Below are 288,358 nucleotides of genomic sequence, written 5' to 3' on the forward strand. Positions count from 1 at the left end.
AGCCACCGAGCTGGTGAATATAGGAGCATAAAATTAAAGACCACCTAAATCAAACTCTGCTGGGTTTGTAGGTGCACACAGCAAAAGCAACATCATCATCATCATCATCATCATCATCATCATCATCATAAAGGCCCAGGTAGGAATTTATGTGACTTAAGGACTCTGATCAGCTCAGACTGCTTTTGAGATTTTATTTCCTGATTTTAGTGGTTGGCACTGATGTTCATTTTAAGTACTTCTTTTAAGACATACCTTTATGCCAGGTGGTGGTGGCACACGCCTTTAATTCCAGCATGTGGGAGGCTGAGGCAGGCAGATCTCTGAGTTTGAAGTCAGCCTGGTCTACAGAGTGAGTTCCAGGACCACCAGGGATACACAGAGAAACCCTGCCTCAAAAAAAAAAAAAAAAAAAAAGAAAGAAAGACAGATAGAAAGAAAAAAAATCCCATACATTTAAGGGTGTGTGTAGGATGCCTACTGTCAAAAATTTTCCAAAGACAAAGAATGGAAATTACATTCAAATTAAAGACACAAGTAGGTCTGAATATCTGCCTTCCAAGAGGTAAGAATGCTTAAGACCGGTTGCTTCACTAATAATAGGAAAACAGGGAACTGGAAAATAACCTTACCACTAGGTTTTACCACGTTTCAATTGGATTCTTTTTTTTTTTTTTTTTTTTTCGAGACAGGGTTTCTCTGTGGTTTTGGAGCCTGTCCTGGAACTAGCTTTTGTAGACCAGGCTGGTCTTGAACTCACAGAGATCCGCCTGCCTCTGCCTCCCGAGTGCTGGGATTAAAGGTGTGCGCCACCACCGCCCGGCCAATTGGATTCTTTTTATAGCCAGCTATATTTTCATTTTCTTTTGACAGCAGGGACTTTTCCTATATGTACACAGTAAGACCCCAGTGTCCGCTGACAAAATAAAAATGAGTTATTTGAAACATTTGTGTTATTCTGTCCAGTCCATTGTACGAATTATCATGATGGCAACTTCAAACACGCAGATGAAGCCCAATCAAAAGTATTCTTCTTTGTAGCAGTTTCCAGGGTGTGTTGTTCTGAGGAATCAAGAGAGGCTCACGCACACCTGCCTGGCTTCTCGGGCACTCGTCTGTGTGGACCGCTGCTATGGTTCTTCAGGTCCCTCAACTGCTTTCTGCATCATCTGGAGAACATTGCTGGCTTTCTCCAGTTCAGGGTACGTGTGTGTGTGTGTGTGTGTGTGTGTGTGTGTGTGATTCAAAAGTGTTGTGATCCAATAGCTCCTGCTAGAGATACGACACCTTCTCAGCACAGACACCCCTCACACCCGAATCTGGCCCACCTCTCTCCTCCTCTGCAGCAGCTCTCCTGCTTAAAGGAATAGCAATCACAAACGGCAGGGCATGTTGGCCTCAGAAATGATGTTAGTGGCTTTAATGGAGATAATTTGATTTGAAGATATATTATGGAGAGTTGGAAAGGTGTAGTGACCATGGAAAGCAGCTCTGGCCTTTATGGAGAAGGAAGCTCAGGGATGAACCTGAAATCATTATTCTTAAGAAACCTGCACACCACCAGGGGAGCCAACAAGAAGCCTGCTGGGGAGCTGGGCGGTGATACTGCATGCCTTTAATCCCAGCACTCAGGAGGCAGAAGCAGGCGGATCTCTGTTAGTTCGAGGTTAGGCTAGTCTACAAAAGCTAGTTCAAGGAGAGTCACCAAAGTTACACAGAGAAACCCTGTCTCAGGGGAAAAAATAAAGGAAGCAGCTTGCTGAGAAAGGAGAAATATGAAGTGGGTGTGTGTGTGCCTGTGACTGCAGGTACCTGCGGAGGAAAGAGGCAACACATCCCCCTGGAACGGGAGTTACAGGTGGTTGTGAGTTCTTGGATATAGGTTCTGGGAACTGAACTTCAGTCCTCTGTGAGAGCAACGTGTGTTCCTAACTGCTGAGACATCTCTCCAGCTCTGAGCTTTCCTGTCTTAATAAAAAAAAAAAATGACCTATTGTTTAATGGAGCCAAAACACCCTGGAAAAATTATTTTCTCTTTTTAAATACTAATAGTTGTTTTTCCAAATTTAGGGTTTCTAGAAATTAAGTAGAATGGCTTTAAAAAGCAAAAACACAACCACAGACTGTATGACACATTTGGGGAGACTGCAAGACATTTTTGCTTGTATCTGAAAACAAGGAGCAGAGGAGACAAGATGTGGGAAATTAACATATTTCAGCAGTGATGACAGACCTGCTCGTGGGTGCATTACAGGAAGGAAGAGGGTTGCTTCTCCCTCAGAAGGTTCAGGATGGCAAAAAAAAATAAATAAATAAAATACAACCGCGTTTCATCTAGATCAAACCCCCTTTATGAATATAGCAAATTACCATGACTTCAGCCGGAGGAAGTGGTGAGAGATTATGTTGTTGGGGTAAATTAGTGGGCTCATTAACGGTCAGCAGTTCAAACCACCTTCTTCATCTACAGGGAGCCTCGTGACTTCAGGGTGCTCCGACTGTGGGGTGGTTGTCATTTTCTCTGATATTTTCACCTAATGACAGATAGTATGGGTGATGCTTGGAGCCAGAATACATATGTCGTAATGGGGAGCATGACGAGCATTCTTTTGACTGACTTCCTAGAAGGCAGCCTTGAGCAGCCTCTGTCCATTCCTTTCTGCCTCCATTTTGCCCTGAGTGAGAGGACTAGAGCATGAAACCATTTCTTGTGTAGCGAAACAGGCAGCCCCTTGCCGTGGGTGCTGTAGGCCGTTTTACTCACGAGTTGCATCTTTGGTAGCTGCTTGACTGTGTCTAGATCACTGTACTTCCATCAGTAAACAACGCTGGATCCATGTTTTTCAGAATAATGACTGTACCCGAAATAGCCTGCTTTAGGATTTCAAGCTGCTCCGTTTGGGAGCTGAAGGTAACTGTAGATGCAGCTTGTCTGCCCTGAATAACTGCCAGCTCTCTAGGTAAAAGTAGTTGTGACCCAATCACTGGAGACCAGTAAGGACACTGGATTTCCTTCTCTTCCCTGCCATGTCCTTGGCACAGTAGCCAGCCCCATGAAGGAGTAATGATGACTCCAGACATCGTTCGTAGTTACGTGTTCAGAGAAGGATGTTTTGATTCCGAAGGTCTCCTTTTATCACTAAGAAAAGTCTTTTCTGTGCCAGGCATGCAACAGGAGATTTGTACATTTGAGGATATCTTGAGTCACAAAGCAATATCCTATCTCAAAATATGTAAATAAACAAACATTTTTTTTCTAGAAACTTAATAAGAACTCACTCATGTCTCAATGGCCAGTGTTGTTCTTACATTATTGCATTTCATGTAGTATCTATTCTACATCAATGGACGCAATAAATATTAGGGATCCAAACAGGTTGTCCTGCACTGGGTTTGTACAACTCTTGTTATCATTCCCCAAACAATAGACTGTAATTGCTATCTAAGTGTCATTTACATTGTACTGAGTATCATTCATAATCTGGAAGTGATATACATTTTCGAAGGATATATGTAGTGTATAAATGAATACCACACTTTTATATAAGGGACCTGAAAATACTCAGATTTTGGTGTTTAGGGAGATGGTGGCAAGGAGGTCCTGAAACTGTTCCCCATAGACAACAGGGGTCACTGTTTGTGAGTAAGGTACATCTGAACAAAACTGGGTTAAATCAAGCTACACAGAATCCTTATGACAACATTTAGATCCTGCATATTGAATCTATAGTGCTTGATAGTTCTCAATATTATATGACCCCACAGATTTCTTTTTAAAAAATAATTACATTTATTTGTTTGTTCTTTTTTAGTGTGTATGCGTATGGATGAGTGTGCCATGGCACACGTGTGGAGGTCAGAAGACAACTTTCAAGGATCCTTTCTCTACTTGTACCATGTGGGTCCCAGATATTAAAATCAAATCCTCAGGATTTTGAAGCAAGAGCCTTACCAGCTGAACTATCTTACTACCCCAGGGACCTTTTCTTTCCCCCACAAAGCTTCTACTAATATTCCTAGGATGTTAGTTTACCTCAACATACATTTTAATGCCTGACATAAACTCTTTCATAATTTGAATATTCTATCTGTAAAACTAGACCAGGAATTACTGGGATTTGAGGAATCTATACATATAACTATGGTATCAGTAAGTTTCTCTGCAACATCTGGGTGATACACTCAAATTGGATTGTTTAAAGGATTTGATAACTAAATTCAAAGCTTTGGGGGAAATGAAGGTCGCACAGGATCCTCCGGTGCCCACTTGGTATGATAAAAAATCAGCTGGATTCCAGAACCAGAGAAACCAAATACCTGGCCAGAGAGGCAACTTGTAGCTGAAGAAGGCAGGCAGTTCTACCAGCTCGGGACATCTGGTGCTCTCTGCTTACCTGTTCTTACTTCACACTCTCTTTAGAGAAGCGGAAATGGGTACCACTGATGTAGCCCAAATCATCAGTCTCCTAGGGCAAATGAAAGATCCTGAACACAGCTCCCAACCTCTCATTCCACTTTAAATGCCCCTGGAAGTCATCTTACTATAGCGATAACTGAGGGGGCATGGTCTTGGGGCCAGGTCAGCTTGGACTGGTATCTCGTTTCTACCCTGAGTTGCTTATATAATCTTGGCATGAATGCTTTAAAGTCATAGCCAGGAGGCTGTGGTCACCTCAACCACGGCGTTGACAGTTCATCTCTGCTTTGAAAATGTATGGTTTGTGCTCCGCCATGGTTCCCCTACCAGGTTGCAGTGGAGTCTTTACAAAATACTGGTTCCATAACCCTACCCCAAGTCTGACACTGGTCACTGGGAATGAATTGGGGATACCCATCTTAGGAAATCCTCTCAGGGGATTCTGACAATTGGCTAAGTGTTTTCTTCCACTCCACTGTTGGCACATTCACTTGGTTCCTGATAATGGACCTGGAGAAATGGGGCAGTCACAGGGGTTCCATTGCGGGAGGATTCGCTGCAAACATAGACTCAAAGTTGACCGACATAGGTTTAATGGACCATGACAAGAGCTGCCTCTGAGGTAAGAGTGTTTCCTTCTGGGTTGTTTTCAAACTGCTGGTGACTTGATTCATGGCTGATGCAGAGATGCTACAACACTGAAGGCTATGTGAGACCGAGATGTCTTTGAACAGGATTCCTGACTCACTCTCACTCACTTAGCCTCCTTTCCCCACGCTCTTCCCAAACAGTTCCCTCCTGAAGACAAAGCAGGAGTCCATGGGAGTGTGAGTAGGAACATGTGGAGGTCTAGAGAGGGGGTGGGAGGCCCAGCCTAGGAAGGAGGCAGTGCCCCATAGAGAGCTACCCTTGCCCACAATGTCAAATTCAAGGGTGAGAAAGATGCCACAGTGTGTGTGTTCTTGTGTGCACACCACACATTTCCACACAGAGGGGCCACACAGTGAGAGGCATCAGAGCCTAAGGCTAGTGAGCAGACACTCCTCTCAGAGGAAGGGATGATGCAAACACTGATATTAGAGTTGGAGTGTTTGCAGGAGAAGGACATCCTAAGGACAACGGGAAGTGGCAGAACTGGGAGACGGCCACCACACAGGAAAATGATCAAACTGGAAAATATGTTAGGGATACAAAAAATTCATCTCTCAGAGGAGGGAATTATGAATACAGAAAGGAAGACTTTAGAATAAACTCATGGTTTCAATAGACAGATTAAATATACACCAACAAGTGTGGTGTGTGTTTGTGTGCATGCACACACATACAGTTTATATAAATAGTCCAAAGTTCTGTATATTGAGAGGACCTAACAGGGATGATACCTCAAAAACAATGATGACAACTATCACAAATCTTGGCTTCTAAATGCCAGCATCCATTGTTAGAATGCAGACTCTTTTTGAAACCTCTCTCTACCTCCCTCAGGTCAGGCCATGCCCCTCTGGGACAGAATTAGAAGGTTGTTCTATGCTGTGGTCTTGCAGCCTGTCCCCTCAAAGCTGCAAGGTAAATGTATGGTGCTATCCAGTACGTAGCTCCTTGTCATGTAGGCAGTGCCACACGAAATCATGAATATACATATATATATATGTGTGTGTATATATACATATATATATATACACACACACATATATACTTGCCACCAGTCACTCCAAAGCACAAAAGTTAGGTATCCTGTGGTTTGCTCAAGAGGCTTCTACAAAGGCACACTCCCTCCTTCCTTCAGCCTCCCCCATTATGTTGGCCACAGTGGCCATCTTCTCTTTAAGCTACCCTTTGGAATGTTCCCCCTCCCCAAGGCCTGGCCCCAATGTTGCAAGGCTCTCTCTCCTAAGAAGCTCATTTCTGAGGGGCAGCTGGTCTCAGTGTCCTTTCTTGCCGTTGCCTGTGTTTCTGGAACTTAATAAAGGACTAGGAATCCCTAGAGAACTGTTGATTTCAGGGCTGGCGCAGGGGAATTTAAAGTCAAGTATGAGAAACTAAACTGTGCTCCTGAAGATGGATGCACATCAGCCAGGAGGCTGCACAAGCTGGTGCTCACAGTTTGACAGTGAAATTCGCAGTTTTGGTAGTCACAGATAAGAACTCGTTGAACAACAGAGGAGACCAGAGTCTAAGAAAGCACAGATCTAAAAAAAAAAAAAAAAAAGTGAAAAGCTTTAAAGTTTAATGAGGAAGACAACTTTAGCATAGTTTTGAAGCAATTCCTCACAAGCCGTTTAAGAAGAGAGTAAGTTTGCAGTGTAGAGCTCCGACATGAATCATCAAAATGAGCAACGGAAATAAGTGGGATAAATAATACTCGAGAAATAAAACTCAATGAGGTTCCTTGAGAATCCAATAAAAGTGTGACTTGAACTTGATCTCAAAGAAGCCTTGGACAAAACCCCACTGAGGGCTGCTCTATAAAACAATTACCCTGTGTTGCAAACACCCAGGCCATGAAAAGAAAAAAAAGGCAGATAAATAATTTCAAAGAGACAGAGGTGAAGATGAAGTAAACATCTAATCAGGGCCTTCAGGACAGTTAGGGCAACTGGGAAAGCGTGAATGGCGTAGTCACCGTTCCATTGCTGTGAAGAGACATCATGGCCAAGGCAACTCTTATAAGAGAAAGCTTATAGTTTAGTCCATCCTCATCATGACAGGAAGCAGACAGGCATGGTCCTAGAGTAGTAGTTGAGAGTTTTACATCTTGATCTGTAAGCAGTGTGCAGAAAGAGTGAGACTGGGCCTCGTGTGGGGTTTTGAAACAGTGAAACACCTCCAGCAAGGCCACAACCCCCTAATCCTTCCCAGACATTTCTGTTAACTGGGGACCAAGCATTCAAACATATGTGTCTAGGGTGGCCCTTCTCATTCAAACCACCACAGCATCCAAGGACCATAAGTGGGAAGACAGCAATGCTGCTTTCTTGACTTAGACGGTGGTTTTGTGGTGGTATGTGTCTTTGTTGGGGTACTCAGAGAGTTTAAGGGGCGATGAGCAATAAATTCATTCATTTTTAGAGAGGTGAGGAAGGTCCTCTGTGCTGCATATACACTTTTCTGTAATCTTGTAAATGTTAAATATATATAAAAAATAATCCCAGGATGGATAGAATCAGGAGGATATGATCCCTGCAATAAAACATTCACAGTATAGGTATGTATATCTGCTTGTGCTCATGGGTATGTGCAAGTGTGTCCAAGTGTGTGCATATGATAGTTTCAAAATGTTTTTCTCAGATCCAAATAATGAGACATGCCTCACAGAGCACCAGAGTTTTCTATGTCCTCTGAACTATTGTTTTTTTTTTTTAATAGAAGAAAGAATTATCAATCATTTAAAACACAGAATCAAGAAGCACAACAACCTCTAGAAAGACACAGTCTGGTCTTTATGAAAGAAAAAGCCACTCATGAGTTTAACAATCTGTTAATTAAACTCATGGTTTTCTTCTGAACATGCTTTTGTCATGGTGTATTCAGGTTAAAAAGTTGTCTGCCAGGTTACCTCACATGGTTAGCAAGGAAGCCTAAGGAACTGGCAGCTGAATTCAGTCCTTGGATTGCAAACTGTAGATCTCTAGGTCTTCATATCCATCACATGCTGTGACATCCTGTTTCCCCCTAGTGTCCATGGGGCAGCTTCTGACAGCCTATCTTGAAAGCGGGCTTCTGGTATCTCAGGTCTTCTTTGGGTTCTTCTCATCCTTAAGTTCTTCTTGACCAGAAGGAAAGCTTTTAAACCAATTTAAATAGTTCTATTACAGCCCCATGTCTAAAAGCTGCTGTCCACTGCTTCTTCAAGGTCAGATGTTCGCTGGTCACACTGACCCTGATCCAAAAGACTTAGTAGAGATCTCCGGCTCTGAGTAGTGTTAGTAATAATAGGTTCTGTCTATGTTTTTCTTTCAATGTTCATGACTTGGTTCTCATGTTGCTGCCCTGGCTCAGTGGCCACTGTCCTGAATTGTACTCAATGGACATTTTTTTTCCCCATGCCACAGTACTTATGTTCCTTTCCGGCCTTCTGCAGCTGCCGTGCAATCCCATCTTCTATTGCATGGCACACTTACACAATACTCTCTGGGACACGACTGTGCTTGCCTTCTAGTTTCCAGTGCTGCGCCTTCTCCTTCCTCTTTGTTTTGGCTCCCGAGTACAACCGCGTGATGTAGTTCATACAATGCTTAGACTGGGAAACTGAATGAAAAACACATTACAAATGAGTTTTGAACAGCATTGCACCCACTTATTTGAAGCTTTTTGGAGGCCATGTTTTAGTTATTAAACCTAACCTGCAATAATTTGGCATATGTAAATGTTCTAGATATCAAGTTTTAATTAAAAAGAAACAACTTAAGCTACATAAACAATATACTAATCAACCTGAAACAAAACAGATAGACATTTTTGCCACTTATCAACTACAGAAAATGATACGTTGTCTTCAGTAAAACCACATAGTAGAATATAACAAGGCTTGTGCAGAAAAATTAGATTGGGGCAGAACTCTCAAAGCCTAGAGTTGGAGCTGGCCCCAGACCAATCTTTTGAAAACATAAAACAATATAGCTGCAACATTGGGTTTGAGGCATGGAGGCAGGAGAATGGTGCTATGTATCTTCAAAGTCCACTCGATTGGATTGACAAGCTTCTAGAAGATCAAGCATGGTTTTGGGAGCATCTGTTGTTTTCTGGGAGGGTGGAGTAGGGGGAAAGCACCAACAGACAGGCCAGGGCAAGAGGACTAGTGAACAAATGGGTTCTCTCTGGCCACTTCCGGTCTGCCACGCTGTGATCCGCCCCACTCCACTGCAATCTCCCCACCACAGCTAAAATAAATCCTTCTTCCCTTAGTCCGTCAGGTGCTTGCCACAGCAGTGAAAAACCAAACCAAACCTGACTAACACAGAAAGAAAACCTTTCTGCTTACCAAGATGGCAAGTTCCCAATGTCCCCATCTGCACAGAGAGTCCTGAGTGCAGGGGTCCATTCCATTTCCTTAAAACTGAACCATGAGGACATTTGCCTGTCTGGCATCTGGGGTGGGGGCTTTCCTTTCTCTGCTAAAGCTCATGATTCCCCTCTGGCTGTTTTGCCTCCCCCCCCCCATAGAGAAGCCTATTCTTTCTTTCTTTCTTTCTTTTTTTTTTTTTTTTTTTTTTTTTTTTTTTTTTTTTTTTGGTTTTTCGAGACAGGGTTTCTCTGTGGTTTTGGAGCCTGTCCTGGAACTAGCTCTGTAGACCAGGCTGGTCTCGAACTCACAGAGATCCGCCTGCCTCTGCCTCCCAAGTGCTGGGATTAAAGGCGTGTGCCACCATCGCCCGGCTGCCTATTCTTTCTATATCACCTTGGAAGGCCAAAGTAAAATGGAAAGGCTTAGATGTCTTAAAAGACTAAGTCCTATAGAATCCCTCCATCAAACAAACAGAACCAAACAGCAAAGCTCAGCACATTTCTTGAAATGCTTAGCAGGTAGAATAATTTTCACAGAAAAGATATGGCAGGTAGAAGGTAGAAAATTCTTGTCACGCTATTGACCTGCCTGGCTTCTGCCTAACACACACACACACACACACACACACACACACACACACGTTATATATTATATATTCCTGATTAATAAAAATTATTTATTATTTAACTTTTACTAATCAGGAATACACTTGTATGTATGTGCAAACCCACACTCCCACCCACCCACACCTATATATCCTCCTTCCCCTTTAGGGTCTTTACCACCATTATTTTGCTTAAAGTATTGCAATAAAGTTATCCAAGACATCCTAAATATTTCTCTTTGGATTAATTAAGCCTTGAATTCAGTTATTCAATGAAAATCTATTAGACTTTCCATTTGTGCCAGGCTCCACGACAAACTTCAAGGATGCAGAATGAATTCGGTTGTTTTCTGACTAACAGAATAAAGCATAGGGTGGTATGGAAAGCGCTTCATTGCCGGAGGTTCTGTGTACGATGCTGCACAGCTCCGACCATACAGTGAGCCTGAGCGTGATGGCAGAGTCAGAACCAGGCTCCCTAGAGTGGGGGATCTTCTACTACATGAACTAACCACCACTTAATTTTTAAACATAAATTTCCTTAAATACCATAAATCAAATGAAAATTTATCAGATCAAATCAAACTTTGATTCTATCCCCTTCCCCTTCCCCTACGGTGACTCATGAATGAACCTCATTGTTCAAGGGTCAGGCCACACACGAGACTTACTCTGGCTGCTATTCTCTTGGGAAGAAGATGTCTCTTCATTGTTGGATCTTGACCTGTAACTTTCTAGAGTTTGCTCTGAAATTTCACTTTCTGTAAGAAAAGAAAATCCCATTACTAATTTCTGACATTGTAGACATCGTCAGAAATGGACGCTTGAAGAAGATGACAGCCTGGCCACTGTTGGCCTGTCATGACCTCCTGTGCCTCATGTATTCATTAGCGCAATCTTACAGCACTTTCAGGGCTCCCAGGGGCACTGGAAGAGGTGAAGTCAATTGACAGCAGAACAGAAGCAAGCACTGCCCTTCAGAAAGGAACAACTGCAGCACCCTAAGAGAATGATGGTGGCCAATCATTAATAGACCTTGAAATAATGGCATTCCGTTTGCCTACTGCTTAAATGAAGCATTAGACCCTGCCTCTCATATATATATATATATATGTCAAATTATCTTTTACTTGATTTAGTTAGCAGACAAAATGTTGGGTTTTCATTCCGACCTTTTCATGCATATTGTGGTGATTTGAATATGAATGACCTGCATAGGCTCATATACTTGAATGCTTAGTCATCTGGGAGTGGAACTATTTGGGAAGGATTAGGACATGTGACCCTGTTGGAGGAGGTATGTCACTAGGAGTAGGCTTTGAAATGTCAAAACCCTACACCAAGCCCAGTGTCTCTATCTCTACCTGCCAATCAAGATGTAAATTCTCAGCTACTTCTCCAGCATGCTGCCACACTCCCCACTATGATGATAATGGACTTGCCCTTTGAAACTATAAGCCAGTCCCCAGTTAAATGCTTTCTTCTGTAAGTTGCATTGGTCATGGGATCTCTTCACAGCAATAGAAAAGCAATCAAGACACATATGCATCATTGAAGTTTTCTCTTGTTTTCCTCCCACATCACTTTATTGCCACCCTCCCCAGACCTCTTCTCCCCTCTCACTGTTTCTCCCCCGTCTTCCTTCTACTTTCATGTCATGTATGTTTACTGCATGTGAGGGAAAGCATGTGATATTCATCTTCCCCTCATTTCCCTCTCTTAGTCACCCCTTTAGGCCCACCCCTAATGAGTTATGACTTCATCTTTCTAGATAAGCTCATACTAAGCTATCAGGAGTGATGTTTTTAAGTCTGAGATATTCAAAGATGCAGGATCTTGAGTTGGTATAAAGAATTTTCTGTTACCAGAGTCCTTGGGCCGTATGTGACTAGGTCAGCTTTGTCCAGCAGCACTATAAACCATCATTTAAAGTACTCCAGCCACCACAGTCCAAAAGGGGGGATGTTAATTTCATAATATATTTTAGTTAACTGGCAAACATATTATGTTTGAGTTTGAGTATATGTATTGATTTTTCAAAATTGGGTAGTTTATCTTTATAGCACATCTTGATAGACACTTAAGACACGTTAGGGACTAGACGGTCATCTTGTGGCCACTGCAACAGACACCATATAGGGCTAGACAATTAGTCGAAATTGAGGAGAGAATTTCTTTTAGGTTAGTTTTTAAGTTTTCGATTTGTACATAATGTATTGTGATCATATTACCCCAATTACCTTTTCTCATGCTTCTTGCCCTTCTACTGACCCTCATATTTTTCCCAACTCATCCCCACATCACCATGTCTTTCTGTGCATTTGCCACTCCTATGCAGGTGGTCACAGCTGCTATGTGTTCATGATGCCAACAGTCCTGTCACATCCAGAAGACAGCCTTTCATGGCACCCGTCCCCATTCTCCAGCTTTAACAGTCTTCACACCCTCATGAAGAGGGGCTTTAATCCTACATGTGTTTATGGAATGAATTTATGGACTTATTCTGAATAACTTCTAAGGTCCTGTCAAGCTCTGTTACGTGTTGAGTATATGCATTTTAATAGGTATCTTCTATACTAGATATTTTTATTTTGATTTATTTATTACTATGGTATTATTATAATTGCTATTGTGTTGGTTTAATGGCACTGGAATGCTTGGGGGAAATGGCTGGTGTCTTATGGATGAGTGAAAATGAGTGCTCTCTTGAAAAATATGAACGTCATCAGATGTTTATCCATAACTAGAACATAAGGAGACCAAGGATCACCCGTCCTGTAGACTCACACAGCCCCAGCACTGGGAACGGTCCCTGGCATGTAGTGGGCACTCAGTGAAGGCTCACTGAGTGAGCAGATAAATTGGCTCAGCATTTTGCCAACAAGAGCATCTACAGCTCAGCACTAACTCCCATAGCTACTTTAGCTTCTCTGTCTGACACTTTTTGAACACATTCCCCGAAGATCCATAGTTCATGTTTGGGAGAAAACAAATGATTGCTTATTTGAGTAGTGCCCCTTCCTGGGCAGCTTGCACAGCAGCTAAGAGAGGAGATCTGATTGATTATTGACAGACTCCCCCTAGCTAGCCATTGGGCTCTACGGACCTCGCTGGGTTCTCTGCCCACTCACCCTTCTTCCATATCACGTGTGCTTTACGGAGCTTCATGATGAAGAGTTGAACAATGATGAAGAGGATGAAGATGAGGAAGGACACCAGCGTGAGCAGCAGGATGCCACTCTTCCTCCTCTCCAGGCCTGTGTACCGAGCACTGGCTTCTGTGAGGAGAATGACAGGGTGTCAGGCACTTTAGGTTCTGATTACTGTGGAATGTGGTCGTTAGTCTTCCTTGACTTCCCTACCACGACTATATTCTGGGACTATAAGCTGAATAAATAGGTTCTCCCTCAAGCGGCTTTTGTGGGAACGTTTTATCACAACAATGGGGAATGTAGCCAGGACAAAGAAAATATACAGCACTTCCTCAGCTCAGCTCAGGAGATGGGTCAAATTTACCCCAGAAGTCATGTACTGCATACTTTTCAGTTCTCTGAAACAAGCAAATGGGCAATAGAGACAAATCAATCCCATGGATCACTTGGAAAGTTGTGTGTTATTTTCTAAATGGCATAGATTTTAGTTCTTTTTTGATTTCCAGAGAAAGCGCACATAAATATTGACTTAAATTATAGTCTGGTAATATTTTTTTAATATTTATTTATTTATTTATTTATTTATTTATTATGTATACAATATTCTGTCTGTGTGTATGCCTGAAGGCCAGATGAGGGCAATCAGACCCCATTACAGATGGTTGTGAGCCACCATGTGGTTGCTGGAAATTGAACTCAGGACCTTTGGAAGAGCAGGCAATGCTCTTAACCTCTGAGCCATCTCTCCAGCCCACAGTCTGGTAATTTTAAGTAGCTATGAAGAATGCTTGTTCAACACAATGTAGTTCAGTAGCACAGGTGAATTAAGGTGTTTGGAAAAAATTATCCAAGTAAAACAAAAGGTCATGTCCCTTGACTAGGCTAAATGTGGCCCTTGTAAAGGCATTAGAAGATACATTTGATGAGCTCTTAAAAATCCTTCTAAACTAGCCTGTAATTTTGCCAAATGTCCTTCATCTCAGCCAGCAAATCCAGATTAAGGAATGGTGGCTATGTGTAGAACACAGACTTGAACCTGCCTAGGACATAATCCTTATGCCTTAGGGGATCATTTTTCCTTTATAAAAATAAATATATTGAAAAGGCAAACAAAAGTAAGATACACTAACTCTCAGAAGCATGGGTGTGTATTTATAGAATGGTGTGTTTAAGAATTCAGAGACAAGTGGGGAGCCCCAAGGCTGCATGCACTGGAGAAGCTTCCCGTAGACATCAGTCTTGGGAGAGAAGTAAGACCCTTAAGGTGAAGCCTCTGCTGCTGTGAAGTATTAAGGACCAAAAGGATAGGGATGCTGAACAGGATGAAGCCTTCAGAGCATCCTGTGTCTTGCAGGGGCTTTCTAAAAGCAGGGCTACAGGGGTAAGCAGCAGAGTGCACCTTGTCCAGCTGAAGAACTTGCTTTGTGTGTTATAGACTATGGGAAGCCAGAAAGGTTCTCAGTACACAAGTGGGAAGGGCACAAGGGTATGTTTCCATGATGCTAAGCTTGGACAAGAAGAGGAAGGGCTGAAGTCACAAGATGATAAGGGCCTATATTAAGGGCATAACTATGATCACAGACAAAACACCTGGAAGAGAACTCATGAGTCATCAGTGGCTACATGTGTGTGCATGTATACTTGCATCTAGCTCTGTATCTGCACAGAGAAATGAAGGGTTGGGGTATGCAATGCTTTGAACAAGCTGTTTTGGGAAAAAGATGCCACTTGGATTTTTAACATTGTTGAGCTTAGGAGAGAAGACATTTGACTAAAGACATGGAAAAAATGGAATGGAAGGGCAGGTGAGAGGGCTCAGCAGGTAAGGATGCTTGCTGCCCAGCCCAATGACCCGAGTCTGATCCTGGAATCTACAGTGGGAGGGAAAAATCAACCATGCATGTTGTCTTCTGACCTCCGCATGTTTGGCATTGCCCCCCCCATAAATAACAGACTAAGTAAACAAATAAGTGAACAAACAAGTAACTGTGTAATAAACTTTAAAGAAAGAGGACCATGGGATGGAACTGAGACTGGTGCTCAGAGGGACATTCTGTAAGAAGTATGGGGTTCTTCCATGTCTAGGCAGCAGGAAACAGCTCAGGAGCGAGTGAACTTTCTATGAACTAGGGAAAGCTGGGCAGGGACTATAACTCAGTGGTAAATGCTTGCCTAGCATGTGTGAAATCTTGGGTTTAACCCCTGAATATAGAAATTTAAACAGAGACAAGGTGAAGCAGTGAAATCAAGAACACCCACATTTAGGAATTCAAGAAAAGGGGCTGAAGAAATGCTCAGCAGTTAACTGCTCCTCTTAAGAACTGGCTGCTCTTCTGGAGGACCTGGGTTTGACTCCCTGTGCCCACATGATGACCCACAACTATTGGTAAATTCAGTTTCAGGGGCTCCAGCGGCCTCCTCTGGCCTCTGCGGGCACCAGGCACACATGTGGTACACATACAAATATGCAGGCCAAGACTCGTACCCATTAAGAAAGAAATCCTTTTAAAACAAAAGAGCCCAGAAGAAGTAGAGTTAGTTAGGTGGTGTGGAGATGCAGTGGTGAGCAAAAATAACAGGACTAGGCACTAGGACAAGGAAGTCAAGGGACAACTAAGGATGGGGCAGGGGAGCGATTGACTCGTTATAAGGGAAGAAAGGTCATGGAAAATAAGGACTGAAGAAGACCACTAGGCACATAGCTAGGAGGTCAGAATATCAAACATCTGTTCTAAGCCCAGTGGGTAACACTCACCAGTGGTCAAGTCAGGGTCTTGAGTGGCATGCTTTTTCTCTTTCTCGTCAGTCTCTTGTATACTGGAATTTTCCATCATTGAGACTAAGGGGAAAGCAAGACATGACATATACATGGATCACATATATGTGACTTACCCTATAATGGCTCTGGCTTGACTGTCCCTCTAATCCTCATGCTGGCATTTATTTGCCATGTGATGATGTGAGTGTGTGGGCCTTTAAGAGGAGTTTAGGCTCAGAAGGTTCCATCCACATAAAAGGAATAAAGCTACGATAGAGAGCAAGATCCCTTTAAAATATATCTAGTTTCTATGAATGGGTATTTTGTCTGTATGCAGTCTGTTGTCCTACAGTGAGTTCCAAGTATGCAAGGAGGCCAAGAGGGGGCGTCAGATACCCTGGAGTGGTTCTGAGTGGTTCTGGTTCTGTGCATTCTGGGAATCGAACCTGCTTCTTCTAGAAGAGCATCCAGCGTTTTTAACCATGGAGCCATTTCTCCAGTCCACACAAAGTTCATTTTAAGGAAGCGGCTTTGTCCCTCTTGCTCTCTCTTGAAAATACCAGACAGGTCCTTGCTGGCTGTGGCTCCTTAATAAACAGACCTCAATTCTGGGTCACTTTCTTCATCATTTTCCAACTCCCCGCCCCCTTTACAGAGCCCTGACTGGCCTTGAATTTACAGAGATCTTCCTGCCTCTGCCTGGCTGGATTTAAAGGTGTGTGCCTGGCCTCTATCTTATCTTTTGAGACGGGTTCTCTCTCACTGAGGAAATGCCCATCTCTGCTTCCCAACGCTGAGATTAATGTGGGCTGCAGGGCTGTATACGGCTAAGGATCTGAACTCGGGTCCTCATACTTGTGCAGAATATGCTTTACCCACTGGGCCAATGCGCTAGCCTCCGTGATAGGTTGTTCCCCACTACAGTTAGCCTACCATGCTGCAGAACATGACAACTTGTTCCCCATCTCCAACCACCCGTCTCACCCATCTCAGCCAACCTCCCCTTTTCGCCCATCCCTCTCCCCTGAGTTTCAATCACTAATAATCTCAGTTTTATTTGCTTTTACTTTTGGGCCAACATTTTTAGCTTTCACGTATGAGAAAGAACACACAGCCTTTCTCTTTCTGTGTCTATCTTATTTTGCTTCAAAGCACCGGTTTCTCGCAAGAATAGTCACAAATGGCCAGAGCCTCCTTTGTCTTACTCGTAAAGGCACCCCTTTCTTAACACTTCATGTGCACCGGGCAATGCAGGCGGTGTGTGGTTTCTCCCCTCTGCTCCGAGAGAACAGGTTTTGAGCAGTTAGCAAAGGGCCTAGTCCTGAAGCAGTGGAGTAGCGGAGACAACCAGGGAATTACCAGTTTGTTTTCTAACTGGGGAACCTAAACCAAAGTCATTATTCCAGGTTTCCTTCCTGAGAGGGAACTATTAGGGAGGAGGTCCACAGGATGCTTCAAGAGAACCACTGAACGATTGGGGGAGGGGGGCTCTGGGCTTTCTGGAGAAATTTGGGTAGGAATGCAGAGGACAAAGCTTCTAGGGCAGCGCTAGAGTCTCAGCACCAGTCTAAAGTCCAGGCGCCCCTCTTTTAGAAACAGGTTAAGCTGTGAGGCTTTGGAAGATGAACTGGAACAATAAGAGGGCTTTTCTGGAGTTTGGTTGCCTATGCTTCTAATTCTTCCTTGGCTGCAGTATTTTATCAGCCCATTGCATAGCGCCACTATGTGGCCCCGAGGGGAATAAAGCCTCCGGCTCTTAAAAATAGATGTTATTAACAGTAATAAAATTGCAGAAATTGAAAGCCGAAAAGAATTTCAGAGACCATGTCTCTTAAACCCTAGGTTGTATACGAAAATGCAGAGCAGAAAATTGAGTTGTTCAGTAGTGGTGCCAGGCAATTTAAAAACAACCGGATTCTAAACACGTTTACAAATATTGAATTATTAAAGGAAGGATGTGGTTGCCTTGCTTCATAACGTTTTCAATTTCCACCACTCTTCAAAAAAAAAAAAAAACTCTGTGCGGTACATATTGTATTTTTCAGTGTTTAAAACCCCAAACATTTACTTTTCAATATTATTCAGGACATGGCATTTTAAAAAATATAATCTGATACTGAACACTAGGAACACGATAATGACCCAAAGACAGTACCTTCCCAGATGGAATTATTACAGAGAACATGCAGGAATACATACTCACCCGAGGGAGGCTAACCATCCTGCTCAAGACACCAGTAGACTCACTCACTAGTTACTCATTCATTCATTCACATGTCCATTTACTGGGCCTTTTCTGAATAATACCCACTATTGACAGATACAATGCTGTGTATAAAGCTAAATGAATTATATGATAATTTCTCCAAAGTTAACTAGTTGATTCATCATCTAAAATACAAGACTTTCTAAATTCTTCCTATAGCTCCATCCTGTCGAAAGTGGCCCGTGTTCTTACAGCCAAGTAACTGACAGATGTGCTTACACAGATGAGGGAGGTTGTTGCTATTGACTATACTCCTTTCCCCATCTCCTGCTTCTTCTCTCTCCGTGGGTGCGAAATCTTTGTGTTTGTGATGCTGTACATAGAGCTGTACATAGAGCAAGTCTCCTACATGACTTCAGCTCTGTCTTTATCAAAACGGGAATTCACATGTCACGGTCATGTGTGTGCGCGTGTGTGTGTGTGCCTGTGTGTGAATACGTAAATGTCTTAAGCTAAATATCTTTGAACTCAAAAGGCCCTGTGACACAAGCTCATAACATAAGAATTCTCGACTTGATTTTATCCCAGGCCACCACAAAACTGCGACCAGTTGGAGGGGGTCTATGTGGTTTTACCAAAAATAAAAATAAAGGGCTAGGGAGATGGTCTAGTGGGCAAAGCGTGGACCACGCAATCATGGGAGCTCAAGTTCTGTTTCCACAACTCACAGAAATCTCATGCACAGAGTCCCTGCCTATAGCTCCAGCACTGGGAGGTAGAGACAGGAGGATTCTGACAGGTTTGCGGACCAGCCATCTAAGTGAGATGCTGAGCTATAGGTTCAGTGAGAACCCTTGTTTCAAAAACCAACCAATCAGTCACTCAGAAACAGACAGAAGGAGTGATAAATTGTTACATCAACCTCTGTTTTCCACACATGTATGTATAAGTGAGCACACCACATGTGTACACACATACACGCCACACATATATACAAATCTTAAAAATATTCTTTCAATGTAGACTAAACATGTACATCTCCAAACAGGCATTTAAGGCTTCAGTGATTTTGAGACTTACCCATACTTGTGGGCTCCTGGGGGGCTTGAGAGGAGAGAGAGCTCTGCTCAGGGGCATCGGAAGCTGTTTCTTGATCTGCAACCAAAAAGGGGGAAAAACAAAATTCTGCAACCACTGAGATCAGCCTTAGCCACATCTCGCTCAAGATCATAGTGCACAGAGCCCGGCTGCTCCCCACTTCTGGGGGCTGTGCCGAAACACAGAGCCCCAGCTCTGTGATTTGAATCTGTACCCCGCTGCTTGCCCATCTGCTAGATGACCTGGCTGAGAGTACAGCATACCGGGACCCCTGTGTGCAAGGACATTTGGCATTCGCCAGCAAAGGGCATTTGCTGTGTCCTTCTGCACACACCTGTCCATCGGTTGCTCTGTTTGTCCATCTGCATATAGATATTTTCCTATTTCCATGGGGAATATACTTCCATCTCAATGATCCATTTTTCTGGTTGCAGAGCGAGCTGAATCTCAGTGCTGTTATCAGCATATTCCTCAGTGACTTGAGCAAGATGTTTAATTTATCCAGCACTGAAGATTTTTCCTTTTGTGTGAAAGACAGTTGCTGGCTTTTTCCTCTTTGTGTGTGTGTGTGTGTGTGTGTGTGTGTGCAGTAATGACTCCATTCACATAAAGTAATTAGTACAATGCCTGTTACTAAGCAAGACACTCACTAAATGTTGCTGTGTAACATGAAGAACTGTTTGTGGATCAGTCCAGAGAGACAGCTTGGCTCATTCACGTTCTCATCAGGCAATGAGAAGACTGACATCCAGGAAGACTGTAATGTGTAATAAGCATGTAGCTGTGCCTATCAACGACACTACGTGACAGATGGGCATTGTCTCCTGAAGTTTATGGATGCTTCTCAGTATTCACGTAATCAAAGAATTTTCTGTTGTTTAAAATTGCTATTTTAGTAATTAAGCATATATAATTTTTAGACAGGTGTTTAAAAAAAACTTTGAATTGTAGGTGAAATCTTTGAGGAAAGCAGGAAGAGTTACAGCAAAAACATTAGAGAAATAATATTTCAGAAGTTCCGTTTACCCATGGTGATACAGTTTTGCTTGTTTGCTTTTTGAGACAGTATTGCTATATAATAGCTTTAGTTGGCCTGGAACTTGCCATGTAGACCAGGCTGGCCTCAAATATCTGGTGATTCTCTTGCTGAATTATTGTATTTTATTTCAAACAAGATGACTGGGTAGAAATAACAAAATGCAGAAACTGCTGAGAAACACATTATTTTCTCTTAAACTGGGCATCGAGAATATTTAAAAATAAAAAAGCAGTCATTTTCTCACATAAGTTTGTAATGTGTTTTTCATAAAACTATGCAATGTTTATCAACATATTGGAAACTTACTATTTTAAAGTAACTACGTATTTTAAATTTCTCAGTTTTAACTACTAATAGGTAAATATTAACAGAGCTTATAAAAGTTCTTTGTGTTCTCACTTATTCTTAGGGGTGTGAAAGGTGGGCTGGGGCAATGACTCGGTGGGGGAGGGGGTAAAGTGCCTGCTGCATAAGCGTGGGGCCCTGAGTTAGCATCCCTGGCACCCAGGTACAAGCCAGAACAGCACAAGCCTGTGCTCCCTGCACTGCAGGGCAGAGACTAGGGGACCCACATAGCTCACTGGCCAGCCAGTTTCCAACCAGTGACCCCAGGTTCTGTCATGTTTCAGAAAGTAAGATTAGATAGTGACTGATTAGATAGTCTCTGGTCACATACACTCACCTCCACCTGCACCGGCATACTGCTCGTATGCTCACACACACACACACACACACACACACACACGCGTGCGTGCATGCATGCACATGCACACATGCATACACACACACCTGAGTGTGGAGGGCGATTGCATTAAAGATGTTTGAGAACTGTGGCTCCATGCATAAAGCCCCAATCCCACATTAGTGATGGGAACTAAATGCTTCTCATTCACAATCCCAACCCGAGGAAGCCAATCAGTCCCCAGAGAATTTAGCCCATCTTCTTGCCCTGCTCTCCAGAAACACTGCGCATTCTTAGATATGACACATTCCTAGACAACTCTTATGTTCCCTGCATCCCACCCAGAGGACAGCGAAGATGAAAGGGCTCAGAATGCTCACTTGTAAGTGTGCTTTAAAGCATTCCCAGATAGTAAGCCTTTTTTTTTTTAAAAAAAAAAAAAAAAACTAATTGTGTGAACAAAATATTTGTACTGTCTCTGTGGCTCATCAAAGGAAAAAGATAATAAGCAAATAGAAGCCACTGATTGCTTATACAAAAGACCCACTTTGAATATTTGCTGGAGATCTGGAATGGTTCTAGACAGCCGATAGGTAGCCATGATGGCTATTATTGGTTGTCAACTTGGTACCCTTGCGAAGAGGGGGCATCATTTGAAGAATTCCTTCCATCGGATTGGCCTGCAGGCATGTCTATGGGGCACTGTTTTGATTGATGGTCGATGTGGGAAGGTTTAAGCAAGGGATGAGCAGTGTTGCCTCTTGGCGATTGGTCCTGGTCTATAAGAAAGCAGACTGATCAAGTCATGAGGAGTAAATCAGTAAGCAACACTCCTCCATGGCCTCGCTTCAGTCCTTGCCTCCTGGTACCCACCTTGAGTTACCTTGGTGATAGAGTGTGAGCTGAACTGTAAGATGAATTCAGCCCTTTCTTCCGTTGTTTTTGGTCAATGTTTTAGCATAGCAATATGGAAGCAAGCTAGGACAATAAAGAAATATTAAGCTAAATTAAAGAGCTAAGAAAACCGTCCTTCTTACCCAAATCTTCAAACAGGAAGGGGGCCACTAGCTGCCTTCCTTCCAGGCCCTTGTGCCGGATGATGCAGTGCACCGTGGAGTTTCTGCCGTATGTGTGGATCATGAGCGTGCTGGTGGTGTTGCAGGTTTTCCCATCAGCTTCAAATTCATGGTGGAGTCTGCCTACACAACAATTTAAAGAGACAGGAAAGGTTTTGAGTCTAATACCCAGGCAGCTGCCTTGTGTGGGTTGGGCATGGGCAGAAAGACAAGCAGCATGCAGGGAGTAAGGGAGAGCGGGTAAGTTCCTACAGAGCCTTTGTCCTGGGGCAAAGTTACACAAGAAGGGTAACTTACTCTCACAGAGCATGGAGCCCTGAGAACACATGAAGTTAATTAATGAAGGAGTTCTATGATGAAGTAGATTCTGCTGGACTGGAAGACAGATCTGAGACTTAAGACTTTTCTATCTAGCGCCCCATTTAGCCCTCACTTCCTTGACAGTGCACAGTCCCTTGAAGACAGATGGCTGTACAGTTAGCAAAAGTAGCAGCTACTGAAAGGCCAGCCAACACTATGTGTTTTCCCCAAGACTACAGTTATCTTGCTTAAAACAAAGGTAGGTTCTTTATGCTTACAGTATCCAAGCCATTTTTAATGTAGGGTTCACTAAGTAGTTCAAACTGGCCCGGGGCTCACTATGTAGCTCAGACTGGCTTCAAACACACAATCCTCTTACCCTAGCCTTCCGGGTGCTGGGATTACATGTATGAGCCATGACACCTGCCTATCATAACCTTTTCATCTGCTTCTGTATGTGCAACATTGTATCCACATATAAGGAAGGCTTTGTGTGTTTAGTTAGAGAAACTCCCTGACTGAGGGTGCCTCATTTTGGGATTTCTCAACCTTAGAATGTATAAACTCACATACACACACACTCAGAGGTACAGGCAATTGCTCTTTGTTTTATCTGCCTTCATCACAGAATTGAATAAAATACATGCATATCTCAGACTTTTAAAAAATGAAATATGCTTTGTAATCGATGATTTTGATGAATAGTAGGGTAATTTAAGTGCTCAAAGTATGTCTGAGGTCGAGGAGGTTGTTTGGCGTTTGGTGAATTGAAGCATTAAGATTTTCATGAAGAGATTTCAGCCTATGGTGGGGTTTCTTGGGACACAGCGCTTGATAAACTGACTAGCGTGTGTACACACACTATGACAGGTTTCCAATTTTATGACCGTGTAAAAGGTCATGCTCCGTGTCCACTTAATTTAGGGATTTTTTTTTCAGTTTGTAAAGATGTCTTATAAGTAACTCACTTTATATTTCTATAATCTTTTTTTAAAAATTCGTGGTTTGAGATTAGCCTTTCAACATTAGACAAAGGATTGATAGTTATGAGGCCAAGTTCTCTGGAGCTGATGTATTGAACGGTGTCTTTGAGCACCTATTGCCACCAGAGGGCGCCATAACATTGAAAAATCTCTTGGAAATTGAAGCAAGGAGGAAAACAAAGAAACCTTTCTCTCCCCCTCCTTACCATAGACCTCCAGACCACTCCCCAGCAGCCAGGTGACTTGCGGAGGGGGCTTGTTCCTCTCTGTGGAGCATTTCAGTACGACATGTTTGTCTCCATTCTGCCCTCTGACAACCAAAGCTTCCACGGTCGGCCTGAAAGGCGTCACTAGAAGAAAAAGGGTTTTTCTGTGCTGAACTAGTGGCAGGTGCCTCCGCGGGCACAGGTGTGTGTGCGGACACAGGTGCTTCCGCGGGCACAAGTGCGTCCACGGGCACAGAAGCATCTGCGGACACAGGTGTGTCTGCGGGCACAGGTGCGTCTGCTGGCACAAGTGCGTCCATGGGCACAGAAGCGTCTGCGGGCACAGGTGCGTCCGCGGGCACAGGTGCGTGTGTGGGCACAGGTGTGTAGAGGCCAGCCGTAGACTTCAGCCTCACTCTTTGATCACCGTCTGTCACTGGATCTGGAGTTCATGGATGCAGCTAGGCTGGCGGGCTAATGAGCTGCAGGGAGGGACTTGTCCCTTCATCAGTACTGGGGTTAGAGATGCCTGTGCCCAGCTTTTATGTGGGTTGTGTGCGTCCCAGCCCAGTTTGTCAGGCTTGCACTCTCCGAGTGACAGGGTCTCCATCCACCTGGCCTGCATAGGGTTGGCCAAGCACATCACCTGTGAATCTTCACCTGGGATTGCTGTAGGAATAATTATGTAATTCCTGCCTGGCTACATTTCTTGTTTAACTTTCCCCAGAATCTTATCATTTTATGCTTTCAAAGAACCAGGCTGGCTGAAGCAGAATGCTTATTTCTGAGCATGTGGCCAGTTCCTGAGAATTCCCAAAGAGACATCGTCAGGAAGGCAGACAGAATGTGATGTAATGCCACAGGCTTGGTTGTCAGCACACTAGGGAGAGACCCGACTTTAGTCCCGTCTCTGTCACCAGCTAGCTGTAGAAACAGACAAGCCCTCCAACGTCTTGGTATGTCAGCTGTGACACAGAGACGTTGGCGTTTTAGCTCTAAACATTTGCAGGTTTGTGCAAACGGGGGGCGAAGCACAGTTCTTTTGCCTCCTCCTCACATCAAAAGAGCATTTCCATTATCAAGGACCCGCAGGTCTTTTTGTGCTGCTGTCCTGGAAGTCATCAGCTGGACTGACGTCTTCCTTCTTCCAATTCTACTTTTGCATTTTTCTTTCATGGAGAACCACACTTGTATGCATTTATTGAATTTACCCAGACATTGGGATGGAATGGAACAACTCTAGGCAGGTTCCAGATGTGTTCCTTGTTGATACTACAAAGATGGGAATGAGAGGCCCTTCAAAGAACTAATGGTCTGCTGTGGACTCAGTGGTTCTCAACCTGTGGGTCATGACCCCTTTGGGGGTTGATTGACCCTTTACAGGGTCACCTACGACCATCAGAAAATACTAAGGACAGCAGCAAAAAACTAATTCCTTCGAATTGTCTGCTGTGTTCCATGACACATGCCCTTCCTCAGGTAGCTTTTTTTTTTTTTGCTTTCTTTCTTTCTTTCTTTCTTTCTTTCTTTCTTTCTTTCTTTCTTCCTTCCTTCCTTCCTTCCTTTCTTTCTTTCTTTCTTTCTTTCTTTCTTTCTTTCTTTCTTTCTTTCTTTCTTTCTTTCTTTCTTTCTTCTCTCATGACAGGGTTTCTTGGTGTAGCCCTAGCTGTCCTGGAACTTAATCTGTAGACCAGGCTGTCCTTGAACTCACAGAGATCCTCCTGCCTCTGCCTCCAGAGTGCTAGGATGAAAGGGTCTGCACCTGGCCTCAGATAATTTTTTTTAATCAAAAAAATAAATAAATAAAAATGGTGCACTTTGTTCATCCCTGTATCATGCCCACTGGGAGTTACCCTGCTGGGAACATACCTAACACAATCACCTTCACGTGCTTCGTCCTCACGTGGCTTCCGTACTGTAAGCACTTGTACACGCCTTCATCCTGCAGAGTTATGCTGGACATACGGATGGAGAGCTGTGTGGCCGAGTGGTGAAGAAGCTGGTATTTGGAGCCTTTTAAAGCTGTACGGGAGGGAAAAGAAGCTGGTATAAGGAAAAGCTCACTCACGGAGTGCCTGCCTCTCCTCCCCAGTGCCGGGATTAAAGGGACATGGAGTCAAGAAGGCGTCCGTGACTTCCATGAACAATGCTTGCCACAGTTTGCTGCTTAAACTTGATGTAGGTGTGGTTTGCCTGGTCACAACGAATGTCAGCAATGGAACATAAACACAGCAGCTAAACACCTTCAATTTTTAATCTGAAAAATGTTCATAACGATTTGAAGATTCCTGTGGATGTTAACTTAGTCCTTCCAGGGATTTAGTCAACAGTGTAAAAAAGCAAGGCCAAAAAGTTCTAACTAACATGGAGAGTTCCTCTTGTTTTGATTTTACATCCTGACCTGGAACTTTCGTGGAAGGTCAAAGGTCGCTGGGCAAAGCAGGGGCTCCGAAAAGAGCGATTTTGTTGATTTGCTCTTTAATTGGTTAAAGGGGCTTAATGTGCACACATGTCTAAGCAGAATAAAACCTTGGAAAACAACCCAAGGAAACATCTCTCATCCGAAAGGAAGGTTGTGCCTCCTGGGACCTGATGTCTCCTGAGCTAGCACTGGATTTTCAGTCTCATCTCTGCTGACATTGGAGTCAAGAGTTCTTTGTTGCGGGGCCTGCGCTGTGAAGTGTGGGTTGTTGAGGGCATGCCTGGCCTCTACCTTCCAGACTCCTGAGCCCAGGACCCCCACTCCCTGGGGGTAACATCCCCAACAATTCTCAGTCGTTGCCAAATGCCAACCCAGAGTGCGAGATGACGCCATCTGGAGAATCTTTGATGTGGATTAATGGGTTTTACTGCAAAACCCCCAGAATGCCTAACTTTCCATTCTCCAAAGAGGAACAAACAACTTTGTTTACCAGAACTATTCCTACTCAAAGTTCACATCTTCACCACCTTTCTCAACCTGCACCTACTTAGTCTACTGGACTCTACTATTAACAGTGGTGAAGCTTACAACAATCTGTTTGGCTATCTTATATTTAACGTATCAATTAAACAGTATTGACAAAGCATATCTACTTTTTTTTTTTTTAAATATTTGTTTATTTATTATGTATACAATATTCTGTCTGCGTGTATGCCTGAAGGCCAGAAGAGGGCACCAGACCTCATTACAGATGGTTGTGAGCCATCATGTGGTTGCTGGGAATTGAACTCAGGACCTTTGGAAGAGCAGGCAATGCTCTTAACCTCTGAGCCATCTCTCCAGCCCAGCATATCTACTTTTTAGTGGATCTGTTTGTGAATATAAATGGAACTTGGCTGAATCCAATTTTCTCAAGTCCTTGACATCTAGGGGTATTAGAGATATCGCGTGGTCTCGTTAGGAAAATGACTTTGGGAAATTCCTGTCTGAGGTCTAAGCAACGCCTGAAGTTTGTCCCGCTCTTTCTCTCTCAAGTATGCCGCACAAGAAAGGCAGGACTGTCCTCCTGACGAAAGTGCACACCATCCATTTCCATTGCCTGGAAATCTTGGTGTTAAGCCCAGCGGAGGAAGACAAGGTGTTAGGGAACGTGACTTTGCTGCCGGCTCTAGCCCCGGGGTGATAGTCAGCTCTACAGGAGAGTCCACCAAGGCAGCCCGCTGTCTGCCCACGGCTGTGGTGTGGGTGTTTCCTGGTCAGTGAGAGTCAAAAAGTGACGTGGGGGTGAGGTACAGGCGTGGAAAAGTGCTTTGTAATTTGAGCCCCCCTTTAACAGTCTTTCTGATGGGGTTTCCACTTCAGACTTCCTGTGCCCCCCAAAAGCCGCCCTGTGTCAAATAACTTCGGAGGTGTGAGTCACGTGAGCCAGTGGGTGAACTGAGCCCACCCTTTGGGTGACTCATGTGGGTCTTTGTGCCACTAATCTGCCCCGGGTGGAAATCCCTTAGATCCCTTAGATGGAGGTCTATCATTTTCGTTCCCCCCTCACCCCACTTACCAGGATGCTGGTTAAAAAAAATGGTAAACCCGGAAGGGGCCAGCCATTGGAGAGAGGCATTCTTCGCAGGAGAAGTGGCACAGTTTAGGGTGAGTGTCGCGCCCTCCTCCACTGTGATGGTTTCCATGTTCAGAAGGGCTGCTGTGGATGCAGAGATGGGAAGGGTCAGAAAACACGCATGTGTACATGAGGTGTGGTTGCCAGAGAACAACCCCAGGCACTCAATTCGTTCCGCTGCCAAGTGAGTCCCATGATTTGAGGTTGTCAAGTCTGGCAGCAAGAGCCACTGCCCAGACCCAGAGAAAAAAAATCTGTTGCTCACTCTACAGTAGAATGAACGCAGCAGGCTCAAGGTCACAGGTAACTGGAATCTGTACTCAGGTGTGGACTCATCCACACCTCTGTAACTACATAGGCCTATCAGAGTGAGGAACTGCCAGCACTCTGGGGAGCCACTCAGTTTATAAAATGGGTGATTTGCAAATTTGTGTGTTACATCAGCTGTGTATGAGCCTGTGGGGGAGAAATTGCAGGTCCTGGCATTGCTCGGTGACAAGGTGCTTCCTAGCAACGGAGAAGCCCTGGGTTGAATCCCCATCATACATGCATGCATGTCTATGGGTACGCACACATGCGAGCGCACACACACACACACACACACACACACACATAGAGTGATGCTTTAGTGACTTGTTGGGGCAACTGGTCACTGGGAGTTATGCAGATCCACCCCAGTTAGCGTCTCCCACAGAGGGACTTTCTCCAGCAAATGTATGAGTTTAATTTGCCCAAATCACAACCCTCGAGAATGATGAAGAATTGACTCTAAACAGTGACAATTTTATTGTCCCAGAAAGAACATAAAGGAAGAAAAAAACTTTTTAGACTAAACTGCTTTTCCTTGGTATTAACATAATTCTTACCCAGGAGGGTGTAAAAACTATCCAACTAGAAGGCCGCTACACCTGTAAATTATGAACAGCAAATGCTTTAAAGCCCTATCTTCAACCTAAAGTTGAAAAAAGAAAGAAAGGAAGGAAGTTATTTCCTCCTGATAACACACACTGTGGAAAAAAACCTTTTTTGAAACAATGTCTCATGTAGCTCAGACCCTCATTGAACTCATTACATAGCCCAAGCTGGCACTGAACTCCTGGTCCTCCTGTCCCAGCCTCCTAAGTGCTAAAATTACAGACATGTACACTATACCCGGCATCCTTGAGATCATTTTAAATATCAGGAACAATGCTTTGGGGGAGCTCTGGGGACGCACTAGTACAGCTTTTATTTTATTTGTTTATTTAATTTTTGTGCATTCCATCTCTAGTTCTTAATTTCCATGTAGTCTATAGCGAGAATAACCCCGAGTCTGTGTGTTGTATTCAGACTGCTTCTCATGGGAAAACGGTTTTAGTTCTAGCTGACAAACACCTGTGCCATCAGCCAATGCCGAAAAAGAACAACGCACCATTGTGAGGCTGGAGAGATGGGTTGGGCTGTAAAGAGCTTGCCATGCAACCCTGGGGATCTGAGCTTGGACCCCAGCACCCAGGAAAAAATATATAATAGGCACAGAGTATTCATCTGCAATCCCAGTTCCTTGGAGCTGGGGACAGGAGAACCCCTGGGGCTTGCTGCCAGCCAACCTAGCATAATAGATGAGCTCCAGGTTCAAAGAAACAGCCTGTCTCCAAAAATCAAAAACAACAGCAACAAAAAAGTATAGAGCTATGTTGAATATACTCAACATTTATCTCTGGCTTTCACACACTTATACACACACACACACACACACACACACACACGTATGCTCCAGTGGTAGAGTAGGTGAGTCTGTGTCTAGCGTGCCACAGGCCTTAGTTTCAATTACTAAGTAACTAAGCAATCAAGACATCCGTGTTTTCAAAAATAAGCAATGAGGCTGGCAGCCAGAATTCTGCTTGGGTCCCCTCATGGGAAATAATCTCATGCTCATGAATTAAATAGTCAGCAGACGCCGACAACATCCTTAGATTGTGATAAACTGCACTGAACTGTGGCTTTTTAGCAAGGCGGAGGTATTATTCACCCTAAGATGTTGCTTTGGCTGCTGAGAACTTAATATGTGTGGCTGCTGGTCAGACTGGCCACGTCTCTTGACACCAGGGACGGCCATGGGAAGATCTGCTACTGAGGGGCGGAGCTCGGCTGTGCCACCACTCCTTGCTTTGGGCTTTACTGATCTTATTTTGGCCCCAAGTTCAATCCTGCAGCAAGAAACTGGTGTAGAAAAGAAGACCAGCAATATCATGAAGCCACAGGCCCACCCAGCTTTGCTTAAAACAATAACTTTAAATATTACTTGGAATGCCTAGGTCTGTCAAAGGGTGCAAGAGGAAGATGCTGTGCCGAGTCCTGAGGGAGAAGCCTTCCGAGGAGGAGATAGGCATGCTCCTCGTTGGGCTGGTGGATGCTAAACAGTGAGTTTAGCTGTCTTCTCACTTTTCTTTAACCTAAGTTTGGAGTCCAACTTTCACCTGTCGTCAGAGCAACGAGGTGTGGGTTTTTGCTTTTGCTCACCACTTCCTCCCCGTCGATGCTAGCGATACACTGACGGTATTCTCATTCACCCTTAGCTTTGCTCACGCCCTAGATGGCATGTGCCAACTTCCTGCTTTACCCTGTCTGACCTGCAGCACTCTCCCCTGTAGATCAGCTCTATGTGGGGCTCAGCAATGAGCGGCTGTAAGGTCTCACCGCCTCCTGCTTAGGTCGTGTTATCTGAGTGGATGACTGTCTTCTGAGCTCGGTTACCTCAGTGACTGGATGCATGTAGCCACGAATGACCATGTGTTACAAGGCCACCCTTTGAGTCTTTTCTTATGGACTGTGTGGTCAGGAGATTTCATCATGGTGCAAATGCATGAAGTATAGTTATTTTTACAGTGCTGAGACTGATCCAATGGACTTTTTTCTTCTTTTCTTGTCCTTTAAAAAGACGATTACATATATTTAATAGCTCACCTATCTGTCTGTCTATCTATCTATCTATCTATCTATCTATCTATCTATCTATCTATCTATCTATCATCTATCATCTATCTATCTATCTATCTATCTATCTATCATCTATCTATCTATCAATCATCTATCATCTGTTGTGGAATATTCAACTATGGAAAGAGGTGTTATATTTGTTTATGCTGTGGAATATTATTACTTTAGCTGTGTAAAGGTATGCTACATTTGTCTCTGCTGCATTTGTTTAATGAGGTAAGGATGTGTTACTTTTGTTTCTGCGGTATTTGTTTAATTATGTAAAGATGTGTTGCATTTGTTTCTCTTTGTCTGCCTAAGGCACCGAATTGGTCTAATGAAGACCTGAACGGCTAATAGCTAGGCAGAGAAAGGATAGGTGGGGCAGGAGGACAGAAAATAAATAGGAGGAGAAATCTAGGCTCAAAAGAAAAGGGGAGAATGAGGAGAGGAGAAAAGGAGGAGGAGAGAACAAGGAGTTTCCCGGGGCCAGACGCCAGGCAGCTGCCAGGCAGTCAGACACAAGAAGCAGTGAAAGTGAGATAAACAGAAGGAAAGAAAGGTAAAAGGTAAAGGTAAAGAGAAACAGGTTAATTTAAGTTAAAAGAGCTAGTCAGAAAAGAGGTAAGACTGAGCATTCATAACTAATAATAAGTCTCCGTAACATGATTTGGGAGCTAGTTGGTGGCCCCAAAAGGAAAAACCTGGTCTCTCTCTCTCTCTCTCTCTCTCTCTCTCTCTCTCTCTCTCTTTCTCTCTCTCCTCCCTCTCTCCCTCTCTCTCCCTCTCTCTCTCTGTCTTTGTCTCTCTCTCATGATATTTAATTTGTATTTTAATAAATAAAGCTTGCCTGAAGATTAGAGAGTAAAACATCCATACGGATCAGCCATATAGACCAGGCAGTGGTGGCACACTCCTTTAATCCTAGTAGCCACACTAGTTTTCCATAGAGGCCGGGCAGTGGTGGTGCACACCTTTAATCCCAGCACTAGAGAGGAATATGAAATGGAAAGAGACAGCTCTCACACTCAGTCTCATTCTGAGGATTTATGGAGACAGGATTGCCATTTCAGTCTGAGGGAGAAGTAAGAGCCAGTGGCTGGCTGCTGTGCTTTTCTGACCTTCAGGGTGAACCCCAGTATCTGTCTCTGGGTTTTTATTATTCATGTTATACATCTCCACCTCTGTGTACATTTGTGTAAGGCTGTGGGTGAGTGCATTCTTAGTGCACAGGTGGAGGTCAGAAAACAACTTGTTGGAATCACTTCTCACCGTGTGGATCTCCTGGTTCCAAATCAGCTCAGAAGTCTTGGCCACAGGAACCCTAACCCACTGAGCTGCCTCACAGTCCTCCGTGGCCCTGTTCATCACGTGTACTCAGGATTCACATACACTGGAGAACGTGGCTTGCTATGCACACAAACTGTATTGCAGTCTTGTGGGGCCACGGTGTATGCAGTCTGCTCTGGAGACAGGATAGAGGCTTGCCAACACGCCATCACGCAGGATGTTACAGAAATGGAGCTTGGACTCCTCATCATCTCTTTCCCCTCATAGGTAAACTAGCCGTCCTGGACTTGGACGATGGCTCAGTGGGTAAGAACACACACTCAGGAAGCATGAGGACCTAAGTTCAAATCCCCAGCACTCACATAAAAGAAAAACTAGGCATGTCTGTGTGGTTTGCGTGTGCTTGTAATCTAGGTGTCAGAGGTTCAGAGATGGGCAGATCCCTGGTAGCAGCTAAGGCCAGGCTGGCTAAAACAAGTGGGATTCAGACTTAATGGAGATCCTGCCTCAAGGCAGCGAGGGAAAGAACATTAGAGGAGGGTATCCAGTATTCTCTACTGACCTTTGTATTACATGCACAACACACACTGTGCACACATGCACACATACTCACACATACACACACATACACACACTCACATACACACACACACACACACACACACTCTTTCTCACACATACACGACCCACAAAATGGCAGATGGTGTCTCATCAAGCACGTGTGACTAATTTTCAAGCAAAGGGCACATGGTAGTCACGCCCACCTCCTGAAGCCCACACAGTTGAAGCCAGTGACTTCCTAAGAACCCTTGGCCCTTCCCAGCATTAGGGGAAAGTTTCTGTGAAGGGTCTTTACTCTACATAGGTTATCAGAGAAACTGCAAAGACAAGAAAATATTCATTTTAAAAAATTGACTTATGCCCCATTGTTGTATGTAATAAATTCAAAATCAATCAGTGCAAGTCTATTGCAGGGTCCCAAACTTAGCATGTGCAGTTGGAATCTGTCTTGTTCTGTCCCCTGTGCCTCTCTGTGTCCAGTTGGAAACCAGGATCTTTCCTGTCCCCTGTGTCTCTCCGGCTCTCCTAACTAACACGGATAAGCCACAGGCTCCATCCCAGCGTTTCCTTACATTAGTTAATGTGGTCACCAGCCATGGCACCCAGACATCCGACAAGCACACTAGCCTCTCATCTCTCGCAAGCACTGATTTAATCAATCCACTCTTCCTTTCCCCACTACTGCAGTGGCCTTGACTGAGTGTCCCAATTGCTTCTTGCTGAACCATTCCAGCAACTGTCTTTTAACTGTCCCTCCCTCTAATTCATTATCCATTAGCTTTTAGACCGACATTTTAAAGACATTATGCTTCCCTTCATTTAAAGTATTTCCTGGGGCCGGAGAGACGGCTCAGCAGTTAAGAGCATTTGCTGCTCTTCCAGAGGACAGTTTGAGTCACAGCACCCAGAGTTGCGGCTCACAACTGTCTGTCAACTCTAGTTCCAAGGGATCCAATGCACTCTTTGGTTTCGGAGATCTCCAGGCATGCATATGGGTGCACAGACATATGTGCATATAAAACACTCATGTTCTTAAAATAAAAGTAAAAAGTTAAAAAAGAGCACGTACAACTCTTGCAGAGAACCTGAGTTCAGTTCCCGGTCCCCACGGTTAACAGCTGCCTCTAACTCCAGGCGGATCTGACGCTTCTGTCCTTCACTGACACCTGCACCCCCCCCCCTCACACACACACACACACACACACACACACACACACAATTTTTAAAGAAAATAAGGAATCTTTAAAAGTGTTCCCTATAGCTCCCTTTGTGTGTAGCATCAGACTAAGGATCCTGAAGATTTCATCACACATTTTCATGTCTCACTTGATGATGCTCCTTCCAGGCAGCCCAAGCGAAGGGATACTTGTTGGGTCCTGGAAGATTCAGGCTGAAAAGTCACTCTTGCCCAGCCATTCTCATGGCCAGCACAGAGCCTTTCTTATCTCCTCTAAGGCTCTTTCTGGAGACTCAACTCATAGATTGCAACTTTTGTCAAAACTTCCAAGTAGAAGACTCCAGGTATTGCTCTGTGCTTAACGCACATGCTGCCGAGCAAGCAAGAAGAGGGGTGTTTGGATGCCTAGAACCCACATCAGTGCTTGGTGGGAGTAGTGGTTCCTTCGTCATTCCCACCCTCAGGAGGCAGAGATGGGATCTCTGGACCAAGATGGCTAGTGAGAGTAGCTACATTGGCAAGCTCTAGGCTTGACGGAGCGACCCTGCCTCAGAATGAATAAATGGAGAGTGATCAAGGAAGAGTTTTCACTACCCAACATGGGCTTGCACACACTGGTACACACAAGTTTACACATACACATACATGCATGCATACCACACGCACACACACATATAAAAAGAAAAACACACTTGAAAACAGGCCTTCACCTCCTTCCTTCCAACGGACTGAATCTCTCTTCTAGATACGGAAAGGCTTTGATGGTTTCAGCACTAAGCGCACATTCCTTTACACTTGTGTGGTTATAGGGACAGTCCCGTTAATGGATCACAAATGGCTAGAAGTGGAGGCAGTGTGCCTTCCGTTCACTATGGACTCCCAGGGACTAGAATAAAGGTAGTTTTTAAAGATATTAGTTGAAAGGGCAGTGTAAATCTTCAGAGACAAATATTTTAAGAAAACTCTTAATTTTCCTCTGCAATTGTGACATCAAACAATAGAGACTTGAACTGAATTAAAGCTAAAAACATGTGCGTGATTTCTCAGATCCTGTTTCTACGGCTCTCGTGGAGGAGTAGGCAGAGACGCACGTCAGGGAAGATCATTACAAAAAGAGATTTGTATGATTTTTAGATAGACCAGGCAGAGAACTTGCAGATGTGAAAAGCAATTAGACTTGTCAAAATCAAATCATTTTCCAGGTCATCATAAAGAGGCTGACTTGATGCAAGAGAACAAAGGAATTCTTCAGTTTGCAGAAGCCCTTCCTTCCTGCAGCTAGAAAAGATGCTTGGAAACAGCCTGGGTTTGACCTTTTCATCAGCCACAAGGTAAGGGAGAGGAACGAATTTGGAAAAACAACAACCAAACAAACAAAAAACGCCCAGACTCATTCTCATTATGTTTTATCCACCCTTGAGATTGTTCATTCCGGGAGCCTGGAAACAGGGGCAGGGCCCGAGATCTTGAAATTCCTTTGTCTGCAAATCTCTGGCAGCCTCAGAAGCCACCGCAGTGATATTTCTACTGCCTAATTTGCTAAAGTCAGCTGAGGATTTGCAGGTGTGTGGAAGCTGATGTTGACAAGAAGCAGCACCGCCAGCTCCTGCCCACTGGACCCTGAGGAGCCTGAGCAGGTTTAGGTCAGAGTGAGCAGCAGTGGTTCGAATCTCACCGAGGGTCTATGTCACCTAGGTGGGGGAATTTTCAGTTTGGGTTCTTTCAATATGGAACCTTTCAGAATGTCTAAGTCAGCATAAGCCTCAGGTTCTTTTTTTTTTTTTTTTTAAGATTTATTTATTTATTATGTATACAATATTCTGCCTCCAAAAAGGGTGGCAGATCTCATTACAGATGGTTGTGAGCCACCATGTGGTTGCTGGGAATTGAACTCAGGACTTCTTATCATATCAGCCAGTGCTCTTATCCTCTCAGCCTTCTCTTCAGCCCAAGCCTCAGGTTCTTCATCCTTGTTAAGACAGAGTTTCAGGGCTGGAGAGATGGCTGGGCAGTTAAGAGAACTCCGCTCTTGCAGGAGGACCTTAGCTCGATTCCTAGCACACACACGGGTGACTCCAGTTCTTGGGGGGTCTGATGCCTCTGGCCTCAGCAGGCGCCAGCAGACATGTGCACACACAGGTTGCATGTCCTGGCAGACTTGTCTTAGGTTTATCTTTTTGTTTTCTTATGTTTTGAGACAGGGTCTTGCCATGTTGTCTTGCAATTACTGATATCCACGACATAGCCTAGACTGATCTTGAACTCATCGTGATTCTCCTGCCCCAAATGCTGATCTTACAGATGTGCACTGCTGTGCTCAGAATAGGTTTATCTCAAGATATGATTCTTTGTTTTTGCTGTTTTGCTATTTCTATGGGATTTTTTTTTTAAATGTGGGAAATGTTTGAAGCATGGAAAGTTAAGGTCAGCCGAAGACTTTAAACCTTGCAATAATTGAAATCATACTAATTTTGGCTGTCAAATGTAGCCTTTCAGAATGCATTAGCTGTTCTATAAGCCACTTACTCAAGAAGCTAATGTCATTCGTTCCCAAAAGAATCCTCGTTAAGTGCCTTGCAGTACAGGGAAAGGAAAGGAAGGCATAATTGAAATATAAAGATCAGGGAATTGAAAAACTATGTAAACCTAAAATAAAAAATTCTTTCTGCCCCCCCCCCCCCCCAAATAGCATCCTTCGGTTGCCATTTGAAATGAAAGCAACTGAGCGGGATAGGCACGTGACCCGGCACAGGGCAGGAGAGTCACTGCTTGGAAGCAAACACGCCTACAAGGCTTGGCAGTGGCTCTCTGTATGTGGTCCCTTCCCATCCATCTGACACAAGGACCGTCTGTGACACCAAGAAATGATCCCTCACCCTTTCCCCCACTTTTGGGTAGGACTAAGGTGACTTAAGCCCAAAAGGTCATTGCCCCTGTCTCTAATGTTCATAACTCTACGGTAGAATTAGGCTTCAAAAACCAAACTATAGAAAAATGTGAAATAGAACTGATTTATTTCTATGACGAATGTGGCCTTCAGGGCTGGAGAGGCGGCTCAGCTGTTAAGAGCACTGGCTGCTCTTGCAGAGGTCTCGGGTTCATTGCCAGCTCACGTGACAGCACAAGGCCATCTGTAACTCTAGTTCCCAAAGATCCGACTTCCGCTCTGGCCCCCTCGGATACTGCGTGCACAGGGTACATGGACTCAGGCAGGCAAAACTCTCATACGCATAGAATTAAAAACAAATGTATACTTAAAAGTAGCTAGTTTTCACCAGGCTCTTACTCTCTCTGGAGTAAACTAGAATTGAGTAGTGGCTCGCCACTTTCCAAGAGCTTTTGCATTTGAGATTTTCTTATAATGAGGAGTGTGACAGGCCAAACTTTTAGTAATATCTTCATCTAAAGACGAAAAAGCTGAATTTAGAGATATTAAAATATTTGACAAAGACTTGTACACAACGACGTTTTGATGAGGAAGCCAGTTACGTTTCACAGTACCAGATCCACAGCTGCGTGCCATACTGTCCCTAGTCCCTGAAGAGCAGTTGACGGGAGACAGGATAGGCACGATACCCGGGTGTGTGGGCTGAGTTCAGCTAGAGAAGTATCAGCAAAATTACCTGAGCTGTCTTCCGTAGTAGGTCCTCCACGAACACAGTGGACTGACAGGTAAGTTTAGTAAAAAATGTTAAGTCTGCTGAGCAAAATACAAACCAAAACAAAAACCCCATTCGCTCTAAGTCCTTACCTTGCAACGGGACCCAGGACAGCAAGCTGAGAACTCCCCACCACATGCTGGCTGCGCCAAACACACCCTTTGACAGCTTCCTGTAGGTGCTGAGGTACAGGCAGGCTTTTGAAGGGAGGAGGCTGTAGCTCTGTGACCTGATGTGTGCCGATTCCTCCACCCACTCGGAGCTCCCTCTTAGCCGCCCTCAAACACCTCCTGGTGGAACATCTCGGAAGCCACAGGCGTCATTGCCATTGAGAGGTGTGAGTGAGGTACTGGTGACATATTGCCCTATCACACGGGTGGGTAGTGATGGTAAGTCAACTGACTGAGTCTCTGGGGAAGACAGGGCAAAGGAAAGGTGGAAATGCCTCTGTCTAGTGAAGTCATCTTTGTTTTTGCTTTTATTTATTTATTTATTTATTTATTTATTTATTTATTTATGCTTATTGGGCAAATTATAGCTAGGTAATTTTTGCCTGACCTTCTTATATATTTTGTATTTATAACTTGGACAATGCTTTCTAGTGGTTGTTAGGGAATACATCAATTCATTCACTCGTGTTTGAAATCTGTACACCCATCTGCTTCTCTATCCTTTCATCTACTAACTGACCCACTCACGCATTCACCCTTCCTTCTATCTCAGTCAGCCCACTTTTTAAACCTTATTTATTTATTTAGCTTACATCTGACCTCAGTTTCCCCTGCCTCCTCTCCTCCCAGCCCCTCCCCTCTCCCCCTCCCCAGCCACTCCTCTGTCTCTATTCAGAAAAGGGCAGGCCTCCATGGATATTGACAAAACATGGCATATCAAGTTATGGTAAGACTAAGCACATCACCCTGTATTAGGGCTGGGCAAAGCAACCCAGTATGAGGAGTCAGTTCCCCAAAGCCAGTGAAAGCATCAGAGACAGGGCCTGCTCCCACTGTTCGGAGTCCCACCAGAAGACCGTGCCACACACTGTCACGTATACGTAGAGAGACTAGGTCAGTCCCATGCAGGCTCCCTGGTTGTTGCTTCAGTCTCTGTGAGCATCTATGAGCCAGGTTAGTTGATTCTGTGGGGTTTCTTGTGATGTTCTTGACCCCCTTGGCTCCGACAACCCTTCTTCCCTCTGCTGCAGAATCCTCCATGCTCAGTGTAATGTCTGGCTGTGGGTCTCTGCATCTATATCCACTGTTGCTGGGTGAATCCTCTCTGCTGACTATTGGGCTAGGCACCATTCTATGAGTGCAGCAGAATACCATTAGGCATCATTACATTGACATTCCCCCCTCCAGTTGTGTTTGGTTCTATCCTAGGCCTCTGGGCCTTGGCACTCCAGGCAGTCTGAGGGTGGGCTCACTCCCATGGCAGGGGCCTCAGGATGAACTAGTCAGTGGTTGGTCGCTCCCACAATCTCTGTGCCACCCTTACCCCAGCACATCCCATAGGCAAGACAGACTGTATGTTGAAGGTTATGTGGCTGGGTTGGTGTCCCAATCCCTCCACTGGGCAAGGCAACCCAGTCTTGCCTGGTCAGTGCAGGCTACATATCCCTTATTGCTAGGAGTTGGAGTTTTCCTTGTACCAGGTTTCTACCTGATCCTGAAATGCCCCTTTTCCAGTTGTTTCTTTCAGTACTCTTACCCCAACCCCATCCCTACCTGGTCCCTCATGTTCCCATTCCCACCCACCCCAGTCTCTTCTGTTTCTCCTTCCCAGAGAAATCCAAGTGTCCCCCTTGGGTACTCCTTGTTACCCAGCCTCTCTGGAGTTGTGGATTATAGTATGGTTATCCTTTACTTTACAGCTAATATCTACTTATGACTGAGTACATACTGTATTTGTCTTTCTGGGTCTGGGTTACCTCATTCAGGATGATGTTTTTCTAGTTTTATACACTTTCCTTCAAATTTCCTGATGTTGTTGTTTTTAACAGCTGAGTAATATTCCATTGTGGAAATGGATCACATTTTCTTTATCCATTCTCTGGTTGAGGGACATCTAGGTTGTTGGATGTCTATGTCTATCATAAATAAAGCTGCCATGAACATAGTTGAGCAAGTGTCCTTGTGGTATGACTGAGCATCCTTTGGGTATATAGACAACTGTGGTATCTTGAGTCTTGAGGTAGATCAATTCCTAATTTTCTGAGAAACCACCACATTGATTTCCAAAGTGGCTGGACAAGTTTGCACTCCCACCAGCATCGGAGGAGCTTTCCCCTTGTTCCACATCCTCACCAGCATGAGCTGTCATGAGTGTTTTTGATCTTAGCCATTCTGACAGGCATAAGGAGAAATCTCAGAGTCATTTTGATTTGTATTTCCCTATGGCTAAGGGTGTTGAACAATTCTTTAAGTGTACATTGGCCATTTGAGATCCCTCTGTTGAGAATTCTCTCTTTAGAATATACCCCATTTTAAATTAGATTATTTGATTTATTGATGTCTAGGTTTCTTGAGTTCTTTATTTTGGAGATCAGCTCTCTGTCAGATGTGGGGTTGGGGAAGATCTTTTCCCATTCTGTAGGCTGCCATTTTGTCCTATTGATGATGTCCTTTGCCTTACCGAAGCTTTTCTGTTTTATGAGGCTCCACTATTAATGGTTGATCTAAGTGTCTACCCTATCAGAGTTCTGCTCAGGAAGTGTTTTCTGTGCCACTTTGTTCATGGCTATTTCCCACTTTCTCTTCTATCAGGTTCAGTGCATCTGGTTTTATGTTGAGGTCTTTTATCCACTTGGACTTGAGTTTTGTGCAGGGTGATAGATATGAGTCTATCTGCATTTTTCTACATGTCGATGTCCAGTTATAGTTATGCCAGCACCATTTTCAATCAACTCTTCTATGCCTCTCTAAGATGATTGGACATGGGACAACAATTCCTTGTTATTTTTTTTTAAAGAAAAATATGCTCTGGTGAGAGATTAAAACATGCAAATCAACAATTTCTGTTCACTTCTCTCATTATGTGAGACAGACTATTTCTTTTGTAATAGGTTGCTATGAGTAAATGAATTTTAGGTTGAATGGATTCTCTGAGATGTAAACATTATTCTTTAAAAATGTATTTTATGTATATGAATGTTGTATGCATGTCTGTATACCTTGTGTGATCTTGGTGCCCATAGAGGCCAGAAGAAGGCATCAGATCCCTGGAGCAGGAGTTACAGACAGTTGTTATCTGCCATGTGGGTGCTAGGATTAGAATCTAGGTCCTCTGGAAAAGCAGCCTGTGCTCTTAGCCACTGGGCCACCTCTCTAGCCATTTATTTTGAAGTCTAAAAGGATGTTTGACATAATTTTCTCAAACATTAAAGAAGATCTTATTATATTTTAAATGTGCAATGCCCCTGAGTGACTGTTGTGTTTAAACGTCACTCTCTGACTGGTCTGTGTTGGCTGTGCAGCCATTGGTTCATGGTGCTCAGTTGGTCTACATTGTCTGTGTTGGCTGTGCAACCATTGGGTCATGGTGCTCAGCTGGTCTACAGGGTCTGTGTTGGCTGTGCAGCCATTGGGTCATGTGCTTAGTTGGTCCACATGGTCTTTGTTAACTGTGAGGTCTTTGGGTCATGTACTTAGTTGGTCTATATGGTCTGTGTTGATTGTACAACCTTTGGGTCATGTGCTTAGCTAGTCTACATAGGCTATTGGGAATGGGACATTGGAAGTCACAGACATCTCCAGTTCTGGTCTAACTTTCTGTTTTCCTGCCCACCATGATATGAATAAACAACCCCCAAATACTGCTGCCACTCACAGGTGGCACCCTCTAGTTACAATGCCACTCTAGTCTAGCCATGATGGACAGTGTGTCTGAAGCCATGAGCCTGCGACTCTACCTCTAGGGGGATCTGATGTCTTCCTCTAGATTCCAAGGGCACATGCACACATACACACACCCACACATGTGTACACACACACCGACACACATCTATATACAAGAAAGAGAGAACATGTATGCACATAATTTAAAATTTACACGAATCTTTAAAAACACAAAACCAGAACTTTTTAATGTCACAAGAGTCCACTGGTCTCAGAGGTTAAGAACCGTCCCTGAAGGAAATGCTGCAAAGCAGGCTGGGGTATGACGTGTCCTTGTGGTCTACAAGTCCTTCCTACTCACCCATTAAGCTCCACTTCAGCCCGCAGCCCACAAGTGCCCAGTGGGGAAGAATTACAGACTGCGACTGTTCAGTGGGCGGAGAGAAATGAGGAGGGAGGGCCACAGTGGTCATGGTGCCTTTCAACTGTTTTCTAATGGAAGCCTATGTGGTGGCCACCTTGTAGGTGGGAGGCCTCGTTAGTGAGAAATAGTTTCCCCACGACCTTTCTAAGTTCTTAGCCGGACCCTAACAACAAAAGACAGAGTAAGAAGAGAAAAGAGCTCGTTTTCCTGTGTCCTTCACATGCGCATGCCCATGGGAGACACCAGCAAGGGAGCAGGTCTCACTGGGGTGGCTTAGAACTCTAAAGTAGCATCTTCAGCAGTGAACAATGTAGTTAAAGAGAAGCTGCAACATAGTATAAAAGGATGGGGGGGGTCTCAACAGCTGTGGGGTGGGGGGCAAATGTGTGGACGAGCTGGTAAGAAAAGGCTGGTTAACAATGTTCTTTATGAAGTTCCTCTGGTGCCCTCTGGAGGCTGGGAAGGGTCTAAACTTGTCACCTGCAAATGACTGGTGTCTTCAGAGCACAGGGGAGGAAGACACCTTAATACTTGATACTGCGCTTTTTGGCAAAGACGGTGAGGACAGAGACTGCTTAATTTCTTGTTGATTGCTTTTATCTTCTTAGGAGCCTCAGCTCCAGATCACCCTTCTATCAGAGAGGCATGTTTGGAAGGGACATTTTTTGGGGAAGGTCACAGTTCTCCACGAGAACCATGGAAGATCAAGAAAAGAGTGTCCACCAATCTGAAACTGTGGTTTCCATTTCAGGAGATCTTTGCGTTTGGTTTCATTACTCCCGGGGACTAACACGGGATGGTAAGACAAAGAGGGTCAGATTTTAGAGAAGCAGGCATCCTTTCCAATGCCGGCACATCATTATCCTGGTATAACTGTGGGCGGAGGTCAAAGCTAAGAAGGAAGGAACTATTAAATAGGTCACAGATGGACATCGTAAGGGTCAGAACACACGGGATTTCCCCAGGAGCAGAAGCTATGGGGGTTTTTGTAACAGCTACAGGATTCATCTTCACATTCATCTTGACCTTTCATGCGTGCTCTCGTGGAGAACCCTGGCCTTTCCTGGCCCAACACCGTGGTGGGCTCACCTGTTTCCCAGCAGCAGCAGCTGCTGTTTCACATTGGGGGCAGGCTTTTTCAAAGACTGTTGTCAAACTTGCCATGGGGGTTTCTAAGCTAGACCGTATGGATCCAGAAAATGTTTTTCACGATCAGCAGAGGTTGTGAGATGACAGTAGGCATGAGAGAGATGAAGCCTGCATCCTGACACTCTGTCAATAGAGGTCACATCACCTTAGCATATTTATTGTCTCTTCGAATCAACTTCTCCATCTGTAGGATGGAAAGAATAGTCCTGGTCCAGGGACTGGGAGACCCAAATTAAACACGGTACCCTGAGCACCTTGTGGTAGAGAGATCTTCAGACCTAGGGGCTGGGGTTGCATCTCAGCAACCATGGCAGGCTGGGTCAGCTTGGAAAAGGGGCACTGCCCTCGTTATGGGTAACTGACAAATTGACACAGCCGTCACCCGAAGAGGGAGTCTCAGTGGACAGATTGCCCAAATCAGACTGGTCTGTTGCCCAATCATGAGGAATTCTTGTTTACTAATTAACGGCGGAGGGCCCCGCCCACTGCAGGCAGCACCATTCCCTATGCATGTGGTCCTGGAATGTGTGAGGAAGCTAGCTAGCTAACCATGAGCCTGGGCAAGCCTGGATGCAGAAAACCTCTGTGTTTTCGGTTTCGAGTTTCTACCCTCACTTTGCGCAGCGTAGGCTATGACCTGGAATTGGAAGCCAAATAAATTCCTTCTTTTTCTAAGCTGCTTTGGTTGTGGTGTTTGTCATGGCATTGGAGATAAAACTGACAACTAGACTTCTGCCTTTAAGACTTCTGTCTGGAAATTCTGCCCTAAGCTTTCAGGGAGGTGGGGGTTTAATTGAATCAAATAGACCATTCTGGAAACAGTCCAAATACGAGTTGATTTCAGAACAAAATTGTCCTGCCTTGCATGCCCAAGGACCTGAGAATCTCTAGTACCTTAGCAAAGAAAAGGAAAAGACGGTGAGGAAGAAGAGGAGGAAGAGAAGGGGACTGGCTGTAGTTAAATGAATGACTGTAGAACTGCCAAGGCCACTTTCAGGTCCCAGCTCACAGACAGGTGACCGCCCCCATGTCTTCACCGTACATGAGGCGGTTAGAGGTAAGTCATGAATCTCTGTGTTCTGAAAGACCCAAGCATCCCACTGGTACCTTGGCTTCTGCAATATTCTCATGAAGTTTCTTGAACAATTTTAGATGGCCATAGTGGGTGCATGTCTAATGCCTGCCCTCAAGAGAGAAAGGCAGGAAAACCAGAAGTTTGAAGCCAGCCTGGGCTACACATGGAGTTCTGTACCATTCCGGGATACATGAAAGATGCGATTTCAAAACCAAAACAATCAAGAAACAAACAGAATGAAACAAAAAGATTTAGACTTTTAGTCCGGGCCCCAAGAATCACACTGACATGATTATTGATTCTCAGCTTTAGGGCTTCTTCATCACGTGACTGTGTCATGTGACCATGGGCAAGCTCAGTTTCCTCTTTCTTACATCAGAATAGTAGTGTTGTCAAGGAGATTGAAGGTGCATAGGTGTTGAGGAGATGGCTCAGTTGGTAAAGTGATTGATGCCACAAGCTCGAGGAGCTGCATTTGATTCCAGGAGGCACTTAACAGCTAGACATAGACCCTGCACCGAGGAGGCGGAGAAAAGAAAATCCCTGGGGCTTGCTAACCAGCCAGGTTTGTCAAGTCAGAGAGCTCCAGGTTCACTGAGAGATCCTGTCTCAAATAAATGCAGAGGGGCCAGACATGGTAGTGTATTCCTTTAACTCCAGCACTTGAGAGACACGCTTGTCTCTATGCATTAGAAGCCACCCTGGGCTACACAGAGTTCCGAGCCAGGGAGGATTATGTAGTGGGACTCTGTGCCAAAAACAAAATGTGGAGTGGCTGGAGGATGATTCAGAATGTTTAAGGGTATTGGCTGCTTCTGAAGAGGACAGGAGTTCAATTCCTGACGTCCACATTAGGCAGCTCAGTCATTTTCCAATTCTAGGGAAGCCAATGCTGTCTTGTAACCTCTGTGGGCACTAATACACACTGACAGATGCATATCCACACTGAAATAAAAATAAGATGGGGCTGGAAAGATGGCTCAGCGGTTAAGAGCATGGGCTGCTCTTCCAGAGGACCTGGGTTCAATTCCCAGCCCCCACATGGCAGCTTGCAACTGTTTGTAATTCCAATTCTAGGGTATCTGACACCTGCACAACAATGCACACAAAATAAAGTTAAATAAGTTATAAAAAAAAAGGTGAAGAGGGATTGAGGAAAAATCTAACCTTGCTCTCTGGCTTCTACATGAACGTGCACATACCTGAACACACATGGACATATATACACACACATGCACACACACATACACACTAAGTAAATTAGTGAGCAAACAAATGAATGATGCATGTGTCAGGGCATGGTAGATACAAATGTTCAATAAATCTGTCTGTCACTTAGCTAATCCTAGGCAGCGCCGTCTCTGAATCTATTATCAGAGAAACTTGTTTTTGTGCCAGACTCTGTGAGCTTCACATAACACTCCCACACTTCACTGTGCTATGCCTTAGCATTTGTTAAACTTTTCTGCAAAGGTCAAAGAGTAAAACCCAAGCCATTCCTACTATTAAAGCTTGTGCTGGGAACTTCCACCAAATACTCCCTGTACAGTCCTTTGCTGTAACCAGCTAGTTTGCTCAATGGTCATCATCTCAGGGTCTCTGTTTCTGAGCATCCCACCCAAGAGAGCATCTCCTGGCCTACATCTCTTCCAAAGTCACCCTCCATGATAGTGGCCAACGGGTCCACTCAGAGTTTCTACCCAAACTGTGTATTCACTGTCTGTGTCTACTTCATAATGGCCAACACTTGGCATTCTCCTCTGCTGCTGCAGCTCCAGGGTCCCTACCTTATGAGGAACATGTCACTCAGTGAATCCTACAGGACAAATGAGTCCATTATATCTTACTGTGTTTTAAACAAAAATGAACATTTATTTTACTGCTTATTATAGTTACAATTGTCAGCATCATTATTACGGGTGAGGGAGGGCTGCATGGCCACAGTTCCTCAGGAGGGCAGAATCGAACTGTGAGTTCTCAAGATAAAACTCAGGCTGGCTTTCATGTCCAGCATTTTCCCTACTGGGCCATCTCAACGGTCCTCTTACTTTCTTTCACACAATGACTTGCAAAATCATTACCAAGAACAAATGAAAACAATTTAATTACGCTGCATCGCATAAAAGGATGGGGTGGATCAGGCAAGCAAAATTTAACCATGTGTGGTGGTCAGCCCACCTGCGACATCGGTACTCAGAAAGCTGAGGCAGGGGGATAGCATGTTTGAGGCCAGACTAGGCTACATGGTGAGAACCTGCCTCCGACAAACTCCCCAACCTCAACAACAGGGATGACAACAAGATCCCCATAGAAGCCAACCAACACACCAGCTTTCACGGTTCTTTCTACAGTAGCTCACTCACAGGGAAAAAAAAGAGATAGTATCCATAGGAATGAGGCTTTCATTCCTCACCCCTCACATTCCCGGGCAAGTGGAACATTCCATGAGTTTTATCTTGGCCTTAGAAAAGCAGTTATCTATGTATTAGTACATTGCATTTTGTTATCATTGGCATAGGGTATCAAGTATTTCATATTCCTTTCCCATTTGATTCTTCAAAGCATGCTGGCAAAAGAAAGAAGGGAGGAAGTGAAAAAGGAGCGATATAAGAAAGGAAGAAGGAAGGGAGGAGAAAGGGGGGACATAAGGAAGAGTCATTACTGTGCTGATAGGTGAGGCATGCAGCAACCGGCCCGAGCCAGTGCCGTGCCCAGCTTTGGCCCTGGCCTGGGAGCACTGCCCTCAGTAGCTTGGACTTCTTCCCCAGGGATAGGTAGACCTTGTGGGCTGCCCCAAGAACACAGGGACAACCAAAAGCTGAATAATCCAGGCTATCTTTTCCTGGCAAGAAGCAAGCAATCTGGGGTTCATGTGTGGATTTCTGGAAGATGCAGTATTCTGTTTGAGATGAAGATGTTTTCGGTGGGGAAAAAAGTTCCTGACCTAAAGACAAAACAAACCCTGCACACAGCAACCCGAACCTACACCAATGAGAAACGCCACATTTTGCTAATGTCAGCCTAAGCAGATGCAAAGCACGCTGACTGATTTTTCTTCTGGATGTGCAGCCAGCTTTTGTGCACATCACAAAAGGGCAAAATGAGTCTGGGACTCTTTCAAGCAGAGAAGAGCTAAGAACAAGCCGGAGGGCTAAACATAACCCGGTCTTTTGTGCAGGCTCCAACATTAGCTGTTATGTACCCTCAGGAAATGGACCCCACCAGGGTTATGGATGGCTGTGCTAATGAAAATTTGTATTCATGTACTGGGCACAAATTTGCTTTCAAGGCTTATTTTAAAATCTTATTAGCTTAACATAAAATTTAGAAATGGAGTCTATGAATATAGAACGTATTCTTAGCTAGATTTGTGCCCCCCTCCCCGTGTTGTTCCTATTTTTGCTCGGTGGCTGATGCTTGGTACACCACACCTTCTTGAAGTGGTCACTGATGGGGAATGATGCCAATGGGGTTCAGAGCTGCCCCCCTCAAATATGTCACTTTGGTATCACTGAGGATTGTAAGATGGAGTTTGAAAACGACAGCAAGAAAGTCACTCCATTCTCTCCCAAAGCAGATCAAAAAACCTACAAAGGATGTTCCAAGTCCCTCCCCCAGGCAGGACCCAGAACGCTCCTGTGATAGGGCTATTACTCCAACAACTGGGAGAAGGGGGCTTTCTTGTCTCATGATACAGGAAAACTAAGGAGAAACCAAGAAAGCGGCATGGCTGCTGGCAACTTGTTGCAATTAGACCATATCGTTTGCTCTATCATGTTTCTCCACAACCCCCATTTGCCCTCAAGCTCAGCATTAAAACATTTAAGCTTTATCCCTGTATGGTGGTGTGTGTCTGTAACCCCGGCCTTGGTGAGTGGAGATAGGGGACCAGGAATTTAAAGCCACAAAATCAGTTCAAGGCTAGCTTGAACTATGTGAGTCTCTGTGTCAAAAGCATAATTAAAACCAATTATATACATGTTTGTGGTTAGGTTTCAGTGGGTCTTCATTTCCTTAGGAAGTGTCCCATGCTATACGAAAGTCAAACCTGTCTACTTTTCTCTTGTTAATTTGTATTTGCCACAGGAGCCTTGGCCATGATCAGTCACTGGAAAGGTATCATGTGTTCCCTATAGTTTGCTGAGGATAAAATGGAGGCTTCACGCAGCATGCTCTTTCAGTGACTACTGGGTTCTCACCTCTCCATCTGGATGCCTTGCCAGAAAGGATCCAAGGTCCGCAGAGTTACAAAAAGATCCCCCTTTCATTCAGCAGCGAGCATCCCTCCGACTCTCTGTTGGAAGAACCACACTTTTTTTTTTTTTTTTTCCAAGACAGGGTTTCCCTGTAGCTTTGGGGCCTGTCCTGGAACTCACTCTGTAGACCAGGCTGGCCTGGAACTCACAGAGATCCACCTGCCTCTGCCTCCCGAGTGCTGAAACTAAAGGCGTGTGCCACCACCGCCCTGCAAAAGAGTCAGACTCTTAATGGATGCCGGCACAGTCACAGTGACCACAGTTCCATCCCAAGACATGACAGAAAGAGACGACACCACACTCAGGATTTGATTTGCAGCTGCTCTGGATCAACTGAGGACACAGCTTCTTTTTATTACATCATCTATGGACCACCCCAGTGGATAAGGTCCTGGAATGCGGTGAACTGATCACGATCTGTCACAGCTCTATCAGGAAGATCAGCTTCTCAGCCAGCAAGCACAAATGCCGCGGGTAGGGTACAAGGAATTTGGCGGTACAGCAAGGCATGGTTTTCTATTTTCGTAATTACAACCCCCCCCCCAATAAATACACTGGGATCACATAGAAAAGAAGTGATACAAAAGTCTTATAAGTGAGAAAGAAACGGACACGCCTTCCCAATGTAGCAGGTTCAGATGGCGTAGGAATAACTCAAAGGCTTTGGGATGCTCTTCTCATCTCCGTGGCAACCAAAGAACCGTATACATTGTTTTCATTACACACGTTTCTCCTATGGAGTCTACCAATAGCTGAACAGCTGCAAAGTTTCTGTGCAAGTAGTGGCGGTTAAGGAGTACCAGGCAAAAAACTGAGAGAACCGAATGTCTATTGTTTGACTATTAATGACTCTAATGTTCAACCTACACAAGCAAACCTAATACTTTACGTATGTAACAGTCCAGCTATTTCGTTTTGCGTCGAGGGGCAATGCCTGTGGCCACGTTCCCAGAAATCAATGGCGAAGTGTTACAAAAGCAAATCCATTTTAGTTGTGTGTTTAAAGATGAAAAGAACCTGCCTAGCAACCCCGCCTCCATCACATGGATGTTCACCTAAACAGATGCTTAGGTCAGGCTGTCCCCTGCCCTCCTTGCCCATCTAGACCCTTCTTCCCCCACCCCCTCTTGGCATGTGCCTGATCACAGTTTAAATGCAAATCTCCAGGAGTCCCATTATCCAACCTTGGGCAAATTTGGTACAGTTGACTGTGCCGACCCTGTGCTGCTTAGGGGAAGGCTCATCTGTATTCTGACACACGAGTATACTGAGCATAGATTCGAAAGAGCAATTCATCATTGCTGTGAAGTCCAAGCCAGTGCCTAGGGGACAGAGGAATGCCGTTCTCGGAGCACAGAGACAAACTTTTCTACAAAGGCAGCGAGATAGGAACTCCTCTCCCTGGTGTTCACTGACTTCCCCATGACATTAGATAACTGGAATAAGAGACTCCATTTTTGCAGGAATACAGCTTGTAGAGTGGAAAAGACACACCCAGGGCAGTGTTGTACACGGCAGGAAGACCATCTACAAGTATTCCAAACAAAACTGGCAAGAGAATGATCAACAACAATTTACCAAACCCACATGGCTCCAGAAGGCACACTTTTAATTAATTAATTTATTTATTGCAAAATCATCCTTCAAATATAAGGTTACTTTAAAAATAATTCTTTGGTTAAAATATAATTAAAATAAGAAGTAGAAAGTCTCCCAGGCCTTTCACGACAGGGTGAAAAACAACCACCTCTCTCAGCCATCAGATGGCTGCTTAATCAGCCATTCAGATCGCATGAATCTGAATGCAAAGGGAAAAGACACATTTATCTGAATGCTGTTGTCACCCTGGGGTGACGCAAAGGGCTCCTCGCAGCCAAGCAGCGCTGGTGAGGAGAGCCTGGGAAAAGGAGGGCCCCAGTGTGTCCATTAACATGCAACAAGGATCCCCGTCAGTCCACAGAGGAAATCACAGGGACAGAGCCCTACCTAGGAACAAGACTGGAGCATGCGCACACTTGTGAAAGCAGCACGCTGTTCAGACAAGTAATACCATAGCAAACCCTTTCCTTCCTTTCATCTCCCTTGCTGTATTTCAGATATCAGATAGCTTTCCAACATTTATCAAAAAGGGGAGGGGCTGAAAATTTCCTTTTTTCTGCCCTGTCTGTCCCCAACTCATTCCTTCTCCCAAATATCATCTGAGCTAATAAACATGCGCCACAGATCAAAAAGAACTCTCCTCAACTCAGGGTCTGCTGCCCATCTAGAACCTTTGTACCCATATGAAACCCGATACAACACATGTCTCTACACGCAGATTCGACGGATTGCTCAGCTGGAGTTGATATTTAATATTTTAAGTAGGTAAGAGTACAATAAGATGTTAATTGAATATAGGCCACCCAGCCATTCTGATAAACAATTTGGGCAATTAAACTTTTCTGTACTCAGGAGTTTTCCACTTAAGTTCTTCAGAAACTTTCTTCAGGTTCTGTCCTCTTTGATTCTGTCGAAATTGCCCAGGACTGTCTATAGTGGATTAAGGACAATGGGATGTGACCTGATCAAGAGAATTCATTTACCTAGATGCTTAAGACCAAGATAACTGAGAGAGATGGGGGAGAAGCTGGGAGGAACTGTTTTTCAGAAACACAGACACTGTCCATGACATTCTTTATAGAGTCAAGGAGATCTGATGATTTAGTGGGAGCGCCCAATCTGGGGAGGTGAACCATCGGGATCCGAGTGAACAGTGGGTTCACGACACTGCAAACACCAGAAGAATGAGTGACGGGGACATTACAGTGGCTGCACTGTGACTTCTCCTTTGAGACTTTTAAACAGAGTCTTTCCTCCAAGGTATTTTAAGGTTACAACATAATTAATGCGTCACCATAGAGTTACATCCGTGCCAGAAGCCGGGCCCGTGTTCTTTCCATACTGGCAAGAATCACAGTTTAAGCCGGGCGGTGGCAGCACACGCCTTTAATCCCAGCACTCGGGAGGCAGAGGCAGGCGGATCTCTGTGAGTTCGAGGCCAGCCTGGTCTACAAGAGCTAGTTCCAGGACAGGAGCCAAAAGCTACGGAGAAACCCTGTCTTGAAAAGTCCAAAAAAAAAAAAGAATCACAGTTTAGCCGGGCGGTGGTGGCACACGCCTTTAATCCCAGCACTCGGGAGGCAGAGGCAGGCGGATCTCTGTGAGTTCGAGGACAGCCTGGTCTATAAGAGCTAGTTCCAGGACAGGAACCAAAAGCTACAGAGAAACCCTGTCTCAAAAATCCAAAAAAAAAAAAAAAAAAAAAGAATCACAGTTTATCTATCCAAAATGTGAAGCTGACGACATATTTCTCTAAGCGTCTTACTCGGGACACCGTGAATAAAATCACAACTGGCTACTGTCTGTGGCCCTAGGGGCTATTCACACAATTAAATAGACATTGATAAGTGATGTTTAGGCTTGATTGTCATTTATTCTTCTTTTAAATACACACTCTCTCTCTAAATACATGAAGTAGGCGTGATGAGAGTCACAGGCAGGCTGCGACTCTCTACTCCCTTCAAGCAGTCCTTCCTCCCGTCTGTTTTAAATTGTCACAGAGAAGCAAATAAAGAGGACAGCACAAGGGACAGTGCAGCTGTGACTGTCATCATCCAAGTCAGTCCCCTGGCTTCCTTAAATAACCTAGAACTGGTTTCGCCTACGGATATTCTGCCACAGTTGACACAGACTGTATGTGTACAACTTGACCATCGGTACACCTTCTAAAAATATCCATATAGCACAGGAGTTTCTCGCTGATCCAAATAATGAATCAGACATACATCTGTCCAGATGTCCATCTTTTTAACTGCTTGACACAGTCCAGAGCCTGGTGGAAAGACAGATCTTGATTCAGACTGGCTTAGAGCTTTCACAGTTCATGGGTTACCACAGGGGTAGTTTCAACTTGATTAATATTCTGCAGTTCACTGTACCTCCCATTCAATACATCACACATTTTCTTTATGTCCCCCTGAGTATCTCAAAGTGCTTTGGAGAGCAAAAGTGCTTCTCTCCCCATTTCACAGATAGAAGCATGAAAGACCAGGCTGAATGGTGGAGTCTTTAAGCACGTGCCTTGCACACTAGCGAATGAAGCCTGCTGGGGGTGGAATACGACCGGAGGACTAGTCTTACGGTTTCTAGTAACCACCAAAGCACTCTGCAACACGGCTTTGCCTAACTTGCAAATAGAATACAAAAGACTATCCCATCCCTGGTTGGATTCGAGACACAGTCCTTCCTCTTGCTCGTCTCTTGAGGGTAGGGGCAGTTCTCTGCGAGAAGAGTGAGGCTCTTTAGCCATGCATAGCCCGAAGAAGGGTGGTAGTCTCTGCTGCAGCAGGTGCCCAGCTTAGGAAGACAATTCTTCAAAGCCATGCTAGCTAGGCAAGTCCAGAGAAGATGGATTTTGTTCTCCTCCTGAATCATGCCTTTCGCTCATTGACACACAAGTCTCACTGTAAGACCCCTAAGCATGAAAAGAAATATGCGAAATGATTCTGAGCTGTCCACGTCAAATGCAGTATGGGCTTTCCCTCTGCTCCTGGACATCCTGAGGACTCATCTGCAACAGGCCGGTTCTTCCCGTTGCTCAGGCAGCTTATTCCTGCAGCAAGGTCTCTCTCCAGTTGAAGCCCCCAGTAGGTCCATGGGTAAGGGGAAGGATGGGCGGGTCTGTCAGCTGCCATATTCCAGTTTCTCCCAATTCTTCACAGGAACAAAAGCCTAGGTATGGGATCTGCAGTCAGAGCAGCAAGGAAAGGGGAGAGCAAAAGAACAAGAGTTAATGCCTTCACCCTCGTGTTGACACAGACTCTCAAGTGTTTCCAGGGCACAGTGGCAGAAATGGAAGTTAAACTTTCAAGTCAACAAACAGTCCTAAATGGATGGGACTGGCAAATCTAAGGCAACAGTGTGAGTTACTGATCAGCAGGATCTGGTCAACAGTGAGCACCCCTACTTCATGATTACAGATTGCTGGCTAATAGTGTGGGAGGAGAGAGTAGGAGCTTGCATGATGCTACCTGAGGGATGCATTCCAGATTCTGAGTGGATGTCTGAAACTTGGACAGTATCAAACCCTATGTATGTTTTTTCTCCTATATTTACACACCTCTGATATGGTTTAATTTATAAACTAGACAGAATAAGACCAACATCAATAATAAATAAAACAGAACCGTTTTAACAATATACTATAATATCGGTTATGCGAATGTGCTCACCTCCACCCTGCTGACGTCTTACTGTATAATTTGTATTTCCAGACCTCAGCTGACATCAGGGTTGGGGAGAGATTAGAGTAATGCAGCTGTACCAAGGATTAAACTCCAAATTGTACCAAATTTAAAAGGTGTACCAAGAATTTCTCATTTTCTATTTGGCCATAATGGGAAATAATGTTCAAGGTTTTTGAGTTAGGGTCTCATGTAGTCCAGACTGGCTTTGAACTCATTATGCATTTAAGAATGATCTTGAAGTCCTGATCATCTGGGATCTACTTCCCAAGGGCTGGGATTACAGACACGTGCCACCACACCTAGCTGATCATTCAATTTAAAAAACGTGTCGCCTTTAATCCCAGCACTCGGGAGGCAGAGGTAGGTTGATCTCTGTGGGATGGAGGTCAGCCTACTTTATAGAGCTAGTTCCAGGACAGACAGGGTTACACAAAGAAACCTTGTCTTGAAAAAAAAAATCATCAAAAAGAAAAAAGAGAAAAAGTGTCAACTTAGTTTGATCTTTGGGGAATCCCGCACAAGCACTTGTGACATTCAGAGAAGAAACCACAGGCTGTCGAGGCAACTCAGAGCTTATTTTTGTGTTTAGTATCCAGCCATAAGCAAGAGAGTCAACCTGCCCCAGTAGATTACATACTGATGGGATGGATGCATACCTATTTTTTTTTTTTAAATAAGAAAATTGTGATTGAGTTTGAACTCTGTTTGAAGTGCAAGGAGATAGTGTCTTCGCATGAAGCGGCATGGGCGGGAGGATGTGGCTGATGGAAAATACAGGCAAAAAAAAGAATCCAGACCAGAGGGTAACTCCCTTGGTCCGGAGCTGATCTTTAGCCTGGTTGTTCTCACATGCTGTTTCCCTGCTCTTCAGGCTAAGTTCTCGGTTGCACTGGTACTTGCCTCTGCTTACAGTTCTTAGCATCCTCCACTAAACCTTTTCCCCTTACATGGTCCTAATCAAATACCCTTAAGAGTTTCACTTGCACACATCTTGGCTGAGTGAATCGGTAAATGAGTCTTCCCTGCTCAATGGAAAATTCTGCTTCAGGGAGATTAGCTATCAGCTGATCACCGAGCAGTTACAGAAATGCGAAGTACCACCGGCCCCACAGACACGGGAGTGGATTACCTTCCGGACCATTTGGACAAAGTCCTTGGAGTTCTGTGGGGACAGGCCTTGGAGTTGGCAGGTACAGGCTTCGAGGGAAGATGCGTGGGCCACAATCAGAATGTTATTTCCTAGGAAATGAGACAGGCTCGTTACCCTGACCGGCTCACTCACTATATATCACATATACATGTACTGAAATCACAGTGCATGCTATAAATAAATGATTATTATAAGCAAATTAAAAAATTTAAAGAAATCTAGGGATAGATTTCAATGGTAGACATTTCTGGAGTGCACAATGCCCTGGACACTGCAAAGAAATAGGCAAATTTGGGGGTGGAGACTCTACCAAAAGACACTTCTTTTGAAAATGTTCACAATAATATCTAACACCTTGTACACCATAATAGTTTCTAATATCCTGTGTGATAATTTAAAAAGAACTGGAAATTATTTTCCAAAGGAAAAAGTAGAAAGAATCACAGATTTATAAGAAGTCATACCCCCACACATCACGGGAGTAAGGAGGTTCGTGTCTCTTCACCCAGCTTCCCCCACGATTCCATGCTTCACGATGTAACATTACCATCAAAACCATGGAAAGAGATGTGGGTATAATTCACGATTCTTATCTCACCAGGCTCATCAGCACTGTTTTGGGTGTGAGCATACAGTGTTTGGTGACGCTCTCACATGGATATATAACCATCACCACAACTGACACACAAGTTTTCTGTTCTCCGTCTGCAGGCTCCCTGTGTCGTGTGATGTTTTATCCTTTTTGAGGGGCCCACCATACATCTACCAAATAAATCACACACAGAGGCTTATTCTGAAAGACTCTAAATGCATTTCTGAGGCCTCTCAGCTCTAAAGACATTGTCTGAAGCCTCTTAGCATTTGGAAACAGGACAGTCACCCCCCCACACACACACATGCTGGACTGCTCATCCTGCTGTGTCCTTGTGAATAATCTTCAAACATAACTCCATTCTGGGAATTGAGGCAAAGACAACCCACAGATGTTGACTCAGTTCCTGATGTATTGATTTAGTCACTGGAACAAGGTCAGGATGGACCACAGATGCTCCCCCTTATCTCACCCAATCACGCAGCTATTCTCCTGCCCTGGAACAGACTAATCACTGCTAGTAACCCTTTGAATAAGCCAATCCAATAAGTTGGAAAACAACCTACAGGTTCCCCCCTTGGGTCTGTGGCTTTTCGCTTTAAAAGATGGGCTGTAACAGCTATCGCTGTCCTTCATATCCCGAACCTGAAGGGCCCTGTCATGACAGAATAAAAATCCTCTTGCTTCTGCATCAATTGTGGTTGTGTGAGTGGTGTCTGGAGCAACTTCTCCCTGATGTTTGGACTTCTAGTCCAACAATTCTTAATTAGGAATGCCCAGCCTTTATGTGGCTTGTTTCTAGACAGCTTTTCTTAAATTATCCCATCTACCTTCTGCCTCTGGGTGTTTTCCTTTTCTTACTTCTGTACATCTTACTTTCTCTCTCACTCTGTGGCTGGCTGGGAGGCTCAGCAGCTGGCCCCTAATGTCCCCCTCCCCTGTTCTCTCGTTGCTCTCCTCTCTGCCTCTATCCTCTTTCTATTTATACTCTCTGCCTGCCAGCCCCGCCTATCCTTGCTCCTGCCTTTCTATTGGCCATTTACCTCTTTATTAGGCCATCAGGTGTTTTAGACAGGCAAAGAATCACAGCTTCAAAGAGCTAAACAAAGGCAGCATAAACAAAAGAAGCACACCTTAAAATAATATCCCCCAGCATCTCTGAGCCAGCCCCTCTAATACAGTTTTAAATGTTGCCACTGCAGAATTGTGAACACTGGAGACCTCACAGCTGAGACCACACCTCAGGTCACTCCATGGTAGTGAGTTATTAGTAATAACAGCACTGCGGGAACCATCCGTACTCAGTTGCCCATGACTACCTGCTGTTAACAACTGCATGTACATAGCTGTAATGTTTGCCCCCTGAGTACATTAACCTAAAGCTTATGGTGGGCAGCTGGTCCTAGGCAGTATCAACTATCTGAGACCAGTCTCCAAGAGGCAAGCAGTGCATGCGTTTCTGTGAATGAGTTTGTGTCTACACAGCCATCCCCATCCTGGATCACTGCAGGGAGATGGTATTATTCTATAGAACCTCTGAAAATTCTAACTGGGTACCCTCCCCATAGGATACATTGCAGAGCCCAGCTTACTTAATGTAGTAATGCCATCTACCGGGTCCCTGTGCAGCACTGATGTTACATGCTCACAGGCTATCGCAAACTGAACGTGAAAGGCTTGACAAGAGAGCCTGGGAACATTTGTCTTTCCTACTAAATTGGAAAAAACAAATCCAAACACCCCGAACAGCCCATAAATGGCAAAGGAGAGATGCCCACCTGTGCAATGGGGTCCTAAGCAACGCCACCTACCTTTGCTTTTACATTCGCTTATTATCTCCTTCGTCACTTGGAAACTTCTGCTGATGTAGGTATCATAGGATTCGGAAATCACTAATTTGCTGACTGGGATGTGAGGTCTACAACGGAAAAGTAAACAAAGGAGAGGAAACATTCTGACATTTTGATCCCGAGATAAAGGAACATGATATCACTCTCTATACTTCCAGATCTCTTGGAAGATCCCGTGTTTCTGTTTCTTCGTTTCTCAGGAAAGAAAGGGGTGCAGGGCAGAGACTTTCTGTCAGGCAGATGCTGAGGCTTAAAAGTTACGGTGTCATGCACAGTGACTCAGTGGAAAAGGGAGGCATTCCGTGACTGTCTTACCCACAGGGACACACTTAAGCAGACTGCATACTTTTTGTGGCGTCACTGGTCACCGAGGGTCCTAATCATCTGGCTTAGGGGGAGTAAGGTGGAGACTGGTCCCTCTGTACAGATCACCGGGAGGGCTCGAGCTTTCCTTGGCGGCTTTATTCACAATGAGTTGCAAGGAACGCTCAGAAAAACAGGTGCGCCATTCATCCATTTGTGAGCCAATGAAATTCCCATCAGCCACTTCCCTCCTCTTTGCATCTTATTTTAAACCATGCACCCAGCACCAGGAAAAGCCCGAGAGACATAAAGGTGAATTCATTTCTCCACTTGAGAAGCTCTCTGTGTGGACCTGGTGGGGATGCTATAGAGGGAAACCATAACTGTGAGACACAATCTACAAGGGCATTTGATAGGACAATCAAAGTATTCACCATGGTGACCAGTCACCCATGCCCATGGGGAGGGGTCTATTTACCCCTCCGTCATTTTATGGAGTTTCTGGTCCATGAAGTATTTGTCTTATCTATGTCCTATGCCTTTTCCATTTTCTTGTGTCTTTAATTGTTGAATTGTGGTGTTGTGCTGGTACAGGTGGTGTTGAGCTAACTTCACAAGGCATCTTGATTATAACTTTGAAATAACTACTATTAAAATTAGTCCAGAAAATATTTACTCAGAGGCTTTCATATGTCAGGGCTCTCTGAAACTGTACCACCTGCATGCTTCCAGTGGCATCTTCCCAGCAACACTTGCGTAAATTCTAAGTCTCTATGTGACAAAACTGGCTCTGAGGTGACAGCTGACTCGCTGTGTCTTTAACTACTCATAGAGCTGGGATTTGAAGCTGAGCCTTGGATGTGTCCTGCAAACTGAACCTCTGACACAGGACAACTTCCGATAGTGTTCTCTTCGAGATCCCCCATCATATCTGGGCATGATTTCTGCACTCACGGGGCTGAGGCGGGAGAACTGCTAATGGAAACTAAAGGCCAGCCTGGGTTACACAGCAAACAGACCAAACAAACAACCAACCAGTCAACCAAACACATAAATAATTGGTCAATCAACCAATTAAGCAACAACAACAACAAAAACCCCCAAAGCCTGTCCATCTGGTGCTCTATTTTACTATCAGGAAAGCCAACGCTGCTGTGTTCAGAGGGAACTTGCTTTTCCTCATCTTCACTCAACAGGTCCTCTTCTCCTAGAAGGAAGCTTCCTGATGCCCACCACTGACTCTTTTCCAGAGGACATGGAGAGGCAAGAGTCACCACCACTTAGATCTTTGTTCTGGAGGATATTTTTCTTCCTGGCCTTCTCTGTCCATGCCCACCTCTGACGCAGTTCCATCATCAGTAATGTTATCCTGTCTCCTATGCTGTAACAAAAGGCCACCTTGTCTGGTCAGGGAGTCACTCTGTGGGTGAGACCACACTGTCATATCTGAGATTTGTGTAAATGAAAAATGGTATCTTAGGATCTAGCTCTTCATCTGTTCTTGCCTTTGGCTTCTCCCAGCATCTTGAAAGATGTCCTGATGGCTGTGAGGCAGAGTTCAAGTTTCTCCTATAAGCAGGACTTATCACACTGCTGACTATACCTACAAGGCCCTGTATCACCTTTAGAGTTAAGTCAGCTTTCACCCACGTACTGTACCTGAACTTGAAGGGTTCCCTGGTGGTTCTCCCAGCATTCTCCCATGGATACCCTCTTCTCCAACCTGTACTGGTTCAATCTGTAGTGCAGACTTTGAGCTGCACTCAAAGCTCAGCCCGCTGGCACCCTGTATCCATGACCTCCTTCAGTCCCCTGTCCTCCCTGGTCCTCCCACTACAACTGAGCGTCAGGGCCCTCTACCTTGCTCGGAAGTATTTCCCAGTGGGCAGAATATTTTGTATTCGTTTTTCTCTCTTGTATTCTTGGCCCAGCTCCATCACCTGCTTTCTACACACAGCTCACAGGCTGCTGTTGCTACCTGTGGATGCTGCCTAGCTATGAGTTATTAGCCTGGTATGGTTTCCTCAATTCGCTTCCAGTCCTTCCCTTCCGAGTGTATAGAAGTGTACCATGTATGTACGGGAGCATGATGTGGTTAGAAGAGGCATCAGATTGTCTGGAAATGGAATTACAGACAGTGGTGAACAGTCACGTGGGTGCTGGGAACCAAGCACAGTTTTTCTGCGAGGACCCATAACCACTGAGCCCTGGAGGCCGGGCTCTGCAAGCGGAGCACACTTGGCTCTGATTATATTGACTCCTGGGAGTGTTTCTGGGTCACCATTTGAGCTTCATTTACTTGCTCCAACGGTCTATTATAGGCTTCTGCCCCTCCCTAACGCTGTGACCATTTAACACAGATCCTCGTGTTGTGGTGACCTCCAACCATAAAATTATTTTTGTTGCTACTTCATAAGTGCAATTTTGCCACTGTTATGAATCATAATGTAAATATCTGTTTTCTAATGGTCTTTAGCAGACCCTGTGAAAGATTGTTTGACTCCCAAAGGGTTCTCAACCACAAGTTGAGAACTACTGGCCTATTCACTTGGTGCCATTCATGACAGTGGTCAACTCTACCATACTGCCTCTCAAATGCTTTACTTTTGGCTTTGTCAACTTATTCATGGAATCAGAGGCTTCCTATTCCTACTTAAAACTGGCAAAAATGTGATACTCAGTTTTAAAATCGAAAAGGAAACCTAGAATAAGGACCATGTCTTGATCCAGCAAGTCCCAGGATTCATCCTGCCTGCACAGCTGGTGGGTGTGTGGCCTGGGGTACACATCTGGAGTGCAGTGAAAAGCTCAGCAGGAACACATCTGTAGAACTCTGTAGGTCATCCTGGGAAAGAGCATGGAACACACGCTCAGAGGCTACTAAAACCCAGCCACCCACGAGGACTCGCATGGGGCTGGGTGGAGACAGGAGAGAGCTATTTCACTAGTGTGAGCCGCAACCTGACCACGTTCCCAGGCAGAAAGGTGAAGGCGTTGGCACAGGGACAATAGTCTACTGCTATTTCCCCCAAGGAAGAGAGAAACAATAGCCAGAGAATGGACAGAACAACATGTGAGGTGGATGAGTGATGAGTGCAATTGAATGGGATGTCTGAGGAAAGCTAATTCCCTTCAGACAGAGCTGAACAACTGCTTTATCTTAGTTCCTACCCACAATATGGAGAAGGAGATTCTCTCCCACCTTGTCCAGGAACCCAGTCGATTATCCACAGTAAGAGGCCAACAGAGAGCACAGGGAAGACAATTCTATGCAGAATGGTCAGTCACTCTGCCAAATTCTGCCCTAAGAAAGAGGAATTTCATTTCCTACTGAAACAGTTGTGATTTCTGGTCTTTCCTCAAAGTATTTGGGAGGGCTTTTGATTGGTACTGCCACTGTATTACTATTGGTTAATTCTTTACCAGGCATGCAGATTGTTCAACTGGGAGCATTAAAAAAAATCCTAGCACAGAGAATGGTTTAATGGAAAGAGCAATAAACAGGACTAGATGGCTACTAGGCAGAACACACAGAACCAGAGACACAGAGAAATATTAATAGATGTCAATTTTTTTTTTACCACAGTGATGTCATTGTTATTACTTTCACGCATGATCACAAGACATTTTACCATAGGCAAGCCACTTGGACTGTCATATACATAAAAATGGCTTTCTGGGCAGGGAACGTGGTTCAGCAGAGTGCTTACATGTCTGTGTGCATGCGGACACACACACATCTCAGTCGCTTTTGCTTTCCAAGATGATAAGAATAACAAATGACCATAGGAGAATTAAAAATCCAGTGGAAGGCAGATATGGTGGCCTGTGCTTGTAGTCACAGCCCTTGGGAGACACATTCAGGAAAATCAGGCCTTCCAGGTCAGCCTGGGCAATATAATGAGACCCTGACTCAAAAGGATAAATAAGCAAGTGATGTGGGAGTCTTCTGTTTGTGTTGATTTCATTGGTTAATAAAAAAAACTGCCTTGGTCCATTTGATAGGCCAGCCCTTGGGTGGGTGGAGTAGACAGAATAGAATGCTGGGAAGAAGGGAAGTGAGCAAGACGCCATGCCTCTCCTCTCTGGACAGACGCGATGAAGCTCTGACCCAAGATGGACGTAGGCTAGAATCTTCCTGGTAAGTCACCACCTTGTGGTGCTACACACATTAATAGAAATGCGTTAATCAAGATGTGAGAATTAGCCTGTAAGAGGCTAGAGCTAATGGGTCAAGCAGTGTTTAAAAGAATACAATTTGTGTGTTGTTATTTTGGGACATAAGCTAGCCAGGCATCTGGGAACCGGGCGGTGGGAAGCGGCCCGCAACTCATACTATAAGCAAGTGATTTGAAAAGTCTAAGGTGGAAATGGATGTCGTGTTCCACATCCACTGAGCTGTTTTATCCTCACTTTGTGTGTTTCCCTAAAATACGCAATGTCTTTACTGTTACACTGACATAGATATAATAAAGTTAGAAAATCTGAACATAAGAGCGGGTAGGACGAGAAGCTTAATTTGTGCTAACATTAAATACAAGGAAACACTGGACTTCCCCAAGTTCTGAGTTCTAAAACTGTAGCTTGATTTCAACCACTGTGAACAATTTTGCAGGGGTCTTGTGAGGTCCATCATCTGCTTGATGAACGTGTCATGGTAACAGTGCAGGACACAGGGTACCAGAGAGGCAGCAAGTCAGAAAGTTACCTGTAGGTTGTATCAACACTGAGGTTGGCCGCAGCTAACTCCGATGGAGGTATCCACGCTGGTAATGTGCTTCCAGCAACCCACTTTGTCCATTCAAATAAGCCCGGCTCGACCCGAATCTTTAAGTGATTGTCTTGTTGTAAACCTTAGAGATGAAGTGAAACGAAGATGAAGGAGGTCTTATTAGATCATCAGTGGAAAAGAATAAACCACACGACAAGCTGTCACAAAAATTACAAGGCAGAGCAGGATGTGCAGCGCAAGCTTCCAAAGGAGGGAAGCAACCAAAAGTCCTACTGAGCTCTTAATGTCTGTAACCACAATGATGCTAAGCATGGCAAGAAACCCTAACGGTGTATCAGTGCCATGATAACCAACAGCACTCTAATTGGTCTTAAGACCTCCTCAATGTGAGCAAAATCATGCCTGGTACCAGAAACCTAGCCAACTACCTGGGGTTAGTGAAGTCACAGATTTTGGGGGAGATCCTGCAACTTTACTAAACCAGCACAATCCCCAACTACATGCTAAATATTCATCCTTAAACCCCATACAAGTAATAGTCATCATCCTCTATCAAGGAAACTTCTCTTTGCAACAGTTGAAACACATTACAGAAGACCACAACTAATCAGAGGCAGAATTGTGGAGCTCAGTCCCAAAAGATCCATCTACAGAACCCTAACCTACATCCTATACCTAACGTTCAGGTGAATCTTGAGAAAGAGGGAGCAGAAAGATGGGAAGAAACAGAAGACCAGGAGTTTACTACAAGAGTGTGTCTCCTAGGAATATCAGAAGATAAAGCCGCACAAACATGATGGGCTAAACAATGAGCTGAAGGAAGATGACACCAGCAGACATGATGGTGGAGGGAAATGGGGAAGCCCATGAGGCCTCAACCCTACATCAGGAACTGTGGGCAACTGGGGAGTGTTGAGAATGGGAGAGGTGGTTTTCTCCAGGGAAGAGCATCTCCAATGGCTGTCCAATACTAAAGGGTCAGCCTGAAACCACACATACAGGCAGCACTGTACAAACAGGACACGTGGTACTTACGGATTCAGACAGACAAATGCACACTGTAATAGCTGATGAGAAAAGAGTTCATGAGAGAGAATGGGGGTGTGGCAAAGGGTTAGGGAGGAGAAAAGGGAGGGGGAGATGGTGTAATGATACTCAAAAAATAAAAAATATTTTAATAACAATGCAGTGATTGCTTTCCTACTAGACTCAATATATCACTTAAGTTGGAAGCACACAGGTTTGGACAAATTTATAAATTTGTGTTTTCCAGTGTAAACCATAAACGAATTTAATAGGTAAACTTTACAGTTACGCATAAAGCATGTGCTAAAAAAATACAATAAATTTTGTTTACCAACAAGTGCATTTTTTCCTCTGGCTGCACCTCCACCATGCATGCTGGCCATTAGCAGATTGAAGAGAAGGTCTCCCCTCCACAAGTCATTACCCAATCTGTCCAAGACTGTGACTTTCTTTGTACTGTCAGAAACAAAAGTCTCACTATATGCGCTAGGCTGACTTCACATTCTCAATCCTCCTGCTTTGGCTTCCTCTGGACTGCTGGGATTACAGGTGTGCACCGCCATGTCCCTCTCATTTCCACATTATAATTCTTTCTCAAGTAAATTCCATGACATCTTACCAAACAAAAAAGCCTTTGGCTAGTCTCATGGTACCCACGATGGTACAGTGGCTTACACTGTACCTGAGCATCACACAAATACTCGCTTTGTCCATCAGGGAACCCAGGTGGACATTTACATGTGGCAGTGTACACGTTCTGTTTTATTGTAGTGTGATTCCCTGGGAGCACAAATCTTCCCTTCAGACTCACTCAGCTCTCCTTGCACCGTCTCTAGTCCAGTTTCTCTGTGTATAGGGAGCACACAGACACTTCTGTACTGAGAGGAAGGTTTACTTAAGGTTAAAGAACAGAGGACTCAAGTGTTGTGTCAAATCCTTGGCTGGCTTCTTTATTTCTGGCTCATTTGTTTGTCTGGCTCAAGTTCAGTCCAACTCTCCGCCTCCCCTGCCTCACAGCCCCATCTCCTTTCCAACGAGGGGAGAATAGAGATGGCTCTAATACAAACTTCCATGGGTTTTAGGGTGAGAGCTGAGTACTTTTATAGTGAGGGGGCTTTTAAAGCCTTTCCAGTTTGTGGGGTACAGTGGTGTGCACCTAATCCCAGCACTCAGGAGGTAGAGGGAGGTGGATCTCTGTGAGTCTGAGGCCAATCTGGTCAACAAAGTGAGTCCCAGGCCAGTCAAGGCTACACAGTGAGACCGTGTCTCAAAAATAAGTGAATAAGTACGTCTTTCCAATTAACCGAAGAAAGTAAGATGGCGATACTGTGGAACTCCCAACAGCTCAGCCGCTGTCATGAACAAAAGGTAAACAACAGATTCAACTACTTAAATGCAGAGAGAGAATCACATCTATAAAAGGTGTAAAGATTTCCGTATAGCTATAACCCATCCAAGACAGCTTGAAATTCTTAGAGAAAAATGATTAGCGTCTCCCCTCTATCTGGATGACAGCGTCAGGAGTATGACTTTTGTTCAAGGTTGGTTACCTTGTGGAAGAATCCTCAATAAAAGTTCCAGATTTATGTGAGCCAAGATGGCTCAAGCCTGTCATCCTAGCACTCAGGAGACTGAGGCAGGGGGATTGAAACCGTTTCAAATAAAACAACAACAACAAAAACAAACTTTCAGTTTTTGAAGCTCCGTAACTCTGCAGTATGTACCAGGAAACACTCGGATGAACTACATAACCACTGTCAAGCTACAAGTCTTACCTTTCAATATATTATGTGCAGTCTGAACGCAGCGTAGGGATGGAGAGCAATAAACGTGATCAATAACGGTGTTACTTTCTAACAAGGCTTCACCTGCCAAACAAATCAGCCAAGAATCAGCATGACGGGGTCACTTGGGTTTTATCTTGATCTTCGATGGGACCAAGTCAAGCAGATCCACACACCTCCCTTCCCCAGCGGCAGCTCACAGAGAGACAGTAGTGTCAGCCAGATCCCCCATCAGTGCATCCATGGAAGAGGCAAAGCAACACGCCTCTTCATGACTTCTTTCTTTCTCGTGCCAGCATGCAACAAAATGCCCTCTTGGGGAGGCCTACCAGGAGGGTAATGCTCTGACCTCTACTGGGAAGATGCTGAAACCCGTTCTGTGATAACTGGGAGGGGGTTAGTCAGACTTTGTTATAATTCCAGTGTGGGAATGCAATCTCAGCTGCCAGACTCTTGAACATCAGAGACCAAACTAATTCTTTAATGCTTCCCCATGTGGTCCACTGCTTTTCTCTAGTAGGCAAACCCTAAACATCTTCATGTGGGGTCGGTGTCTTTCATGGACTTGGTTACCTTGCCAGTCCTTTCTCCTGACCTGACTCAACCTGTGCTCTAGAAGTAAGGACAGCTCGCAGCATCCCATGTACTCTTTACTATCATTATATTTATTCTTTTAGGTTGTTTCAAGACAGGCCTCTGTGTATCCCTAACTGTCCTGGAACTAGCTCTGTAAACCAAACTGGCCTCAAACTCACAGAGATCCACCTTCTTCTGCCTCCCAGGTACTGGGATTAAGTGTGCACCACCGCCCAGCTTCCCCTGTAATGCTATTCATTTTTTAAAATGTATTTATTATTGTTGTTGTTGTTGTGTATGTGTGTGTATGTGAGGGGAGAGAGAGAGAGGAGAGCATATGTATATATAGAAACCAGAGGTCAACTTTAAGTTCCCTCCTCCCACTTTTGTGTGGGTTCTGGGGACTGAACTCGCTCGCTAAGCTTTTGTTCTGTCTTTACTCAGTGAACCGTTAGCTGTAGGGATCTCTCGATGCTATGCTATGTTTATAATGTCTTTGATGCCAAGAAGACCCCTCTCTCCCTTCTCTTCCTTCTTTAAGACGACTCCTACGTGACCCCGGCTCACCTTGCCTCTTACTCATCCTTTCTTCTCCCTTCTCCATCCTCGATGTCTCCTTCCATCCCTTCTCTTTTCTATTCTCCTCATACTCTGTGCGGCTTGTTGTTTGGTCAGCCATACAGTCTGAGAGCCACCCACAACACATACATGTGCGTCCATTCACACCTGGGTCCCAGTTACCTCGTCCAGGAACTTGCCCCGAAGTAAATGGTCTATAAATATGTATTGGATGATTGAGTAGTATGTGGCATAGTTTCTGCACAGCCAATACAGAAAATGCCTTCAAAGAACTGAACAGCTTCAAAGCATCACTGGGCCTGTGCAAATTCAGCAATGCCCCTGTACCTCTTCCTCACCCTCAGCTCTCCTTACACCTGCTGGCAGATGCTACTGTCTTGAGCTGTCAGGGGACACATGACTAGACCAGTGGCATCTGCAAACCAAGCCTGACTTTCCATCTCTCCTTCCTTGACGGGACCACATCTGTAACCTGCAGGGTCCTACCTGGAATCCCAACCCGAAGAAGGTTGAGGCAGGAAAATCTGATGTTCTAGGCCACCCTGTCTCAAAAAACCAACAAAACAAATACATACAGACATATATACACACAAGGAAGTCCCAACAAGGAAGTGTGTTTACACACTCATAGTGTGGGTCGGTCGAATGAGCCAGGAGATGCTATGCAATCACAGGAGCCCTTACCCACTAGCCTTGCTTGCATACACCCAAACACAGTGATTGGTGCGTCTTTCTCGTAGTCTCGGAAACCACCGCTCCGCTGAGGTAAGCTATGAGGCATGTTCAGGTTGGTGCGTATGTAGCGGCCTGGTGGGGGAAGAAGAGCAAATAAAGACTGTATAGACTTTTTCTTTACTCGAGAGGTTCCTCAGTGATCCTGACCCCTCTTCCTTCTTGGTCAAAGACACTGAACAAAACTGTCTGAAGCCAATGGAAAACATCGAATCTGATACTTTTTCTTCAGTAAACTGACTTAGAATCCACCCTCCCTTCTGCTGATGACAGTGATTATGGAATTTCTCAGTGAATGTAACAACCAGACTCAGGCAAGGCTTCCCTTCTCAAAATGCCACTCGAGTGAGAACGGAACCAGATGGGTCACAGTGGTGCCATGGCGGGAACTCCAGTCACAGAATCAGTACGCGCCTCTGAACTAGTTTTGTTGTCTGAACGTGGGCAAGACACAGTGACTCTTTGCTCCCTGGTACCTCAGCTTATAGAATGGGGACAAACCGCTTATCTTTTCCCTATAAGTTGGAACAATCAAGAAGGACTCAGAAATTCCAAGAATTTTGTAACTGCATGTACGTGATGACATGTATATAAAAGCAGCTTGACTGCGCCCCCTAGAGGCCGTTATGGGTACGCATTGCTGTGCAGGCCATCAACCATTGAGACCTGTGATGGCTTCCATCACTAGATGCCTAAAACCATAGACAGGGATGAATCCTGAACAGACTACGCTTTTCACTCCCACAAAACACACCTATAATAACATTTAAATTATAAGTCAGCCGCAGCAAAGAGGAATAATCAAATGATAGAAAGCAATGCAAGTTACAGAGATGTCTCGCACAAAACACCGAATTGCGGTGTTCTTGGAAATCTTATGAAAGTGCGCTGTGACTACTGGACCAGGTGAAGAGAAACAAACGATACTGTGACAACAGATTTTATAACTAAGATATCAGGCAAGAAGTGGATGGGTACAAAATGCACTGTGGATACATTGGACAAAAGGGATGATGACCCAGATGGGACAGACTTGAACAGCCTGAGATTTTATCACGTTACTTAGAGTGGAGGGATCATAATATAAAACAAACAGATTGCTTGTGTGCTGGCTAATTTTGCATCAACTTGAGTCATCTGAGAGGAGGGAACCCAAATTGAGAAAATGTCTTCATACAACTGGGCTGCAGGCAAGCCTGTAGAACATTTTCTTAATTAGTGATTGATGGGGGAGGGACCAGCCCATGGTTGGTGGAGCTGCCCCTGAGCTGGTGGTCCTGGGTTCTATAGGAAAGCAGACTGAGCAAGCCATGGGAAACAAGCCAGTAAGCAGCATCCCTCCATGGCCTCTGCATCAGATCCTGCCTCCAGGTTGCTGTTCTATTTGAGTTCCTGTCCTGTCCTTCCTTCAATGATGATTGACAATGTGGAAGTGTCAGTCAAATAAGCCCTTTCCTCTCCAGCTTGCTTTTCGGTCATGGTGATTCATCACAGCAGTAGAAACCCAAACTAAGCTAGACAGCTTGTTTGAGACCTTTTCACTTACTAGTCTTAGACCATGGTTAACTGTGGCTAGCTGAACCCATAGAGTCAAACTGATGAATGGAGAGTAGTCACTCACCTTTGGCATCAAAGCACTGGGATAGCCAGTACTTCCCGAACACAACATCCATCCTCTCCCCATGCCGACACACGAAGAGACATCGCTTCTGGGGCCCAGGCTGGCTGTTGACTCTCAGGGGCTGCAGGGGAAGGAAACAAGGAGTAAGCAGACACACTGCACCCACATATGGCGTACCCTGATGCCGAGTGAGCGGAGATCTGGGACAAATTCTGCCAGTATATGACTCCGACAGTCTCCCTGACCACCCTGAGTTCAGTTTGGCCTGCCTTATAAAGCAAGGATAGTAAATTCCTCCTATTGACCTCACAAATTACTCTCAAGGTGCTGTAGAGATGCCCACAGGTGCTTTGAAACAGGAAGAATTGTGCAAGTGCCATGCTCTTTGTTGCCCCCTCCTGTAACAGGAGGGCTACTCAAGGTACAGTTCATGGGTCAAACCTGCCCTTAATGTAGAGATGATCATCTAGAAGGGCAGCTATCTCCTCCAAAGAGATACGACATCAGTTCCTTCTAGGAGGGAGAAATTCCATTGTCACAGGTATCTGCCTCATGCCTAGTTTATACCCAGTGCCCTGCTGTGCACATTCTTTTTTCTACAATTTTATTACTTATGTTTATGGGTGTTTCGCCTGCATGCATGTATGGGTACCAAGTATGTGCAGTGTCCACAGAGGCCAGAAGAATACACTAGGACTGGAATTACAGACAGCTATAAACTGCCACGTGGGTGCTGGAGTTGAACCTGGGTCTTTTGGAAGGGCAGCCAGTGCCCTTACTTGCTGAGTCCTCTCTCCTTCCAGCCACATTCTGCACATTCCAATCGTCATGTGCACTCTGTTATCTGACTGCATAGATTGATTTTCTAGAATGGGCTCAGGGGGTTAAGCTGCAGCTTCCCAATGGCGACTTAGACAAGTTAAGTACTGGCTTCCACAGCTGCCAGCGGCACTGTACAGATGTTTCTCCATCCTTCCTGCTGATGCATTTGTTGTTCCCAGTTGCCCCGAGCTGCCAGGCACTTGCTGGCCACCACTCTCCCACTGGCTTCTTTTCGCTGTGCCAGGGCTAATGGGTAGACTGGTGCTGTGGACTTTGCCACCTGCTTTCTTGATGTTCTTTAATTCAAACCCTGAGCTCCAGACAAGTGTATCTCCTCCGTTTTCACCCTTAACACGCTGAACTTTCAACCTGTCTCTGTTTTGCCTGACAGCTCCTACTCCTTCCTCCAGCCTGTCTCCCAAGTGTTATCAAGATACTGAATTCTCAAGTCCAGTGACCACGCTAAGAACCTCACTCTATTGATACAAATATGGCTGTCATCCCTATTCTGAGAGAAAGCCTCCTCTTCCTTCCTTGGGATGCTCCCAAGCTCAGGCCCACACGGCAATGCCCACAGGTGGCACCACTCACCTTTCTCTTCCTAGTTCGGGACTACTGTGTGTCTTTTATGACCTTGTGCACTTGTCTCCCCGTAAGGTTAGGGACCCTTTGAAAGAAGCAAGGTCATCGCTGAGGTTGGTCCTCAGAGCATCCCGACTAGATTCGAGGACATGACATGACCCCCATGGTCAGCCTCACCTGCATGGGCTGGCAGATGATAGTGAGAGGCGTTGTCTCCCCGAGTCCTTGGTCCTCATACTGTCGCCTCTCCAATACCCCATCACCAAATGTGAGGGAGCTGGGTGACACGGTATTTAAGATGGAGTATGAACTGCAGAGGAAGGAGAGGAGAGGGTTAACTGCTTTGGCCAGGAGTATGGGAATTAGCACAAAGCACTGTCTGGTCACATGGTGTTTGGGAACCTGAGCAGGAACACCCATCCCCAGGCAAGAACATCTTGTTTTTGACTGAAGTCTCATAGTTAATAAACAAGGGGCAGACAGTTCTCAGAGCTGAGAACAGATGCACGCATCTCTTTGGGCAGGGATGGGGTCCAGTGATTCTAGGCTTATTAGGATGCCACAGGCAGGGCTGGCAGCAAAGACACGTTAAAGAATAATGAGGTATCAATTATGTACCACTGTTCCAGCTCTTTTTGTCGCTGCACTGAAACAAACAGTTCCCGCTGCCTTTAATCTTTTCCATGGCAATTTCCATCTGAGGAATGCGAGGGGAGATGTCTCCCCAGCGCCACTTGCCCATGGCTATGAGGCTGAGGAGCAGAGCCTTACTCCTTGTCCCTCAACCTGCCTTCTTCAGCCTCCAGCATTGTGCTCGCCTCCATAGCAACTTCAAGGAGATGATTAAAAACTGGGTTATTTCAGAGGAGCTGACTCCTGCCAGATGTTTGGAGCTGTGAGCCAAGAACTCTTATTTCTGACTATGCCACTGTAACTTTGCAGGCCCAGAGGCAACCTGGCTGAGAGCAGGACTGTCCAAACATGCCACACTGAAAATTTCTGCACACAGTACGGCTCTCCAAAGCTTTCTATAATGAGGGCTGCTATTTAAATACGGCCATTGGGCAGATCCAACAAACATCTCCTGGGTCACCGGGCAGTCTCAAAAGGAAGTATTTGAATTTTTAATTTCTCGCTCTTGGAAAAGCTTGCTGTGCTCAATCAAGTCTGGGTTTGTGTCTATAGACCTTGTGATCTGTGCAAGCACCCACTCTGCAGTATTTGTCTTTAACACAGTATGCATATTAGAATTTTATGTTTGAATGTTTCCCATATTTTCTAAAATCAATAAGAAAGCTGGTTTTCAGGTTTTTAAAAATTGCCTACCTCTGATTGCTCAACTTCCTTAGCAATCAGGGAAATGCAAATCAAGACAACATTAAGATACCATCTTACACCGGTCAGAATGGCTAAAATCAAAAACACCAATGATAGCCTCTGCTGGAGAGGTTGTGGAGAAAGGGGCACTCTCATCCATTGCTGGTGGGAATGCAAACTTGTGCAACCATTTTGGAAAGCAGTGTGGCGGTTTCTCAGGAAAGTCGGGTTCAACCTACCTCTCGACCCAGCAATACCACTATTGGGAATATACCCAAGAGATGCCCAAACATACAACAAAAGTATATGCTCAACTATGTTCATAGCAGCATTGTTTGTAATAGCCAGAACCTGGAAACAACCTAGATGTCCTTCAATGGAAGAATGGATGAAGAAAGTATGGAATATATACATATTAGAGTACTACTCAGCAGTAAAAAACAATGACTTCTTGAATTTTGCATACAAATGGACGGAAATTGAAAACACTATCCTGAGTGAGGTAAGCCAGACCCAAAAAGAGGAACATGGGATGTACTCACTCATATTTGGTTTCTAACCATAAATAAAGGACATTGAGACTATAATTCGTGATTCTAGAGAAGCTAAATAAGAAGGTGAACCCAAAGAAAAACATATAAGCATCCCCCTGAATATTAACCTTCATCAGGCGATGAAAGAAGAGAGAGACAGAGACCAACATTGGAGCACTGGACTGAAGTCTCACGATCCAAAGGAGGAGCAGAAGGAGAGTGAGCACGAGCAAGGAACTCAGGACTGCGAGGGGTGCACCCACACACTGAGGCAATGGGGATGTTCTATCGGGAACTCACCAAGGCCAGCTGGCCGGGGACTGAAAAAGCATGGGACAAAACCGGTCTCGCTGAACATAATGGACAATGAGGACTACTGAGAACTGAAGAACAATGGCAATGGGTTCTTGATCCTATTGCACGTAATGGCTTTGTGGGAGCCCAGGTAGTTTGGATGCTCACCTTAATAGACCTGGATGGAGGTGGGTGGTCCTTGGACTTCCCACAGGGCAGAGAAACCTGCTTGCTCTTTGGGCTGAGGAGGGAGGAAGACTTGATTGGGGGAGGGGGAGGGAATGGGAGGTGGTGGTGGGGAAGAGGCAGAAATCTTTAATAATTAAATAAATTAATTAATAAGAAAAAAATTGCCTACCTCTAGTTTTTTTTTTTACATATATTCATTGTGCACAGTACTTAGTTTCATAAGGACATTGTCATACAAGTACATGATGTACTTAGATGCTGGGTGTGGTGGCACACCCCTTCGATCACAGCACTCTGGAGGCGAAGTAGGCAGAACTCTGAGTCTTAAGTCAGCCTGGTCTACACAGCAAGTTCCAGGACAGCTACACAGAGATTCTGTCTGGTGGTTGTGGTCTGGGAACACAAATATCTTATTTCAAAAAAATGTTGATAGGCAGGCAGATCTCTGTGAGTTCAAAGCCAGCCTGGTCTACAAGAGCTAGTTCCAGGACAGGTTCCAAAGCAACACAGAGAAACCCTGTCTCAAAAAACAAAAACAACAACAACAACAAAATAATGTACTTTGATCACCCTTTCTCCCTCTATCCCATCTCCCCCACTAGTTCTCTAAACTCCTTTAAACAGTCTGATTTCTATGTTCATGTCATACCTATATACGTATGTACGTGCATGTGATTTTATGTACCTGTATAAAATTTATGATGGATAAGTAAGAGAAAACACACAATATTTGCTTTTCTGAGTCTGACTCAATTCATTTATGATAATAATCTCCTATTGTATCTACTTCCCTTCAAGTGTTTTGTTTTTCGCTACATCAAATCCCACTCAAATATTTACCACATTCTCTTTATCCGCTCTTCTGCTGAAGACACCTAGGCTGGTTCCATCATTTGGCTACTGTGACCAGTACTTCAATAAATGCTACTGTATGCTGCCTTAAAGTCGATGGTAAATACCCATGAGTAATACAGTCAGATTAGAGGTTAGAAGTTGATTGGATTTTTGTTTTTGTTTTCAGGAAATCCTACGATTTTAGGACTGTGGCACACCTTTTGTCCTTCCTAGTCCCCCATACCTCTGCTTTCCCCCTACAAATGACAGACCAATTTTTGTTTTCCTTTGAGACAGGGTTTCATATAATTAGTTCAGGCTGGCTTCCAACTCTATACACAGCCCAGGCTGGCTTTAAATTCCTGATCCCCCTGCTTCTATCTCCCAAGGGATGGGATTATAGGCATGTACCACCATGCTCAGTCTCTATGATGCTGAAGATCAAACCCCAGGCTTCAGGCATGCAGAGCAAACACTCTGTCAACTGAGCTACGACCTCAGCCTGACGATATGTTCAGGTGAAGGTGTCAGATCCTGAGAGATTTGCAGCCCTGTGCATACAGATGCACGAAGGTGCTCCTGGCTGCATCCTGCTCCCCACAAGCCAATGTCCAGAGCCAGAGAACCAGGGGCCTGTATCTCAACAAGGAGTGTCTATTCAGTATGATGCACAGTCAAATTAAACCTGTGATGAGCGAATTTAAGTAACTATAGCTCAAGGAATCTGAGCCATTCACACACTCTAATAGGCCAGCTGTTCTACTTTATTTTAAGCAGAGAGACCCGCCCCCCAACGGCATACAACTGAAGAAGCTTCAGTCTTTCTGTCTGGCTCATCAAAGCTTCAGGCCTTCAACATCTAGCTGTCTGGAATCATGCCAACATCTCCCTGGGCTGTGTCTGTAACATCTTTACTTTATCACAGCTGGGAAGAAAATGATAGGGCCTTTTCTCTCCCTCCAGTTCCCTTGGTGAAAAAAATGGCAGATTTCTTGCTGTCTTCAGTGTCACTACAATCAAAGGACCTGGTTCCCCCTGAGACAGGGCGGGGGCAGTGCCAGACCAGGGTGGAGAGGATGCAGGTCTGATACCCAGAACCCCTTCTCAGGGAGCAGAAAGATGCCAGTTCCTGCCTAGAACATGCTAGGCCTGTTTGAAGGCCAGAAGCTCACCCCACTGTAGAGGACAGTGGGCTACCATCACCCAGAAAATAGTTAGGGACACTTAGGGACAAATGGCCACCAGAAAGAGCAGCGAGAGAGCATTTTCTTAGCCATTCAGAAGGCTGAGGAGCACTGGGTGGGGAGAGGTACAAAAACCACTGACACCCCAAGTCTCTGGACACTGCCTTAACCCTTTCTACAGCTTTTCATGAAGCCAGCCAGGGTCCAGCCAGGCAGCTCATGTGTCTCCCCAGGACTGTCCATCTTTGGTTAGGCCCCCGTGAGAAGATCTGTCTTACAGAGCTGAGCTATGTCTCTGCGAGTTATTTTTAGCCCTGGCGGTAAGCATTCAAGTACAGCTCACCTGTAGGGATATTTTTACGGAAGAGACCTTTAGTTTAATGAGGTCTGGTAAACAGAGACAGAATAAAAAACATCAAAACCCTAGTGGGCGTTCTGTAGGCAGTACTGCTGTAGTCACCACAAACCTCGGAAAACTGACCTTCCCTGAAGCCACCACTACACCGTCTACTCTCTGTGCAATGATTATTTCCTTCCTGGTGGCCCAGAGAAGTAACTCAGCTTGGGCAGAGTCTGCACCGCTGGTACACGAGAGAGCTAGGATTTGGATATAATACGACTAAAACTCAAGTTCTTAATCACAGAGTCTGTTAGGCGTTGGCCTAACCCTTGCATCCTGACACTCTTCACAGAGCCAGCGGTGAACCTGGTAGTTTAACTGAAAGCAGAGTTCCCAGGAGATAACATCAACAACTATCTTCACAATAAGAGATAACGCACAGACCTTCTATGCTGCCCTGAGTGAGGTCAGTTTCCCCCATGGTGGAGCCTAAGTTCTAGTTCAGGGAGGAGGGCTACACGGAAAGTCTTACAAGGGTGAGTAGGACTTCATGTGTGTGCTCTCATATCTAGCCCCACTGCTTAACAAAGAGACCCACAAGCTGTGCTTCATCAAGCAAATTCTTCAGTTCTCACTATATGTGCATGGGCCACTTATTGGGGAGATGTTCTGGGAAGTGCATCACTGGGTGATTTGTCAGCTAGTATGCTGCGTGACACCATTCAAGGGCCCTTACTGTGTACAAGGTCCACCCCCAACCCAAATGCTATTACAAATGCAATACGTGGCTGTATTTTGTTTTACTTGTGTGTGTGTATGTGTGTGTGTTGGGGGGAGGGCACAAGCAACCCTCAATTCCTTAGGCACTGTCCATCTCTTAAAATGTATTATTTTTATTTTTACTTGTGTGTGTGTGTGTACACCAGTGTCTGTGTGAGGATATGTGTGTGGGCCCTCAGTAGCCAGAAGAAGGTATCAGAGAGATCCCTTGGAGCTGGAGTTACAGGTGCTTGTGAGGTGCCCTATAGGAGCTAGGACCTGAACACTGGTCCTTACGATTGAGCAGCAAGTGCTCTTAACTGCTGGGTCATCTCTCCAGCCCCCCCCCCCCCCCGCTAACACACTTCTAAAATATTTATTTATTTATCTATTTGTTTATTTATTTATTTGTGTGTGTGTAGGTCATACAACAACCCTCTGAAGTGGGTTTTTCCTTTCACCATGTGTGCCCTGTGGCAAGGGTTTTTTTGTTTGTTTGTTTGTTTGTTTGTTTGTTTTTGGAAGAGTCTTTCTCTCACTGATCCGAGACTCACTAGTAGTAGGTTAGGCTGGTTGAACTCACTCACCTCCCAACCCATCTCTACTTTCTTAGCACTGGGGCTACAAGTTTTACTAGTATGGTCTCTCCCAGCCCTTTCTCATTTTTAAGGGATAAAATGGTGACTAGAGTCTCAACCTCTATATTTTCAGCTCCAGAAACATTAAAACAAAACTGGATGTTTGCGGGCATGAGGCATCTGGATGCCTGTGGGCTGGGGACAGATTGGGGTGGGGTGGCACACGAGGCAGAGGAAGGAAGAGTCTTCTTTCCCATCTTGAGTGTGTGGTTTGTCTGGGGCTCACAGCGCAGGGGACCTTCTTTGTTCTTTTGCCTCCTGGCAAAATAGGAGGCAGAAGTCACCCTGCTCTGGTCTGTTCTAACAGGAACAACAATGGGAGGTAAGGACACAAGGCTTTCAGGGCTTCTGCCTCTCAGCAACATTGTCACAGGGAAGACACAAAACAGATGGAAAATCAAACCGGCATGAGAAGCCTGGTGGCTGGATTTGAGCTCCCTGGATTGGGATGGAGAAAGAAGCTTTGTATCCCTGTTTATAACCGGGACAAAGCTGGTCATACAACATCATCCATTTTGGACACTGGACCCCAGTGTGGGCTGAGGATGGCAGAGTAGTGAGGGGGTGGTGGCTGTCACCTCAATTAAGGAATGTGAGGAACTATGCTCCTGTTAAGTTCCAACAGGTGCCTGTCACCTTGGACACAGTCTCTGTTGCCTGGGCACATTTGTGCCAGGTCTGAGGAGTTGCTCAGGGTCACCTAGCAAATGAGGGCTACATTTAGGGCTCCAGATTTTACAGTCTGTTTCTATCATTGATCTGGCTGACATAGATGGAATCTGTCTAGCTGCTCTGAGAAGCGCCCCACCCTCAGAGTAATGGCCCAGGTTGAAGTAGGCAGAAGCCCAGAAACAGTTCATGCTTGGCACGAGACGTTGCTATCTTCCAGCCAGAGACGGAGAGCAGCCACTAGGAAGCCAACCAGGTGGTGTCACCAACCGGGGCAGGAGAGTAGGTCTACCTACCCATGGAAGATCCAGGTGCTGCACTCATCCGCCTTGGTAATGTAATTCTCCGGGAGCAGCCCCGAGCAGCCAGTGGTCAGCGAGGTGCCGTAAATCCAGCCCTCGCTGGTGCTGGTCTGTTCCATGGGAGACATGAAGATGAAGTCCCCAGGGACCAACTCCAGCTCGTCATCGTTCTGAGGGGAATAGGGGTAGATCACCTGTAACGTCTGCAAAAAGGAGAGGACATGTGAGACCCATCCACCATCCTCTGGAGCACCTCAGGCACTGGACCAGAGTCTACACACACAAGAACCAAGTGTGCTGAGCACAGGAGTCCCTGGGCTCACAGGCTCTTGGCAGATCAGGCTCCTGGTCAGAAAGCCCTTCTCTCACCAGGGTCTTATGGGTAGGTGTCTGGTGCTCCACAGCCTTCCAGACCTCCCACCCATGCTTTTTCTTCATGTCAGGACTCAGAAGTGGGTTTCTGGAACTCATCAGAAACCTGAAAGGCTTTTCTGGGCAATTGCTGGACATAAAGACATTCATTTCTCCTGTTCTAGCTGCAGCACCAAGCACTGGGCAGAAAGAATTGTGTGAAGAAACTTGTCTTCTACACATGCTCACAGACAGGCCAGATGGAGAGTCAATTGTATGGCTCTAATTTATTATTTGTGTGTGTGTGTGTCTGTCTGTCTGTGTGTATATATTCCATGCTCTTGAATGCAGGATCCCTTGCAGGCCAGAAGAGAGCATCAGATCTCTTGGAAGTGGATACTGTATTGTGAGCTGCCCGTGTGGGTACTGGGACCCAGACTCCAGACTTCTGCAGGAGTAGTAAGTACTTCTAGCTGCTCTGGAAGGATGGCCCTTTCTATGTGATTCATCTGATAGAGCAAAACAAACCCGTAACTTCAAGGCTCCTTAAGCCCCACAATTGTAACAAAGACCTTGAAAAGAAAGCTCTTTCTCCCAGACACCAGTATCAGAGGGTAACCAGCTTCCACCAGAGAACAGATGGAAGCCACATGTCCTTTCTCTGAGCTCAGACAAGACCCCCAGGGCACCCATGAGGCCAGGCCATGTGGCTGAGTTAGCCTACTTGGAGGGGGTGCTTCCTTTCTTGGTGTATAGAAAAGCATCCCAGCCCTAAGACATTTTTTTTTCACTTTAGACATTTGTTTTGTATTTTTTTTATTACCAGCAAGAGCCTTCAATAGGAAGGAAAACTGCACCCTATTTTATTTGTTTCCGGACAGCCAGAAAGGAGGGGGAGGCTTTCACAGCCTTCCCTAAGGCCCCAGAGGTGATAGTGACAGGCGTCTGGTTCTCATCTGCTGAGTCTTCAGCTTTGATCTCCACCAATACCTAGACTATGACAGTTAAATGAGGCGCCCTAAGAAAATGCTGGAGGACAGAGGCATGGGTACTTCTAGTGGTCCAGGGTTCCTGGCTCTTGACTGATGGTACTCTTTGCAGCCAGTCATGACCCTGGGGCCTGAGGCCAGCAATGGGTGGCCCTGTGAACTAGCCAGCTGCTGACATCAAGGCGAGCCACCAAAACATGTTACAATGAAAGGGCTCTGCTGGTGAGGGGCTGAGATGTACGATCACCCTGAGTTTGGGGTTAGCTTGGTCTATATATCGTGAGTCTAGTCAAGTCTGGGCCTCAGAGTGAATTCTTATCTCAAAGGAAAACAAAATAAAGCATCAAACAGAACCAAATAAACCATTTTCTTCTGCAAAACTCTAAAGAAAAGAGCCAGGGAAATGGTTTCTCTCAGAGAATAAAGTTGATAATGCATAAATTGTCTCCCTGGTGCTTCTAATGAGGGTGCGTGCTTCCATCTCTAATTCTCCAGTTATCTTTAGTTGCTTGCCGGGCTGTCTGTCCTCTGCCCACCTCCTTTCCTCCCTCTCCTGTCCCTCTCTGATGATCATGCAAGCCAAGGGCTCTGCTGAATTGTTTAAAAAAATTGTCTTAAGCGACAAAGAATTATTGACTAGAAATCTCTTTCACATTCAATTCTGGGAGATCATGTGACGATGCAGGAACTGGAAGCACTGCTGTTCTCAGAACAGGACACGGTCAACCCCCTCAGCTACCCGGGCACAGCTTAGGTAGGGCTCAAAATCCCCCTAAGCCTGGTAGACCAGCCTTCCCCCTGAAGAGTTCAGAGAAGTAGGCCTTCACGCTGAGCATCCTGCCTCAGCTACCCCTGGGAATATCAAGGCGTAAGGAGGATCAGAGACAACAGATCCTAGGCATATGCTAGAGGGTCAGTAAATAACTTTGGCTGATTGAATTTATAACCTAAAAGTCAAGGGAGTTCATCAAATCTAACAGTATAGCTGGAGGCCGGACATGTAACTCAGTAGTGGAGTGTGCGCTTGCGTACTCTGGGTTGGGGTACAGTTCCCAGCACCAATATACAAACGAATAATAGCCCAGACTCAAGTACTCTCTGATGCTTTCCACCCCAAAAGTAGATACAAAAACTCAGCCCACGTCTGAGGGACATGAGACCTGGGCCTAACTTGCCCTGCATTGTGCTATTTCTTTGTTTTATGTTTCATGTCTGTTTCTAGGAATTCTTGAGAGCTGGCTCAGCAGCTAACAACGTGGGCTGCTCTTCCAGAGGTCCTGGGCTCAGGTCCCAGGACTCACATGGTGGTTCACCACCAGCTTTAACTCCAATTCCAGGGGATCGGAACCCTCTTCTGGCCTCTATGGGCACAGCACACACATGGTACAAAGATATACATGCAAGCAAAACACCTATACACATAAAATAAAAACAACAAATATTAAAAAAATGATTCTTGTGCCATGCTTAGCTTCTTCCTCCCTCATTATACCATAGAGACCAACACAAAGGCAGCTGGCAGGAGAGAAGCTGGAAATGTGGGATTTCTTTGTGGCACCTGCCTTGTGCTAGCTGTTAGGGTAGCTTCCCACAGGTCCCCCACATCCTTACAGCAGTCTAGGAAAGATCTCCACCTTAGAGAGGGGAAAACTAAGAACTGGAAAAAATATACGCTTTCTGTGTGCCGATGTTGGTGTGTGCAGGTCAGAGGTTGATGTAGAGTGTTTTTCAATTACCTTCTACTTCATGTTAATTGTGTGAGTGTTTGTGTGTGTCTGTGCACGTGTGTACCACATGTGTAGGTGTCCTCGGAGACCAGAAGAGGACCAGTAGAGGCAGCTGTGAGCCCCCTGACATGGGCTGGGAACTGAATTTGGGTCCTCTGGAACACAAGTACTTGTAACTGCTGAGCTCTCTCCATTCCGACTCTACCTTATTTTTTGAGATAGGATCTCTCACTGAGCCTGGAGCTTCCTGATTTGACTAGATCGGCTACGTACTAAACTCCAGGAATCCTCCTGTCTCTGACTCCCAACACTAAGATTATAGGTGCTTCCCCAGTATGAGTTTTTTTTTTCCTTCTGCGAGTGCTGGGGTGCTGAATTCTGGCGTTCAGAGTCAGCTCCCTAGCCTACTGTTTGTTGGTTCCGCTTTTCAGGTGGTTGGTTGGTTGGATTTTTTGTTGTTGTTGTTGTTGTTTGTTTTGTTTTGGTCAAGACTCAAGTGCCCAGGCTGACCCCGAACTCAACTGTGTAGCTGAAGATGACGTTTAATTTCCAATCCTCCTGCCTCAGGGAGTACAGGTGTGTACCACCACACCCAGCTTCACACAACTGTGGGAACTGAATCCAGGGATTGTGTGTGTGTTCAAGGCAAGCACTCTACAGACTGGGCTACATTCCTAGCCCGTGAATGACGAAATCTTAGCTGTGAATCTAACTATGGCTAAAATGAGCAAGCCAGGTTCGAAGCAGAAAATGGAGGCTCCGAAATGTCTACTTTCTGTTTCTCTTCCCTACACGTCTGTGGCTGGTTGCTCTAAGCGCTTCAGCTCAATGTCATCACAAACATGGAAGAGCCCGAGTGAGCTACAACCAGGCACCTGTGAGTCTGTACTTGAGAATCTGAAATAGCAGAAAGATAACACCTCACAGTTTTCCTAAGCAACACAGGCTTTGCTCTGTGTCCTGGCTTAAGTCAGTCTCCTTCTCTGGTCGTCATTCCCTGGGGCTAGAACACTCTACCAAGCCTGCCTCCTGGGGACATGGAGGACGAGGGTGGGAGCGTCACACACCCAAGGGACGCCAGAAGATCAGAAGACCCCAGAAGGGACCTAGAGGGGAAGTGGATGCCTTATCAGAAGAAACCGTCATAATTGAGCTTTCACAAATAAGAGATAAAGGGGGCTAAGCTATTTTTAGAAAATAATTCATGTGGGTATTTGCTGCCTCTGGCCTGCTGCACAGACTGAGTAGAATGTGGGTCATGAAGAAAAGCAGTTACCCTTGGAGTTAACTGGAGGGCAGTGTTCATTAGAAGACAAGCCCTGTAAAATTCCACAGCCACCGCCTCCTCTTACAAAGGTGACTTTTCCCGAGGCCTGGCACAAGCACACCCCCTCCCCTTGACCTTTTATTCTGCTTTTGTCCTTGGAAAAAAAAAGTCTGATGAGCCACACCTCTCTCTAGGATCCTTTAGGGCTCATCTGAGGTGATTCCAGGAGGCGCTAAAATTCTGACGATCAGATTGAGCCAGCTTAGTCTGTCTCAGGAGAAACCAACATCCAAGGGTGTTCTCATCAGGAAGGTCAGGCCAAGCCTGCCCTCAACACTCCCGAAGAGCCTACCTTGCACCCCGAAGCTTTGGTTCACAGAATGGATCTCTCTCTCTCTCTCTCTCTCTCTCTCTCTCTCTCTCTACACAAGGTTTCTCTGTAGATTTGGAGCCTGTCCTGGAACTAGATCTTGTAGACCAGGCTGTTCTCGAACTCACAGAGATCCGCCTGCCTCTGTCTCCCAAATGCTGGGATTAAAGGCGTGCGCCACCACTGCCCAGCCATAGAATGGATCTTAACACTTCCCAAACAATCAGGTTGCCTGGGTGCAGCAAGAGGTTCTGTTTGTTTCTGTTCTCTATTTTTCCATGTTAAGAATGCATAAAAAAAAAAAAAACTGCCAAAAGGTGATGTATGCTAACCACAAGAACTTTGTTGTTGCAAAGTTGGGAAAAATTGCAACTACAGCTTAAGAAATGTAATTAAATTGGAAGAAAGATTTTTATCTATCTAACTACAGTAGGTTCTCCACTAACCATGGGGTTCATTCCAAAACCCAAAGGATAGGCCTGAAACTGCAGAGTGCCAAACATACCCTCTCTGTGTTGTGTAAGCGTATAGTAGAAATTTGTTTCTATTGATAGCTATGGTCAAACTTAACTTATAGATTAAGAACAATAACCAGTAACAAAATAGAGAGGCTCTAATAATACAGTGTAATAAAAGTTATCTAAAGGCTATGAATTTGTGTGTGTTTATATTGTATATGTTGTATATGTACAAGTGTGTGTGCAAGTGTACGCCCCTGTGTGCTTATACCTGTGTGTGTGGAGTCCAGAGAAATAGGCTGGATGCCTTCTTCTTCTGCTCTCCTCCTATTCCCGTGATCCCGAAGCTCACCACTGCACGTACACTAGCTCCTAGGACTCATCTGCCTGCCTCTCAACGCTGAGCATGCAGGCACATGGGTCAGCATGACTATTGGGAATCTGAACTCAGGGCTTCGTGTTGGCACAGCAAGTGCTCCGGCCCACTGGGTCATCCCTTGAAACATGAAACAATAGCTTCTGATAACTGAAGCCATGACAGAAAGGGAAGCAGCAGGCCCACGGGTCTGCCATGTGTGATCTTTCTTTAGACGGATCACCTACTGCTGTTGGTCAGAAGACCTCCGTTCTGCTTCCTCTCTGGCTCTCAACTGGACTGCTGTTCCAGAGCTGACACCTAACCCGAGTCTCCACTGAGACAAAAAGAAGATAACCGCTTCCCTTCTGAGCGGCATAGGACTGACTGGAAAGCCATGTTGATTATGTCTGAAGAAGGATGCTAGCCTTATACCCATTGGTCTAGACTGGATTCTGTCACCCTCACTCACACCTTCCACTGTGGCATCTCCAGCCTTTCACAAGACACCAGGTGAGTTTTCTTTTTATATTTGCTGAACGCAAAGCTCTTTTCTTATAAATGTAGCCTCTGTGTGTGTGTGTGTGTGTGTGCATTCACTGGAGGTCAGAGAACAATCTGATCGACTCTGGTCTCTCCTCCCATATGGCTTCCAGGACGCAAACTCAGGTTGTCAGGCTTGGTAGCAAGCACCCTCACCAGCTGGGTCATCTCACTGGTCCTTAACACCCAACCATACATCACATGCTCTAGACATCGGCCTATCATCAAATACCTATGGATTTTGCCTTTGTAGGTTTTAGATTTTGGTTTATTTTTGTCTCTATGTGTTCGACTCACCTCAGGTCAGGATAATGCCTTTTTTCAACATCAAAAGCTTACATAAATATAATATGACATTTTCACTGATATATTTTCTGTCTATCCTCCATTTTATTCCCATGTCTCTCCAAGAAGGATGACAGGGCAGACAGAACATGGGGATGTTATCTAGGTGAACCATGTCACACATGCTAAGCCTCTCAGGGAGTCCTCAGAACCTCAATAAAACCTGCCCAGTGACTCGTGGCCAAGCGCTCACCTGCTCCTCTTTGGTCCCCATCTTTCTGTGCTGCTGGGTAACTCCCCTTTGGTCCCCATCGCCCTGTGTCCCACTGTCATGACTTCCCCTTGGACTCCATCTCCCTGTGTTGCCAGCAGCAAGCACTCCTTGTTCTGCTGGTACCCCTCCCTGTGCCTGGGGATATGCAGGGCTACAGGGAAACATTACCTCGTGGTTAGCAAACCGGATATCCCGAGAGAATATGGTGGCCACCCAGTCACACCCAAGCTTGACGTCGATGTTCTGGGCAAGTTTCTCCAGAGTGGGCAGGTGGCTGGCTTGGAAGTGGTACGCCAGGGTCACATGCAGCTGTTTCTTATGAGGCTCCACGTGCACTTCTGAAAAACGGAAGGCAGGGCTCGGGGGTTAGAATGAAGAAACTGCAGCAACGCAGGAGACAGAAGAAAGGGCACCGAAAGGTGCCCCGAGATGTCCTGTTCCCCATCTAACCAAGAAGAGACGGGCAGCAGTGAATTAAAGGGGTGGATCCCAGGCCCCGAATCAACCCGCTGTTCCAGAGATAAAAAGTCACACGACAGATGGCTTTTCTTCAGGAGCTGTGGATGGATTCTGGTTAATCTTTTAGGCTGACTTCTACCGACAGGTCTAGGGTTCATCACCAGCCCCACCATTCAGACGAAGAAAAACGGGGACTTAAAGGGCCAACATGATTGATGTGGAAATACAAAGCAGGTTTTGTAACGGTGTGACTGTCTTCGTCTGGGATCAAGTGTTCCGGATTCTGGGAATGTGGTGGAAAAATGAGGAGGGCAGAGACACTCGCAGTATAAAGTAGGCTCCCTAACAACACTTATGTGAACAGTTCTTTGTAGGGAGCTGTTATAGAGTGTGGCAGCCTCCCCCGCTTCTACCCACTGCATGCCTGGGGCATCCCCATTGTCACAGCAACCCAAAGCAGTCCTCACATTGGCAAATGTCCCCTCGGGGTGACACTGCTCTGGGTTGGGACCATTTGAAGTATGTATACCATTATTCTAAGATGCTAAAAATAAAGCAGAACAAATTTACTAACAGGAGCCATGTGTTTGATCTCCTCTTTGTATGTTACACGAGCAAGAACTGTCTACTTCCCAGGTAGAACAATGAAGAAAATGCAACAAAGAAATTAAGGAATTGGAAGAAATGAAGGGGTATAACAGAGGAAGCCGATCTTCTGGGTTTGGGCCTTTTCCATTATACTCCAGGGTGTTTCTGTGGCGTGAGTCCATGGGACAGGTGTTCGTGTTTTCGCTACCCACACTCTGGGTCTTCAGTACTTGCTGATGAAATGAGCTCAGTACACGGCTGAGCCTTCCCGAGCCACCCAGAATGAAGAGCGACACTAAATATACTCGTTGGAGGAATCTGGGTGAACCAGTAATTCTCAACTACACAGGCATTAGTTCTAGGGCAAAGACATAATGACCTACTTTCCACAAAGCTAGACCAGCTGGGTCAGGGCCGTGCAGTTCTGCAGATCACCACCAGGGGGCACCACAGGGACAGAGCCGTGACACCAAGTTCTTAGTGACAGTAGATTCTCAGGAAGAGGAGAGGGACTAGCAGTCTCTTTCCTACACGGGAGAACAAGCTCTTTGACTGTCTCTTATTCCATATGCGCCGTAAGACTCGGCCACAGTCCTGCTCTTCTCATGTAAAAGGAATATGGGGCTTGTGTTAGTTCTTGCAGTGATATAGTGGGCTGATAAGAGCTAGTGGGGATTTCAAATAAAAATAAGTCCTTAAGGACAATGGGGGAGATTATCTCTTGGTTAGTCTATCTCTTTGAAATGTTCCATCTCTCCCTTGACTCTAGTAAACCCAAGGCCAGTCCGTGGGAGAAAGGGGCTCTCAGAAGGGGGTCCCAAACCACAGCCAGTGTCTTAAGGATCCACAGTCCTTTGAAGAGTACATGTACTGTGACCCTGGCTTCTGATTACACTCTTCCTCGGGCCCAAGCTCAATGTGGGGGCTTCTCCGAAGAAACGCCACACAAGCAATATAAATACTGCTGAAAGCTAGGAGACAAAGGAGTAAGTAAGTTCTGGGGCTTGGAGTGGGTCTTCCTGTCTCCAGTCATTCCTAAATGTGTGGTTGGGGGGCTGGGGGTGTCCCCCAGCTTTTTATGCAGCACTTGGACTCAGGGGCTGGGGATGTAGCTTAGCTCAATTCAGAGCCTATGCACGAAACCCTGGATTCTATCCCCAGGACCGGGGAAATCCAGATGTGGTGGTACACAGCCGGAATCCCAGCACCCAGGAGCCAGGCACAGGATTGGAGATGCACGGCCCAGCCTTAGCTATGCATCAAGTTTGAGGCCAGCCCGGGCTACATGAGACCCTATCTCAAAATAAACTGTACAGTAAACTAATCCTCTGAGCTAACACTCTTCAACTTGAGGACTTTTTCCACGATCTACTAGAAAGCGTCTCTGCTCCACTGTGCCCTGTGCTGCGGAATGAGTGGTCAGACCCAGATAAAAGCATGCAAGGGTAGGAAGCACAGAGGATGAGAACAGGCTCTCTTAGATCTGGCTGTAGGAGACGGAGATGCTACAAAGGGCTACACTTATAGTTCAGTGGGAACAGTTAAGTCCCTGGGAGCCAGGACACAAGCCACGGGCAGGCTCCTCAGTAGGTCAGCAGGACAGAAAGAAGTGTGACATGTCACAAGGGATGCCTGGCGTGCTTTGCCACATGGGTCCATTTCCACCTGATCCCTCCAGCCCCCGACTCCAGCCCTTCTCCTCTGCAGAAGTTACCATCTGATCATAAAAGTCCCCATATGTCATATGTGGGAGGCTTGGTCACCAACCTGTGGTACTATGGGATGAGGTGTAATCTCTAAGAGGTGGAGCCTGCAGGGAGAACTTAGGTTATTGGGGATGTGCCTTCGAAGAGGACATTGGGACTCCAGCCCCTTGTGCTTACTGCACACTGCTTTCTGGTCTCCTTCTACGTATCCCTACCGTGACACCAACCCAGGCGCCAACCACCACCGGTTGAGAACTGTGGGACCGTGAGCCACAATAAATCCTTTCCTCTTTGTAGGGTGACTGCCACACAACCATTCCCATGCCTGCCTTTTTGACCTCTGACCTTGGGATCCAGGATGATGCAGATAAACATGGGCGTTTACCTGTTTTGGATGCGGCCTCTGCAGCAAAGTCGGCAGCGAACTTCTTGAGGACCTCTGCGCTGTCTTCCTTGACGAAGAGCCCGATGAAGTTGGAGGAGGTGTAGAGCTCCAGGGGCAGCGGGGCAGAGAATTTACACTTCCAACGGCTGACAGTAGTCTGCAGGGCTTCTCCCAGCGCATCCACCTTGCTGTCCTCGCACTAGGGATGAAAACAAACATGCTTCGTTACAGCCCAGGACAGAGAGAAGCCTGCCGCTGCCCCTTGGCACTGAGCACTCTGTCTGCCCCCAGAGAGCTGAGGCCGATCATATGATAACTTAACTGGCACCACTGTCCACCAGGGAGGGAAGAGCTGCAGACTCTCAGTGATCTAGACACTGATTATTATCCTTGGGGAAATGAAGCTAAGGGATGTATCATGACATCTCTGCCCTCTCCCCTTGCTCTACAGTGGCTCCTGGGAACCTTGCCAGAATGGCATCTGATTGGTTAATCAGAAAAGGAAAGCTAGGGTTGGCGTTGAGATGTCTGTTAAAGGAAACACAATTTCAGAGGGTAAATAGAAGCATGGTAACAAAAGTTAGAAACAGTGTGATATGTATTAGAAAATTGCTAAAAGGTAGATTTTTAGGGTTGGAAATAGACTGCAGTGTTGAGAGTTCTTTCCTAGTATGCGAGAGGTCCTGAACTCAATCCACAGAACCCAAAGGAAAACACGAAGAAGAAGGCAGGAGCTAGTCAAGTTCTTACAACAAATAAACAACAATGACGGGTAATGTATATAGGACTAGCTCAACCAACATTCTATAATGAAGACATATATTCAAAATTCATGTTATATGCTCTAATCTATTAAGTAAATAAAAAGTTCTTGGGCCTGGAGAGATGGCTCAGAGGTTAAGAGTACTTGTTGCTCTTGAAGAGGACCTACATTCGGGTCCCAGCACCCACATGGTGGTTCACAACGGTCTATAATGCCAGGTCCAGGGAATCCAACACCCTACTCTGGCCTCTGTGTGCACCAGGCATGAAAGCAGTGCAGAGACATACACGTAGGCAAAACACCTATAAACATAAAATGTATAAAAACCCCTAGAGGTTAGAGCAGAACACATAGCTTAGTTGGTAGAGTGCTTGCCTGGTATTGGAAACACTGAGGAGTCCACCTCCAATAGCTTAAAATTGGGTGGGGGCGGGGAATAAACTGGATATTGAGGTCACATCTGAAAACCCAGCACCGAGGAAGGGAAGAATAGTGTAAGGTCATCCTCAGCTATATTGAGTTCTAGGTTAGCCTGGCATACCTGAGACCCTGACCCCTGACCTTAAAAAAAAAAAAACGAGACAGAGCTAGGGAAACAACCCAGTGTGAAAGAGCACTTACTCTGCAAACATGAGGACCTGAGTTCAAATCCCCAGGACCCACATTAAAAGTCAGGCATGCTGGAGATGCTCATAAGCCCAACACAGGGAGGCTGAGCTACCCAGAGCCTGATAGCTGGCTACCCAACCAGCCTACTTTCCCTGTCCCCAAGTGAGTTCCAGATCAGCAAGAGACCCTTTTGCAAGGGAGTAAGGCAGAGGTAGACAGAGGGAGATGCCTGAGAGTCAAAGGCGGAGGAGAAGTGTGTGTGACAGTGGGGAGGGGGGGCAACAAGCAAAGACACAGGAACACAGCCTCCAGCGCTCTTTCCGCTGCTCCTTAGACAATTGCTGTCTCCACCTCCACTTCCACGATCGTGGGGAAAAGGGAAGATTAAGTCTGGGGAGCGGTGATGTCATCCACCTACCCTCTTTGGAGGGCTGGGAGAAAGAATGAGTCTCTAAAACTCTGAATGCTTTTCTGCAAGATCCTTCCATGACTAAGAGGAAGTGACAGTTGATTTAATTCTCAGAGTGAGCTGCTAGAGACAAGGGGTTAGGAACATGTCTTCTACCTGAGACACACAGGAACGGAGACTACGTTCGGAAAAAAAAAACAAAGCAAAATGTATTCTGAAAAGGCTACCATCCTGTTTCATGTGGAACACACATGGGTAGGTCAACCCCATTTCCATGAGAGTGGAAGCAAATGACATGTACTTCAGACTTCATGGGACGGAGGATTGATTTAGCCCCTAAATAAGCTTCTCCACAGACAGAGTGTGGATGAGGAACTGTGGCCGGCGAGGGTTATCTTTCAGTCTCTAGAAACCTCTAGTATGACCCTGTGGTGCTGTCCGCATAGGTGGAGAGACTTTTCTTGTCTGTAACCCACTTATCTTGTGCCCCCCCCCCCATTTCTTCCCCTCCCTGCTCTGAGAGTTGACCAGCCACAGTGTCACATGCCTGTAATCACAGCACTTGGGAGACTGAGGCAGGAGGATCAGGAATCCAAAGATCAAGTGTTTCAGGTCATCCTCCGCAGTAAGGCTGCAAGTTTGAAGCTGCGCTACATGAGACTCTGTCTCAAAACAAGAGAAAGGAAAAAGAGCTCATGAGGAGTACCTGCCGAGGAGGTGGACTTCCACTGTCAGAACCACATAAAAAAGCCGGGTGGGGCAGCATGGGCTGTAATCCCAGCATCAGGGAGGCGGAGACAGGAGAAGCTCTGGGATTTACTGGCCGGCCAGCCAGGCTAGACCCCTTAATGAGTTCCAGATTAGATTACAAGGTGGATGGATGGCTTCTGAGAAACAACACACACACACACACACACACACACACAGAGAGAGAGAGAGAGAGAGAGAGAGAGAGAGAGAGAGAGAGAGAGAGAGAGAGAGAGAGACTGTGACTCCTATCCTCAGAGTGGACCGAGTAGACAGAAAGCATGTATGAAATTACGTCAATGGCTGTTCAGGTGCCAGGCCAGAGTGTCACCCACAATGGCTCAGGCTTGTCCTTCAGGTTGTGGAAGCGCGTGGCTGTCCTGACGCACTAAACCCAGACACTCCAGGCCTCAGAAGATGTCAGGAGTGAGCAACTGGAGTGAGGCCCTCACTACGGACTACACTGACCCCTGGGGGGTCCATCCAGTGCTGAGAGCTCTTGAACATTTCCTTAGTCTTCTTGAACAGCCCCTAGCTTCAGTCCAGGTCCCCGGGGCTGTCTGGGACACTGGGGGCGGGGGTGCGAGGAGGGAGAGATGCAATGAAGCTCACCATGAAGAACTGGCAGAGGGTGATATGGGGGAAGATGTTGTGAGCCTTGTTCTTCCCACAGATCTGCTTGGACTGCTGCCAGAAGTCAGAAAGCTTCTGGGCTAATGGACCAGTTGGGCGGAGGTAGAGGACATACTCTCGCGGCAGGGGGTCATCCAGGAAGGGGTCACCAACATGGGAGAACAACCTGTGAGAGAGAGCCAAGAAAGCCTCACTGGAGAGCAGTGCCTTGATCAGAAAAGGCAGGCCCATCCCTCTCCACGCTTCCCGCCCCCAGGTCTACACGGACAAGGATTTCCATTTGTGCTGGAAAGATCCACCCTTCGAAGCTTACACTCCCAAACAACTCTCAGATGAAGAGAGACTTCTGTTCTCCAGCAAGTGGTACTGCTTCCTCATCCCACAACTCCCTTAAAAAAAAAAAAAAAAACCCAAAGCTGCTCTCCAGGAAGCATCCTTGGGTTAACTCCAAATCCCGGCCCCACAGAGTGTTTTTCCTTCAGCTCCTGGGCCTCCAAAGCAAAAGGCAGCTCCAGGAAGGTAGCCTGTGGGCTTCTCGTGGGAGTGACATCCTGGCAAACGAGTAAGTAGGACAGCTTTCTAATTGACCAGCCTGGCCTCCACACACGGATAGTGAATCTTGAAGAGACTGGCAGGGCTTAGATAATGTGAGCCTCTATCTGGGAGGATTCTGAAAGCCTTTAAACAGATCCAAGGAGATACACACACCCTGGGGCCAGGGCAGAGGAGGCAGGCGGCTTGACAAACGGGCCTGTCACATTGGGCTCATCCCCCTCCTGGAAGGGTCCATTAGAAAAAGATCGCACAGCCGCACTCCTCACAGACACTCAGAGTTAATTACACGCTATTTTCTCAATTTATTTATCTCATACCAACCAGTCACATGCTGCTTGAACGCTTCTTCCTCCTGTGGATGCCAGAGCTTTTTGTCTGCAGAGAGAAATCAAATAACTATTGTTGGTATTTTTAGCCTTCCTCTCAGCTTCTCTCACTGGGGTGGAGTGGGCAGGGGGCGACATCAGAGCTGTGTTCCCAGCACTGCTAGGTGGCATAGGAAAGATGCCTGCGGCAGGGGCTCCCCAAGGGTCACAGGAAGGCAGATGGAAGTTAGGGCTCGTCATTAATTTCCACGCAGTTAGCATCGGATTTGCATGCTGCCTGATATCCCATACCGTCTATTTTCGGTTTCCACATTAGGGTTTTATTTTCGCTTCCCTAAAAGTTGTCATGTCTGCACTTCTCCTCCTCGATTTTCACCCACTCGTTTCCAATGACCTAGATCCCCCTCTACAGAGAGGAGTCTTACTCACAGTCCTTGAGGGATAGGTGAGGAGGCGGAGCCTATGGACCCGGAGAGGTGGAGCTAAACGCTAAAAAGGACACTTGAATAAACTCACTTCCTCCTTTTCCTTCCCCCAACCACCCAGGTGGATCCATCACCTCCAATTTTACAGACATCTTTGGGGACCAATGATATTGGGTGAAATAGAGACGGCGGAATACCATTGGTTACTTCTGGAGAGACTGCTCACGGCCCTCCTGATGGTGGGCTAGCATCTACAGGAGACTCACAGGAGTGAAGCTCTGCACACAAGCTTTTCAGGAGCACCACAAGGCCAGGTCTGTCAGAGCCACAGGTTTCTGGGTTCAGAGCCGGCTTTGGTGCTGACCCACGCTCCCATGGATTCATGCACACAGGCTTATAAGTTGCTACTCACTCCTAACTGTTTCATCAGCACCCTTCTGGGTGCTGGGAACGAGATTTACATGGTCCCTGTCCCCATGGAATTCAGCCAAGCAGGCAGGAAGACAGGAGCTTTAAACTAACTATCTGATCACACTGGGGACAAGAGGAATGGAGGGGGCTGGGTACAGTGGTGCACATCTTCGATTCAGCACTGGGGAAAGCAGAAGTCAGCTTGGTCTTCATAGTGAATTCCAGGCTATCCAGGGCTACATGGTGAGATCTCTCAATAGCAATGGAGGGAAAACCTGAGAACCACAACAACACACAGAGTCAAATGACCGCTCCAAAGAGGGGCGTTGTGAACTGGAGGATGTTGACTCCTGGGGGAAGAGAGTGGTGGCTGCCATGGCGGAAGACACCCAGTGCCTCTACTCTCATGGAATGTGAGCTGACTGATGTACATGGAGCCTTGGGCAATGCTGACACATCACAGGTGGCCAGTCACTTTCAAAAGGAGCCATCAATAAGCCATCATTTTTATTCCCCACTGACTTGGGGTCCTCGAAAGAAGGGAAGGAATCCAATGGAACTCTCACTCTTTCTGGGTATCCTCCTGTTCGCCTGCAGCACCCGGGTCTTCCTTTTTCTCGTGACCCCTCCGTGGACCACTTAGGACCACGAGTACTGGGAGAGTCTCTGGGTCAGGCTGGGAGGGGCCTGAGACATCCTTTGAGAGCCCAGTTTCTTCAGTCTACCAAGGGAAGCTCCAGTGGAGAGAAGTGGAGAAATCTCTTTCCAAAGCATCCTCCCTGCAGAGCACAGGGCCTAGAATTCTGTTACCAGCTGAGAGCTAAGTCAGGCCTGGCTTTTCTCCCATCCTGGCTCACCTGTGGTCAGCTACCTGGATGAGCACTGTGAAAGACAGGCCTACTCACTAAGAGGAAGTCCCCGAGAAAGGAAGCTGGTCAAAAGGCTGGCAGCCTCTCACCCTCTCCACCTTTGAAAGGTACTCCCCAGGCCGAGACCCCTGCCTCCCTATTTTAGGTAGAGAAGCCACCTATACACAAAACCCCACCAGTTGTGGGGAGCCGAAGGCTAGAAACTCGAAAGGATTTAATGTCCCCCAAAGGACTCATTGTCCCCAAAACAATCAGAATAAGGAAAACTCATTTTCACCCAGACAATGTGCTATTTATATAAAGCATCCAATTTCTTTTTCTTGCACCCTCCCCCCCCCCATGAAATATATCTCACTGAAATTTAATTTATTTCTTTGGAGGAGCCACGAGAATCCTCTGGAAATGAGAGATCTAATTAAGTTACGGTCTCCCTAACTTAAAAGGCTTGTTTTGGAGAAGGTTCAAAGGGAAAGAGTGGAGGGAGATAATGGAAGGTTTGAGTGTGATAAGTCCGCGAGAAAGGTTAAGGAAACCCCAACAGTTCTTTCTGGGGGAGACGAGAGGGAAGGATTTCATTCTGTGGAAGGTATCAAATTTAACACACCCCCTCTAGTGAGGGTCAGCTGTGCTGGCTACAGCACAAAGGGCCGTGGGCCACGAGAGAGAATTTTCTAGAAGAAATATGTGTTGAACCTTTTATAACCTTTCTGTTTTAGATTTATTTTTATTTCATGTGTATGTTTTATCTGCATGCATGTATATGTACTACGTTCACGCCTGGTACCTGCAGAGATCGGAAGACTGCATTGGATCCCACAGAACTGGAGTTATGGATGACTGTGAGCCAACGTAGAAACTAAGAAGCATTCTAGTCCTCTGGGAGGGCAGCAAATGCTTTTACCTGCCCAGCTACCTCTCCAGCTCCCCCTCCGAAGACAATTCGCAGGGCTTGGTGCTTTCCTTCCATAAGGGATTAAACTCAAGTTGTCAGGCTTCGTAGTGAACACCTTTACCCACCGGTTCTTAAATGTATTTCTAAAGGTTTCTAGAAAGTATTTATATGCCTGAAGCAGAGGAGTAAAATTCCCTAGGAAGGGAAAACCCCATTCCTACGGAGCCTAGAGGCCCAAAGCAAGCTGGTTACAATGCGGATTGAGCCTGTTCCCAGAACTCTGCCCACAGAACAGACAGACAGGGAACACTGGCAGAAGACTTCCAGCTCTGCTCAGCCGCAGAGCGAGTTGCCATAGAGCGCCACCCCCATGGCCCACCCCCTGGGGCCAGCGCCAAGGGCAAGTGGGAGTGTGCCGAGTACAGCCAAGCATCTGTTCCCCTCAGAGCAACTCAGGGGCTGCAGAGGGCTGAGACCTCAGCAGAGAGAGAGCCTCCCCTTCAGCCTGGAGCGTCCAGTCCCACCCTCGAGCTCAGCTGGGGCACTCACTGCTGTAGGATGGCCTCACCTGAGATCAGTAAGTGGGACAAGCTGTGAGCTCCTGACATTCTGTCACATGGTCCATTCTGTCCTAACTGACATCTAGCATTCGGTTGTAGCTGACTATGAAAGACAGCACCAAGTCTCTGACTACTAAGGAAAGAGATGAACTCAGGTGACACAGAAGCAAAGGCTGATGGGACAGGTCAAACAGGCCACTGTGAAGGCCCTAGTCACTGGGAGGAACCAGTACTGTCACACCAGACACCTGTGGTCTGCTCTGCTGGGAGCCCTTCTTCTACACAGAGTCCTTCTGCTGCTCCCAGCTCCCAGGAGCTTCACATCTTTGGGTGTGGAGGTTATGCCCCAAGGTCATGCTTTAGAAGGAGGTTCACAAAGTACCTGTCCCACTGGTTTGCTTGTGACAGCGTTTGTCTCCCTTCTTTCCCCTTCCTTCCTCACCTCAGTCCTTCTCTTTCTCCTAGGCTCTTCCCTTATTCCTTTCTGTTGTCCCCCATCCCTCCAAATCCCCCACCCCTGCCCAGAACTCTGCAGGGAATCAAATGAAAGAGGAAGCCAAGCCAAAGGTCTGCAGTGCTGCCTTCTGATTGGTGGGCATCTTTCAGGGCCCACAGCCTCTGGTTTCCTTGGCCTAACCAGGCTGGTGTCTTTTCCAGACAGCACAAGGTACCCTGCTCTCAAGTCCCTCCCAGACTACATACTCCACATTACTCCGAGCCAATGGTTCTCAACCTTCCTAGCGCTGTGACCCTAACACAGATGCTCATAAAATTACTTCGTTGCTACTCCATCACTGCAGTTTTGCTACTGTTACGAATCATGATGTAAATATCGATGATGCAGCACATCTGATATTCCATCTACAGGCTGAGAACGGCTGCGAAGGCACCATGCTAAGCTGGAAACGCAACCATGAGAGATCTTGGGTGTTTTGAGGGAAGCTGTAATCTTCTCCCACCCTTGGGTACCATGTTCGCCACAAGCTCAAGCAGCTTAATCACTGGGACTTGACTGGGATCCCCTATTTTCTTGCCCTGTGCATGGAACCCCTCAGTTGCTACCCTGGCTCTGCAGGGTGTCATGGGCTGAGACCCTCCTGCTAGTTCAGGTCCCTTGAACGGAACACCTATCAGGGCCTGCAGGATGTGCAGAGGAAGAAAGCAATGGCCTTGCTGGCAGACGGTTCACACAGCGAGAGACGTGCAAAAAGAAAAACAAAAGCAAAAACCAAACAAAAGAAGAGGACCCACAAATGGTTTCTTGGAGGGGAACATGAACGGCTGTGGCTGAGGAGGGCACTGTGCCAAGGAGCTCAGATAAGGGGGAGTCTGCCTCTACAGTGGGGAGTCACGGACTCAGGCTACCCTAGGATAGCATATTAAACGCAGAGATGCGGGGGGGGGGGTGCAGTTTTAACGTGCTTTGAGGAAAACAGCGATGGTCTTCATTCACTGGACGCCACACAAGCTGCCAGCTCAAGGCAGCAACACTTTGAGCATCGGCTGTACCATGTTCCCTCAGCCTTCATCTCGGTGCAGCTGGAATTCTGACAGTTGCTATAAGACTGAGTGAGGACCAAACAAAGAACCACCAGGAAGTGACAGCAGACAGCAGCAGAGGCCAGAGAATCGTGCAGTGCTTAATAGATCCTGTTTCCCATCAGTGCCCTAAGCAGTCTGAGTTCCGTAGAGGCCTCATAGATAAGTCAGCAGGATGTCCAAAGGTACGGGTGCCGGAAAGGGTGTTTGAGATGCTTAGCAAAGCTGTCTTGCCATTGCAAGACGTTAAACGCTGAAGCCACGGTGGAGACAGCTCTGAGGGAGAACACAGGACAGAATTCTGACAGTTTTGGGGCAAGGATGACAGGCCAGGAGTTCAGGGTGTATTCTAAGCTGATAGCCAGGCCAGGGGTCACGAACAGAGAGGCTGTGGAGTTTGCTGTTAGATATCTAGTACCTGAACCTTTGCTTCTCAGTTTCCCTGTGACTTCTCTCTGTCTTTTTTTTTTTTTTTTTTGGTTTTTCGAGACAGGGTTTCTGTGTGGTTTTGGAGCCTGTCCTGGAACTAGCTCTTGTAGACCAGACTGGTCTCGAACTCACAGAGATCCGCCTGCCTCTGCCTCCCAAGTGCTGGGATTAAAGGCGTGCGCCACCACCGCCCAGCTTCTGTCTGTCTTTTGAGTTACAACTGACATCTAATTTCCTGTCCAGGGACGATCTTCTGCTGTTAACTGAGTGACAATGAAGGTTAATAAACACTGAACACACCCCTAACACAGGAGACAGGTTGGCCCAGCCCTGAGGCCCTGTGGTAAGTCATGCCTTCAGAGGTAGGGCTTATGACTCAGCTGCCTGACACCGATAGTAAACACCAGCAGGAAATATGCAGAACGCATTCCCTCAAAAGAGTAAAACCTTGATTCAGTGAACACAAAACGAATTCACTGAACTTCTCAACTGCAGACTAAGTCACCCTTATCCAAAATGCAGGGGGACCAGAAGTGCTTCCGATTTTGTAGCATTTTGGCTTTGAGGGTACTTGCATAGACTAACGGTTGAGCACCAAAAAGCTGAAATGCACCTGAAATGCAAAATGATTGAAGACACAAAGCATCATGGTACTCAGAGGGGTGCATAATTTGTTTGGAGCCTTTTGGATTTCAGATGTGGGGCTTAGAGACGCTTTTCCCTGCTGTACCTTCGACCACTCTGAGTAGCTCTCAGACAGAAATACAGTCTCAGCCCCTGCCCCACCCCCCATGCTTTGTGCTCCAGTTGTCTGTTCAAAAGAAAAGAGAAGACACAAGGGCAAGTGCAGAATCCTCCTAGTGGATAAAATGCCCTATATAACCAGAATTAAATTAATTATATCTCTTCTCCATGTTGCCAAGACAACCGTACATTTTAGAAATATTTAATATAAACTCTGAGATGTAAAAGAAAAATTCTCAACCTGCAGGATAGCAATTGTTAAGTTTTTTTTCACACCTAACACATTTAATTGAATTAAAATATGGACCAATTAATCAGATGACTCTTGCTCAAAATCAGTTTAACAGCCTATGCCATTCTGGGCAAACATAGGTGGAGTCACTTCTGTTTCTCAGGAGAGTTCAGACATACAGTGAAGCCCCTGATGCTCTAAGGGACAATGGAGAGATACTTTCAGAGCATCGTCTGTGCGAAACAATGGCTTTTCTGAGGACGGGGCCTCACTTAGCCCAGGCTGGTCTAAAACTAACTGTGCAGCCAAGGATGACTTTGAACTTATGATGCTCTTGGCCTGTCCTTCCTGATGGTGAGAGTTTAGGATGTGCCATCAAGCAGCTTTTATGTATGTCTGTATAGGTTTTCTGCCTGCATGTATATAGGTGTACCATATGTGTGCCTGGTGACCACAGAGGCCAGAAGAAGGAATCGGATGCCCAGGAACTGGAGTTACTGATAGTTATGAGCTACCACATGGCCATGGGAATCCATTTGTGGGGTACTGGGCCTGGAATCCAGGGCTTTGTGCATACAAGGCAAACTCACAGCCACAAGGAAACCTTTTTATTTTGGAGGTGGCTTTTAGGTAGAAATGTCAGGGGCATGGAGGAACTGTGGGCTGAGCTGAGCATCTGTGCAGGACCCGGGGCAGCTCAGCATTGTGCCTGAGGCTGACAGTCACCTTGAGAGCAGAAGACTCGGGCTGACCTTCCAATTTTTTTTCTCTTTCTGGTAGAAAAGCAGGATTGAGGAAGTGGGAAAGACATTGCATACCAGGCACTGAGCACCATTACAACCTCCTGACAAACTACAGGTTGTCTGCCCCTCCTGATATGGAGAGAGGGAGTTGTCCCGGCACAGTGAAGGGACCATTGCTATCCCGAAGCTCACCAGCCACACTGGGGGCTCAAGACAGGAACCTTCATACGTCAGACGAAGTCTTAGTTGCTGTAACGTGCTGAGCAGATGATGATGTCTGAGGGGGTGACGATGACAGCTGAGCTTGGTTGCCTTGTAGGCTGCTAAGTGAGGAGTTTGGGTGGTAGTGTAGTTAGTACTTGTATCGTGAATGTAAAAGCTCAAAGTAGAACCCTAGAATCAACGTTAAAAGCAAACAAACAGGACTGGAGAGATGGCTCAGAGGTTAAGGACACTGACTGTTCTTCCAGAGGTCCTGAGTTCAATTCCCAGCAACCACATGGTGGCTCACAACCATTCGTAATGAGATCTGGCGCCCTCTTCTGGCCTGCAGGCAGACATGCAAGTGGAACACACTGTATATGTAATAAATTAATCTTACCAAAACAACAACAACAACAAGCAAGCAAGCAACCAAAACCCCCAAAAGGACAGCCATAGTGCTGCCTGTCATCCCAGAGCTGTGGAACACAGACAGCTCAAACCTTGGGATTCCCTGGGCAGCCTGCCTAGCCTACTTAGTGAGTTCCAGGCCAATCAGAGGCACTGTCTCAATAAACAAGACGGATGGCTCCTATGAAACGACACGTGAGGTTGACCTCACATGTGTGTATACATATTCTGTATATCTACAAACACACACCTACATGTATGTACACACACATACATACACACAAACCAAGGGATGTCCAGATGAATGTATTAACACCACAATCCTTACCCAAGGGCAGCCTGGTGGACAGAGCCAGGATTTGAAGATGTGGGAGTGGCCACTGGGGAGGCTTACTTGTGATCTGTACGGTAGAGGCAAAGCCTACGAGTGGAAACTGTAGCTGCTCAGCCAGCTGCAATGGAATAATCTAGATCAGGCAGTGGTTGCCACAGTGGTCAGTGAATTAACAGACACGTTTAGTCTGTTAAACTTCCTCTTGCAAGGTACAACTCGCCGCAAGAACAAAATGGTCACTCTTCCAAAAACACAGGTTGAAGAATCCCTTATCGCAAACTGCCAGATTTCAGAGGTGTTTTTCGGTTTGGGGGGGTGGTTCTTTTCACAAACATGGCTGGGTTCCTGCTGTGCTCATGGCTCTGTTTTGCTAGGAACTGCCCCTGCCCAGCTGAGCACACATTCCTGTTGTTAATCATTGAAACTAGCAGCCCAGCGTTGGTTTACCCGAAACTTCCCTAATCCCTGGCCTTTTCTGGATGCAAATCAGTAGGCTGCCAGTTAGCGCTTGTCATTTGTCATTCCCTTACACAGATAAAAGGGGTGAAAGGTTGTGCGGAGTTACGATGGCCTTTCAGGACTCTGCCCTAATATCTTTTCTGGCCTATTGGGTTACCAAGCATCTCTATCTTTTTCCTTCGGGACAGGCTGTCCTGGAACTGACTGTGGAGACCAGGCTGGCCTTGAACTCAAAGATCTTCCCTCCCCGAGTGCTGGGATTAAAGGTCCCTAATCAAATCATTTGCAATCCAAAATGTTCCAAAACTCCCAAATTTTGAGTATCATGTCAAAGCTTAAGAAAGTTAGAATTTGCTGGGCAGTGATGGCACATACCTTTAATCCCAGCACTCAAGAGGCTGAGGCAGGCAGAGTTCTGTGAGTTCAAGGCCAGCCTGGTCTACAAAAGCTAGTTCCAGGACAGGCTTCAAAGCTACAGAGAAACCCTGTCTCAAAAAAGAAAAACAAACAAACAGACAAACAAAAACAACAACAAAAAACCCAAAAACAAAAAGTTGGAATTTTCGCGTCTGTTAGGTTTTAGGTTTTACAGATTAAGGCATGTGATCGACACCCCCTGAGACTGGAATTGCACAGTTTAATCAAGTAGCCTCGGCAACTCTCCCCTTCCTGTCACCTACCCAAAGGACTTGCCTGAGCTGGCACCTTCAGGTCAAAGCAGGAGCCCCACTCACTGGTATGGGTGACCTGAGGCCCAACCTGGGGAAGGGTCTTGGCTGGTGTGTTATTAGTTCTGATCTCTTTGTAGACTCATGGAAAAGTGATCGAAGAACTTCTCATTAGCCCAAGCTTGTTTAGACCTGCTCCAGACTCCAGCTGTATTCCTGGTTCCATGGAGCTTGGCCACAAAGAGGGTGACGACATGGGGAACTTTAGAGTCAGTTTCTCTGGGCCTAAGCTGGGCGGTTACCTTACAGCATCAGCCAAGGCTCTCCCTTCTCCCTGTCAAAACTGTGAGCACAACCAAGCCTCTTCTCAGTAGGAACAATGGGCATGACAAAGACATCTGAGGGGCTGGAGAGATGGCCCAGCAGTCTCTAGCACTTGTTACTCTTGCAGAGGATCTGGGACCAGAGGTCTCAGAACCCACATGGTGGCTCACAACCATCTGTAACTCCAGTTCCAGGGGATCTAGTGCCTTCTTCTAGCCTTCCTGGGGACCAGGCACACACATGGTGCACATATGTAATGCAGGTAAAAACACTCAAGCATACAAAAATAAACAAAAAATAAAATAAGTAAATATTTCTTTAAAAAGGTTTTTATGACTACACACACACACACACACACACAAAAAACACAAAACACAAAGCAAAACAAAACAAAACAAAAAACCCTGCTTATCTAAAGGGGAGTAGTACCCTGGAACTATTCATTGTCTCTGTCTCTGTGTCCTCTCTGTCTCTCTTTCTCTGTGTCTCCCCCACTCTGTCCCCCTTTGTCTCTTTCCCCTTCCTCTTCCCCCTCTTTCCCCATCTCCCTTATGAGAATTGATTGCTTTTGCTTCATATTCATTTCTTTTGGACTGTACTCTTAACGAAGGCTCAATCCCACCACAAACCACAACCAGCCCGCTTCCCCTCTCTTCTTTTGTCTTAGGATGGCTCCAAGGCTGGGCAGAGCACATGAATGTGGGAATGGGAAGATGGATGTAAACCACACAGCCAAGATGACTGCAGGCACTTCAACAGCCAGACCCAGGATGCTCCCAGAGCAACCAGCTTTTATGTAACCCCTGACCTCATCACCCCTGACCTCCCAGGCTCAGGGTCTCTCAGCATCACTGCCCATCGACTGAGACATCTGTTACCTACCAGCTACAGTAAGAACTCTAGAGAGCCAGCCTCTTCTTCGGGTGGCAGTCAGAGGTCAAAGGAGCGGGAGGCAGCAGCTGATGACCAGCTAACAGCTATGCCCGCCAAGAACGGGCAGCAGTGGAGTTAGCAAGGCCACCCGGGGAAGTTCAGGGACTGGCACGTTATTTCTGTTGCGAAGGAAAGCACCAGCAACCAGCACTGATTTGCAAGTGTCCTTTCCCCAAAGGGCCATTTCCCAGTCTGGTGTTTAATTCTGATGCTTTCAAATGTGTGTGTGTGTGTGTGAGAGAGAGAGAGAGAGAGAGAGAGAGAGAGAGAGAGAGAGAGAGAGAGAGAGAGAGAGAGAGAAGGTGAGAAAGAGAAGGTGTGTATGTGTGTGTGTGTGTGTGTGTGAGAGAGAGAGAGAGAGAGAGAGAGAGAGAGAGAGAGAGAGAGAGAGAGGAACAAGCCCACAGGAAGGTTGACAAAGAAAAGAATGATGTTTTCAAGGTATTTTGAGGTCCCCCCAGTCACCTAAGTGATGGTGACCGCTTGCCTGCAGGGAGCTTGCCGTCACTGTACCTACCCTTTCCTTGACTTCTGAGGGGATCGTCTTTTCTATTAGGAGGGCCATTTCCTGGCTGTCCAATGGCATATGCAATCAGAAAGTCTGTCCGTGAGTCCAACCTCGTGAACTCACTATTCTCAAACTGATCCTGCCCTTCTGTACCTGGTCTCTCTTTCCTACACAATAAAAACGTTCATTTTTATCACATTCACACAAGGGAGTCCAGCTACTCACTAAGAACAGAGGTAGCTCAACCATACAAGCTCATCCCCAAGTCTTGGCTCATGTCCCTGTGGGGTTTCCCTAGGGGGCTTTGAGAGGCCAGGAGAGAGGCCTGTCAATAAGCATCAACTGTAATGGGCAGACCCATTTCCGGCAGAGGAAATGCACCTAATGGAAGAAGATGTATTGATCCTGACGGCCTATGTCAGAGTCAGGCTCCCAGCGGAGAGCTCTTTCAGTCAGCCCGGGGTAATGGCCTGACTGGATCTAATAATGCAATGGCAAGCCTTTGGTGGTTACCTATGAGGCCAGCTGATGGGGAGGAAAATGCACTGAACTTTTTAATAAACCTCATCAGCGAAAGAAAAAAGATGAGCTATTTGCGGAATTAGGTATGCATATGCAGGCCCTCCTTAGAGAATTCCAGAGAGGTGAGGCTTCTCTGTCCACAAGTCCTCCACCAGGCAGCCTTCTCAGGGGGTGGTTAGCAGGAAAAAATGTTTAGGTTTCCAGGATGTTTATGTGGTAGAACCCAGCAGCCCAGATGGGAGGCCTTGTTCTTGCTAAAAAGAGCCGGGAGCTGTGTGGCCTCTGCTGCAGGGAGGCAGTGGTTTGCAATTGGGAAAGCAGCCATTGGCCCATGGGTGGCAATGTCACAACCGCACTTCCCCACGCTTTTAGGTTTCTCCAGCAATGCCTTTCCCCCCACATGATGGGGGTGGGGTCGTACACAGGCACAGGTGTGCTTGTCTGTTGTGTAAATAGGGCTCGTTACTGGGAACTGAATTCTTCCTAGCTGGAAGACGACAGTAGGCAAGTTACTTCTCCCCAAGACTCAATTTCTGAATTTCTTAAGTGGGGGTAACCCTGCCCACTTCTTCAGGAAGGCTCACGGTTAAGATCAGGTAATGCGTTTGAAGAGCTTAGTGTGGTGTCTTGCATATATTAGACACTGAACAAAAATAACATCTGCACACAACGCCTGTGCCTATTAGCCCATCAATCTTCACAGTTTTCCAAGGATAAAGGGAAGTTCCATGCTAAGAGAAGCATTTCAAGGTCGGGTGCTCAGTGACCCAGATTCCTTCTCGGCTGAAACTATCTATAACTTCTGGAAAGGTCTTGAGAGTGTTTCAGATTTGGCAAGAAAGAAAAAGCTTTCTAGATAGCCCAAGGCAAGGGGCCACGGTGGAAACCAAATGGTGCTGGAAAACATGACAGAAAGCCTACTGAGAGGAGGAAGGGTGCTATGGCCTGGTGTGGCATTTAAGATCCAGGAGAAAAGGGAAGAGTCACTGAGAGGCTGTGAGTGACTTAAGGACAGGGGACAGTAACATGGCCCACCCTCTCTATCATCCAGGACAGCACTGCAGGTGGGGGTGTGGCCAAGGACAGTTCTAAAGAGAGGCATGGGGGGACTTGGGAGATGTTCAGTGGGTAAAGGGACTGCTACACAAGCATGGGATCCCTGTTTGAACCCCACGCACCCACATAAAAGGCAGGCAGTGTGACAAGTGTCTCCTGTCCCAGCACAGGGTGGCAGAGACAGGATGATTCTGGCCAGCTAGGTGATCTGATCTGTGAATTTCAGGTTCAGCAAGAGTCTATATATCCAAGACTAAGGATAGATTTGACAGAGGAAGATGCCTGGTGTTGGCCCGTGGCTTCTACATGTGCAGTCACGCTGCACGCATGCGTGCATACACACCTCGGATCTCCAGTCACTACAGTCCACCTTACAGGGTCCTTACTTATCACACTGTGGAGTGATGTCACACTGCTCACCAGAATAGCTTCTTAGAAAGAGGATGAGGGTTTCTAAGTTCAGTCCATTGCACAAGTTAAACCAGTATTATCTATCCCCCGGGGAACCTGCGGCTCAGAAGCAACTTCTGTCTTGCGCCAAGGAAGCCAGAGGCGCCATGATCCAGGAATGAGCCGACAGATATTGCCATTCCCAATAATATAAGGTCACAGTTCCCACTCTATGGCTCTGTTCGCTATAGGGACTGGCTATTTCTGCAGGCTTTCCCATGCTTTTCTGTGGAGAGGATTCTGAGTATAAGATGTAGGTTACTTTTTAACCAGCCCCTGGGCTCAAGGTCACATTTAAGGTGTCTATCTCTGAAGTCTCATCAGTAAAGGTGGTTTTATTTCAGGTTCTATAGAACATCATGGAGACCAGGCTATCCCGGAGGAACTGTGTCTGTTCCGAGAGTCATACCAACCCTACAGAGGACAGCCAAGCTGATCTGGGAGGGAAATGTTCCCTGAATAATAAAGACTGTCCTGTCCCCATAGGGTGCTGGGGAGAATGGGGGTGGGGGGCTGAATGCGGAATCACAGAAAGTCCCCAGAATAATTCAGGCTGGCAGCCCTGGGTAGTGGCTCTGAGGGAAGATGCAAAGAACCCCTCAGGCAGGAAAAGGACAGATCCAGGGATCATGTCACCCCAACACTGGGGTGAGGTCAAAACTGTGTTAGCAACAGTTCCATAATCACTTCTGGGGTCTTCCTAAAAGTCCCATAGTTCCAGAGCAGCCGGCCATTATAAGTTCATAATTTCATACAAAGGAAGGCAACAGGGAGGTGAACAGACATACCAAGAACTACTCATTAGCTCAAGGAAAAAGGCAAGATTAGAACCCACTCCTTCCTGTGTGGGGTCTAAGGTATGGCTGGAGCTCACAGTCCAAGTGAGAGAGGGTTATGGCAGCTGGGATTGCAAGCAGAGAGAAGCCCCCCCCACCCCGCCATCCCACACCACCAAAGGAGGGACTGCCAGACCCTGGAGGAACAGATGAACCGGGGTCATTTCAGGTTGCAGATGACAACAGACACTGACTTCTCTTCTCCTCCCATCCCTACCTCCTCATTCTCTAACCACTAGAATCAGCTAAAAATACTTCCGCGGGGATGGGGGTAAATCCTCCTGAAATGGTTTCATCCCAGAGCTGCTGAAGAGACTGTGACTCACAGCTGGGCTGGGTCAGAGGCCACAGACTAGACTAGTCCTGGTTGTCTTCCTAGGACGCCTATGGGTTAGTCACTTTCAGTTACGCTGTGGAGCTCACGGTGGAGGGGGGGCAGGTACTATACAGACCATTTCCCAGTAAACAGTCACATCAAACCTTTCCTCCGCCTCCGGGCCTGGAACTCTATAAGTTTTCACTGAACCAGTAGAAGTGAGGCTTAAGGAGATGGTATAACTTGGCTGGGTCACACAGATGAAAAGAGGAGGCCGTGCCACTGCAGAGTCCTCCAGTGATGGAGGTCGGGACCAGCAAGTGCTCTGTTTCTCGATATGGCAGTGCAAAGTAAACCATGCCCGAAAATGGACTTTCTACCAGACACAATGGCGTTGCTTTAACACTCCCTCACTTGTCTGACCATTCATTCATCCAAACATCCCCTGACAAGCAAGTATTGGGCCGAATTCGGTCACCAGATGCTGTGTTAAGGACCATGAATACATGGCTTCTGCACTTAGGGAGACCATCCTAAGCCACAAGCAGGTATAAGAAAGGGGAGGAGTTAGTGCTAGTGGAGTGTCTGTTATACAATGTACAGGCGTTGCTTCATGCAATTTTTAGTCTTTTCTCTCTCCTTCCTTTTTAAAAAATATATTTATTCTTTGACAACTTTATGTATTCATATATCTTGATCATATTCAACTCAAATCCCTTCTCCCACTGTCCCCTTTCTTTCATCTCTTTTTTCCTCTTCCTCCTCCTCATCATATAATCTCCTTTTGAAAATAAACCACTGAAGTCGGGCGGTGGTGGCGCACACCTTTAATCTCAGCACTCGGGAGGCAGAGGTAGGTGGATTCTGTGAGTTCGAGGTCAGCTTGGTTTACAGAGCGAGTTTCAGGACAGGTTCCAAAACAACACAGAGAAACCCTGTCTCAAAAAAAAAAACCAAAACCAAAACAAACAAAACCCCCACAGAATCCAGTTATTGCTGTCTGTATGGGCGTGCATGCAGAACCATCCATTGGAGCATGGGCAACTTGCCAGGAGCCATAAGCCCGAAGAAAAATGACTCCCCATCCCCCAGTAGTTATCAATTGCCAAGAGCTCCTCAGCTAGCCATGGAACCTCATCAGCCCCTCTTCCATCAACTCATTTAATTCATAAGCCATTTGTGATTCAATAGGCATCACCTCCTACGTGCTAAAAATCTGTAGGTAAAGAAGATACAGAAGGGCTTCATGGCACAGTGCTTCATCGGGACAGTGCTCGCCTTCCAAGCATGCTTGTGACTTCAGTCTCCAGAATCCACAGGAAAATGCAGTGTGTGGTGCATGTATCTGTGGTCCCAGAGATGGGGAAGAGGAGATAGGCAGATTCAGCTAACCTAATCGGTGAACTTCAGGCCAATGAGAGACTCTGTCTCAAAGGAGATGAACATTCTTTCGGAAGATGATTCCTGAGGCTGTCTCTAGCCTCCACACACGTGCATGTGGTCCACACATACATATGTACACACAGGAGCATGCACACACATACATACACAGTTTTTTTTTAATGAGAAGAGAGCAAAGGATCGAGGATCAATCCATGTGATCTGTCATCGCTCTTATGAGTATGTGAAAAGCGAATCTGGGTTTGGATAATTTCTCTAAGGCTTCCCAGGAGGATGTTTCTATCATGACCTTGGAGATGTCTCTGCAGAGAAGCCAACTTCTGCCACCTCAGTGCTGCTAGCTGACACCCTGAAGAAGATGGGAAACTTTTTAACCACAAACTCTAACAGAGAAGAGTGCCATGGTGCAACCAAATCTCACTCCGCCGGTCACATACTTCAAGAGGCATCCATAGAGATGGAAGCCCATCTAGCCAAAGGGCAAAACAACCTTGGGGTATGGCAAGACTTTTTACAGCAGACTTATGACCAGTACAACATACAAAATTCTATAATACAGAAGTATTATAGATAAGACCCCTGCTACCACCCAGGATTCAATGCAGTCTCCCTTTATGCTACACATCAAGGCTGACCTCCTTACTCCAGTATGTGGAGCCCAAACCAGCACCTCCCTCTTTCCCCTGACCTCCCGCTCCGTCGTGTGCCTCTTCTGTCCACTCTCGACCTTTCTGCTTCCTAGCTCTGGCCTCTTCTATTGGCTGAGATTCACCTTTGCTCACTTGGCTGGTCCCTTCTCATCCCTAAACACTCCACCTGTGGTTCAGCAAATCTATGAAGTGTCCTGACTTCTCTGGGTACCTGCATCCCCAGCACCCATAAATCATCTCCCCTGGCCTCCTGAAAGAACTGTGAACTATCTGAGGCAGAGGCCATTTCCGGTTTTCTTTGTAGCTTCAACAGCTGGCAGAGTATGTGACACACAGGAGGCGACAGTGTTAAAATGTGGCCTCTGTCAGGATGTTACAGGTATTCTTCACCAGTGTGGCAAACACGCTGAAGTGACACCTTTGTCCGCCTGTCTTTTGGCACTCTCACCCCTTTGTGTAACGCCATCTGTTTGAGTCTAGGTGAGGCCATGACACACTCTTACCCAGCAGAATGTGACAGCGGTGACAGCTGCCGCTTCTGTGACTCCGCTAGCATCCACACAGAAGACTAAGCAACTCACTCTCCTGCTAGCTCCAGAGTAGGAACTGCCTATAGGGCGAAGCACATGGCAGGCTCTAGGTGGCCTCCAGGACTTGCAAGTGGCTTACAGCCAACATAAGCCAAGAGGCTGGGCTCCTTCCTCGGTCCCACAGGGAAAGGGAAATGAATTCTGCCAGCAGTAGAAGCAGCTTGGAGAAGGCTCCTGCACGGGCTTCCAGGTGAGAACACCCCGTGAAAAGAAACGTTAAGCGCAGAGACACTAGCCAAGCAGTTCCGGACTCACAGTGTCCTGCAGACGCTATGAAAGAACACAGTGTGTTCGGAGCTGCCGATCTTTAAGGCTCAGTAAGAGAAAATGAAAACATCCAGCCTTTCAGACGGAGGACAGTAGGCATCAAAAGAACACTGAGTGATGTCTGGCTGGTATCAACACAAGAATGTGGAATTGCATGCAGGACATAGGGGATATAGATCCTAGAACTTACGAAAACTGCTGCCCCAACACCTCCCGTCAAGAGCACGACTCACCCCATCCCTAGCACCAGTGAGAACTCAATGTGGGTCTTTCTAGACCAAGGGTTGACAGAGTGGGACCTCAGGAGGAGGGAGCTGAGCCGTGACGATGTGAGCTTCATACCCAGACAGATCTCTACCCTCTGGAGCCTCATCCCTGCCTGTGCAAACTAAAGCTTGTAACATCTACTCGTCTGTGTGGAGTGTAGGCAAGAGGCACAAGCTCAGAGACAGCATGGAGTCTGTGCTGTCTCCCAGACAGACTGCCGGCCACCACCACTACGTCGTCTTCTGTTTTGCCTGGTTAGGGTTATGCCTTCTTTGGGATATTCTTGGACAGGATCTTTTGGCAAGGTAGTTCTCTGCAGGGGCTCACAAGGTCCACACTGTAGCCCAAATCCTAGGAAATTCTAACTGGTCTGTCGTAACTGCTCAGCAGCTCAGGGAGGCCAGGCACTGCTTCCTGAAATGATTTACTGTTTCCTCCTCTATGGGAGTACTTGGTATTTCTGAGTGGGGACTTACCAAACCCACCAGGAAGTGAGAAGGGCCCCAAACTCTCCAGGTAGACATTAGTCTGCTTGGCCTAACTCCACGCTCCCCTCCCCCTATCAAGTCTTCCCTCTTTTGGGCCTCAGCTTCCAGAGCTCAGAGATGCAGGGACCTCAAACCCTGGGGTACAGTAAACAGACCAGTGCTTTCTGAAGACTGGGGACCCTCAAGGAAGCCTTGTACAAAGGAGAGGTTCCTAACGAATCTTACTTTTCTACTGGGCTTCTGACTGCTCAGAGCCTTTCTACTGTATAAGCCTTCCTCTCTGGATGCCTCAGTGGAGCAAGAAGCAGGGACCAGGCGGTACTTATGAATTTTATATTATGGACAGAGACCAAACAGCACATTTGTCTAATACTGCATGGCTTTGGTTATCTAGATCTGATAGATACATACTCTCCTGGTTTAGGCTGTGATAACTGTGTACTGCTGCCCGAGGTGGCTGATAAAGAACAGAAATTTATGCTCCACAGTCATAGAGTCTGAAAGTCTAAGGTCAGGGCCAGCCTGACTGGGGTCTGATGTGGTTCTCTTCCAGGGTGATGGAAGGGGAGCGAAGGCGCATACTCTAAACATTCACCTATCATAGTACAGGACTCAATCACGACAGTCAAGTGTACACGACAGTCAAGTACTCTACACCCAGAACCCTGAACGGCTAAGTCACTTGTTCTAGTTCACTTGTCCCATTCATAAGGGTTTTGCATCTATGCCCCTATCACTTCCCAAAAAGAAATACTCAGTATATAGCATCCACAGAGTCTTTCAGTACAACATACATAATGTAATACAAGTGTGGACAAAGATACATATGTTCTTATTTTAGGAGTCAATAGTGTGTGTGTGTGTGTGTGTGTATGTGTGCAGTGGTATTTCATTTGTATTTTAATGAATAAAGCTTGCCTGAAGATCAGAGAGTAAAACAGCCCTACTGGTCAGCCTTAAAGACCAGGCAGTGGTAACACACACCCAGTAGCCACTCTAGTTGCCATAGGAACCTGGCAGTGCATTCCTTTAATCCCAGTGGTGCACACCTTTAATCCCAGCCTAGAGAAGATTATAAAATGGGAAGGAACAGCTCTCAATGAGATTCCTGGAGGCAGGACTGCCATTTTCAGAATGAGGTAGAGGTATGAGCCAGAGGCCGACTGCTTTGCTTTTCGGATCTTCAGGTTGAACCTCAATTTCTCTCTCTGAGTTTTTATTAATTGTGCTTTATATGTTTATTTATTATTTGAATCAGATATGGTGGCACATGCCTATAAGGCCAGTGCTGATGAGGAGAATCACAAGTTTGAGGCCAGTTTGGGACTACAGTGTGAGAGACACTGTCCAAAAAGAAGTGGGGAGGGAAAAGGAAAAGAAAGAAAAGAAAAGATATGATATTTAGGAGACAGTGCCCTCAAAATGACAAGCCTCAGAGGCTAAGGCCTCCAGTGTTTCAAATGGAACAGAGATCCACAGAGGTGAGCAGACTGGTGACAGTTAAGCAGTCAGGTCTCTCAAGTCCCCAACTGCTGTCTGCACACTGACACTGTGACTCTTTTCCACCCAGAAGGGGCTGCTTGCTTTCCTTTTGACTTAGTCAACCCTTTGAGCTCCTGGGCAAGTACTAGTTTACTGGAAGGTGCTGCGACAACCTTGGCAGGAGGCAAAGGAAGCAGACCCTCGTCTTGCCTTTGGTCCTGCAGTGTGGCCACACAGGTTGAGGACCTGTTCCTCCTTCTGAAGCTCTGCCCTCTTTAGGGCCCAGCTTCCTCCTTGGATTGCTTCCAGCTCTGCAGGCCCAGCCTTAGCTCTCCACAGTGAGGCACCACAGCCTTTGACAGCAGCTGGGATCATTCAAGATGAGAGACACAAGAGACAGGAGTCTTCAGGTAGCTCCAAACAAGCTCTATTCTAGTCTTTAGAATCATAGCACTGGAGATGATGCGGGAGGGGGCGCAGAGGTTGGGGAAACAGCCCAACTTCCTCCTTTGGTAGGTGGAAGAAGAGAACCACAGCATAGACATTCAGAGCTTGGTAGAACAGGAAGTGTCCTGAGACGCCCCAAGCCCCTTTTCCTCTTTCATGATGCTTAGAAGGCTCAGAGAAGAAGGCTATGAGGGCAGGATGGTGGTCTGCACCATGCTAGGCACATCTGCTCACATCACGGTCTTGAGGTAATTCTCTTGGCAGGGCATTGAGGCAATAAATAAGTAAGAAACAAACAGGGCTGGGATATCTAGCAATTCTCCTGCCTCAAGTGCTGGGATTACAAGCATGCACCACCATGTCTGGCTAAAGGGGAAAGAAAAACAAAGATAAGAAAACAGAGTTCTAGCAAGCAAGACAGAGGCAGTTTACATGTGGAAGTTCCAGCTAGCCACTGGCTCACCTGCCAGGACGAGGTCTCCTGTTTCTGGGGCAGGAAGGGGGTCTGACTTAGCTCTGAGTGGCTCTGCATGCATTTCAAGGCCAGATGCTCTCAAGTCTTTCCCCACGGTTTATTCTGATTGCTACATTCAAATGCTGCCCCCAAACGTGGTCAGCCTTGATTCCTGCTAGGTCAACATGTGGTACTGCTTATGCCTACATGGGGCCTAATTCCTTCTGTCCTAACTAATCAATTTCCTTCCTTAACCAGTTAACAAATTGCCCCAGGAGGTCTGTGTCCAGTGTCCTCTGTGACAGAAGCAACATTGGCACTGTTGTGCTTGGATACAAGACTCCACGATGAACTTCAAGTCCCAGGAAACAATTATATTAGTTAGGCTGTGAGTACCAAAAGGGAAGGAGAGGAAGTCTGTGGCTCTTCCAGCTGTCTTGTCTGTGGCTCTTCCAGCTGTCTTTAGCTAGGACATTTTTAGGAGAGAGCTCTCTCTCTCTCTCTCTCTCTCTCTCTCTCTCTCTCTCTCCCCCCCCTCTCTCTCTTTCAGTGTGTGTGTGTGTGTGTGTGTGTGTATCTGCCTCCCTGCCCCCCTCTCTCAGTGTGTGTGTCTATCTATCTGCCCCCCCTCCCTCTCTCTCTCTATCTCCTGAATATAATTCAGCCAGGCTTACAGAGATAGGACTGTAGCTCTGAGTTGACAAAATACACTTCTGCACCCAGTTAGAGGAGGCTCTCAATGAGTCACTTCCCCTGCTTGACTTCCTCTTTCACTGATACAGTATCCCCAGTGGAGTGGGAGGGAGAGATAACCAGATCAGGGCTGGGACCTCTTTTGTAGAAGCAGAGGGTGTGTGCTTGTGTGTTTCTTTCTTGCCAGCATCTGCTCCTTCATTGCCCCCTTCCCTCCCCAATCAAAAACCCGATCTTCACTTTCCTTTACAAAAGGTTCCTAGTCCTTCCCACGACAGGCGGCAGGTGGCAAGTCAAAAAGACCTAATTGCTCTCTAGATCAGGCAGGACAGAAGGGCTGCAGTTCTCCAGTTAAAGTATTAAGGACCACCACAGTGTGCAGTGTGCAGCAGGTATTGACTCTCATCAATGTCTCTGGAAGCCATGGCTTCAGTGATATATACATAGATGCAGAAGTACTGGATCGCATAATGTATCTTTCTCATCGCACAGAGCTGGGAGCCGTGTTTGTGTGCAGTGGGGAAGGCACTGACATATCTTCAAGGTCAAGTGAAGTGAAGGCACAACGTGCTCACTGACCTAAGACCTGCAGCTCTGCATTAGCTGCACCTGTGTCCTTTCCCCCTTCCTTTTGATGAACTCCTGTGCAGGTGGACAGAAGGGGGCTGCTGTAGAGGCAGCGAGGGTCTAGTACCAGCAATATCGTTATGTGACGTTTGGTGTATCCTCCAGTCTTCTGGAGCTTATAGAAAATGGAAGGGGCTCATGGAGCTCTCAGGCCTTCTCCAGTTCTAGTAGCTTATGTGTTTTTCTGTGCTGTGGAGTCTCTTTTACCCACAGGGGGAGGAAGTGGGACTGTGGTTTCCTTAACCTTGAGCTGAAATGAGTAGATAAAACAGAGGTACGGGCTGCAGGGAAGGAAGGGGCGTGAAGAATCCTCACTGGAAACTGGTGTTAGATATCAAAGCAAGAGTCATGCTTACAATACTGAATGCTAGATAAAGCAGCTGCAGCAAACTCTGGCCCCTTCCCCAAGGGTGGAAGCCATAGGTCTTTCTCCACTCCACTGCAGAAGGGACCACACAGTATATCTCCGAGCCACATGAAATGGTCTGACACTTCCAGTTGCTGTCTGAGATGCAAACCAGATTGGGTTTCCCCAAAGACATCATTCCATTGGTTTCCACAGAGGACTGGTTCTGAGACCCCCATTCTTCACACCCAATACACAGATACTACAGTAGATGCAGAAGTCACTTGCAGAAAATGGCACGAGGACACATGAGCATCCTCCCAATACTTTATTTTCAGTTGCTTTTTTTTTTTGTTGTTGTTGTTGTTGTTTTGAGACAGGTTCTCTCTATGTAGTCCTGGCTCCCTGATACTTTAAAAAATCTCTAATACTGATAAGGCCAAATACAAAGTATAATTACTATATATTTATCATATAGAGAATGCTAAGAAAAAATCTGCATAAGCAGTTCAGACACACATTTTTCAATACTTCTGATCTGTGACTGACTCAATAATACACATGGACAAAGAGGGCTAAGTGTATTGTTTTGTGTTCAGTAGTAAAAACCATGGAAAAAACTCAGAGAGCAATTTTTTAGAGAAAATGAGGAACCAGGTTTTGCTTATTAAGAAGTTTGGGGGCTGGAGAGAGGGTTCAATGGTTCAAAGCACTTGTTGCTCTTGTAGAGGACTGGGGTTCACTTCCCAGCACCTACATGGCAGCTCACAACCATCACAACTAGAAAGTTCCAAGGGTTCCAATGCCTTCTTCCGACTTCCCCAGGTGTCAGGCACACACATGGCAAACAAATGGGTAAAATACCCATACACAGAACATAAGTCTATTCTGTGCCTTGTTTAACTAGGCAGATATTCCAGATGATCAGACAGGACTTGACTGAAGTAAGGGAGTTTGATTCTGTTTGTTACATACACACTCTGTGGTCCAGCATACACACTCCGTGGTCCACCTTGTTCCCCTCCCACCCCTCCAAACCAAATCTCTTCCATTGAGTTCACCTGGTCTGTTGCTGCAGGCCCAATCACCCTGACATTCTTTTATTTGTATTTTCACATGCATAGGTGTTTTGTCCGGATGTATGTCTATGCACCATGTGTGTGCAGTCCCCAAGAAGGCCAGAAGGTGTTGTCTGGAACCAGAGCCACAGAAGGTTGGGAGCTGCAATGTGGGTGCTATGTGGGTGCTGGGGATTGAACCCGTGTCCTCGGGAAGAGCAGTCAGTGCTCTTCACTACTGAGCCATCTCTCCAGCCCTCGCCCTGGCATTTTTATGCCTCCTTGTGTCACTTCAGACTATGCCCTCCCTTCTGGGCTTGTTCTCTAGTTGTTCTGTGTGTCTCATCTCTTTAGCAATGCCGACCACCTCTCAAGAGAAGAACTGGTACCTGCTAGGGTCTAAATGTGTCCTGCAGGAGTCTGTCTGCACGAAATCTAATCTTCATGTTTGTATCTGGAGAAGTAATTAGGATGAGCTATCAGCTGACGCTGGGGAGTGGGCTCTGCTGGTAACTTTGGCTTCCTATGAAGAGGCAGAGACTTAAGTTCGCACACTGGCTCTATGATATACCGTTTCCCAGCATGCTATCGTATACCAGGAAGGCCCTCGTCAGCCATGGAGCAAACACTGGGACCGCACTGGCTTCTCACCAAATATGGTTTTCAGGGATGGAAGATACTGGACCTGCAGACTGACCAGAAAAATGACATGTGTGGTAGGGCAGTAAGGTAAGAAAACTGGGTTTGGCAAAGTAGCTGGTTCAGGTTAACACTTGCTTCAGTTGAGTCTGTGTTTTAGTATAAATATTTCACAATTCTGAATGGTAAATTGTAATGTAATAAGTTGATATAATTCCAGCCGAAACAAAGGAACATAGAGTTTTAGTTACTTGAGGCTTTAATTTAGATACCTAACTATTTTTGATGGTGGCAATCGATTCCCAACCTAGGTCAAACCTCTGTGACCAGCTTGGCATGCTCAGTGATGGAGTACTTGTCTAACACGTGTGAAGTCCTGGGTTCTATTCCTAGCACCATAGAGGGGATTAAAAGCCTTCCGTAACTGTTCCTCTCAAGCAGTGTTTCTAACCTTCCTAACGCTGCGACCCTTTCATACAGCTTCTCATGTTGTAGTGACCCCCAACCATAACATTATTTTTGTTGCCACTTCATAACTGTTATAAATCATAATGTAAATATCTGCACTCTCCAAGGATCTTAGGTGACCCCTGTCAAAAGGTCATTCAACCCCTGAAGGAGTCACGACCCACAGGTTGAGGGCCACTGCTCCAAAGGCTTCTCTCAGTGGAGAGATGGAGCTAAGCTAAGGTGCCTCAGTGGTGGCTCTAGGGTGAAGGTCAGGGACTTGACAATGGCTTTCCGGAGAGATGGGGAGCACCATTCGCAGTCGTGAGCACCTGGAAGATGGTCAGCTGCTGCCGCAGGCCTATGTGTGTGGTCGCCACTCCTTCCTCTCCATAATGAGCCCCATCTTCCAGCAGAGTAAGGCTGCAGCCCTGCAGCACTGCCTGTGTGAGGCCCCGGCCAGCACAACAGCTCTGGCAGAGTCTAAACAAATCACCCAATCAAAACACCTAATTATGGGGCAGGTTGGAGCCAGGAGGTGGCCCTGATGCTTAACAGTTAGGCTGAAGGCATCTCCGAGACCAGCCACAGCTGATCCCAATTCCTAATCACCAGTCTCCTGTGGGTGCATTCTAAAGACTGAGGGGGACAGAGAGAGCTCGGCACGGCTCCTCCTTGCTGCTCCGGAGGCAGCAGAAGCAACTCCAGGAAGATGACAGAGGGAAGATGTTCCTCCGGGTCCGGAGTCTGCTGCTGGGGACCCAGCTGCCTCGTCTATGCAGAGACACTGCATCATTCACACAATTGTGCAGGGTGACTGTTGCCACAAAACTTTAAAATTCTTCACTCTTAGCCAAGCACCAAACAGGGAAAGGCAGGCAATGCACCTGCAAATCCAGGCTCCCCCCCCCCCCGCCTTCCCCCCCAAATGTTCCTTCAAGTCTATGCAATTATCACACCTATGCTCAGTGCTCGGGCAACTTCCTCAGTGATATTCCTGTAAAACCAGTTTCCAACTGAGAAGTGAATCTCAGTGAGGCATTGGCTAGATCGGGTTGGCCTGTGGACGTGCCTGGGGGTGGGGTCCCGGGCACTATTCTGGCTGCCTTGAATGATATGGGAATACCTAGGCTGAAAGCGGACAGCACCATTCATTCCCTGGGTTTCAGTCCTGGACTGTTCAAGAACAGAGAAAGGTAGTTGAGCAGCAGACGTGCACGCATTCATTCCTCCCTATTTCCTCCCTGTTCCTGACTGTAGACACGATGTGACTAGCAGCTGTTTTAGGTCCTTGCCTTGCCTTCCTCATGATGGAGGACAGCGATCTGGAATGAAAAGCTGAATAAATCCTTTCTCTTTTATAGATGCTTTGTCAGAGTACTCAACCACAGCAGCACAAATGTAACTAGCACCCCGAAGATCTCCAAGGGTTTTTGTTTTGTTTTGTGTGTGTGTGTGTGTGTGTGTGTGTGTATGTATGTATGTGTGTATGTTTGGTTTTTGTTTTCGTTTTCATTTTTCAAGACAAGATTTCTCTGTGGAGCCCTGGATGTCCTGGAACTAACTCTGTGGACCTGACTGGCTTTGACTTCCGAGATCTGCCTGCTTCTGCTTCCCAAGTGCTTGGATTAAAGGTGTGCATGTTGAGTCTTGCTGATGGGTCACAGGTAAGTATGTTCAGTGAGAGTGAGGGATGGGTCGCTCACTAAGACGGCTGTGGAAGAGTTTGCGTTGGGATCTGAACACTCAAGCAAAGAAGCATTTCCCCCTGAAGCCCCCTAGTTGAGTCTCAAGGCTCTGCTGAGAGCAGACATTTTAGCAACGCAGAGTTGAGCTGACAACTGCCTGGCGAATTCAGTGGAGTCGAGGCTCTCAGTTTCTCCAGAGTCAGTTCCCAGAATGCCCTGGAGAAGAACTGTTTCTCACTGGCTGTGCTGCAGAAGGATGGAGCTATTGTGGATAAAAGTGTCCTTAGCACACACAGTACTGGCTAGGTGGAGGATTTGGCAGCACTGAGAGTTTAGATTAAAACTGCACAGTTTGGGGGTATAACTGAGAAGAATGTCCAACATGTCTGATGGATATGCTAGACAGAGAGGAAAGGCTGACATCTTCCATCGGGGCTCAGCCTATCAAAGGACCTGCGCTGGCAATCCTTCTTTTAGGCCAGACAGACTGTCTTTGAGACACTGTACTTATTCATAAGCACACTGAATACAAAGCCCAAAACTTCAAGTCAAGACTGATATTTACTGGAGATTTAGGGAAACCTTTGTGGACACTGAGATCTCAACAATTAAAGCAGAGTGACATGGTCTGGACTACCTGAGTAGCGAGACCCTGTCCCACCACCAACCCGCCCCCCACAAAGTGGAGAATAATAATTCTGACCTCACTAACGAGGTGAAGTTGTCTAACTTGGGGAGCTGAGTTTGAATACTATCCGGGCTGAGTATCGGGCAGCCTTTGGGTACTCTTCACAATGCAGCTACCCTGGTTCCTCACTGATCACGCAGGATGTAATACCACACAGGGTTGTTTGGGGGGGGGTTTTACTCACACAGCACCTGGTGTACATGGACACTCACTGAATGTCCTCTGTTAATATTCTAGAGGCTCCATGCAATGCGCCATGCAAATAACTGTGATTATCTTTCTAGGCAAGTGCTGCCAATACACAGAGTGCCTTCATATAGCAATAATTATCAGCTCCACACAATTACAGCATTCACAGAGGCAGCCCTACTCTGGGATTCAGCTGGGAGATTAGTATCATTTGCAATGACTACATTCCAGGCTGCCAACCTCACAAATTAGAGACCAACTGGAGACAGGCAGTACATGAATCAGCTGCTTCCCTGGGGAGGGTTTCTGAAGGCAGCCAAAGCCACAAGGGATCCAACCTGAGAACTTTTGATGTGTCAGCAGACGGCTCTTCCTCTCCCAATAACAATAACCATACTGTCACGCTGTCATGTGTAGTCTAGGGTGTGCATGGTGCAGGGACCACTCTGGGACAAAGAGAACACGCTGTCATCCCAGCTGTCAGCCATGAAGATGTTCTCCATGTAAACACAGCCACCTTTGAGGACTCTCCTACATCTCACTCACCTTCCTCTTCCTGACACTCACCAAGAAGCTTAAGGGGCAAGACATCATTAAACAATCACGTGTTCAACAGGTCCAGGGATTGGTACACAGCTCAGAGCCATTTAAGAGCTTGGGTAGAGACTGGGCCTTACCTTTCCCTCATATCTCTCTGATCCTTAGACTGACCCTGGACAAAGTTCTTATTTCTTGTTCTGGGTTCAAAATCAAGTGTGGGAAGGAAACGGAAGCTTTCAGAGATAAACGTGCAGAGCAGTGCTCCACACTGTCACACAGACAAATGATTTAGCCCCAGAGAAGAAGCTAGACTGCGGTCAGATGAAAATGAGCAGGCTACTCTCCATCTTCACAGAGAAAAACAAGGAAGAAGTAAGCTTTTTTCTCGGTTCTGAGCCACTGGGTGAGGTAGCTTTGTTTCTGTGTCTCTGCGTCTCTGAAAGCCTGCAGCAGATCATCTTGCTCTCAGTTTTACGGGATGGGGAGTAAAAGTCCCGTCCTGGTTCCAAAGCTCAGGCCGTGCGTTTCTCCAGTCACATGTTCTGTGCTCCTTTCCAGTTTGTGTCACACACACAGTCCTTTCGACAGTTAGGCCGCTATTATGCCAGCTCGTCTACACATGTCACCAGCTCATCGTTACCATCCCCACTGCACAAAGGGGGAAACTGAGGGTTGGAGGGGGTAAACTGTGTGTGCGAGGCAGGATTTGAACCCAGGGAGTCTGACTGTAGGCTGTAGGAAGTGTGTTCTGCGCTGCAAATTCTCAGCTGTAGTGGTATTTTTTGTTCTATCCAGGCTAAATAGCTCTACCAATTTTCTTTGTTACTCTATAAAGAAAAAAAAAACTGTTTCAGCATCACTGTGACTCCAGGGCCCCTCTCTGGCCCTCCCCAGAGGTTTTTTATCTTCTGACTGCAGCAACTTAAACCAACTAATATCACCGCAGTTGCTGACCCTGTTGTTTGTGGAGAAACTAAAACACAGGTTATCTTGTTTCTCTAGAGCCCTCGTTCAGCAGAATAGACAACTGTTTAAAGTCACAGAACTACCACCTAAACTCGGGACCCAGAACCCCGGCACTTTTCTCTCTTCCACTATGCATGTTTTCCCCTTCCCTTATTTATTTCTTTTTGGTTTTCAGAGACAAGGTCTTGCTAGATAGTCCAGGCTGGCTTTACACTCCCCATCCTCCACCACCAGCTCTCTGAGGGCTGGGATTACAGAGAGACACCACCATGCCTGGCTTCCCTTCCTGTCTGAGTTGTCATAGCAGAGGACACTCCCCAGGCATCGGCTGCTGTCATCAAGTTGGCTCACTCTGCTCATTCTGAGTGCATGTATGTATTCGTTCATTTTACGCCCAACGTGTGTGCTCTTGTTTGAGAGGCTTCAGAAGTCTCTCAGCTTCTGGTTCGGACCATGCCACTGTCCTGCTTCAAATTCTTCAGAGTTGCCACATCCCTGCTTGCTTCTCCTGACACCCCCCCCCCGCCCAACATGCAGCCACAGAAGCTGCCTCACTGTCCACGCATATCCTGCAATTCTCCGTGGGGCCCTGGGCCACTTTGCTCCTCTACTGGGGTGTTCATACCCTCTTAACTGGGGTGTTCATATCCTCTTAACTGGGGTTGTTCATACCCTTTTAACTGGGGTGTTCATATCCTCTTAACTGGGGTTGTTCATACCCTCTTAACTGGGGTGTTCATACCCTCTTAACTGGGGTGTTCATACCCTCTTAACTGGGGTTGTTCACACCATCCTTTTCTACTCCCTGGAATTAAAGGACACGTTCAGACCCAGCTAAGACTTAACCTAAGAGTCAGGAAATTTTCCAGAACTTCCTTTCAGAATCGCAAATCTCTCCAGGCAACTCTCACAGGCTCCTTATCTATATTCCCCTAGAGGACTGTACAGTCCTTAGGGATAAGGCTCTGTGTCTTGTCCTAGCTTTGTCTTCTAACGGAGCACACGGTGGATACCGTGGAAATGCATAAAATAAGAAAGATAATGCATAAAGTCAGAACGAGGGAGCTGGTAAGAGCACGCTATTCCTCAGAGAGTAATCATGCTTGCTGCCTATGCCTGACGACCTGAGTTCAAGCCCTGGAAACCACACGTGCAATGAAAGGACAAACTCCTCAAGCTGTCCTCTGACTGCCGCACATTCAAGCGCATGCGTACAAGCGCGCAGGCACACACACACACACACACACACACCACAAAATTAAAATATTAAAACATTTTTAAACGAATGGAATGAATGAACCCTCTTCTACTGCCTGCTAGCCTTTTTAGTTCCCATCTCAATCATTTCCTTCCACATCCATTTTTACATTGTATTGCGAACATTCAACTCCCGTCACTCGGAGACTTTCCCAGGGAGGAAGTACAACCCCGGGGGCACACAGTCCAGTCATGGCAGGAGTCCTCTGCCAACTTCCACCTCAGGTGAATTCTGTCACAACAGAATGTTTTTTCTTCACGTGATCTGGAGCTGCCATCCATTCCTCTTCTACTTGCATGAGATCTTCCTAAGGGCAATTCTAGGCATGGAACCTTACTTAAGAGAGAGCTCTGGACCTGTCCACCCTCCATCCGCTCAGCTTTCTAGTGAGTGCTGAGCATCTCAGAAGAACATGGCTTTGCGCTTGACACTGGTAGATTCAGCAAGAGACCAGAGTCTGCCCTCCAGGAGCTCAGCTAAGAGCAAAGAAGACAATCTCAACCCTTATACACACGCTCCCCCTGCCACTTAAAACATGGTAAGGAGGAAAGATGGACTCGACCCACAGATAGCGACTCATCCGAGCTGAGGCCGTGAGGATCAATGCAATGTTGTCATCCAGGCAAAAAGAGAGGAGGGATCTAAGGTGCTAGAGGCCACAAGGTCACCGACAAGTGGAGAGGGAGCACTGGACAGGAGACAGCTGGCTGCATTTTCTCAATATGGGAAATTCTTTGTTCTCAAAAGCCTGTGCAGGTTGGCAAGATGGCCTAGGGAGTAAAGGTGCCCGCCGACAAACCTCAGGATCTGAGTGGCATCTCTGGGACCCACATGGTAGAGGTGACAATGAGCGACAGTTGTCCTCTGATGGCACAGGCACATGCCCAACCCACGTAAAAAAATAAAAAAAATTTAAAAGCCTGTTTTAAAAAGCTCTATTCCTTTTTGAAATGAAGAAAAGTTATGACCTTCCTCTATTGATAACAGGAAAAGCCCACTTTCATCTAAATAGTGCTGGAAAGACCCCTAAATGACCCCATTGTCACTTGGCAGTAACTATATCGGATACAATTTCAGGTATGTATGTATGTATGCATACATGGGAATGGGGATGTCTTCCCACCAACACTGTAAAATGTCTGAGGTCAAAGATTTTGCTTGAATCGCAAGGGTCTTGATCAGCCTGGGGTCCATAGAAATGGGCATGCAGACACTTGCTGAATGAACCGGTTGGACCCTGCTCCCTGCCAGGAACTGTCATATGCCAGGGATAAAGAAATGACCTAGACCTTCAAGCTAGTAGGCTTGGGATTTATTCTGTGCTGTGATCTTGTTTCTAACAAAGCCATTTTTGAAGTGGTAGGAAACCTTTCTGTTTCAAAGATTGGGAAACAAAGACCTTAGGCAGGCTGAGGAGTGAGCTTTTTAGACCGCTGGGCAGGAATGTCCCTGGGAAGGCAAAGCTGCTGGCCACCCTCCTCAGCTACTCTAGCTTCTCCAATAGGAGCCCCAGCTGGCCTTCTGTACATTGAACAGAACAGTGACACACCGAGGGACACCCACTGTCATACATGACGCACAGGATCACATGAAAAACACACAGGCACATGTGATAGCACTCATACAATACACAGCAAAACCCACAACTGCACACAGGGCTATAGATCAGTTAGTAGAATGCTTGCCAGGCCCCGAGTCTACCTACCCACAGTGCTATCAAACAAGTGTAACAACAAAACAAGAGCCTCTAAGACAAGTGTGGTAGCACATCTGTAATCTTAGCCCTTGGGAGGTGAAAGCAGGAAGATGAGGAGTTCAAGGCTAGCCTGATCTATAAGAGACCCTGCCTCAGCATGGGACAAAACCGGTCTCGCTGAACATAACGGACAATGAGGACTACTGAGAACTGAAGAACAATGGCAATGGGTTCTTGATCCTATTGCACGTAATGGCTTTGTGGGAGCCCAGGTAGTTTGGATGCTCACCTTAATAGACCTGGATGGAGGTGGGTGGTCCTTGGACCTCCCACAGGGCAGAGAAACCTGCTTGCTCTTTGGGCTGAGGAGGGAGGAAGACTTGATTGGGGGAGGGGGGGAATGGGAGGTGGTGGTGGGGAAGAGGCAGAAATCTTTAATAATTAAATTAATTAATTAATTAATAAAAAAAGAGAGAAAAAAAATAAAACATTATAACCTACAAAAAAAATAAAATATCTTCCTTTCTAACTGAAAAAAAAAAAGAGACCCTGCCTCAAAAACAAACAAGCAAACACCCAAACAATAAACAAAGCAATCACAATAACACCCAGTCTGGCATACTTTAATCACATAATTCCCGGCACACAGCTAGTCATGTATGTTCAAATAAACACCATGAAACACAACACAAGAAGGGAGCACCATGCTTAACTGCACACAACTATGCCCACGTACTCACCCATCACACACTGGCATGTATTCAGCCACATGCATACCTAAACACACACACACACTGGCATGCATGTACACCTAAACACACACACACATACACACACACACAAAACTTACCTACACTCAAACCCGGATTCCTACTAAACATTCATGAATGCACACAGCACAAGCTCACATGCTTACACTCACACGCCCAGCCTCAGCTGTTAAAATGGTAGCACCCACATTTTCCGTCTGTTTCAAAACAGGAAGCCTGTCGGGGACAGGGGGTGTTGGTGACGAGAGAGTTGCCAAGAAGGGTCCAGGTGCAGGGCTAGACTCCGAAGGACACCATCTTTTATCTCCTTCCCAGGCAGGAAAGCTGAGCTGGATAAAGTCCCGACTTGGCCCAGGTCCCACACAGGATCAGTCCTGGCTAGAAAGGCTCTCAACAGCTCGCCTGTGGAGCCACCCAAGTCACACGGTGTTTGCCCCTTGGCCAGCATCTTGAATTTGAGGCCAGATCATCTGGGAGGTTATCATGTGCCCATTTTACAGATGAGGAACTGAGATCAGAGCTTAATTTTTTTTGTTCCAAGGTCCCAAAACAGACAGGTCACCCAACTTTCAGGATGGTCACAACCCAAGTCTCCTGTCCTCATTCTGAACACAAGAGCTGGGTTTAGACAGTCAGGCACGGGAAGGAAAGGGGACTGCTGCAGGACCACCTTACCTCATGGCTCACATGACTACTTAGTGCACTGTACTTGTTTGGCTACACACGCTCACACACACACACACTCACACAGACACACATTTTCTCACACACACTCCCTTTCACACAACACACTCACACAGACACACATTTTCTCACACACACTCCCTTTCACACAACACACTCACACACACACTCACACACAACACATACATATACTCTTTCTCACACACACTCATACATGCTCTTTCAACAACACACACACACTCTGTAACACACATACTTTCTGTCTCTGTCTCTCTCACATACACACATACACACACATCTACACACTCACACAAGCATAAGAAACCATAGGAAAGTAATTATTTATATAGGTGAATGATCTTTGTGGATCTCTCTCTTTCCCCTCAGACAGAACAAATGTAGCCCAGGCTGACCATAAACTCCTTGTATAGGCAGGGAAGACCTTGAACTTTTGATCCATCCTTCTGAGTGCTGAGATTACAGGCTGGTTCCACTACTCACGGGTTAGGGGTTCCGGGGATGGAGCCCAGGGCTTTATGTGTGCTGGGCAAGCTCTCTACCACCCCCAGCCCTTCCCTTCTCTATCTGAAAACAATCATGAAAACCACTTTCCTCAGCAGCAGCCCTGTAGTGGACATGGGCCTCCGTGCTCAGGAAGCAGAGGCCCTTAGCTGTCTTCTATACACAGGGTGCTGGAGGGTGCAGTGAGGTGTCTCAGGTGGCCTCCAGACCAGCCCTGGAGACTAGATCCAGCGATACCATGCATTCGGCTGGAAGGACAGAAAATGGAACTGAAGAGAAGGACCAGACCAGACCACACTCCTCCAAGACAGCCTTGTCATACGTGACGTCTTTCACAACCGTCTTCATTTCAGATCTCACATTCCAAACAATTGGGCTCTGCAGAGAGGAACAGCGGAGATCACAGGAAAGAGGATGGGCCGCACTCAGGGGAAGGCCTGGAATTTTCTCTCTTGGAGACTTTCAGGATGGAGCTTAGAGACACCGCACTTGGAGACTCTTGCTCTTCTCTCTGGCTTGCCTTGCTCACTTTGTCTGGAACATTGTCCAAATCTCTCCTCCTTTCTCCAAGTCCCATCCTTTTCTGCCAAGCCCCTCATGAGCCTTCCAGACCTGACCATTCCCAGAGGTCAGACTATGGTTGGTGACGTGATGCTGTTGGCCATATGAGGAAGCATCTACCAGGGATGCTAGATGCCTGAGATGACCTTGGAGGCCATCCAGCTTGTGTTGCTGTTTGTTGTACGGTGTGGACAGAGAGAGGCAGGGACAGGGTCATTTGGATCTGATGCCACCACTGGGCTAGTTGGGCTGGATCTTGGTCGGCCAGGTTCCCGCTGAGTGCGGGAGAGCTGTCACTGGGGAGCTGACCTGCTGAGGTTGGATGAAGTACCCAGGGCTTGCTCAAGGCTGGTTTCCATGGTCAGCAAAAAGGTTCAGGAAGCAGAACCCATGGGGGGAAGAAGGGAGGAGCTGGATGGGGCTGCCAATTCTGACGCTGCTAGGCCACCCATGTTCAGGGAGTCCATGTCTGTGGGGCCTTAAGAGAGGGAAGAGGAGTGGCCCACTCCTGGCTTCTGGGTCTGGCTGTTCCAAACAGAGGCTCCGGGTCTTCCTACTCCTAAGGGACCAATCTTCTTCCCAGAGGATGCTGCGTTTGAGGGATTTCTCACAGCGTATGGATCCTGGGAATGACTTGAGTAGAGGGGCTTGACATGAAGTAGACGGGTCTGTCACACTCCCGTGCCAAAGTTCATTTATTAGTAAACAACACTGTCAAGCCTTGGTTGTAGGACTGTGTCTTTGTTTGGGTTTGTTTCTGCTGGTTGAACTATATAGCCTACAGATGTTGGTACGAGGGTCAAATAGAGCATTTTACAATTTGATGTTAGAGAAAGCACAGAACATAAAAGCCAGAGAAATAGAGATTTTACACTGTCTGAGTTCCTACAGAATCTGAATCAAGTGACCATATCAGTTTATAAATCAGTCTTGGGCAATGCCAGTCTGTGGTACTTTCATATGTGTGACAGAAAGGGGGGCTTCTGGGCTTGGAGAGATGGCTCAGTGGGTAAAGGCACTTGGTTCCAGGTCTAACCAACTGAGTTTAACTCCCAGGACCCACGTGGAGGAAGGAGCACGGCTACAAATTAATTACAAATTAACACATCACAGCTACATTGTTTCAGGCATTATACACACATAACCAAGAGCTGATCTGAGGTGTATGGGAGGGTGAGTGCAGGTTACAAGCAAACACTAAATTGTACATGAGGGACATGAGTATCCTTGGACTTTGGTATCTGTTTGGCATTGTGGATCCCATCCCTGGTGGGTACTGGGCAGAGACTGCATTCCTCCTGGTAAGCAGTGGCTAGTGTCTGGTGCTAATACGAGAGCTATGAATGGCTCACCCTGTTTAGAGATACTTGGTCTATTATTAATTTGGGTGTGTGTGTATGCACACACTTGAGGTACAGATGACAGAGGCTAGTTTATGAAACTCCATTTTCTCCTCCCACCATGTGGGTTCTGGGAATCAAACTCAGATCCTCAGGCTTGGCAGCAAGCACTTTTAATCACCTAGCCATCTTACAAGCCCAGCCAGGCTTTTCCAAGTGCACGCTGCCTCATCAGACCACAGAAAAAAACAAAACAAAACAAAACAAAAACCCATCTCTCTTTCTTTACCTGAGAAAACCCAGCTTCCATTCTGAGACTCAGTTCAAATGCCAGATTTGCAGTTATTTTTTCTTGTGCCCACCCAACCTACTTTAAAGCCAGTAGTCGCTCCTGTAACACCTGGCCACAACCTACTAAAATTTATGTCTCTAGGACTCCAGAAAATATGGGCTTTGTCCTAAAATATGGGAGCATTTTGAGTGTGGAGCTGGGCACTGCCTTTCTCCGCAGCATAGATGCCATGCACTGAGCAGACACCCAATAAACACTGACTGAGTGAGTAGAAAAAATGGAATCAAATGGTTTATGTGCACATGGCAAACATAAAGAGCATCCAACTCTACAGAAATATACCCGGGTTATTGCTTTTCCGGAGGGGGGAAGAAATTTAACCAAACTAGCTATCATGGAATACAGGGTGAAAGAATGCTGGAGAAGTAGCTTCCCATTCCTTGTGGGTCAAGACCTAAAAGTGTCCTGGGCATCTGATTCTTTTTCTCCCAGGTCCCAGCCCAAGCACAAAAGGTCCAGCACTGAGATGATGTGGTTATCATCTCAGTTCGCCAAGCACAGGGCGGGCAGAGATGCACTTCCTACCTCATCCTTGCTGCAGGGTCTCTGTTTGTAGCCTAGGACATCCTGAAACTCACTCCATAGTCCAGACTGGTCTCAAAGCCTCTCTCCACAACCCGTCATGCTGGGATTACAGGCATTTGCAGCCTTATCCTGCTATACTTAACCTTTCTTAGACTTTTTTTTTTTTAAAGACAAGATTGTTGTTTTCCTTTAGTATAGCAAACTTGGGAAATCAATTTACATGTGTTCACTTTTGTACGTGTGTGGGTGTATTTGTGTTCTCATGTGTGGGAGCTCATGTGTGAGGGCACATGTGTGTGCATGTGTGCCAAGGCCGGAGGTTGTCGTTTGGTGTTGCTTTTTGATTGCCTTCCATTTTGTGGTCTCTTGCTGAACTCATAATTCACTGACTCGCTACTCTGGCTTTTCCCAAGACGCCCTGACTCTGCCCCCTGAGCACTGGAATAATGGGCAGGGCTGCCATAGTCGCCTGGCATCTATATGGGTACTAGTGATCTGCACTCGAGCCTGCACCCTTGTGGGTAACTGCTTTTCTTTCCTTGGCCTTCAATGTACTTGTCTTAAAAACAGAGGGAAGCAAGACAGGGTGGAAAGGTAATGATTAAATGCTTCCTATGCCCAGTACCACCTTAGGTACTTGATATAAATGCCTAAGAAATTTTTTTTCTTTTTGGTTTTACGGGACAGAGTTTCTCTGTAGCTTTAGATCCTGTCCTGGAACTCACTCTGTAGACGGGGCTGGCCATGAACTCACAGAGATCCACCTGCCTCTGTTTCCTGAATGCTGGGATTATAGGCATGTGTCACCACTGCCCGGCCTAAAATATTCTTTAAAATAAAATATAACTCAAAAGAGCCTCAGTGATAAACATTATTATCCTCATTTTGTTGATGAGGAAACTCAATGAGGTATGTTACCTAGCCACGGTTAAAGGCTGCAGGTGTCTTGCTTCTGTTCAGGGCTAAAGTTCTATTAGTAACCACACAGCTCGCTCCTCCCCAGGATCCATTCTTCTTCCCACTGCTATGACTAATTTTCTTTACACAAGCTGAGCTGACCACTCGACTTCTTTAAAACGGCAAGCGTCTCCTCTGCATGCACAGAGGAATAGTTCATGCTCAGGTAGCGAGCCAGCATTGTACCACTGAGCGGCACCCCTGGTCTCACACTCACTGGTACAATGTTTCACTTGCTGCAGAAACGAAGACTTGAGTTATCTATGGCTGTAGCCCACCCAGGAGGGTGGGGTGAGCAGATGTGAGCAGATGCAAGGGACGAAAGGCAGAAAGCAATAGAGGAACTCACCCACCTCCAGCCCTGCCACACAAGCACACAGGGACTCAGACACCACCACGCACAGACAAACCAACAAAACCAGGATGACCATGGTAGCGCATATATGTAGCTCCAGCACTAAGAGGAAGAGGGAGGAGGATCTCTGTGAATTCTAGCCCAGCCAGGGCTATAAATCGAGACCCTGTCTTGATAATAAACAAACACATAAATAAATAGAATGAAACCATTCTAATGTGGCACTTCCCTAACACCGTCTCCTGCCCCTAAAGTTCCGAAATGGTCTCCCGGATCTCTGGATAATAATGGCTACCATTACTGAATATTTGGCTGCTGTCTAAATTGCACACAAGCATTCCAATTTATAGAGCTCGGTGTAAAATTAACAAGCTGCCCAAGGTCACTGAGTGAGGAGCCACGAGAGAAGGACTCACTGCACCTCATGTGATGGGCTCCACGAAGGTCGCCTGACCTCTTCACAGCACTCCCCATCACGGACACGCCCCCCCTTACTTCCCAGACCCTGGCCTCCTTTACTTTCTCTTCCACTCTCTCTTCCGGCTCGATCTCACTGCTCACATCTCCAAACACTTTCGTTGCCGATGTTCCTTGGGGATCTGCCCATCTTCCTCTATACACTCTGCAAGAGACCTGAGCCACTTCCCCTTGACATCCTAATCTTCAAATCCCATCCGTTCTTTTCTCTCAAACTTTGAGTTTCCAGAGCAAGCTCCTCACTGGAAACTCCCCTTAAATACTTTGCCTACATTAAATCTCAGGGCTCAAAATAGGACTCATTATTTTTCCCCCTCCAAAGCTGCCTCTCTCCTGCTTGCTCTGGTTAATGCCAGGTCATCTACCTGCACAATCAAGTTAGAAACCTCAGGTCCAGCCGGGCGGTGTTGGCACACGCCTTTAAACCCAGCACTCAGGAGGTAGAGGCAGGTGGATCTCTGTGAGTTTAAGGCCAGCCTCCTCTATAGAGTGAGTTCCAGAATAGTTTGGGCTACACAGAGAAACCCTGTCTCAAAAAAAAAAAAAAAAAAAAAAAAAAAGAATAAAGGAAGCTCTGGTTCATCCTTGGCTTCTCCCTGTCTCTCATACCTTACTCTCTGACTATTTCAGCGCTTAGCAGATTCACCACCTTGAGTTTTGCCCTTTCCAACCAGCTACACCATCCTGACATGATTCTCTCTCTCAGGAGCTCCCTAGTTCAGTCAGGATACACTTCTGCAACTGAGACACAATGGCCAAGCCCAGTGCATCGATTTTCTGGCAGCCTTGTCTGCCTTTAGCTGTTTCTCTTCCCTGGTATGTGCCAGTCACATGAGATTGCTTCTCGGGTTTTTCAGCATGCCACGTTTCCTCACTATGGGCTAGTAAACTCGTAGTCTGTCTTCAGGACTGTCCCACACCTTTCCCATCCCACCGTAGTCTTCTCCATGGCTTCGTCTGCCTCTGCATTCACTCCCGGTTCTCATGCCACCCTGTCTCTGTTTCATGACACAGTGTTTGTCTTCTCATGAATCTACGATAGATTCCCCATCCTATCCCTGATACCAAGGGTAGAACATGTATGCCATGGGTGCTCAATTAAAATAACAGCTTCACACCATCTTGAATCAGCTATGGTCCTTAGTCCATGTGTGTGTGTGTGTGTGTCAGAGGAAAAGTAGGGGGAGCCAGTTCTGTCTTACCACCATGTAGGTCCTGGGGACTGAATTCAGGTCATTCAGGTCATCGGGTTTAGCAGCAAGTATCTTTACTGAACTGAAGACAGCCCTACCCTTGTGCTTTCCCTCTGCTTTGGTTCTTAAGTGTATTTCTATCTTCCTTCTCCAAAAGTATATCGGTTTCCTGGAGGAAAAGACTGCGTCCTCATTCTGAATGCCTTATCTTCCCGAATGATGTCAGTGATATTTACTGGATTAAAATAGAAGGAGGCCAAGGCATGTAAAGGACAAGTTCTTGGACTTCAAAATATCAGGTAGTAGAATGACACTGTATGCCAAAACCAAAACCAAAACCCCCAAATGAAAAAACAAAGCTCCAGGAATAAGCAACCCATTTCTGATGGGAAAGACTAGAACACGTAGCAGAAGGAAGAATTGTGTTGTAGCAGTGGGTAATTTTTTTAATCTAGGCATTTTGGAAATGGCTCACAATGCTGATGTGAGCGGGTATCAGGCAGGCAGTATTATCAATGCCCCTATCTTCTTAAGGGAATTCTTTTCCATCAGGCACTGTGGTAGTCTGAATGACAATGACCCCCATAGACTCATAGGTACTGTTACTATTAAAAGGTGTGACCTTGTTGGAGGAAGTGTGTCACTGGAGGTGGGCTTTGAAGTTTCAAATGCTCAGGGCAAGCCCGGTGTCACTTTCTCTTCCTGCTGTCTGCCCATCTGGATGTAGATCTCTCAGCTGCCTCTCCAGCACTATGTCTTGCCTTATGCTGCCATGCTTCCTGCCATGGTGATAATGGACTAAACTTCTGAACTGTAAGCCAGTCCCAATTAAATGTTATAAGAGCTGCTGTGGTCATGTTGTCTCTTCACAGCAACAAGAAGCAAACAGTAAGACAGGAATGGGGCATTGCTGTGATAGGCTGGACCATGTTTTTGTTTGAAGGAACATGGAACACTTTGGGACTTTGGGATAGAAAAGCAATTGGGCATTTTAAGTGGGGCTTAGTGGGTCATCTTAGTACAAGTATGTCAGATGGTGGTGCTGAGGGTGATTTGCCCTGTGGGGACCGGACTCCAGAGGTTTCAGAAGAGAAGAATGTCAGAATGTGGCCTAGAAACCAGTTGTGTGATATTTTGATGAAGAATGTGGCTGCTTTTTGCCCTTGTCTGAACAGGTTAAATTGAAGAATTCTTTTTTTTTTTTTTTTTTAGTTTTTCGAGACAGTGTTTCTCTGTGGCTTTGGAGCCTATCCTGGAACTAGCTCTGTAGACCAGGCTGGTCTCGAACTCACAGAGATCCACCTGCCTCTGCCTCCCGAGTGCTGGGATTAAAGGCGTGCGCCACCATCGCCCGGCAATTGAAGAATTCTTAATTGATTGTGTTTGCAGAAGCGATTTCAAAACAGCCCCGTGTTAACTGTGTCCTGTGGTTACTCCTAGCCAATCTTATGCAGATCTGTAACAAAAAGGAGCAAGCCAGAAAACAGCCCCCTTCACAAGTCTCTGCATCAGCTCCCGCCACCAGGTTCCTTCCCTGCTTGAGTTACTGTCCTGACTACCTTCACTGATGAACACCAATGAGGAAGGTTAAACCGAAAAAATACCTTCCTCCCCAACTTGTTGTTTTGGTCATAGGGTTTCACTGTAGCAACAGAGACCCTACCTAAGACAGGTAGCAAAGCACTGGAAACGAAGGTGAAGTGCATTGCCTGGGCTCTCACATGAGCCTCCAGGTACCTTCATCTTTCTCTATCAGTTCTGCTCTGCGGCCTTACCGTCTTTCTCCTTTCAGACACACTGTCCACACTGTTGTCGGTGATTATTCCAGAACGCAGATTCAACTGCATCATTTGGGATTACTCCCTCAGGGAACATCCTACCACCCACAGATAAAATCCACAAATCTTTCAGGGTGTTTCATGATGTGCCCAAATCCATCCTTCTAGGCTCAACCCTGCTATTTCCCTTCCATGCCTCCTCCAATTCCCCACCTGGACACACTGATTCTTTCCCTGTCTTTGTATATGCCGAGTCCTGGGCCTAGAACATGGCTTCCCCATTTCCACTCAGGAATGCCTTCTGTCTACTTTCCTATGGCTAAAGCAAATATGTCTCGATTGAATATTGCTGGCTTAACTGCTGCTACTGGGGCTCTCAGAGCTGCACAGACACTTGCCAGTCTTGCTTTCCTTTACTGAATCCGAAAAAGACCAGGTCCTTCGGTTTGCTTCTTTGACTTCAACACCTATTGCATATTGGGTGCCACATAAGGAACGTGTGAAGCTGAGGTCAGCGTGAGTGGTGGAGCAGGGCTGACCTTGGCTTCACTCTGTCTCTTCCTTTAACGAGAAGACTGCTCCACTAACCCGTCTCTGGAAGCTGTTCTTGTCCAAGAGTTGAATTACAGGTCTAGGGACATAGCTCGGTTGGTACAGTACTTGCCTCACAGGCACAAAGCCCTAGGTCACATCACAGTATTGTTAAAAAATCACAACCACAACTGGGTATGGAGACTCAGGGCTGAAATGCCAGAGCTCTAGAGCTGAGGTGAGAAGGAGCAGATGATCAAGGTCACCTCGGTGACAAAGGGGATTCTAGCCTAGCCTGAGAGCTAGGAGGCACTGCCAAGCAAAGATGGAACAAAGGGAAGGAAGGAGGAGAGAGGGAGGAAAAAGGCAAACCACCCTTCTTCTCTGTCACATGTTCGGTTTTTCTCTGTAAATTCTTTTGCCCGATTATCATACGCATAGTAATTGCGAATAACACAGTTGAGTAGGCTAAAAATAAGACGTTAAGTGCATGCCAAGGACAAATAAACAAAGGAGGATTGCACGCCGCGGGGCCGTGCCCAGGTGACTGCCCTAATGGCAGTCTGCTCCTAATGGATGCCGTGGCTCTTCTCCACTCATCCCTGTAAGTGCAAATAATTGCAGGCTGTCCACACATTTGAAACCACTAGAACCTTCAAGTGCACCGTGAAGAAGACGGAGAAAGAGCACTGGCCTCAAAGGGGGAAAAAAAACCCTTCAATCCTGAATGGCTTAAGAAAAGGACAAATGAGTTTATATAAAGCTTGCTAAGGAAACAGGAAGTTAAAAAAATTGGTGATAAGGAAGGCCATAAAGAGAAATGCTGACCCAGAAAAGATGGATATGAAAACTTAAAGGGAAACTTTGTATACACATGTACAACCATCACTGATGGAAGAGGTTTTTTTTGTTTGTTTTTTTGTTTTGTTTTGTTTTTAAGCCAATGCTAAAAAAGTTAGAGCTGAACTCATTGTGATTCTGTAAGACAGACAAGCTTGCCTGATTGGGCAGGGGCATGATTATTCGTTCTACTGGAATTGCTTTAATGGGGCCTCCTTGATGAAAACAACATCTTAAAATACTCACCCAGTAATGCGAAGTTATTTCAAGATGTGAACCAAGGCCGCGGTTGCGGTGGGGTTAGCGTGCAAAGCATGCCTTCTTCTCCAGTCTGTTCAGCTGAGCCGGATGAACTACAAGCTGACAACTGCCCCTACCAGCCTTTCTGGACAGCTGGTTCCAACCCCAGAAGCACACTGGAGCCCATAGGCAACTAGCAAATCTATGAACGACAACCAGGTTCAAGGGTGGGGTCAGAGATGCTCTGGAGCCTTGGCCTTGGCCACAACCACCCCCTGGCTCAGACAGAGTGCTTTCCTCTACTCCACCATGCCAAGGCCTTTCCAGGTCCTTCTCTTTTCCTTGCAGCTTGTTGACACGGCCTAAGTTGGTCACCAGCCCATGAAAACTAGACCCTTGAAGGACAACTCACAAGACAGCGATAAAACATTTAAACCAGTCAATTCAGTGGTTTTTAATCCAAGATCCACCTCGATTGTCCTCTCCTTTGAGTTCCTTTATTGAATTCTCCAAGGCAGCCAAATACCACTTATTGTGGGTCTAAACAGTGCTTCTGCTGTTCATTATCACAGTTTTCTTCTTATTACTATAATCATTTGTTATATACCTGCAGGTACCTATTACGCAAGGACTTCAGAGCTACTTCTTATTTTTATGGAATGGGTGCAGGAGAATTATGGGAAGTAAAACTTGTCTGTGGACATCCATTAAGAGACAAAAGCCAGACATATTGAATGGCAGGAGTCACTGATGTGAATCTTGGATTTGGGCCGAGCCGAGGTGACCACATAAACAGGCAGGCTGGAAGGCTGGATTTCATTTCTAGTGGCTTAGCGTTGACATACTTGTTGATATTGAAACTCCCACTGCAAAGTCAATACTCCCATTCAGTCACTGCCAGACATCTTCTCTTGAAGCACGTATTAAACTGGCCACCGGGGAGCTGCGGAATTAATGGAGTTGAAGAAAGCATTTTGCATTTGTGATGATCTGAATTAAAATTTAATTGGTGTTTGAGATGGAATGTGTGGGAAGCTACTGAGGTTAGTCTTCTACAACAAAGGAGAAACATATTCTGTCGAGTATGAAGACACCTATTTGTTTACCCAGATTTACATTCACTCCCTTTATCCAGACTCGTTTTGCATTTCCTATGTAGCACACGGAGAGGTTTTGAGTCTTTAAGGGGAACCAGGGCTGGGAGGATGGCTCAGTGGGAAAAGAACCTGCTGCGCAAGTATGAGGACCCAAGTTCAGATCCCAAGATCTTATGTAAAAAGTCGCATGCAGCATGGCGTGTACCCAAAATCCCAAGCTGAGGGTTTGGAGACAGGTCCAGGAACACCAGAAGGACAATCTACCTAGTCACTGATCTCTGGGTTCACTGACTCTGTCTTGAAGAATAATGTGGAAAGCTAAGCATAGTTAAAGGCACATGCCTTTAACCCTGGCACTCGGCAGACAGAGGTAAGCAGATCTCTGAGTTCGAGGCCAGCCTGGTCTACATAGAGAGTACCAGGCCTGCAAGGGATACAAAGAGAAGGAGGAAAAGAGGAGGAGGTGGGAGAAGAGTAATAGGTGGTGGAGAGCAATGGAGAAAGACACTGGACATCCAACTCTGGCCTCCAAGCATGCACATGTGTACCCAAGTACAAACAAGTGCACACAAGATGAATGACACACACACTGGGGGGGGGGCGCCCACTAATTACACAATTAACACTGGAGGAACACCTGTGCCCTGATATCTCAACAAACCCTCAGAATTGTGCTTGACGTTACACGTGAGTAGTGATGAGCACGCACCACAGGGAATTTCAAGAGGAGTTATGGTAACGCACAATTGTCTCTCACTTAGGACTACTGCAAAGGAAGTGGTTAGCCTGGTAATAAGAGCTCTTAGAGAAGAGAAGATGGGATAAGGGAGAGTGGCTTCTTCTCCACATCACAGGTGTGACAGCTGGGCTTTAGAAGTTGTGATTGACGAATTGCAGGAAAGGCCATGGGACACACAAGCCTTTCTTCAAGTGACAGGAAGTATAGCTGAGAGCAAAGTCCTGAGTCTTACGTGGGAAACAACATGAGGAATGTCTGGAGTAATGTGTATGCTGTATGTATCTGTGTGAGCGTCTGTGTGTGCAATTGCATGACCTGGCCAGAAGAGGGCATCCAATCACTTGGTGCCGGAGCCACAGGCTGTTAGGAGCTGCTCCATGTGGGTGCTGGGAACTGAACTCGGTTCCTCTGTAAGCACCGTGTGTGCTCCTAACTACTGTGTCACCTTTCCACCCCAGAGCCCACATCCTTACTGTCTAAATGTTTAAAAGTCGCAAGTCAAGCTGACTAACTGGTGAGTTAAACATATCTTACTTTCTTGCCTTGAACACTATATAGTCAGAGTGTGGTCAAAACACTTACACGTTTGAGCATTCTGTGCCGGAGCATGCCAGCTTAGGAAGAACAGAAATGTCTGCCCCAATGCACCTGTGATCTGCTCTGCACACTTTCTGCATTCAAGTGTTTGGATATACCAGAAGCAGGTCGAAGCTCTGCCCACACTTTTATAAAAACTGCTCTTTGGTCATCCTAGCAGATAGAAGCATCTGTGTCTAGGAGGCTGGAGATGGGAAAGATGCAAGAAGTTGGTACCTAATATTCAGAGCAGGTAGGTTTGTGGCACCAGGAGTGAGAAACAGGAACAGAGGCTCCAGGGAAATATGCCTTCTGGGCTTAAGGACTCTCCACTCAGGATTAAAGGGCAGATTCACAGAATGACCAACATGGATGCACTAGTCTAAGGGAAGGAATATGAACAAAAATCCTAAAGGAAACTAACAGAATAAACAAGTGACAGGAACTAACCCTGACAGCTCTCTTCTCTCGTAGAGGACATGAGTGCTTGGAGAATCTTCTACTGCATCATGAGAGGGTAGATTGAGAGATGAGCTTCTGGGATGGAGAGGACAGAGGGCTACAGACAGAGAGGGACCCAGACAGAGAGGGACCCAGACAGAGAGGGACACCCAGACCGCTCACACGTCCTCCTCCCTCTCAGATCTGCTGCTGGGTTCACACCTCCACCCTGTCCCAAATGGTTTCTGAGCTCCTTGCCCTATTTTTAAGCCTTTTTAGACTTTTCAAGCACGTACAAAAACGGAGTGTATTTGATAGTAAACGTCATTGTGCTCATCCTTGCTTCAATAACTACAAGATGTCGCTGAATTATTCACATAGCCAACTTGGTTTTCCTGCAACATTTTAAGTGAATCCTAGCCAACATGCTACCTTACTCCAAAACACATAGTGGGCTTTTGTTTGGTTTTTTAAAATTGCATTGTGTGTGTGTGTGTGTGTGTGTGTGTGTGTGTGTGTGTGTGACATGTAGAGGTCATAGAGCAGCTTGCTGGAATCTTCTCTCCTACCATGTGGGTTCTGGGGAACTGAAATCTGGTCAGGTAGCAGCAGACACCTATACTGATCGAACCGTCTTTGTGGCTGCTCTCTAGAGATATTTAAAGCCCACATACACATCAGCATATCTGGCTGCTAAGCCTATTTCTGCACTTCCCTTCCATTATCATATCTAACAGCATGTCTCGGCATCACTGAGTATTAAGTCCACATTTATTTTCCCCTGATCATCCAAAACTTCTCTCTTAAGACTCAGTTACTTGGAATCAAGGTCAGCGAGGCTCTGACCTAATTCTGGAGAGATGGAAATCAAGGACAGAACCTTATGTATGGTTCAAATGTCAGGGAGCCACAAGTTCAAAGCGAAGGGACTTGAACTGCTGGGAGTCTGGTCTCTGGTGAATGAAGTCCCAGGGAGAGCTGTGGGCAGCCAGGCCCCAGCTGCACGGACGGCTGAGAGCCACAGTCCTGAACTTTCCAGGACACCCAGGATTTGGGTCACTGAGCCACTGCCGACCTGTGGTGAAAGCAGCTCCCTCCTTTCTGGCACTGCCTCCGCCCTTGCTGATTTGATCTTTTCGGTTTGTAAGGCCGGACACAGGCTGTGCATGGTGAAAGAGCAGAGAACAGAGACTGCATGTTGTCTGTCTCCACCTGGCTGGGGGGCTTGGGGCAAGGTCTCGTCTGTTTCCAAAGCGGATAAACTCAGATATCCTTATCTCTGACATGTTATGGCTCCCAGTTCAAAAGCAATGGTAGCCACAGCCTGTTCTGCCAGGCTGCTAGGCTCACTGTCTTTCAAACCCACCAGATTCTAACATGGTGGGAACCACATTGTCAGCACCTACTGCTGGGTGACTCTCCAAGGCAGTCACCAAAGAGCACCCATCCCCCACTGATCCAGGCACGTTGCCATTCCAGGTGCTGCAAGTCTCTCCCTGGACAGGCTACATTTTAAGCAAAGCTGCGGAGTGCAGAGGGAAGTTCTCCAACGTAAGAGAAGTGGTTATGGGTTCTAACGGTTCAGATCTCAGATAAAAACATGGAGCTGGAAGCTGCAATCCATGGTTTCCTGCATCTCTACTTGAACCTTGACACCAGTTAAGTCAAATTGCCAATCCCCACAGCTTTCCCAACAGCAAAGCTGGAGAGCGCTGCAGGCAGATCTATGCCTTTGCCAAGTCACCAAGGAGAGCGCGTCCCGGATAGCACCTGCCAGGGCTCCCCAAGGGAAGTTCACAGACAAGATAATGACTGCTGGCTGCTCCTCATGAACTCAGTGAATGATATTTCCTGAAGACAGCTACAGATCCAACCAGCACAGCGGCACAGTTAACCTGTCCACGGGCTAAGGTCACAGGCTGGAAGGCGGGTCCCTTCTTCCCTTCCAGCTGTTTCACTCCAGGTAAGAGCTGGGAGCCTTCAAGCTGGGATACTCCACTAGAGGTTGTTGTCCTCTGCCTGACTGGGTTATGACCAAGGTCTCTTTGAGTCCTCAGGTAGGACAAGGCTTTCTTGACTTCACAGAACTGGAAAGGTTTTGAATAACAGCTCAGAATTTAGCAATTCAGTTGTCCCACAGCTGAGAGAAAATGGTTTTGTCTACTACCTAAAAACTGACATAAACACACAGCTTCAAAACAAAGCAAAAGAAAACAAAACAACAACAAAACACTTCCTGGTAGTTTCCCAGGTAAACAAAACTCAAAGCCCTGTCTAAGCAGCCAAGTAACACCGAGGTCCTTTCTTTCCCATGGTGCACCTCGAGTCAACTGCATAGTCTAGGCAGTCCCCAAAGATGTCACCAATGTGTAAGTTTAGAGCTGAAGGCATCCCGGAGATCATCCAGCCTGGCCTCACTCCCCCCACCCATTTCCTTCCTCTGAGCCTCTCTAGTGACCCTTGGAGAATGCAGGAAATTCTCTACCACAAGCAAAGATACCAGCTCTTTATGATCAGGGGGTGCTGGCAACTCAAGCTAATTGCACCCAGGCCCGGTTCATAGCTGGGATTTGGAGTCTTAAAGCTTCCGTGTGGCTCCGTACATGTGGAGGAAACTAAAAAAAAAAAAAAGTTTGCAACCAATTCCTGAGAGGCACTGGCAGCCACATGCAGCAGCAGGAGTCCCTGGCAGAACTCAAGGTTCAAATCAGACACATATGGCCCTGGTGGAGACCAGAGAGGCCAATTAAGGCTCAGAGGCCTTGACAGGAAGAGCTGGAGGGAAGGGGAACGAGGAAGCAACAATAACCAACAACTTGTTAATAATTAGCAGTCTAAAAAAAGTTTTAAAAAAATGAGGTCCTAGGACCAGTGAACACAAGGGAAGCTCCTGGCTGAGGAACCATCAAATGGGCACAGTTCCGACAATCCCTTGTACCACAAAGGGCCAAGTGGTTGGCGAATGTGAAATTCTGACTCTCCTGATATGGAGGTCCAGGTGAACAGATGTTGCCTGTTTTACAGAACTGGGAAACAGCGGTGTCAAAGATGTTGCTTTTCTTAGTTGCACCCTAGGAAGGATACATCACGAAGTTAGACATTGCCATGAACGTACTTTTATTTTTTAAAGGCCTGGTTAATATGCTGAATACTTACTCCAAAAGTGCCCATCCTATCTGTATTTGCTCATCCTATCTCATGTGCTCAGTTGTACAAAAAACTGTTGAAAATATGGGCAGAAAACTACAAAGAGCAATCTCCTGTGGAAGGGTCGCCGGCCAGCACGGTGGAGGAGCACTAGGTAGGTGAATGAATGTACAACTTTAATCTATCCTTTGTGAGTCATGAAAATGTAAGCATTCAACAATCCAAACTATTGCAAAGCTACTCATCTGAGCCCCCGTCTTGGTCCTCACCCTGCTGTGTTTCAGGGCAACGACCTAAGGTTTAGGTGTGGAGACAGCGAGCCCCACTATGCCTACATCTGTGTCTGGACACGTGAGGGCCTCTCTCAAGGTCACTGTGAATGTCAGGACCAACACTGGCATCACACACTTGTCTCTTGACCACAGATAGTGTCTGGGTTCTCCCCAAAGTGATGGATGACCTGAATTCAGGTTTAATGGAGATGGAAGACGAGCTACCAGTCTCAATAACTTTCTCCCTCCTTTCCTGTCCCGCACAGCAAAAGCCTGAGGGTCCGTCCTCTGCGTGAGGCCAGTTCATCACTCAAATGATTCTTTTCATGATGCTGGCTGAGGTCTTTCCCTCACCTTTCACCTCCTGTCCATATTCACCTTGCCTAGAGTTTTCATGATGGTGACCCTGCGTGTGCTGTCCCCTCTCTCAGGAATGCCTTTCTCTTCTATTCCATCTGGGAAACTCCGGCTGACCCTTAATGATCGAATGTCACCACCTCTTCAAGTCTCCTCTGCAGAGCATGGCCAGCCTGCTGCCTGCATTCCCCAGGCATTCTGGAAACTCCTCTGTCACAGTCCTTTCCACGACACCCGGCAGCTTTATATCGACGACGGCCAATGAGAGCAGTTTCCACGTCTGCCTCCTTGTTAACTCTGAACTCCTCAAGGCAGAGCCTCTCATGGCTGCCTCCACACCTAGCTATCTTCTCTCCCACTGTTCTGCACCCTCCCCAGAGAATTCATCAAACCTCTACCAGACTCGAGGAAGCAGACACTGCTGTTATTTCACACAGCGACGTACATTGAGGCTCAGAGATAGAAGTTGCAAAGATAGTCAGGGGCAAACATGGGACACTGAACCCAGGGAGCCTCCTGCAGAGCCCACGCTTTTTAAAAGTGAGTAACAATGTGTATACATAAACCAGTGGATAAACAAGTAGGGTCATATTCACAAAGGTAAAGGTCCTCTAGGTTGCCATTTCTAAAATTTCCAACCAATGGCCACGCTGGAAGTATGAGCTGAGGGAGGCTGCTCTCAGAACCTGACACGAATGTATCAATCCCAGGAGCCCTCATGGCACAGAACCCACTGGAACAAAAGAACCAGAGAGACATGCGCTCATCCCGATGCCTAGAAGATCCATTTTCCCAGAGCCTCCCCAGGGCCACCCAGCATCACTTTTGAGGTCTGTCCTGACTCTCTAAACCGCAACCCATACGAAAGAGGGAAGATTGATCCCCAGCTTGCCCTGTCTGTGGTCTGTGGCTTCAGCTCCAGGTTAGACAGTTTCCTGAAACTGGGTGGAAACAGCCACCCAGCCACGAAGGCTGGCCTGTAGTCTCCATGTTTCTGAAGGCAGAAGGCCTTGCCTGCTCTAGGTGACACTGGGTCTGACTGTCACCACTGGCTGATGGGCCCGGATACTGGGGCATACTAGGGCAGTCTGCAATAGCCCCCTGAAGCCTCTCTTCCCACTCTTTTCCTAAACCTGCTCCCGGTTCTCAGGGAGGAGCAACTAACTTTGGTCCTTCAGTGGGAAGCAGAAAAGGAAGGGGGGAATCTATGTACACCTCAGGGTAACTGAGGAGGAGAACGGTCTCCAGGGAGACCACAGTGGAAGTAGATGGGTTCAGGAACAAAGGCCTCAGTGCCACTGGCTAACTTAGTGATTGCAGAGCCAGTTATTTACTGTCTTTGAATCACATCTGCAGAGGAGCTTAACAGCTTCCTCATGTGCCGAGGGGAACAAATGAAATATTATGTACAAAAGGGTTTAGTAATCTAAACAGTGTTTCCAGCCTGGTTCATTGTCAAAACTGCCAAAGGGTTTGTTTCTTTAATTTAATTATAGATGGCTGGATTCGTCCTAAGAGCTTGCTCAATTAGAATCTCCGGAGAAGGGCTTCAGGAACTCGTATTTCTAAACATCCTGGGCACTCTGGAAAAGCTGTCACAACTAAAGCACTGCACAGAGTCGACACTGACGGAATTCTGTGGTGAATTCAGAGGCCTGAGCAGTGTGCTTGGAGGGCAGCACCTAAGGAGGGTAGCACCTAGGGAGGGTAGCACCGTGGGCTGCATCACTTACAAGCAGGGCATTTCTGAAGGAGGCAACTTTCTGGTGCTCATGGGGAAAAGAAGCCCCATCGCTTGGGAACACAGATAAAGAACTGTACAGGTGGCTCCTACTGCCACTGTGCATTCTTCCAGACAAAGAACGCATACTATTCTCCCACCCCCACCACCCCGAGCCCAGCAGATGCAGAAGAGTCAGAAGCAAGACATCAATCCAGAAAAGGCCTCCCCAGCCAAAGACAATCACCAGGCCTTTGAACGCAGTCCTTATGCTCCTGGCATGCAGGAGGGAATGCATACCGATGGTCAAGGGAAACTTAAATAAGAAGTGAAAGCCTCACAAGGTCAAGAAATGAGAGCAAGTGTCTTGAGCGACAGATCCTCTGGGGTTGCCAGGCGACAGCAGGCTTCAGCTCGTCCCAGCTTTCACTGCCCCTCTGACGTCATCTGTAAAATGCTGGTGAAACTTGTCTACCACAGGAAGCTTCTAGAGCAAAGGAAATAAGAGACATGAAGGTTGTAGGACACTGGCAAGGGCCATGCCCACACAGTGCAACAGTATGCATTGTGTGTGTTCTTTATATTTGTACTGCAATATATATATATGTGGCTGCATGTGGGCATTTGGTGTGTGCACGCACATGTGTGGAATTCTAAACTTGATGTCTTCTTGGATTGCATTCCCTCTTACTGGAGTTTGTAGGTCTGAGCCTGGAGTTTGCCATTTTAACTACTTCATCTAGACAACTTGTTCCATTGCAGCCAGTGTGGGGTGGTTCCAAAGAGCCCCTACCTCTGTTTCTCAAGCGCCAAAACCTCAGGTGAGCCACCACAACCACCAGCTTTTACCCAGAAGGGTGCTGGGGATTTGAACTCTGGTCCTTGAACTTGCACTGGAAGCACTTTACTTACTGAGCGGTCTCCCCAGCTCCACAATGCAACTTTCTGCTCTCTAAAAGTGTGTCAGCTGTGCTAGGGAGGTAACTCAGTCAGCAGTGGGGTTTGCCTACCATATCTGAAGGCTCAGGGCTCCATAAACCCAACATGGCTCCAAATGCTTTTAATACCAGCACTGAGGAAGTAGAGTCAGGAAGATCATAAGCTCTTGTTCGTCCTTGCCATCATAGTACACTCCAGGCTACAAGATAATCTGTCTCACTAACAAAAACAAATGTAAAGTGGGTTGAGTGATGCACCATAACCCAGAAAAAAAGAAAAAGGCTTCTCCAAGAAATTAAAAGCCAGCAACTTGCCTGTCCACACAGAACACTGTAAGGATGCCATTCTGTGGCCCCACAAGGGAAGTAAGTCTCCTTAAGACATCCTAAAGAGCTGAGAAGCACACCTCCAAACGTCACCCAGAATAAAGTATGCTCTGAGATCTGCGAAGGTACCACTGAGTCTAAGAGGTTATGCTGTGTAATTTGGAAAAAGGTTTACAGGGCGCAAATTGACTGGGGTAGGAAGGGAGACATTGTGGAAGCCTCTCCAAACCACTAAGAAGAAGCAAACATAGCTCCCGCCTCCCACCCACCCACCGCTGGAAATAACTTTAAGTAACATACATGAGAATGTCTGCTGGCAGGAGGTCTGGATCTGGGTCTTTCAAAGGAATGTTGGTCCAACGAGGACCCTTTCAGGGCAATCATCTTGGGACCCATTGAACTGTCAGGCCAGTTCACCCTACCAAACATCCTTCGGTAGTTCTGAGCTACAGCAAGACCCTGCCACAGTAAATCCTATCACCTGGAAGAGTCACTTAGGACACACAAAAAGGCCGAGTCCTGCCCACCCCACTCCCCCACTTCTGCTTTTAAAAGAGTGTGGAAGACTCACTGACTATAAGTTAACAAACACAGTAAAGTGCTTGCCTGGTTATTTGGAACCTGTCATTGAAGCTGATATAGGAGGCTGGAGATGCAGCTCCATGGAGTGCTTGCCCGGCATGCACAAAGCCCTGGTCCCCAATAACACACTAACTGGATGTGGTGGCTCAGGCTTGTAATCCCAGCACTTGAGAGACAGAGGCAGCAGAATCAGAAGTTCAGGATCAATGACCTTCAGCTGCATAGGAAATTCAGTGCTAGTCTGGACAACATGAGAGAGAGCAAAAGAAATCCCCTGAAACAAACAAAAATCAACTCCTCTGGAGCCATGCTCCCCCTTGTCAGACACTAGCTGGACACCTACTATGGACTGGATACTATTCTAATCTTGAGGTTTTAGGAGTGAGCATGACTTGAGAATCTCTTTGGCCCCATATCAGAGGAAAGAGAGCACACGATAAATAATGTATGCATCTTACAGTAAGTATTCTCGAAAGGAATAAAGCAGGGAGGACGGGAAGAGATTTCTAGTTGACACAAAAAGGTCAGGTAGGCTAATAAATGACTCAGAAGCTGTGTGGATTCCATAGGAACACTCTTGGCAGAAGGACCAGAAGTCATCAAAGGCCTGGTGCAGCAGCATGCTTAGAGAATTTATAAAATGATGCATATAAATGAATTTAAATAAAAAAGACAGAAATGATGCATAGAATACAGGCATGTTCCATCATACCTAGTGTTATGCCGTGCTGGGCATCAAACCCAGGGCTTTGTTCATGTCAGGCAGACACACTACGAACTGAACTAGATAATTCACCCAGTATCTGTGTTTTAACAAGAACAGACTAGAAAAACAAAATGACCACTTCCGGGATGGAGCTCACTAGAATCCAAACACCAGCATGGCAACACTTGTAACCTGGGCAGTGTGCAAGCAGTGTGGCTGGCAGATTTGACTGACATCTGTAAAAATGACTCACTAGGGGGCCACGAGGTGTTAGTCTTGACCATCTGTGAGAGAGGCACTACTCTACTTGGTGATGGCAAACCCGAGGGAAGAGCTATGTTTGAGATGCCAGTCTGGCTCCTACGATGTTGATCCTAGGAGTCAGGAGAGAGGGTCAGGCCGGGTTAAGAGATCAGGACAGGAATTATCAGTAACCGGAAACTAAAGCCAGAAATCGGAATGGAACCAGAATGTTAATGGTTGGGGATATCGGTCAATTGGCAGAGTACCTGCCTAGTGCACACAATGCCCTCAGCCGGATTCACAGCACCGCATCAACCAGGTGTGTTGGTCCATGACTATCATCCCAGCGCTGGGGAGGTGGAGGCAGGAGGATGAGAAGCTAAAGGTCACCCTCATCTATAAAGCAAATTTGAAGGCCATGGTTTTCAGGTTAGGCTCCTCCAACATTTAGAATGGGAGACGAATAACTCACAAAGAATCTGTGCAGAAGCAATTATAGGAGTAGATGGTCGGAGAGAGGGCCCCTGGAAGATAACTGTGTTTAACAAAAATGTGAAGGAAGGCGGGTTCAGTCATCTTTATCTCCTGCTGGAGATGGAGGACACAGCTGATCATGGACAGGGCAATGCTGCGGGCACCAGTACCCTTAACAAGAAAGGAGATGTTGGAGAATGGTCAAGAGTGTAGACAACTTTCTGAGGAGTGTTACTGTTAAAGAACGTGCCTTGATACATTAGGTCTGGCCAGAAAGGAAGCAGTAGGCATGAGCTCTCACCTGAACCCCAGCTGCTCCCACCGCTGGAAACTTCTCGACGGACAAGAGAAGCCAGTGCTGATGATGTCATGGGGCACACGCTAGGCTCCTTACTCTTGCGGACAGGTAGAGAGGAAAGGCAGAAAAAGCAGTAAGATAAGAACGTAAGAGGACATCTAAGACGGTAGAGGTTGGGTCCTCTTAATTTCTGTTCCATTGCAGCCATCACGAATGTTAATGATACAATTCTCACACGCCCCCAAAAGTTTCCCGGGTGAAGTCAGCAGGATTGCTGGGTGCTCGTGGCCATCTAAGCGGATGCTCTGTGAAGGTCCTGATGTTCAGAGTGGGGAACTGGCTTCCTGGACTTCTCACTTATTAGCTGTGGTCTTGAACAAATGACTTTGACTTTCGATTACATTGGTTAATACATCTCTGTTAAATGGGCAGCTGGGATGGTGGAGCTGACGTGAGATCATCATTCTCAGGATTCTTAGGACAGCACCGACATGAAGCCAGTGTTACTTCTGCTTTGTGTTTCCATTGCCCAAACCACTCTGAGGATTTGGGTCAGATGGCCGTAAGAGGCACATTCAACCTTCTCAATGTCTCAAAACATAGGCTCCAAGAGATAGCTAGCTTTATATTTCTAGCTTCTTATATTTTGGTTTTGGTTTTTTCAAGACAGGGCTTCTCTGCATAACAGCTCTGGCTGTCCTGGAACTCACTAGGTAGACCAGACTGGCCTCAAACTCACAGAGATCCAACTGCCCTGGCTCCTGAATGTTGGGATTAAAGGTGTGCGGCCACCACCGCCCGGCTTTAGTTCTAACTTTCTGTTATCTTTTTACTGGCCCCACTCTAACTATTTTCACAACAATAACAACAAAAGAACATGTTCAGAGGCTGGGCGTGTTATTCACTAAGAGAGCACTAGGTAAGTAGCACACGGCCCTGAATTAAAAACCCCAGTGTTACAATGCTTCCCCCCCCCCCGAATCCTACTATTATTCTCGATAAAAACAGTATTTTATTGAGAGCCTGCTGGATGCTGTATTAATTTGTTTGCACTTTGGTCATGATACTACATCCTTGCACAGTCCCGTGAGGCACACGAATGACCCCATTTTAAGGATCAGGAGGTTAGTCCTCCAAAGTGGAAGGAGTTGCCCAAGGCCAAATGACCAGACATGGCAGAGCCCAGAGTCAAGCCTAAGTGTGTAGACACGGCAGCTCTCCCTAATTCCTCTCGGCACTATATGTCTATGCTATAAACTGTCACAGAGACCAGGCAGGACTCCACAGCTCTGGAAATAAATCAGGGACTTTATAACAGGTTGTTCGGAACAAGGTTAGTGACATCTGAAGTAGGCTGGGTGTAGGTGCATCTCTTCTCTTGGGTGGCTTTAAATCCCGGGTGAAAAACACCCTTAAGAGTTGAGCTTCTCCCCATGCAATGGTGGCCTAACGTCAGGTGAATGATGTCAGTGGGGGGACAAGGGGGAGGGGAGAAGGGAACCGGAAATCATTTGCTGATGCTTGACCAGGCCCTGTGAGACTTCTCAAAAGCTGTAGAACTGCCACCAACAGCCACAGCAGTTCCTGGAGAATGAGTTGCTCTGGCCAACTTAAGGGCACCTGTGCTGACACCACGGGGCACAGCAGTGGAAAATGAGACACACTTCAAGGGGCGGTTTCCCCTCTGTTGAACACAGGGTACTCCAAAAGCTAATTATAGCCACTGACTCCCCACCCCCACCGATAGCAGCCCTGGGCTGTTTGCAGTGATTCGACCACGCCTAATGCATGTGGTGGGGACTACAGGTTCCAGACTGCCTGGGTGTGGCCAGGACACGCTTCTCCCCACACACCTGACCACTACCAGGAAATCTTTCTGGGGCTACAGGTCCATTATGTCCTGATTATCTTGGGAGGCCCTAGAATAGGATCACTTCTTTGGGGGCAGAGAGGGGACCTACATCAAACTGTCTAGAATTTTCTACTTACAGGAGGGACAATGCAACATGGTCAGAAAGTTCCCCTCCAAGTCTGCTCACCATAGTCTCTGAGATTTCAGTAATGAGGGGTCCTGAACAGTTCCCAGATGACCAATCAAGATCTAGAAAGAGATCAAAGATGGACAAGAAAGACAGAATCTTTCCTGTCCTTACTCTGCGACACTAGGGAATCCACAGATAACCTGAGAAAAATATTGAGACCTAGAAACAGGACCTCTGATACTGGGAGGCAGCTCCAAAGGAGCCCTGTGGAAGTCCCATGAGAGTGGCCTGGAATCTGAGTTTGCCAAGGTTTGTTTAGCTTCTGTACCAAGACCTCGGCTGTGCTGGAGGAAACTCAGGCTTGGAGTCTGTGTCAACCCAAGACAGAAAGGACAAGGAGACCAGAGATGACTGTCAGTGAGTCACTCTACGGTATAGAAACTGTGAGGCCGAGGCAGCCATGTCTAGGTCTTCTACTAGGAGGAAAGTGGGGACAACCTCTCTCCCTTCCAGTGAGTTCTCCAGGATTCTGCCATGCAGCCTGACTAGAATCTCCAAATGGACAATATTGAGGTTGTCATTCTCCTGGGGGTAGAGGGCACTCATGTCTGTAACCCACACTTACTTTTAGAGAAGACCAAACTAAAAGCTCTAAGCAATTTCCTAGAGGCAACCTGGCCCCAGATGATCAAAGGGCATGCAATGGAGCAAGCACCAGAGGGGACAGAGATACCCCCTCCAGGATGTCCACATCCCTACCTATGCCCCAAGGTTCCCTTTCATCCTGTTTCTCAACAGTGTCCTCCCACCGATTCCATGCTGCAGCTGTCTACTCTAGAGAGGACAAGGAGGCACAGTTGAGAGCTCCTGTCTAAGTTCTTTTTCTGCAGGGTCTGTCCCTGAAAGATGCTGCTGGGATGGTTAGCAGGAGGGGAGCACTTGACTCTCCCATTTCTGGAACATTCTCAAGACAGGAAGATGTAATTTTGGTTAGAAGCTGAGTGAGGTTCATGGCACCCTGCTCTCAGAGTGAATGACCCTAGAGTCAGAGGTCCTTGGGAGAGGCTGATGAATTCACCCTGCAGATTGAGAGTTTGGCTGGAAAGTCATGTGCTCAGATGTAAACTGCTGCTGCCTGTTTAGATTTGAGTTTTGTAATTATCCCTCGATGAGAGAAGAGGCAAAAGCTGTGTACATCAATATGATGACTTTGGAGGACACAGAGAAGCAGAGGGGCAGAGGCGAGCAGAGAGGAGAGAACCAGTCATCACTGTGGACTTCCTCCTCCTAATGGCTCTCTACATCAGTAATACACCCAAGAGATGAGAGCTTTCTTAAAGCCATAGTCGTCAGAGAGGGTCTGATGACCCAAAAGCTTACTAGATGGTGTCTTCAGACACTCTAAACGTAGCAAGTGAAAGACCTCATTCTCAATGGACATTGGCAGGGATGCTATGGAAACTCTTAACACAGCAGGTACAAGACCTCATTCTCAACAGACACTGACAGCAATACTACAGTGCTTCTGCATGAGGCAACCACCTCTCATCAGTGGTGGTCATGCAAGGACCGTTCTGACCACAGAGCCCTACCTATATAACTACCTATCAGTAACAGTAAGCAATAACATTTCTTGGGTGTTATTTCTGTGTCAAGCGCCATGTAAGCATTTAACATATCTAATATAGTTTTCAAGCAACTGTGACATAGGCATTAATTAGTATTGTCCCACATCACACATGAGCAAAGGAGAAGTTGAACAGTCTGTACAAGGTTGTATGGACAATGTGTGTGACTCGGGCACAAACCCAGGCTTGCCTGAAACCCATCCTTAGCCATCATTCTGCCCCGTCTCCCGTCTCCCACGTTAGTTGTCATGGCTTCACTGGGAGCAAGGATGGAAGGAGGAAGTACATTTACAGTCTCTCATCTTAGTTCCCACCAACACTAGAATCTCCAGGTTTACTAGTGAGGAAATTGGGGGCCCCAGGTTATCAAATAATTGGTCCAAAGCCACTCAGTTCAACGGCAGCATAGTCAGCATCCACAGCCAGGGATGAAGTTCATCTTGTTCTGCCTCCACTTCATCTCGGGGTCTCTAGACGAAGCCTCTGGAGTGAAGGGTCCAATTGACTGTCGGCTCCTTTTAAAGGAAAGGCAGGCCAGGGTGTTCAGGAGTTCCTGTCCAGTCTTAAGACTTGAACAAGGAGATTTAGCTCCAGGTTTTCATTAGCAAGGCTCAGAATGTAGATGGTTCACAGGAGGAAGATCAGGGTTAATCGGCTTCCTGGGTCTCAGCTCCGAAGTGCAGGACCCTGCACCACCATTGTTCCTTCACCCTGGAGTGAAATCCACTTCTGGAGATCTAACTGCTTCTAAAAAGACACATCTGTAGTAAGTGGGGTAGTCTATGGCTGGGGTTTGGGCCAAGAAGGCGTGTGGGAAGCCCCCAAGTCTTCCCCTGGCTCCACACTCAGGTTCTCCTGTTGAGGGCACTTTCTCGGGTGGGAAATTCCTTCACCACCCTTGGTACTCTTCCAGTGTGCAACAAGGATGCAGAATGTAAGAGAAAGTTAGACCCTCATGGTGCAAAACAGTCCATCCCTCGGGGGCAGGATGGAAGGGAGCAGGAGAGCCTTGGAGTCCCTCTCATGCGACCTTCCTTTCCCTCTGAGGAAATATCCAAATATACCCTGGGTGTCTATCGATCCAGTAAGCTCTTTGGGAGTGGGACTGAACTGACCTCACAGCTTGCCCCCAAAACTTCTCACCAGCCACCACCCCCTGGGGCACTTGGAGGACAACTGAGCCATCTGGTTTCTCTGTACTTTCCACATCCGAATAGTGAACATAAATTTATCTCCCAGCACCTTCCAAACACACACAGCTGAATTCCACTGCTGACTTTGGCACTTGCTGCTGGTATCTAGAAAGGAAGGAGCAGATGCTGCAAATCGCTTCTCATTTCCACACCCCCCCTCCCCCGCACTGTGCCCTACATTATCTGATGGTGAACAGTAAAGCAGGAGGACATCTGGCATGGCTACTTCCACCTTGGCACCAAACCAAGGGGAAGCCATGGGTTCCCCTCTCTAGGTGGTCATTTGCCTGGGATGGGTATTGCATAGACATCTCAAGTGGAGATAGAAAGGTGGACGACAAGAACCCCGGCACTTGCCCTAACTTTGGAATCTTTCAAAACCCTTGTCCTCGCAGTATGTCTGTGACAGGCTGCCCCATCAAGGAGGCAGCAATGGGACAATGAATATACATATATCCATTATACATATACATCGGGCTCATGTAATCCAGGCTGATCTTGAACTGGCAATCCTTCTGCCTCCACCTTCCAAAGGGCTGGACTTACAAGAGGGTAGCAACACATCCGGCACTATTCCCATTTTAGAGGTGGAAAAACGAAGGTCTAAGGAGAACAGTCAATTTGCCTAAACGTAAATATAAGACTATGTTTATAGCTCTACTAGGAATCCTGAGTTCTTTCCTCAAATGCAGAACTAAAGTTCGAGATGATTTAATGTCACTCCCCAGAGAAGAATGAGCCCCTCACCTCTGAGGTCCCTTCCTCACACAGGACATGAAGATGGTCACTCTCAATCATAGTCGCTTCTAGACAAGGTCCTCAGACAGAGTACCAGCTTGTCAGGAAGAGCCCAATGTTTGCATTCTTAGTCCCGCACTTCTTGGCTAGGGTTGTTATGTCAGGGAAGCCATGGTCAAAAAGGAAGTCTACCACAGCCCTCACGCACCAGAACATACTGGCTTACTGCTATACAGAGAGACAAGGGAAGCAGAAGGCTTTCATGGCAACCCGAGACTTGGATGGTTTTGTTTTTCTCATTTACTGACTGTGCATTTACTGGCTCTCTGTTTTGTGGTAACACAATGAATGCAGTAAAAGTTGTTAGGGACCTCTCCACTCTGTGAGAAAGAGGCTAAACTCAAGTAATCCTCTCTTATCGTGGCTCTCTAAATATAGACATAGGGCTTGGGCAGCCCAGCTGGTGACAGGCAAGTCAGCTTCTCGGCAAAGGGTATCCAGACGACGTCACCGGGAAAAGAGAAGATGACAGTAGCCACCGGGCTAGAGGCACAAACTACAAAAAGACTAACGACTCCTGACAGAGCAGGGTTGTAGGGTCTATCTTCTCAGAGCAATCAGGACAGCAGCAGCTACCTGCCGGTTCACAGACAACTGGGCGTATGCCCAGGCGACAGTCCTATGAACTTGGAATTTATGAGCTAATGCATTTTGCTCGGCAGTGTGCTCACAGATCTTTTGAATTTGCTAACTTTTTATTCTCTCTAATAAAACCAGGCTCCAGTGACCCTCTTCCACCAGAAAGGGGTGCTCAAACAGCCAACGGTTAGACAGTCATCCAGAAACTTCTTGCCAGTTCTCTTCTATAAGTCATTTCTACACAGACTAAAGACACTGTTGGCAGGATTCGGGACCCAAGTCATGGCTGGAGAGCATAACCTAGCAGTGCACAAAGACACAGAGACGAGCCACTGTCCTTGGCCTGGAGATACTGCAATCTGTCACTTGGCAAGCACGTGATGCTCTACAGAGGCCCCACGCCTGACACTCTCCGTCTCACATCTTTTAATATGCCCAAGCTTCACGTTATCATTTCTAGTGTGCATGTATGTGAAATTATATTCAAGAATTTCAGTTCCTTCAAAGGTCTTCTATTCTTTATATTTCAATATTAGGAGACAGATAAACCTCAACTAGCCCATGACACAGTCACTGGAATAAGTAACTACTGAAGGAGCCCTGTATCCAGGGTACCAGAGCAAACTGAAGAACATCCATTGCGTAGCCTGAGAGCACAATCTGTTAGTAACAGAGCCCCTTCCTCAGACCTTCATGGGAGGAGTTTCCCATAGCCAACAGATGTGCAAACAGACCTGTGACCACCGTTCAGTGTGCTGATAACCTAAGAAGGGCATGGTGAGGAGAGGACTGTTGAGTCTATTCTAAAAGGAGGCGATTTCTTACAAGCCATGCACACTTTTAAACAATGTTTTCGTTCATTGTGTGTGGGGGGGTATACATATGTTTGGGCATCATATGCTACAATGCACATGTGGAGGTCAGAGGACAACTTGCAAGTAGGATTCTCTCTCTCCACAAGGTGGGTCCCAGGGATCAAACTCAGATCTTCAAACTTGGTGGCAATAGTCTTCTACCCACTGAGACATTTCATAAGCCCAGGGTATACTTTTTAAAATGCTATGCCACAGATCTGAATCCAGGGGTATCATTAGAACTAACGCTTTGGCCTTATGTGGCCCATGTATTGAGAACCTTTCTCAAACAAACAAACATACAAACAAGCTAACAAAACAAGGAACTAAGTTTTATCAAATAAGGGATTATGTACTTATTTATTCATTTAAAGAGGATTTCATGATATTGCTCAGGATGGCCTCAAACTCAACATCCCTTGAGCATATACCAGGGATTTAAAGAAAATAAAAACATCCTTTCATGCTAGATAATTTGAACCCTTAAGGATAGACACCTGGGGTATCAGTTGTCTGATATTATAGACAGTCCACCATGTAGGTGTCTCGGTGCCTCAGTGGGATCTACAAGAATTGACACAACACTTGGGAAGCACAGGAATCAAGGACAGTTGTCTCCATTCTTAGCCGAAGAACCAATTCACCGAAACTCCAAGGATTCGGTAAGGCAAAGTGAGGTGAAAAAAACATCCACTGATGACATTGGAAGGTAGAGATGGAAGGCCAAAGAATTCATCTGCAGTCAATGCTTACCTACTCACAAGCATTCCCACACCTCCATACTTGCTACTCAGGTACTTCATAGTGGTAAGGGATGCTCTGTGGTGAACGGGAACTACCAGGGCCCCAATGAAGAAGCCCTAGAACCATGACCACGTGAAGATTGCTCACTGGGGCAAAGGAAAGCAAGTGCCCATAAGCAGTTGACTGTGGACTCCTGGCTGATGGCCACTCACCTCTCTTTGGGATGCACCGGTCTGGGTGGCAAGTAGAATGTAGTTTACAAGCTGAGATCTGATCCAGACATAATTTTGACTAGCTGACACTTGCAACCTTCTACACCTGAAGTTATTGGGTTTGGAACCCTAAACCAAACCTTTTAATCTCAGGCCTTCATGTATATGGCCTTCTTTTCTCTTTTAACTCCCCAAACTAAGAAAACATAAAGACAATTGACTATTTCTGGCATTGACATGCCTCAAAATTTTGGTCTGTTAAGAATTCTAGGCATCATGGTTGAGGTGTATAATTTAAAGACTTAGGAGGCAGTGGCAGGTGCTGCAGAATATTATTTTAAGATGTGTTACATTTGTTTGTGCTCTGGAATATTTGTTTAATGATGCAAAATGTGTTGCATTATTTATGTTGTATTTGTTTAAGTCTGTGAAGCTGTGTTATTGTGCCTGTCTAAAACATCTGATTGGTCTAGTAAAGAGCTGAACAGCCACTAGCAATGCAGGAGAAAAGATAGGTGGGGCTGGCAGACAGAAAGAATAAACAGGAAAAATATGGGAAGAGAGGAGGACATCAGGGGCCAGTCATTCAGCTACACAGCAAGTCACAGAGTAAGAAGTAAAGGAAGGTATACAGAAATAGAAAAGGGTAAAAGCCCAAAGGCAAAAGGTAGATGGACTACTTTAAGTTTTTTTTTTTTTTTAAAAAAAAAGCTGACTAGAAACAAGCCAAGCTAAGGACAAGAATTTATAAATAAGAAAATAAATCTCCTGTGTGATTTATTTGGGAGTTGGATGGCGGACTCGCAAAGAGTTGAAAGCCCAAAGAGTAAAAACAATCAACCAACAACAGGCAGGTGAATTCCCATGAGTTCGAGACAAGGCTGGTCTACATAACTAGTTACAGGACAGCTAGGGTTACACAGTGAACCCGTCCCAAACAAAACAAAACAAAAGAGAAGGAACTAAATCCAGGAATAAAGTTCCTTACTTAATAAAAGTAATGGTTTCCAGAGTCGGCCATTCAGAATGTCTCATGGGAAAACGGTCTTGATGCTAAACCCTGTGATTGCCCCTATTTCTGTGTTCAGGTCTGCCCTGCTGGCCTCTATGACATTTTAAAAGGCCATCTACACCCAAGTGAAGAATGGAAAGTGTTTTCAAAGCTGAGAAATGTGAGCTCCCAACGCAGTCTGAGAAGTAGGTGTTGGGAACCTGTGATTCAGACATTCCACAGGGCTCCATCACCCACTGGCAACCTTCGAGCCAAGGACTCAGCCATAAGCAAAACGTCAACAGCTGTGGGTTCTCGAAGGTTCTGCACAGCCTGCGGAGGACTTGTTGCTGCTGGCAAAACTTGGCTTTGGCCTCTACGAGACCTGCCGCTACAGGCACCCGGGACATGTCAGCTGGTTTCTGAGTTGGGCAGAGTCAAGTTAGAAGCCATTACTTTCGGCTTAGAGAGTAGAGCAAGTGTCTTGCAGGTGGGGAGATCCTCTCATCTACCAGGATAAGGAAGGACAACCGCTAGTGAGCCTACAGGGTGGGGTGACCAGGTCCCTAGAGTGCATTTCTCACATCATCGTTCCTACCCCAGAAAAGTGTACTTACAAGTTTGAGGAGCTGAGTTCGAATCCCAAGAAGCATACACAGCCAGGGCGGTGTTGCACATCTCTAACCCCATGTCTTACGGAAGGATGGGAAGTGAACGTAGGAGAAACCAAAGCTTGAAGGCCAACTAGCATGGCATGCACTGATACAAATAACGAAAATAGAGACCCTGTCTCAGACAAAGTGGAGGGGTGAGGCCGACACCTGAAGCTGTCCTCTGACCTCTTTCTGCAAGGTGGCACTCACATGAAAATACATGCACGCATGCGCACGTGTGCATACACACACGGAAAAACAATCCACTTTTCTGCCCCACTATGAAACTAAAACCAGGTCACCATATTCGAGAAACCCAGGTATAATTTCCTCCGTCATGAAAAGCTAGGTGACTGTTTATACAGCAAAGGGCTCAGAAGAATGAAGCCAGGCACTGGGGCCCGTCCCTCCAGCACGTGAGAGGCAGAGGCAGGCAATTCTGTTAGAGGCCAGCCTGGTCTCCTCAATGAATTCTAGGTCATCTATGATTACATAGTGAAACCTTGAAGAAATAAAGAGAGAGAGAAAGAGAGAGGGGGGGAAAGAGAGAGAAGAAAACCAAATACAAGAACAAATAAATGAATAAATGCAAACTCAGAATTAGTGGCCAATTTTAACAATTCCTGTCCTTCATTTAATTATGTTAGTACGAGGCACAGAGTAAGAACATTTATTTTTCTTCTTAAGTTAAAATCTGATAAATTTGCTTCCTGCTTATTGTGTCTGTTCTCCAAACCTAACTTCTGATAAAACGTCTGAAGTCTTTGTGACTTTGACTGACCAAGGAAAGGGGTCTCTGCGTTTAGCGGAAGATAGAAGAGTCCTGTGTTCCTCTCCGTGACAACATATAAGGTCTGTCTCATCCTTTCCTTAGGTCCTCACAAAGCATCTCTATTCTCGATGCACAGACGGTACTTTCCTGCCTGGGTGGTTTGGTGAGCACCCCTCCTGTGGAGCATCCACACCTGTTACCTGTTAGGACCAAGAGAGGTATAAGAAGTAATGACCCCAACACAGTGAGAAGTGGGGTTCCTGATGGGGATCAAGGTTTAGACATGGCAGCACAGGGCCTCAAACGGGAAGGGCCTACATACGCCTGGGAGAAAGCTGTCCGAACAGGAGTTCAACTGAGGCAGGGGCATCTTCAGGTCTAGGAGAGTCCGAAGGGAGGGTTGGGTCTAGTCTAAGTCCGTCATCCCTACAGACCCCAAATACCTTCAGTTTCCTGAGGGCCAATTTACTGAGTGATTTGTCCATGGTCTTGAGCAGACTTCTGCACCATGCCTAAGGTTACTGGAAGAATAGCACACTTTGGAAAGCCCAAAGACGTCGGAAAGAGTGAATACTGAGGAAAGGCTGCCCAGCAGAACCTGTCTCTGTCAGAGTCTCGTGCTCACTATCAATGGCTTGCTTTATTATTTCCACGCCGTGTAATTTCCCCGTCGACTTTTAGCCTGGAACATTCAACTCTGTGCCCTTCATATTCAGTACCCCACGGGACATCAGGCCACGGTACACAATACAAAGACTGACTAATACTCTCGGACAGAGAAACTAAGAAATTCAAAGAAGAATCCCGTACCCGTGCAAACCAGAAAAACCCACGGGTTTCACCATGTTACACTGTTGGGACCTGAGAATCTTTAACAGAAACCACCCCCCACCATACCCATATTCTTTTTGTGATAAAACAAGATGATTCTGCTTAAAGATTTAAATCATTCCCATCTATTGGGATTCTAGGAAACAGACGTCCAGGGCTCTCCCTATCTCAGGTTATTGTCAAGAACCATTTTGAGTGGTTTATTACTCATCCAGGTGAATCATCCCTCACCTATCAGTAATCACTCCTGCCTATCACATCCCAAACTGTCTTCACTAGGATCTGAGGTAAATGACGGTGTGAGCAAAACGGACAGGTTGAACTTGAAGTTGAAAGGGGAGAGGGAGAGGAGGAGGAGGAGAAAACTGTTAACATTTAGGTGTGTCTATCAAACTGCAAGACCTAAAAAAAAATTTTAAGTTTGGAAGTATTTGTTGCTTGTAGGGCTGGGCTTCTGTTTTAGTTATTTGTTCAGAGACAAGGTCTCAGACTGTAGCCCTGGCTACCCTTGGAGGTATGAGCCTCCTGCTTCCACCTTCAGATGCTGGGGTCCTAAGCGTGCACCACTGTACTTAGCTCCAAGGAGGTGACTGTTATCTAAAAATGCCCTCGCTGTCTGCAACTTGGATGAGAGCTCAAAGCCAGAGAGACGAAGCTCTCAATGGATGTGAAGCCACTATCCTGGGGACTCCTATGAGTTTAAAGCCCTGAGAATCTGGATCTTTTTTTTTTTTCTCATTTTTTTTTATTCTTTTTTAATTAAAATTTCCAACTGCTCCCCGTTTCCCATTTCCCTCCCCCTCCTCCCACATATTGCCCACTCCCCCCGCTCCCCTCCCCCTATCCCCACTCCTCTTCTCCTCCCCCCAGTCCATTCCCCCTCCCTCTCGATACTGAAGAGCAGTCCAAATTCCCTGCCCTATAGGAAGACCAAGGTCCTCCCACTTCTATCTAGGTCCAGGAAGGTGAGCATCCAAACAGGCTAAGCTCCCACAAAGCCAGTTCATGTATTAGGATCGAAACCTAGTGCCATTGTCCTTGGCTTCTCATCAGCCTTCATTGTCCGCCATGTTCAGAGAGTCCAGGTTCAACCCATGCTTATTCAGTCCCAGTCCAGCTGACCTTGGAGAGCTCCCAATAGATCAGTTCCACTGTCACAGTGGGTGGGTGCACGCCTCGTGGTCCTGATTTCCTTGCTCATGTTCTCCCTGAGAATCTGGATCTTGAAGGAAGAGTAACTTCTCCATCTCTCCTCCTTCTCACTCTCACAGCCGGGCTGCTCCAAGGTGGGGTGACAGCTGCCTTAGCGGCTCCTGTTCCCCAACATGCCCACAAACAGCAGGCTGGTACTTCCTATCCAACACCTGACTGCTCATTGTGCACACCTGCGAGTCCAGGTACATGAGTCCGCCTGCCGGCAGGGATCAGCTAACAGCTCTGCCTCCGGTCTGTGGGTGCTGCTGGTCTGTGGGCATCATCGATTCCTCAATGGATTTCCAAAGTTCAATCATAGCATGTTCTTAGAGCACCACAGCTTAAAATACTCTGAGATTTGTTAGTAAATGTGGGAAGCAAACGCTCATATTTATGGGCATTTCAGACAAGAGAGGATGGGGGAGAGGGGTTGAAGGACATGCCAAGGACATGCTGGCGGCTGCTGGACAGGATGTGACGTTGGTTCTGTGTGACTCTCTACCATCTCTTCTGAGTTGGGAGCTCTTGAATTCAGCAATCCTGAGATTTCTCCGCTGTTAAGATGCCAAAGGGAGCCAGATGGTGGAGGAGCATGCCTTTAATCCAGCACTCGGGAACCAGAGGCAGGAGGATCTCTATGAGTTGGAGGCCAGTCTGGTCTGCAGAACAACTTCCAGAACAGTTTCACAGAGAAACCCTAACTTGGAAAACAAAACAAGGAAACAAACAAACAAAAAACATGCCAAAAGGGAGGGGCTTGGTCAGTGGAAGGGGAAGTGAGAGGTCTAGGCAGAAAGCCCTGTTTTGATCCTGGCCTGCGCATTGCTAACGGGACCACCTGCCTGCTCACTTTGACCCTTGACATATTTGCTTCTGTAAAATTAGACTAACACTTATCTCACAATGCACTGCAAGGGTTAAATGAATCATCTGACCGGGCGACGGTAGAACACATTTTTAATCCCAGCACTTGGAAGGCAAAAGCAGGCAGATCTCTGTGAGTTTGAGGCCAGCCTGGTTCACATAGTGAGTTCCAGGACTACACAGAGAAACCCTTTCTCAAAAAACAAACGAAACAAAACAAACAAAAAAGAATAATCTGTGGGTAGCAGGCACCTGATGGAGCCTTGCCACCATTTTACCCAGCATGCCCCTCGGTCAGAGACCAAGATGGAGAATCAATCCCAGCATACTGTTTGCATACACCACACCTTTACACACGGGACTTCAGGTGAAAATGAGCATCAGTAGCTGGGGACGGCGACATAGAATCTGTGACCTCAGCACTTGAGAGGCTAAGGCAGCAGAACTGTGATTTCAAGGTCAGCCTGAGCTACACAGTGAGAAGGGAAGTAGAGGAAGGAGAGTGGAAAAGAAAGAGGAAAAAAGGAAAGAAGGAAGGAAGAGAAAGACAGACAGCAATGGCTGCCTAAAAGCAAACATCTCCAAAGGTGTGGAGGAGAGTCTGAATGTGAGGAAGATGGGGGTGAGGTTTGGGGTACATGGTGGGGGGTTTAGGAGGCAGCTGTATATTCTGGCTGCTGTAGTAGGACAGCAAGCCCCCAAATGGCACCCACTATGTTCTGTGATCCGATGTCTAGTTCCCTCCCAGTGGGTACCGTCCTAGCGTACTCCACACTCTCCCATACCGCAAGTTTGTTTCTTACTACATGATTGCATCTCTCTTCTTTCTCTCCTTGAGCTTTATACAACAATCCTGTTTTCCATAATCCTATAGTCCCCTAAGTGGTTCCCATACACCTATTCAAAGAAAATGCACAAATGAAATTGGTCCAGATGAAGCCACCTGTGATCAGCTTTCACAAGGCTAAGTAGAACTGTCCACTCAGTGTCTCGATGATCAACACTTAGGGAAGGCACTGTAACCACGTACAGAAATGGAGACGTGTCATTGTGTTACCCAGGGACGCATAGGTACACAGCATCATGAAGGACAGAGATGAGCATTTACTGAGCAAACAGCTAACACCTGGCTGGGATCTTCAGCGACCTGGTGATGCAAGGGTGTAGATATTGATGTCTCCTCATTAAAGGTTCAAATTCCCACTGGAGACACAATTGTTTATCCCCAGTGGACTGCTGAGAACTAGAACTTGGAGGTGTAAGGGACTGGTCTAGACCTGCATGGCGAGTGAGTGCTAGAGCCTGAACTGGAATCCAGGTCTCTATGATTATAAAGCAGCCCAGTTCAACCCTGACATTCTCAGGAGAGAACCAGAACGGCAGGATGGCAACTCCATCACACGTCAGGCCAAGGGCAAGGCTAGATCTCAGCGGTGTAATTCCAGTGTACAGAGGCAGCATTCCACTCAGCTCTGTTGGTGGGCCATGGCCTCCTTTCTGCCCACCTCATCCCTATAGTTGTGCCAACTTTCAGTCACAGTTCAGATCCGTCATGGCTTTCTGCCTCTTATTGCTCCCCACCTTCCAGAACTGTCCATGACCCTTCTCTTGTTAACACACTCCCAAAAGAGCTATGTCTGGTTTTGCTTTGACATGAACAAATTATTCCATGCTACTTGGGGGGAGTCGCCAACTGCAAGTGGCCTGATCGTTACACGAAAAGCACCACAATAAACCACTCCTCTTATTTTAACAGCACGGAGCAGGGCAGAGGAACCCCCACCCACGCTTGCACGTGGCGCAGCAATCACGCAGCTACCGATGTGAAAACAAGATAAGGAGAAATGCCTGTCAACACTCAGACCTCCCCTAGAGCAAGCAGGGCAACTGTGTGTGTTCTGCATAGAAGGGAAGCTACAGGCCAGAGGGCCACCTGGGATGTTTCCCTAATGTGGCCGAGGCAGCAAACATGGCCTACAGAAAGGCTGGCCAGCAGCACGGGTACATAGGCAGTTCCTCATTTTAGAAGTTAGCTGAAGTCTTTTAAGGTGTGTGCGTGTGTAGTGAGTTGGTGCTTTGCGGAAACCAGTCTGCCTGCTTAGAACTAGAAAATCAAAACCCACTGAGGTTGGCTGTATCTAGGAACTTCCCAGCAGCTTTCTACACAAGTAGCTGGACACGGATGCACACTCCACTTGAAATTCTTTTTGGTGCGGCTGAGATGCAGGAAGCAGTGAACCAGTGCAAAAACCCCACAAGCATCTTTCCCTGTCTGTCCGGAGCATCATCAATCTGCTAGGGAATGAGGAACTGTGTAAGCGACTGCCTAGACAACACACCCCGGGCACTAAGAGAATCACTAGGCATAAAACATGGCACTGCAGAAATGTTTGTAAATGGTGAAGAACAGTAACAACGGAAGATAGAGCAGAAGGGGTGGGGGAAGGGAAACAGCAAGTATAGTCACATACACGCATAAAAATATCATCATGAAACTCAGTATTTTGCATAATAAGCTAAACATTAATAGTGATCAAATCGAAAACAGAGAAAACCCCACCCATTGTCTTAAGAGCAAATAGAACGCAACAGTATCAGAGGAGTGGGAATGTCCATCATCTCTCTCATCTGTCAGAGAATAATGGGGTCACTACCACATGACCCAGGGAGACATCCTGAGTGCAGGTTGAAACATTATTAAAACCCACCATTGGGGCTGTGGACGTAATTCAGTTCATGCTTGCCTAGCATGCATGAAGCCCAGGGTTCGGTTCCCAGGAGCACATAAATCAGGCTTGGTGGGGCATGTCTATAATCCCGCCACTCTTAGGAAGTGGAGTCGGAGGAGGATCAGATGTTTGAGGCCAACCTCAACTATGTAAAGTTCTTAGGACAGCCTGGGCTACATGGCACCCTGTCTCACACAAAAATACATCCACGTGGAGAGAAGTTGGCATGGTTACAGAAAAGGGGCATCCATGGCCTCCAGCCTTCTGTACCCAGACAGAAAGTATTACAGATACGTCTGTCAGAGCCACATTTTCTACGTTCTTCTAAACTCGTCTACAAGATGACAAGGGTTAAGAGAAGGAATAAGTGCAGAGTTCCAGTTTGTTTTTCTTTTCTGAGACAAGATCTTACTCGGTAGGCCAGGCTACCGAACTTACTAGGTAGACCAGGCTAGAGTCAAACTCAGAGAGAGCCACCTGCCACTGCCTCTTCCATGCTGGGATTAAAGGTGCATGTGTCATCAAACCTGGCTAAGGTTTCACATTTGAAAGCAGATCAGTTGTTGGGCTGGGTGTGTGGCTCACTCAGCACAGGCGCTTGCCTGGCATGCACAAAATGCTAGGTGTGATCCGAAGCATCTCATAAAACCAGATGTGGCAATAAAACATCTGCAATCCCACAGCTCTAGGAGCTGAGTCAGGCACAACCCTGTGAGTTCTAGGCCAGCGAGGGCTACATGGGGAGACCATGTTCCTAAAAACAAACAAGCAGATCACACAGAGTGAGACAGCCTATGTTAAGCATGTGTTGAGAAGTCAGTTCTGCCCAGGAAACAAGGGCTGTCAAAAATCAAGAGAACCCAGGAACTTTGGCACTCAGGGAAGCCACAGTGCAAGCAGCTTCTTGTTCCCTGTGCATAACACCTGCTCTCTATGGCTTTCTCCCTCACGGCCCCACACCCTAGAAGTTGACTGATAAATCTACTATATATCGATCTGTAATTTATTTTAATATTTTTGTTAAAAATAACCCATTCATCTTTACTCAAATATATTTTGACAAAAAAAAAAAAAAGCTTACATGGGCACTACACAACGGAACACTGATATGCCATAACAAAGCAAAGCCAGGTATATTGGAACATACCTGTAAGCCAGCAATCGAAAGGCTGAAGCAGGAGGATTAAGAGTCTGAGGCCACTCAGGGCTACATAGTAAAAACCATGCAACAGAAACACAAAGCAAAACCAAAACCAAAACAGGGCCAGTGAGATGGCTGAGCCCGAGCTCGGATGCTACAGACCCCATCTCCCCTCCTCTCTGCTGTGCTGGCACTGCTTCCCTAGTGTCATACAGCGTACCCCCAAATCGAGCCATGGTTCAGTACCACACGTGCTCCCCAAGCCACCACAGCACCTCAGATTCTAGGGTACCACACAGGGAAGCTGCAGGAGCCTAGAACCTAGTCACTGAATGTATGACTACATGAAGGAATGTATGAGGGAATGATTGAATGCACAGTTTGGCCTCGTCATTCTTTTCGGTTTGGTTTAGTTTCTGAAACAAGGTCTTGTTAGTCTTCAGGCATCTGCACTGGCCTGACCTTGGGGTATACATCCTCAGCTGTAGCCACTAAGAGCACCCCCTGTGCACATTCATTGCGTTCCCTTTTAAAAGGGCCCTGTCCACCTTCCATCCATCCCTCTCTCTCCCCCTCCCCCTCCCCCGCCTCTCTTTTCTCTTCTGCCGCTCTTATCCCCAGAGGCCACTCTCTCCTCTCCCCTCCCTTTCCCATGCGCTTCCCCCCCCCCAAAAAAAACCCTCTCCACCTGAGCTCTGTCACACAATGTCTTTCTCTCACGCACCACTTTTTTTTTTTTTTTTTTTTTAATTGCAACATATCTCATCTGACCCAGGCTGGTCTCGAACTTGTGATTCTCCTGCTTTCCCTTCCCAAATTTTGAGATTACAGGTGTGAGCCCTCATAGGGTCTATGCTCATCATCCCTCTGTGCCCTTGAGCACCCAGCGGGGGCATTTTTCCCTTTCCTCTGCCTGCCTCGGTCCTCCAGTGAGTTAATGCTAACTAACATCTTCAATCTTTGATTGGGTCATTGTCCCCTGGACAGTGTCACTCTGTCTCTTTAGGTTAATAGTAGGGGTTTTCTGTTGTGATTTCAGTGAACTACATGATTTGGGGTGTGGTGGGAACAGGGTCTCATGTAGCCCAGGCTGACCTCAAATTATGTAACTTAGGCTGACCTTGAAACCCTGATCCCACCCCCCACCCCCCCCCCCCGCCACCTCCCGAGAAGATTACACGTGTGTACCATTCACCCAGCTTGTGCACCTACCACATGAGTTCCTTGATTATAGGACTTATAAGCAGCAATTAGTTTGGCCTTTCCTTTGCTACCAGTTTCAACATTCCTTGAGGGAAAAAAATGTTTATTTCCCTGTCTCTTTCAATAGTGTCTGGCATTAGTTGCGACTCCATAAGTGTATGTTAAAGGAAAGAGACTCCAGCTATTTCCCTACACTCTGCCCTTCCTTTTTCTGAGTGTTTTCGAATACTGTGTCTTTGCAGGAATGCCCTTGACAGTATTCAAACCCCCTCATACAGTCCTTCTGAGAAGACTGTATTTCTGAGACAGAGACTGGGTGCCTCCTTCTTGTGTTCCAGAGGTCTAGCCAGAGCCTGGCATAGAGACAGCAATCAATACATGCACATTATTCAAAAGAAGAAAGAAGGACTTCACAGCAAAACGCTTTTCTATTCTCCTATCTCATTTTATGAGTCGCCCGGCCTCCTTCTGGTAAGTCAGCAAAACCACAAGAACATGAAATGGATTTGGACATTCAAAGAGTGCCTGCTACCTGGTAGGTGCTTTGTGAAAATCCCTTAGTTGCCCCACTTTGAAGGATGCCAGAGCACAGGTGAGGAAATCTGGCTTAGGACGACTCACGCAGTCCGTATTACACAGATTATATCATAGAACACGGACCCAGGTCCGAGTACATCCATAGAGTTTAAATACCCTCTGGCCTAGCCTGGGATTTTTCTACCAAACCTGTGACGCTCTTTCTTTCTGTTTTTTGTTTGTTTGTTTGTTTGTTTGTTTCTATTTTGGTTTTTCAAGACAGGGTTTCTCTGTGTAGCTTTGGAGCCTGTCCTGGAACTCACTCTGTAGACCAGGCTGATCTCAAACTCACAGAGATGTGCCTGCCTCTGCCTCCTGACTGCTGGGATTAAAGGCACTCACCACCACTGCCCAGCTATGACCCTCTTTCATTATCAGAAACAAAGTCCTCAGCAGATGCCCTGTGGGGACTACTGACTATATACACATCCTCGGAACAGCACCCGTGAAGTCACAAAGCAAGTTTTGCTGCAAATCCAGGACCTGCCACAAACGTCCACTAAGGCATCTTGCTTCAGTCAGACTGACTCAGCAAGACCACGGGTCCCACAGTCATCAGCAGAAGGCGAGACAAGGCAAGCTTTTTATTAATTCCCAAAGTATCTCCTTTTCATTTTAAAATATCCCCATTTGACATTTGGAGATTTTTCTACAAGCAGTGGGTGGCTACAGTAGTAACAAGCAAACCACTGTCCTTGAAAGCCGAATAAAAACACTCTCCCCATAAAGGTTGTAAGCCGTACTGACTGCACAGCTATGGGAGAACCCAGCGGAAGCCCCACAGGGAGGGCCGATGCCCACAGGCATGGTCCAACTTGCAGTCCAGGGTCAAAAGCATCTGGAGCAAGAGAGGCCACTTTCCTTTCATTTGTGCCCAAGAAAGTAAGAAAAACACTACCTGCTGGATGGCAGGAGTTTCTGTCCATAAAGGAGCAATTTTCTCCTTCGAAAGCTAGCTCCAACATTTGTGTGAATTCAGGAAGGGAACGGTTATGCGCTTAGCTGGCTGAGGAATGAGCACTGCCTTGTGCATGCTAGATAAGCCCTCTTTACCACTGAGCTGCCTCCCAAGTCTACTTCCTGTTTCTCGGTGATGATTCCAGAACAATCTGCAGGGAAGGCCTAGCCAGGCCCAGGGCAGGGCATGTGGCCATGTGGTTTCGCTTTTCCAGTGATGAACTTCTCTAGAGCAACACCCATTTTGGAGAGAGAGGCGAACATATCCAGACAACCTCTTAGCCATGACCTTTTATTGGCTTCAGATGATCATGGTCCAGGTGATGGGAGAAATCCCTGGGATGGGGGGGGGGGGAGAAGACCTGGGATTTCGTCCTTGAATTGCCGCATATTCACGGCTTTGAACAAACCCTTCAAATGTTCTCTGAGCTTCCTCTTTTCACAGAAGGGAGAGATTGGGCGCAATGCCCAGAGATTTCCTCTTTGCTCTGAAATCCTGTGATCGTAATAGCACATACGGAGGGAAGACAGGAGTCTTGACACACTCCCCAGGGGTTACCACCTCAGACAAATTCTGTCTCGGGAGCACAGGTGATTAGCAGAGGCCAGTATCACCCTCCCACAGTTCCTACCAACAAGGGTATATGATGCGAAATACAGGAGCAAGGTTGAGTTTTGGAAGAAGGGACTAGGTCTAGGCCACGGCTTTCTCTCTGGCTCTCACAGGTCTGTATCTAACTCTAGCTGCGGCCGGGCATGCAGTACAGAGGATCTGGTCCCGGACGTCTTGGGAAGGATGCTAGGATGACCACAGTAGACCTGCCTGCTGTCTGTGGTCTCCAGTCAACTTATCTAGTTGGTTTAGGCAGTGGCTCAGCTGAACCATCGCACCAGCTTTCTGGTTCGCCCGACCCTTGTGGAGGCCAGCATAGTCCAACCACACACCTTTGAAATGTCAAGAGAATATAACTCTACTTCTTAGCATGTCACTTACGAACACAATCAGACCTACAGGAAGCTAGCCCACAACAGCTGTAGTTTACGTGGGGCTGATTCTGCTTGAGACAGTGTGCTTCTCCCGGTCTGTGAACCATCACCTGTAATCCTGAAGGCAGGGCTTTGAGATGGGTGTTTTGTCTCCAGCCTTTATCTGTCTGGGCTGTTCCGGGCACAAGACTGCATATGTAAGTATGCTGACCTCAACAAAATCACCCATTATTTCTGAAAACTAAGGAGCCGATTAATTGGTATGATCATACAAAGGCAGAAGTCAGATGGGAAGGCCATTCGATATGGAAAAGTTGCTCTGTCTAACCTGTATGTATTTATATGTGATAATGTGAAGAATACCGTGACCGCTGGGATGGCAGAGGCCAATCAACAGTTGCTAAGAGCTACACACATCTTGCTAACTGGTACAGACATTTACACCCCCAAACAGGAAAGCAGGGGCCCCAAAATGAAACCACCTGCACTTGCAGGTATCCAACATATCTCTCAGCCTGTGTTACTACAGGCCAGTGGAGGGAACCTTTAGAATGCGGGTCCTACTGAGAAGAAGTTTGGTTGCTGGAGGGAATATTTTTGAAGGGGGCAATGGGGCTCCAACCCTAAGCTCTCTCTCCATTTGTTTCCTGACCACTGTGAGGTAACAGATTTGCTCACACTCTTGCTACTGTGTTGGGCTGCAGGCCCAAAGGAGCAGAGCCGACTGACCATGAACTGAAACCTAAGGAAACATGAACCAAATAAAATCTTCTTCCTTATAAGCTGACAGACTCAGGCATTTGGTAAGGGAACTTACTTGCTACTTAATAAAAACCACCGTTCCTGAATGTTCTCGGTCTCTGCTGTGTATTATTATTGGTCTCATCGTTGCTATTAGATATTTAAGTGAGAGGCTCGAATCAGTGTACGGGGTACAAGCAGCACAGAGCTGGCTTCACGACTTGACATCTTCTCCCACCTGGAGACACTAGAGAGCTTGGGCAGGAACCAGTCTGGAAATGCGGAAGATGCTATGGTGGGAAGTGCGAGTTAGGTTTCAGGTCCATCCGGGTTCAATGCTGACCTTCTCGCCTGACAAATACTGTGGAAGTTAACTTTCTCAGCTATGAAATAAGCACCAGAGGCTTGTCCACTTCCCCAAGGCTGGAGATCGGAACCAGGACTTCACACATGCTAGGCAAGTGCTCTACCCCGGGTCACTCCCCACTCCTCAAAGGGCTGCTGAAACTAGTAAGGATGACCTTAGAAAGCACAACGCACACAGGGCTCATGGAGTAGGTGCTGCCTACCCCGAATCCACTCCCCACTTCTGCTATTGTGACAAAATACTTGGGAAAAATCAACTCAACAGAGAAAAGAGTGCAGGTGTGAAGTGTGCCCTTGTATGAACGAGCATTTGCAACATGGGTAAGGCCAGTGTTGAGAACCCTAAGGCCTTAGACCCATGGAACAGCAAAAACTTCCCCTGGTCCGTCCTAGTATGTATGTTGACCATGCGTGCAGAAAGCATGAACCACAGCCTCCCACTCCCTGAACCCTCAGACGCTCCTCCTCAGAGATGCTATTACCTAGCTTACCCCCTGCTTTAGCTGCTATAGTAAACAGCTGAGTTTCTGGGCTCCCCGTGCCTCTCCATCAGAACAAATCACCTACCCAACCCTAGCTTTTCTGGTAGGTGTTTTTGTGTCTCTCTGTCGTTTCTTCATTCCCAGTCACCCAAATCAGGTCTATTCTATACAGGTCACAGAAAAAAAAATAGGTGTGATGGCAGGCACCTAAAAATCCCAACACTTGAATGTTGAGACAGGGGTTTCAAGAGTTCAAGACTAGCCTCCACCACATATTGAGTCTGATGCTAGTCTGGGTTAAATGAGATCCTATTTCAATAAATTAAATTAAACTTTTAAAAAATAGAAAACTTTTTTTGTTTATAATTTGTTTATAATTTCAGAGGCTTTAGTTTGTGGTCATGTGGCCCTGCTGCTTTGGGCTTGACTGCACAGTGCATCCTGGCAGCAGGAGGACAGGAAAACCAGAAAGCAAAGCAAAGGGACTAGAGTCATATATAACTCTATAGTTATACTATAGTTATAGTCTAGGCTAGAGTCTTAACTCCTTCCTTTCAGGGGCATGTTCCCAACAACTAACTTCCTTCCAACGGGTCTGTGATGGTCACCTGACAATTATCAATTGTCAACTTGACAAAAGTTAGAATGACCTGGGAGGTGGGCCTCTGAGCACGTCTGTGGGAGGACCTGCCCGTTGTGGGTGGCATCATTCCCTAGGCAGCGATCCACGCCTGTAAGAGTGGAGGATGCGAGCTGCACACTAGCCTGCATGCACTTATTACTCCCTTCTGACTTCAGATGTAAATGCGACCAGATGCTTCAATTCCTTGACTTTACAACCATCGTGGACTATAACCTGGGACTGTGAACTGAAATAAACCCCTTTTTCCCTAAGTTGTTTGGTCAGAGTATCTTATCCCAATAACCAGAACATAAAGCAACAAGGCCTCACATACAATAACTTCCACTCCCTCCTTTGGTAGAATAAGGTAGAAAAGACCAATTATTAGCTATTGATTTACTTAGTGACTTAATTAAAGCACTGTGTGTACTGCCTATTTCGCCAAGCATGACTTCACTTGCTACCTAAAACAGAATGACATGAAGAAACAGCTAGGGCAATGGGTCGTTGCTCTTAACAACTTGATGGCTGCCATGTAAGCTTCTGTAAAATCTTGCTTGTCTGCCCATCTTGTAGTTTTAGAGTATAAAATGAGAATACAAACTAGACCCAGTATTGAAGCCTCTCAGGAGCTGTCCTGGCTCTGGTCCACCGGTGACATCTCCTCTCTTCCACTCTCACTGGTGTCAGGGTGCTCATTCCAGAACAATTCCTACAACACTCCCAATAGGACCACAGGCTGGAGACCAAGTTGTTGTACATGCGCCTTCAGGGGCTATTAAAGAGCGACAATGCTCTTCCCAAACCAACACACTGGCTCACCCTCCTTCTCAGGGCTAAAACATTCCATTTTTCAGGCTAGGCAGCATAATATTTCCCATCTGAAGGCCAGCATTTTGAGCAAACATCTCAAGTAGAGGTTTGCATCGTGTCCAGTCAGTTGATCCATCATTGTTGCTCAATTGGGATCACCCAAGACTCTAAACACCTTTCGCATATCTTAGATGCTACTTCTGATGTGTGTAAACTGATGGAATTTTTAAAAAATGTTTACCTTTCATTTTTGTTTTTTGGGGACAAAGCCATGCAGCCCGATCTGTTGAGCTTGTTTCATGGGTCAGATTAGCCACATGTTCATGGTCCTCCCGCAAGATCACTTCTTCCAGCGTGCTGGAATTACAGGCGGCCATAACGACCTCTGTTCTGTCTACATCTGTGCAGCTTGCGATAAACCTTCAACTTCTCAAACATGTTACATCTCACTTCACCGGAGGTGTGAAGATAATAGCAATGACCTCATTTTACTTAGAGACAAACAGGAATCACAGACATCGATTTGTCTGAGAGCAGTTGCACGTGGGAGTGGATGTGGGAAAAGGAGATCAGGGAGAGGAGAAAGCAAGGCTAGAAACGCTGCTAAAAGCTTTCGTAGTCTAGGCTCCCTGCTCCTCCCACCCCGCCAGGTCCTCTCAGGGGCTTTTCTTCAGGGTCTTATTCTTTCCTTAAAACAATGGCCAAGAGTCTTACTTACTCTGTTCCAGATTCAGTCCCCAGACGTTTAATAGTTGTTTTCATAGCATTTCAGAGCATCTCAGCATCAATCTTTCCTGCAAAGCCACCCTTCCACAGTCAACAGCATGCTCTCTGCTGCTCGGGGAAATGGCTACCACCCGCCCCCAGCCCAGAGGCCCGGACCCAAGTCTGCCGATCTGTACCCACGGCCACGCATCCCTTGGCTCACTCCTGTCCTTTTCTTTCACTGACATCTGTCTGTTTCATCTCACTGGAGAAGACTGTTTATCTGGGGTCCACTCAGGCTGCATCTGGTGGTCTCTGCTGGGTCTTGAAGCAGCCTCTAATACTGTCCTTCTAAAGGCTTCTGCATCATTTCAGACCCCAGCTGGAACAGACCTCAGAGAGCTCCCCAAGTGAGCTGTAAGGAAATCTACTCCACTTCATGCTCCAGGAACAGAGAGAAGAGGACATAGCTACCCTGGGCCAAGCCTGGTTTCTAGCGCACCCCACACTGTGGAACCCAGTGAGACCCACTTAGCTTCTCCACGCCTACTTTCCTCATTAATCAATAGCAAACATGCTCTATTTAGGGTTCACCCTAAGAGCCATGTAATGGTCAAGGAAGACTATGAAAATGGAAATGCTTTGCCAACTGCAATGTACTAGGGAAACAAACGCATTGCTATTATAGCACAGATGTTTTGAGCTGTCTATTGTAAAACATTCATCTCGGCCTGTAAACTGGCTGTATTTGCTCTTTACCACCGTGGTGAAATAGCTGAGGCAGTCTACTACTAAAGAAGAGAGGTTTATTTAATTCAAGCTGTGGAGATTGCAAATGAAAACAGTGTAATGCCATCTAGGTGTCACTTTAGCCCGACAAGCTTGCGGTTTAGGGTTCCATGGCAGGATCACGTGGGACTGAAAACTCAAATCACCATCCAGGAAAAAGGTACTTGGCAAGTTAGGGATCAAGCCTGCTCTTCAATTACCTTCTCCCACTAACAATAAGACTCTGACTACTGAGGCAGAAGTTTGAAACCTGCTACATTTAAAAACAAAACAAAACAAAACAAAAAAACCCTCTAGTTTATTAACATCCCAGTCAGTTCATTCACTGGTGAATTTCACAGAGCAGGTTGGCCCATAGGTCTTAGTGCAGCGCCCTCTCAGTGGGTAAGGGACAGCAGCATCCCAGAGATGGGTTACTGTAGATCTTCCAGGACACACCCTGTTCATGGTGTCTGGGTTGTCAATCAGAAACAGATATGCGTGCCAGGAGGTGGCGGCACGCCCCTTTAATCCCGGCATTCAGAAGGCACAGGCAGTCAGATCTCAGGGTTTAGGGCCAGCTTAAACTACAAAGCAAGTTCTAGGATAGCCGAGGCTACACAGGGAAAACAAAAAAAAGTAAGCGTTCTATACCTGAGGCTCCAGGAACTAAAGGAAATGGAAAAGGAGGTTTGGGAAGAGTTTTTTGTTTGTTTGTTTGGTTTTGTTTTTTGAGACAGGATTTCACTCTGTAGCCCTGGATTAGCTATGCAGACTGGCCTAGAGCTGGCTTTCTGTTGCTGTGATAAACACCATGATCAAAAGCTACTTGGGGAAGAAAGTGTTTATTTCAGCTTCTACTTCCAGGGCATCCTCCATCACTGAAGTCAGGGCAAGGGTTCAAGCAGCAACTGGAGCAGAAGCCACAGAGAAGTGCTGCCCACTGGCTTTCTTGTCCCAGGAATGGAACAGCCCACAGTGCCCTGGATCCTCACAAACCACCGATCAACAAGACAGTTCCTGGCATACATAGACACACTGTGATCTGGACAATCCTTCATTAACACTCCATCTTCTCAGATGACTCTTGGTCATATCAAGTTGACAATAAAAACTCATAGGAACACAATCCAGGCTGGCCTCAAACACACAGCAATCCTCCTGCTTCTGCTACCAAGTGCTCTGATTACCGAACTTAAAAGAAAAAAAAAGATCCAGCCTATTTCTCAACTTTTCATAAGAAATAATAAAAGTTGGGTTGGGTATGGTGGTACGTGCCTTGAATTCCAAACTCTTACAGGCAGAATTCAGAGGTTTTGACGTCAAGGCTATGTGTGTAAGCATGGGCCATAGCGTGCATATGGCCGTCAAAGGATTTGGTTCTCTCTTTACACTGTGTGGGTCCAAGGAATCACCCAGTAGTCAGGCTCAGAAGCAAGTCCCTCTACCTGCCTCTCTGCAGCCCAGGAGCTGTTATGCAGCTCTGTGGTAGAACAGATGCACAGTTAGGCCAATCCTGAGTTCAGTCTCCAGTGCCAAGAAAAGAAGGCATGAGGCGCGCAGGTGGGGGTCGGGGATATGCTCAGAAAAGGCAGACTGGAAGGAAAAAAAGGATTTTCAAGGCTAGGGCTCAGTCCTTGCTCCTCACCTGGGACAGGCGAACTCCCCTGCACCTCTCTGTTTTGTTTACAACTCAGGGATGTTACTAGTATCTGCCTCACAGAACCGTGAAGGTGGGGTACGGTCTCTCAAGTGAAGGCGACAGTCTGCACGGAGCTGGGATGGGTGTTCAACAGCACCAGTGGCTCTGCTGGGCCAGCCACAGTGTCAGCTACTAAATAAATGAAAACTGCAATGATTCCAGGCCTCAAAGTGACTCAGCAGGGCTCTACTTAGGAGGACAATATGCCACCCTACCCCCACCCCTCCAAGCCCATTGAGCTTTCTGAGTGGCTCCATGAGGACAGATGATTCACAAGACATGGCTTTTTTTTTTTTTTTTGACAACACAGGGCAAATGGGGTGGGGGAGGGAAATGAGGGAAGGCACAGGCCAATCTGGTCCCGACAGCTGGGCCACCTTGGATGGCAGAGATGAGTCAGCTCGCTGCTGCTATGCTCAACACAAGGCTCCCGAACCTAGGCAGGGCATCTCAGATCACAGATGCCCAGAATGATGCAGACTGTGTGGGGTAATAGTCAAAGGCTTCTCTCTGCATCTCCTCCCCAGGGGCATAGCAGGCTTCTCTCAGTCTCTGAGTAGATGTGTGTGTGCATGTTTACATTACATGTACATACAGGTATCTGGAGGCCAGAGCTTAACTTGGATGTCTTCTTCACTCATTCTCCACCTTAATTTTTGAGACAGCGTCCTTCCCTCCCTCCCTCCTTCCTTGCCCCCCCCCCTTTGACCTGGAACTTGCTGATTCAGGCTGCCTGTCCAGCTGTCTAGCAAGCCCCAAGGATACGCACGTGTGCACAACGGAAGAGCACACGGGAGGCTGCACCTGTTGCCTCATAGGGCTGAGTACTAGCTGGGTGTCCAGCAGAACAAAGACCAGGACACCCAAACAATGTATAAGCAAGCTCCTGTGTGTCAGGACCTGGGGCTTCATTCGAGGGCAACTGGTACCTCCATAGCGACATCCTTGGATCTGACTTCAGAAGTTGTCACTCCCTCGGGCTTGCCCAGAACCTGCGTTATCCATCTCAGCATTATCCTTCCATGTACAAAAAGCAAAGAAGCGGAAGTGGAAGAGGGCAAAACTCCATTTCCTCTGTGAGTCACTATTTCTGTCTGCCTGGGAACTTGGACTGGAACCCAGAAAAAGAGATGAGGCTGACAATCTGTACTTCAGAAGAGGTGGACTTTATGGTTGATTTATTTTAGTCAGTCTTGAGTGTTGCTACAGAATGGATTACTAAGAGCCTGAGGCAGAAAACTCAGGAGTTTGCATTCATTCTGGGCTATGTAATGAGTTCCAGGCCAGCCTGGGCTACGTAAGCAGACCCTGACTCAGAAAACAAAACAAAAAGGTCACTCCAGTGCGCTGCCGGTCTGGATGAGAGCAGAGAAAACAATTCATTCTATTATTCTTTTTAAATAACCTTCACAGTAAATGATCACTACTCTGAACAGCAAGATTTCAATAAACATAGATGTTTAAATGAAATAATTTATAGCCAAACTTTGGGAAGGGAATAACATTTAACCTAGCCTTCATTTTGCTTCATTTAGCAGGGTGTGGGGGTTAATGTTCATCGCCCAACTCTAGAGATGCTGACCTAAGAGGCAGCCGCAAGTTCAAAGACAACCTGGGCTACATAGAGAGAGGAAGACCAGTCAGGGCTATACAGCAAGGCCCTGCCTCAGCTACATATATTTGAACATCCATGTGTTATTTCAGGTGCTAAAATTCCTTGCCCTACGCAAAGCATTTTCCCAAGACTGGCTGCTAACTGCACTTGACATTGAGAAAGCAACCCTGACGCTGCACAGCCCGTAAGCAGCCATTTGTAACATGTCAGAAAGGAAGTTAATTTTGCCTTTTAAGCTCCGCTCTCCTTTCAAATCATCTCTGCTTGGAATTCAGCTGCCAGCTTGAGTCCTAGCGGGGTAGGGGCTGGCCGCCCATGAGCGAGCCACACTCCGGCTCTGGGCCTCCATTTCCTTACCTGAAAAATACAGGTTTGGTGTGGGTACCTGCCCGACGCATTTGATTTTCACAGTCTCTCTACGCCAGGAGGTATTATTTGAAAACTGAGGGTCTGGAATCTTCTAGATAGGGGTCAGCAAACAATAGCTCTTGGCCAAACCCAACTCACCACTTGCTTTTCAGGGCCTTGCTTTTCTCCCCAGTCCCTAAGAACAGTTTTTACATTTTTAATTTTTTTTTTAAACAATAAAACTTCGCACTACATAAAACTTTCATTAAAACAGACTCAGTAAGCTTACCTACCAGAGCCCGGCACAGTCCCTTGTGTGTGTGTGTGCATGTGCGTATGTGTGTGTGTGTTGTCTCTGTTCTTGTTTTATAACATAGCACTGAACTGACACCAAAAAGACCACCTGACTCGTGGGGCCTAGAATATTCTCTCTGCTTCTTATAAAGTTTGCTGTCCTTTAGTGTAGAGCAGGAGTTTTCAATCAGGGGATTCCTTTGGGGGTCACATATCAGATATTTACATTACAATTTCTAATAGAAATGCTACGTCAATAGTTGATTACAAAATAATGATAAGAAAATTATCCTTCATGTTCAGACCTGAGGATTTATTTTTTTGAAGACAGGGTCTCACCTATGTAGCACCTATGTCTAGCCTTAAAGTTATAGTGACCCTTAGCTTCCTAAGCACTGGGATTACGGGCATGCACCACCATGCCTGGCACACCTTGTTTGTTTCTGTTTGTGACACTGGGGATGAAATCCAGGGCTTTCTACATGTCACACAAATGTGCTAATAATTAAACTATACACACGGCTTGCACTGCTTTTGAATATTTTAATACAAGGTTGTTGGTTCAATCCAGGGATATGAACCTTCAGCTATAAAATGGCTATGGTGCATGCCAGTCCTCAGGAGAATTTACTAAAGTGACAGCTCTCATTTAGTGGATCTGGAATGGAGTTGGAACTTGACACTTTTAACAGGGGTGGGACCTCTCAGACAGATCTGTCAGACTATGAACTTGCTCAACGGCCTTCAGTCTGTTTGGAAGGCTTAGCACAAATGTGATTCTTGCTGTCTCCCTAGCTTCACTGCCCATCACATACCTCAAGAATGTATACCTGGGCTGTGTGCATGTGTCTTACCTGTCTTGCCTGTGTGCACAATGACTCTGCCTTCTCAGGCTACCCTCCCATCTTCAACCATACAATTGCCTACCACTTTTCCTCTCAAGCGCCTTGGCCTAAGCACCTCCTTGGCGCGCTTTCCTCAGTTCCTCAGTGGGCTGAGAGGGTCTCTTAGCTAGTACCACGCAGTCCTCTTCATAGTCTGAGTCATGTGTTTAGGACTTTGAGGTTCTTGAGGGCCAAGGTTCGGTTTATTCCCATGTACCCACTTGCCAAGCTGTTCTTGGTATACAGTAAGACTATAATGCATGCTATCTGAAACGGAACAGATAAATTGCTAAGCATTACCCAGTCCACAGGCGAAAAGCAGGGGCTACAGCTCAAACTTCTGAGTCCCCGTGTGTGGTAACTTTTCCTCAGACCTCACCCCACAAATGGACACTCTCCGCACTCACTCATGGTGGATTGCGTTCTACTCTATTTCAAAAGGGGTGTCAGGCCAGGTTCTACACGGAAGTGTCAGAGCAGAGCAGCCCCCTCCCCTGCTGGTCACTGCACGGAGCACTGAGAATTTCTGATCCCAGGCATTCACTGGTCCTGAAGGTCACTCTCAGCTTCAAGGAAGCAGGTCCTGGGAGCTGACAATGGCTATGGCAAAGGGCCGCCACCCACAATGGTGAGTGACAAGCGAATAAGCAGAGCCAATGTCGGAAATGTGGTGAGAAGGACTGGAAAGATTCAGTCCTCCAGGCTGCTGGTATTTCCCTCTCACTGTCTGTTTCCTTATTGGTCACCTGGGCCCAGAGGAATGTGGTCCAGCCAGCCAGATGTAGGCTGAATGCAGCCACAATGGAAAGGAGAAAGAAAGAAAGTGTAGTGAGCATTGACCTTCAGCTAGTGAAAAGGACAAGGGGGGGGGCAGATACTGAGGAAGCCATGTCTGTGCCCACACCTTCACTACAGCATCCTTCCCAGCTTTTTCCTATCTGCTCTCAAACTCCTTAATTCACAGAAGAACTCTTTAGAAGGTAACTTGGCTGTTACAGTCAGCAAGGAAACAAAACTGATTTTCCTTAAAACCCATAGACTGAGAGGTGGAGCCAGAGAATCAGGAATTCCAAACCAACCAAAATCCACAACTAAGAGGGCTAGAAAGATGATTCAGTGGTCACGAGCATTTACTGTCCTTCCAAAAGTCCTGGGTTCGGTTCCCAGCACCCACGCCAGGCAACTCGCAGCCATCTATAACTCCAGTTCCAGGGGAGCTGATGCCCTCTGGCCTCTGTGATTATCCATCAAGAATGTGACACACATAAACTCACATAGGTGTGCACGCACGCACGTGTGTGAGCACACACACACATACAAATATGCACATGCACAAAGAAAGAAATCTTTTAAATAACTAAAAAACAAATTAACAATGCGTGTTTGTGTGTGTGTGTGTGCACATGAATACAATGCCTCAGCTCATAGTATATACACCATACTACATCCCTTTCCAGAACACTCACAGGTGACTTATGTCAGTTTCTAAGACTGGACTATAATCACTGAGAGGAATGCCTCAGAGTTTTCTATTTCCCTAACTGATCACGTGGGACATTACTCTCCGTGATTACACAAACACGCACCGCATCTAGGAAGGACCGTGGAGAGAGGAAGGTGGAGAAGTATGAAATGATTGGCACCACCTGGGAAATTGTCTCAAAAGCAAAGAATCTGAAAGGCTTGGATAAGATCATACCTAGCTAACCAGGGTGTGGTGTCACGTCTGTAATCCTGCCAGTGGCAAGACGAAGGCAAAAGGATCATTATAAGCTTGATGCTAGCCTGGTCTACACAGTGAATTCAAGGTCAGTCTGCTACACAGCTCAAAAGCAAAGCATATGAACAGAGGTCTCAACAGAGAGAGAAAAATGCACCCAGAAAGAAGACATTCATTATTTTATCAACAAGTTTGTGCAGGGTCCCGAAGTGCTAAAGCGGCAAGCCCTTGAGTCGGCAAAGGTAGCTAAACTGTACTGCCCACGTGACAATGACGCAATCTGGGTGCACAGGAGCTGCAAAGGCCAGTGGTGGCCAGACTGTGATTAATTCCGGACTGACAGCCAGTTCAGAACCACAGAAGGGAGCCCCAGGGGAAGGAAGGGAAGACAATTCAATAGCCAGGAATGTGCCATGCAAAAGCTTTAGGGGGCTGTCAGGGCAGGGTGAGGCAGAGTATGGAATAACAAAGAGTAACAAATTAGGAAGGAATCTAAAACCAGAGCACACTTCCTAGCTGGATACCTCTGCAATGTCGGGCTGGTTTGCTTCATTTGCAGGACAAGAATGCTAGTTACTCCTTGGCTCAGGATTGATAAAAGCATAAAGCAGCCCATAGTAGACACGGGACAAGCGTGAGCCGGCACCTGTCTGTATTTAGCAAGCTATGGAGTCTCTGGTGTCCAAGAGGAAAACTAGAGAAGGGTCCCCTTTCAACACGCACCCCCTTGTTTCACAACAGCCCTGTCTCTGGGATCTACTGAGGCAGAAGTACCCTATTCATCTCTGAGGGGGTGTAAGGGATCCACGCGACACTGAGCGCTCCAGAGGCGCTATCTGCAGCTCTGGAGAACTTGTCACACAGATGGGCAACCCAGACATAAACTGTCTTACCCAGAGTCAGAGGAGGCTCGAGAACTCTGACCTCACAGCCCACGGACTTCATAAACTGCATGGTTTCACACCACAGAGAACAAAGGCTCTGGGCTCGTCCGGATACACAAATCCCCCAGCACACATAACTGCCACATAACATTGAGCATCTACGTCACCTTCTTCTTTCTCAGAAGCGGCATGCACACTTCTGCATGGAAGAGCAGATACAACACTCAAAACAACTCTTAGAACACTTCCCTGCAATGTAGTCTCTAAACACAGGAAACAGCAGCTGGCTGTGTTGCCAGGAAGGTTTGTTTGCCAGTGAGCGAGCATGTGGGAGCTCGCTGTGTGAGTTTAAAGCTGTGATCCAGGAACAGAAATAAACCAGCCAAGCCAAAACCAAAGCCCTGTAACCATAGGTGTAAGGAAACGTTCAGAGCCGAGAAAATTCAGGTTAGAGACCAGGGATGCCCCTAAACCCACAGGGCATGCCCAACAGCCCCTTTAAGTTCCACTTCCTCATTTGTAAACGGGGGTCAGCGACACTGATGGGCTGGGTGTAAAGGGTGCTGATGTGGGGAACGGAACATAAGAGCTGCTGAGGTGGAGGGTGGAGTTCAACAGCAAAGGGTTTGCTTAGCATGCACGAGGCCATGAGCTGTGAACACACACACACATACACACCACACCACACACACTTACAATGCCTTTCAGAAATCAGTAGGAGTTTGATTGTATTACCATTTTGGGAGATCAAGACCCTACCACCACCTTCCTAGCTCCCGAATGACCCCACAGTTCTGTTTACAACTCTGTTTACAAGCACTGAGCAGAGTTCCAGCTAATTATTCTCTCCTCTCTCTTCTTTGTTTTAAATCTTTTCTTGTTCCCACCTGGCTGGGAGTGCGAAGAAGGCAGAGGGCAACTTGTATTTGTATCTTTCAGATCCTAGTACTGTGCATGCCCAATAAACGTGTGTTAAAAACAACAACCAAGGAAAACGACAACAGGAAATTATCAGAAGAGGAAGAACGTTCTGGACATCTGACATCAAGTATCTCCGAGTCGGTGCTCCAGGCTCAGATGCTAGAAGCTTTGCCTGGCGCACAAAGCACTGGGTTCAATTCCCAGCACTGGGAATGGTGTCACACTCCGTATTCTTAGCATTCGTGGGGGGAGGTGGAGGCAGCCAGATTTGAAGTCCAAGGTCATCCTTGGCTCCCTGAGGTCAGTTTGGACTACTGAGACCCTGCCTCAGGAAAGACATAAAGTGAGGCTCTGTGCTGTAGTAAGGATCCAGGAGAAAGCCGAGATGGCTGCAGGACCCCAATGGAGACCTTTGCACCTTCATCCTGATCTTTCCTTGTCTGATTGAGGAGGAGGCTCCCTGTAGAAATAGAGCAACTCCAGAGTCAAGAGGACCAAACAGGGAACAAGTCTTGGATTTGTTATTAAAAATAAATGCTGTAATATAGGTCGACCCCTTCCTCGGAAACTATAGTGACAACTTCTACCCTTCTAGAATTTTCTCTCGTAAGGAGTTCAAGGCTGATTTACATCTCTCTCTCTCTCTCGCTCTCTCTCTCTCTCTCTCTCTCTCTCTCTCTCTCTCTCACACACACACACACACACACACACACACACACACACACCAGTCCTATCAGAAGTTCCAAGTCATCCCTGGGACTCTTGAGGTGCTGCATTCCCATTCTCATCAGCTTAACAGCTCCTTTCCTTCCTCTTCAGGGCTGCACTTGTGCTCTGGCTCAGTCACACTAGATTTTCTTGCCACTGTTTTCATTGCCTCTGAGAAGTCACCCATCCCTGCTCTCTACCTCCAACACACTGGTCCCAACTCCCCATCACGTGTGTAGAGAGCAATCACAACAAGCACAGCCCCCATGAGGGCTGCTCAGCAAGCAGATGCTTAAAGCCAATCTCTGCTGAAGCCCTGGCTGGCCTCCATCAGCTCACTGCTGTACGCGCTTTATCCTATGCAGCCAATCTTCCTAAACATCCCTGGGACATGTTCATGAGGAAGAAGTCACCAGACTGACTCCTAAGGGAGACCCTAGTCTCAACAGGCCTTACAACCCAGGGTAGCCCAGCCTGGTCCCCATGACTTGTTTCTAAGTCCAAGTGGATATCAGTCAGAAAGTCAGCCATGTTCAGTAGGAACCAGAGCATTGGAGCATGGAGCCTTAAGGGGCAGAATGGGCCACTGGTTCCTCAAGGTTGTATGTCCTTGTGAACTAAGACCTGATTCTGCCCCTAACAATGATAACCTCCCTCTGAAAGGCCTTGATAAGCCTCCTGAGTTAGAGTTCACGAGGCAGCCCGCAGATTAGAGGGGAGATATGCTCCCATCCCTCGATCTTATCACATAACAAAGTCATATGCTTCTTGCAGTCAGAGGCCAGGTCTTGCTCCTCTCTGGAGTAATACTACCAACACAACAAAATCTAGGGTACCTGTCAGGACCACGGTTTAGTGAATCTTTGTTGCTCTAACCTGACTCTACATCATGCCTCTTCCTGACCTTGTCAAGCATCCTCCAAATGAAGTATCTGTAGCCCCGCACTACTACTTCAAGATGACTCGGAAAAAGCAAGGGGCAGTTTCCCTGACTACAGAAGGGAAAGGGAAAGAATTTTTTAAATAAGTACAACTTCATGTTCTAAGATGCAAGTTCTGTGTCTTCAAGTGGGCTGCCTGTCACAGGAACTCCAGGTCTTTTGAAGCTCAAAGTACTGGGACCCTTCATATGGGTAGAGAACCAACTCCTGCCTGGGCCACCCTACCCCCCACCCCACTCCTACACTTACTGCCCCCTGCCATGACTGACAGATGAAATGAGGCTAGGAACTTTGCCCTGCCTCAGAGGCAAAGGGGGCACTGCTGTCGCCTATCCGTAGGTAAGATTGTGACCTTCCACTGGAATGAGAACTTCCTGAGGTATGAAGGGCACTTCAGGCCTGAGATCTCTGGGAGGTTGACGTTTATGGCCCAGTTGATTTTCCAGTCCTACCTACAAGCTGGCTCCCATGACTGACCTATGTTATTATCACAACCCAGCCAACGTGTGGCGGGTTCTGGTTTTGTTATTGTCGCTCACTTGTTTTTGCTAAACTGGAGATCAAACCCAGGACGTTGTGCACTCTAGGCAAGAGCTTTATCACAAAGCTACACTCCCAGCCCTTGTTTTGTTTGTTTTGTTGAGATAGGACCTCCCCAGGTAGCACAGGCTGACCTTAAACTCACCATTCTTTTGCTGTGGCATCCTTTGTGCTGGGATTACAGGTCTGTGCTAGTATTAATGGTTTTTTCTTTTATTTATTGTGTTGCTGCTATTTCTTTGTTCTTAGGTACGGTCTCAATCTCCTGTATTCTAGGCTGGCCTTCAATTCACTGTGTAACCAAGGACGGCCTTGAACTTCTGATCCTTGAGATCTCCAAAGTGCTGAGATTCCAGGCCCTGACCACAGATTCTTCTTGGTAAAGAAGACCACCAGTTCTGTGGGGAAGGCTTGCTAGAGCAGTGGTGTGGCTCCTGTGGTTTTTGGAAGAGAGCCTTCCCACATTCCAAAGGCAGATCCTTTACCTTCCAGTCCCGCCCCAGAATCCAGGCAGTCACGTGTTTCACAGAGGGCCATTCGAGTTAGCTGCAGGCCTTCCATTCTCAAGCAGTGGAGGGAGAGGAAGACTTACAATCTCTTAAGAAAGACGTGGAGTGGCTTGTTATCTTCACTTGGCCTGGTGTGGTGGGTCTAGCCCATGGCTCCAACAACGGAGAGGCTGAGACCAGAGAATCTTGAACTTCAGGAGCAGGGTAGGCAGCAAGAAGAAACCAAAATGTGCCATGCATCTTGGTGCATGCTTGAGTGTATTCCTAGCACTCCAAGGAGGGAAGAAATTAAAGGTCTTCCTCGCTACACAGTGAGTTGGATGGAGGCCAGTCCGGGTTACGTGAGACTCAGACTCAAAACAACCACCCCAACAAAAAGAAAAATCCCATCTGTACTCAGAACTCCCTTCTGCACATCTCTCAATGCTGTGGTTCTAAAGACAGGCCCCTTCCCCGACTGCCACCCACTGTGAACTTGCCATTGGGCCCAGGCTTCACGCTGATCCCATCTATACCCTCTCTCCTTTCATCATTACAGCGATTCTTTGGGGTGGATGCCATCCCCTGCATTTAAGAGAAGATCACACTGGGACTCACAGGGATTTTGTTAACTTGCCCAAATGGAGTAGGTATTTGAACCTGCATCAGTCTGACTACAAATTCAGTCCCAAACAAGCACAACACGCTCTGTCCTGGGAGTCCCTGGGTGAAGCCACAGGAACAAGAGTGTGCCTGTTGTATCTACCACCATCGCTCCTCATTCAGGGTCAGCTGCACAGAGAAGCAGGCACTGGGTGATCTGTGACTCCAATAACTAACTACCCAGTGCCTATCCTCCCCTAAGGCATGCACACACACACACACACACACACACACACACACACCTCCATAAGGGAGAGAGCAAACAGCATTGTCAATCCAATCTACACCACTAGACAGCCAACCACAAGGCAGCAGGTGGAACCCAGAAACAAACCAAACCAAGGGGCCAACCAGGCTGCCCTCATAACCTCAGTCCTGTGTAATCTAGGGATATCACCTCATTTATTTGGAACTCGAGTTTCCTGCCTCTTGTTACTCACCAAACCTCACAGACCACCAGCCCGAGGCCAGAACCCTGGGTGCTGAAGTCTCATTCAGTCATTTCCCTCCTTGGGGAGACAGTCAACAGCAGCTCCCCTGGAGACACAAGCAAGAAATAAGGCTGGGTACACACTGGCTGTCCCTACACCAGCCAAGGCCATTCTGGAACCAGAGGCTGAACCCTCGTGTTTCCCCAATACAAAGGAGATAGTGTAATGGTCTGTCCTGTCCCTTAAGAGACAAACCCTGCCCACTCCTGCCTTGGACCACTGAGGCAGGCAGATCTTTCTTTCTGCTTGCAGCCTGAGTCTCTTCTATCTCTCTCTCGAAGAGGCAGCTTCTGTCTCTCCCTTCTATCCTTCCCCCCTCTGTTCCTCTCTTTTTATCTCATCTCTTCTCCCCTTCTCCCCTAGCCCCTCCATAACCCACTAAATAAATATCCAACCTCACTCTGCATGGTGTGCCTGTCCACCTCTGTCTCTCACCTGCTGGGGCTGCGGCTCCCTGCCTGGGACTCACTGCCCCTCGGGGCCCACTGCAGCCACTTGTGGAACTGCTCCATCACTGCCTGAAACTGTCTGCTCTTGGAACCCATTGCCTGCTGCCTGCCACCACTTTGGGGACCTGTGGCACGGTCTCATGGCCTGCTGCAGCCACTCAGGGACCTGAAACATTTTTACTTAAATCATAACACATAGGCTTCATTAAGTGGGACTAAATGGCCATCTAAGAATGGATTATTCAAAAACATTTACCCATTGAAAGGATCATGCTAGCTCTTTGTACATAAAAATATGCAAATAAGTAATATTATACAGACTGAGCATGTTGCACCTATGTATTTAGGAATATACATGTGTGTATATGTGTGTGTGTGTGTAAAACAATGAATGAAAAAGAAAGTCATGAATTTGAAAGAGAGCAAGGAGGGATACATGGGAGAGTTTTGAGGATGGAAGGAGAAGGTAAAATAATATAACTATAATAAATTTCAAAAAATCATTTTTTTTTTAAATTTAGGGCTGGTGAGATAGCTCTCAAGCAAATACACAAATAAATATACAAATGTTAGACTTTTTTTTAAAAAAGAAGGCTTGGGACATAGCTCGGTGGTTAAATGTTTACCTAGCATGTGTGAGGTTCAATCCCCCAGAACTATAAAACAGGCAAACAAGAGGCAGTCATTAAGCCACCTAGCTTCGGTATCCCGGTTTCACTGCTTGCTGCTGTGCTCTCACCTGTAAAATAGGGGAGTCGTTCCTGCCTTATGGGCTTGTAGTGATGCACAAAATAAGATGCTGTGTGAGTGTTTAAAAGATGACCCCCCCAGTAGACACTCAGAAAATGTTTATTGTAAATATCAAGGTTGGGAATTAAAATTAAGGATAAGACACTAGGTGTGGTGACACAGGACTTTAGCCCCAGCACTCAGTTAGAAGAGGCAGGCAGATCTCTGTGAGTTTGAGGCCATGACAGCCAGGGCTACAGAGGAAAATCCAAAAAGGAAGAAAAAAAAGTAATAAAGCAGCAAATGAGGGTTAGTGACAGGAGAGAAAAATGTGGCAAGTGTCACGGAGTAGGGAGACATGCAGGGCACGGGTTGTAGATGATGAATTAAGAGCCTGCTCTCTGGCCCTAATCCTCGAACCTAGGATGCCACCACCTCCACTCCACAGGAGACTTTACAGGGGTGGTTAAGCTAAGTTTCCTGACCTGGGGAGGTGCAATCACAGCAGTGCTTAGAAGGGAAAGAGTGAGGCAGGAGTGTCAGAGGCAGGGGAAGAGAAATAATAATGGGGTCATAGGGCAGATGCCGAACCAATGGGTTTTGAGGGTGGTGCCACTAGTCACAGAATGTAGGCAACTCCACGGGAGGGCTGACCTCCCAGAGCAACACCTGTTTGTCTGCACTTTGATGGAAGCCGGTGAGACACACTTTGGAGACAGGTGTGGTGGCACATGCCTGTAATCACAACATCAGGAGGCAGAGGAAACCTGCTACAAGGTGGCCCAGCTACGTAGCCAGCCCCGCTGTGAAAAACAAAATCTGAGCGAGAAAACGACCCCTTCACTCATTTTGGACTCCTGACCCCCAAACTGATAGATTAACACTGGGAGCCCAAGGCTGTTCCACGTGTGGTGACTTCTGACAGCAGCTGATGGAAGCAACGGCACGCACCTTTCGCTGTACGTGCTGTATCACACAATGTGTTGCACAAAAGCCACTTGCTAACGCCTTATGACTCACATCCCCACTTCCCAAAAGGGATGAAATAAAAAGGGAAGCCTCCAGGAGGAAGGATTCCTTTGGGCTGAAGCAGTCCCCAGCTCCAGCTGTCCTCACTGTGTGCTGCTGTCCTCACCGTGTGCCGCTATCCTCTGAAGCAAGGGAGCTTGGGGAGCGACACAGGCACCCTATCAGAGCCCAGAGAACTAAGCCCAACTAATGACAATAACTAATAAGCAGCATTTTGTATATCATGGCTTTTATGCAGGTGGCTTTTTGTGACTTTCATGTGTGTACCCATTGCCTCGAGCCAACCTTCAGAAATCACTTGTCCAAAATCTCCTGTGGAAGTTTCCTCAGAGATTCAAACATTCTATCTGGCAGGAAAGCTCCTTAAACCGAAGCTAAACAACTCAAAAATAGGTTCAGGAAGTCCCTGAAACTGACCATATTCACTAGGCCCCTCCCCACCAGTGTAAGCAATAAAAGTTGAGCAGCAAAGAAGACTCTGAGACCATACCAGCTGCCTGGAAGAGGTTTAGACCAACTGAAGCACCTGGGAAGGACACTCCAACCTGCTGAGCAGCCTGCAGGCTGTGCAGTGAGCTCCAGGTTCCCAGCTTTCTGAGCTGTCACCCATGCTGGGGAAGGCTTTGGTGATGCAGCTGGCTTTGAGTCATTTCTGTTGCTGTAAGCAACCCCTCGCCCAGGTTCCTGTAAGCAACCCCAATAAAACTCATTGGTTCACCACATTGGACTTTGGTGGTATCCGTACTTTGGTCTGTCATGGGTTTCCTATCTTGGGTGAGTAGACCTGGGTTGCGTCTCCCCAGAAAAGTTCTGTCACATGATAAAACCACATCCTCAGAAAGCAACAGAGCCAGGCCTCGAACTTGGTCATTCATCTCGAAAGCTTATTTTCGGCTCCTGTCCTCACCTTAGTGGTTGGGTAGGTGACACATCTCTGGTTCTCCTAGCTCTCCACTGGCAGGCAGCACGTCCCCACCCATTCCCGCCCTCCTCCTCAGGGGTTGTCATTCCCACAGGCCTAAGCAAATGGTGCTTGTCTTCTCTAGGGTCAGATACAAACAGCAGCAGCGGGGAACCCTAGCAAAAGAAAAGACAGGGCAGGCTGAGTAGAATGGTGATGCCTGGAATCCCAGCACCTAGAAGGCAGAGGCAGATTAGCCTTGACTATAGAGTGAGACCTTGACTCAAGGTAAAAAATAAAAAAGGAAGGGAGGCTGGAAGAGGAAATGGAGAGAGATCCCATGCGGCGAATCCAGAGAAATGCTCCAGTCATGCCTCTCAAAGCGGAGGCAAACCTTAAAACACAGGCAACCTTGTTTCTTAGAGCCTGAGTCTGGGCAAGGACCAGGAAGGAGAAGACAGCAGAGCTTGTGGTCTAGACAGGTGGTCAACCAGCCTAAGACTTGTTTCTGTCACAGATGACCTGTCAGATGCTGACAGCCACGGGCGGCCTGTCAGATGCTGACAGATAGCCACAGGTGACCTGTTAGATACTAACAGCCTCATTTCCCTTACTGTTTTTATTCTCTTCAGTTTGATCTGAGGGTTTGGGTCAGTTAAACTTTGCTAGCTATCCCAGCTATACACTTCTGAGCTTTTCTTCTCCCTCTGGAGGATTTTCCTACAAGCTGGATCTCACAATACAACCAGTTCTGCCATCTGTTATCCGAAATGCTGGGACCAGGAGAACCTCACATTCCACATGCTTTCAGTTTGGGGTAACCACATGTACATCAGATGAGATTTCTTGGGGAGGGGACCCAGATCTAAACGTGAAATACACGTATGTTCCATGCTGCACACGCACACCCTGCAGGTCACTGCACGGATTTTGGGTGCCTCTGTGTACTGAGGTCAGGTATGGCATCTGTCATGTGAGCCATCATGTTTATGCTCAGAGTCACACATTTTAGGGCATTTCAGAGTTTGGGGTCTCGGGTCAGAAATGCTCCACTTGTAATGTAAAATCTTTCGAACTCCTGCCCCTCCTGAAGAAGACCACATCTTGATCCTGTTGTATCTGCATCTTAAACTCATGTTTTCCTCTTTGCTCAACTGTTCATATCACCCTCCTCCTGTCCAATGTAGCCCAGGCTAACCTTAACGTTGCTATGTATCTGAGGATGATCTTAAACTTCGGATCCTTCTCTGCCTCCATCTCCCAAGTGCTGGAATTACAGGCATTCATCAACATTTCTCATTGACATAGTTCTGGGGGTCGAGCCCAGGGCTATGCTAGCCAAGCACTCTGCTAAGAGATCTCCATTCCCCAGCCCACAGATGTGTCTTTTATCCCTGGTACTGCATGTACCACATGATCGTAAGTTTCTTTCACACGAGTGTGCCAGTGTCCCAGGGAAAGAGATTATATCTAGTTATATCTGTCCTCCCAGCTCCTATTATAATAAGCTTCCACAGCTGCTACAAAGATGCAACGAAGTGTCTATACTTTTCTGTTTTTCTGGAAAAAAATCACATCAAACAGGAAACATCTCATTAAAAAGCTATTAGAGGACCTTGGGCAGCTGACTCTGTGTCCTCAGAAGGGGATGTAGGGATCCCCCTTTGCCTGGTTTGTTTCACGGGTCATGTTTAACAGGGCTTCAGGGAGAAGGGAAGAGGAAAGGAAGAGCGGTTAAGTGTGCCACAGCTGCACTGTCAGAAATGAACCAAAGGTAGCCAGACAAAGAGGAGAAAGGATGGGCAGGCAGACAGGCACGGTCACGAGAGGCAGAGTAAGACGCGAGTCTGTAGACAGCACGGGTTGGGGACTCCAGCTGACCCTGCAGGGCTCTGCACATGGCCCTGTGGCGGAACACACTGTACACAGCAGCAGTTATGGAAACACACTTCCTTCCTGCTCTCCAAGTGCTTCCTTCCCAGGACCAAAGAGTAAACATTTAGAGAGTGAATGCTCTCGGTAAATATTTCTGAATGGGGCACGGGCTCCAAGGAAGCAGGGTTCTAAACAACTCAGTTACCTGATTCCCAGACGAGTTCCCTCCAGCCACAACCTACACCTGAGTGCATGCAGCTGCCACTGTCCCTCGCCTGTGCCCTCAGCCTGCCCCAGGCATTCTGCAGACTCAGGCTGGTGTTATTTCAGCTTCTCACCCCTGCACAGAAACAGCCCTAGTTCGGAGAGAGTTTGCTGCCAAGGTTGCTTTATATGCAAGAATATTTATGCTTCCACGGGAGCCAGGAAACACACTGGAAAGCATTATATAAACACATGGCAACTCGGCTGAAGGGGAGATGTCCCTGGAACTGAAAAGGTCTCCCTGAATCATTTGTTCACCCCAGGTGCCAGGCTGCAGGCAGGACCTCCTCTCTTATTTAACCAGCCACTTTGGTTGTATTTTGCAGGAAAGCAAGCACATTTCGTACCAATTGGAAAATTACACTAATGCATACTCATTAAATGACTCCCCATGGCTGTAATTGCCTCATATCTCTCTTTCTTTCCATTTATTTACTCTCTAGAATATCAACAGTCCTAAAGAGCCTGTGTGTGTGTGTGTTCATGTGTGGTATTAACATACATGTACATGTGGAAGCCAGAAGACAACAACCTCACATGCAATCTCTCAGCGGTCATACACTTTATGTCTTGACAGGGGTCTCCCTGGAAACTGGAAACTGGCCCATGATTGGGCTAGGCTGGCCAGCAAGCTCCATGGATCCACCTGTCTTTGCCTCCCAGGACTGTGACCACAAGCGTGTATCACCACAGACGGCTTTATATGTGGGTGCTGAGGGTGGAACTCAGGTTCTCTTGCTTACAAAGAAGGCGCTTCACCAACTGAGAAATTCCCCTATGCCCTGAAGAATGCTCTTTGACAATAAAGTGTTGAGGAAAAGGAAAGAAAAGTGAAGGCACAGATCCAAGTGCCCCAGAATAGAAACGAAGTCATGAAAATGTCCCTGTGATGTTGAAACACACTTGTCCAAACCGCTCTGGAGCTGGGAGATTGCAAACAAAGGAGAAATGGTGAATTCAATGTCCTTCATAGTCAGAACCACTGAGGCACAGGAAGGCAAAGAACGCGTGTCTAAAACGCCAAGAAAGCCAGTTTTGCTTGGGTCAGAGTGGCAAACCTGCCTGCTTGCACCATGTGTCCCCTACTAATGTGGTGGGAGCCCAAAGCCTCTGGACATTTGCTCTAGTCTAGAAGACATCCACCCGCCGCCCCAGTGATGATGGGAACGGCCTGCAGCCGGTCAGGTCAAGCAGCTTCTTGCAGTGCTCAATAGTGGAAATGACATCTGCTGTTTCCTCTACCCCCCAGAACTTAGCGGGATGCTGTGGGCACAGGAGGTGGTCATCCAAAACACCTTCCTCTCATAAATAGTAGGAGGCAAAGACGATAATGAAAGTCACCAGGCAGGGAAGAGGGTGTTATAAAAATGGACCCGAACACTAGGCAGACTGACGCAGGATGAAGAGTTCAATGCCAGTCGGGACTCTAAATAAATAAATAAATAAATAAATAAATAAATAAATAAATAGAGGGGTGGGAGGAAGAAAGGATCACACTCATGTGACCTTGGGAGATGACCCAGAGGGTTCTAGCCAACACATCCAGCCACCCAGCCCCCAAGCAAACACAAGGAGCGAAAGATTCTCCCAGAAGTGTTTGGGCAAATTCCCAGTTGTTCCTGAGAGGCTCCGCCTTAAAGAAGACAAGGGCTTTTAGTCCTCGCGGGCACTGCTACCACCCTTCTCCTGGCACTGACTCTGTGCCCTGCTTGGGGCTGAGCCTGTCCAGTGCAGAAAGACACTAGAGACATGCTCTTGAGTCAGCCCCTCTCTCTCCCCCACCTCCCGGACCTCAAGTCCGATTCCATTTGAGAGGAATCAGTAGACAGCCATATGGTACCCCATCGGATCGCTGAGCCTGGGCATCAATCACAGCCAGCCGCTTGGGTGGTGCTGGCTCTCCTCTGTCTCTGCTGCTACTTGGCCTGGCACCGCTCAGACCCACTGGAGGAAGCCAGGCACGAGGGAGCAGACTGTAGTACTGAGAAACACCACTGGCCTCTGTCCATCTATTACTGTGCAGCCCAGCTTAGAGGGGGCAAGAAGACATAAAGGCACAGGGTAGCCAGGCATCCAGGCCGCACCAGCACCACAAAGAATAAATAATACTGCCACTGTCTCATTACAGGGGGCCGAGGGGATGCCAGACACTCTCCCACTGTTCGAACGGATTGATACTTCTCACAGGCACAACTGTCTTTCGTTACTGTCAGAAATTTACCAGCAGAGCTGGGCTTGGGTGGCACACACCTATAGTCCCAGCTACTCAGGAGGCTGGGGCAGGAAGACGGCCTGAGAGGAAGAGCTTTAAATGGCAGTGTTTGTGTGTGTGTGTGTGGGGGGGGGTAGTACAGACCAGAAAACCGAGGCTTGGTGTGTTCAGAAATTCACTCCAATTTCACTGGGTAGTAAAGGGCAGGCCTAGGACTTAAACCCAGGCATGCTTTTATACTGCACACCAAGGCAGGAGAAAGGATGCGATTAAAAACAAGGCCTCTCCGTTTCCCAGACGCTAACACAGAGGGCAAAACCCCTATGGGCAATACCTACTGGGTATGTGGAGACAGATAAAGACAGCTGTCTGATACCCGTGCAGAGGGAAAGCCCCTGCGCATGCACGCACGCACGCACGCACGCACGCACACATACAATACCTGCTGGGACGGCAGAGGCTCCCACAGAGCCGCTATCTTAGCCCGGCATGACTGTGGTGGGGGGCAAAGCAAAGCCTTTAGCTCCAAGAACAACTGGCCAGAGGCAGCTGGACTTCGAGGTGGCCAGGTGATGGTACAGGCACACCGCACACAGTAAGGCACGGTGCGTGTCGATTTCCACAGCACTTAAAGGCTTCAAGGCCTGTTGCCTCATCGAATTTCCAATTTCTGAGACTTAAAAGTGTTTACGTTTGAGAATCTGCTGTGTCATCGCCAATGTGGTCTAAACGCCTAACGTGTAATTAGAAATGAAGGCAGAATGGGGAATTTTCATAGAAGCTGTGTTCCGGGGTTATGACTAGGTCAGCAGCCTATTCACACACCTCAAGGTCAAGCAAAAGAAACTGACTATATGATCACGCCCATGATCACTATACTTGTAAGGTGGAAGCATGAAGGTCCAATCAAAACTAGCCTCAGCCACACTTGAGTCCAGTCCATATGGGGCCCGATCTCAGGAAACCTTAAGCGCTCTCTCTCTCTCTCTCTCCTCTCTCTCTCTCTCACACACACACTCATTCAAAACTCAAGAAAAAGAAGCTAAGTACAACCATAAACACTGTACGATACCACTTACGAGCAAGTCTAGAAAATGCCAACTAAATCAAAAAGCTGATGGGAAGTTGCCAGGGGCTTGGAGGAAGAACTAGGGACAATGGTACAATGACACAAGAAAACTTCCGCACTGTCAAAAGAAAACCCTCTGGAGTTGTTCTCTCCTTCCATCCTGTGGGTCCTAGCACTGAACTTGGTCATGGTGTCAGTCCTCGCCTACTGATCCATCTTGGTGATCCAGCACAAGAAAACTTGAGAGGCACTTGACATACTTACTGCTCTCATCTGTCCACCATCTTTAACAGTTTACCACTCCTCAATAGGCTAAAAAGAAGGCCTGCTAACGTCCTTTTAAATTGCAATCTCTGTGAACACAGAGCATTCACTGAACTTGAAGTTTGAGGTCCATACAGAAATAGGGACTCCCTTTCCCCAAAACTAACTGTGTGATCATAGGCAAGTCCCAGAGGCCTCCAGTTTCCTCGTTTTCAAACCAAGGCCTGTATCCCTGGCTTTAGCCTCAGAGTTGCTATTCAATGCACATGCAAGCGTTTTTTTTTTGTTTTGTTTTGTTTTGTTTTTTTTCACAACGGCACCATTCACATACACGTATAAGAGAAGGTTACACAAGCCATAAACAGAGTAAGTAGAGGCTTCCCTGCCCTGCCACCTGTAAGAGCCCTTCAGCGGCAAGTGGACCACGGCTGTATTTTTCTATCCAAGATGCAGGGGAAGCAGCTCCGATCCTTAGGTTAGAATTGGCTACATGTTAGAGATGCTTGGTTGGCCCAGTGCTTTCAGGGGATCCAGTGTCAACCTACAGGTGAACAAGGAGAGGCAGAGAAACTAGATACTTTAATGCATGGCCCTGCCAGCTGCCCCTCCGTTGCTCATGGAGCCATTTGGGCTGCCTTTATCTCTGAGCAGTGAGGTGCAGCTAAATCAACTTGCCTCCTGAAGCCAAGTCCCAGGTGCTTACTCCAGCCTTATGCCATGGTCTCACTCTTTAGCCAGACGTAGTTCAAATACTTTCAACTGAGAAAAACAAGCCCTTCCTACCCAGCTATCCTTACTGCAGTTCCAGCAATACCCCTCACCTCCGTCGCCTTCCAGTTTAACACAAAATTACCAAAATAATAACGAATGTCTAGGCTCTACATTCTCCAAGTCCTTTCCATTACTCTACTGGCCCATGTTAACAGGGTGGGTACTGCTATGCACAAGATCTGATCACAACACTGGGTGGGGGAGGGGGGAGAGAGTCAAAGGGAATGTATATGGTTCAAGTGTCAAGTAGACATTGGACTAGAATCTGGAATATGGCACTCCTGCCAGGTTCCTTGTAAGACTATCATGTTTTGTTAATTGTTTGTTTGTTTAGTAGTGCTGGGGATTGAACCCAGAGCTCATGAAAGCTAGGCAAGTGCTCTACCAATGGTCCACACCGTCAGTCTCATGACCTCTCTCTCTCTTTCAATTATTAGGAAAGAAATACTAACCATGTTTTTTTTGTAAACAAAAAATGATCTAGCCCCAGTCAACCTTTAAAAAAATAAAAATAAGGCAAGGGTAGTGGTATCTGCTTGTGATCCCAGCACTCAGGAAGTGGGGGAAGTCGGACAGAGAGTTCAAGGATAACCTTAGCTACACAGTCTGAGGCCAGCCTGGGTTACCTGTTTCAAAACTAAAATAAATAAATGGAATAAAAATAAAAAAAACAGCGGAGGTTTGTAAGAGCAGAGCCCTTAGATTGATTCGGTGACACAGTGACTTGCTCCAAGGCACACAGTTGGCCTAGAGACTGTGAGCATCTATTGCTTGAGAGGGGGAGCAACATACAGTGACACCCTTGGCTGAAGTGCGCTCAGCTAGAGGCCGCTTCCAGTCTCCTCAGGTCCACTCAGGCCCACTTGGGTCCTCCACTCGTGGGCCTCAGGCCTTTGCCCAAGCGATCACTCTTCCTGTTCCTTCAGACCAACCTCACTGGCCTGGAGGAAGCTAGGTTTCTATTTTTAGAACATTTGGGCCAGTGCAGAGCTAATTGAGCATAAAAAGAAAAAGGAAGGGATGAGCTATCCGGCCTCTGAAAGATTCCTTCCAGAGTCCCTAACTCATCCCCACCTCACTGGCTCCCTTTTTGCTCCACTCCCCGACATAACCACCCAGGAAAGCACAAACAGATCCCTCTCCAGTAGTGTTCAGGTTGAACTGAAGCGTATGTGGGGTGACAAGCTCCTGACGGTAGTGAGGAGCAGAGAGAACATGTCCCTGAGGTCACCCTGGGTGGCCCAGCCTGACAGTGTGCCACTTTCAGCTCTGACAAGCACTTACAGGCCTGTTCTCATTAAGAGCACTCCCCTGGGAAGGTTTCCGAACGGCCCTAAGGGGTTAAGTCAGCTTCAGGACCATAGTTTGGCGCAGCACAGATCATAAAGGGACCTGCTGCCCTGCTGCCCTGCCGTCTCTGTAGCCACCCAGAGTCCAGCCCCTGTCCCAGGACAACAGACGCAGGTATACACAGGGGAGCCTGGCTAGTAGCCCGGCTTCAGCTCTGCTCTCCACAAGGGTGGCTCCAACAGGGTTCGTTTTTCTGGGACTCCAGGGATGACACTGCTCGTTCCTTCCTCCAGTGCTCAGTTAAGTCATGCAATCTTCCTCCTTAGCTCTCCATAGGAATTTAAAGCCTGCCTTCCGAAATCTGAAATAGCTCTTACTGACCCAAGTGAACCAACTAAGGAGACTCCCAGACACTGGTGCTTTAAGGGTAGGCTAGGCACCACGGTTTCAGCCTTGGGGCCCTGGGTGTGGCACAAGCCTATTATCCCAGCTTTGTGGAGGTTGAAGCAGGAGGATCAGGAGTTCAAGGCCAGTTTCAGGTATTTAATGAGTTTGAGACCAGTCTGGACAATAAGAGACCCTGTGAAAAAACAAAAAACAAAGCAAAACAAAACAAAGCCTGCTCAGGGCACTGAATCTGATCAGGTGACTCCGAGAACACCACTCTCTTTTAGGAGCAATTTAGCAAAAAACCCAACCTCCATCCCTCAAACTTTCTGCTTTTATTCTCTGGTACAGAAAGGCAACGCCAGAAACAATATGATATGTGTGGTAGGCTAAGGCATGTCTCTCTGAAAGATATCTATCTTTTTTTTCCTTTTAGTTTTTCGAGACAGGGTTTTTCTGTGTAGCCCTAGCTGTCCAGAAACTTCTCTATAGACCAGGCTGACCTCGAACTCACAGAGATCCTCCTGCCTCTGCCTCTCAAGTGCTGGGATTAAAGGTGTGCAGTACCTCCTATAAACTAGTATCTATGTCTTAATCCCGAAGACCTGTAAACATTATTTTACATAGTAAAGAAAAGACTCTGCAAGAATGATGTGGTGAAGTTCAGGGATGACTTTGACATAGGTACATCTGGAGTACCAAGACCATAGGGCAGTCATAGGCATTAGTGGAACGCTTTAAGCCATAAAAAGAACAGAATCCTGCCATTTGCTAAGGACCGGGGTGGAGCTGGAGATGATTATTCCAAGCGCTTGCCATCAAGCTTGATGTCCTGAGTTTGAGCCTTGAGACCCATGTGTTGGAAAGAAAGAGCTAGACTCTTAGACGTTGTCCTGTGACTTCCACATGCACACGTCGGTTGACACGTGCAAATAAGTACAATTAAATTTTTTTAGATTTGTTTATTTTATGCATATAAGTGTTTTACCTGCATATACATCTGTGTACCACATGTGTGCCTGGTGCCTGAGGCAGTCAGAAGAGAGCAGTAATTGGGATTGCAAGCAGTTCTGAGCTGCCTGTGTTGGGAATTGAACCTGGGTCCTCCACATGAGTAAGTGTTCTTAACTACTGTGCCATCACTCTAGTCCTGCATTTAAGCATTTAGATTTTATTTAAAAGTTTGAAAAAATTCTGAAAATTTGTATCATTGAAAAAAAAAAGATAAGACTGGTAACATATTTGGGATGGTGAGGCAGGAGGCTAAGAAATTTGATGCCAACTTGGACTACACAGAAAGAGCTTGTCTCAGCAGGAAAAAAAAAAACTGGAGAAGGAAGGAAGGTAGAAAGGAAAGAAAGAATGGAGGGAGGAAGGGAGGGATACATATTTGAGGAAATGTTCAGCCCAATTTCAACATTACACAGTGTGAACATGTATGGGACCCCACGTATGCACAGTTTATGTAACGGTTGGCCACAATTTACCAGAGACTGGGAGATGGCTCAGCGGGTAAAGAGCTCACAGCTCAGGCAGCTGCGTCTGGAGCTGCACCCAAATAAAAGCTGTGTGTACTGGCAAGCACCCGTGATCCCAGCACTGGGTGCTGTGTAGACAGGTGGATTGTGGGGGCTCCCGAGCCAGCTAGTCCAGACAACAAGCTCAAGATCACTGGGACCCTGTTCAAAATATAAGGTGGAGAGCAACAGGGGGAGACACGTGAGGTCAACCTCTGTTCTCCACACAGGAATGCATGGGGGGATGAACCTCTACATGGGCAAGCACACACACTCACACAGACAAACACAGACACATGTGAGCGTGCTTGCATATTTCCTACATGTATCATAAGAGACACCCAGAGGGAAATTTGGTCCAAAGAGAAAACGGTACAGACTGGATGGAATGAAACAGCCACAACCTTACACAATGCCCACCAGCCCACAGAAGCTGGATAAATGGGATGGATTCTCCCCTAGAACCTCCAGGGGGAGCACAACCTCACCAACACAGTTTTATCCCAAGGATACCAACTTGGAACATCTGTCCTCCAGAATATGGAGAGGATACATTTCTGTTGCCTTAAGACACCCAGCCTGTGGCCACTTGTTCCAACGGCCGAGTGTATGCAGAGAACTGCTAAGCAGAGCATCTCATCCACATGGACTCCTATGGCTCGACCTGTGAGGTCTTGCAGTGCAGATACAAGGCCTGGGTTTGAATTGGTTTTCCCTCCCTAACAACCGCCACCCAATGTATGTTGTATAACCTCTGCAAGCCCTGGCTTCCCTGGTCACAAGACAAGCATGGGCTATGTTTTTACTGAGCAGCTAGGAGGATAAATGGGTAATGAAAGTAAAATCTTTCCCACCGTCAATAATAGTCAGTAATCTAGCTACTGTGCCACCCCAGGAATTAAGTGACAACAAAGCAGGCCAGCCTCCTAGTCTGCCACAACCTGGACAAGGCCTCTGAGGCCCACTGTAGGAAATAGATTGTTCCCTTAAAGCCCACCGAATAGCAGATATGAAAATCTAAAGAGTTCAGTGAAGCAATTTGGGTCCTTGACGCTGGTCTCACTTCAGAACCGGCAGCTGTCTGGAACCATGAAAGTTCTACAGCACGTTTAGACTCTGCTCGGGTTCTGACGAGGCCCTACAGAATGCCGGTCATCCTCGGGGCTTTCTGGGGGAGGGCCCTCACCTAGCACCCCTTGTAAAACCGTCTACATCTCCCTCTGGGTTTCCAAATCAGCAGGAAGCAGAAATCTTGGTCCACTGTGTGGCCTTTCACCGACTGGGCCAAACAGCACTCGAGTCTGTCCTAGCAGGCTGGGAAGGATGATACATTCAGGAGTCTGCTTTATTTAGACTGTGGCTAAGTTAGTAAAGAACCAAGGCTCCCAGGAAAGACACCTAGAGTTCTCGCCTGAATGAAAACTTAGGGAAAGAACGAACTTACTGATAAAAGTTCGCCCAACTCCAGTTCAGGTGATGTAATTGAAAGAGTAAGAGAGCAGCACCTGCCACCATCCCGGACTTTGTGTCCCCACCAAGGAAACCAGCAAGCCAGGAAAGAAACAGAAAGCCCCCTTCCACCCTCCTAACCCCCTTCCCGGTCCAAAGGGCGCAGGCTTTCCATCAGGCGAAGCTCCAACCCCTTGCACTGGAGGGGACTCCTGCTGTTGCTGCCCGATGCTGGCAACCCCGCTCTTTCCTGAAGGCTGCAGCGACAGCCACCTGCGCTCTCTGCCCTTCCCGACCCGAGCCCACCCTCGGAAAGGAAGGAGGAGGCAGGAGGGCAAAGTCCCCCCCCCCCGCGCCCCGTACTTTGCAGCACCCACAGCTTTCTGCTCTGCCGTCACCATTGACGAGAACCCTAGTCCCCTGGAGGAATCGCTTCTTCTTCCCATTCCATCCTCTCCATCAATGAACACGCAGCGACACCCACGCTCCCGCTCCTCCCACTCCGGAGGGAGCCGGAGCTCAAGAGCGACATCCGGAGTTGGAAGCCGCTGCAGCGGGGGTGCCGGCCACCCTGCCCCGCTGCTCCTCGCCTTTTCCTAGCCATCAGAAGACCACCCCCCCAAACGTGCCACCCCAAGTTGGCTAGGCACTCCTAAAGGATAAGGGATCCGAGTCCTCCGAGGAACCCGCCTCTCCCCAAGGATAGCAAAAGAGACCTAGGGGAGCCCGCGCGCAAACCGCTCAGGGCCACCCGCGGAGTCAGGGATTCGAACCAGCTGCCCTAGCCGCCCAGCATCCCCAAGCAAGTCCTTAACCCAGCACTTCTGCTGCCTGCTCGCCCACCGTGTCCCCCCAAGCAGGTCTCGGCAGGGCCAGGACGGCGAGCCGGAGCGAAGCCGAGGGTCGCGTGGCCCGGGAGGGTTACTTACGCTCGGGCGCGGGGGAAGCCCATGGACAGGAGCACGTCCAGCGCCGACCCATGCTTGACGGTGCCCGGGCGCTGCAGGCGGTCCCTGCGCGGGGTGACTTTGCTGTACAGCTCCTCGCGCGAGGCCATGGAGAGGGCTGGGGTCGCGGTGCCGTGTGTCCGCTCAGTGGCCGCCCATCGCCCGCGCGCAGGAGCTGGGGGTCCCGGGAAGACGGCGGGGGCGGTGCTCCCAGCTCCCCGGGCGGAGACTGACGCTTCCTGGAGAGGCCCCGGGAGCTCGGCGCGGGCCGGCCGCTTCTGTGGGACCGATCTCAGCCCGCTGTGCGGTGGAGTCCCAACACTGAGACGCTGCAGCCTTCTCTGTCCTCCGCCCCCCGGCTTCTCCTTCCCGAGTTGTCCGGGAATTTGCAATGAGTAATTTTTGAATGGATCAAAAAGGAAAAGCAGCCTTGTGGGCAGGCCCTGCCTCGCCTGTGCCGGGCCCCGCCCCTCTCTTAAAGCGGCCGCGCGGGCCCAAGCCCTGTTGGCTGGATTCCAGTTATAGTAGGCATTGCTTCTAAACAGAAGGTGCCGCAGTAACCAACTAGGCCAGTGTGCTTTGGTTCTCAGAGACCCAGATCTTCCCTTGGCTTGCACACCGACCCATATGGGCCTCGAGGCTTCGGAATAGCCCATTTCACGTTTCATTTGATCATTGGCAAGGTCAGTAATGGATGAGAGGACCAGAAGTCTAAGCCACAGTAAAGCCGGTGGAAAGGTATCACTTCAGATTGATCCTGCAACAGTTACAAAGTTGTTACATCTCCCCCATAGCCCTCAGTGACTAAGGAACGACTTCTGGAAAAGGGCCTCTGACTCTTGGAAGTGGTAGGGTAGGACCTGAGAGGGCAGAGGCCAAGGAAGAAGGGACAAGAGAAAGGGAAAGAAAAAAAGGGAGGAGAAGCAGAGAGAAACGAGGGGCTAGACGGTAGAAGGAGAAGAAACAGAGAAACGACACTAATTATGGCACTTCTTAATGGAATGAGCTGACCTTCATGAGGGAGTGTGCACCCTGTCAATAAAGGGGTTCAGCACAGGAGCCAGAATTGAACCTCACCACAGTTGGACCAAACAACTCTCCTCGAAGAAAGGAAGTCATTACTACCAATGCCCCCTGTCTCACACCATGAACTTTGCTGGGGAATTAAAGCTTGGTGACCTGGAAACAAAGCCATTGTCCTCAATTGGAAACAGAGCCGCGTTTGGTGTGATAGAAGAGGAGGCATAGATCTTCTTTGGGGGTAATAATGATACCTAACATTTATTGGACCAATTTGTGTGTCAATGACTGTGTTAAACATAATGGTTGAGTTAACTCACGGACCTTTTACAATGCCCTGGAGAATGCCTACCTGTATAGCCTGGTTTTATAGATGAGAAAACTCAGCTCCGAGGGGCAGAGGAAAACGAAAGAGCTCACAAGTAAAGAGACGGAGCTTTGACTCACTGTGGTGTCCTGAACAAGTTACTTCTGTCCCCAGCAACCTTGTAGTACATCTGTACAGTAGTAGTCACCTAATACCACACACACACACACACCAGGTTATCCAAAAACTACAGTGACCTCTTGCTTGCCTGCTTAGGATGTAGGGAGGGATGTAGCTTTAAAGGTTGCTTTATAGGGAACCAGGGAAAATTATAGCTTAATTCCCTGACCTCTCATCTCACTGTTTTTTTTTTAAATTTTTATTTTAATTCAAAGTACCAGTGGCATTTGGAAGTGGGGAGATGGGACGGGGGAAGCATGGGTAACAATTTGCATATCTCTGCCTGGTGTTATGAAAGAGATCAGGGACAGTTCACACTTTCTGAGTGGGGGAGTTTCTTCTTCTTCCTAGCAGAGGGAATGCTTGACTGAGGCGGAGGTTGGAGGGAGCTGGGAAAACCATCATCTACAGACTTGCCTTCTTGGGATGTGTTCAGTAAAGTCTGCTGGACAATACCCAGCATCCTAAATCTTTTCCAAATACCTGGGCTGGAGCCAGATGATCTGGATTTCCATCAAGAGAAAATACTGTCGGTGGCAGTACTTCGTGCACTCAGAGTCCTGCAGGAGCAGCAGCTCAAATTTAATGAGGCTGTACCAGAGGCTGGCGCTGCACTTAGTGTCTGACACATGTGGCTCACTCAATTCTTGGACCAGACTATAAGGTCACTTTCTCTTGGGAAACTGGAACCCATGTCTTGGGTATGGACTGTCCTTTTGCTAAGTACCTACCTCTTTCGATGCAAGAGCTTAAAGCTACATTGCAATAGTTTCTCTTTTACATTTTCTTTATTTCTGTGTGAGTGTGTGCGAGTGTGTACTCAAGCCCAACAGCGTAGGTGTGGAAGGCAGAAGATCATTTGTAGGAGTCAGTTCTCTCCTTTTATTGTGTGGATCCCAGGGACCGAACTCAGGCCATCATTAATGCCTCTGCCCGTTGAGCCATCACAATAGTCAGAGTATTTTCTTAAGAAGTTCCAACTTGTGGGGGCTGAAGAGATGCTCATTGGTTTAAGAGAGCTGTTGTAGAGGATCCAAGTTCAATTTCCAACACCTCCATTGTAGTTCACAACCGTCTGTAGCTCCAGTTCTAGGGGGTCTGATGCCCTCTGCTGACCTCCATGGACACCAAGCATGCATGTGGTACACAAACATCTATGTGGGCAAAACACACGTATAATAAAATCAACATACAGGATAAAAATAAACTTCTCATATTAAGTCAACAACTACCCACTGTTATAATGGCAAAAAGGATGTCAAACTTAAAGACGGTTGATTCTGTCTTTTTGTTTGTCTATTATTTGTGGCCGTCTTCCTATGTAGTCCAGGATAACCTCAGACTCAGGATTGTCCTGCTTCAGCCTCTTTCCAAGTACTGGATTGCAGACTTATGCCACCCATGCACCGTGTGATTGCCTTCAGTGCCTCTTGCCTTGGTTTGCTGGAGATCTGTTTCTCTGGAAAAACAATTTAGCTGTCTTTCCCCTGCCTCTGGAGAACTGGAAAACGGGGGGAGGGGGGTGATTGGTACAAAAACAGTTGTTGAGATCCTGCAAAGGGCACTATGGAAAACCAGGCACCATCAATGCAAATTATTTTCTGTTGTGTCTAGGGCAGTTTTTGGCAGCCTGGCTCCTACCCTTCCTCAGTCCAGTGCCCATGCTTGTTTTAATTGGAATGGCTGCCATTTGCTGTGCACAGGGCTTGGGGCTGGCAATTAAGATGCATTGTGCTTTAATTGTATTGACTTTGAAAGGCGAGGAGAAGCTTTATAAACATCCATATTGTTATATTACAAAGGAGGAAGAAGAAAGCGTGTTCGTGTGACAGTGTATCTTATAGCTGTGGGGAAGAAGGAGGCGGAGGAGGGCTTGCACAATGGTGGAGCTGACACATCAACATTAAGCTGCCTTTCCCTCAGAGGAAAAGCAAGCTGCCATGTCCCTGTGCCCGGTCATGTCAGAACCCACCCAGCTCACAAAGCTCTTTTGTTTATGTGAACACCGTTTCACTTCATGTCACTGGCTCCCAGCCACTTTCTTGGATAGAAGTCCTTCCACACTGGCCATAGAGATGCCAAGGTGGGATCAGTTGACTTCACTTCCTCCTCCTCCTCTTCCTCCTCCACTTCCTCCTCTTCCTCTTTTTCCTCCTCCACTTTCTCTTCCTTCTCATCCTTCTATTCCTCCTCCTCTGTTTTACTTCCTCTTCCTTCTCCTTTTCCCATCCCTCCTCCTCCCTCCTACTGAAACAGTGTCTCACTATGCCGCCAGACTTGGAACTGATTGATCCTCCTGCCTCTGCCTCCCGAGTGCTAGGATTACAGGCAACATACCAGCCTGCACTTGCCCTTTCCGAGGCCTCTTCTGTATTTTCCCTCTCCTCTTGGGCCAGGAGAAAAGGTCAGCAATTGCATCAGAACAGGAGGGAAAGACCGAAGACTGCTTCAGTTCTGAGGGCTGAGTGTAGTCTTGGCGAATGAAAGCAGGTTTTGAGCCTATGGGGATGACTTTCTTTCCTGAACTTCAGGGGGCTTTCTCATGCATACAAAGCCATGTTTGCCACTCTCTGGGCTCAGTCTCCTCACCTGTCAAATGTGGCGCTTCCCTGAGGCTGTCATCCCAGATCACTGGCACTCAGGAGCTCTTAGAGGGTAGGGGTAGGGTTACCCAACTGGACTTTGGGTGGATGAAGCATGACATCTGGGCTTCCTCTTTCAGTGCAAAGAAACCTCATCAGCTTTACATTGTGGGGAGTTTTATGAAGGTTTCCTATGAGAAAGAGTTTGGAAACATTTTTAATATATTTGAAAGCACAGAGCAAAAGTTTTGGTTTGGTTCCTGGTTTGAGGTGTGTGTGTATGTGTGTGTGTGTGTCTATCTGTCTGTGTCTGTGTACATACGTGTGAGAAGGTGCATGAGCCCATGTGCATGTTAGTTTGGTTTGGTTCATGGTTTGGTGTGTGTGTGCACACGCATGCACGTGTGTGTGTGTATGTGTGTGTACATGTGTGTCAGAAGGTGCATGAGCCCATGTGCACGTGGAAGTCTCAGGTTGATATCAGGAGTCGTTCTCAATTGCTCTTCCCTTGTGTTTGAGGCAAGGTCTCTCAGTTGAATCCAGAGCTTGCAGTTAAGGAAAGTTTGGCTAGCCAGCTAGCTCCGGGGATGGCCTGTCTCTACCCTTCTGCTTTCTGAGTCTGGAATTACAAAGAGACCACCATGTCCACCCAGCTCTTTTGTGCATATTGGGATTCAAACTCTGGTCCTGTCTGTTTTATGGTGTCTCAAGAACCTCAGTGTGCTTAATAGTTTTATGTCAACCTGATACAAGCTAGAATCACTGGAGAGGAGGGGGACTTCAATTGAGAAACTACCTCCCCAGGATAGGGCTGTAAGAAGCCTGTCGGGCATTTTCTTAGTGATTAATGGGGAAGGGCCCAGTCCATTGTGGGTGGTGCTACATCCCTGGGCTGCTGGTCCTGGGCTCTATAAGTAAGGTTGAGTAAACCATGGAGGAGCAAACCAGTAAGCAGCTCCCTTCGATGGCCTCTGCATCTAGGCATGTTTGAGTTCCTGCCCTGACTTCCTTCAGTGATGGACTGTGATGTGGAAGTGAGATAAACCCTTTCCTCCCCAACTTGCTTTTAGTCATGGTGTTTTATATCACAGCAATAAAAACCATAATTAAGATACCCAGGGTGACCTCAAAATTGCTATGTATTGGAGGCTGCCCTTAAACTCCCTATGTTCCTTTCTCTACATTCCAGACTCAGGATTATAGGTATGTGCCACCACGCACAGCTTCAGAACTAGATCATTTTTAACACTGGTTTAGTTTTGGTAGTCTGCAGCCAAGTAAACAGTTAGCAAGGCAGACAGGAGTAGGATGGGTTTTAGGAGGAAGAGACAGACAAATGGGAAGTGGGCTAGGGATGAAGAGTAAAGAAAAAAGGGACATACAGTATGAGTGATGGAGAGAAACGCATTGCTACAAGGTCCAATCAGTTCTCCCTGTCCCTAGCTCCATAGGGGCTAGCCTACCCTTTCTCCTGTTCCCTAAGTGGCCTACCTGAAATATCTTTCCTCCACTGAGCCTCCTGTTCACTTGGAGGCCAGAAGCTACCCTTCAGGTGAGCTGGTATGAACCAGATGGATCTATAAGGGCTGCCACAGTGGCTGATAGTCAACCTCTGACTTTATCATAATAGTATTCGGTTGCTGACTGGTGCCCTCTTCGAAGGCAGGTCCAGATGGCCATGTTGACATGGGAAAGAACCACAAAAGGAAAAAAAATAAAAGGATGATGCCCAAAATCCTGGAAAATCTCTACCCGTTCCCAGAAGACCATTCTTCGCCCTAATTAACCTAACCTTACCTCCATTTACATATAACCTCCTGACCCTAAATAAGCAACAGATTGATTTGTGAGTCTCTCCCTCCTGTGTTTCCTTCCATTCCTTCCTTTTTTAAAAATGTGCTTTAATTGCATTTATTTGTGGTTAGTAAGGGTCCACTTCTTCACAGCACTCTTGTGGAGGTCAGAGGATAACTTGAAGGAGCCAGTTCTCTCCTTCAACCATGTGGCTTTACTCAACACGTTTGGGAGCAACTACAAGCTCATTTTTTTAATGTCTCACTCTGTAGCTGAAATAGACTTGGAATTCATTCTATAGCTCAGACTGGCCTTGAACTCACAATGACCCTCTTGCCTCCCCCCCCCCATCTCCTTAATGCTGGGATCCTGAGAGTGTGCCATCAAATCTGGTTTAGCTGTATCAAGAAATCTTGACTCCAAAACAAGAGGTGGTTGTGTAAACCTTTAATCAGGAGGGAGAGGCAGGTGGAACTCTGTGAGTTTGAGGCCAGCCTAGTCCACAGAGCAAGTGCCAGGACAGCCAAGGCTACACAGAGAAACCCTTTCTTGAAAGCAAAACAAACAAACAATCAAAAAACAGAATCGTAGAATGAAATACCAAGATCAAGTCTCTTTTATTCTTGGTCACAAATCAGAGTGGAACCGAAAGTAGCAGCCCATACCTGAAATCCCAGCAGTCTAGAGGTGGGGACAGCATGGGTGTCCTGCATTCAAGGACAGCCTGTGCTACGTAGAGAGCTGGAGGCCAGCTTGGTCAATGTGATGTCCTGTCTCTAACAACAAAGAAGGGGAGTGGGGTCGGAGTACGGCGTAGCATGTCTGCAATCTCAGCACTTGGGAGGCTAGAGGTCACTTTCTTTGAGTTTGAGGCCAGATTGGTCTGCCTAGCAAGTTCCCTGCCAGTCAGGGCCATATGGAGAGACTCTGTCTCACAAACAAACAAACAAACCAAAAATCAATAGTACAACTAGAACATATCAAAGAACCTAGATATGGCTGCTACTTCATCATCTTAAAGTTGTTTCTCATATATGACACAGTACCAAATACATAAAAAAACAATGTGCCACAGTATGTATTTGATTCCAGATTGTTGTTTAACATGTAAAGTCAGGTTACAGAGCAGGAAAGGCGAAGGGTAGACTTGTGGACCATCTATCCAAACCAGTAGAAAGTCTACATTGCTTTATTAAAAAGATTTATTCATTTATTTTTGTGGGTATATGTGTTTGTCCATGTGAATGATAATACAGATGAGTGTGCAGGTGCACTTCCATGTGTGCATGTGTGTGTGCGTGTGTGCGTGTGTGTGTGTGCGCGCGAGTGTGTGTATCTGTAGCCAAAAGAGGGCATCCAGTATCATCCTCTCTCGCTCTCTACCTGTTCTTCTGAGACAAAGTCTCTCCCTCCAGACCTAGGGCTCATAATTTCTAAGTCAGACTACAAGCTATCACCCCAGTAATCCTCCTGTCTCACCTTCCTTGGTGCTGGGGTCCAGGCCTTTGTGAGACACCAGGCTCCTTGTGTGGAAACTGGGATCCAAATTCTGATTTCATGATCATGCAGCAAACACTCAACCACTAAGTCATGTCTTCAGCCTCAGAAAACTTATATTTGTTTAAAAAAATAATTTAAGATAATCCCATATACTGAACTAGGAAGCTGTTTTTGTTATTCATTTGCTCTGTTGCAGCTTTTGCCTGTTTTTGGGATTCTATTCTGAATCCTCACTGAAGACTGCATGTATCTCTCCCTGATCCTCCCGAGGGATAAGTCTGCTGCCTCAGCATCCCTGTCCTCAATTTGCTGTGTAATAAAAAATGTGTTGTGAAAGAAACAGAACAAGGCAGGAAGATGTCGAGTTTGAGGCCAAAGTGGGCCTCATAGCTGTCTCAAATAAGCAAACATGCGGGTAAAACACAAGCAAAACAAAACGTGTTTGCTCCTGACCCTGATTTTTTGTTTGTTTGTTTTGGGATTTTTGTTTGTATGTTTTTTTTTTTTCTTTTTGAGACAGGGTTTCTCGATGTGTAGTTCTGGCTGTCCTGGTACTCACTTTGTAGACCAGGCTGGCCTCAAACTCACAGGGATCCGCTAACTTCTGCCTCCCAAGTGCTAAGATTTAAAGACGTGAGCCACCACACACACACACACACACACACACACACACACACACACACACACACACTTCTGACAGTGTTTGTATCCCTTTCCTGGCTCTTTCATTTTATGCTGTGTGTTCCTCTTCATCACTGGCCTCAGATAAGAGGGACTAACCCTGACACACATTTTGAGTGTCAGCTGCATTTTAGGGCTCCCAATTACTATTTCATATCACGAGCCACACTGCCAAACAGACACACATATAAACCATTTACCAAAAACCCTCTGCATCAGATAATCGCTACAGCTTGCCGGAAGTCACTTGGTTTAATAAACTTTAGAGACCACGATGTCTGAACTCAGGTTGAGAGCAGAACACTACAGTGGACCTTTAATGATTAGTATTGATTTGAAATATTGTCGCAGACAAATCCTGTCAGTAGATTATCCCACTGCTATGCTGTGAAATGAACTACAGGGCTGTTCGAACTCACGGGTCAATCAACACCGCAGAAGGCAGACATGTAAAAAGGTTTTAGCAGGGCCTGGAGAGAAGGCTTAGCGGTTAAGAACATTGGCTGTTCTTCCAGAGGACCCAGATTTAATTCTCAGCATCCACATGACAGCTTCTAACGGTCTGTAACTCCAGTTCCAGGGAATCCAACACCCTCACTCAGACATGCATGCAGACAAAACACCAATCAATGCTTACACAATAAATAAATAAATAAATAAATAAATAAATAAATAAATAAGTTTAAAAATGGGTTTTAGAAAACAAGACATAGAAGTAAACGTTACTAAACTCATTAATGATAAACAGGTTTGATCCCCACCCCCTGGGCCTACTGTCTGTCCACAATGACTGGATAAATACTATCTCTGGACACAGGCTCACAGATCTGTGTGACTTCAAGGAATACAATGTCTAACAGGAGACAAAAGAGACCAGGACACGACAGCACAGGATGTGTAAGAGACATAGTGGTTTCTCTAGATAGATCTAGTGGCAGTGTGGGAGGATGACAGAGGCCAATGTCTCCAGGGAAAAGGAGGTCACTGGATGAGGAGCAGTGTAGTGGAGGAGGCCAAGACAGGGGAAAGGAAAGGGAAGAGAGCATGCTCACTGGGCATAATGGCGCATGCCTGGAATCTAGTACTCAGGGGGCAGAGGCAGGAGGATCGCTACAAGTTCGAGGCCAGAATAATCTGTACAGAAAGTTCCTAGCTAGCCAGGGCTACAAAGTATGACCTTGTGTCAAAAAAAGTAAAAAAAAAAAACAAAAAAAAACAAAAAACAAAAAAAAAACAAGAAAAAAAACCCAATGGAGAAAGTCCCTTGAAGACCTGAGTGACAGAAACCTGAGGAGTGGGAACAGGGAAGCAGCTGGTTCAGATGCCACATATGCCAAGCTACAGAATTTGGGCTGCTATAGTGCCAGTACTTCTGCAGTGGGTGTTTGGCCAGCACGGCCACACTATGGAAAACTGCGGGCCTGCTCAACTTGAACCACTTGGCTCCTGGGGAAAATTAGTTACTTCACAAAATACCGTCCATTCTTTACTACCCGGCTAAATCCAACAATTTCCAGGAAATCTTCCAAGCTCCTCAACTACTAAGAACTTGTATTTAATTTTAAAAATTTATTACTATCATTATTATTATTATTATGGTTTTTCAAGGCAGGGTTTTTCTGTGAAGCTCTGGCTGTCCTCGAATTCACTCTGTAGACCAGGCTGGCCTTGAACTCACAGAGCTCTGCTTATCTCTGCCTCCCAAGTGCTGGGATTAAAGGAGTGCTAATTTGTTTTACCTGTGAGTGTTTGGTTGTAGGTGTGTGTGTCCCCTGGAGCAGGAGTTATGGATGGTTGTGAACTGCCTGCACTTGGGTGGTTGGGAATTGGATCACAAAGAACTAATGAATAAATAGTAGTCACGAGACATTTTGGGAAGACTGAGGGATTTGAATGTGAACCCGATGTTAGCTGTTCTTGTCCTGATGTTGGTTTTTTGTGGTGGTGACTCTGTCAGAAAGTAAGCTTGTCCTCTGGAGATGCAGACTGACATTTCTTAGGGTGAGGTGGCACAATATAACAGGCTAATCTCCAGATGGTTTAGCTGAAGTCCAAGTGCCAGTCTAGAGAGAGCGAAGGAAGTCTGCGCGTGTGGTGAGCGCTTGCCAGTTGCTGTGTCTGCCTGATGGACGCACAGACATCCACTGTACCCTTCTTTCCATTTCTCCCTGGGTTCGATACTGTTCAAAAAACTCTTTAAATCAACAAATTGTAGTTAAGGGGGTGGTGGTTTAGGCCATTTGGTTGAGAGTTTATCTCCCGTGCAGAAGACCCCTGGGTTTGATCCACAGTGCCTTATGAACAGACCTCGTGGCTCACGCCTATAATCCCAGCACTCCAGAGAGGGAGAAGATGGAGGATCAGAAATTCAAAGTCATACTTGGCTAGTTTGATGCTAGCCTGTGTGTCCCCAATACCCTGTGTCAAAGAGAGCGGGGAGAGGGGAGGAAGGTGATTTGCAGAAGTATAGCTGTGTTACAAAAAGTTGCTGGTTTTTCTGCAAGAGCTGTGATGCATTTGTGGGAAAGATACGAAGTAGGAGCAGGGGCCGTCTGGGCCGCCTAGCAGAGTTAGCAAAGCTAGGGTTGGGGCAAGGGTTCAGGTCTTCTCCCTAGGAGAGCACTCAGAACAGACAACAAGTACCTGATACCCAGAGTCATCAGGCAGCTTGGCCTCTGCTTCCTGGCTTTTCCCAACCCCCTCTTCTGCGGAACCCCACAGATAAGTATAATGACACAGCCAGCAGTCACTAGGAGGGGTATCGACATGGTTGACTTTCAAAACTGAAGCGAGGTGGCTCTTCTCAGACTGCCCACAGTGAAAGCAAGCTTCCTATGACTCCCTCTCCAGGACACATCTCCCTGCCGCGTTTGCCTTATTACAACCACCTCATTCCCCAAGAGCTAGTATTTCAACCTGTCTCTAGACAAAAAGAATGCCCTAGATATTTACAATTCTATTTCTGGTCCCCTGCGTTCAGGAATACCGCTATCCCGAGCCTCCTGTGACTAACGCACACTGTCCCCGGGAGCCAGTACACTTCTCCATTTACAGAGCGGCTGGTGGTGAAGTTGGCCACAAGTGCTCTGAGCTTATCTGGAAAAAGTTCTGGGCAGCTGAGTGACACTTGATCCAGAGCTGAATGGCCACTCTGTGCAGGGGTGCTAGCACTGGGGCTGGGCTCTTATCCACCACTCTGTTTGGAAAAGAGTCACTCATTCTCTTATTCAGGATGAGTAACAGTCGGTGCTGATGGATAGATAGCAGATCGCTGATTTCATTTCCTGCCCATGGTTTCTGCACGGGGGTCTGAAGGGCAGAGAGGCATTTCAAAAATGTTCACGCAAACAGCACTGCTGGGCAAAGTGGGCAGTTCCCCAAAATGGACTGCTGTGCCCAGCACCCTTCATCTCAAAGTCTACATTCCAATGCAGTAACTCCTGGCAACTCCTGCTATTGATCCCCTTTATTTGGCAATCACAAAATATATGTGGGATAGGACATAATACTTAACAAAAGATGGGGGGATTAAAGTCCATTTACCACCAAGTACACATCAGGTATTTTTATTGATCTCTCAATTTTATTTATTTATTATTGATCTATGGCATTGATCTCTCTCTCTCTCTCACTCTGTCTCTCTGTCACTCTGTCTGTCTGTCTCTCTCTCTCTCTCTTGCACACTCTTGCTCTCTTTCAGTATTTTTTATGATAGGATTTCTTTGTGTAGCCCTGGCTGTTGTGGAACTCGCTCCATAGACAAGGCTGGCCTTGAACTCAAAGATGTGTCTGCCTCTGCCTCCTTGATGTTGGGATTAAAAGCATGCACCACCACCCAGCTGGTTGACTTTCTTTAGAATAATAATTTGATATTTAATAATGTGTACTCATGAATGCAGGCGCCTAAGGACGCTTGTAAAGGACGTCAGAGTCCCTGGAGCTGGAGTTATAGACAGTCTTGAGTTGCCTTATGTGGGTGAACTTGGGTCCTCTGTAAGAGCAGGAAGCATCTTAACTGTTGAGCGAGCTCCTTAGCTCCAGCATCAGGTGGTTTACATACTGTTTCCTTGAATCCTTATAACACTCCTGTAAAGTTTTTCCCCGCCTCATTTCACAGCTGCAGAGAGCAAAATCCAGTGAGCTGGAATCTACCCCACATTCTGCTTTATGTGCAGATGCTGAAATCCAAGCTCCACTCACTATGGTTATCTCCAAGAACTCACCATCCACTCTGTCATTTGATAGATAGTCATTTGGTTTTAGGTTACTCATTGCCCTTCATTTCCAATGCACATCTTCTCTTCACATTGCTGAGATGATCTTCACTATGCCCTATTGAGAAGAATGAGGACATGTATTTTCAAGACAGATATTAATGATATTAATGAGGACCAAGTACCCTTCACCTCCATCAGCCTGAAAGGCAGTGGATCGATCATTCATTGCTCATTGCATTGCAACCCTTCATTATGTCACAAACACCAGCAGTTCCCAGTCCTTCTGATACTGGTAGGTACTAGGACGTTACAAATTTGCTTAGGAGATATTATAGCAGTTAAGAGTTAATTCTGAAAATAATAGTTAAATTAGTATATATTTAACCTCTAGTTCTGTTTGATTTTGTTGTGTTTTCTCTTGCCTTGGCTGTCCTGGAGCTTGCTTTGTAGACCAGGCTGGCCTCGAACTCGTAATAACCTCTAGATTATGTACTGTGTTTAGCATAACATAAATCTAACTGGGGTTTTAAGACAACAGCCTGGGTTTTTTTTTTTTTTTGTTTTTGTTTTTGTCCCACTTGGAACAGACCAAACGGGCTAGGTTTAGCCACCTGTCTCGTTGTGTAACAGTTTCCTCTGAAACTGAAACATTGGAGACATTCTATCCAACGGGGAAGCTCCTTAAACAGAAGGTGAACAACTCAGAATAGCTTTAGGAAGTCCCTGAAACTGACCAGATTCACTAGGCTCCTCTCTGCCAGAGTAAGCAATAAAAATTGAGCTGCAAAGAAGACTCTGACATCACAGCAGCTGCCTAGAAGAAGCAGAAATCAGCAGAGCTGCCTGGAAGAGGTTTAGACCAACTGAGGCACCTGGAAAGAATACCCTTGAACCTGTTGAACAGCCTGCGGGATGTGCAGTGTTCAACTTTGTGAGTGGTCACCCATGCTGGAGTAGGTTCCGAGTCATTTACTTGAGTCCTTTTGAATGCTGTAAATAACCTTCACCCATATTCTTGTAAGTAACCCCAATAAAACTCATTGGTTCACCACATTGGACTTTAGTGGTAGTATCTGTGCTTTGATTGGTCATGGGATCTCTATCTGGAGTGTGTGTGTGTGTGTGTTATGTCTCTCCAGGAAAAAAAAATTGTACAGCATGATTAAACATGCCAATTAAAGAGACTTATAATAGTGAAAAACAGGAAGAGAAAATTTAATCCACGTAGACACTTGGGAAAGAACATTACAAAGTCAGCCTTCAGGTTAGTGACAGGAGCTTCAGGCTGGAGAAGGGGAGAATGGACACAGGGCAAGAGGTCTGAGTAACCAAGCAGTTGAGGTCAAGACACTGGTCTAGTTGGCCATTGTCCCAGTTCCAGTTTGCCAGGTGGCCTGGCGAAGCTGTTACCAACACAACTGCCAGGCTTGAGGAGATGGATCGCTTCTGCTCCAGGGTACCCTCACAGATAATTGTCTTCATCATCGGGGTGGGAAGGTAGTCTGCACTGTGAGGCTTTTGCTATTTCTGGAATCCAATATAACTTCAGGTTGTCTTTGTCCTCATGTGAGGGGTTAGTGCTTTTTAGACAAAACAAAACAAACAAACAAAAAAAGAGCAAAAACAGTTTCCAAGCTCCCCTTGCACAGATAGACCTGAACCCTTCTACTCAGGATGACTGCTGCTTCTGTTTAAACAAAGAAGATAATTTAAGCCCCATAAACTTCAGTTTTTGCACAGGTTCAATAAAGATAAAATTGTACTTTGTTAACGAGCAATGGGGGTCAAATTCAGTACAGAGCTCGGCATACAGAACAGTTTTTACAGACACAAACACGGCAGTGCTAAATAAGGTCATGTCAAACCGAGGTAATGCTAAATGAGATGCAGAAAATAAAACCCGCAAATGGGGAAGAATAAAGAAGTGTAGGGCATGGTCTGGCAGAGCAGGGCAGGGCAGCGAAGCTGGCAGCGAGGAGATGATGCTCAAACTGAGACCTGAACACTCACTAGGAAGCAAATAAACTGGATAGAAACGAAGATGCTGCCAGGCATAGCTGAAGGCCTGAGTTCAAGCTCGCAGGCTTGAGACCTAACTGTGTTACTGCTGAAAGGTCCAGATCTGCTCTACAAAAACCTTTTACAAAGCATACCGTGTAAGAGATGCGAAGGTTAAAATGAAGTAGGAAATACATTAAAATGTAAGCTTTCCAGCCCTATAAGAAGTAAGTTATCATATAAATGTAACCCCTTGTCAGTTGAAGAGAGAGATTCATCTATTCCCATACTCATCCATTCATGCATTTCTATTTCTTTGACCATCCATCAGGGTTGATGAAGTCCTCCAGAGAGCCTGGTTCCTGGTTTAGGAGGAACCCTCATTCACACAGGGTTTTCCATGGGTCACATTTGTGTCTCACAACAGTGCTAGGAAGTAGGAAGGGCTGTCACCCTCGCACAGAGGAGGACATTAGGAATCACCTTTAATAGCATGCCTCAAATGGCCTCGTTTTTATTCTAGACGATTTCCCAGATCCACCTGTCAGGGTGAGGATGTCATTCCTAAGGGATAAACTATGGATCTTCATCCAGGTATCCCAGCTCTCTAAAACCCCTGTAAGCCCCTAATGAGTGCAGCTGAGATGAAAGACTCAGAGGAAACAGTCAGACTGACTTTCTCCCCCCACCCCCCAAGAAATGTCTGCTGGGAATCAGGCCTTACAAGGCCCTTGGAGACAGTGACCGTATCTTTTGAACCTAGTGCCAACTCTATGATCTGAGTGTCATATACAGTATTTAAAGTCATCCCGCCTTTAAGGGATTGATTTCAATTGTCAACCTGGCATATCTGGGAAAAGGAAACCTCCATTTAGGAATTGCTTCCATCAGATCAGCTTGTGGGCATGTCTTAATGGTTAACTGATATCTGTGGGCCCAGCCCACTGTAGGTACTACCTTCCCTGGACAGGTGGTCTTGAGTTACTTAAGAAGGGCGCTCAGCAAGCCTGAGGCAGCAAGCCAGTAAGCAGCATTATGCCTTTGGTTTTTCTTCAGTTCCCTCCTCTACATTCCCACCTAGAGGATCCGCCCTTGTTTCCCTCCATAATCGACTGTGGCCTGTACGGTGTGATAAACTGTATTTTTTGCTCATGGTATTATCACAGCTACATAGAAGCAAGCTAGACCCAGGGGTATAAGGTTGTTGGCCTCCAGTAATACTAGGGGTAGATGGGAGAGAGTGCCAAAGGGGAGAAGTTGTTCAGGGACAGAGTCAAACCAAGCAAAGACCCCTCCAGCTCTGAATTTTGAAGTTTCCTGTCTACAGGCATTGACATCTGGGGAAGATGACTCTTGCCTGTGGGTAACAACTGAAGAAAGAGAGTTGGAACTGTTTTTGCAGGCATGATATGGAAGGAAGGGAACTAAGAAAAGGTCTTGAAATGCCTGGAAACTTCCAATCTCCTGGGCCCATGAGAAAGGATGCAGACTAGCCCAGACCCCACTGGGGGCATTTGTCCTTTGCTTCACCTTCGAGGAGGTTAAAAGTCTTGCTATACTGATGAGGCATGTATGGAGGAGGGACTCGGGAGGAAGGCAGAGGCAGGAAGGAGAAGAGACGCAGGGAGGGAGAGGCAGGGCCTGGGCTCTTCTCGCTGCTTCTCTTTGTGGCAGGGGGTTTGCGCTTGTAGGTCAAAGACAGGATGTGAAGTGGGAAGTGTGCTGTGGTCATGAGGACTGCAGCTGATGGGGGTGGTGTGATGGTGTGGGTCCAGGGATACTCTGCAGGGAGACTGCAGGGGTTGGGGGGGGGAGTGAAAGGGCTAAGGGGGCGGGAAGGTGAATGAGATAAACCATCTTCCCTTCCCATCAGGCCACTTTCCTCAATCCCACATCACATCAGTGCTCATGGCTTGGTGTCTGGCAATAGCTGCTGGGTTTGGTGCCTGGTTTGGGTTTATTCCTGCTATATAGGGTCCTCAACTTCATCGCTTGTGAGTCAGAGGTGGCGCTAACAGGAACAGAGTGTTGTTGGGAAGAAATGAAATGCCTTGCACACTGCAGCAAGCACATGGGAAAGCTTGAGAGAGAGAGAGACAGACAGACAGACAGACAGACAGACAGACAGACAGACAGAGAGAGGGGGAGAGAGAGGGAGAGAGAGACAGAGAGAGGGGGAGAGAGAGGGAGAGGGAGAGAGAGAGAGAGAGAGAGAGACAGACAGACAGACAGACAGACAGACAGACAGACGGGGAGAGAGAGGGAGAGAGAGACAGAGAGAGGGGGAGAGAGAGGGAGAGGGAGAGAGAGAGAGAGAGAGAGAGAGAGAGAGAGAGAGAGAGAGAGAGAGAGAGAGAGAGAAGAGAAAAATGTTCTAGATGGGTAGTGCTCCTGTGTCTCCTATCCAGAAAGTCTACATCAACTATATAGTTTTAAGTCATTTCCAGCCGAGTGCAACACAGAGAGAAGCACATATCCTTGGTTTCCATGCATCATCATTCAGGTGAGGCTAAAGTGGGGGGGGGGCAGGGAGGGACAAAGGAAGGGCTGGTGCCTTCACTTATTTAGCCTCTGCTCTGCTCATCTCTTTAGTTGAGGCGATGCGTACTCAACCTAGGCTTTTCCGTGATAGACAAACACTCTACCACTGAGCGACATTCCCAGGCCTTTTGTTTTGAGACAGGAGGTCACTATGTAATTCAGGCCACCCTGGAACTCACTGTTCTCCTGTCTCAGCCTTTAGGGTGTTGGGATCAGCTACTCAGCTTAGCTCCTTTCTCACTATTCTCTAATCCTGACTGGCTCAGATTCTTTTCATTTACTTCAGCTCCAATCCACTCAGCTCTGTTATATATGAACTGCACACACATGAGCTGTTCACACACAGAGAAGAGAACAAAGGAGAAATAATACTTTCTAAGCCTTTGGGTGCTATGTTGCTAATCACAGATTTGTCTCATGGCCATAGGTCATATAATCCTTCCAGAAGGGTTCCTACTATAGGCACTCCATCTTATATATAGGAATGGCTGTGCATTGTGGTCTATACACACACACACACACACACACACACACACAGAGAGAGAGAGAGAGAGAGAGAGAGAGAGAGAGAGAGAGAGAGAGAGCTGGGAGCTACCCCATAAAACTGGGGCCCAGTGCTTGGGTTCTCTTTCTCTCTTCTTCTGTGTCTGCTTCAGGTGAGGTAGACATGGTGAGGTCACTCAGGGGTCACTCTCAGAACTAGAATAAGAACTATCTATGAAATATTGAGAGTTTCTATAGAAAGAAAGTTGAGTCTTTCTATTAACTTCAACCCAACCCAACCCAGCCATTGCCTTTTGTTTCTCTAGTGAATTCAGAATCACCCTGCTGGAAAAAAAAAATCACAGTTTTTCCCCAGTGCTTGGGGAACTAAAGTTGACATTTAAAAAAAAAAAATCACTCATGCAGTTAAATGTAAGGGTATGGAGACACTTAGGTCTCTGCTATTATAGTGGCTTCCCTTCTTGCAGATGTGAGGACAGAACTGAGAAATGTCACCATGTGACTTGAACTCAAAATAGCATGTGCTCACTTACCCACAGGGCAGACGTTGTATTGCCTCTGTACTAAAGGTAATCAGACTGTCTTAGCTGGGGTTTCTATTGCTGCAGAGACATCATGACCGCAACAATTCTTCTAAGGGAAAGCATTTAATTGGGACTGGCTTACAGTTCAGAGATTCAGGCCATTATCATCATGGCAGGAAACATGGCAGTGTGCAGGCAGACATGGTGCTGGAGAAGGAGGCAAGGGTTCTACATCTGGAGCAGCAGGCTACAGGAAGGCAGAGTGAGCCACTGGGCCTGGTCTGAGTTTCTGAAACCTCAAAACCCTGTGGCCAGGGACATACTTCCTCCAACAAAGCCACACCCACTCCAACAAAGCCACACTTCCTAATAGCGTCACTTCCTCTGGGCCTGTGGGAGTCATTTTCATTCAAATCACCACACAGACTAGGAATTCAGAGCCCATGGCATTAGCATGAAAAGACTGTTAAGGTTATCAGTTACGTCAAGAACAGACCTGTGGGCGATAGTGTATGCATGAAGGATGCTCAGCTGAGAGCTGAATAGTGAAAAAAATGAGTATAATACAAGGCTATTGAGAGTTCTTACATCTTGACTTACAGGCAACAGGAAGTGATCTGAGACACTAGGCATGACTTGAGTATATATGATACCTCAAACCATGCCTCCACAGTGACATACTCTCCCCAATAAGGCCATATCTTCTCCAACAAAGCTACACCTCTTAATAGTGCCACTCCCTTTGGGGGACCATTTTCTTTCAAACCACAGCAAGATGATGACATCTTGATCTGTAAGACAAGGTCTCTTTATGAAAGTGGGATCACCAAGACCTCCAAACTTGGCCTAGAGATAACAAATTCTTTTCTCTTGTTTAAGGATAAAATCCTGAAGGCATGCACAGAAGCACACATTTGAGATCCCAGCACCCAGGAGTCTGAGGCAGGAGAATTGTGGGGCCAGCCTAAGTGAGCTACATAGTAAAAGAAGTGTGTGTGTGTGTGTGTGTGTGTGTGTGTGTGTGAGAGAGAGAGAGAGAGAGAGAGAGAGAGAGAGGATGAAGAGGAAAAGAGAAGAGAGGGAGAGAGGGGAGAGACAGAAAGGGAGACAGAGAGAGGAAGGGAGGGAGAGGGTGAGGGAGGAAGGGATGGAGAGAGAGGGAGAGAGAAAGAATACCTTTGGATACTAATTATACCATGGAACCTAATGCTTTCCATTTCCTCACTGATAAGACTCTTCTCTGAGCCCAGAATCATTTCTTTAACGCTGCACAGAACCCCATGTGGAGGTCCAGGCCACCAGGCTTGAGTGACATGCTGTAACTGACATGGGAGTTAAGTCTGAGGTCCTGGTCCCAGACCATGACCTTTACTTCTACTTCCTTCCTTGGAAGAACTAATTGACAGTCTATAAGCCATGACCACATCAGTTATGTAACTGTTACCACAAGGACCTAGGGACCCAAAGCTGTCCTGTTTGGCAATAGGTCAAGGATCAGAAGAGATCTAGAATGTACAGCGACCCCAAGAGATTAGTGAAGATGGTAACTATGGAACCAGAGAAAAAATAGTGTTGGCCTTCTTTGTTCATTTTCTGCAGGTAGAATACATTTTCTTTTTTGGAAATTCTTTTAATTCCTTTGCATTTGTTTAATATATCTTGTGAGTCTGTGTACATATGCCAGAGCATGCGTATAGAGGTTTGTCAGCAAGTACCTTTACCTACTGAGCTGTCTCACTGTCCTTGATAAAAGACATTTTATAAAATCAGACCTGAACTAGGCCTGGTTGCTCAAGCCTGGAATAGCATCAGCTTCCCAAGAGGCTAAGACAGGAGGACCACAAATTCAAGACCTGTCTGGGATACAGTGAGTTCAAGACTAGCCTAGGCAACTAGTGAGACCATGTCTCAAAAGAAAGAGTAAAAAGAGGATCAAGGCAGAGGACTCAGTCAGAGAATGTTTGCTTAGCATGTACAAGAACACAGGCTCAATGTCCAGTACACACACACACACACACACACACACACACACACACACACACACTTTGTAAATGGAGTTGTGTCCGTATCAAGCTAAGAACTCAAGTGTTTTACGCTGGCTTTAAAGTGAAGTTGTGGTCTTTGACAGTTCTCAGGGCTTCCTCCCTCTCCTTGTCTCAGCCTCATCATGCCCCTGTCACTAACACTTTGAGGTCCAGCTCCGTACAGGGATCAGTGACTTACCACTGCTTCCTGCAAAACGTGCACCTGCACTCTCAACCACAGACTGGATGCGGGGAACCACACTGCTGGGAGAGAGCTGCCCACAGCGAGAGGGTCTTGGTTTTATGGGAACCCATGAGCAGGCATCTCTCTGTGTATGTGGATGAAGGATGACTTTCTGAAAGGGGAGTATCTAGGGCAAAAGCTACAGGATCATAAGGGATCAAGAGGGGCAGAGGAGAAGATTCTGCAAAAGGAATGAATTATGCAAATACTGGAGAAAATAAGAACTAGAAGTTCATGGACTGAAGTAAGAAAGGTTTTGCTGAAGCTTTCTAGCAGGTCTTGTGGAGTGTACAGTGTTCCAGTGAGGTCTTTGGTTTGGTTTCTTGTTTTGGAAACAGGGTCTTGTCACAGAGTTCAGCCTGGTCTTCAAGGCATGGCTTCAATCCCAGTACTCAGGAGGCAGAGACAAGTGGATCTCTGTGAGTTCGAGGACAGCCTGGTCTACAGAGGGGGTTCCAGGACACTCAGAGCTACACAGTGAAACCCTGTCTCAAAAAAAAAAAAATCCAAACCAAAACAAAAAATAGTTCTTGCCCTCACACCAGACCATCTTCCTACTCCACGCAGGACCTGTGGGTTTCTGTGCTTGTCACTCTGTGTGATAGTCACACACGGAGTTCCCATCAAGCCTGAGGCACCAGGGACCAGAGACTTTCCAAATCAGCCTGGAAGCAAGTCCTCCACCACCAGGCAGCAAGGTAGTTGAGGCGAAGGGTTCCACCCGAGGCTGCTCTGAGCCAGAGGCTACTGCTGGCTTGACTTCCAGCTGTGCTTTGAGAGTTGTTATGTGAAAGTTAGTGAGATGTGTCTCCTGGTTTTGCTTCAGATTACAATCAGTAATCAACCAGCTTCCCAAAGGAAAAACACAGTTCCGGTTTGGAATCGGAGCCCATCTGTTCCTCATTTTATCCCAGTCTCCGAAGACTGAATTGCTTCTATGCTTCCTCGGCACCCCTCCCCCCAACACACACACATCTTAAGAACATACGCCAGCTGGACGCAAAGTGACCTTACTTGACTATCTTTGTCAAAGTGATAATGATGTGTGTTGTGGGGATTATATGGAGAATTCTTTGTCTCTATGCAGAACAGGTATCTGACTTAAAATTTTTTCATGAAATGTAAGTTTCTGTATTTAACCCCACCTAAGAAAACCACATAAATATGAGTAAAAGAGTACGTAAGACCATGTATAATTAGGTGGGAGGCAATAGATATCTGGATCCTATGTTCCCGTGACAGAAGGATAACAGTTGACTTCAGGTCAGCTGAGGGTGAACTGTGGCGCTCAGCAGACATCTTGGAGGCTGCAGTGTTGCCATTGCTTCTCTCCTGGGATTCAGGAGTACGGAGCTGTCTCTAGAAGCCAGCTCTATGCTCCCCCATATCACAGGTCCCTCTTGTGTTGGTTGTGAAGATTATCTTGCTTCAGCTTCCTGAAGAATGAGAACCAATTCGGCGAGTTCACCAGCCTTGCAGCTAGTGTTCTGCTTGTCCTTCATATCACCATCTACCTCCACCACTACCACCACCATCACCACCTCCACCACTACCTCCTCCATCACCACCTCCACCACCACCATCATCACCTCCACCACTACCACCACCATCACCACCTCCACCATCATCACCTCCACCTCTACCATCATCACCTCCACCACCACCACCATCACCACCTCCCCCATCATCACCTCCACCTCCACCATCATCACCTCCACCACCACCACCATCACCACCTCCACCATCATCACCTCCACCATTACCACCACCATCACTACCTCCACCACCACCTCCATCACCGTCTCCACCACCACCTCCACCACCATCTCCACCATCATCACCATTTCCACCTCCACCACTATCACCACCTCCACCACCACCTCCATCACCATCTCCACCACCACCATCACCTCCACCACCACCATCACTACCTCCACCACCACCACCATCATCACCTCCACCACCACCACCATCACCATCTCCACCACTACCACCTCCACCATCACCACCTCCACCACCATCACCTCCACCTCCACCATCACCACCTCCACCACCATCACCACCTCTACCACCACCACCATCATCACCTCCACCACCACCACCATCTCCACCATCATCACCATTTCCACCTCCACCACCACCACCATCACCACCTCCACCACCACCATCACCACCTCCACCACCACCATCTCCACCACTATCACTATAATCTTGCCATCTTGACTATCGACATCTAATGTGAGTGTGGAAAGTCATAATGGAAAAACCATATTTAAAACCATGTGCTGGAGTAGTTCTGTTGAGAGAGTGCTTGCCTAACATGCACAAAGCCCTGGGCTCAGTCTCCAAAAGCATGAACACTGGTTTGGAGGCATACCCAGCACTCAGGAGGTGGAGGCAGGCAGGTAAGAAGTTTACGTCAGTCTTAGCTACCTACTTAGCTGGAGATCTTGTTTCATGAATAAACCATTTGTCAGATGTGACTTTGATTTCTTCACTGTGTTCTCTCAGACAAGTTACTCCTTTGTATTCCAGTTTTTACATTGATTATGTGGAGTGATAATAATGTTCACATGATTAAGATTTAAAAAAAAGGTGGGAAACATATATAAATTGTCTGCTGGTGAACTGAAAAAAATCGTTTTTGAGATAGGGTGCTATCGAACCACAGCTGGCTTGGAACTCACTATGTGGATCCCGAAGGCATTGACATTTCTGTGATTATCCTGTCTCTTGACTGAAAAAGTCACAGGTGTGCACCACTATGCCCAATGCAATATCTGTTCTTCACACATTTCTTCTTCAGACATTCTTACAGAGAATGAGGACATAGTTGAGGCAAACTGGATGTGCTGTGAAGGGATGTAAGGGCTGAGCTGTCGGTAGGCTATGTGTGTATTGAAGCCAGTAACTACAAAACAAAAAACAAGTCAGTAAGATATTTCAGCTTGGATTTATGTCCCAAGCGAAATTATGCTTGCCTCTCTTCTATTTTTGCTGTTGCTCCCCTGCACCTTCACTTTGTGGCAGCATCTTGTTGAGTAGCTCAATTGATCTGAACTTCGGATGCTCCTGCCTCACCTTCCTAAGTACAGCACTTCTCTCTGCTGCCTGCCCATTTCCCCATCTTCTACAGCCGAAGCCCCAGCCCATCCCCTGCAAGCTGAAACCTAGCCTGACTGCAGCGAATCCTCAAGTCGAAGGCGAACATGTGACTCATGCTCTTCAGGAGAGGTGTGTGTCCAAAGCACTGTGAATGATACACAGTTATGGTCCTGAACAATAGAAAGGACTTTCTTCTCGGAGTTCCCATAAAATGGTGCGCATTCTGTGTGCAGGACATTTCATTTGGTATTGGACTGTACCACTTTACGGTTCATCTTCCTGTTATGATAGATGCATCATAGGGCTCTTGGGGTTGGCCAGATTTGTCTGAGTTCCTACAGACATGCAGAGAACTTACCACAAAGCAAGCTCTAATAAATAGTTATAGAGTAAGGTGAGTGTGTGCTTGTTTTTCCTGAGGATGCTGGAGATGTTTCAGAGAGAATACTGTTCTGTGTATCTTTCTACCCATCCTGCTCTACTCCTCACTTACGCATTCAGAAGATGGTTCAGGGTATACAGTACTCACGGCCAGCAGTCGAGTAAAGCAGGGGAGGCTCTCAATGTCACAAGAGACCTCTGCAATAACCCAACCTGGGTCCAAATTTCCTAACAACAGCGCTGCCAAAGGTGGTCAAGCCTCCCCGACCAGAGAGAGCAACTCCCGCCTTGGAAAACATTGTTTACCAAGGCAGGCATTTGGACAGGAAGCCCTTAGCACTCCAACTGTGCTCCTGCAAGCCTTCATCTGTTACAACAAACAAACAAAACAAAAAAACAAACCTATGCAGGCCTGGTGGAATGGCTTAGCAGGTAAAGGCATCTGCCACCAAGCCAAACAGTCTGAGTGCGATCCCCAGGGCCCACATGATAGAAGGAGAGACTTTGACCTCTGACCTCTACACTTTCACTGTTGTGCACACCTCCCCCCCCATTAAATAGATAAAAATATGATGAAGAAAAGTTTTTTTTTTTAAAAAAATCTATGGATCGGAGATAGATTTAAAATAGATTTGAGACAGAGTTGAAATATAAACCTTTTTCCTTTAAGATAAAAATTTGCTATATAACCCAGGCTGATCTGGATTTTGTGGTTCATCTGTTTCAGCCTCTGCAGAGCTGGCATACATGCATACACCATCATAGACAGCTAAAACTTTTAATCATACTTTCTGCTCAGGAGCTTGTCGTGTTTGAAGCGAGGTCTCAGAGAGCCTTCGTCTGTAATGAATGTTTAGTACACCGTGACATGACTAGCATCCGGTGCTCCTGGTCTCTCTGTCAAGGGTTCCTCACTCGGACCTTAATATGATTCCTGTTGCTTAGGAGATGGCTGTGTGCTGGGCACTGGGAAGAGTTACTTTCATGTGTCATCTCTTTAAATCCCCCAAAATTCATGAGGCGAGTGTCATTGCCAAGGCCAGCCAAGCACGGATAACTAACTGGGCTGAGCAGCACACAACAGTGCTGGGCCTGGAATCCAGGACTGCCCAGTGTTCAGGGCCACCTTTATATCCTCTGGCTTGTCCCCCACCTGAGCTACACCGGATCAGTTCTTTCTCCTGAGTGTGTTTACTGCCTGGGCTGCACCCTTTCCCGTCTTCCACTTCCTATCTCACACTGATTAATTTTGTAGAGATTCTTCGTTCTTCTGGTGTAGGTCCATTTTTCCCTGTGTTTTTTTTTTGGGGGGGGGATACATTATGTGGCCCTGACTGGCCCCAAACTCTATGTATACCAGGCTGGGCTTGACTTGAGGTCCTTCTGCCTGCCTTCCAAATTGCTGTGTCATTATTTCTGGTTTCTGATTCCTCTGTAATATTTTTTTTTTAATGTTGGGGTTTTATGTAACCAAGACAGGCCTCTGACTTGCTACGTTCCAAGGATAACCTCTATCTCCTGATCTTCCTGCCTCTGTTCCCTAGTGCTGCGATTACATGTGTGACTCTGGGAGGAATTTACATGTGTGCATCTGGGATCACTTACATGTGTGCATCTAGGATTACATGTGTGCCTCTGAAATCACATGTGTACATCTTGGATTGCATGTGTGCATGTGGGATTACATGTGTGCATGTGGGATTACATGTGTGCATCTGGAGTGATTACATGTGTTCAGCTGGGATCACATGTGTGCAATACTGTGTCTACTATTTCTGCAATTTGGGTGACCAAACCCACAGCTAGGCAAGCACTCTACCAACTGAGGTCCACCTCCAACCTCACTGTGTTCTTTAGATTTAAAAATTATTCTGTTTTCAAGATAGCATAGTGACATGTCTCAGTGGTCAGTCACTTTTAGACACATTTCGAGCTACTATCCTTGCCATATGATCGACCAGGTAGAAACAAGCAATAATAAATTCACATCCATGCAGTGTGAACCTACAGTTGGTTGGGCTGATGTGCCGTTACCTTGGCAACAAGGAAAATAAACTGTGTTCTCAGAAATACTCTCCTAGAAGCAATAGAAAAATTCCATTTGCTACCATCATTTTTTTTTTCCTCTTGAATTAAACCTTTTAGTGAAACTTGCTGAAAATTGTGTTTCAACCAGTCTTCTTCTACCTATAGTATTTCCACGGGAAGAAAAAGCCAGTTTCAACATTAAGTCAGGAAGTTTTCCTCACTGCGCCCTGTGTGGGCTGAAAAACACCCCGAGGAAACTAAGGCAAGCACAGGAAGAAAGAGACATGTGTTCCTCACTTCTGAACTGTGGCATCGCTCCACAGTTCCCAACAGAGGTTGTTACATGTAGGACCCAGCTCTGAGCTTTGGTACAATGCAAGTTAGATTTAAAAAAAAAAAAATACAGAGAAAATGAAGGCTGGAGATTCAGATTAAGTATCCAGCACTCACCTACAATGCACAAACTTCAGGTTTGACCTACAGTGCACAAAAAATAAAGTAAAAATTAAAGACGGGTGGTGACACATTTGGTTTCTGCACTTATAAAGCAGAGGCAGAGAGATCAAAAGTTGGAGGCTAGCCTGGGCTACATAATAAGTTTGAGACCAGTCTAGGATACAGAGAAAGACTCTGTCTCAAAGGAGAGAAGAAGCAAAAGGAAGGATGGAGGGAGAGAGGAAGGAAGAAAAAAATAAGATTTATTTATTTATTTACTTTTTTTTTTGAGACAGATCCTCTTTTATGCAGATCAGGCTAGCCTCCAACTCACAGGGATCTACCAGCCTTTTTCTTCTGAGTGCCAGCTGAGATTAAAGGCGTGTGCCACCCCAGTTGGCTCAAATTTACTTCCTTCTAATTATGTGTACGTTTGTGTGTGGATGTATGTGTGAATGCAGATGTCCGCAGAGAGCAGAGGCCTGGATCCCCTGAAGCTGGAGTTACAGGGGGCTGCAGGACATTGAGTGTGGGTGCTGGGAACTGCGTCCTCTGTGAGATCGGCACACTCTCTTAACCTCTGAGACACGTTGCCAGCGACCAAAGAGCAGAGAGTGAGCATCCATGGAGTGTGTAGTCACAGACATCTGTCACACCACTTCCTCAAAAGGCCCATGGGCTATCCATTAAAATGGGGCAGAAAAACTGGGAGAGCCAGAGGCCAAGGGCTGGAATGGCACAGGTCTTCTGGAAAGGTCAGGACAGAGGCACTCATGGCCTCAGCAGCTATGAACATCTGCACAAGAGCAAGCCAGTAAACGGTCCAGCACGGTGGGGGGAGGGGCCCTGAATCCTCACCCCTGGCTGAGGAGGTCTTGCAGTTGAAGACCTCAGCAGAAGGGTCAGCTTTCATTGAGGCTGTGGCTCCAGGCAGGTGGACCACACTCCAGTAGATGGCCCCGCGTTGGTGTTTAAGGACAAGGGCAGGCAGCACAAACTGGACCTAGTAGGTGATGTTCAAAAGGGCCATAAATTTTGGAGGGGGTGAAGAGGAGGGTGGGGTGAATATGATTAAAATACAAAGAAATGTATGAAATTATCATTAAAATGCTACATTTTTCTTTTGGGGAGGCACTGAGACAGGGTTTCTCTCTATGTAGTCCTGGATGTTCTGGAATTCTCTGTAGACCAGGCTGGACTTGAACTCACAGAGGTCCACTTGTCTCTGCCTCCCAAGTGCTGGGATTAAAGGTGTGTGCTACCACCACAAGGCACATTTTTCTTTAAAAGGCAGGATATGGCCGGGTGCTCCTATAACCCAAGTACTGGAGAGTGTAGAGACAGGAGGATTCATAGGACTTGCTTGATACCAGCCTAACTGAAAACACAGGGAGCTCCAGGGCCAGAGGGAAGTTCTCTCAAGAGAATAGAAATGGATAGAACAGGACAATCAACAGTCTTCTCTGGCTTCCTCATAAGGGCACATGGGCATGAATACACACACACACACACACACACATACAAATACAGCATACACACATATAAAGAAATAAATGGTCAAAATGGGAACTGTTATGTGTATTTTACTAATAGTTCAGAATGTGGCATTTGTTTGAAACTTTGGGGCTTTTTGTTTTGGTCTGGTTTAGGTTTTTGAGACAGGGTATCTCATGTAACCTTGAACTTCTGATCCTCCTGACTCTGCCTCCAAAGCTCTGGGATTACAGGTATATGCCACTGTACTTTGGCACTTATTTGATAACTTTCTCTCTCTTCCTCTCGCCCTCCCTACCTTCTTCTCTCTCTCCCTCACCTGAAATTTCCCATTAATTCTGACATCTTGGGCTCTTGGTATGTCTTAGTCACAGAGACTTTGACTGGTATGTTTGAGGCCCTGGGCTCTATTTCCTGGCCTGCCTTTGCCACCTTGACCAGTAGATTTAGTTAAAGACAACAATGAAGAAGAAGAAGAAGAAGAAGAAGAAGAAGAAGAAGAGGAGGAGGAGGAGGAGGAGGAGGAGGAGGAGGAGGAAAAAGAGGAAGAAGAGGAAGGGGAAGAGGAAGGGGAAGAAGAAGAAGCAGCAGCAGCAGCCTGCTGGGCCCTGGCATTTGTGAAGCTGCAACCCAACGGCAAACTTCATAACATTCATTTCTTGGAGAAGTGTGACGTCAGCCCACATCCCGGCACAGGGGCACACTGCTCTGCCAACTGAAGCAGTTGTATTGAAAACATTAATTATTTGTGCAAACATCTCAGATTGGCTCTGGAGGGCTTAGACATCTGTGATAAAAATAGGTCAAAAACAGAAACAAGGGCAGGGGATGTAGCTCAGCGGTAGACCACTTGCCTAGCAAGTGTGAGACTTTAGCTTCAATATCCGACATAATAAAAAAAATAAATACAAAGAAAACACTGGCTACCATCTGTGTCTTGACTTGCCGCTTACCTTTAGATAAACCAGACCTGAACGGAGCCTCCTGTCCCCTGAGACGGTCCCTTTGTTGTCTTTCTTGTGCACGGTCCATCTCCCCGGGCTCTCACTCTGACCTGCCGCACACCCCATGCCGACAGTTCCAGTCTTTCTGAATGTGGATTTTCACCCTCATATGTCACCAGCCCAGTGGCTATTAACATTGGCATCACCTCTATGGCTCTGGCATCGCTTTGGTTTACTTTGGTTTTTACCTCTTTGACCACGACTTAATTTTTCCCAATCTTTGGTCACTGCAGCTTATTCCTTGAGGTTGTGCCAGGGAGCTCACAGGCCACAGCTTGGTAGACACCTTCTCACCCCTTATATTTCCTTGGCTGTCACTAAATCAGGATTCTCCCCTCCTTCCCCAGGGACTCTGTTAAGTAGTGGGCATCGGAGATGTGTAATAATCAAGATATTGCCTCATTATGCTTGCCTTCTAATGAGAGAGAATGACATTATTATGTGACTTAAGGAAGGGTATGCACCAAGGTCCGGGTTTGAACTCTGGCACCACTCAAAGCTGGGCGTGATAGTCTTTACTATATCTGTAACCCCAGAGCTTGCAGATAGAGGCAGAAGGGTCAAGAGTTCAACACCAACCTTGGCTACATAGTAGGTTTGAGGCCAATTGAACGAATTGAGATTCTGTCTCAAAAAATCAAAAAAACCAAACCAAAGCGACAAAAACCGACGGGTGGGAACAACTGTTTGCACACGATTCTGTAGTTCACACAGTGTTTTGTTGGGTATGGATCATTTGTTCCTGTAACATCGGCTGGGACAGCTCACCCTTAGGTGATCCAAGCTGGTCCCACTCACACGACTGCTGCCTCGGCTGGACCGGCTCAAAGATGCAGGAGCTCGCTGGGCCTCGTCTTTTTCTTTCATCCTCCAGGATGCCGCTCACTGCACATAGCCTCTTTGTTTAGACTACTGCACCATGGTGGCAGCCATCCAAGAAGATGAAAGCGGAGACTGCCAGTCTCTGGGAGGTCTGGGGCCAAGTGCTATAGTGTCATTTGGTAGTGTCATTCGGGAATTTCCTACTGGGCACAGCAGATCACAAGACCAGCATAGATAAAAGGAAATGAGCACACACTCTGTGCCTTTATGGGTTAGCAGGACATTGTCGTGGTCTCTGTTCTGGATACTGCAGCAGGAAGAAGAATACGGTTAGATTTCTTTCTTGAAAGAGTTGTTCGGCTAGCCACAAAGAGAGTCAGACCCAGGCTTTGCGCAGACCCTGATCAATCCCTGGGCTCTGGAGCCTGCTTCAGTGAAGGAAATGTAAGATATGACACTTCTGTGTACCCAGTGTCACTTAGGGACAATTCCTGGTTACTCAGTATTAACTCTCAGTGTGACAGAACCCACCCTCGGAATGTTGTGTCTGTCTCCTTGTAGAACTTGAATTCAGGGCACAAAAATAAACCAAAGTCTGTTCTCTGCCAGTTTGTTTATAAGGGTTAGTTGTTAGTATGTGTGTGTGTGTGTGTGTGTATGTATGTATGTGTGTATATAAGGATGCATGTATTTATGTGTATATATATGTAAGTATGCATATACATATGTACATACATATGTATATGTGTATATATGTATGCACGCATATATATATGTAAGTAAGTGTGTATTTTTGAAATAGGGTCTTACTCTGTGCCAAGCTCAGGTTACCATCTTAACTCTGTATAACCTGGGTTGGCCCTTGGCCTTGTGGTAGTCTGGCCTTAGCCTCCTAAATATTGGGATTGCAGATATAAGCCAGCATACTCAACTTGTTAATGAAGTGTGTGTGTGTGTGTGTGTGTGTGTGTGTGACTTCAGGCTCTTTTCATCTGGTAGCAAAGTTGCAGCATGGTGGCTAATTTTCCTCTTGAAAGGCAGCTCTGCCAGCCGCTACACGTCCACTCTACGGTCAGTCTGCTTCTTCAGACTTATTCAGCAGCTGTTGTAAGATGTGCGCATCTAAACTGGTTTGATCAGCTTATGGTAAATACCCTCCCATCTTAACATCTGCAGGAGCAATCTCTAGCAGCCTTCATCCCTACCGGAGAACAAGGGTCTATTTTGTCTGAAATTGGATCACACCTGTGCTCCAAGCACCTCCTTGTGGCTAGATCCAGGCACTGCATCTCGAGGAGCTCAGCCTTGGATTTCTGTCCCTAGAGCATGCCTCTCTGTGCATGACGACACCAGTGTGTTGGAGGTCTATACCGAAAAGAACAGTCTGTTTGTCAAAGGAATGTGTCTATGCAAAACATATAGCTCAGCGCGCGGCTGCACGGAGAGGAAAATTCTAGCGTCTGCCAACTCACAAAGCTCCTCACAGCTTCCCCGGCATCCCCTCCCTTCCAGTACCAGTCGCTAGGCCTGCTCCAATTGCAGTTAAAGGGTTTTCTTTTGGAAAAGGAAAGTATAAGGCTGCAGAAAAAGCTCGCTGATCTAAGATCTGATTTTCACTTGAGCAGTAGATGAAAAATACTCTCGCTACGAGAGGGTGTCAGAAACATGGAGAGATTTTTTCAACGTTGTTTATCATCCAGTTTTTGAAACCGAGTCTCATGTAAGCTGTCTGCCTCCCACCTCTCTTTGCAGTCCAGGACGACCTGAACTCATCTCCTTCCTTGACCTCCAGAAAGCGCTGGGGTCACAGGGGTGTGACATCACACCTGGTTTACTTGGTACTGGAGATTGAACCCAGGGCTTCATGAAGCCTAGGCAAGCACTCAGCTGATGGAGTTGCATCTCCAGCCTTCAAATATAGTGTCACAAGCTGGCTCCCATCCAGGCGCAGGTGTTTGCACTGAAGACTTTCTCAGAGCCCAGGACTCATACAGAGAGGCTCTCAGGAAGGAGCAGACAGCCCAGGCATCTTGTTTTTCAGTTTCACGAAGCCATTAACACCCCCTCCACTCCCACCAACAGTGACTCATATGTTCTGTGGCAATACTATCCAGAGTGTATTCTGTTAAGTTTAAAAACATTTTTATTTTTCAAGCAATTCATTTTTATTTTATGGTACAAAAACATTAGCTTATGGTACATTGGGAAAAAAATAAAACCGGTTATTTTCCTGGACAGCTGGAAGGGCCCTGCTCTATTGAATTTTGGAATAGCACGTAAACATGTATGACAGACATTTTTCTCTTTTCAAAACTATCTATTGTAAATGCTAGGCAAGAAAAGGAAAAATCCAGTAGTGTAATGAAATTAGTGTATCAGCCATCTTAAAAATCAAAGCTTCCTTGTCAAGCCCAGTTTTAAAAATAAAGAAAGACCAGCTATTCTACCCAGTGCAGCCACTAAACCTCATGCTCTCACACCAAGAGCAGACAGTAGAAGAGACCTGGGCTTTTCTTCATCCGTATCCCACCCAACAGAGCAAGCACCCACTGTTGTTTCTCACTAGGACTTACTGCACAGAGCGCACTGGGCTCCAAGATGCCCTGTTCATTGTGTTGGCAGCTGGCACAGGATGAAGGACATCAGTGTTGATTCAGGGGAGGCGCGAGGTTCCTCATTTTGAGTCCAGGGACAGGAAAGGTGGCAAAGAGACATCATCAGGACATTGCTCAGAACTGTACATTTGAAAGGAATGGCAGAAACAAAAGCAAACTGACTTAGGTCAGTTTCCAGGTGTGTGGGCTACTTTCTGTCAACTTGACACAAGCCAGGGTCATCGGAAAGGAAGGAACTTCAATTGAGAAAATGCCTCCAGAAAGTCTGGCTGCAGGCAAGCCTGCAGAGCTTTCTCCAGAAGCCACAGCCCTGGGCTCCTGGTCCTGGGCGCTGTGAGAAAGTGGACTGTGCGAGTCGTGGGAGCAAGCCAGGAAGCGGCGTTCCTCCCATATCTCTGCCTTAGCTCCTGTTTCAGGGCGCCTGCTTGAGTTCCTGCCCTGACTGCCCCGGATGATGGACTGTGATATGGAACTGTAAGCAAAGTCAACCCTTTCATCCCCAAGTTATTTTGTTTATGGTATTTGTCATGGCAGTAGAAACCTTTTTTAAAAAATTTTTATTTGAAAGTTGTTTTTCATTTTTCATACCAACTACAGTTCCCCCTCTCTCCTTACCTCCCTCTCCTCCCTCACCTTCCCCCCACCCAAACCTCCATCCACTCTTCAGAAAGGGTTAGACCTCCCATGGGCTGTCTACAAAGCCCGGCATATCAAGTTGAGGCAAGCAAGACCCTTACCCCATACTGAGGCTGAGCAAGGCATTTCTCCATAGGGAATGGACTCCAAAAAACCAGTGCATGCTCTAGGGATAAAATCCTGGTCCCACTGCCAATGGCCCCACAGACTGCCCAAGTCACAGAACTCTCAGCCATATTTAGAGGGCCTAGTTTGGTCCTATGGAGGTTCCCCAGCTCAGGTCAGTTGTATCTGTGGGTTTCCCCATCATGACCTCGACCCCTTTGTTCATATAATCCCTCCTCCCTCTTGTCGACTGGACTCTGAGAGCTTGGCCCAGCGCTTAGCTGTGGATTTCTGTATCTGCTTCCATTAGTTACTGGATGAAGGTTTTATGATGGTAATTAGGGTGGTCATCATTCTTGATGATATCCCTCTATCAAGATGATATCCCTCTATCAAGATATCTCTTTCCTCGCTCTCCCTCTCTGTCCCTCCCCAACTCAACCATCCCATTCCCTAATGTTCTTATCCTTCTCCCCTCCCCTTCACCCATTCTTCCCCTCTCCCTACCCATGCTCCCAATCTACTCAGGAGATCTTATTTATTTCTCCTTCCCAGGGGCATTTATGCCTGTCCCTCTTAGGGTCCTCCTTGTTAGCTAGCTTCTCAGGGGTTGTGTGATTGTAGCCTGGTTATCCTTTTCTTTTCTTTTCTTTTTTTTTTTTTTTTGGTTTTTCGAGACAGGGTTTCTCTGTGGCTTTGGAGCCTGTCCTGGAACTAGCTCTGTAGACTCTGTAGACCAGGCTGGTCTCGAACTCACAGAGATCCGCCTGCCTCTGCCTCCCGAGTGCTGGGATTAAAGGCGTGTGCCACCATCGCCCGGCTCTGGTTATCCTTTTCTTCACACCTAATATCAACTTATGAGTGAGTGCATACCATGTTTGTCTTTTTGAGTCTGGGTTACCTCACTCAGGATGTTTTTTTTTTTTTCTAGTTCCATCCATTTGACTGCAAATTTCAAGATGCCATTGGTTTTTGCTGTTGAGTAATGTGTAAATGGACTACCTTTTATTTATCAATTCTTTGTTGAGGGGCATCTAGGTTGTTTCCAGGTTTGGGCTATTATGAATAATGCTGCTATAAACCTAGCTGAGCAATTGTCCTTGTGGTATGAATGTATACCCTTTGGGTATATGCCCAGGAGTGGTGTTGCTGGGTCTTGGGATAGATTGATTCCAAATTTTCTGAGAAACTGCCAAAGTGGCAGTACAAGTTTGCACTCCTACCAGCAGTGGAAGAATGCTTCCGTTACTCTATATCCCCTCCAGCATAAGCTTTCTTGTACAGGATTGTTTTGGCTATCCTGTTCTTTTTTTATTTTTCCGTATGAAGTTGATTATTGTTCTTACGAGGTTTATGAGAACGGACACAGTAACCAAAGCCCCTTGTCGTCTGTTTGGTTGTTAACAGCAGCCGGAGTGTCACACATTGCCTTCAATCTCCCCTCCACACTCCTTCACTTTTCTTTATTTTTTATGCCTTACATTTTCCATTCACAAATGGAGGGCCTGGTTTTGTTGTCTGGGAACGCTCAGAATTTTTTTTTTTTTTTTGCGTGTGTGTGTGTGTATAAAGATGCGTATGTAGAGAGGTAAGTCTAAATTTTATGTGCATGCCAGAAGAGGGTGCCATTTCCCCTGGAACTAGAGTTATAGATGCCTCTGAGCTGCCATATGGGTGCTGGGAATGGAACCTTTGTCCTCTGGAAGAGCAGCCAGTGCTCTTGAATGCTTAGCCATTTCTCCAGCCCCCAAATATGTTCTTTAAAAAATGTCATCACTTCATTTCTTTCCGAATCTAGTCCTGTGGGCTTGCCAGTTTTGTTTCCTCTTTCTCCACTTAGGAATTAATTGCCACATATATGTGTAGTCACAGAGCCAGACCCTATTGTAAGTGTTGTACACATGTGGAGTGACCACCCACATCTAAAAGAGTGGGGTGAGATGGATTAGACTAAATTCCCTTCCAGTTTATGACAGTCCAGCACGGCAAGCAGACCGTGACCGGTCCTTCCCCTGGCAGGATGTTGTGACTCCAGGTGCCACACCCTTGCATCCCTTCAGATGATGGTAGAAGGTTCAGTAAGAAGCACCCACCTAACAGAAGAGGCCAGGAGATGGAGGGTTCTAGCATTGCCCATGACCTCCTTACCTGTCTGCAAATCCTTGTCCTGTTCTTGCTCCTTTACTGTGCCCACAACTGGGCTACCAGTTCAGATGATGTGTCTCATTTTGGTTCCTTTCAAGGCTGCCTGAAAATGTCATGGCATGATGGTTTGAAAGAACCCCCAAAGAGAGTGACGCTATTAGGAGGTGTGACTTTGCTGAAGTAGGTGTGGCCTTGTTGGAGAAAGTGTGTCACTGTGGGGGCAGTCTTTGAGGTCTCCTTTGCTCAAGATACACTCAGTGTGGTGTCAGCTCTGTTGCCTGTGGATAAAAACATAGAACCCTCAGCTTCCTCTCCAGCATCATGTCTGCCTGCACACCCCTGGGCTTCCCACCATGACGATAATGGAGTAACCCTCTGAAACTCTAAGCTAATCTCCAATGAAATGTTTTCTTCGTAAGGGCTGCCATGGTCATTGTGCCTCTTCACAGCAACAGAAACTCTAATTAAGACACATAGCATGAAGAGTAACTGCAGACCCCTGCAGGATCTTGTGGAACAAAGTGGCACTCTGTGTCTTCTATAACCTTTTGTGCAGCAGATGCTGGAGGCCTCAGGTCCTTGGCATGGAGCTGCCCCACACAGTTTCACACTCAAGCTTGCATTTCCTGGGTCACCATCTCTCCTCCAATACCACCATCTCTGTGAGACTTCCCTGGTTCCGCATTTAAAGTGACCTTTCTTCTCTCTGCTTCTGAAGCAGGTAGACAGCCTTCATTCATTCTCTCACCCTGTCTTATTTTGTGGTTGTTTGTTTCTCTACCTTGAGGGAATGGTTTTTATTTCTTCCCTTTTAATGTCATTTCTGACTGTTGTCAAATATCGACTTTCTTGGAGGAGGACCAGTGAAGGAAGGCTGTCAGGTCTCCCTGGAGTCCACGGATGAAGGCAAAGACTTCACAGCATCTTCTTGGGTACCACATGAACATGTGTAGGAATCCTCTGAAGTCAGTATCATGTTCTAAGTCAGAACCTAAGTATGAAATGCTGCTCAAAACTGAACTGAAAAGGCTTCAGTCTTTTCTAAAGCTCTCAAAATAGATACTGAGCATATCAGAAGAGAGGGAGATTCCTGGACACCCTCATGCAGGTCCGTTGAAGATCACAGCCGAAGCTAACTATGGTCTAGGCCATCTCCTCAGCAAAGATAATAGGCTTCCTTCATGCTGGGGATGTGGTTCAGTGCTGAAGCTCTTAGTATCCTTGAAGCCTTGGTCTCATACTCGACAGAAGTTATTTATATTTTGATTTCTATCATCTGTTTGTAGTGCATATGTGAACTCAAAATAAATTGAAGTAAACTAGACCCAAATATAGATTTTATGTACAAGGCCGGAGATAGAACTCCATGATTCAGTGCTTGCCTAGCACATGCGGGCCCTTGGCTCCATCCCCAGCACCATTGAAGCCAAACAAACAGAAAGCTTGCCCAGGAATATCTCAGCAGTACTGAGGCTTCAGTTCACAAAGACCTGTAATACTAGCTCTAAGGTGATCCATTGCCCTCTCCTGTTCTCCTCAGGTGCCTGCACACACATGGTGAATACACACACACGCACATGCACATACACATGCACACACACACTTAATTAATCAATTTTTTTTAGAAAAAATTATATTCTGGGCCAGTGAGACCACTCAGAAGGTAAAGACACTTGCCATGCAAACTTTATGACCTGAATTCAGTAGCTAGACCCTAAAGTGCAAGTACAGAACCAGTTCTGGAAAGCTGAAGATGTCGGTGCCTGCACTTCCACTGTACTGTAGCATGTTAGCACAGGCATGTGCACACACCACATACACACACACACACACAAAGACACCATATCACACACACAAACACCATACCACACACAAGACACCATACCCTTCCACAATACCATACTACAGACACACACACTACACTAAAGCATGATTAATAAAAACTCAGAGACAGATATTGGGGTTCAACCTGAGGACCAGAAAAGCAAAGCAATCAGCCACTGGCTCTTACCTGGACCTGAGTCTGAAAATAGTAATCCTGCCTCTAGGAGACCTCAGAATGAGACTGAGATTGAGAGCTGTCTCTTCCCATTTTATAATCCTCTCTAGTTCTGGGATTAAGGGAGTGTACCACTACCACCTGGTTTCTAAGGTAAGACAGTGTGGCTACTGGGATTAAAGGTGTGTGTCATTGCTTCCTGGTTTGTAAGGCTGGCCAATGTTGCTGTTTTACTTTCCTGATCCTCAATCAAGCTTTATTTATTAAATATAAATGAAATGCCACTATACTACTTACACATACACACACACCATACCACACACACACACAATACCACCCCCCAACACACACACACACACACACACACACCCCACGTACAAGTTATATTTCACACTATTTAATTTTTAAAAAAGTGTTTTCCCCTCTGGTCTCTTGCCCTCTGTGTTTGTGGTTTTTCTTTTCTTTCTTTTTTCTTTTTTGATAGAGCTTCACTCTGTAGTCCACTATGGTACCAGGTCTGTTATGATACCAGGTCTGTAGCTTTTCATCTGAAGCAAGCAGTATATATACACATATATGTACACACACACACACACACACACATATATATATATATATATACATTGATTAATTAAAAGATACTTCACTGTTGAAAAGTGTTAATGATCATCTGATCTATTGGAAAAATGGAGTCTGTGAACTTGCTTCATGCAGGGTTGACAGACACCTTCAATTTGTAAGAAATACAGAATGTGCAAAATACCATGAAGAGAAGCCAACATGGATAAACACTCCAGCCATCTCAGAACCGGGAGGCTGAGATGAGGACCACGTGTTCCAGGCTACCCTAGACTACAAAGTGAGATCTCGACTGGAAAATAGCACAAGACAAAAGTATAATAAAACAAGGTACACTTATGTCTCTTGCTTTTTGCTGTAGAGAATGGAACCACCTTCAGGCACACCTGTCTCTTGTAGGGCTTTCCTGTCACTCAAGTGCTAACTTGGCTGCAGTGTCCTGCCTTAGAAGAATAACAACAGAGGTGGAAGTGAAAGGTGGCTCTACTGTGTCCTCAGAGACAGCTCAGAACAATGCAACAAGGCACAGTTCCCAACAGTCAAAGAGGCAGTGCTTCCAAGCCATCCCTAGTCATGAGGAGAGCTTAAATTCTTACTTAACTAGTGTAATAACAGGATCATATGTCATATATTTGAGAAGATTCCTAGCAAGTAAGTTAAAAGTCTGGCTGGAGATCTGGCTCAGCAGTAAGGGCACTTGCCTGTTATTGTATGAAGTTTTGGGTTTGGTCCCTAGTATTGAAAAATAAGTGAATGAAAGGATGAATGAACAAATGAATACATACATCAGTAATATGTGTTGTAAGAACTCCTTCAGCCAATAGTCTTTAAGATACTGGCCCACTTTGGGCATGGTCTCAAGTACTATAAATGCAGAGGAAAAACATGAGTAGGTCTCTTTTCCTGCTGGATTCGGTTCCAGTTCCCAGCACACACAGAGGACCGGATTGCTATGCTTACTGTGAGTTTATCCCCAAATAAATAAACCTTTGTTATACTCCATTCCAGACTATTGTGGAACTCTGGTATGACTACAAATTGGTGTCCAACGTGGGCTGAGCCCACGCCATTACCCAGGCATCCTCCCACCCCGTGCAGCTAAGTTAGCCCTCCGGCACATCTGCGCACACTGCATGGCCCTACTATGTGTCTGAGTTACCTGCTGCTACCCATGGCTTTATGCCACAACTCCTCCGTGACTTCTCTGGCCAAAGGACCGTGTGGCACACTGCTGCTACCCAAGCTAGGATCTGCTTCTGAGGTCCAGCTGCTGCCAGGCCGAGTTCTGACCCTGGGAGTTCTAACCCTGCACCTGGAACACAGGCTTGCATTCCCAGTTTGGATCCACAAGTGCCCACTCGGGCCAGTAACCTTGAGGCTTGCGACTGCCTGCAAGCTCTGGGTTCCTTGACCTACCATATGCTGGTGTGTTGCCAAATTTGTTAGTAATTTGACTAAGTCTCAGGTAATTCAGATACTGATCTAGGATCTGCCTTACTCTGAAACTGCGACACCAGCTGGCCAATCAAGATTATTACACCTGCAACAATTTTCTGAAAATTATAACGGAGGTAAATTATTTTGATTAACAAATAATAAATTTTCAAATAAATAAATTTGAAAATTGTAAACCAACCCAAGAAAATTGCAGACAATATCACCATCCTGGAATTTAACAACCTTTTTGTTTCTACTATGGATGGATTTCTGCAGAGCTATATGACCTACCTGATACATACATTTTTGTGGCCATGGCGGTTACTAGTTTTGTTCTTCATATTATAGCCTTAAAGAACTGGTTTGATAACAGAGTCAAAAATGAGAGACTTTTAGAAATGATACAGTCTTTATAGACTGGTGATGAGAAGTTATCAGAAAGGATTCATACTGTTGAAACTGACAATCAAAACTTGTTAAAAAGTTTTGATGAGCTAGCAGATAGAACATTGCTCCAGGAAGTAATCTACACACCATTCAAATAATATCTAAGGATGAGAAGATATCACTAATGGAAAAATGTAAAACCTTGGAACCACATGTACAGAATGAGAACCAGAAATTAATTGATTTGATAAAACCATTAGAAATATTCACAGGTCAAGGAATTTAGATAAAAAAAAAAGACAGTGAAAATATTTGAATTTACTGAGGAACTTTTCAGAACTGATAAGCAAGTAGAGGAGGCAAAGATTGTAGTGGGAGCTGTGGGCCTCTACCCACAGCCCAGCTCATAGCTGCCTGGCTAGCTTATGCCCCGAAATAATTACACGGAAACTGTATTCTTTTAAACACTGCTTGGCCCATTTCTATTCATGTGTGTAGCACCCCAAGGTGCGCTTACCGGGAAGATTCTAGCCTATGTCCATCCTGGGTCGGAGCTTCATCGCGCTTGCTCTGGAGAGGAGAGCATGGCGTCTGTCTCTCAGAGGAGCTGCCCTGCATCTGCCCGGGAGAGGGGAGCATGGCGTCTGAGCTCACTTCCTCTTCTTCCCAGCGTTCTGTTCTGTTTACTCCACCCACCTATGTTCTAACCTATGAGGACCAAGCAGTTTCTTTATTATTTAACCAATGACCTTCCTCTATCAAAGGATAATAGTAATGATTTAGCATCATCAGTACCTCTCAGAGTCAGAGATTACTTATCAAGAGTTTTAGCTATTTATCCTGTTATTACCTCTGAAAAGCCAGCAAATACTCAATACCCAAAAGGATATATAGAATGTAAATGGGACCCTATATGCATGAAAGATCTAAAAGATATTAAGCAAGCAGTACTATCTTAAGGCATGCATTAACCATGTGTTAGGGAGCTGGTAAAGACATGAGTTTTAAGAAATAAGGTTACTCCACATTGCCAGATTCAATTAGTCTCAGCTGTGCTAGAAGATGGGCAACAGTTATAGTGGAAGTGCTATTGGAGAGAGGAGGCTAAAGTCCTGGGACATCAAGGTAGAGCCAGAGGATTTGAGGCCTCCCAAGATCAAATTCTTGGTGAGGGCCATTATGCTGATTCAGATAGTCAAGCTATATACAATGAACACATCTAGTCCCTATGCCATATAGCTGCCTTGAATGCTTGGAACAAGTTTCAAGAATTAGAAGTAAGAATTGAACTATATACTAAGATCACCAAGAGAACTCTTTAGTGACTTTTTACAAAGATTAACTAAAGCTGTAGAGATAGAGTTAACAGATCCAGAGGCTATATGAGTACTTATTGAATCTCTAGCTTTTGAAATTACCAACTTATAATACAAAAATATACTTGGGTCTTTAAAGGTCAGATCAACACCAATAGATGAAAAGATCCTGCACACTACCAATGTTGAGTCATTTGACTATAATACTGAGGCTTGAGTAGGAGAAGCAATTTCCAAAGGTATAAAGAGACATCAAAATACCAAATGCTTTGATTGTGGTAGAATAGGCCATTTGAGAAGGGATTGCAGATAGGGGATTCCTAGAAATAATTTTTCTTCTGGAATCACCCAAATAGAAGGCCCCAATCTTCTGGATTATGCAGAAGATGCAGCAAAGGATGACACTGGACCAATGAATGCAGATTATCAAGACACAAACAAGGTAACTTGTTATCATCAGAAAACTCCTTGGGGGGACCTCTTGCAGGCAGGCCCCCAGGTCAAATGTGGTCCAGTCATTCCCAGTCATTGTGGAGGACATGCCTCCTCAGGAAAATTAGAAAATCCAGTGACTGCTGTAAAAACAACCATATTCTGTAGTCATGGAGGATGAATAAAAAAATTCTAGTAGAAAATAGAAAACACTTATTTTGATAGACTTTTATGAATAATCAAAGACCAAAGTTGAGAGTACAAATAAATAACATAATAACTGAATGACTATTGTACATGGGTGTGAATGTGACTATTATTACTCCAGCATTTTGACATCTAAATTGGCCTCTGCAGGGTGCAGATGTTCAATTCCTAGGAACAGGAACCCTATCTCAGGTAAAACAAAACATGAGATGGATTGAATGCATAGGGCCAGAAGGACAGAGAAGAAGGCTGAGGCCATATGTAACTAATATAGCAGTGAATCTATGGGGTTGTGATCTGTTGTAACAATGGAATATCCAGATAAACATTCCTGCAGTCTCAGAAATGGTACATAAACTAACTCGTATTTCTGGGAAGGATATTATAAGATACCATAAAAAATAGTCACCAACCATCCAGGCTGTGCAAAAACAACTGGCAAACTTTTAGAGGTTCCAATAGCCCTATCTTTAAAATGGTTAACTAAAAAACCCATATGGGTTAAACAATGGCCTTTAACAATAGAGAAACTGCAGGCTTTAGAACAATTGGTTTAGGAGCAATTATATTCTCAATACATTGAAGAATCAACCAGCCCTTGGAATTCTCCTGTATTTATTGTTAAGAAGAAGTCTGGAAAAATGGAGGACGGTAACATATCTAAGAGCTGTTATGTTAATAAGGTGATTCAACAATCTGGAATTCCTTTGCCTTTCCTATTACCTAAAGGATGGCCTCTCATAGTTATTGATTTAAAAGAGTGTTCCCTTACTATACCTTTGCAAGAAAAAGACAGAGAAAAATTTGCCTTCACAATGCCTACTTATAGTAATTCTCAGCCTACTAAATATATCAATGGAAGATTCTTCCACAGGAAATGTAAAATATCCCCACCCTGTGCCAATATTTTGTAAGTCAGCCATTGGAAATAATATGTAATCAATTTTAAGATCAATATTATCTTAGAATGGATCTTTTAATCACACGAACAGAGTAAAAAATTAAAATCCTATGTGGAAATGGTGTCTGAATTAATTATAAGAGGAAAATTGAGACTTCATCAATTAACAGAAATAGACCCAGCAGGAATTATAGTATCTTTTGCTACTGATTAAAATTTTAAAAAATTATGGAAAGAAAATGAACCCTGAAAAAGAGCTTGTAGTAATTTTTTGGAGAGATTAACAACAGCTACCCCAAATGATAGAGAATTTGGCTTATAAAGAAAACTAATTGGATTCTTTTTCACATTGTATTGTACACACCAATAACTGGAGATCCTACATTCTTTACTGATGCAAATAAATCAGGAAAAGCAGTTTACAAATCAGAAAATTTGAGTAAAGTGGAACAAAGTCCTTATGACTCCATCTGAGAGTCAGAATTATATGCTATTCTCATGATACTAAGAGATTTTAAAGAACTACTTAACATAGTTACCAATTCGCGATATGCAGAAAGAGTTGTTTTCACTGAATTCATACCAGATGATACAGAATTGACTTCATTATTGACTTCTCAGCTGCCCTCATTGTTCACCATATTCAGAGAGTCCAGTTTTATCCCATGCTTTTTCAGTCCCAGTCCAGCTGGCCTTGGTGAACTCCCAATAGATCAGCCCCACCGTCTCAGTGGGTAGATGCCCCCCTCGTGGTCTTGACTTCCTTGCTCATGTTCTCCCTCCTTCTGTTCCTCATTTGGACCTTGGAAGCTCAGTCCATTGCTCCAATGTGGGTCTCTGTCTCTATCTCCATCCATTGCCAGATGAAGGTTCTATGGTGATATGCAAGATATTCATTAGTATGGCTATAGGATTGGGCCATTTCAGGCTCTCTCTCCTAAGCTGCCCAAGGACCTAGTTGGGGACATCTCTCTGGACCCCTGAGAACCCCTCTAGAGTCAAGGCTCTTGCCAACCCTAAAATGGCTCCCTTAATTAAGATATATACTTTCCTGCTCCCATATCCATTCTTCCAATATCCCAACCATCCCATTCCCCCAAGCTCTCCCCATCCTCCCCTTCTCATTTGTCTCACCCCATCTCCCCTTTCCCCCATCCCTATATAACCAAACACCACTACCTGCAGGAAGTAACCCAAAGGTACTGAAATGAATGAAGTCTGGCAGATGGATGTGTTCTACTTTGTAGAATTTGGAAAATTAAAATGTGTATACCACACGACTGATACTTATTCAGGCTTTTAATGGGCAATGTTTTGAGTTTGGAAAAGGCTAATTCAGTAATCACACATTTACTAGAAATTATGGCTATCATAGGTATACCTGCACATATAAAGACAGACAATGCATATCTCTCTAAGAAAATCAAACAGTTTTTGCTTATTATAATATAAATCATATTACAGGTATACCACATAATTATACAGGTCAGGCAGTTATAGAAAGATCAAATGGAACTATAAAGTATATGTTAAACAAATAGAAAGAGATGAGAAGTACCCCCAGAAATAGATTGCATAATTCTTTATTAACCTTGAATTTTCTTAACACAAATGAGAAAGGAAAAATGGCTGCAAAGTGACATTGGATAATAGAAATAACTTCTAAATTAAATCAGCCAGCGTATTTCAAGGATATGTTGATCTCATAATGCAAACCAGATGTCTTGCATTGTAAAAGGGATTTTGTTCTTCTTTCCACAGGAGAAAAAAAGCTATGGATACAATCAAAATTAATCAAGATTTTGTTTGAAAGGAAAAATCTCTTGATAAAGAGAAATGACAGCTTATCCACAGGTCAATGTCAATCCACAGGTTGTAAGGAAACCTCATAAGGGTTGAGGCAGGGTTCTGTTCTTGTCTTTACAAGAAAATACTATCTTCAAAAAGTCAAGAGACTTTGGACATCTAGATACTTAAGAAAATCTATATATAAAGAAGAAAAGAAAATCTATATATAAAGAATCACCAAGCAAAGAGAAATCTGACTTATGATACCAATATCCTCTGCAGGGTAATATCTTATTTATATACATGTAGTGGCAGTTGCCAATTATTAAAAATCAAAGCTGGCTTTGGAGTTGGGCTGTGGTTATCCTTCTCTAAATCCAAGTATGCTTTTAAAAGAAAAATTCAGAGTTTCTTTCTTGATATGGGATTCCCTCTGTATGCTGTGAATACCATTGGTTAATAAAAAAGCAGGTTTGGGCCTGCACGGGGCAGAATAAAACTAGGTGGGAAAAACAAAACTGAATGCTGAGAGAAAGAAGGCGAAGTCAGTGAGAAGCCATGTAGCTCCATTGGAGACAGACATACTGAAATCTTATTGGTAAGCCACAGCCACATGGCAAATAACACAGATTGATAGAAATGGATCAATTTAAGATATAAGAGTTAGCCAAGAATACACTTAAGCTATTGGCCAAACAGTATTGCAAATACTATTATTTCTGAGTGATTATTTCGGGGCTGACAGCCTAGAATAAACAAGCGGCTTCCCCCAGTAACTGTCTCATATCAGGAGCCACCTGATGTGGTACGGAAGGAAGATAAAAATCTCCAGACTACTGTCATCAAACTCTGCTTTCAAAAAATTTTACTTTCCCCATACCTATTTTTGTCTCTATGATAATATATGTCTATAGAAATTCAAACTTTCCATTTTGATGTGAATAATGTTTCAGTTTTCTACAGTGAACAATAAATTTTCCTGCAGTAATCTTTGAAGTCTTCAGGAAGAAGATGGGGCCCCACAACAATGAATCCACCTGGTTGATATGATGCCATTATGCTGATAACACCACTTTAAGATCAGTTTTGGGTTGCAAACTGCTCAAGATGATTCCAACTTGGCTAGATGAGATGGCGCGACTTCTTACAAAATTTTGGCCAGAGCTTCAAATAAAAATTTCAGAAAAACCCTACTGACTATTCAGAGACTATCTGCAATTGTACCAGACAGTAATCTTGAAACTTAAGCATCATTTTAGTTTTTGCAGGATCCCATAGAAATAGCATCACCTCTATGACAACTGGAAGTAATTCTAGAAAACTACATCTCTTCTTCCAACAAAGTTTGTTCTCAGGGTCAGAGACATCTATTAGGGGTTGGCTATAAGTAGTATAGCATTGGGGGTGGAAATAAAATAGGCTCAAAAATCTCTTCTGAAAAAAAAAGGATGGATTGAATGGGGTGGGATAACAGGTAGATTAGTGTGATTACTTGTAAACTATTATTTATAGACAATTTACATTGGCATAGATTCTTGCATATTGATATAAAATCAAATTATATTTGTTATATTGAATATGCTCCTATTTCTGTTTACAATATTTGTGCAACTATGTAAAGTTATTTTGTCATATTATATGCATGTACGTTTCTACCTCTGCTTAAGATGTTTTGTATATTTGTGCAATTTTAAGATATATTTATCATATTGCACTATACATTTCTACCTTTGATCAAGATATTTATACATTGTTTACATTTTGAGGTCATTGCCCTCATTTGCTGCATATTTGTTTAAAGATTGTTTAATTTTTTTTAATATGAAGCCTTAGTCTTTAAACTATATATGTTTTAAGAATTACATGTCAATAGTCATCCATGTTTGTCCTACTTATATGTAATCGGAGACTGCTTGTTTATTTCCTGGCCACACAGACCGTAAATAATCACACAGAAACTGTATTAATTAAAACATTGGCCAATAGCTTAAGCATATTTCTAGCTAGCTCTTATGTTTTAAATTAATCCATCTCTATTAATCTGTGCATCACTGTGAAGTTATGGCCTACTAGCAAGATTCCTGTAGGCTTCCGTGGGTGTCTTTCTCCTTTGGTGGTTACATGGCATCTCTCTTTGACTCTGCCTACTCTCTCTGTCTCTTCTAGCCTGAATATATTCTGCCCTGCTATAGACAGAAGCAACTTCTTTTATTAACCAATGGTAGTAAAACACATTCACAACATACAGACGGGAATCCCATATCACCTATAGTTAGACTAGTCAGGTTCTTTAGATGCATAGAGATTGTATTCCATATAAATAGGTAATCTTAAAACACTTCAAAAAACGGTAGAATGTGGCATTTAAATAGCTTAGGATTCTATTGATATGAGATACAATTGCTCCTGGCAGCACCGATATATTCCTGAGAGAATGTTGAACACTAAAGACACTCACCTGGAGCTTGTTTTCTTCTTGGCAAAACTGGCCTTTGGGCAAAGAATTACCCCTGCCTCAACTACTGACAAAATTCATGATGTCCAAACTGGACAAGCAGGATATAAGCAAAAATGCTGCCAAACCTTGCCAAACTGTATTCTTTTAAACACTGCTTGGCCCATTAGCTCCAGCCTCTTATTGGCTAGCTCTCATATCTAGATTAACCCATTTCTAATAATCTGTGTAGTACCACGAGTTGGCTTACCAGGAAAGATCTTAACCTGTGTCTGTCTGGAGTGGGAGAATCATGGCGACTCCTTACTCGGCTTCTTTCTCCCAGCATCCTGTCTGTTTACTCCACCCACCTAAGGGCTGGCCTATAAATGGGCCTAGGCAGTTTCTTTATTATTTAACCAATGACCTTCCTCCATCAGTTGAACACTAAAGACACTCACCTGGAGCTTGTTTTCTTCTTGGCAAAACTGGCCTTTGGGCAAAGAATTACCCCTGCCTCAACTACTGACAAAATTCATGATGTCCAAACTGGACAAGCAGGATATAAGCAAAAATGCTGCCAAACCTTGCCAAGACAGGGTAAGACAGTTTTTCAAATTTTCCTGCCTCTGAAAATGGTCTGTCAAATACTGTGGCCTTAGCCAAAATTGGTTACCCCAACATTGCAAATGAGACTTTGGGTGATTGTCCAGGTATCCTATTGTCTCTATCATTTCCTGCACCTTTTGGAAGTTGCCTGATTGCACTTCCTGATTACTCAGGTAATATTATTTCCCTTCTCAGGTCTTTGATGGAGTTGAAGACTAGATAGTCATAGTTACTTTCCTCTCATGACTTAGTTAAGCTATTCTTAATATAAGAATTAGACTCCTTAAGATAGGATAACTATTGAAACTTTTAGCATATATTTCTTGTTTGATATTGTTCATGCTGGTTGTAATTCTAATTTTTTTTTTTTTTTTTGGTTTTTCGAGACAGGGTTTCTCTGTGGCTTTGGAGCCTGTCCTGGAACTAGCTCTTGTAGACCAGGCTGGTCTCGAACTCACAGAGATCCGCCTGCCTCTGCCTCCCAAGTGCTGGGATTAAAGGCATGCGCCACCATTGCCCGGCCTGTAATTCTAATTTTTATGTATGTTTTTGCCTATTCTTTTCCTTGGATAATACTTGTTATTTGTTCTTATTGTATATAGTTTTATATTAGATTTAGAATTATCTTATTTAGATAAAAGGAAGAGGTGTTGTGGGACCTCCTTCAGCCAATAGCCTTTAAGATACCAACCCACTTTGGGCATGGTCTCATGTACTATCAGTACAGAAGAAAAGAGGATGTGACCTTTTCCTGCTGGATTTAGTTCCAGTTCTGAGCACACATAGAGGACTTCAGATTGCTACCCTTATTGTGAGTTTATCCCAAATAAATAAACCTTTGTTATACTCCATTCTGAACTGTTTGGGCACTTGCCTGTTGTGGTATGAAGTTTTGGGTTTGGTCTCTAGTATTGAAAAATAATAAATGAATGAATGAATGAATGAATAAATGAACAATTGAACATATACATAAATAATATGTACATACATCATCATGATTGTTGTGATATATGCATGGCACTCACTAACAATGGTCGTGTGTGTGTGTATTTGTTTCTTATTTTAATCTTTTTTTTTTTCAAGACAGGATTTCACTATGTAGCCCTAGCTGTCCTGGAACTCGCTCTGTAGACAAGACTGGCCTCAAATTCAAAGAGATCTGCCTGCCTCTGCCTCCTGAGTCTTGTTTTAATTTTGAAATGAATATCCATAGTCCATATTGACTTCTAACTTACTCTTCAGCCAGCAACAATCTTGAATACCTCATCCTTCTTTCTCCACCTCCTGAGTGTTGGGACCACAGGTATGATTTTCTTTAATTATTTTTGAGAAAGGGTATTTCTGTGTAGCTCTGGCTAACCAGAGACCTCCTAGGGAAACTAGGCTGGGTTTGAACTTGGAGTGACCCTCCTGTCTCTGCCTCCTGAGTACTGACAATACAGCGCGAATCCCTGCACCGGTTTTAAGATAGTTTAAAGAGAAGAGCATTTTATCCCCATTTCTCATCCACATGAAGATACCCATGGGTCATGGTGTCTTCTAACCCTCATAAACTTCCCACACATGCTTCCCTCCTCCTTGGCTTTTTCATTTTTGTCTTTTCCAGGTTTTCTTCTTTTTGGCTCTTCATATTTTCTCACAACTCATTACTATAAGGTGTGCTAGGTCTGGCCAATCTCAGTCTCTCAGGGATCCTCCTGAGTCAGAATTTTCAGGAAGTGTGTGGGAGTTGGGGAGGAGGGACACAACACCTTACTTACAAAGGAACATGCATCATTTATGCTTGCTTAATAATTTTTGTTCATTTGTTTTTTTAAATATAATATTACCTTTCCCATTGTCTTTTTGAAGATTTAAATATTCTACAAATACTGTTGATCTGGGAGTATATAGCTCAGTGGTAGAGTGTTTGCCTGGCATGCCTGAGGCTCTAAATTCAGTTTTTGATCCCACCTTCACCCCTAATTGCTTTGAGATTTTTCCACTTTTTATATTTAATTGGGATTGATGTTCTTGGCTCCTCGTTCCTAGACACAGAGTTTCCTCACATTCATTGGAAAATAGTCAACAAAAGCAAATGTTTGGAGACTGACTTCACCTTCCATATGGTTCGATTGAAGGAGGATCAGAGCATGGCTTGACTGGGCAGGTATTTAGATAGGAATGCCCCCTTCTCTGCTGATGGTCATCTCATACTGCCTCTGTGACTGGCTCCCATAGCTCCCCTTAACCTCAGCCTCTCTTTTGGCTTATCTGACTTTTCTTCGGGTGCCTTCCATGTTAGCTGTAGCCCTAGGTGGCATTTCTGGCATTTCAGCTCCCTTGGCCTGCTGGGCCTGGATGTGGTGCATGCATGTATCTGTGTTGTGTCCCTGGATGCCTCCAAAGGCCATGAAAGGGCACTGGATTGGGGGTTGCAGGAGGTCCTGTTGACTGATGTGGGTGTTGAGAACTGTCATGCCCAGATCTGTGAAGTCCCCCCAAAACCAAAAAGGAGACCGAGTCCCATATGTAAAAGCAAAGAGCCTTTATTTTATGCAAGTTTGCAAACTCAGTCTCTCAGCATGTCCAAAGTATTGGAATAAATGGAGAGCCCCGACCTCAGTTAGAGTTGGGTTTTTATAGTAGTAAAGGTGGGGGTGAGGGGTTTCTAAGGTTTAGGACCCCTGATCAGCTGACATTTGTCTAGGAGTATCCTGCTGAGTGTGTGCTGGCAAGTGGTCCTATCTACAGCAGTTGGAACGTCAGGCATTTCCTTTGGATGGTCTGTTCTTGAGTGGTTCTCAGGTAATCTCAGTTTGTGCTTCTTCCTGCAACCAGGTATTGCTTCAGGGTAAACTACTGAGACTCAGGCCTCCATTAAACTTATCAATGGCTGAGTCCTACTCTGGCAGGTGATAATGGTTGGAAGTAAAGAACTTTGTTTGAGCGGTCTATTTTTATTAGCTTATCATGGCTGCTCCTACCCTCACTGTAATGGTAAAAATAACATGCTGTGGATCACCAAGTGGCTGCAGCGGCAGAAATGCTGCAGGTCCCCAAGTGGGCAGCAGTCTGAGAGCAGCCAGTCCCAGGCAGGAAGCCAGTCCCAGACAGCTCCCCAAGTGGCTGCAGCAGGCCATATATCCCAGGCAGGGAGCTATGTGGTGGGTGAGAGACCTCGATGGGGCAGCCAGTCCCACCTGGAGAGACAGACAGATGGGCATGCCATGAGACCATGCAGCAGGTCTCCAAAGGTGGCTGGTCCCAGGCAGGGAGCCACGCGAGAAACAGAGCCATGGATAGGCATGCCATGCAGAGTGAGATTGGATATTTATTTAGTGGGTTATGGAAGGGAAGGGGAGAGAGGGTAAGGGAAGAAGGGGGAAGAGCAGAGAGAAGCAGAGAGAGACAGAGAGAAGGGGGGAAAGGGAGAAGGGGAGAGAATGGAACAAAGCAGATGCTGCCTCTTTTGGGGGAAGAAATAGAAAAGTAAGGGACTCAGGCTGGAAGCTGAAGATCAGCTTGCCTTGGTGAGTAGGGAGGGAGTGGGCATGACTTGTCTCTTAAAGGGGCAGAGCATTACATTCACTCCTGTCTTTTGAGAGAATAACCAGAGTTCTTAAGCACTCATTATCCCACATGCTTGGGATTCCTGCCAATTCTCTGTTTCTAGACCTGGAGGCAGAAGTCCGTGGCTTCAGGCCCTGTACAGAATGACACACAATAAATATTTGTTGAACAAATAAATTAATCTTATTTTTAATAGCAGATAAGTCCTTTTGGTTTTAAAAAAATGATTCTTCTTTTTTAGTTAGTTTTTTTTTTTTGAGAGTCTCATGTAGCCCAGGCTACCCTCAAACTTACTATGTATCTGAGGAACTCCCTCTGTAGACCAGACTGGCCTGGAACTCAGAGATCTGCCTGCCTCTACCTCCCCATTGCTGGGACTGAAGAAGTGTGACATCACCACCCAGCTGCCCAGTACATTTTTATTTCTGAATTTGAAAAGCAAGAGTGTGAATGTCTCTTTACCACAGGCTGGACCTCAGTGACCTGGGACTTAACCTAAATGTGATGGTTTCTCTTTTTTTTTACTGACTTTAAAAAAGGATTTATTTTAGCCAGACAGTGGTGGCACACACTTTTAATTTCAGCATTCAGAGGCAGAGATAGGTGGAGCTCTGGGAGTTCAAGGCCAGCCTGGTCTACAAGAACTAATCCCAGAACAGCTAGGACTGTTACACAGAGAAACTCTTTTTATTTAGGAGCATGTGTGTCTGTGTACATGCATTATATGTGGGTACTTGCAGAGGTCAGAGAAGGTCATTGGATTCCCTGGAATATAGGTGTTGGGAATCCAATTCTTGTCCTTTGAAAAAGTAGCTGTTGAGCCATTTGCCCAGCCCTTCCCTAATGGCTTAGCTGTCCCTTTACTTACAGCAGCGTGGGGCAGACTGAGAAGGGTGGGTGAAGAACACAGACTCAACCTAGTAGCTTCACAACAGGGCACGAGGAAGGCAAAAATCCTGTATCTCCTAAGTCATAATGAAATTCACAATGCCATAATCACAGGAACTGTAAACAAACACATATATCATCCAGGAAACCTCTTCCACGTGTTGGAAGGACCTGGTTAGTTGAAGGACAGAAAGCTTACTGCTCCCAGGCCAAAACCACAACTCCCCCAAATTTCCACCCCCGTAGCCTGAAAACAACCCCCTTTCTAGATGAAGTCATGCCCTTGCATGTTCTGTTCCATGCAAAATAGCCCCCAGTTTCTTGGGCAGCACAGAGTAGCGATCCAGGGAATAAATGACACAGTTTATTTATTGTTTCTTCAGCAGATGTCTTCAGCACAGGGCCAGACAGTGTACACGGCACATGCTCTCTGCTGCAGCTACTGTCGTTTCTCTGCCTTCTTCCACTTCCTTCAGTTAGTCACCTGCAGTTAACCGTAGCCCGAAATTGTTACTGTTTACTTAGCTTCTTAAAGTGGAAGTCCATGCCCTCATAACCTTTGTTATAGTTATGATTGTTTTTATTTATATAAAATATATTATTACTGTTACTCTGTTTTATTAGTAGTAACTCATTTTGACCTCTTTAGGCGACTGATTTATGAATGAGTTACTGCCATAGGTATGTACTAAGAGGAATAAAACCATAGCATATATAGTATTCTCAGGGTTAGGACTCAGTTGAGGTCTTGAAACAGATGCCCTACTGATAATGTGGGAGTGTGGGGCTCTGCCACACTCCATTCTATAGTTTTAGCACAAAGGGGCCTTGGCTGACATGTATACTGGTTGCTGTGTGCCTGTGAACCTTTATTGACAAACAGGGGTAGACTTGGGTTTTTAAAAGTGCGAGTTGATTGATCCCTAACTTAGCCAGTTCCTGCCCCCACATGGTTCTAGATTTTTCTTATTTTGCTAGTTCTAAAGGGACCACAGTGCAGATACAGGTGACCAACACCCTGCACAATAGGCCTCTTGCTCGCGGGGGAAGCAGCCAGATAGAGAAGGAAAGCACAACGGAGTAGGTTAGTACACAGTCAGTTCCATGCCAGCGAATTCTGGCTCAGCTGAGCGCCATCTGTGTGTCCTTAAGCAGTGGCTCAGGATAAGAAGAGCTTGGCTTCTGCCTTCTTTCAGCAAACACACTCCTGAGAACCCTCCAGTGTCCTCCTGCAGATGAAAAATAAAGCTTGTGATGTTCTCCAGCCCAGGGCTGGGCACTTGGAAGCTGCAGATGTTGCTGTTTTAAATGACGATATTTCATTCAATTCTAATGCGGCTGACCTTTTGGAGACCCACACGGAGTAGTGACTCTGTTTAAAATTAGGTTTTGACCATCAGTTTCTGCCCTGTTTGTTCTGTTCTCTCCACCCTTTGAGTTTCCACCTGTTACCCAATTAACTCCCCACCATCCCGAACACCTGCACGGAAGCCAAGAGTGGGCGCCTTTCCAAGATCTTGCTGTTGCTCCCTAACTTAGAGTCTCGGGCCACTGCCAGGCCGCACAGGTGTTTGTCTGCAGGAAACTTTCAGGTTTACTGAGCTTTCCCTGGGATGGGGGATTAGAATGGTAATTAATCCAGATCTCTTTGCCGGAAGCATCTCTCCCGGGCCTGGATCTGAAGAGCATCCTCTTTTGCCTTTCTTTAACTTTGAAAGCATAATTTTGTTGAAAGAGAGAGAGAGAGAGAGACAGAAACACACACAGAGAGACAGAGACAGAGAGACAGAAACACACACAGAGAAAGAGAGACAGAGAGACAGAAACACACACACAGAGACAGAGAGACAGAAACTAACACACACACAGAGAAAGAGAGAGACAGAGAGACAGAAACACACAGAGAAAGAGAGAGACAGAGACAGAGAGACAGAAACACACAGAGAAAGAGAGAGACAGAGACAGAGAGACAGAAACACACAGAGAAAGAGAGAGACAGAGACAGACAGAGGCAGAGAGAGACAGAGAGAGAGACAGACAGACATACACACAGAGAGACAGAAAGAGAGACAGAGGCAGACAGAGGCAGAGAGTTGGGGACGGGAGAACAAATTGAGAAGGAAGAGAAACAGGGAGGTGAGAGAGAAACATAAAAATGGCAGCAGGAGTCTCCGAGGGAGAAAGCAGCCTCCTCTGGGCTGTGGTCCAGGCAGCGAAGGGGAGGCTCAATGTCACCAACTTTAGACTGTGTTCCTCACCTTAATATTTAAGTTCAGCAAAGTGAGGAAGCCTGGGAACTCAGGATCCTGCCCACAAAGTGAGAACCAGTGCCTTTCTAAGTGGTGGCAGGCAGCTCGCAGGGCGCACTATGGTTGTCACTGAGGCTTCTGCTGATGTGTACACTGGATGTCTAAGAGGCTGAGAGTTTATGTTTCTTCCCTCACTTGCACGAATCTCTCATGCACTTGTTTGAACAGGAAGTTGCACCCTCAAGAAAGAAGGGAGTTCAGAGCAGTGCTTCTCAGGCTTAGCTTCACAGGACACCGACCAGGAGGTCATTGGTAAGATGCACATGCATTTGATCCGGCTACCACGTGACCTGTGCTACTGGACCACGTGGCTATAGACAGACTATGACTGGGCAAGGGAGACGACCCAGATGGTCAAGTGCTTGCCCCAAAAACATGGAGACCTGAGTTTGGTCCCCAGGAATACACCTAAAAAAGACAGGTGTAAAGAGGTCTCTCTCTCTCTCTCTCTCTCTCTCTCTCTCTCTCTCTCTGTGTGTGTGTGTGTGTGTGTGAGTAGTCCCAGTGCCAAAGAGGAGGACAGAAACAGGGATCCCTGGGGTTTTTGGCCAGCTTCCTAGCCATACTGTAAGAAAGAAAGAAAGAAAAAGACTGAGAAAGACACTCAGTGTTAATCGCTGACATTTACACCCACATGAAGGCACCAGCAAACTCTCTGTCTCTGTCTCTCTCTCTCTTACACACACACACACACACACACACACACACTCACAAATAAACCATTTCCACTTTGAGTCAGTCTGAAGGACTACTGCTTCTAACACTACTTCTGCCAGACTTTTCTTAGCCATAGCTATATTGAATAATAAAGTGTTAGAGGTTCATGGAGCTGTCCCTGGACCTGGGGGACGGTCATTAGTGCGCTGAGCCTGCTCCCTGCGTCCAAGTGAGATTCTGAACCTTTTGCTCTCATCTGGAAGCACAGATCACAGTCACGAGCCAATATTTGGTCATTAGCTCATCCCAGCGAGCCATTTTCATACCCACCCTGTCACCCAGAGACCCTAAATCAAATGACAGCTTATTTTCCTCAGGACCGAATCCGACCTTGTTCTGAACTAAACATGAACAAGAAATTAAGTTGGAAGACTAGAGTTGAATCAGTCAGGGAGTGATTGGTTTATTAAATATTTATTATTAAAATATTTAACCTGGATGAGATTAAATAGTTTTGTAAAGCAGTATAAAATCCTCCCTATTTTGAAGGAGTAAGAAGGTGTTCCCCACCCCAATCTACACGTGGAGGTCACGTGTGTGACAGGGACCCACAAAGCTGCACTGTTTTCAGACAAAATGCATGAACTTTCACTCCACCAGACTGCAACCAAAGGCGACATGTGCACACTGCTCCACAGAAGTCAGAGGTGAGTGAGGGAATCCCAGGGGCTTGTATAGGTCTGAAGAGGTTTGCTGGTAGTCTGGTTTTCTTGTCTAGTGATCAGGGTTTACAGTGGACAAGTATTTTTGAAGTCCATGAAACTGGATGGTTGGGAACTGAAGTGTCTTGGAAAATCTGAACATTTGTTTTCTCCGTAATTGCGCTACCTCTCTGATTCCACTTCAGGAAGTTTCTTGGGTTAAGGTTATGGCGCTCCAGGGAGTTGTGCCTTTCGGAGTTGCCCTGGCTCTGGAGCGCGTTGCACAGCTGTTCTCTGAGTCAGAGTATGAAATCCATGAATCTGAGAGCCAGAAGGGTCCTCTGAGATAATCCAGCCCAAGATCTCTCTCTTTTCATAGATGAGATACTGGTGTGGCTAGCCAAGACCACACTGCCTGTCAGTGGAGAGCCAGGGCTGGGTGTTCTGGCTTTGGCCTATGACCCAGTATCTTCCTATGCATCAGACTTTTGAAACTGAGGGACAACTCCTGAGGAGGATTCTTTTTTTCTGGGCAGTTGATTGGTGATTGAAAACAAAAGGTTACTATTTCAGTGGCCAAACTCGGGGACCACCTAGGCATCAAGCTACTGCACCACTTCCCAGCAAAAATCTGGAGGTGTCATCATCAGGAAGTTCACTCAGAGGATAAGGGCGGTGAAGCAAAGGGGGTGGGATCCAGGATTCAGTACTATTTATTTGTTTCTGGGCAGCAACATAAATCATCGTTGCAAGCACTGTTGGCAATAATTAGGATTCATGTAGTAGTAATAATAATGTTAGCTCCCTGCCAGGAATGACTTAGCAATTTTATTTTTGAGACAGGGTTTTTCTGTATAACAGTTCTCAATGTCTTGGAGCTGGTTCTATAGATCAGGATAGCCTTGGACTCACGGAGGCCTGCCTACCTCTGCCTCCCGAGCGCTGGGATTAAAAGCATGTACCACCATCACCCAGCCCGATTTAATAATTTCAAGGTGTGTATGTATGTATGAAGCATTTAGAACTGTTATAAAAAAAGGTTTGAGTAAAGAAAGTTTGTTGCAGCAAAGACAAAAATGTGGAAGGTAAATTCTTAGAGGACCCCTCACCTTCCAGGAATGGAAGTTCTTTTATAATAGTGAAAAGATGTTACTTGATCTACTCTCATTAGCCACCTATGTGTGGTTCATATCTAGATAGGTAGACAAGCATCCCTCCAATCTTGTTAATAGAAAATTTGTGGTCTTTGCCTCCTTCCCCAAGACAGAGTTTCTCTCTGTAGCCCTGCACTAAGACTGGGGTATTGCTGGCGATGCTTTTGTTTGGAGGAATTTGAACTTTGGGAGTTTGGATTAGAAAGGCTGTGGAATGCTTTAAGTGCTGCTTAACAGACTATACTAGCAGAGACATGGCAGACAGTGGTGCTGAGGGTGATTTAAACTGTGGGGGCCTGGCTCAAGATTCTCAAAGGAGAAGAATTTTAGTATGTTGCCTAGAGAGCCTCCTTGTGATATTTTGGTGAAGAATGTGACTGCTTTTTGCTCTTGTCTGAAGAGTCTGTCTGATGCTAATGTGAAGAGATTAGGATTAATTCTGTTGGTAGAGGAGATTTCAAAACAGCCTAGGATAGACTCTGTCATGTGATTATTAGGGTTAACTGTGATGAAGATTTATAATGAAAAGGAGCAAGCTGAACAAGGAAAAATACAAAATGTACAATTTGAGGAGAAAAGGAGCACCAGGAAGTGAATAGAGCAAAGTCCTCTGATCAAGGATACAAACAGATTAAGAAACGAAATAAAGGATGTGGTGACCTCAGGGTAAGATCCCACTCAGCTAAGTTCCCAACTTGTGAAAAGGAATTAAAGAAAAGCTTAGACCTGTTCATGACAGCTTAAATTTTGCAGGAAAATGGATGGAGCTAGAAAACACCATATTGAGTGAGGTAACCCAGACTCAGAAAGACAATTATCACATGTACTCACTCATAAGTGGTTTTTAAACATAAACAAAGAAAATCAGCCGACAAATCACAATCCCAGAGAACCTAAACAATAATGAGGACCCTAAGAGAGACATACATGGATCTAATCTACATGGGAAGTAGAAAAAGACAAGATCTCCTGAGTAAATTGGGAGCATGGGGACCATAGGAGAGGGTTGAAGGGGAGAGGAAAGGCAGGGAGGGGAGCAGAGAAAAATGTAGAGCTCAATAAGATAAAAAAGAAAGAAAAAAAGAGAAAAGCTTAGAGTCAGGTGTGTGGTACATGCTTTTAATCCTAGCACTCGAGAGGCAGAGGCAGGCAGATTTCTTAGTTTGAGGGCAGTCTGGTCTACAGATTTAGTTTCAGGACAGCCAAGCTTAGGCAGTGAAGGAAACCATGGAAAACAGAAAGCTAGTGACGATGTAATTGAACGAGGGGGCCATGTTCCAATCTTAGCAAGAACTTGGCAGCTTCAACCACTTGGTTCTGGCGTTAGAGTCAAGGACAGAAGAAAGGACTTATGAAATTTTCCTTTGAGTCTAAGGAAAGCTGATGAGGCCACAAATGTGTCAGGAATGTCCCTGAATGGAGGCCTAGAAAGGCCATTGCAGAAACTGTGAAGGTGAAACCTGAATTTCCTTGGAGACTCTAAGATGTTGGAGATGCCAGAGCCATGGGATATCTACTGAGGAAAGCTTCTAAGAGGGAGTGGAACCTGCCCAAGAGAAAGAAGTGTGTTGCAATCAGCAAGCTGAGAGGAGTGGAGATCTGAAGAACATTTTGGCATCAGACATGAAAATGAAGAGTTTGGAGTTTGCCCCACTGGCTTTTGCCAGTATTTCCTCACTATCCTCCTTTTACTCCATTTTGAAATGGCACAGGATATACATTGCCATTTTTTGTTGAAATTATGTGATCAGTCTGCATTTTATTTTTCAGGGGATTACAGTTAAGAGATTATATCAATCTAAGAAAAGACTTTGAACTTTAGACTTTTAAATAAGTTTGAGACTATTATAGACTATGGGAACTTTTGAAGTCAGACTGAATGCAGTTTTGCACTCTGCTATGGCTACAAGCCTATGGGGGCCAGGGAATAGAATATGGTGGTTTGAAAGAAAATGGCCCCCAAAGGGAGTGACACTATTAGGAAGTGTGGCCTTGTTGGAATAGGTGTGGTCTTGTTGGAGGAAGTGTGTCACTGTGGGGGCCGACTTTGAGGTCTTCTATGCTCAAGCCACGCCCAGTAACACAATTGCTTATGCTTCCTGTAGATCTAGATGTAGAATTCTCAGTTCTTTCTCAGTACCATGTCTGCCTGCATGTTGCCATGTCTCCCACCAAGACAATAATGGACTAAACCTCTGAAAATGTAAGCAGCCCCTATTAAATTTTTTCCTTTATAAGAGTTACCTTGGTCATGGTGTCACAGCAATAGAAATCTGAACTAAGACACCCTGACTGTCCTGCTCATTCTGTAGACCAGGCTGGCCTCATTCTACCAGCTAGGATTAAAGGTATGTGCCACCACTGCCCAGTGTCAGTGATCTTTTTAAAGATGGGCTGTTTGAATACAGACTGAGGATGATTAGGAATTAGGTATAGGGCTGGGGAGATAGTTCGTTGGGTAAAGTGCTTGACTCCCAAGCAGAACTGCCTGAGTTGAGTTCTGAGAACCCAAGTCAAAAAGCCAGGCATGATGGTACTGTGAATCCCAGGACTGGGGAGGTGGAAATGGTGGATCCCCAGAACTCACTGATCAGCAAGTCTAACTTAATTGGTGGGTTCTAGGCGGATCTGCCTAGAAAAGCAATGTAGATAGCAATGGGCTGAGTCGTGATCATAATAGGTGACGTTCAGACTGTGATGTCACTTGGAGGTGGTACTGGCTACTTTTCTGTTGCGGTAATAAAATACTGTGACGAAAAGCACTGATGGGAGAGTTTATTTTAGTTTATAGTTCCAGAGGGATGGAGTGGATGTGAGGCAGCAGGAGCTGGAGGTCAGCCAGCTAGGGAGCAGAGTGATCACATTTCACCCACAGCAGGAAGCAGAGGTGGCAGGGCAGGAAGTAGAATGAGGTTACTAACCCTCAAAGCCTGCACACTTAGTGATATACTCTCTGAAGCAAGGCCCTGCCTCTAGTACCTCCCCAAACAGCGCCACCATCTGGGGACCAAGTGTTCAAACACATTATCCCATGGAGACATTTCTCATTCAAACAACTACAGAGGTCAAGAGGTCTTTGGTGCTGATGCTGATGATGTCTATTGATAGCCTGAGATGGTGTCACTTGGGATTAAATGGTCTGCAATCTGGAAGATGCCAGGTATGCCCACAGGTTAAGTAAGGAAAAAATGGAGAAGAATTATGCTGGTAAGTGGACTCAGGAGTGTTAGTAAAACCAGCCAATGCATCTAAGAGCTATCCCTCCAAGGGACTTAACCAGGTGTCCTGCCTTCTTAGTCTTTTAGTTGTATCTCATAGTATCTTTGCACGGATATAGCATTCTTCCAGGAACAGGCATGACGAGGGCATGGTAGTTTTGGAGTTTTACCGAAACAAGAGAATCAGCTGGTCTTGGAAAGCCTTGAGGGTCACTGAGCTACGATATAGTCTCATTGATGTATTTGGCTGACAAGGTATAAGCATATGAAACCAGTTTCACTCTGCTTATTCTGGAACCCACTCTTGCTGTGATTTCTTTTCCTATTTGCAGGACTATCAGCCAGAGGGAGCTCTCTTAGGTAGAACGAGCCTCGAAAGGGTTACTGCGTACAGCTGGCTGTCAAGGGCAATTTGGATATGGGCACTAATGAAGGCAATGGTACAGGTGTCCAGAATTATCTGGAAGATACTGAGACTCTTTAGGGCAGTGGTTCTCAACCTTCCTAATGCTTTGGCCCTTTAATACAGTTCCTCACGTTTTGGTGATCCCCCAACCACAAAATTATTTCGTTGCTACTTCATAAAGGTGATTTCATTACTGTTAAGGATTGTAGTTTAAATATCTGATAAACAGGACATCTGATATAAGACTCAGGTTAAAGGGTGATTTGCCCCCACCCCCAAAGGGTTTGGAAACCAAAAGTTGAGAAACACTGCTTTGGCCCACATGGAAGGAAGACTCTGAGGACTTAAGGCATCTGGTAATATCTAAGCAGAAAAAAAGGTAGTTATATATATTTTTTAAATTTTATGTGTATGGCATTTTGCTTGAATATCTGTGCACCACATGCATGCCTGGCTCCTACAGAGGCCAGAAGAGGACCTTGGGGAGTTACAGATGATTGTGAGCTGCCATGTGAATGCTGGGAATTGAACCCAGGTACTCTGGAAAAGCAGTCAATGCCCTTAACCACTGATCCATCTCTCCAGTCTTGATGGTTGGTCAGTTTAGAGAAAGATGTTGTTGAGACAGGAGCGGAATAAGAAATCAAAATCATTCAAAGGAAAGGCTGAAGCTGGGGTACTTGATTTGGGGTGGGCTTTTATTTTCCTACTCTAGGCAGAACATTTAGGGATCATTAGGGTCCTTTGTAGCTCACTATAGAGAGGGGATCTGAAGGAATTTCAAAGAAGAGGTAAAGTCTCATCAAGGAGACAAGTCAAGACTAATAAAGCCTGCTTTATTGAATTTTTTATTTAGACGTTCATCAGACATGCCAAGAGCACCTCTGCTGAAGCTCATATGTTACCTTGGAATTTTTTTTTTTTTTGAGACAGCATTTTTGTGTAACAGGTGGGTCAAATTATATAAGGGAAAAGCCTACAGTAGACTTTTCTCAGTGGCCAGTGACCTATGAGGATGCCATGGAGATTGAATAAGAGAAATTTGTGTTTATATTTGGCTGTGAGAGTGATGGAAGTGGTCCTAAACCCAGCAAGATGAGGGTTCCATTGGGAACGTGAATGGGTGGAGATTCTGAATTGAGTCCGTTTGAACAGTGTGGCTGGGTAGGTGCTGCCAGTCCAATGCAGAGTTAAGGGCAAGCAGAGCCAGTGGTCTTTTGCAGGGGCTAATTGCATTTTTGAGGCTGTGAGTGTTAGTTCCTGAAGTGCAGCAGCCTGCCTGGGCCACCACCAAGGCAGTTACATCATCACCGGTTGCCAAATGAACCCCTTAAAAGTGTAAGTGCCTTTCTTCTCTCTTACTCCTCTTGCTTTCCTGGCCATCACTCCTTCTGTCTGCCTGTTTCTCTGTCTGTCTGTCTGCCTTTCCCACGTCCCCACTCCGAGACAGCCTCTCATTATTTGACTCCCTCCTTTCTCACTCCCCCAGCAAACCTCTTGCATGATCTCTGTGCCATCACCGGGTGATTTGGGGAGGATGAGTAAGAGGTATGGACTGTATCGGAAAGGCAGCTGAAGATGAGCCCGGAGTCAGGCCAGGACACCGTCCCTTTCTTGGTTTCTGCTTCAGTTCAACCTGCAGATTCTGTCCTGGCTTTGCTTGGTGATGGGCGGTAACCTATAAGTTAAAGGAAACCCCTTTCCTTCCCAAGTTGCTTTTGTTCTTGGTGTGTGTCACAGCGGTAGAAAGCAAAGCAGAACACTGGCCTGGGCTTTCAGAGGAGAAACCATGTTTCTGCGTGAGGCCCAGCTTTTGAAGACGTTTGGACAGTGTTTTGATCTAAAGTGAGTTTAGGTTACAGGTTAATAACTCATTTGGTGTATAGCTGCACAGTAGGACAATAGACCTTTGGCCAATGCCCGTCTATAGAGGTGGGGCTATCCCAAGAGTCCTGTGGGAAAATGATTCCTAGATGGCTGGGTAACCTGGGCAAAAGAGCTGCTTCCCAGCTTTGACCTAATCCTTTTTGGGTTTATTTGTTTTTATTTTACCCCCCTTTAGCTCTGCTCTTGTCTTTCTGAGACAGCATATCCTGGTTTTAGCCCATACTTGATCTTTCAGCCCCAGCATCCCACGCGCTGGGATTATAGTTAAGTTCCGGTCACATCAGGCATCCTGGTGATTTCAATATAGAGCAAATTTGTGAGTCACTGAAATGGGAGGAAAGTCCATGTCATAAGGCATAGTAGAGTGGTGTTGCTGGGTTTCCTTTCACTTCTGTTTAGATTAATTTCCGAGAATAAAGAGCGAGAAAGCTATGCAAGGTACGCATTGGAGAAAGCAGAAGGAAGAAAGTGGCTGTTGTTAGGGAAGGTACATGCAGGAGGAAGTGAGAGGGGAGAAGGGAAGGGAGACAGGGAAGGGGAGAACTCTAAAGGTGTATTTCGCTAGCGAATACTTTCCCTTCTGAGCAGAAGGGCTTGGGATACCCTAGAAGACGGTGGGGCGTTAGGATGGGAACAGCACTCTTGGACATTTCGCTGAGGATGGGGAGAGACAAAAATAACTGCTGCATTGCAGGGCTCTCCTGGGGCTATTTCTGTGCCGGAAGCCCGTTCTTTGTAAATAACTAAGGGAAGAGAACCCTTTCTGCTCTTCTGTCAGATGGGATTCATACGCTGAGTCCATGTATCCTTTAACTGTCACATAAACCCAATTTCAAGCATCCAGTCTGCGTGACTGTGTCCTCCCTTAGAAACTTGTGCCACCCTCGCCTAGAGAAGCCATGGGAGCTTTCTTCTTCAAAGCTTTCCCTCTTGGACTCTCCCGCTGGAGGACTAGTAACTGGTATGCACTCTGGTGAGATTACCCCAGGCTGCCTGGGATTGCTTCAGGAGAGCTTCATTGTTGGGGCGAGAGGAGGCCTTGAATCAGACACAGACAACCCCTACATCTGGGGTTCGGGGGAACGGACTCCCTGTGGCACAAAGGACACTCTGTGTCAGTGCTGGTGACACACAGGGACTAGGAAGCATCAAGTCCTTTCAGAGGATGCTTGGACCAATTTCACAAGCAGGAGATGAAGACCTGGCGCCACTGGGTGGCAGTGCCGAGCCAGCAGTAGCTGCTCTTGAGGCGGCATGCCACTCCTTGTGTGTCTACACACATCCTGAGCCCTGTGTGCGCATGCGTGTGTCTCGGTCTGGCAGTGGTGACGACTTCCAAGATGTCTTCTTTCTTTACAACATCTATCTGTCCCTCTAAATAGCTGGGTTAGGGCTTTGTGCTATTAATATATATTATGATAATCATTTAAAAACCTACCCGAATAGTTATTGTAGAAAGTCATTTTTAGGATGAGGTGTAAAATATTTTGGCTCAAAATATTCTTAGGGAGAATCAAAGATTATTTTTGTTTTGTTTTGAAAGACCATCTGGGCTTTTTATGTAAGACAAACGCAGAGACTGCAAAGGTGAAAGTAATGGCAGCGCTGCTCTGCCATCTGGTGGGCAAAGTGGTAGCTGCAGTCTTTAACAGCTTTCCATGTTATGAATTACAAGCAGACAAGAAAATACCACAAGACACCAATGAATACAGAAAGTCAATATATGATTGTAAACTTTATTTTTGCTGCAATTTTTTCGTGTTATATATTCTGATCACAGTTTCCCCTCCTACAGCTTCTCTCAGGTCCTCTGGCTCTCCCCCCTCCTCTGTCACATACCTAACCATATGAGCTTTCTTTCTCTCTTAAAAACAAACTGGTAACAACAACAGCAAAATAAAAAAGTAAAACACAAGAAACACACCCTCACTTCCAAATCCGTAAAATCACAACATCGGAAACCATAACAGACAAGCAAAAGGCCAGTAAGAAAAAAAAAGTCTACAAAAATACCTATACGTTTGCATTGTCTTGGCCATCTACTGCTGGGTAGGGCTCCTCAAGTGTGATTAATACACCAGTGAGACTCCATTGGAGAAAACTAACTTTTTCTTTGTGAGCAGATACCCATTGGAGATAGTTTCTTGGTGAGGGACGGGAGCCTGTATCCGCTTCCCTGTCTCAGTGCTGGGACCCCACGTCTGCCTTGAGCATCTACAGGCCCTGTGCATGCTGCCTCAGTCTCTGTGAGGTCACATGCGCATTCCTTGGAATCTGCAGTGATAGGGCCTTAGCGTCAGTTTGTGGAGGGCATTCAATAGCCTGAAATGTTTAGGGGTTCCTTTGGCTAATGATACAATGAGATATAACCCATTCTTGCTTGGTACTGGAGGATTCACTTTGGGGGCAAAAGATGTCTAGTTGGGGCATTGTTTCTTCCACTGTTTGGTAATTCTATTTAGACGTTAGATTGGCGACTCCAAGTACACATTTTAAGAAGCTTATACTGTGGTAGGTTTCCATATAACCCCTTAACTGGCCCTTTGCCTCTCTTCCATCCTCCTCCTCGTATAATTCTTCAGCTCTAGTCTCCCACTGTCTCTCCCTATCTATGTATTCTAGCTCCCCTTCCCTGGGAGATCCCCACCCCCAGTCCCTTACTCTATACCTAACCTCTGTGGTTATAAGGATTATAGCATGCCTATCAAAAGCTTAAAAGCTGACATCCACATGTAAGAGAATACATACAATATTTATCTTCTGGGGTCTGGGTTACCTCTCTCAGGATTATTTTTTTTCTAGCTCCGTCCATTTACCGACACATTCCATGTATTTTTTTCAAGAGCTGCATAGTATTCCATTGTGTGAATGTACCACATTTCAATATCCACTCACCTGCTGATGAACATCCAGGTTGTATCTGATCTCTGTCTGTTATGACTGGAGCAGCAATGAACTTGGAGGAATAAGTATCTCTGTAGTAGGTTCTCAAGGTAAAGAGCGCCTCCAGGTCTTGGTGCTGGATTGGTGCTCAGTCCTGCCTCGACGTGATTGCCATGCTTTGCACAAGTCCATGGGAAGCCTGCCCTTTACTGAATGGAGACTGAGGAGGAGTGGAAGGGGAGGGAGTGGGGAACTGGGAGGAGGGGAGGGAGGGGAAACTGCAGTGGGTATGTGAAATAAATGAAGAAAAATGTTATTTAAATAAAATAAAAAATAAAGGAAAAAACAAAATAGAACAAAACAGAGTAATTTTAAAAAAGGGATGGGGTATTGTAAGGAGGCCACTTGTTTGTTCCTGGCTGTGTAGACCTGAAATAATCACACAGAAACTATATTATTTTCAATACTGTTTGGTCAATAGTTTAAGTGTATGTCTGGCTAACTCGTATCTTAAATTAACCCATCTCCATTAGTCTGTGTATCGCCACGAGGCTGTGGCTTACAGGGTAGAGTTCCGGTGTCTGTCTCCAGTGGAGTTACATGGCTTCTCTCTGACTCTGCCTTCTTTCTCCCAGCATGCAGTTTAGTGTTCCCCACCTAGCAAGTTCTGCCTTGCTATAGGCCAAAGCAGTTTCTTTATTCATTAACCAATAAAAGCAACACATAGACAGAAGGACCTCCCACACCAATGGGGTGAGGGCGGAAGGCTGAGTCTAGGGAATGGAGCCAGATGGGGAAGACAGGCCCCTTCAGGCAGCCTGTTACAGGTCTGGGGATGAGGAGGATAGGAACTCTTGATGAGAAAATGTTTTCTCATGGAAAAACAGTGGATGGCCTGAGAAATGGCATATTGAGCTTTGTGTAGCAGTCACTAAGTTCTTATTTGTGTAGCTTTGTTACAAAGGGGTAAACAAATCACCAAAGTTTGACTCTTGGAATCAATATTTGAGATACATTAGTCTAAAACGTCATATTTCATACATATCTGAAGACTTTTAAATGGTTCATCATGGAGTCTGGGATCTAAAATATCATTCAAAGTTATTTTTCTTATCCATTTCCTATCGAATATGTTTTATTTATTCATTTTTATGTGTATGAGTGTTTTGCCAGCATGAATGTCTGGGCTCTCTATATGTGCCTGATGCCCACTGAGGATAGAAGACAAGATTATATCTCTTGGGACTGTAGTTGCAGTCAGTTGTGAGCCACCATGTGTGTGCTAGGAATTGAACCTGTGTCCTCTGGAAGATCAGCCCATGCTCTTAGCTGTTGAGCTGTCTCTTCAGGCCTCAAACACATTCTTAAAAATTGTCACAATCCCATTTCTCACTGAGTCTTGGGGGGGGGGGTCCTGTGGGCTTGCCACCTTTGTTCCCTTTACTCTGTTTAGGAAGGAATGTCTCATATGGGCATAGTTATAGCATTTTCCTGGAGTGCGTGCTTCTTGGGGGAAGTTATCTCTAGAGGCTGATTGGGCAAATCCAGTTTGAGTGCGGGTCATTTATTACATCATTACAGCCAAGTTGGCTTTGACCTCATAGAGACCCACCTACCTCTGCCTTCTGATGTCAGGATTAAGGTGAGCACCACCACACCCCACCCAGTTACACTCTGCTTTCTGAGTGTTGGGATTACAGGTGTGCACCACCACACCCCGCCCGGTTACACTCTGCTTTCTGATGTCAGGATTACAGGTGTGCACCATCACACTCGCCGGGTTGCACTCTGCCTTCTGAGTATCGGGATTACAGGTGTGCACTGCCACACCCCCTAGTTAGTTACATGTTTTTGAGGCATGGTCACACTGTGCAGTCAAGGATGAACTTGAGCTCGTGGCTCTCCTGTCTTACTTCTCCCTGTGTATTTATGAAATGTGCACCAAGGATATTATAAATCATAATTTGTTTATCTTAGGGTTTCCTAAGCTGGAAAATACTGTGACGAAAAGCAACTTGGGGAGAAAAGGGGATATGTTTGTCTTACAGCTTATAGTCCATCATTCAGGGACATCAGGGCAAGAACTCAAGGCAGGAACCTGGAGGCAGGAACTGATGCAGAGGCTGTAGGGGAGGTGCTGCTTACTGACTTGGTCCTCATAGCTTACTCAGCCTGCTTTCTTACATCCCCAGGACCACCTGCCCGGGGGTGGCACCACCCACAGTGAGCTGGGCCCTTCTGCATCACTAGTAATCAAGATAATATCCCACAGACTTGTCTACAGCCAGCTCTTAGCGAGGCATTTTCTCAACTGAGAGTCCCTCTTTCCTAATGACTCTAGCTTGTGCCAAGTTTACAAAAACAACAAACAAACTCCACAAAACCCAAACAAACAAACAGTCAAAACAAAATTGCCAGATACAGGGGTTAAAGCTGAAGATCAGAGAAGCAGAGCAGTAAGCCACTAGAGAGACCTTTTACCTGTACCAATGCTCAGATCAAAGGGGCTATCCTCAGACTGTCTAGACTGCACTGTGTTTCCACCAAACCTTAGACTCCACACTCTATGAGTTCCTGTCTCTTTACCTTTATATTCCTCTCTCTGTTCAGCCGTGTTGTTCCTGTCTCCACCTCCCTAGTGCTGGGATTAAAGGTGTGTGATTCCCAAACACTGGGATTAAAGGTGTGAGCCACTACTGTCAGGAGCCATTTTCCCAAAAAGTATAGTGGGGATCATTGTCCTGGGGATGTTTGCAGAGAGCCCCACACCCCAATTGTATTGAGAACTGTTTGTTGGCAGAGCCCACCCGACACCCAACTATCTTGAGAGTTATCTGTTAGCGGAACCTGCCCCGCATTCCAACTATCTAGAGAACTGTTTGTGGTTGGAATTCCAAAAGGAACGATTCCGCCTACATAGAGAAGACTAGGTGTGTCGACTCGTGACCTCCTGACCCAGGACCTTGCGACTAAGCGTCAACTCATGACCATTGCTGCAAGATCCCTTCCTGCTCTGGCCATTCCCCTGCCCCCATCCCAACCCAAATTCCTCATCCAGGGGCTATATAAGCCACAACCATGATGCTAATAAACGGAGGTTTTGACAACAGATCTTTCTTGCTTGGCCTTCTTCCTCTTTCCCACCCATGTCTTTTCAGATAAAGCCTCTCCGGGACCCTGGAATAACTGACCTGCCAGGCGGGTTACAACACTAGACTAACTGACCCGCTGGGGCGGTTACACACTACCACCTGGATCTGTTTTTGGATTGATTTTGTATAACCTAGGGTAGCCTTGATCTCACAGAGATCTGTCTGTCTCTGTCTCCTGAGTTCTGGGATTAAAGCTTGTGCCACCGCTCCCTGGCCTCTAGTGGCTTAATTTTGCACTCTGTTCTTCAGGCAAGATTTATTAAAATACAAATACAAAACTGGGCGGTGGTGGCACAAACCTTTAATCCTAGCACTAGGGAGGCAGAGGCAGGCGGATCTCTATGAGTTTGAGGCCAGCCTGGTCTAGAAGAGCTAGTTCCAGGACTGGATCCAAAGCAACAGAGAAACCCTGTCTCAACCCATAAAACAACAACAACAACAAAAATACAAAATATCACTCCATTGCAGTGTAATTTTGCTATGTAGTTACTCCACCAAGAAACCAGATAAAATATGAACACTGATAATCTCACTTGTCTTTTCAAAGAGCTAACCCACCCTGTTTCAGCTAGGTTTTTTGGGGGGCATAGGGAGGGGAATTAACTAGCTCAAGATCACAGAAGTTACAACCACTATGTGCTGAGATTCAAAGCCATATGGGGCGCATTTTCAGCCTCTTCTCTGTGAGCTTGTTCAGATTCCATGCCTCCATGACGGGTGACATGTGAAAAACATGTGAAAAAAAGTAAGCAACCACAACAATGTTTTAAAAGATTTGATGGAACTATGAAACCAAACCCAATAATAAGTGCAACTAATACCTATTAGTACAAAGTTAAACATTTGAAAGCATTTTCTTTTTATTTATTTTATTGTTTTTATTGAGCTATATATTTTTCTCTACTCCCCTCCCTCTATCCCCCCTCCCCTTCTGTCCTCTCCCATGATCCCCACGCTCCCAATTTACTCAGGAGATCTTGCCTTCTTCCCATGTAGATTAGATCTATGTATGTCTCTTAGGGTCCTCTTTGTTGTCGAGGTTCTTTGGAATTGTGAATTGTAGGCTGCTTTTATTTTCATTTTAACAGTGGTACTTAATTTTCCTCCTCCTCTTCTTTCTCTTTGTCCTTTGATGGGGATTGAACCCAGGACTTACACATGACAAACACACACTCCAACATTGTGCTACATCTCAGCCCCAGGAGTTAGGAGACGGAGGCACTGCCTGTTACCCTAACCAGAAGGTTTCATTTAGCCCAGTATTTAAATTTTACACAATCAATGCAGTCATTCGTGTCAATAATCAAAACACAGTAATGAACATTTGGTACAAAGCCTTTCTCCACTTCTGTTCCCTAGTTCCTGTGTTTGGAAGCAAATAACACCATAAATCTGCCAATCTCTTATTGTTCTATAGACACCATTATGAAATGCCTGAGTGGAGGTTTTGATATTTTCCTTCTTCTAAGATTTTTCAGACAAATAGTGTAAGAGCAGAACTATTTTTGCATGAGTGTTTGATTAATAACTTGTCTAGAAATCCATTCCATACTAGCATGGGTCAGGCTTCTTCATTCTTCGTTGATGGATGCTAAATATTCCATCGGCTACATATGCATTAATTAAACCAGTATCCTATTTGCTAGACTTGTTTTTGTGAAACATTTTGCTCCTTCAAACGCTATTGTAATATGCAGCTTTGTGATTTTTGTCATGTTCACACGTAGAGAATAAATGATAGTCTTCAGGAGTGTTTTAAAGTGTTTTCTGCAGCAATTGTACAAAATTCTTGCTCTTTGATTGTTAAAATTATACTCTGAAGTATATATTTTTCTACCCTCTTGTTTTATTATATTCTTTGTTTTTTAAATTTTGGGAAATATGTCCAGTGTCTTGAACATGCCAGGTAACTGCCCCACCAGTAAGCTATATTCCCTGAATGCTAGTGTGTGTGTGTGTGTGTAGTGTGTGTGTGCTTATGTTTTAGCACTGTTAAGGTCTGTGTTCTAGCTGTGTACTCATGCATCTTTCTAAGGTTTATAATGTTGGTTATAACCTCTTAGATGATTCTTTTGATCTTTACAGATGCATATCATATTATCTACAGAAAGTAAAGCCCTCACTTTACTTTCCCCATATTTCTACTTCTTATTTTCTCTATCCTAATTAGTATTAGCCAGAAACTCTGTGCTAGAGGCTAACAAACTGAAGCACAAGGCAGTGCACCTAGCCTGTCATCTGTATTCATAGAGAGCCAGAAGATCAAGAGCACAGCTGAGGTGGGAGGTGATGTATGCTGTGAATATGTTTTATTGCCATTGGTTAATAAAGAAGATGCTTTTCGCTAATGACTTAACAGAGTAATGCCAGGCTGAAATTATATATATATATATATATATATATATATATATATATATATATATATAGAGAGAGAGAGAGAGAGAGAGAGAGAGAGTAGGAGGTGGAGTCCGGGAAAAGTCATGTAGCCACTGCCAGGAACAGATGCCTCTGCTGGAGCCCGCTGATACTTTGCTAGTAGGCCATGACCTCATGGTGATGCACAGACTAATGGAGAAGGGTTAGTTTAGGATATAAGAGCTAGCTAGCAATACATTTAAGCTATTGGCCAAGCAGTATGGAAAATAATACAGTTTCTGTGTGATTATTTTGGGTCTACGCAGCTGGGAACGAATGAGTAGTCTCCTACAACACACAGCCATTGTGATTTTGGATTATTTGTGCTTGGGCAAAACAGAGGCATCGAAGCTTATAAAGCCTTGACTATACTAGGATGTTGTCAGATGTTCTGTTTTCTGTGCCAGAATAAGGCCATCATAACTAACAGTGGCCATCCTTGCTTTGTTTCTGACTGTAATGTGAATATTCATATCATTGCTGGTTCCTGCTTATTAAATATGATCTCACGGCATATTTGCAAAGTGACACTGTCCCTGTAAGAGGTACAGTTTATGCAGGATCCTTTTATATTCCAATAGACCTTTAATGGCCAACTTAAGAAAATTCTCTTACTTTTCTTAACCAGCTTAGCAAATGGTATACCTGTTACTCTTTTCTGGGATACTCACCTTGGATGCCTTCACTGTCCTTAGCGAACAGAATTCTGATGTCCTTCCATGGAGACTTCACATTGGAAGAGATGTCCTAGAGTTCCAGATGTTGCAATTACAAGTGTTTCAATAGCTACAATATTGGTTGCTATATACTGTGATGAAAAAGTCTTGGCAAATGTTCCCAAACTCAGCCACTGATGACTGACAGAGACTTAGCTATTGAAGCTCAAGTAAATTCTAGATTGGGATCAAAGCAAATAATTGTTACTGTTTTTAAGTCACTATTTTTTTTAATGGTTTGTTATATAGCAACAGAGAAACAAAATGCTGAGTTTTCTGTAGAGTTATGTGTGACATAAAATTGAGAAGGACTCCTGTTAGTAACGAATTTTTGGATAGAACTCAGATAGTCAGGCATAGTAGCCATCAGCTTTATCTGCTGAGCAACTTCCCCTGCCCTATAGTAAAGGAATTATAAGTTCTATTGTATTCAGTAGAGTTCTGTGTGAAAACATTTTGCTTAGGATTATGAACATTAGTGTTCATTAGTGTAGTGTGGGAGCCCACAGTATTATATAGTGAAAGTACAGCTGACTGACCAATAGACAGATCCACGGGAAGTGTACACACACTCCATATGAAGGACCCATCGTAGAGCTTTGGGGACACTTGTCTTTTGGATAGTGACCATCAATCCTGAAAAAAATATTGTGAGATCATGACGTTTCTCCTTTTCATTGTATCCCAGCAGTGTATAAATCATTCTTTTAACCTGACTTTTCCTGTACAGGCAACTGGTTAACTTTTCCTACACTGTGAAGCCTTGGTGTGAAAGCAATCCCTCAGCCAAGCCTCTGTTCTAATAGTCAAATATACATAAGTTAGTCCTCCACAACTACCTTTGCTAATAGACCATGTGGGAATTTCAAAAAGTTAGGAAGACAGTGTGCCTGCCCTTACTGGCAAACAGGTCTGGTCTTCCCAAAGCCAGTTGTCACAACAGAGACTGGGGTGAAGGGAATGGAGTTTGGGGATGTCTAGTAATCTTTTCTAATAGTTTGGAATGTCAGGTATTTCCCCTTGGATGCTGGCCCTTCCTGGGTGGTGCCACCTTTTCCTGGAGTGCTGCTTTTTTTCTTTGTGTGTGTGTGTTTGTGTATGATTTGGAAATGCATGTTGATATAATTGTTTTTGACTATAAAAATTTAAAAACTATGCCTGTAAAAACCAAAAACCTGGTGGAGAATGCCTCTTCTCTCTGTTTCTTCACTCAAAGAATAAAGAGCATGCAAAGGTAACCTGCTTGAGTTAATTTATTTCCTTTACTCTCCTCAGACCTTAGGAGTCAGAGTTTTCCTTGCTATTGATGTCCTGCTATGAGACCAGAGAGGGTGCCTCAGGCTGGTACTGGAGGCCTCTGATAGTGTAAATTTTAATTGTTTTGCTCTTTAACATTTTGGTGATATTTCATTGCATTTTAATAAATAAAACTTGACTGAAGTTCAGAGAGTAAAAGAGCCACACTGATCAGCCTTACAGACCAGGCAGTAGGGACAGACACATTTAATCCCAGTAGCCACACTAGTTTGCCATAGAAACTGGGAGGTAGTGGTGCACGTCTTTATTCCCAGCACCAGAGAGGAATATAAGACAGGAGGACACAGGTCTCACTCACAGGTTCATTCTGAGATTCCTGGAGGCAGGATCTCCATTTAGAACTGAGATAGAGGTAAGAACCAGTGGTTGGCTGACCTATCAACTGTGCCCCCTCCCCCCGCCTCGCCAGCATATGCTTTGTGCTTTAGTAAAAAAAGGTTTCTTGACATGCTGGTCACCTGACTTCTAGGGACTCTGCTCAGAAAAACTGAAGATCCAGGGATTGTGTGGAATTCATTGTCTCAGAAAAGACCAGGAGCAGATGGAGATGTGGCTGCAGTGGGCAGCTAAGGAACTTGCCATCGCCAATGCAGTAAAATATGCATCCAGCGGTATTTCTCATGTCCAGCCTCCCCCGACCCAGTTGGTTTTAGGAATACCAAAACCAATTGCCTCTGGCATACTACTTTATGTTATTGTTGTAATAATGACCTCAGCCATGACCCCTCTGACCTGCAAAGCATGCAACACCAGCCTGACTGTAACCACTAAGGTACATGTGAGATAGACAAGGCAGAACTTTGGGTTTCTGAGACAAGGTTTCACTCCATACAGCATTCTAGCCCAGAACTCACAATACTGCTTCAGCTTTCTGAATTGTCAGATTATGGGTGTGTAGTACCAGATCTGGCAAGAGAGGCCCTTTTCTGCCCAGTAGCTAAGATGTGGGTCAGTGGTTCGTCGGTGGGAAGTAGAGATTGTATGCCAGGCTCTGCACCAGGTCCTGAGGAGGTACTGTGCAAGTTAATGCTCTCAATCACGCCACACGAGGGCAGTTTAATCAAGACTTGCCAGTTGAGAAACTAAAGTTGCAGGGACACTGAGGGAGTCCAATGAAGTCACACAGTTGTCTCGGACAAGGGGCAGATCCATGGTTGGAGCACAGGACTAAATCCTGTGCTATTTCCACCTTCTTCCTTTTTTTTTTTTACAGAAGGGGGCCTGTCTTTGCTCCAATTGTGTCCAAATGGAAGCACGTGTGGCGGCTGGTTGTTGAGTCCGAAATAAATAGCTCGTTTCAGACTGTTGAGACGGCCAAATGCTTTCAATATGCTCCCTGGGTTGGTGACGGGGGCTCAATAGAATCCAGATGTTCTGGATTCCAGAATTATTTCCTTGCATACTTGTTCTTGCTCTCCCAACCCCTCAGTCCTCCTTTCAAAAGAGGAGGAAGGGAAGGTGAGACACGTCCCATTTGCTTCTCCTGTCTTTATAGAGAGTCGTTGAGGTGGTGGCTGGGCTGGAGTGGGCTGTGACCTGGGGTGGGGTGGAGATGGGAAGGAAAAAAGGGCCCTGTGCTGCCTGATCCTATTGTATTCCTTCACAGTTGACAGCCTGGACTCAGCTTCCCGCTAGGAGGAAGTGCCCTGCCGTTAGCCTGTTGATTGCTAAAACAGAACCAAAGCAGCTCTTGTCAGCTCTGCATCCTCCATGCGAGTTGGCAGGTTTTTTTTTTTTTAAAGGTTCTTGTTTTATTACTGTTTGTCAGACTAGGGAACCTTTGAAGTTTTTACAGATCCGACTTTTATTAGAGAAGGTAGGAGTTGGGGGGTGGCGAGTGGGATGGATGCAGCCCATCAAAATACTCCGCTGTTCATCCAGCTAACTCACTCCCTGCCACCCTGTCTTTGTCTGAAAAGGTTTTTGACATGGTGTTTCTATACGTGGCCTGCCTTCCCGATGAGAGAGTGACATCTATTGTCGTAATAGAGGGAGAGAATTATGATTACTTAATGATAGCGTGTCACAGCTTGTCGTGTCTTTATTTTCCTTTTAAATCGTTGCTGTGACAGCAACACACAATTGGCCTTCAATCCTGGGACTGAGCTGGGGCCTCGTGTGGTGCAAGGTGGTGCAAGGGAAGCAACAAAAAATGTTGCGGTCTGGCTTGGCTCCCTGCTCCTTTTGACTTGGTGTAGGCAGATGCCTCACTAATGTGTGGCCCGTGCTTTGTATTCGGAACCTGAAAGTCTGAGTCTAAGCTCCACAAAGATGCCTGAAGGCTCCCAGATCTTCACGGTCAGCACTCCTTGCCTGAGTCTGGAAAACATCGCTCACAGAAACAGGGGTTGAAGGTGAGAGCAAAGCCAAGTCTCACCTGGCTGGTGGACGGCTTCATTCTCTTCTCTCATCCGACATAGCTTTCTGAGCCATGGAATGGACTCAGTGCTGATTGACCATCAATTGTGCATTCCTTTATCCAAGTAAGGAAATACAGAATACTCATTGGAGCATGTAACATCTTTCATTCCCAAGCCGGCCCATGTCTAACAAGGTCTACCTCTCAGCCACCTTGAATGCTCTGTCCCAGTCAGGCACTCATCATTTCCTTAAAAAGGAGTGCCTATCATCTATCTGTCTATCTCTCTGTCCATCCATCCATCCATCCATCCATCCATCCATCCATCCATCCATCCATCTAGTGTTTATGTGACAAGTGTGCTTGGAATGTGATATGTGTGTGTCAGGGGTGCCTGGGCCAAGTGTGGTTCTTGGAGGCCAGAGGAGGACATTGGGTGTCCACCTCTATCACTCTCCATCAAATTCCCTTGAGAAAGCACCTTCCACTCAATCTACAGCTAGTCTGACAGCCAGCAAGCCCCAGGCATCCTTCTGTCTCTCCTGCCTGCAGTGCTGCGGTTACTGGTACATCTGGGACCATACTTAGTTCTGGGGAATTCGAACTCAGGTCCTCAGGGTTGTGCAGCAAGCACCGTAAACCTATCACTCATCCCTGCATCCCCAGTCCTCTCCCCCCCAATTTTTTGTTTTTGAGATAGAGTCTCATATAGCCTAGGCTAGCCTTGAACTGGCTAAGTAATAGAGGCTGACTTTGTACTCCTGATCCTCTTGCACCCTACCTCAGTGCTGGGATTACAAACGTGCTACACTATGACTGGCTTTGATGTCGTGGAATAACCTATCTGTACACTATAAAGATGCATCTTTTCTAAGGCACCTTCTGATTGGCTTAATAAAGAGCTGAAATGGCTAATAGCTAGGAAGGAAGTGCTTAGGTGGGACTTCTAGGCAGAGAGAGAGAGAGAGAGAGAGAGAGAGAGAGAGAAGAGGAGATGGATCTAGGTGCTGGAGAGATGCAGGGGACATGGAGAGGAAACAGGAAGTACAAGATGGAAGAGAGACAAAAAGCAATGAGGCAAAATATAGGTTGCTATAAATGGGTTGATTTAAGTTAGAAGAGCTAGCGGGACAAGCCTAAGCTATAGACTGAGCTTTCATAACTAATAAGTGCCCTTGTCATTTTTTTTTTGTGTGTGTGTGTGTGTGTGAGCTGGCAGTACAAAGAAAGACTCTCTACAGCTTAAAAAGTAATTTAAAAGTAATTTAAGCCATGGAACATTTGTGATACTGGAAAGACCTAGATACTTGTGACTCTGTAACTCAAGACCCTATACTCATGACTCTATAATAATCTGGCTAAATCTAGAAAATATCAGTATGAAAAGAAAATTGAAAACTAAATATGGTGAGATATGACTCACATAACTTAAAACATACAAAGCCCATTCTGTCTCTACCTCACAGGTGTTTATTACATGTTGTAGTCCAGTTCAGTTATACCCCCCACCCCCACCCCGGCTCCAGTCCCTGACTTACTGAGCAGGGACTTCTGGTCACTCTCTGATGTGGCTGCTTCAAGGATGACTATTTCTGTTTTACATGGCTTCCCTCACCGACTCCTGAACCTTTAAAGGCAGCAACTAGGTTCTATTTAGTTTTGGGCAGTAGGGATAAGAAGTCACAGAGTTTCATGAAACCTTAGACTAAAATGTCATTAAAAGTCAATAACTTGATCTAACGGTAGGCACAATAGCAAATATGGTAGCAACTGGCTCTTAAGTTTTTGGGGATGTTAAACTCTTTGCTTTCTAATACATCAATATTTTACTTCATTGTCAATATCACACCACTGCCTTTCAGAGTTGGAGATCTGGAGATTAAGCACAGGGACTTGTACATACAAGGCAAATGCTCTATTTCTGAGCCAACCCTTATAATACATTTGTTGTTGTTTGCTTTTTAGACAAGGTCTCTTTATAGAGCCCTGGCTGTCCCGGATTGAAAGTGTCAGTTACCACACCCTGCCATCCTATAGGAGTTTGAAATATGTTATGCAGAGAGCACTGACATTAAATAAAAGAACACATGATTCAGAGAGATTAAATGACTTGTTTATGACTTCATAGGTCCTAGGGTTGACGTTCACGACAATATTCTGTGTGTGTGTGTGTGTGTGTGTGTACATCTGTGGTACATGTACATGTTTATGTGCATCTCTGTATGTGCATATGATATGCATGGGCATGTGGACATGTACACAAGTGCGTGTGGAAGCCAGAGGTCAACACTGAGTTTTTTCCTTAATTATTTTCCATTTAATTTTTTTGGGGTGGGGTACATGGCTTTTTCCATTGAACCTGGAGCTCATCAATTTGGCTGACTGGCTGGTCAATGACTTTCAAGAATCCTATCTCTCTGTATCCCTCACTCCCATCCAGGGTTAGGGTTACAGATGCTTATCAGCAAGCCTAGCTTTTTACATGGGTGCTAGGGATTTGAACTCAGGTCCTCACGCTCGAGCCACAAGCACTTTACTAACGGAGCCATCTCCAAGTCCCAAGATCATGCTTTTCTATTGTGACTTTTTGAATTAGAATAAATTCCCAAATCAGTTCATCCTTCCTTTCCTTCTTTCTTTCTGCTGCTCTTCTCCCTTCTTTCTCCTCATTTACTCTTTCGTGTAGCAAGGATTAATTGAACACCATTTTTTGAGCATTCTATTATCCATAAGGGCTAAAATAATAAGTAAAACTTCCCAGATGTGGCACCTGTGTAGGTAGCAGTCCTTTGGAGAAAACCCGAAGTCCTTCTCAACAGTGCACAGCGTGCGAGCTGGTAAATGTTTGGTGACTTCTTGCAAGGATGCGTCATGCTAGAATAGTGATAGTAAGATGAAATGTTTCCTGGGACTTTGATGGACTTGTCCTCACTTGGAGATTTTTCTGAAGCTAATTGGGAAGGGTGGGAGGATGGCTAATTCACTTTGTTTAGTTCTTAAGAGCTCTTCCCTGTGTAGTGAATTGCCTAATGGTGGAGGCTTTGATGCAGGCAGGTACTTTTAGTAGAGTCTGACTGCTATTGCCCTCTTCTGCAACCTACACTGTTGTGTGGGCAGAAACCAATTAGACCTAAATTAATTAGCAAGAAAATGATGGGCCCACTTGCTGAGACATTCACAACAGCCTGTGAGGAACAGCCTTTGTAGGATGCTACAGGCTTCTGCTGAACCCTAGTGATTGAAGTACTTCCAAGCATGGAAGTAAATTCAAGCAGTTGCTGGAGTAAGTGGTTTATCTTTTAACCCATGAAAGTCCTTTATTCAGAGGCAAAGTCCAGGACTTGGGACCTCTTGGTTCTTTACGAAGTTTTGGGATAGACAGACTTAGAAGACAGGCAGAGCCATTATGTCGTTTCACCTTTCAAGGCCCTCAAGAGTTGAAGAAATGCCAGGCAGTAGTGGCGCACACCTTTAATTCCAGCACTCAGGAGGCAGAGGCAGGCGGATCTCTGTGAGTTCGAGGCCAGCCTGGTCTACAAGAGCTAGTTCCAGGACAGGAACCAAAAAGCTACGGAGAAACCCTGTATCGAAAAAAAAAAAAAAAAAGAGTTGAAGAAATGATGGCTGAAAATCACACAGGGGCCAGTATTCAGATAGAGCAGAGTCAATATTGAAACAAGGACAGCATCCCACTGAGTCGGCTGCAGGGCAAGCCCACTCTGTGTGGTCTCTGCAGACTCCTCGCTGACACCTCTTCCTCTGCCTTTTTCTCTACCAGAGTTCTTAGTCCCAGGGTTCCAATCTCAACTAATGGCTCCTCTGTGGCCCCTCATCTTCTCTGACATCATGTCCAACCTTGACTACTTCCCAATAAAGACCACACAAATTCCATCCTGAGTCCCAGCTGTTCACAGTTCTTGTCCTGGGTACCACACTTGCATTTTACACATATGAACTATGAACATTGCATGATCAGATGGGTAGTCACATAGGAAATTAATAACGCATGGCAGGTCTGTGGCTGTGTGGATGTTTCTAGAGAGGACTCACTAAGAGGGAAGACTCACTAAGAGGGAGGACTCACTTTGATTGGGGACCAGGTGGAATAAAAGGAAGAGAAAGAAGAAGTCAGAACAGGTTCATGTTCTCTGCTTCCTGGCTGCTACGAACGAGCCACTTTTCTTGGCTCCCTTCTGCCATGATGCCCAGCCTCATTGCAGCCCCAGAAACACAGGCCTGACCAGTGATCGAAACCTTTGAAACAACCTCGTGCTACAATAAACCGTCCCTCCAATGAAAAAGTATCTGTGAGATGTTTTGTCATAGCAATGGAAAGCCCAGCTTCTGCTATCCTTATTCTCCGATGTAGAAACTCCATTAAACCCTACTTTTCTCTATTCCATTGTCACTGTGTTAATAGAGGGGACTAGCATCTTTTCTGAATTTTTTTTCAAAACCCACTTTTGTGGTGATATTGCATATTGTTTTGTAATTTTTTGGGGGGAGGAATGATGGGAATTGAGCCAATGCCTGGTGTCTCCTAAGCTATACCATCCCCAAATCCTGCTTGTGAATCTTCTAATTCATGTTTACGTGGCCAGATTGATCTTTCAAGGGGGACTTTCAGGATGGTCATTGCCACTCTCAAATCTTAAGCCATTCATGGCTCTGCAAAGCTAAAGGTAGTGTCTCACTTCCAACTTCAGCCTGGCAAGGCCCTTCACGATCCTGACTTCGCCATAGTCTGACTCCAGCTCTGGCTGCTTCTGTTGGGACACTCTGTTCTGGCTTTCCTGAGTTTTTTCCTGTACATTATTTCAACCTGCAGCTGATGGCAGATACATCCAATACAAACTCATCTGTTAAACCCTGAACATGGAAGCCTCATTATGCAATGTGACTACCTGTTACTTGTCTGTCTTTCACACGGATGGGGTAGTGTTTTGTTCATTACTGTGTTTCCAGAGAAGGCAGAGGGGAGTTGGTGATTTTAAATTTGAATCGAGTTGTCTTGTAGACTTTCCTCCCCTAAGACTCAGCCTACTTTAACGTGTCTTCCACACTGCTCGAGGGGGATTTTTCTGATGCAAATGAATCCATGCTGCTCCCAGTGAAATTTTTAGCAGCTCCCCTCTATTTGAGAGCACGTGGGCTAGGCTCTTTGTCACGGTCCTCTGTTGTTTTTGCCACACAGCATCCGTGAAGGTTTCATGAGGGTATTTTGGAAAATGACTCTTTTTTTTTTTTTTTTTTTTTTGGATTTTTTGAGACAGGGTTTCTCCGTAGCTTTTTGGTTCCTGTCCTGGAACTAGCTCTTGTAGACCAGGCTGGCCTCGAACTCACAGAGATCCGCCTGCCTCTGCCTCCCGAGTGCTGGGATTAAAGGCGTGCGCCACGACTTCCCGGCTGGAAAATGACTCTTAATTAGATCTTGGTACCAAGGTCAGCCCAGAACTTAGGTCAAAATGATGTAAGGTGGAGCCCAGATCTGGAGAGAGCATGAATCCTGGTTACTTCATTTGACCTTTGACCCAGTAGTGCGTGAAAGAGACCTTCCCGTGTGATTTCAGCCAATACCTTTTTCTGCTTGCTTGAACCAGATGTTAGTTCATTTACCATGCATCCATTGCACGTAGATCCCCTGTACTTTTGCACTGTTCCAACGACCGTTCCAGATCTTATGGCAGAGAACAGGTAGACCAAATCCGTTTTCAGTGTTTAACAAGAGACCTAACTTATCCATAGTCTACAAACATAGTACATGGCCATGCCCATGGGGTCCCTTATGCCACTGTGTCCCAAGCATAAGTCTGGTCCCCTCGTGACTGTGCAGAACCAGAAGTCCCCCACATCCTGATCGCTCCTCTGTACCCCGCCATCACTGAATTTGTGCCCCGCTAGCATCTTTTCTCTGTGCCAATCCCTCGCAGCATCTTTGTCTTCTGTCACAAATCATTTCCTCCTTTCACCCACTGCATGCCACACCCAGAGCCATCCTGGATCAATGTTTTCCCCTAGACACTCGCCTGGGCCTCCAGGGCATCTCTCGTGTCCCTTGTTTGGTTACTTCAACACCTCTGCTGCATCTGCATCAGTTTCGTTTGATATTGGCCCTAAAAACCCCACAATGCTGATTTAGCATGCATCTGTTGTCTAAGAACTCACTCCTGTTCTTCATAAAATTTGGGGAAAAAAAAACCAAAACAACCAAAGAACATTGGGACCAGGGCCTTAGCAAATGAGTGTCTTTAGTTTCTGTGGGTCTTCGGTACTGCTTGTAACCCTTCTGTGTTCTGGTCAACAACTTCCTTTTGCCCTTTCAGCTGTTGCTTCAGACCTTTGCCTTTCCATCCAATGTCTCTCATCTAGCTCTCAACTGAATCGCTTAGTAATAAATAGGTGTGCGTTGCGAGCTTGCTGTGTAACAGATCTATGCTGGGTCTTCTCAAACATGGTGGCGTTAGAGGAAGGGCGACAGTGGACTGGGTTGGAATATAACCCGGGAACATAAACTGTCTGGAAGGGGGTCTGACAGGACTTCAAGTGACATTTCATCCTGAAGGACATATTCCAGGTGACAGCCAGAGAGTGTGGGAGCACAATGGGGGAGAACTGACAATAATGCAGAGTCCAGAGCTCAGGGGGCACTCTCTCCCCACCTTCCTTCCTTCGTCCCCCTCTACCCCCACCCCGTCTTTCCTTTGGAATCAACAGTGCTGTGGAATATTCCCTAAGGAGCCTCCAAAGATGTCAATGGCAGGGGGAGCAGGTGACGCAGCTCCAAGCTGCTGCCCACAGCGCCCCCTGGAGTTCTTCACAGGAATTTCCGCTCAAGTGAAGCCAAGGTTCTTAGAAGCAGAAAAGACTGAATTTGTATTTTATTAAGGAAAGGTTTTTAGGTCGAACGTGGTCGTGCTTGCCTTTAATCATAGCACTTTGTGGGCAGAGGCAACGGGGACTCTTTGTGAGTTCCGGCCTAGCCTGGTTAATGTAGTGAGTTCCCGGACAGCCAGGTCTACATGAAGAGCCTGTCTCAACAAACAAGGTAACTAACAAAAACAAGCAAACAAATAAACTAAAAAGCTAAGGTTTTAAAGGTTGTGCCATCAAATTGCCTTCTGAATATATTCATAGGCCTGGGATGGTCCCAACCTTGGTCAGAAACACTTCTTTCTTTTGGTGGGCAACCGTTAGTGGGGAGGTCCTTGACTGGTCAAAGTGTTGAGAGTAAGTAAGAGCTCAGCCTTAAATGCCACACCTGTGTTAACTGCCCACAACCAAGGCACAGGGACGATGGCAGAAGAGGAGGGGAAGAATGTCAGAGCTGGAGGATGAGCAAAATGCTGTCTTCTGAACACGACATGGTTACCACACCCATGAACCCACAGTAGCTGTGCTCACCTGCACATGAGCAAGCCAGCCCCGATCCCAGCATAGATGGAGGAGCTGGCCTTCAGGTCCCACCTCTTACTGAGGAACTTTTGCATTGAAGGGTTTGCTGGGCAAGGAGGGACCACTGTGGAAGGTTTTCCAGGTTTCAGTGGGTGGTCCCACACCTATGCATGTGTGGGCATTAATAACTGGGCCTAGTGACTTATTAAAAACAAAAAGGAATTGAAAAAAGACACGAAGTTGGGGGAGGCATATTAGGAGGGAGTGAGGAGTTCAAAATTGGGAAAGAGGAGTAAATATGATTGCATCTCCCTGTAAACATGTGTGAAATTCTAAAAGAGAACCCAAACAGCTATAGAGAAAATCCTAAACCACCTATTTCCGAATAAGAGTTTCTGAGTAGAAGAAAAAGGAGTTTTTAAAATTTATGGATCTGTATGCATGTGCCTGTGTTAGTGAATGCCACGTGTGTACAGGTGTGCAGAGGCCTCAAAGGGCACTGAGTCTCTTGGAACTGGAGTTATAGGTGGTTGTGAGCTGCCTGATGCAGGAGCTGGGAATTGAACTTGGGTCCTGTGGAAATAAGTATTCTAAAACATTGATCCATTTCTCATTTCTCCATCCCCACGTAAAGGGTTTAACGTAGATTAATCATTAAGGGAGGAAAAGAGGAAGAAACAGAAGGAAGGAGAGAGAGAGAGAGAGAGAGAGAGAGAGAGAGAGAGAGAGAGAGGAGAGAGAGAGAACTTAGGAAAAGGGTAGTATGTAGCCAAGCAAAGATCTGTGGAGTCTCAAGAGTCCTCCAAACCCCAGTTTTCTCCTTTCCCTACAACCCGGTCTTCATCTTAAATCCCCGATGTCACAGAGAGGCATCTCCAGGATCAAGTTAGTCACTGATGTGTTGTGCTCCTTCCTCATTCTGTGCCCTCGTCTACACTTTGATTGCTGATTGGTGTTCAGAGTTGATGGAACCCTCACCCAGATTTTTATAAAGGTCCCCTATCATCTTCTAGTGCTTTTGCGAAGCCTCCTGTACACGGCCATCCAAATAGTAATGCTGACATTCAAATCTGCCTGCGTTGATGGATGCTGAGAATAGTTCAGGCACTCCTACTAGGTTCAAGTGAAGTTCAAACTCTTGACATCCCATATTAGTCACGTTCATGAAGTAAACAACTCCCAGGAAGAAAGGTATTTCCGGGATTTAAGTTCAGCTGGTCCTGCCGCTGTGGGCCGGAGTTGGTGGTGACACTGAAAAATTATGGCAGGAAGCAGGTAGAGGGAGAGCTGGGGAGCAGAGGAAGACAGAGAGAAGGCACAGCCTCGGGATCTCCCACCCTCTAATCGGGCTTCACCTTCGTGGTTCACACCTCCTCCCAGCAGCCCATTGTGTGTGGGTTTCAGTGGAGTGGCCCATGGTAGTTAGTGTGCGCATGGTCCGCGCTCATGGTCCCGCGGTCCAATCGCCTCTCAGTAGTGCTGATGGCTTCTAATCAGAACACCTAGAGGTCTAGCTCTTGCCTCCCTCTCCAGGCTCAGTCTCCACCGTCACTGTGTTCTTTCTACCTCTGTGGACATGCTGTCTCCATCCAGGATTCTGTGCCAGGCTTGTTCTTGAACATTCTGCAAGACTCAGCCCAGGCCTTATTTGAAATAAAGTTTTCTTGATCACCTCCAACAGAAGGAGACCCCCTTCCCCTGGCAAACTCCTCCAACTCCCCAACCTTGGGACTCTCTGTAGCTTCACAGTGATGTGCCAGGCCTGAGATCCTCACAAGCCAGCCAAGGGCTCCTAATGTCTGTGTTATGCCCAAGGCAGGGAGATGTGCAGGCTGCCTTTGACAAATGAATCACTAGTATAGCTTATTCCGCATGTGGGTCTGGGATGACATATGACCCAGTCTTGAATACTTTCTCTAAACCATACTATAAACATTTCACATGACATAGAATTGCAAATAGTTTATAAAATCACTCATCCACTACTTCAAACCACCTAGACCTTAATCTGTTTCCTGTGACAGAGGACTCCGCAGGCGAAGCAGCCTGCTCACAGTTCCACCCGTTCTCTGTGCATATGGTTTATAACAAGAGAGACCCGCTCTAGTCTTTGATTTCTGTGGCTTTTGTTCTATTTATGTGCTCACCGTTGCACATAACGGAGCAGAGGAGATGAGTTATCGAGTCATCATTGGCTGTGTTGTTTCTGAAGCATGCTTTTGTTCTCCCCACCTCTGTTTAAGTCAGGCTTTAGAGCAGCGCACGGAAAACAAAGTAGAATGAAAGGAAGCTAATTTGACAAATTTCTGCTAAATTTCCTCTGCCTTTCAGACTGGTGGGTGCTGTTCGCTGCTGTTCACGCCGCCCTATTCTGTAGACCATCCTTTATTAAAAACATGCTTGCACTGTGTTAATATGCTTTCTGCATCTTAATGTACACAAGAAACCTGTGAAGAATTAGTGCATGAAAGCATTTGAAAACTAGAGACGGCTGGACTTACTGTGGGAGCATGGGAGAGGGAAGGGGGAAGAGGGAAGCTGGAGACCCAAGCAGATGAGGTGCCGTAACAGTCCTATGTACTAACTCCACCAGTCTGGGCTTTCTCCCAACAGCGGTGGAATGTCATAGGCTTGTGACCCATTAGATGTGGGCTTTGTAAGAGAACTCTAGCTGCACAGTGGAGAGTGAGGCAGTGTGACCAGTTAGGATAAATAGTTGAAGTCAATCGTGAGAGTGGCCGAAACCAAATGGTGAGGACATAGATTTAAGAGGCGGGAATGCAAAGGAGTTAGGACAGTGGATTCCTGGGGTGAGTGTCTCTGGCTACTTCTCAGAATGTGATCCCGTAGGCATCTAAATAGCAGCTTTCTAACAGCATCCTCATCTACAAATGGAGCTGACTGCAGTAACCATCTCTTAGCAGCCTGGTGAATGAGGAGGTAGTGTGTGCAGTGGGAGCCAGATACACACCCTACTCCTCAGAACTTCTGAGTAGATGCTATCTTAGGGACAGAAGATGCTTTGCTGTTGTGAATAAGGTGAATCAAAGATCAGAGAGATTATTTCTGATTATTCAGGTGGACCAGTCCAACTACGCAAGCTCCTAGTAGAAGACCGTCTTTGAAGAACCTTTGCTGACTATAGCCAGAAGAAGATATGACATTGGAATACGTGCAATAATGACACTGGTGGAATAAATTACAGTTATTATATTGATGGCATTGGAGATAAAGGAAGGAGACCATGAGTCAAGAAATGTGAGTTTCCTTTAAGAAAAGACATGGAAATAGATTTGCCCCAACCTGTACCCTTTGAACTTCCCGAATAGGCAGTAGTACTGGCAGGATTCTAATTTTAGCCAGCAAGGATTGGGGTATTATCCCAAACTCCAAGACGATACACATATGTTATCTCAAGCCTAAAATTTTGTAGTCATTACTTTCAGAAATATTGGAAAGCTAATGGGTGTGTAGAGGGCTCAGCCTAGAGACAATACACTGAAGAGCCCTTGAGGAAAGTGAGTCAGTGAGACATTATGGGGCAGGAAGGGAGGGGAATTCAGCATCCACACTGTGGCCAGGGCTTAATTTGGGATATTCAGGCTTCTTGTTCAGTACGTTGTTGGATATGGGATGTGGAACACAGGAGGAGATCTGGTGGCCACCAGCATTGGAGAACTGTCATCACAGAGTAAATGCGATTGCTCCACTCCATCCTAACTAATGGGTATTTGGGAGAAGCGGTCTTCTAGGGGTCTCTGGTATCTCAAGCTGACTTCCATATCCTTGACAAGTGCCAGACAAGTGCAACTATACTGACCACTTGGGGTTAAAACCAGTGTCTTAAATGTTGTCATCTAACCCAGGAGGAGCCATGATTAGATGTCACTCTCTATCCTTGAAGCTACAAAATCAAAATGGGACTTTTCATATGGGGCAAGCAGCACGGGTCTTGGATTCTGGTGTCACTAGCAGGTGGCTGATTCTAGGTGGGTGCTCAGACTGATTTATAAGGAACCGAACGGCTCATTCAGCTGCCAGCAACCTTGACTAAGAGTTAGTATCTGCTTTAAAAATGTTTATGTGATCCTGGGACAGTCCTGCGGGCTAGGTCTTTGTATTTGTCCTGGTTGTCATAATGTTGTAGAATTCCCTCATGGGTTTCTTTGTCCCTGACTCCAGCAACAACACATTGTTGAATGAAGACAGCCATTGCTCTCTATGGATGCCATTTCATACCCAGAAAGGCCTTGCACTGCTGAGCTGGGTGTAAGCCTTCATCTACGTAATCTCACAAAGCTCTCCAGCCAGGCCAGGTCGCCCAGTCCTGATTCTTGCATTTGTTGGGTAAGACCATCTACTGTGTTGCTGAGATGGCTCAGTGGGGGAAGATGGTCTACTATAACTGCTGGGGTGAGTGGTCCTTCAAAGTCCACCGAGAGAAGGCACATGCTGCTGTCATTGCCACAGCTGGTGCATATTGGAGGCCGTGTTTTTTTATTGCTAACTTGACACAGGGTAGGGTCATCCAGAAAAGAGAAAACCTCAATTAAGAAAATGCCTCCATCAAACTGACCTGTATGCAAGTCTTCGAGGGCATTTTCTTGATCAACAATTGATATATGAGGGTCCAGCTCACTGTGGGCAGCAGCACCCCAAGGCAGTTGGTCCCAGGTTTTATTAAAAAAAAAAAAAAAAAAAAGAACAAGTTGAGCAAGTCATGAGGAGCAAACCAGCGAGCAATGTTTCTCTATTACCTGTTGTAGAGGAATTTCCTGCATTCCTGAGATTGTATTGATGCACAGTCTCATGGCTTCAGCCACTGTCCATGTCTGCTATCAGTGAGCCCCCTCAAGGGACATATATCTCTTCATTCATGATAAGTTATCCCGAAGGGTCAGATTCCAGCAAATCTAGCCAGTATTTCTTATCCGAGGCTGAAGAACAAACAGGCTGTCATTTCCTAGCCGCTCAGAACACATGTTTAAATGGAGAGTGGGGCCCCATTGGCCCCTCTAAAGCTTCCGGGGTCTCAGAGCTAGACCTTCTGAGCATCTCCATTGGATTTCCTCTCAACAGTGAGGACATTAAAAAAATTAGTCAGGATTCAGCAAGTTGCAGTTCACATAGACACTGTTTGACATCTCCATTCTCCTATTGGGCCATCTCATTTCCTGTAATGCTGACATTTATCTCCATTCACAACTGCAGCTGGGTGGCTGTCCCTCTTGTGTTTTTGTCTTCTTCTTTGTGCCTGGCCTGTTTGGTCACTGGCTTAATGAATTGGCTTCATCGCAGTGGGTGAGATTCAACCAACCCATACCCCTGTGTATCTGAGGACCACTAATGGGCAGAAAACTGGTTTTTGATTTTAGCTTGTGCTGTATGTCACTCTAGTTTAAGCACAAGCTTATTCACTCTAAATATTGCTTCAGGTCGGTAGTCATTGGAGACTCTGATTCCAGAGACAACAGTTTGGAAGATCTTCTCTCCTGGTCTCAGTTGTGGTCCAGCCTTCTACCTCTAGGCTGTGCAACATCCAATGATAAATAACCCAGCCAGTGTGGGCCGGTGTGGATGGCTCCTTGTCTCAACACACTCACTTCTAGGTAGTTATTTCAAGCCACAAATGGGCATCACCCCTTCTTTTCCATCTTAAACCATTTTATCTACCTCATTAACTCCTATTCAACCCTCAAAGGCCCATCCAGAGCCCGCCCATTTATTCCGACAGAGTCTCTGCAGTTTTTGAAAGACCAGAGTGATGATTCCCACTTGAGACAAATATAGTATTCCTTACCACACTTGTTGGCAGTTGTTTCTCTGTGCACACCCTACTAGTCTGAAGCATTCAGAAGTCAGTAATTAGGATTGATTGCATGTGAAGGATACCCCATATCAAGGCTCATGTGCTAAGGCCTCCATCCTCAATGCAGATTCAATAGTCGAGCTTTGGGGAAACAATTGGCTCACGAGGGCTCTGACCCAATCTGTAGGTGAGTCCATCCATGAACTCATAATTTGATGGTATTATTGGGAGCTGGTATAAATTAAGAAGTAGGGCCTCACTGGAGGACATCTATTAGGAGGACATCTTATCTCTCCTGGCTTCTTCCCATCTCCACCTCCCGTCTGTCATGAGGGGGGCACTTGGCTCTTTGCTCTAATGTTCTGTCTCACCACACACCAGCTCAGAAGCAACAAGTACCAAAGACAGTGGACTTAGAGATCTAAATCTGTGAACTTCTATCCAAATAGATACAAAAACCCCTTCCTTTCTTATGCCTTTTCCTCGGGTGTTTTGTTCCAGTGCTGAAAATGTGACTGACATTCCACACTTCTTTCATCCTTTACCTAGAACCCAGAGCACAGCAAGTCCCTATAACGGTGCCATATCAAGTCGCTTCTTAAGATAAACACATACAACAGTATCGATGTCCTTGATACTCTATGTTCTGAAGACAAAATTAATTCTGCTAGGAGGGATGATCTTGAACGTGCCCCCGAATGGCAAGCTCTCATCTGACATCATCACACAAATTTTATCAGGCAGAGAAACGAAGAGGTCATTTCTAACAGAGGAATTAATACGAGCCACTTGGGAATGGGGGGAGGGGAGATCTGGAGTGGATTAAGAAGTGAGGAAGTTGTATCAAATGATGGGCAGTGGTGCCCAGTTCCTTCGAGTCCCATGGGCACTGTGGACTGGAGACTTTCCACTGACTACACCTGCGCTTCTTAGACTCAGCAACTCTGTGGTCCGTCGTCGTCGTTGCTGATTTTTTAGATGCTGTATACAGGATTTCTAAGAAATCCTCTCACATTATGTAGACTTCGAAGGAGGACTGGATTGTTGAGACACGGCAGATATTTTTGTCTCCTAGCTCGGCCACTGGAGGTCACTGTTGTACCATCGATATGAGGGCAAAGCCCCGCCTGATGCCCTTTTGAAGTTGGCTTCTGCCGGTGATGAATACAATACCCCCTGGGTAGCTAGGAAGTCCCGAGATGCAGGCCTCTCCCTTGGTCTGTGGAAAAGTGGCCTGGTGACCTGTAAAACACTGACTTCGGAAGAACGATGTCCGTCTGGAGAGAGGCCACGGGGTGGGGGAGCCTTGCAGGAGGGAGACGTCTGTATCGCATTAGCTTGCGTCTGGCGGGGAGGGGCTGGAGGCCCCTGTGGGTCAAGGCAAAGGCTCCCCTGCTGCTTTCTGGCGCGAATCTGGTAGTGATTAGAGAAGGTTATTGTCTTGGAAGTCCACAGAGATCCAGGGCAACGCTGCTTTAAGCGTTTCAGACCCCCAACTTATAAGGATATGTCGGAAGAGGCCTCTCCCACGTCTCCTCTGCTGGGCTCTGACCACATAGCTGCTTGGCAAAAAGGATAGGGGAAACTGAGGCACAGCTACTCGAGGAGGAGCACAGAAAAGAATCCATACACCCCTAAAGAGGAACTCTAAGCTCTCTATTTTTCTCACCCACTCTTCCTGATCGCATAAATCCGTGGGGGTGAATATCGTTGGCTCCATTTATTATGCGAAGAAACAAGGCTTGGAACTGACATTCGAGAACCCAAGTCTCTTGAAATATCAAGAGAATGGATGGTGAAACGACTACACGCGGTTCCTGGCTAAACATTCTGTCCTTGAAAACTTGGGGAAAGAGCCCCTTACTGTGCGGCCTCGACAATAAATCATTCCAAAGCAGGCTGAGACCAGAGTACCTTCTAGCAGAGCAAAATAACTTTGATCCCCTCTTCTTTTCCTTCTCTTTCTCCACATCTCTTCCCCTGGGTTTTACTGTGTAACTCTGGCTGACCTCAAATACTCAATCCTCCTCTCTCTCCACCCCGCTCCCAAATGCTGGGATCTCAGGACTGGGCCACTTCTAGATCATGGTGGCTTTCTAATAAGCCATAATCTGTTTAGAGTCATTCATAAAAGCAAAGTGCTTCTGCACACACATTAGCTAATTTGGCCCTTATAATAACTGTCTTATCCCGATAGCCGTAGGAACTAATTTGCCCAAGGTGGTACGGTCAATGATGAAATTCCACTTCAGATTTTGCTGTAAGTACAGCACCCGTTGACGGATAGCAGTTAGTGTCCAGGTAAACCTTGGATGAAGGAATGATAGAAAGCATAACCTAGTTTGCGATAAACTGTATTTATAGTTCAGGTAGTATAGCATTTTACCTCTGAAGGTGAGGCTTCAATCCAGGAGGATTACACTGGAGATCCTGTACCAACAAGATGGGCGATGCCTAAAAGTACGTGATACGGTACGTGAATGCACATACACGCATGCACACACACATACGCATGCACACACGTGTGCACTGATTGTGTATGAGTGCTCACATGTATTGGCTGGTGTGTAGAGGTCAGAGAACAACTTCCAAGAGTCTCTTCTTTCCTTCTACCCTGTGGGTGCCAGGTCATCAGACGTGGCAGCAGGCCCCTTTACCTGCTGAACCATGTAATTGGACTCAAAAATAAACTTCGAAGAATTTTCAAGAAGACAAAGACTACAACTTCATTTGAATTTGTTTATTTTTGCTGAAGTCCATCCATTTCTGGGGTGAATAGTGCATTGTCTTCCTATAGCAGAGGGGTCAGATTTAGCAGGTAAGAACCCAGAACGACTAGAAACAGATTTCTTGAGACAATTTATACTAAGAAAAGCCAACTGTTTATTTGAAATGTAAATTTAACTGACCACCCTTGTGTTTCATCTGTCAACTCTATTCTACATCCAAAAAAGAGAAAACTGAGTTTGATTTTTTTTTTTTTGAGCATGTTTGAATTTTGAAATGAAGTTGTTTTTTTTTTTTTAGGTCAATTTGAAAACACCCTACCAATGTGCAAGGAATTTTCATATTCTTTATTGCAGTTTTGCCTGCAACCATCTGACCTGTGCTTTTTCCCTGGTATCCCCAATGGGATCATTTTTAAGTGTATCCTAAGGAACAGCACAATGGCGAAGCAGTTTGAAAACACAAAGGGCTTCAGGACAATCGTGAGAGGCAGCAGAGCAGTTCATTGTACCAACTACCCCAGGGAAACGGCATCATGGAAAGAAATCCCCAAGGAGGGCCGAGTGGAAGATCCTTCCTGGGCACACCTTTAATCAAACTTCAAAAGGAAGACAGCTCATTCCCTTTGGAAGCCATTATGTAATGAAGCCAATCCTGCTTTCTACTCCCAAACTAATTACTGGATTTATTCTTCTTACTCAATCTATTTCCAGGTATTTGGACTGAAAAAAAATGCTATCCTTTATTACTTCACAAAGACAAACAGCAACGTAAATAATGTCAATTTGTCCTGACTAGGTGTACGCATGCTAATTTCAGAGCTGGCATTCAGAATTTGCATATCAAGGAATCATCACATTTGTTAAATAAAATCCATTGTTG

The 288,358-nt window shown here is 46.0% G+C and overlaps 2 protein-coding genes across 4 annotated transcripts; both read right to left on the reverse strand.

Moving 5' to 3' along the window:
• Positions 1 to 6,672: 6,672 nt before the first annotated feature.
• On the reverse strand, positions 6,673 to 37,346 carry Crtam (cytotoxic and regulatory T cell molecule). 3 transcript variants are annotated; one of them, XM_057768107.1, is made up of 11 exons: positions 37,301 to 37,346; positions 27,507 to 27,647; positions 25,396 to 25,548; positions 23,527 to 23,670; positions 21,999 to 22,160; positions 19,868 to 19,873; positions 19,223 to 19,297; positions 15,934 to 16,017; positions 13,158 to 13,304; positions 10,687 to 10,787; positions 6,673 to 8,651 (listed from the first exon to the last, which is right to left on the reverse strand). In XM_057768107.1, exons 1-11 carry the CDS (start codon positions 37,344 to 37,346, stop codon positions 8,535 to 8,537), a joined length of 1,176 nt encoding a protein of 391 aa, XP_057624090.1. In that variant the 3' UTR covers positions 6,673 to 8,534. The 3 variants fall into 3 exon arrangements, with proteins under 3 accessions (XP_057624090.1, XP_057624089.1, XP_057624088.1); XM_057768106.1 differs by lacking the exon at positions 19,868 to 19,873 and having other exon boundaries at positions 6,673 to 8,665; positions 10,698 to 10,787; positions 13,158 to 13,301; positions 19,223 to 19,327; XM_057768105.1 differs by lacking the exon at positions 19,868 to 19,873 and having other exon boundaries at positions 6,673 to 8,665; positions 10,698 to 10,787; positions 19,223 to 19,327.
• A 10,929-nt stretch (positions 37,347 to 48,275) lies between these two features.
• Ubash3b (ubiquitin associated and SH3 domain containing B) lies at positions 48,276 to 197,389 on the reverse strand. The gene is made up of 14 exons (XM_057767702.1): positions 196,942 to 197,389; positions 90,433 to 90,486; positions 89,536 to 89,722; positions 86,396 to 86,594; positions 83,426 to 83,595; positions 76,633 to 76,841; positions 69,757 to 69,889; positions 68,176 to 68,296; positions 66,507 to 66,629; positions 64,659 to 64,751; positions 61,834 to 61,978; positions 56,784 to 56,890; positions 54,360 to 54,469; positions 48,276 to 52,728 (listed from the first exon to the last, which is right to left on the reverse strand). Exons 1-14 carry the CDS (start codon positions 197,067 to 197,069, stop codon positions 52,591 to 52,593), a joined length of 1,917 nt encoding a protein of 638 aa, XP_057623685.1. The 5' UTR covers positions 197,070 to 197,389; the 3' UTR covers positions 48,276 to 52,590.
• Positions 197,390 to 288,358: the final 90,969 nt, after the last annotated feature.

Source organism: Chionomys nivalis, chromosome 4 (assembly GCF_950005125.1).
Source record: "Chionomys nivalis chromosome 4, mChiNiv1.1, whole genome shotgun sequence".
Taxonomy (NCBI): domain Eukaryota; kingdom Metazoa; phylum Chordata; class Mammalia; order Rodentia; family Cricetidae; genus Chionomys; species Chionomys nivalis.

What these genes read in the sequence shown, in the direction of transcription:
- Ubash3b (XM_057767702.1), bottom strand. Translation starts at nt 197,069, where the DNA reads ATGGCCTCGCGCGAGGAGCTGTACAGCAAAGTCACCCCGCGCAGGGAC. An exon ending in GGCTTCCCCCGCGCCCGAGC is followed by an intron (nt 90,487 to 196,941) that starts GTAAGTAACCCT and finishes TTCTCTCTGCAG; the next exon opens with ACAAAAAGCTCTGGCATCCA. An exon ending in AGCACCTGGATCTTCCATGG is followed by an intron (nt 69,890 to 76,632) that starts GTAGGTAGACCT and finishes CTTCCTCTGCAG; the next exon opens with TTCATACTCCATCTTAAATA.
- Crtam (XM_057768105.1), bottom strand. Translation starts at nt 37,346, where the DNA reads ATGTGGTGGGGAGTTCTCAGCTTGCTGTCCTGGGTCCCGTTGCAAG. An exon ending in TTTTTTTAACCAGCATCCTG is followed by an intron (nt 25,549 to 27,506) that starts GTAAGTGGGGTG and finishes CCTCCCGTACAG; the next exon opens with CTTTAAAAGGCTCCAAATAC. An exon ending in CCAGGAGCCCACAAGTATGG is followed by an intron (nt 16,018 to 19,222) that starts GTAAGTCTCAAA and finishes CTTTCCCCTTAG; the next exon opens with TCTCAATGATGGAAAATTCC.